At 45.8% G+C, this 240270-nt stretch overlaps 6 protein-coding genes and 1 non-coding gene across 9 annotated transcripts; 4 read left to right on the top strand and 3 right to left on the bottom strand.

Annotated features, from left to right (window-relative positions):
- Positions 1–6871: 6871 nt before the first annotated feature.
- On the top strand, positions 6872–19820 carry LOC115653205 (glyoxylate reductase/hydroxypyruvate reductase-like). Of its 2 annotated transcripts, XM_030566120.1 has the most exons (9): positions 6873–7001; positions 11071–11201; positions 12264–12336; positions 12845–12961; positions 13701–13789; positions 15358–15462; positions 16509–16644; positions 17536–17666; positions 19526–19820. In XM_030566120.1, exons 1-9 carry the CDS (start codon positions 6937–6939, stop codon positions 19645–19647), a joined length of 969 nt encoding a protein of 322 aa, XP_030421980.1. In that variant the 5' UTR covers positions 6873–6936; the 3' UTR covers positions 19648–19820. The 2 variants fall into 2 exon arrangements, with proteins under 2 accessions (XP_030421981.1, XP_030421980.1); XM_030566121.1 differs by lacking the exon at positions 15358–15462 and having other exon boundaries at positions 6872–7001.
- Positions 19821–28447: 8627 nt separating this feature from the next.
- Positions 28448–47823, bottom strand: ZBTB5 (zinc finger and BTB domain containing 5). Its single transcript, XM_030566119.1, has 2 exons — positions 47673–47823; positions 28448–33470 (listed from the first exon to the last, which is right to left on the bottom strand). The coding sequence occupies exon 2, from the start codon at positions 33464–33466 to the stop codon at positions 31439–31441; it is 2028 nt and encodes a 675-aa protein (XP_030421979.1). The 5' UTR covers positions 33467–33470; positions 47673–47823; the 3' UTR covers positions 28448–31438.
- Positions 47824–51986: 4163 nt separating this feature from the next.
- Positions 51987–79808, top strand: POLR1E (RNA polymerase I subunit E). The gene is made up of 12 exons (XM_030567081.1): positions 51987–52074; positions 53812–53915; positions 56721–56797; positions 60933–61018; positions 61812–61867; positions 64290–64434; positions 65873–65980; positions 66618–66714; positions 69163–69296; positions 72048–72129; positions 75453–75584; positions 79401–79808. The coding sequence occupies exons 1-12, from the start codon at positions 52011–52013 to the stop codon at positions 79558–79560; spliced, it is 1245 nt and encodes a 414-aa protein (XP_030422941.1). The 5' UTR covers positions 51987–52010; the 3' UTR covers positions 79561–79808.
- A 6315-nt stretch (positions 79809–86123) lies between these two features.
- On the bottom strand, positions 86124–148914 carry FBXO10 (F-box protein 10). 2 transcript variants are annotated; one of them, XM_030567712.1, is made up of 11 exons: positions 148849–148914; positions 134660–135250; positions 131333–132187; positions 116419–116568; positions 113796–113932; positions 101605–101675; positions 99800–99952; positions 94602–94877; positions 92898–93208; positions 88518–88699; positions 86124–88024 (listed from the first exon to the last, which is right to left on the bottom strand). In XM_030567712.1, the coding sequence occupies exons 2-11, from the start codon at positions 135242–135244 to the stop codon at positions 87847–87849; spliced, it is 2898 nt and encodes a 965-aa protein (XP_030423572.1). In that variant the 5' UTR covers positions 135245–135250; positions 148849–148914; the 3' UTR covers positions 86124–87846. The 2 variants fall into 2 exon arrangements, with proteins under 2 accessions (XP_030423572.1, XP_030423573.1); XM_030567713.1 differs by lacking the exon at positions 131333–132187.
- Positions 148915–164112: 15198 nt separating this feature from the next.
- SLC25A51 (solute carrier family 25 member 51) lies at positions 164113–179503 on the top strand. Its single transcript, XM_030567257.1, has 2 exons — positions 164113–164182; positions 176486–179503. Exon 2 carries the CDS (start codon positions 176523–176525, stop codon positions 177399–177401), a length of 879 nt encoding a protein of 292 aa, XP_030423117.1. The 5' UTR covers positions 164113–164182; positions 176486–176522; the 3' UTR covers positions 177402–179503.
- A 1573-nt stretch (positions 179504–181076) lies between these two features.
- On the bottom strand, positions 181077–212322 carry DCAF10 (DDB1 and CUL4 associated factor 10). Its single transcript, XM_030566268.1, has 7 exons — positions 212137–212322; positions 206214–206327; positions 199912–200109; positions 199229–199431; positions 196427–196537; positions 191696–191841; positions 181077–187102 (listed from the first exon to the last, which is right to left on the bottom strand). Exons 1-7 carry the CDS (start codon positions 212232–212234, stop codon positions 186734–186736), a joined length of 1239 nt encoding a protein of 412 aa, XP_030422128.1. The 5' UTR covers positions 212235–212322; the 3' UTR covers positions 181077–186733.
- Positions 187513–187584, top strand: TRNAA-CGC. Its single transcript has one exon. It is a non-coding gene; the product is annotated as a tRNA-Ala (tRNA).
- Positions 212323–240270: the final 27948 nt, after the last annotated feature.

Genomic DNA, 240270 nt, shown 5'->3' on the forward strand with positions numbered 1-240270 from the left:
TGGAATATTTGGAGTGAGAATCACTATTGGTTTAAGGGACTTATCCAGCTCCCATCATTGTAGTCTCTGAGCACCTCACAATCTGTAATGATTTAACCTCACAGCACCCCTGGGGGACAGGGCAGTGCCATTATCCCCATTGAAGAAATAGAGAATTGAAACACGGAGATCCTAAGTGCCTGATCCAAGGCCCCCGGACAGCAGAGACATGCTCCTCGGTCTCTCAGCTTCTAGGCCAGCAACCTTACCCCAGATCAGCCTGAAGCAGCAAGAAGTTTCTAAAGAAGATGGATTTTTTATTTTCGCATCCCAGTTCCTGCTCGTTATTTAAAACGTCCAGCCATGTCTGAGGTGAACTAATGCTAATTCTGTGCAGATTTACAGTTGCTGACTTCCTGTTAACTTCAGCTGTGTATAAATCAGCACTGAATTTGGCTCATTACTCATTGGTGCATTCCCTCTTCATAGGTTCTTTCTGAACAAAGGCAGGTTGATTTGGATTCGCTTGTGTTTTCGCCTGTGTTGTCTGCTGATAACATAATGTATTACTCACATGCCTGGTTTGTGTCCATCACAGTCTGCGCACCATCAGTACATTAAATGTTAGGTCACTAAAGTTTAGACACGAGAGCTGGCGGGAGGATGACAATTCTCTTTTGAAGCAACTTTCAAGGTTTGAAAGTTGGTCTCTGCGTTGGGATGAAAACTTCTGAACATTTTTTACTTATTGGAATGGTGTCAAAGAGTCCATTTTCTGGTTGAAACCTCCATATGAAATTTTGTAGGGGTCCACAGATGAAAGAAGTTTGCAAACCACAGCTGTAAAGCATGAGTCTCACCTGCTGCCTCTGACAAAAGCTTTATGGAAACAGCTACATGTTGTCAAAAATGTTCCAACCAGTTCTAGGAGACACCACAGAGAGTGGCTGGGATGGGTGCAATGGAGACATCTACTAGTTAAATTGGTGCATGTATGGTGTTACCTCTTTTTGACTCAAGCAGTTAGCTAGTTTTCAGGGTCTAGTTGGTTATTTCCATTAGGGGGAGAAACTGCTGGTGGAGTCAGGTGCTTCTTTGATGCAATCCTGTTTACGTACAAAGTCCTGTTTCCCTGAACACAGCAAGAATCAAACAGCATGACATAGTTACAAGCCTCTTTTGGTCAGCACTCAGCCCAAAAGCTCTCTCTTAGCTTTTTCTCTTGATCTTGCTACCACTGCTCTGGCAGCGTCTGGAGCTTCTTTGGTCTTTGTGTGTGTTTCTGTTGGTTGTTTCTCTGTCTCGCTCGCTCACACACATGCACACACACACACACACACCCTCCCTCCCTTCCTCCACCAACCAGTGCCCCAACCCCTGCATTCACTATGTCAGTCTTTAGGGAAAACCCCTTGAAGCCACATGGCTCAGCTTCTACTCAAGCCTTGCCATGTGCCTGTGCTTTAGGTGGTGGCTCCTATTGTTTCAGAAATGTGGTTCCATAAAGGAGCTTTGTTGTGTCTTACATTTATCCCGAAAGAAGGGCAACGGTTACTTCCACCAGCTTCAGTGAGGTTTCACCCAACCTTCCAGCATAACTACAGCATTATCCATTAGGCTATGGTGTTCATTTGTAGTAGCCAGAACATTATCAGAGGCAGGGCAACATGCATCTTTCTACAGCACTTGGCCTAAAGCTAGAAGTCCAGTGGATTTATTTAATGCTCAACAGCTTAGTCTTGGTGCACCTTCACAGCCTACTTCCACTGTCTGGGCCCTGACGAGGACGGGTCAAGGTGGGATGGGCAGGTGTCTGGTAGGAGCTTGTTGAGGCTAGAGAGAGGGAGGAACTAGCAGCAGAAAGACAGGTTAACACAGGAGAGAGTCTGAACTGTGCTGGGGGATGGAGCAAAGGGAGCCAGAAGGTTTGCCGGGGACATAGCTCAAGAGTGGGATAAGGCTGGCTAAGCTTCAGAGACACAGCTCATTCTGGGGATGCTTATATAGGAGCAAATTAAAAAACACAGTAAGAGAACCAAAAAAGAGCCACTGTGGCTAAACAACCAAGTTAAAGAAGCAGTGAGAGCCAAACAGGCATCCTTTAAAAACTGGAAGTTAAATCCTATTAAGGAAAATAGAAAGGAGCATAAACTCTGGCAAATGAAGTGTAAAAATATAATTAGGAAGGCCACAAAAAGAATTTGAAGAACAGCTAGCCAAAGACTCAAAAAGTAATAGCAAACATTTTTTTAAGTACACCAGAAGCAGGAACCCTGCTAAACAACCAGTGGGGCCACTGAACAATCGAGATGCTAAAGAAGCACTCAAGGACGATAAGACTATTGCAGAGAAACTCAATTAGTTCTTTGCATCGGTCTTCACAGCTGCGAATGTGTGGGAGATTCCCAAACCCAGCGGCAGCTCCAGGCACCAGCACTCCAAGCGCATGCCTGGGGCAGCAAACTGCGGGGGGCGGCCTGCCGGTCCCTGGAAGGGAGGCAGTCAGGCTGCCTTCAGCGGCGCGCCTGTGGGAGGTCCACCGGTCTTGTGGATTCAGAGGCAATTTGGCAGCGGGTACGCTGAAGCCACAGGACCAGCAGACCTCTCACAGGCAAGCCGCCGAATCTGTGAGACCGGGGACCTCCCGCATGCAAGTCACCAAAGGCAGCCTGACTGCCATGCTTGGGCCGGCAAAAAAGCTAGAGCCACCCCAGCCCAAACCTGAGCCATTCTTTTTAGGTGACAAATCTAAGGAACTGTTGCAGATTGAGGTGTTATTAGAGGAGGTTTTGGAACCCATTAATAAACTAAACAATAAGAAGTCACCAGAACCAGATGGTATTCACTCAACAGTTCTAAAGGAACTCAAATGTGAAATTGCAGAACTACTAACTGTAGTTTGTAACCTACCATTTATATCAGTTTCTGTACCAGGTGACTGGAGGATAGCTAATGTGATGCTAATTTTTAAAAAGGGCTCCAGAGGTGATCATGGCAATTACAGGCCAGTAAGCCTGACTTCTGTACTGGGTAATCTGGTTGAAACTATAGTAAAGAACAAAATTGTCAGACACATAGATGAACATAATTTGTTGGGGAAGAGTCAACATGGTTTTTAAAAGGGAAATCATGCCTCACCAATCTATTAGAATTCTTTGAGGGGGTCAACAAGCATGTGGACAAGGGGGGATCCAGTGGATTTAGTGTACTTAGATTTTCAGAAAGCTTTGACAAAGTCCCTCATCAAAGACTCTTAAGCAAAGTAAGCTGTCATAGGATAAGAGGGAAGGTCCTCTCATGGATTGGTAACTGGTTAAAAGATTGGAAACAAAGGGTAGGAATAAATGGTCAGTTTTCAGAATGGAGAGAAGTAAATAGTGGTGTTCCCCATGAGTCTGTATTGGGACCAGTCCTATTCAACCTATTCATAAATGATCTGGAAAAGGGAGTGAACAATGAGGTTGCAAAATTTGCAGATGATACAAAACTACTCAAGATAGTTAAGTCCCAGGCAGACTGGGAAGAGCTACAAAAGGATCTCACAAAACTGGGGGACTGGGCAACAAAATGGCAGATGAAATTCAATAAGTGCAAAGTAATGCACAATGGAAAACATTATCCCAACTTTCAGAGTAGCAGCCGTGTTAGTCTGTATCCGCAAAAAGAACAGGAGTACTTGTGGCACCTTAGAGACTAACACATTTATTTCAGCATGAGCTTTGTGAGCTACAGCTCACTTCTTTGGATGCATAGAATCCCAACTATACATCTATAATGATGGAGTCTAAATTAGCTGTTACCACTGAAGAAAGAGATCTTGGAGTCACTGTGGATAGTCCTCTGAAAACATCCACTCAATGTGCAGTACCAGTCAAAAATGTGAACAGAATGTGGGGAATCATTAAGAAAGGGATAGATAATAAGACAGAAAATACCAGATTGCCCCTATATAAATCCATGGTACACCCACATCTTGAATACTGCGTACAGATGTGGTTGCCCCATCTCAAAAAAGATATATTGGAATTGGAAAAGGTTCATAAAAGGGCAACAAAAATGATTAGGGTTATGGAACAGCTTCCATAGGAGGAGATATTAATAAGACTGGGACTTGTCAGTTTGGAAAAGAGATGACTAAGGGAGGGATATGATAGAGGTCTATAAAATCATGACTGTGTGGAGAAAGGAAATCAGGAAGTGTTATTTGTTCCTTCTCATAACACAAGAACTACAGGGTCACCAAATTAAATTAATAGGCAGCAGGTTTAAAACAAACAAAAGGAAGTATTTCTTCAAACAACGCACAGTCAGCCTGTGGAACTCTTTGCCAGAGGATGTTGTGAAGGCCAAGACTATAACAGGGTTCAAAAAAAGAACTCGGTAAGTTCATGGAAGATAGGTCCAGCAATGGCTATTAGCCAGGATGGTGTCCCTAGCCTCTGTTTGCCAGAAGCTGGGAATGGGTGATGGGATGGATCACTTGATGATTCCCTGTTCTGTTTATTCCCTCTGGGGCACCTGGCATTGGCCACTGTCGGAAGACAGGATATTGGGCTAGATGGACCTTTGGTCTGACCCAGTATGGCTGTTCTTATATTCTTATGGATGAAATCAAACCTTTGGCATTTGTGAAGATCTCCATCCCTGAATGCCATGTCTCCACACCCCGCTGGCCCAGGCTCACCCTGCTATCAGTGCTGAGCGCATTGCAGCTCCTAGACACTGAGAAGCAATGATGTTCGCATGCCAGCTTTGCAAAGCCCAGTGCAAAGGAAAGTGTGAGGGAACCTTGGGCAGACTGGGACTGGGCAGGAGGAGGATGCTCATTAGGGAGATGGGAAGGAGGTGGGGACAGGGCACTTGTCATGTCTGTGGTAGTCTCACAAGCAAGGAGAAGATGGACAGGGAAGATTTCAACCCCTGGGAGAGGGTTGGGACTGCGCAGTTCAAAGGAGGGGGAGTCAGGCCATCGAGAGGGGGATGAGCTACATTGCATGCTGGGATGAATGCTGACAAAACAAAGGCCTGCCACGGTGTGGCTGCACAATCAGGGTATCTATCTAGGGCTGGCCCTGTTAGATGAGAAATCCCCAGGGAGCTCCTGCTTCTCTTAGCAGCATCCTCTCCTCACTGACTTTCAAGGCACGCTGCTTTGGTGTCTTCAAACAGCTCTGGGCTGAAAGCAGCTGAGGTGGTTTCACGCCCCCTGCCTCTCCCCAACCAGATGTATTTTCTTTCTGGTATTTTGCCCTTTATTGATGGTGTGCAGAGCTCTGCTTTCCCTGTGGGCAACTGAAATGCTGCTCCTGACTGCAATTTTGGAGGTGCCAGCTGATCAATAGGATAGCGCCAACGTGGTCCATGAAATAGCCGGCTCTGCACTGGGCCAGGTTGTGCAGGATCTAAGCCAGCAGCTCAGCGATCCAATCAGACCTCTCTCTCACTGAGGCCCTACATCATGAGGCAATGGCCGCCTGCAAAACCTGTTGTTACTTGTTTGTTTGCTGGTTAGTTAAATAGGTTCGTTGGGGACCGAGTCCGATCTCACTGACAACAGTGTGAATCCAGAGTAACTCCATGGAAGCCACTAGAGACAAATCAAGTTATTTTGCTGCTGCTAAGAGCAGAATTCATCCGTTAGATAGTTGTGTAGAAGCAAATTCTGCCCTGCCTTGTATCCCTGGCCCCCACTCTGTAAGCAGTGGGATTTCTCAGGGCAGACGTTAAGTCAGTTAGTTCCTATCACTTGGTGTTCCAGGGGAAGGGATAGCTCAGTGGTTTGAGCATTGGCCTGCTAAATCCAGGGTTGTAAATTCAATCCTTGGGGGGGGGGCCATTTAAGGATCTGAGGCAAAAATCTGTCTGGGAATTGGTTCTGCTTTGAGCAGGGGGTTGGACAAGATGACCTCCTGAGGCCCGTGACAGCCTATGAGTGTTCTGGCAGGCATGCCATGGTTCAAACTCCAGCTGAAGCAGCACATGCCGCTCACATAACAGCAGAGACACCATAAATGCAAGTTAATGGACACACAGAACCATTGCCCAGGACTGCCCCAGAAGCAGGGTTCAGAAATCCCTGCTGTGTTCTGTCAAGGTGCCACCTGCTGACCCATCATTGTTGCATGCAGGAGGGCTGAGCCAGCTTTCACAGTGTGCTACTGAAAATAAGGATGGCATAAAGAAATGCAACTATCTCCTCTTGACTTGTTTGCAGCTTTAGTGTGTGAAACACAGGAGTGGTCTGATAACTTGTCTCTGGCCAATACCTGATGTTTCAGAGGAAGGAACAAACAACTAACCCTTAATGTTCCTATTCAACTGACCAATTCTTTGTCGTGCTGGGAGATTCTTTTTGAACCCCCCAGCCGATCAGTGCATGCTCTGGACTCTGGAGCAATCGAACCGGGATTTTTTGTAACTTGATGACTTGGTTTCTGCATCCCACGATGTTATTCTTGAATGTAAACAGCTGATCCTCCTCTCCCTTTCCTAAAACAGGCTAGAGCAGTCGCTCCACGCATTGCTCGTCAGCCTGCAATTCTCAGCGTCCAACCGCGCTTCCTTTGATCATTCTGAAGCGGGGCATCACACCCCTCCAGCCACGCCTTTGGCGGGCTCATCGCTTTCCTTTACTGTGAACCAGGGATGCATCTTAATAAGCTTCCCCTCTCGGGGGCGGGGGAATCTTTGACAACAGCAAAGAGAATTTGGATGGAAGGCCCCACTTGTGCTTTCCAGCTCGCGATCCGAGCGTGCATCACGCGATCCCGACAGAGGCCAAGTCCCCACAGATCCCTCCCACCAAACCACCCGCCCGCGGCTCCAGGCATTCCCCGGGCAGCCCGGCCGGGCCAGCCGCACGCAGGCGGGGAAGGAGGCGGCGCTGGAGGGCGGGGGGCGCGGCCCAGAGCCGGGCCGAGGGAAGTCGGGGCGGCCTGGCGCGGTGGCTGCGGGCTGATGCAAGTGTTTGTCACCCGGCGGATCCCCCGCGAGGGGCTGGCGGCCCTGAGCCAGGCTGGCGTGTAAGTGGGGACCGCAAGCGGCGGAGCCCGGTTCCCCCCTCCCCCGGGCGGGGGCTGCAGGCCGCGGGGCCCGGGCCCGGTTCCCCCCTTCCCCGGGCGGGGGCTGCAGGCGGCGGGGCCCGGGCCCGGTTCCCCCCTCCCCCGGGCGGGGGCTGCAGGCACAGGCGGGTGCTGGGCTCCCCCCACGTGCGGCCGCCCCGGGAGCCCGCCGGGCCCGTTCGCAGCAGGCGGGTTCGGTGGCCGGGCGGGTTCCCGGCGGGAGGGCTGGTGGGACTCTGCGGGGGCAGGGGGCTGCCCGCATGGGGGGGCTGGGGTTGGGGGCCAGACTCGGGGCTCGATCCTGAGCGGTGCTGAGCAGCCCCGGCCCTGCTGGGAGGCCTGGGCAGCGCCCAGCCCCTCGGAGGAGTGGCAGCCTGGGCACCCAGAATTAGCCGCTGCTTCTGGAAAGGCAGATCCCAAGCCTGTGTCTTGGGTGCCGAGGGGTCCTTCACCAATGCCAGTGGCTGCGCATCGTCCCCTGAAATGTGCTGGCGTCCTGTTCCCATTGCTGAGATCAACAGCAGGGTGAGGGAGGCATAGCTCAGTGGTTCCGGTATTGGCCTGCTAAACCCAGGGTTGTGAGCTCAATCCTTGAGGGGGCCATTTGGGGATTGGTCCTGCTTTGAGCAGGAGGTTGGACTAGATCTCCTGAGGTCTCTTCCAGCTCTGATCTTCTATGAACACCTTGGCAAATGGTCCTTCTTGTGTGTTCTGTGTTTTGCCATGGTGCGCAGCAGCACCAGTCATGGCCCCTGGTGCTGGGTGCTGTACAAACACTGCACAGAAAGACACCTCTGCCCCCAGGTGCTGCTGGCCTAAGAATAAGAACCTTCTGCTGCTGCTGCTCTAGAGAGAAGCATCCACCAGGGAAATTAAGGTTTTGGGTACAAATATTGTTGCTGATTTCATCACTTGTCACTCTGCAAGTTTACTACAGCTGCAGGTTCAAAGACAGAGACCCAGCCCTGAAGAGTTTACAGCCTATTTCAGACATAGAGTGATATTCTAGCCTGCGCTGCGGCGTGTTCTGTGCCCCATGGGGCAAGGGGCAGGTGTTTAGAACGTGGATTGTTGTGGTGCCACCTATTTTACAGCAGTTCTGTTTCTGACCATTTCCATGACAAACTTTGATGCTTAGAAGTGTTTGTAGATGGGTGGTGATTTCTTTTTTCTTGTAAATGATCCATCCGAGGCTGAGGCCTGGGTGACCGAAAGCTGGTGTCTATTTACAAGGAAAGAAACAAACTGCTGCACTCTTCTTGTCTTAGGCACTTCTGAAAATATTGTCCTTTGAAGTCTCTAAGTCCCACTGACTTTCAGTAGGATTTAGGCTCCTAAATCACTTAGACCCCCAGCTCCACTGAGATAGATATCTAACTCCCCTGGATGTTGGGATTTGTGGCACGTTTGAAAAATTTTCCCAGAACCCCTCTTTCTCTTCCTATGACTTGAAAAGACTTCGCTTTAAAAAAATAAATAAATAAATGCAGAAATATTTTGTAAACCATTGATCTCTGATGCTGGTCGGTGCGTTTGATTCCAAGAAGCAAATGTTAAAATAACAATAACTGTGCTATGCATAGAATATAGCCAGCAAAGGTCTCAATTCCAATTGTGTAAACACTTGTGTATATCCTTAATTTTATGCACCTGGCTAATCCAGTTGACATCAGTGCATAAAATTAAGGCCATGCCTATGTGTTGGTAGGATCAGGGCCTAAGTTTTGCCCCAGGGAGATCAATGGGAGCAGATGGAGGCCTGTTATATGTCCTCCCTCCCTCTCTCTGGCTATGGGTTTCTTGAATTTTTTAACCTTAGTTTGATATTGATATTGACATTATCCTTAGATCAACCTCCTACCCCCACCCCCTGTCCCAGCTCTGGTGTGGCTGCCACTGGATTTCCCTTCTCCTGGTGCACAGGTTCTGACAGCTCAGCGTTGTTTCATGCGTCGAATGTGCTAAAAGGAGTTTCGTTGTGTTTTGTGCCCATGTTTGTTCTTTAAGAAAACCAGCAACTTTCACATTGCGAAATGCCAGTTACTAGCGTTATGGAAATGCAATGACCCTCCCCCAACACACGCATGCTAGTGCATGGGCAGTGAGTGGCTGTGTGGTGTCTTTGTTTAAATTGGCATTCCAGGCCTTCTGTAAAGTGGAAGGCCCCCAAATTGATCTGCAGTAATGTGTTCACAGAGCATTGTTGGGGCACCGTGGGCTGCCCGAGAGCAGTAAAAAACCACCCTCTTTAAATGAAAGGAGCAAATTGACCAGCGTCCAAAACAAGGCCTTCAGAAAGGAGTGGGCAATGAGGTCTGTGTGATTAAGGGGCTGGCTAGGGGCGCAGACTCCCTGTGTGACCTCGGAAAAGTCGCTTAGTCTGTCCGTGACTCAGTTTTCCCATCTGTAAAATGGCAATGATAATACTTCCCTGCCTCATGGGGGTGCTGTGGCGATAAATTCATTGCTGATTAGGAGGTGCTCAGATATTCCAGTGATGGGGGAGCCTATAAGAACCTAGAGAGGCCAAGTGCGACCCAGGAAAAGTTTACATTGCTATTTAAAAGTGTGGAAAGATGAACTGGGGCAAAGGTTAAGGGAAAGCCAGTTCCGCACCTGGGGACTCTCCACAGTAAGGGCTGGTGATGCAGTCCTGCGGAGGGGGATCCCTGAAAGACAGGTCACTTCTGAGCACAGATACCATCCAGGCTGAGGCCCAAGGGGACGTTCTTGACCTGCCCTAGTGTCTGTACCATTTGAAGTTTTAAAAAACAAGTTTGCCACGTTAGACAGCCCGTGCAAAGACCACCAGACCCGTAGGCAGTGATCCCAGCTGATGCAGGCTGGAGGCAAGGTTTGAACAAGCTGACAGTGATGCCAGAGGTCAGAAGGTGTTCCAAGCGAGCAGCGTGCCCGTGTTGTCAGGTCATTGCAAGACTAATGTTCTTCGCTCTACGCATGAAGAGATCCTGCCACTATTCTTCCTCCTGCTGCTGCTGCCGTTATTGCAAGAAGGCAACGGAATCATTAAAAAGGGGATAGAGAATAAGACTGAGAATATATTATTGCCCTTATGTAAATCCATGGTACGCCCACGTCTCGAATACTGTGTACAGATGTGGTCTTCTCATCTGAAAAAAGATATACTGGCACTAGAAAAGGTTCAGAGAAGGGCAACTAAAATGATTAGGAGGTTGGAGAGGGTCCCATACGAGAAAAGATTAAAGAGGCTAGGCCTCTTCAGCTTGGAAAAGAGGAGACTAAGGGGGGATATGATAGAGGTATATCAAATCATGAGTGATGTGGAAAAAGTGGATAAGGAAAAGTTGTTTACTTATTGCCATTATACAAGAACTAGGGGTCAACAAATGAAATTAATGGGCAGCAGGTTTAAAACAAACAAAAGGATGTTCTTCACACAGCGCACAGTCAACTTGTGGAACTCCTTGCCTGAGGAGGTTGTGAAGGCTAGGACTATAACAGCCATTAAAAGAGAACTGGATAAATTCATGGTGGTTAAGTCCATTAATGGCTATTAGCCAGGATTGGTAAGGAATGGTGTCCCTAGCCTCTGTTTGTCAGAGGATGGAGATGGATGGCAGGAGAGAGATCACTTGATCATTGCCTGTTAGGTTCACTCCCTCTGGGACACCTGACATTGGCCACTGTCTGTAGACAGATACTGGGCTAGATGGACCTTTGGTCTGACCTGGTAAGGCGGTTCTTACGTTCTTATGACCTTTCATGTGCCAGTTCACAGGTGGCTTGCGTGTGCTACACAGGACATCATGTGGCTGTATTTTAGTAACTGTTTACCACTGTCCTGGGCTTGTGAAAGGAAAATCCACAAGGGAGGGAAGGAGGGAATCCTAATCTGCCTGCCTAAAATAAGAGCGTGTTTCTCAATCCATTTTGTTGACTTCCCTTGGCAAACACAGTACAAATACCTGAGGCAGTATGCAGCGCTGGCTTGAAGAGGGCCTCTTTCTTGTGCTTTAATGTGATTTGTGACTTTCATGTATCCTTGTAGCTGCAGCATCCAGCAATGGGAGTCGGATGAACCTATCCCGCGGTCAGAATTGCTGGCAGGGGTGGCTGGGAAGCATGGTCTGCTCTGTCTCTTGTCTGACCGGATAGACAAAGAGGTCCTTGATGCAGCAGGTGGGTATGGACAGCGGCTGTCTTGTGAATGGCTCATCGAAAAAAGAGAGGACATACAGAATTGGATCTGTGCTGCCCAGCTCTCTGTCCTGGTGTCTCGCCTTCACAACCCCTGAGAAGCGAATTGGCTGACCCTTCCTTTGCTGACATGCATTAATACGAATCCTCCGCTTCAATTCCACCTCACGCTGTCCCTCCATCATGGCAGCACGGAGTTGTAAGACACGAAGAGATGTGTCTAGGTCCCTGGTATTCACTGGCCAGAAATTCAGGGTCCAGTGAACCTCACTAGCCAGAATTCACTGTCAGTCCCTTTTGAGTGTGTGGTTTTTTTCCCCTGCAAGAAGAAACTTCTCAGCCTAGCGTAGAGTTCCCCAGAAAATTACCACCAAAGAATGACGTGTGCCCATCCCAGTCAAAGAGAAGAAGCTAGGAATAGAGAGGCAGCATCTTTAAAGAGACTTTTCCTTAGCTAAAGGGACACTGTCAACTTTCTTTGATGTTTTTGGCATTTAAAAAAAATACTATTTCTGGCAAATCCTCCTGATTTTGGTTTCAATTCCTTTAAAAGTTATAAGGGATTTTCTGCTTCCCTTCCCAGTTAATGTTTACAAGGTGTCTTGTAAAAAAATCTGTTCTAGTCCAGCAGAAGTTATGAGTTTGATGCAGAAATGACTGGGCGATGTTCCCTGGCCTGTGTTAACATGAGATCAGCTCAGATGGCCATAATGGTCACTCTGGCCTAACTCTGTGAAATCTCAGTGAAGGAGAAAACTGATCAGCTGTGAAGGGGAAACAGTGAAACTGACTATGCACAAAACACTGTCAAATGTCCAGAGTTAGCTGCCTGAAAAAGTAGTATTTCGGTTTTGCTGACTTCCTTTAGTGTCAGCCCTGTTAGGTGTTTCTGATCGTTAGAATAGATTCCAAAGATTCAGACAATTACAAGCCGGTAATTGTAAGACTTTTTTTTAATCCTTTCATTTTTCCGTTGTTCTATTGTTATGTTTCATTCTTTTTAAGCTCTGTAGGTTTTGAGGGTTCTGTCTTCATGTTTTGCAGGGTCGAACCTTAAAATAATCAGCACATTGTCTGCGGGTTTTGACCATCTGGCTCTAGAAGAAATTAAAAAGCGGTATTGTTTGCTCCTTTGTGTGCTAACTCTTAACTATGGAAGGCATTTTCTTCCGCTATTTGCTGTGTCCCCTGCCATTCTCTTGGGTGCAAGAAATGGAGAACTGTTAATTGAGAGAAACCAGCTGGAACAGAGGATGGGTCAGTTTGGGGGTAAGGCATTACATTGGGACTCGGGGGAAACGTTGGTTCGGTTCCCAGTTCTACCACAGGCCCTAGATAGCTTTTAAAACGTGACCCTCAGTCTCTCTCTGTGCCTCAGTTTCCCGTCTGTACAGTGGGGATAAGAGTACTGCCTGAGCTCCCAGCGGGGTTGTGAGATCAATGATTGGTTCATTATTATTTGCTTGGTACTCTGATAATATGGTAATAGAAGAACCTATATGGAAAAAATGCCCAGCAGAATGAAGTGTAATACAAATAGGATTTCGTCCACATGTAAACAAACATGCAAACTAGCATTTCACGTGTTAACGCTTGGGGACCGGAATGCTATGTTTGAATTGCAGTGGGATCCGTGTGGGATACACCCCGGACATCCTGACGGACGCCACGGCCGAGCTCTCGGTAGCTTTACTCTTAGCTACATGTCGCAGGCTGCCGGAGTCAGTGGAGGAAGTGAAGAAGTGAGTATTTACAATTTAGGGCTGACTTCTGAGCTGTGCCACGTCATTGAGAGTCTGGAGTAACTCCACAGACTGTGCTTGATCAATCCTGGACCCGAATACACCACAGTAAAGGCAGTTCTGCCCTGAGAAGTTTCAATGGATGCAGTTACAGTTACTCTGGATTTGCACTGGACTAGCTGAGATCAACATCGTTCTATGAGCCCAGTGAGTTAAGTACAATTATCTTGCACCTTAACAAAGAGGCTGTTTTAAGTCCTAAATCTAAGGCATAACTCTGCCTGCTTGGGCAGTGATCCAGCTAGAGCGTGTGTGGGGCCTTAAAGGAGGTGAAAGTGGCCTCCTGAAGAGTCTCCTAGACTGTTCATGGGGTCTCCTTGGCCAGAAGAGAGCAACTGGAAGGGCCCTGCGCTGGCCCTGCTCCCAGTGTGGGAAGGATGTTGGGACTATGGCCAGAGTACACTGCACAAAGGGGCTGTGGGGAGTGGAACAAAAGTTAGATCAGTCTTGAGGCTGCTCTAAGTAATGCTAAAGGTGACTTAAAGCAGGAGCATTATAGAGCCTGTCGCTTCATGCTAGCACCATTCAGACCTGTTCATTTCTGTTTCTAGGGTGCTAAATATGTGACACAGGAGTTGTGAAGTATTTGTGCCATTCGTCGGGTCCGTATCCAGACTCCAAGCCAGCCTGGAAAATGGAATCGGCCTAACATCTGTTTGTATTTCACTTCCTTTTGTAGTGGTGGTTGGACAACATGGAAGCCTCTGTGGATGTGTGGGTACGGGCTGTCCAATAGCTCTGTAGGAATCATAGGGCTGGGAAGAATAGGTGAGTGTATTGTATTGTGTAGCTATATACTAGTATTTATCTCCCAATATTGGGAGCACTGTTGACTGACATAGCAATGTGTGTGTGTGTAAGATATAATTTTCCAAAAGAAGACACTGCACGCACCCCTCCCTCTGGGAGGGGATGAGAGAACAGATACAGGCCAGCTGTCATTACTTAATGCACTAGTGGAAGGTGCTCAGATACTATGGTGATGAGCATGGTACAACTATCTGCGTGGAATAGAACGGTTGATTAAAATAATGAACTCAGTGATCAGTAAGAAGATGTTTAGCTCTCCAGTGTGTACTCTCTGTAGCTTTAATATTTTTCTCAGTTTTATCACGGCCAGAAAGTTTCTTCTCTTTGCCTCTGTTTTTTGTGTGCATGTGAACTTGTGTCTAGCCCCCTTTCTTGCAGAGAACAACCCAGGAGTGAAGTGTTCTCTTTCTTGTTAGTTAGAGAATCGATGAATCCTGGATGTAACTTTCAGCCCCTATGTTCACTCAGGCTTTTGCTGAGCAGACATTTATGCTCTCACCTGTTAGGTGGGGGATTCACAAGTTACTTCATTCTTTGTGTTTAACTTTGCGGTGCTGGACACATTCACAGAAATTGCAAAATAAATAGAGAACTGTAAAGGACAAAAAATTCTGAGGACACTCCCCCATTCACCTGCCCTCCCAGGAGCCAGAGGCTGACTGAGCAGGAATCCATCTCTCCATCCTGCTAATCAGCGTGCGATTGCAATCAGGCTTAGACCTTAAGCTGTAAAACATTCACATTTCCACCTTATCGGGCTCCTAAAGCAAACTGGACTTTCTCTTGCTTTATTTCAGTTAAGCAAATATCCCAAAGTCCATGGTGCCACGGGGAGTGCTGACTTGTCTGTTAGCTTGTGGAGTTGGTCAATGGATTTTTTTTTTCCTTCCTTAAATTTTCTCTCTAAATCTGAAGTGAAATTTTGATGTCCTATCATTCCCTTTGCTACAGCCGCCTTACCAATCGAAAATTCGTTCACTTCCCATGGAGTGAATGAGAGCATGTTGCCTCCAAAATGAATGTGAAACCTCAGAGACGATCCTAACTGGTGCAGTCAGAGTAATCTCTTAATGAAAGTGGCAGGTTTCATTGCAGTTGAGTGAACAGTGGATGCGTTCTGTGGCCTTGTCGAAAGATGCAGGAGTCATACACTCAGTTTTGGGCTGTCAGATTGCAGGGTTAGTGGTTTACTTCCCGCAGTGCATGATGTAAGGCTAGGTCTACATTGGGTGGGGGTCGACCTAAGATACGCAACTTCAGCTACGCGAATAGCGTAGCTGAAGTCAGCGTATCTTAGGTTGATTTACCTGGCCGTGAGGACGGCGGCGAGTCAACCGCTGCCGCTCCCCCATCGACACCGCTTCTGTCTCTCGCCGATGTGGAGTTCGGGAGTCAATGGCAGAGTGATTGGGGATCGATTTTATCGCGTCTACACTAGATGTGATAAATCGATCGCCGATAGATCCCGGGTGGGTAGTGTAGACATACCCTTAGTGTACAGAGACGTGACCTCTTCTTGTTTTTAGGACAGGCAGTGGCACGCCGTTTAAAGCCATTTGGGGTCAAGAAATTTTTGTATACGGGAAGTCGCCCAAAACCGGAGAGCGCCGTGGAGTTTCAAGCCGACTTTGGTAAGAGACCTAAATGAAACTGGAAAGACAGCTCTGGAAACAAAACTTTATTTGTAAGTGCAGAATAACAAACAGTACAAATGAATTGACGCAGGGAAGATCTTGTCCTCGGGTGTGGTGATTGGAAACTTGAAGGCTTCCTCAAGCATAGCGTAGTGGTGCTGAATTATTATTAAGATCCCACAGAGTGGCTGGTGTTTGAGTGTAGAGCGCAAACACATCTAGTATGTTGTTGACTGAAAGTGGTGACGATATCATGAGTGAAATTCGGAGCCCACTGACTTCAGTGGGGCCAAGATTTCATCCCAGACCTCTTAGAAGTAACTAGCAACTCCCAAATGAGACTCTTCAGATATAATCACATTTACATCAAATATTTGTTTTCCTTCCTATAATAATACCCATGCTCTGTACTGTGCCTTTCTGCATATTCAAACTCATTGATAGACTTTGGCCTGCAAAGTAAAATTATATCTTACACGCACACACAAGCTGTGACTTGCGTTTGGAAAATAAACGGTTCCAAAAAAATCAATTTCTATTGGGGGTCAATCTTTCGGTTTGTAAATCCAGTGAACTCTACCTATTCCTCGCCTTCCATCCTTGGGTGAAAGCTGAAAGAGTTGTCAAATCTGTCTTCAGGCCTTACAGAACTTCTAAATGTTTGTTTAAAATATTATGGTAATATTTTGCTAACTAATGTGTGCCACCCCAGAAATGCACAATGCAGACACTTCTGAGGTGGAAGACTGACTTGCTAAGCATGGGTAAATTTCCTCTTTTGGTTGATGAAACCTTGTCTATTTTTTTTTAAAAGGTCCTTTAAAATATGGCACGCTGTTCATATGTTGTTTTTGTTTGGGTTTGGTAACCCAGTCATGGGGTGAGATTAGCAAGGTCTTCCTGAAGCAGAAGTCCTTCACTGATGACTATTTAATGGACATTGGGTAGTTCCTAAACTAGTTAAAATAAACGAGACCCACCTTTGCTCCCCGCCTCCACCCGGAAACTCATGACGTGGGTTTTTTTGGTTTTTTTTCCCCCAGTCCCACTTGCCAAGCTAGCAGAGGAGTCAGACTTTGTTGTTGTTACCTGTTCCTTAACTCCTGACACTAAAGGAATGTGCAACAAGGATTTCTTCAGCCGAATGAAGAAAACGTCTGTGTTCATCAACACAAGCAGGTGAAAATCTTCACTGTCATCTTAAACAAGACTAGATTGTGGTGAAAAAGGAAAAGGTGGCGATATTCAGGTAACTGATATACGGGTGTTATGGATGTCAAGGGATTACGCTGAAATTGCAGTAGCCATAAGGGGCAAGTATTGGCTTGTGGCACCAACTCTGAGCTCGGGCTTGCTAGCCATGTAGCTTGGCCTGCTGTGACTGGTTTTTAAACGGATACTATATATTAATGTACACCAGAAAGTAACTTTTCTCCCCCTTAGAGTGGAGTCTAGGAATATCATGGGATTATTGCCACTCTAAAAGCTGCAAAGTGGGCGCCATCTTGGATTCTCTCTTTAATGGGAGGAAGTGGCTGTGGTCATTCTCCATGGTGGAAAAGCTTTGTTTGTGTTGGTGATAATCAAACGGCCTTTCTCCCAGGAATGGGTACGCGCGCTGTCACCATGGAAGATAGGAGCTGCCTGGGAATTGGCCAGATGCTACGGTCCCATCTACATGGATGTTACAGCTGAGGGTTAAAACTGTGCTTAAGCACAGTTCAAATTATGTGTGCCCAAATAGGGTTCCAATGCAATGGGACACCACAGCCGGGTTTGTACCTGGCTACAGTGACTGTTATGATAACCTGTTGCAGAGCATCGAGAGAGCAGTTAAGCAGAACCTGCTTGTTAGTGGTGTGAACAACGGGCACACAGTGACATACAGAACTGACTTTTCCTGCCTAAGGCTGGTGGGGCAAACGCTCAGGCAGGTGAGTCGTTCCACTGAAGCCGGTAGGACGACTAGAGTGTGTAAAGTTAAGCACATGGGAGTGTTTGTGTCCCATGCTTGTCTGGCCTACTAGTGACAATACCTAGCTCTTGTATAGCTTAAACTGTGTTTCTTAGGGGAGCGGTGGTGAACCAGGAAGACCTGTACCAGGCTTTGGTTAGTGGCCAGATTGCAGCTGCTGGTCTGGATGTCGCAACCCCAGAGCCGCTGCCTACAGATCACCCTCTCCTTTCCCTGAAGAACTGTGGTAAGCCACCATCTTTGCAAACAGCGGCTGTTTGCACCTTCTCATACATTCCACTTCTTGCACTTCTGATGGGGAGGCAGTGGCTTCCATTGGCTAGAGCAGGGGGCTCCTGTTATTCTTGCTATTCTGTTTGCCACACTGACCTGACGAGGAATTTCAGTCCTGGGGAGCTTGGCATGGTTTGTGTCTAGCAAGGATTTAAGATGAGGGGCTAATTAGTCATAAGCAGAGAAAGCCAAACCATGTATGCTTAAGTAAGCTGCTCGTAGCACTGAGCCATAGCAAGGCAATGTGGTAGAGGGGCATTGAGGAGGGAAAACCTTGTCAGCTGAGTATGTTAATTAAATTCAGTCCAGATTTTAATTAATTCAAATGTGTTTGCTTATTTGTAAACATCTCACTGACTGATCTCAGTACTCCATCCGCTGAGAACTTAGACCCCATTTCAGCAAAGGACTTAAGCACGTTGCCCTGCTTTGAGCACGAATAGTCTCCTTAACGTCAATGGATTGGGACCTTACTGCTCAGATACCAAGGTGATGAGCATGTTAGTAGAGCTGTCAAGCCAATAAAAAAAATTAATCACGATTAATTGTGTGATTAAAGTGATAATAGAATACCATTTATTTAAATATTTGTGGATGTTTTCTACATTTTCAAGTATATTGATTTCAGTTACAGCACGGACTAGAAAGTGTACCATGCTCACTTTATATTTCTTTTTTATTATAAATATTTGCACTGTAAAAAACAAAAGAAATAGTATTTTTTAATTCACCTCATACAAGCAGGGGACCTGAGTTAGTGAACCAGGAATACCCTTCCAGTCCTCTGTTCTTGTCAAACAGTGAGATGTTAGATTGGGTCTGTTTAGTCTGGAGAAGAGAAGACTGAGAGGGGACATAACTGTTGTTACAAGGACAAGGGACAAAAATTGTTCTTCTGAACCTTTGAGGATAGAAGCAGCAGCAATGGGCTTAAATTGCAGCAAGGGCAGTTTAGGCTGGACATTAGGAAAAACTTCCTAACTGTCAGGGTGGTTAAGCACAGGAATAAATTGCCCAGGGGGTGGTGGAATCTCCATCATTGTCCAACCTGCTCTTAAAAATCCCCAAACACCTGTCAGGGATGGTCTAGATAATACTTAGCCCTGCCGTGAGTGTAGGGGACTGGTCTAGATAACTTATTGAGGTCTCTTCCAGTCCTATGATTCTATGTTAGGAACAAGAGGTCCTAACATAGATGAATGGGGAAGAAGGGAATGCCCCATTAGTTGTAAAGAGGTAGCTTTTATACTACATAAAGGGTACAAGATCACAAATGCTTTCCATCTCCCCTTTAAAAGCATTAAGCTTTAAAATGTATTATTAATTTCATTGACAGAGCTGCTCGGATACCAAACTCATCTGGCATGTAGCTATGACACCAACAAAAGCAAAGACACTCTGGAGTTGGCTTTCACTCTCTCTGACTGGAAACTCCTTGCTCTTCTGTTAACTCGTGAAGCTACAGCCAGCACTGCTAATAGACCATAGTTTGCGGAGATGATGTAATTCTGGAAACCTGGGGTAAAATCCTGGCCCCATTGAAGTCGGGGGAAAACTGCCATTGGCATCAGTGAGGCCAGGATTTCACCCATGGTGACTAGGATAAAGCCACAAAACTCTTCTCCCATGTTACTTCATAGCTGGTGCATTAGCTCAACTGAACTTTTCAGACCCATCCCACATGGAGACTAGTTACAGAGAAGTGGTACAAGAGAGCCACCATAAAATCGAAGTGTACATGCTAGAGTAACAAGCATACTGCTTTGGTGCACAGACCAATCTCTGAAGTATGTCTTCTCTCCCCCCGTATAGTGATTTTGCCTCACATTGGAAGTGCTACCTATGCCACCAGAAGCGCCATGTCTGTGCTGTCTGCTAACAACCTCCTGGCTGGCTTGAAAGGGGAAAGTATGCCAAGTGAACTCCAGCTGTGAAGAGAAGAGAATCCCCAGAACATCGCTAGCTAGGCCAGGTCCTACCTTAAAAATGACCATTATCTCTTAGCCCAGAGAAGCAGAATAGATCCTGACTCATTCCTGCTGTTAAGTTGGTGTATGTGTCTCTGTCGTTCTGCAAGTAGAACTTATTAAACCAGGCTTGAGTAACACACAGTTGTGTGGTGGTTGTGTGGAAGCGGTATGTGTATTGTGCTATTTCTAAGAGAAAAACTGAATGCTTGTGAGACTCTGGAGAGCACATAACCATATGTGGATGGAAACTCAAGAGATCAAAGAGAATCACTCCCTTTCCTGGAACAGTTGGGCCCATTTTCACAAGAAGGCAACAATCCTAATCAGATGGGTGGCTTTATGGATCTGATAAAGCAAGACTTAATCGTACTTAACGTCAGATGTGACCCAATGGCCGGCATGTTACCTGCCCCCCTCCGTGTCTAATCTACAGAGGATATGGGTCTGTTATCGCTCTCAACTTGAGAGCAAAGCTCTGTAGCTCAAGTTGTAGAGACTCATGATTTTAGCAGTGAGGGTCCCCAGTTCAGTCTCCAGGTTGTCAGCCCAGATGGCAGGTATCGCATTAGCATATGTCAAATGCCTCCATAATGGGGCTGCTCAGGCAGTTGAATCTCTGGGTTAACTAAAGGTGGCTGAACACAATGAAATTCAGAATTTTCAATAAGAACATTTCCTACTATGCAGCAACTATTAATTCTGCTTTAACCCATGTGCGCAGAATAGTTGTGAGAGGAAAATTAAGTCTCCCAGGAATGAGTTTCTGCACATGGGATGGGCTGGGATCTGCAGGTTTTTCTTATTCTTCTTCCTAGAGAAGGTCTGCATATCCCTTAGAGTGGGATGTCAAATGGAGGCACATAGTCAGGGTGGGTATAATATAATTAACTATATACAATTGTGTAATTAGATTCTGACCCTCTGAATTGCCTTGGGGAGTGTTGCAAAAAGTGGAAAGGCAGGTCCTGATTGTTGCAGGGGAAAGTGCATCCCTGGCTCTGGCTCAGAGATCCCTCCTAGAGAAGAAACTGGAACTAGGTCTCATGATGAGTGACCCAGGGCTTTGACTATTGAGTCAAAGGCCTGGGTGAAGATTCCATTCCCCTGGCTCTGTCATCTGTCTGCCCAGCCTGGGTGTTCAACTCCCCTTTAATGTAGAGAGCTAAAAAGTGACAAAAGGTGGTTTTCTGCTCATAGGTATAGGAGGTTGGATTCCTGTAGGATGACTGTGGATCTGGTGCATCCTTGTTTGACAGAAGCTACTCTGGTGTGAGACATCACTATTTAAAGGCATTCCTGATTGTTTGAGGCCATTTGATAGTGTTGAAGCTCCTCCATTCATGATCCTTAGATGTATTTGTTCCCTGAATGGGCTCCCCATGCTTTGAGACCACCATTGGTTGTCATAGGTTCATAGATTCTAGGGTCAGAAGGGACCAGTGTGATCATCTAGTCCAACCCCCTGCACAAAGCAGGCCACAGAACCCTATCCATCCACTTCTATAACAAACCCCTAACCTATGCCTGAGTTATTGAAGTCTTCAAATTGTGGTTTGAAGACCTCAAGCTGCAGAGAATCCACCAGCAAGTGACCCATGCCCCACGCTGCAGGGGAAGGCGAAAAACCTCCAGGGCCTCTGCCAATCTGCCCTGGAGGAAAATTCCCTCCCTACCCCAAATATGGCGATCAGCTAAACCCTGAGCATGTGGGAAAGACTCACCAGCCAGCACTCAGAAAAGAATTCTCTGCAGTAACTCAGATCCCATCCCATCCAACATCCCATCACCAACCACTGGGCATACTTATTTGGCGATAATCAAAGATCAATTGCCAAAATTAGGCTCTCCCATCGTACCATCCCTTCCATAAACTTATCAAGCTTAGTCTTTAAGCCAGATATGTCTTTTGCCCCCACTACTCCCCTTGGAAGGCTGTTCCAGAACTTCACTCCTCTAATGGTTAGAGACCTTTGTCTAATTTCAAGTCTAAACTTCCTAGTGTCCAGTTTATACCCATTCGTTCTTGTATCTACATTGGTACTAAGCTTAAATAATTCCTCTCCCTCCCTAATATTAATCCCTCTGATATATTTATAAAGAGCAGGCATATCCCCCCTCAGCCTTCTTTTGGCTTGACTAAACAAGCCAAGCTCTTTGAGTCTCCTTTCATATGACAGGTTTTCCATTCCTCGGATCCTCCTAGTAGCCCGTCTCTGAACCTGTTCCAGTTTGAATTCATCCTCCTTAAACATGGGAGACCAGAACTGCACACAGTATTCCAGGTGGGGTCTCACCAGCGCCTTATATAACGGTACTAACACCTCCTTATCTTTGCTGGAAATATCTCGCCTGATGCATCCTAAAACCGTATTAGCTTTTTTTCAAGGCCATATCACATTGGCGGCTCATAGTCATCCTGTGATCTACCAATACCCCAAGGTCCTTCTCCTCCTCTGTTGCTTCCAACTGATGCATCCCCAATCTATATCTAAAGTTCTTATTATTAATCCCTAAGTGCATGACCTTGCATTTTTCACTATTAAATTTCATCCTATTACTATGACTCCAGTTTACAAGGTCATCCAGATCTTCCTGTATGATATCCCGGTCCTTCTCCGTGTTAGCAATACCCCCCAACTTTGTGTCATCCGCTTACTTTATTAGCACATTCCCGCTTTTTGTGCCAAGGTCGGTAATAAAAAGGTTAAATAAGATTGGTCCCAGAACCGATCCTTGAGGAACTCCACTAGTAACCTCCTTCCAGCCTGACAGTTCACCCTTCAGTACGACCTGTTGTAGTCTCCCCTTTAACCAGTTCCTTATCCACCTTTCAATTCTCATATTGATCCCCATCTTTTCCAATTTGACTAATAATTCTGCATGTGGAACCGTGTCAAATGCCTTACTGAAATCGAGGTAAATTAGGTCTACTGCATTTCCTTTGTCTAAATAGTCTGTCACCTTCTCAAAGAAGGAGATCAGGTTGGTTTGGCATGATCTACCTTTAGTAAAACCATGTTGCACTTTGTCCCAATTACCATTGACCTCAATGTTCTTAACTACTTTCTCCTTCAAAATTTTTTCCAAGACCTTACATACTACAGATGTCAAACTAACAGGCCTATAGTTACTCGGATCATTCTTTCTCCCTTTCTTAAAGATAGGAACTACGTTAGCAATTCTCCAGTCGTACGGTACAACCCCTGAGTTTACTGATTCATTAAAAATTCTCGCTAACGGGCTTGCAGTTTCATGTGCCAGTTCCTTTAATATTCTCGGATGAAGATTGTCCGGGCCTTCCGATTTTGTCCCATTAAGCTGTTCAAATATGGCTTCTACCTCAGATGTGGTAATATCCACCTCCATATCCTCATTCCCCTTTGTCATCCTTCCATTATCCCTAAGCTCCTCATTAGCCTTATTAAAGACTGAAGCAAAGTACCTATTTAAATATTGGGCCATGCCTAGGTTATCCTTAACCTCCTTTCCATCCTCAGTGTGTAGCGTTCCCACTTCTTCTTTCTTTGTTTTCTTCTTATTTATATGGCTATAGAACCTTTTACTATTGGTTTTAATTCCCTTTGCAAGGTTCAACTCTACTTGGCTTTTGCCTCTCTCACTTTATTCCTACATGTTCTGACCTCACTAAGATAGCTTTCCTTGCTAATCCCACCCTTCTTCCACTCCTTGTAGGCTTTCTGCTTGTTCTTAATCACCTCTCTGAGATGCTTGCTCATCCAGCTTGGTCTACAACTCCTGCCTATGGTTTTTTCCCCCTTTCTTGGGATGCAGGCTTCTGATAGTTTCTGCAGCTGCGATGTAAAGTAATTCCAGGCCTCTTCCGCATTTAGATCCACAAATTCCTCAGTCCAATCCACTTCCCTAACTAATTTCCTTAATTCCTTAAAGTTAGCACTTTTGAAATCAAAAACCCTAGTCCAAGATCTTTGTTTATCCTTCCATCTAGTTTGAACTGAATTAGCTCATGATCACTCGAACCAAGGTTGTCCCCTACAACCATTTCTTCTTTGAGGTCCTCACTGCTCACCAAAACCAAATCTAAAATGGCATCCCAGCTTGTCGGTTCTTCAACTACTCGGTGAAGGAATCCATCAGCTATTACATCCAGAAAAATCTGATCTCTACTATTCTTGCTAGCACTTGTACTCCAGTCTATATCTGGGAAGTTAAAGTCTCCCATGATCACACATTTCCCATTAGTGTTTACTTCCTTAAAAACATTAAAGAGGTCTCTATCCATATCCAAATCAGATCCCAGCGGTCTGTAACACACCCCAAGCACTTATCTCAGGGGAGGCTTTAGTAGCTTTCTTTCCCAGTGTGATTTTTGCCCAGACAGACTCTGTCTTGTCCATTCCATCACTTCTTATTTCTTTACAGTTAACCTCCTCATTGATGTACAATGCTACTCCACCACCTTTGCCTTTATTTCTATCTTTCCTAAACAGCACATAGCCTTCAATACCTGTACTGTCACCACAGTTCTCTCTAGCTCTGCCATCATGTGGTCTGATGCGTAGCTGATTTGCAGCCACGAGGATAGAGATTTCAATACTGCTTTGGGCAATGAGATTAAGGTAGATAGTTGATGGGTCTTGTGGATCCAGAGAAATCAGGAATTAGAGAATACAGGTAGAATCTTTCCCATTGCAGGACATCTGTGCAGGATACCATCATATGGAGGGATGATATCAGAACCCTTGTAATAAAGTTGAGTGATTGCTGGAGGACAGTATCTATCACCCTGCATATCCTGTCTGTTAGAAAAACTTAGTGTAGCTCAGTATCTGTCATGCCTTCCAAGTGTAACTTGGGCTGAACTATACTCATTTGGCTGTCTGTGTGGTGGATGACGAAGCCATGCTGCTCTAAACTTAGCTGTGCAGAGAACTGTCTGTTGTACTCGTTCCAAGGAGTGGGACCTGATCAGAAGACCATCCAGGAAGCAATATGCCTGCACCCTCTTCTCTGAGAGGCTGGGATAACTAGCACCTGGGTAAATAGCCTGGGGATAGTTGCATGGTAATCTATAGCCTTCTTCAGGCAGCTGTGTTTCATCTAGTTATGGGAAGTTCAGGAGATCAAGAACCTAGGTTTGGGACTCGCCTTTGACTCTTAATGCATAACCCAGGCAGACTCCATCCAGGACTCGTTTGTCTGACATGGTGTGGATGCAGCCAGATGCAGATTTTTGTCACCTGCTCCCTGAGTGTCCTTGTCATAGGGTCAGCCACAGGTCATGTTTGATTAAAAAACTGGGGTTTTCCAGAGTGATGATGACTGCCCCTGGACCTATTCCATCTGCCACGGGCTGGTTGAGTGTCCCTCTACAGATACTTAGAGTGGTGTACAAAAGGAATAATGTGGTCTGTAATAAATAAGGCCTACATTCTCTTTTCAAGGACTTGGATGTCAGAAAAGTCATCTTTGGTTTTATTTAGAGGATCCTCCTGTGGATTTGTCAACAGGCTCACTGAAGTGTCTTGGCCAGCATCTGTCTGCTGTGAGCATCAGCCTTTTCCATGACCTTAGCCATAAGTGATGACATGAGGCAGGGTCACATCCCATTGCCCTCACAGTGAATCTGAGGCTGTCACAGAAGGTGCCTGCTACAGAGGCTGCTGCTATGGCAAGATCTCTCAGAATGGCTCTGACACAGAAATATTTTCTGATTTTGAAAGGGAATCAGTCCATGGCAGGATGACTCAAGTAGAAGAGGTGGAGGCTGTGGATACCCAAAAGGGGTCAGAAGAAGCTTCAGAATTCCTCCTTAAGCAATCTGTATTCCTCTCTCTGTCTGGTCCCTGGGGGAAGAAATCACCCTTAACTGGGATCATCCTGCCTTACAAGGGATGAAAGGGCTGCATCCACATTTGGTAGAGTAACTAGGCCTGGATTGGATCTATGAACATGATACTGCATCTTGGCCAGCCTCTGAGCTCTTGCTGGGTTTGTACTCAGCCCTAATTACATTTTCCAGTGTTGCATAGAGAGGGAGATAGGTTTGAGATGTTGAACTGAGAGGAAGTACTTGAGTGGTTTCACTCTCTTTTCTGTCTAGATCTATTCTGTGTAACTTCTTACCTTTTGATGCCTCCTCTTTTTGAGGTTCTTCCAGTGGGAGTTCAGTGCCTGACACTACTTGCCAGGATAAAAACAAAACTCATTTCGAAACAACTTGCTTTAAGTTTCCTCCTCTGGGGCCGTTAGCTCAGATTCAGAAAATTGCCCTTCCTAGGAATGAGAAGCTACAGTGTCCTTTCTTGATCTTTTTGTCTTCCTGCTCTTTTTAAAGCCTTTCTCTCCCCCTGAAAATGGAAGATGAAGTGAAATAGTCCCTCCATCTCTTGCCCCTGTGTTTTGATAGGCAACAAAGTCTTAGAAATTGGGTCTGTCGGAAAGGGGTTGGTACCTCAACCAGTAAGCTATAAGCACACTTAAAATTGCCACACATCAAGGAACCAGTGGTGTGGGATGAGTAGGGTATTAACTCTAAGTGAATCTGATATTTTTATGCTCTGCTAGCCTCAACATTTCCTGGTTGAAACGTACTCAGCAGTTAGCAGATTTCACTTAATTAGATCGTAGGTATCTGGACACCCTGGGGCAGTTTATCAGATAAGAAGTGGGAGTATCACAGACATTAAATGTCCAAGGATTTCTTGGTGTTTAAACCACCACCACAACCCTGGTGTGGAGTGCACAGAGGCACCAGTGGCTTGTTTTTGTTGCCCTTAAGCCAAGTTTGCATGATAAGGAATTGAATTGACACTGGCAGATGGATCTAAATGTAAGATACTCTCTTGATATCATTGTAGAGAAGCTACAGCCAGAGAAACCAAGTGACAAACAGTGGTGTTAATCCCGTTTGACAGAGAACTCAACAAATGTGTTCTAACTTGTCAAACTTTTCCAGTATTCAGCCTAGCATCAAGCTTTCCAGGACCTTTTTCCATGAAACAGGAGAGCAAGTTTAAGTAACATCAGATCTTTAAAAACACAAATTTGTTTTACATAGGTGTAAAATTCACATACAGCTTTCACCAAGGGCCTTTTAAAATTGGTGGGATAGCAGCCCATGTTCACCACTTTTGTATGGTCATGATATATTTTGTTTTAAGTATGCCTTGTATCATTTGACAACTCAAGCTATAGCCTGCCATTGTCTTGGTAATCTATCAATCACCATTGTATATGGAGCTATGAGATTTTACTGTGTGATTGACAGCATATTTCAGGAACATTCTGGGTAATGCCCTCAGACTGATTTTTTCAAAGTCTAAAGGCACACTGGCACACCAGCTAGGTGCTAAAAGATGAAAACTCACCAGCAGGGAAGTTGTAAACAAATTATTTACATTTCCCCAGAACAGCTGGCAGAACATGTATGCAATGGAACTGCTGATCCCATGACCCAGCAAAGACTTTTCCAGTACCAAGGGTTAGTGTATAAGAAAGGTGAGGGAGAGCGCCTCTGGCCACCTCACCTCTCCCATGCTACCACTAAATATCTGAAGAACACTGAACTAAAGGGAGTGGTTCTAGGCTGGAAAAAGCAGGAGCCTGAGACATATATTGCATCTAATGGTGAGACAACTGATTTTGCTTTTAGAGTTAGCCTAGGTAGAGTCTAGAAATTAGAGTGTGGTTTTATTTTTCTCTTTCGTAACTGAATCTGACTTATACTTTAGCACCTGTAAATCACTTAAAATCTAGCTTTCTCTAGTTAAATGTGGTTTACTGTTTTATCTAAACCAGTGTGTTTGTTTGAAGTGTTTGGGAAACCCACACTTGAGACAAGGGTGGTGCATATTCATTATCCACTGTTGGAGTGACAAACTATGAGTTAGTACATTCTAGTAGGCCACTGAATAGTACAGGACACTTTGGGGGAGGCGGGGTGGAGCACACAAGGCTGGGATTGCAGGAGATGCTGGTGTCACCTTGTATCTGTTCATGGCTGGCTGGCCATAGCAGTCATGTGGAAATGACTTTATATGCTAGGGGCTGGAGGTGAACAGAGCCTGGAAAGGTTGCAATGCTGACTGTAAGGCAGTATAAAAGGGAATCTAGGCTGGAGAATTAAGGGGACATAAGAGCCCAGCAATTCAGGCTGCAGCCTGAGGAATGTCACAACTGATTCAGAATCTTTTTCTTCCACTATAGGCTCCTTGCCAGATACTTCCATGTAGCATTCTGCTTAAGAGGGAGACTTGGCAACAAGGGGCATCATTTTTCAAGATAATGAAGGTCTTGTTTGTAATATTACAGGATGGTATTTGTTTTTTTTTATTTAGCTTTAAATAACCAAGAGATACCTATGCAAGGAGCTCAGTACCCTTGCATAGCATTAGCAATCCACTGACTTAAAATAATTCAATAGGAACTCAGGAATCATACTGTCAACCTTCTCCAAAAATACCCAGATGTGTTTTGCAGCATACCTGAAAAGTCACCAAGTTTGGAGAGTTTAGAGTCCTCAAACCCACACACCGAATGCCCTGCCAGCTGCCCTCTCTGCTTTATTACAATAGGGTTCACACTCAGACATTCCTGGAAAGGGCAGCTGTGGCAGTATGGTACAGGAAGAGAGACAAGCCCTCAGGTAAGCCAGTCTCATGTTATTTAGGGCTTTTTAGGTCATAAACTCCATCAAGACCAACACACCAACTCGTAGACCCACTGCAGCCTATCAGTGTTCCAGTCAGGATTAAGTGAATAATGAAATCAAATCAGACACAGCAGCAGAAAAATGTAGTGTTTATTGTCAGACGTATCTCATAACACTAGAAACATACGGAGAGCTGCAGATGAGACTGCACTATAGTGCTCGGCTGTTAAGTCTGAATAGAAGTGGGGTGAGGCTCTTTTTGTAATTATAGTCAGGTATGGAGATAAGCAATATATAATTTTACAAGATGGGTCAGTTTAGTAGTGAGTGTTTAATTCTGAGATATTGCTTCACATAGGAAGACCAAGAAAGCAACAGCAGTTAGACATGGGTTACTGAAGCTGTAATATGTCCTTCGAGAAACACTATCATTTGATATACTGAAAATTAAGTTTGTTACATCTAAAAGATTCCCAATGTTTTTTTTTCTTTGTTGTTTCTGAAGAGAGCAGCCCTCCCTTACCACCCATGGCCTTTCACATAACCACAAACATATTATAATAACTGATCCAGACGTACAGTTAAATATAGGTTTCATTTACATGTTCATATTCACTCTTAAAATTAAGTGCATTGATTTCCCCACCCCACTCTCTGCTTTCTTCCTGTGAGTGGGAAGGTTTTAGACACAGATGCTAGATAAAGAATACAGCTGGAAAATAGAAAATAGTTTTTGGAACAAAACTGGAAAAAGGCAAGAGATTAAAAAGCTAGGCAAGACATTAGCAATAAGGCAACACATCAACAAAATTAAATTAGAGAACACCACATTGTAGTGATGATAGAGTTTTCATGGAGATGCAGCGAGACTGACGTCGTTCAATGCTGTTAGTCCCTTGACATCAACATGATTACCACATAAAATGCAGAATTTTCTAATATTATTCATGAACTTGGTACATTTCCTTGGTGCCTTAAATTAAAAAAAAAAAAAAAAGCCAGAACTGTAGCCATTAAAAACCAGTCCTGGGACTGTGAGGTTTTAAAAGTAGTAATCGTGTCATAACAGTTCCAAGTTCCTGCTTAACTTAGAAGCTGACATTGCAAATCAAATGTTAACAGCCCTTAAGCAGTTCTCACCACAAAGCAGGAGAGAAGAGTACATTTTACTTCTCTCTCAGACAGATATTTCATACATATCCTCATGTTTCTGCGGTACTGATCATGATTGTTTAGTTCCAATGTTTCAACTGTCTCAGTCACTCAAGACTAAACTAGCTACAGAACTGAGGAATAAGGATTTAATTTTCACCTTCCATTTCAAATAAATCCAAGATTTTTCAGGAGGCCAACATCCCTATTAAAAAATAGCAAAGGTTTAATCAAAGTCAGACAGTAACTCCACACAGAATGAGTTTGCTACATAACAGATTGAAGATGAGGAGGCTGGGAAGTTTGCAAATGCTTTTTTTATATTAAAAAAGCCCCAACTGCTGCTGCTGCAGATTAGCTATATTAGATGCTCATGATCTGTCTCTTTTAGATGTGACAGATGTGCTGAAGCACTAACCGAGACTCTGCATAAACAGAGTAACACTGATCAGTAAAAGTGCTCCAAAATGTTAATAGAAACCCAGTTTGCTGAACTCCAGGAGTTAGTTCATGTGCATCTTAAACAAAAAAAACCCCACAACTGCAAAGAGTATTAGTTATAATGGCATCAAAGAAGAGGAAATTAAAATAAGATCTGTGAGATTCATGGGACACAGAGATTACTGAACTTGTTTTACAAGGTATACAGTGCTATTTTTTAAATTAAATGTGTTGGATTTTTACTTGTGGGAAAGTACATTTATGATTCTTCTCTAAATTGAAGAATTAGAGTCAACCACTACATTTATACATAGAGGCATATGAATATCGCAAGACAGGCTCTCATTCCTGACTGTTCCTCAGATCAAAGCAATCCATGGTTGGGAGGACAATAAGTATATGGAGAAGGAAATTAAAAAGACTGAAGATAAGAGCATCAGAAAAGGATAGTCTGCTTACACAATAACTTGGATCAGATTGACTGTCAGCATCTGGAAAGGGTAAGACTATCTTACACAAATAAAAAGCCACCACAAATCATATCTCCCATTTAAAATAAAGTAGACAATAACAAGCTCTTTTCAGACATCTATGTATATGGAATTTTAACATATGAAATACAAGTTGGTTAAAATACTGCTAAGAATAGCACATACAGAAACAGTACATCACTTATCACTCATTACAAGTTTTTACAGGAAAAAATGGTGAAACACCTAAGAGATCTTGCTGTATTCAAACTATATATACATCTAACAGTCCAAACGCTACTTGTCTTGGACTCAAGATAAGCACCTTCATTACAGTGTCCATTACAGGAAAACAGCCAAAAATACATTCAGAACCCCTACAACTATTTTCATAATTAACATTTTAAAGCATTTTGTGGTAGACAGGTGTATGTATCTAAGATTGCATATCCTTAAAGAAAAACAATCTGCATTAGTAACAGGAAAGAGCTCTTTGCATTTTTGTTCATATACATTATGTATCAACTTATTTTACAAGTTATTTATTTAAAACACTTTCACAATTTTACAAAATTCCTAAAAAAAATTTGCACTTCAGTTTCTCATCTTTGAAACGCGCTACTTTAACATAATTAGGAGCTGGCTACATTTTCACCCATTCCCTCCTATTTCTTCTCTCCCACCTCCCCCCACAGCAAAGGAACTACTTGGTTTTAGGGATTGTATCCCCATGAGCCCAAGACCTGCATTCACATAATAATAATAATAATAATACTTAATACTTCTATAATGCCTCCTTCAGAGTATCTCAAAGCGCTTCCAAACAGTTTAAGCCTCACAACACCCCTGTGAGGTAGGTATGGTATTATCCCCATTTTACAGGACCAAGACTCTTTTTTTTGGGCGGGGGGGTCACGGTGGACACGATCACACTTAAATGTTTACTACAATGGCAGCTTCTTAACCTGCAGTCTTGAACAAAATAGTGTTAATATTCCAGACACAGTTCACATTCTTACAATTTGTATTGGCATTATTTGTACGGGCTTGGGGGTAAGGATTAAAGCAAAGTGCTGGGTAGGTTGCTGCTCTGCCACCGCAGGCAGGTAGTTTTGGAATGTTTATATAAATGGCTGGACTGGCTGAATCGTTTGCCACACTTTAAACAGGCGTAAGGCTTTTCTCCTGTGTGCACACGGATGTGCTTCTTACAGTCTGTTAAGGTCAAGAAAGTCTTGCAGCAGATTTTACAGGCATATTTGCGAGCACCTTCTACAACCAAAACATTGTGCTCAGATAAGGCCTTCTTACATTTTGAAAGAACATCAGCAGATGCCCTGGTCAACTGTGGTGGACCAGGCTGGGAAGGATGCCCATTTTCAAAAGAGGAACTGGTCCCATTCATCATCAACTGGGAATTAGGTGTACTATCTTGCATTTGGGAGCTCCTAACAGAGGTCACAACAGGCATTTTGGGGGCTATGCGACGGTAGCCAGGAAAGTTACTGGCTCCACCTCTTGGAGAGCCCATCATTGCCCTTGATAAAGAGTGTAGTCCCAAGCCAGACCTTGGAAAGTCCATCCCAAACTGTTCTGCTGCCCGGTATCCAGAAGTCTGTACACATGGAAGACCCATTACATCCTGCATAGGTCTAACAAAGTGGGAGTCTGTAGGTTCATTAAATGGATTCTCCACATGAGAGACAGTAGCAGAGGAATGGCCATTAGTAGGCCCAGACTCTGGGCTCATTAAATAAGAGGCATCTCCATCCATTCTGCAGTCACTGGTTGTATTTGGAATGTTGTCATCACTTTGATTAGCACCAAAATTGCCACCTCGGCTCTTATTCAGAAAGTTTGAGATACTGAACGTAGACTTGTGTTCCAGGTTATTTGACACCTCCAAAATATGGATATCACCAACCCTATCAGTACTAGATTGTGGGTCAGAAAAGCTGCGATCGCTACTTTCCGGACTCAGTTCTATCTTTTCTGCACTGACTACTCCTCCTTCCACTTCAACAGACTCACTACCTTCTGCTTGGGAAGTGACATCACTCACTTCATCTTGAGGCTCTGGGGAACTCAAGGGCTCGGATTTAACCACCACCCTCATGTGTTCTTTTTCATTTAGACTGATCTCTGGATTTTCACACTGAAAGTTGTTTTTCTCAGAAGTAGCTTCTTGGTCAAAGCTAGTTTCCACTTGTGTTGCTTGAGATGCCATGGACATTTGCGAAATGTTTCCTCCACTGTTGTCAGACTGACTGGGCACTTGGGCATCTTCTTGGGCACCAAAAGACTGATCAAACATAATGGTGTTATCCTCTGGATTATCAGTCACAACATCAGCTTTAGAATTGTCCACAATCTTCAGTGAATCTGGTGAAAAAAATTCTTCCCGTGAATGAACTACCGACTGCCCACTCTCTGGGGCAACATCTGAAATGATGGACTCGTCTATGGTAGGCCTGATTCGCTGTCTGGCCCGGTCTTCAGAAGACTGTTTCCGTTTGTGGAGACGCCGAATAGGAAAAGTAGTGCGTTGTTCTATGTTACTTCTCATTGATGAGCTCATAGTATTTTGTTGTTCCTCTGTGCTCTGGGTGGAATTTAATGCAGAGCTCACTATACTCAGTCCAAGCTGCTGAAGCATGAAAGATCTTTGCATACGTGCATTTTGTTCTTGAACTCTATCGCTAGGTGGCGACATTGGCAGCGTCCTCGTAGTAAGGTAGTGTTTACATGCTTTAACAACAGAGTTCAGATGTAAGTGAGAAGCTGCCAGCAAGACATCCATAACATTGCTCTCTCCAAGCATGAGTGTGGAAGTGTACATCATGTCAATCAGAGCAGCAAAGGCCTCAGCTGTCACTACCTCACTGTCCAGCTGGATCATGTTCATGGTCTGGTCTCCCTCTGCTACAGTAAAGAGAGCTCGAAAATGTGTGCTGCATGCTGCCAAAACAGAGCGATGGGCTTTGAAATGCCTGTTCCCCACCACAATGACACAGTCACAAAGTTGACCATGAAGACGCTGGTAGTTTAGCTGCTGAAAGATTTGCTCAAAATGTCCTGGAAAATCCATGATCCTACAAAATTTTTAAAAAAAAAAGGAAAATGTAAGACAAAAATGGCTGATGTTCTATTTTTATCACAATGAACCAGGGTTTAATATTGAATGCAGGTGGCTCAGAGGCAAACTATCAATAACTGATCTTTTACTTACCACCACCATATTACTATAACACTTATGCTGGCAACCTTGTGAAGAAGCCTAGAAAAACTGCATCTTCTGACAGACTCATGCTTTTTTCAGGATTTTCTCTAACGTACTTCCCAGCTAAGTATCAAACATACTACAGGCTGAGCTGATAACACAACCTATAGTTAAATGTGTCTAATATCTTCCTACTTTCAGCTGCTTATAACTTCACCAAACTTTAACCCTTCAGGCTGAAATTCCCATGGCTGGTCTCTCCCTTAGACTACTTTTTGCTGGAAAGTACTAGCTAAATCAGTTCAGCAGTTTGAGAATGAGATTAGGAGAAAACATGTTGTTTCCTCATACTAAACAAACAAAATTATTGCAACCATTTCACTGAAAAGTTCTAGCACCTCCATACGTTGAAGAAAGGGTGTAAAGTTTAACCAGGGGTGGGAGGGTGAGGAGGTTTGAGATGTACTTTTTGCAGTCTCACCCAAGCATGGCGGCACTCTACAAAAGCTCAGCACATGGTCAATAAAGACTTGTTAAGAGTGTGGCAGTTAAATTCACTGAACATGCTACCTTCACTGAGCATGCTCCAGCCCGTCTCTCCTTGAAATTGCTCCTCCCAGCAGCCAAGAGAACTGAGAGCAGGAAGCCTGTCTTGCCTGTGTTCTCAATGGCCCCTCCACTGGAACCCAGGCAGCACGGAGGAAGAAGTTGCCTACCAAAAATGCAGAGGGGTGAGGAATAAGGAGGGATGTTGCCCAAATCAGAAGGCAGAAAGGTGGTAAGGGTGTGTGGTAGGGGCAAGAGCCAAGTGGATTGGATAGAAGGGGGGGAGGGCAGAGAGAAGTGGGGGGGGACAGACAGAAGGAGCTATAACCACTAGGTAACACTCCCCTACAAAACCTGGATTTAACCCAGGAGTTTTCAGTCCCTGCATTCCTCTGCTATCAGCAAAGATAACAGCATACTACCACTAGGGATTACTCCATTAGCTCAAGTGATAAAGGACTGTGCTGTGGATATAAAAATCTAAACCCTATTACTGACCTAATTTGAGGGTCAGTGTATGTGTATCAGATGGAACCAAATTAAAAAAAAAATTGGAAGTCAGATAAGATCCACATTAGAAAAATGTAAAGCACTCAAAAAAATTAGGAAATGCTCAAATCAAGGTTGCACAATTCAGCTCCTGTGTGTGCACACATGCATTATGAGAGGTTTTAATTACATGATCACACACTACACTTTTACCACAGGACCCCGTCTCATTCAGTGCATAGTTTGGACAGACAGTGCTCTGGGAATGAATCAGGGTTGCATACTGAATCAGGCTGTTGCCTGTGGGGCACATGCTTCATTTGTTGCAGAAGTTGGAAGGTGTTCAGTGAATGTGGCAGAGCACTGTAGGAAGAGAAAGGATATTCTTAATAGTTAAGGATGCTAAAAGCCACTCTAGATAATTGAATTCTATCCCTGCCTCTGCCACAGAGTTCCTGTGTGATGCTGGACAAGTCATGTAAGTCAAAATATTCACTGCTGTCTTCTAATTGTGGGTTCCTCATCTTCTGAATGCCCAAAACAAAAACTTCTGCCACCAGATTTGCTAAGCATTCACAACTGCAGCTATAGTCAACTGGAGCTGTGCTCTGAACATATAAAGTGTAATAAAAGTGCTGAATACTCTGAAAGCCCTAGGGTTTCAAGCTGGGCACCCAAAAATAATGGACACTTGAAAATGTTGGCCTTTATCATAGGGGTGTTATGAAGACATATTAATGTTTGTAAAGTTCACAGATGTTATAGAGCACCACAGAAATGCACAAGAGGAAACTGATAATTTTGTATTAAGTGCAGGGTTTGTTAAATGAAGACTAGGACCACAGACTAGAACCTCCTGCATAACTCAAGCCATAAGACTTCCCTAAATTAATTCCTGTTTGAGAGCATCTCTTTTAGGAATAACACCTAATCTTGATTTTAAAGTTGCCAACGCTGGAGATTCCACCACAACTCTTGGTAAGCTATTCCAGTGGTTAGTTACCCTTACTGTTAAAAACGTGTTCCTTTATTCTAGCCTAAGCTTGTATAGCACCCACTTCCAGTCACTGGATCTTGTTATATTATGTCTGTTAGACTGAAGAGCCCTTTGCCATCCAATTTCTGCTCCCCATGTAGGGTACTTATAAACTGTGGTTAAGTCACCCGTTAACCTTCTCTTAGAAAAGACAAAATAAAATTGAGCGCCTTGAATATTTCACTTTAATCTTAGGCATTATTTTCCCATCTTTTAATCATTCTGTGGTTCTTCCCTGCATCCTCTCCAATTTATTAACATCCTTCTTGAACTGTAGATATCAGAACTGGACAGAGTATTCCAGTAGCAGTTGCACGAGAGCCAAATACAGAGGTAGCAAAATCCTCCTTACTCCTACTTGATACTCTCCTGTTGATACATCCAACAATCACATTTTTGGACAGAGTCGGTCTGGGGGCTCACCATAACCCCCAAATGTTTTTCAGAGTCACTGCTTCACAGGATACCTTTGTTCCAAGATGTGCGATCTTAACATTTGGCCATACTGAAACATATCATTTGCTTACACCCAGATGACCAAGTGATCTTTATTGCTCTGTTTCAATTATTTACCACTCCCTCAATCTTTGGGTCATCTTCAAACTTTAAATGTCATGATTTTATGTTTACTTCCAGGTCATTCATAAAAATATTAAATACCATAAGACTGAGAACCAATCCATTAGCCAGTTTTTAATCTATTTAACATGTACCATGTTCACTTTGTATAATTCTACTTCCTCAATCAAAAGATCACATAGTACCAAGTCCAATACCTTACAGAAGTCTGTTACATGTGTTTGTATAGTGCCTATCACAATGGAGTCTATGATTACGGCTCCTAACCACTATAATACAAAAACAAACTTGTAATCTCTCCAAAAAAGATATCAAGTTACTTTGACAAGATCTATTTTGTCTGCAATATCATGAATGGCATATGTTACATTCATATTACATTGAATGTGGAAGATAAAAGAAATACCGAATAACTACCCATCTAGTGAACAAAGATGGGGCATGGGGGGTGGGGAGAGAAGGGGAGCAAGGAGGGGACAGTATGTGATCATGTAGTCAAAGGTTATCAATGCATACACATAAGGGGGCCAAATTGAAGTTGCACAGACACGCTTATACTAGCATTTCCTAACTTACGTACTTGTCTTTGCAACCTTAACCTTCTCACAAATATATATTTATATCAAATTGGACAAGGAGATTCACCTACAATGCCCAAGGTAAAAAACAGAGGAAGAGGAAGGATGGTCATGTGGTCACGGCTCTGAATCATGACTCAGGAGATCTGGGTTCAACGCTCAACTCTGCCACAGATTTCTTGTGCAACTTGGTCGACTCACTTAACCCCATGCCCCAATTTTCCATCAGTAAAATGGGGATAATATTTCCTTTTGCCTATGCTGCCTGCCTTGCTTATTTAGACCAGAGCGTCTTGCCTATTATGTATGTACATACACATACACGTCCTATCTTCTCTGTAAATACTGTTTCCACTGATCCTTCTGGTCCTGTTAGCTCAGGACCCAAACTGTGTCGCATGCTTAGCGACATGAACACTGTTCAACAAGAAGTGTGGTTAAAGTTTGGGGTTTTAAGTTTCCGTTAATACAACTGTAAAATTAAACAATATTTCAGTGTGTTATAGATTGACCCTTGCCTTAGAAAGGCAATTTTTCACTATCTGTATCTTTCTGATTAAGAAGATAACAGAAGGGTTTTTTTAAACAAACAGACCAATAGTAATATCGCAGTGTATTGTATGACAGAGATTACCAGACCCTATAGAAACAGCTAAGATGGGACTGGCAAATCATAGAAACATGTGTCTTGGGAAAGGAGTCAAAATTGAGAGCCTCCTAATTTAAAGAGTTAATGTTTACATTGGCTTACAGTTCCATGCACTTACTTCAAAATGTCATGCAAGACTCAAACCACGTAGCTGAATAGTCTCATATGCACAGAGAGAGTCATGCACAAACTCCATTACGTGTGTACAGAATTCCAGATACATGCATTATGATATAAATGAGACAACGCAATTTATTTTGATATAGGCAATAAATATCAGGTATGAATTTTACAGACTTCACTTCTAAACTGAAGATGGGTAAAAGGAACCCATTAGACCTCATTAGACAAACCTGAAGTTTATTAAAAAAAAAAAAAAAAAAAAAAACAACAAAAACAACAATGCTAGTCTGAAAGATTCCCAACGGATGAATACTTGTTTCAGGGCCAAATTAAAAAAACCCACATAAAAACATTACTTTTTCCATTTTAATATATCTATGCTTGTTTTTTAGAAGAATGACTCATGTCAACTTAAAAGGACAGCTTCTTCTGAAAGCTGAAAACTTAACAGACTATGATTAAAACCCATTTATTTCTTTTACTGCGGTGTCCAAAGCCAATGTGAGAATTAAAAAGTTATTATGCCAACTATCCTTTTGGACATATCCAATCATAACTGAAAGTACTGGTCCAAAGACTACAAAAACTGAACCTACCATCCCCCCCTGCAGTTTGACATGGGTTAAAGAAAGCATTTATAGTGTGATGGACTATGGTTTTGCATCATAAGAGGGGAGGCCGTGTCTACACTGGCAATCTTACAGTGGCACAACTGTACCAATAGAGCTGTGCCACTGTAAGATTGTTAGTGTAGCTGCTCTGTGCTGATTGGAGAGAGCTTCCCCCATCAACATAATAAAACCACCACCTAAATGAGCAGCAGTAGCTATGCTGGAGGGAGAGCGTCTCCCATCGACACAGTGCTGTGCACACAGGCGCTTATGCCTGCAAAATGTATGTCCCTCGAGGTGTGTTTTTATCCACACCCCTGAGCAACACACATTTTGCCGACATAAGGGGTAGTGTAGACATGGCCCTAGTGTCAACTGTCTTAGATATGCCATATTTAAACTGAATATCCAAGGGAGCTTGGCACACAAGTAACAACACTCTAAGTCATTATCAGTATTACAATTGGGTTGCTTCTTGCTTGCCAGCCAACAGCTGGCAGTTTACTACTTGGACTACCTCCCTCCCTAAACCTTCAATATTTAAAATATATTTGATGTGTCTGTAAGGATTCCTAGCACACAATTCATATGAAAAGATGCCCAAATTATGTTAAAGAACTTAAGCAACAAGGTTGTATTTCACCACATTAGAATGTATTTGTATTATGCTCAACTGTTGTGCCAAACACATCAAAACCCATAGAAAACTCCTTTGGAGACCAGAACAGATACTTAATCCAGGTACTTAAATAGTAAAAGTGTCATTCACGTAAAAATCAAGAATGCTTTTTTCTCTCCTTTTCTTCCCTTTCAGCAGTTGGATTGTATTTAATAAGCCATGGAGAAAATCTTAAAGAAGATGACATTTTCAGTAAATTAACTCTTTAAACAAAAGAGTTAAACAGGTCATTAGCTCTAAAGTTACATTCTGGTTAAACACACACAAAATCTTAATTTAGTGACAGCTAAGGTTGCATCTGCACATATCCCATCCATCCAAACACCTTAAAAGTATGGAAATAAGATAAGGAAATCATCTCCTGTATTGTCTGTCACCACACACTGCCGAGAACACTGTCAGTGGCACACTTCATCAGGTTTCACTTCCACCTCCAACAGATAAGAAGCAGCAATATGTACCCAAACATAACCAAAAATGACAACCTTATTACTAAATGAAGTTTGTGGGAGTTTTAGGGTGTTGGTGTTGTGGTTTGAGGGGTTTTTTTAAATACAGGATTGGTAGTTGGTGTAGCTCAGTGGTTAACTCCCCAGTATCAGGGAGGGTAAGCTGCAGTTGCTTGGCAATCAGAGGGATAAGCTGCACTGCCAAAGCTGCTCTGCCACTTTGACCCTGCAGAAAAGGCTGAGACATGGCTCAGGAGAGCTTTTGTCCCTAATATTTTATCACCATTTAAAGTTACTGCAAGCATGGAATCCAAATGCACTCTACTGTAATTAACAGCAGTGCATAGTTTATCAGTCAAAGGGAAGCTCTGTGACTGAGTAAGCATCATCACTTGCTTCCTGAAACACAACATAGCCTCTCATACACTTCTCCAGGTTTGACACAACCAAAAACAACTGTAGCAGCAGAGTGTGTGAGAGCCTGGACTCTGGCAGCAGAGCTACATAGCGTGTTCCTCTTTTTTCTAGGTCCCTTGCCCTGCCCCTGTGAAGAGTATTTCAGCTTTCAAACCTGCAGTATGTAACACCTGAAGGGAAAGCATGACAAATCACTGAAATGTGAAACATTTGTATTTTGGCCCATCACACCAAAGTTTACAGATTCTAATGGTTTAAATACAAAAATTAAAAGGTGTTTTTTCACCAAGAAAATTATATTATCTTTAAAAGATTTTCTCAATGCATCCATAACATCACCGATTTGGGTCGTCAGTTTGAACCCTAGCACTGCAAATTCCTAGCCAAGACCTTTTGCCACCTGGGCTTCCAGATGTAATTGTTATCCTATAGGGGAATACTCTCTAGAAGGGGACTTGATGCACACTTTCCCAGTGGGTTTGCTAAATAGTGGTAGAAAATTGGAGATCGGGGTCCTGGATTCTATCCCTTACTTCAAGGCAGCAGTGTGGTACACTCAGAGATAGGATAAGAAAAAACACAGAACAATCAATCTGAAAGGCATCATGGCTGAGTGGATAAGATTTGGGTTATGATAATAGAGACCTGGGTTCTACGTTACAGCAGCTACAGCGCTGCTACAGTGCTGCTGTAGCAGACACTTTCTGCGTTGCCAGGAGTTGTTCCACTGAGAGGCAGAAACTAGGTCAATGGAAGCATTCTTCCACATACCTAGCTGTGTCTACAGTGCGGGTTAGGTCAACTTAACTACTTCACCCAGGATGTGAAATTTTTTACAGCTCTGAGCAATTTAGCTAGGTCAGTCCAAGTGTAGACCTGGCCTTAGTGCATCTGAAATTACCTTTTTTAACACCTACCTGTTAAAGGGAAAGTGTGGGGGTAGGGTATAGGTGACAACTTATTCTTGACTGACTTGTAGGGTTGGGGTCATGGCCTTGGTTGATAATTAAGGTGCTGAAGGGCACAGAACTATACACTGTGAGAGATCTGAACTCATGTTCTCTGGTTCTCAGCTCAGGGAACTGTTCTCTGAACTACCGGTATAGTGGCACTCTCTCTCTTCCTCTAACTGCTACAGAACCATCTGGGGGTGGCAGAAACATGATGTCATATTAAGTTCTACACAGGCAGCTCACTTTCAAAAGTGCTCAATATGTTCACTTCATGTTGGCATATATAAAAACTGACACTGGTGAAAATTATGTAAGAAGAATAGAAACAAATACCTACTCTGCAGATGTGGGGTAACGTGATGCAAAAATCAGATCCAAGGAGTTTATACACTTGTCTAAAGGGATAAAAATCTGGGATGCCTCATTCAAAAGGGATCATTCTAGGACATATGACACTGCTGTTGATATAAGACACAGGAGGTAATTGTTCAGCTCTACTTGTGACTGGTGAGGCCTCAACTGCAGTACTGCATCCAGTTCTGGGCATCACTTTTTAAGGAAAGATAAAAACAAACTGCAAAGAGTCAAGATCAGAGCAACAAAAAAATAATTAGATGTTTGGAAAGAATGTCTAATTCTTTCACTCTCTCCTCATAGGACATGCTTAGTCTAGAAAAGAGTTTTCAAATATGAAAAAGGCTGTTTTAAATAGGACAGCGATCAATTGTTCCCCAAGTCCATCAAGGGTAGGACAAGAAGTAATCAGCTTAGTTTGCAGCAAGGGACATTTAGATAGAAAGTTTTCTGTAATAACAAAACTATAAAAGGATAGTTAAGCACTGGAACAAGTTATGTAGGGAGGTTGTGGAATTCCCATCAATGGAGGTTTTTAAAAACAGGTTTGACAAACAGCTCTCAGGGACAGTCTAGATATATTTAACCCTGCTTCGGGGATGTGTGTCAGGGGGAACTAGGTGGCCTCTTTCTATATTTTTATAGAAATATAGATGTCTACATTTCTATTATTGTCTTATTATTCCATTTGTATCGGCCTGACAGGCACCAAACCACCATGAAAACTTCAGATACTATGCGGGTTTTAATTTCTGTTTGGTCAGTTTTACAGTATTTCTGAAAAATAAAGCTTTAACACTCCCGTAAAAATGAAACTTTTCTTATGGCCTTGCTACCGCTGCACCATAACATGACACTTGTATTTCCAATCTCCATCTTCATCTGCAAAAGCTGAACAGATCCATAGGGTGGCTTCTCTGCCACCTACCTCTCAAATGGAAGCCCCAACTTTAAAAAGAAAATTCAGTTTCCAGCTTTCCCATTTAAAAGCAATCCTCTGTCCATGAATCAAACCTCAAATACCATATGGAGCCAAAGAGCTGCATTTAAGTATCCCAGGAGAAAGAGCAGCCACAGATACCTGAGCATGATACCATCTTGCCCAACAGGGCATTAAATTTCTAAATCTAACACATCAACCTCACTTTACCATTTACTAGAAATTCAAGAACCCTAATGACTTTTCTCAACCCTTGCTAATTCTGAAGCAGCCTGGAAACAAAGCATAAGTTTTTAACAGTGGGAGTAATTAACCAATGGACAATTTGCCAAGGGTCTTGGTGGATTCTCAATCACTGACACTGGATGTTTTTTCTAAAAGATCCGCTCTAGGAAATATTTTGGGGAAGTTCTATGGCCTGTGTAAAACAGGAAGTCAGAATAGATGATCACAGTGGTTCCTGCTGGCCATGGAGTCTACAAATCTCTGCATGCTATTTTTTAATTCTAGTCATCTAACCAATGATGATTTAGTTTAACTCAGAATGGAGAAATACATTTTTACCAGAAAAATTTAAACCAGGCTAAAGTGACAAATATCATTTGTGCCTTCTCCACTGTAGATGATACATGGGCTGAATCAATTTCCTTCAAGATTTTAACTTCCAAAGCAGATTATTTTATCTATGAATTAGGCATGTCTCCAGCAAATCAATCCTGCATTTTAACTGAGATATGACATATTCCCCTGCTTCTGGCCTCCCCAAACCTATGCACATTAAAATTATTTCAAGAATATATCTTCTCATGGCAGTGTAATTTGAACCACTATTAACAGAAAGTCTGTGTTGTACAATCTTTCATACAAATCCATAATATGATTCCAGACATTTTAGTATGTACTAATTAATAAAAATATTTTTGGCTGAAGTAACCACCATAATTTTGTAATTCTTAACTCTTCTAAAGCCTCAGCCACAAATTTGTTTTTTAAAAGAGAAGTTTATTTACCATACGTTCAAATAATGTAGCTATGTCTAAACTAATTACTTTTAATTATGGGAAATAATGAACTGTTACAATAACTGAATAATTTCAACAGTGACACAACAAAGTTAAAAGAAAAAAGTAGCAACTAACAGGCTGCCTAAATGTAGAATGCAGTGATATATACACACTCCCTTTGCTTTGTTACATATTTCAATTTTATATCAAAGTGTAATAGTAGCCACATGGTTACTAGTTTGACAGTACTATTGTGTAAAAAAAACATAGATCCTAAACATATAAATAAGAATGTAAGAATGGCCATACTGGATCAGACCAAAGGTCCATCTAGCCCAATATCCTGTCTTCCGACAGTGGCCAATGTCAGGTGCCCCAGAGGGAATGAACAGAACAGGGAACCACAACATGCAGTTGCCAAATGACCTCCATACAGTCTACAGACAAGTATCTCTTTGTACTTTGGCAGCTTGTTTTGCAAGAGATTGCACCATTTGTTGTACCTTCCATTACACTTGCTAGAACGCATTCAATGTTATAAATGCAAGCCAACAGAGGCTCTAAAACAGTCACCTACAATTATTTTTATTCTCTGAAAATTCCAAATAATCAAACCCCCAGGAGTGGGGGAGAGGGGAGAGAAGCAGGGGAGGGGAGGGGAGAATAGTTGTTATAAGTGTTTGGGTACACTAGAAAGGTAACCTGGAGTCAAACTGAAGAACTAAGCTATGTCAAAACTTGTTTCACACCTACTTGAACAGCAAGTCACTCATAGTTGTACAGGTTTAGAATGGTTTCCATTCTACCCCTACATTTCACAGTTTTTATCATTCATTATCCAAGAAGTTTAAAAAAATCTGCAGAAGGTTCTTTTTTGAAAACTCTGCTTCACATACTTGGTCACGTGATTTTGTAACACTCGATTTGCTTAGAATCACACATTTTTTAAAAAGTGTTTCATAGTCTTGCAGCAGAGATCAAATGCCATTTCACTAGATTCTGTAATATGTCAAATGCAGTTCTGGAAGACCTCATTCCCTCCTGGCTTTGAAGTCTCAGTGGCATGAATGATGTATTGAAAGTGAAAGTGAAAGATTTGTGTGAGCTGACAAAAATTTGAATCTGCCAAGAGAAAATCTATATAGCAACATGAGTATAAAGGTGGATACAAGTATTAAAAAAAGCCCCCATTGGTTTTCTGCAAATTACACATTAACCAGTAGCAACCACAATTGGTTTAGTAGCACTAACCAATGACTAGGGGTTCAGCATTGCAGTCCTTCACCCACGCAGGTAGTCACCACAGTGAAGTCAGCAAGACTTTGCTCACTTCAGAATGACCAGACCTGGCCCTATAATTATTTTTTAATGTGTCTACTACAACCTTCAGGTTGTAACACCTGTTACAAAGTTGCACAAATGTTAGGACTCCGGTAGAATTTGCAGCACAAATGGAGTGACTGCCAACCCACTCCCCATATGAATTCCACTCATATGCACAAGACAGATCCTCAGACCAGGTGGTTTTCACTACAGACATTCCCCCCAATGCACACACTTGCTTAGGTGTACCCAACCTGGGGGAACGTCACTACAGCTCTCCCCACCCCCAAGTCTTGAGAATTTTGGGACTCGATTTTCCCCAACAAGTAACAAAGAGCTAACGGGACATTAGGGGAACCTGCATGGAGTGGGGAGGGGAGCAGGGTCTGGAGATCATGGGAGCCTGAAGGGAAAGCTCAGGATGGACAGATGAGGGAAGGACGCAGTGGGGGGCCTACATGCAGATCTGTCATTGCAGGAGAGCCGGGGCTGGGAGATGAGGGCAGCTGGGGGGGGTTGGGATATGCCTGTCCCGGCAGAAGGATGTGTAGATGAGGGAAGGATGCAGTGGGGGCCTATGGTCACGGCTATCAGTGCAGAGAGACAAAGGAAGCCTGCAGGGCAGGAGCGGGGAGAGAAAAGGGCAGTCTGCGGGGACAGGGGTGGGTTGGGGTCTGTATGTCCCCGCAGGGGGAGGGGGGCGCATGAGCAGAGGATGCAGTGGGATCCTATGGGCAGGGCTATCGGGGGGGGCAGATAAGGGCAGCCTGCGGGGGCAGGGGTGGTTGGGGTCTGTCTCCGCGGGGCGGGGGATGGATGAGAGGAGGCTGCAGTGGGGCCCTACGGGCAGGGCTTTCCCGGGGAGGCGGGGGGACAGATAAGGGCAGCCTGCGGGGGTAGGGGCGGTTGGGCTCTATCTGTGCCCGCAGGCGCTAGATGAGCAGAGGCTGCAGTAGGGCCCTACGGGCAGGGCTGTCCCCGGGGGGAGGGGGAGCAGATAAGGGCAGCCTGCGGGGACAGGAGTGGGTTGGGGTCTGTCTATGCCTGCAGGGGAGTAGGTGGCTGGATAAGCAGAGGATGCAGTGGGGCCCTACGGGCAGAGCTGGCCCGGGGGGGGTAGACGAGGGCAGCCTGCGGGGATAGGGGTGGTTGGGGTCTGTCTGTGCCTGCAGGGGGGTGGGTGGGTGGATGAGACGGAGGCTGCAGTGGGGCCCTCCGGGCAGGGCTGTCCCCAGGGGGTGGGAATAGACAAGGGCAGCCTGCGGGGTAGGGGCGGCTGGGGTCTGTCTGTCCCCGCAGGGGGGTGGGTGGGAGGATGAGCAGAGGATGCAGTGGGGCCGTACAGGCAGGGCTATCCCGGGGGAGGGGGTGCAGATAAGGGCAGCCTGCGGGGATAGGGGCGGTTGGGGTCTGTCTGTCCCTGCGGGGGGGTAGGTGGGTGGATGAGCGGAGGATGCAGTGGGGCCCTACGGGCAGGGCTGTCCCGGGGGGGGGGGGCAGAGGAGGGCAGCCTGCGGGGACAGGGGTGGGTTGGGCTCTGTCTGTGCCCGCAGGGGATGGGTGGATGAGCACAGGCTGCACTGGAGCCCTACGGGCCGGGCTGTCCCGGGGGGGGTGGAGGAGGGCAGCCTGCGGGGACAGGAGTGGGTTGGGCTCTGTCTGTGCCCGCGGGGGGTGTGGGTGGATAAGCACAGGCTGCACTGGAGCCCTACAAGCAGGGCTGTTGGGGGGGGGGTGGAGGAGGGCAGCCTGTGGGGACAGGAGTGGGTTGGGCTCTGTCTGTGCCCGCGGGGGGTGTGGGTGGATAAGCACAGGCTGCACTGGAGCCCTACGGGCAGGGCTGTCCCGGGGGGGGGGGGGAGCAGCCTGCAGGGACAGGAGTGGGTTGGGCTCTGTCTGTGCCCGCAGGGGGGTAGGTGGGTGGATGAGCGGAGGATGCACTGGAGCCCTACGGGCAGGGCTATCCCGGGGGGGGGGGGGCAGAGGAGGGCAGCCTGCGGGGACAGGAGTGGGTTGGGCTCTGTCTGTGCCCGCGGGGGGTGGGGGTGGATGAGCACAGGCTGCACTGGAGCCCTACGGGCAGGGCTGTCCCGGGGGGGGGGCAGAGGAGGGCAGCCTGTGGGGACAGGAGTGGGTTGGGCTCTGTCTGTGCCCGCAGGGCGTGGGGGTGGATAAGCACAGGCTGCACTGGGGCCCCACGGGCAGGGCTGTCACGGGGGGGGGCAGAGGAGGGCAGCCTGCGGGGACAGGGGTAGGTTGGGCTCTGTCTGTGCCCGCGGGGGGTAGGTGGGTGGATGAGCGGAGGATGCACTGGAGCCCTACGGGCAGGGCTATCCCAGGGGGGGGGGGCAGAGGAGGGCAGCCTGCGGGGACAGGAGTGGGTTGGGCTCTGTCTGTGCCCGCGGGGGGTGGGAGTGGATGAGCAGAGGCTGCACTGGAGCCCTACGGGCAGGGCTGTCCCGGGGGGGGAGGGCAGAGGAGGGCAGCCTGTGGGGACAAGAGTGGGTTGGGCTCTGTCTGTGCCCGCAGGGGGGTAGGTGGGTGGATGAGCGGAGGATGCACTGGAGCCCTACGGGCAGGGCTGTCACGGGGGGGGGGGCAGAGGAGGGCAGCCTGCAGGGACAGGAGTGGGTTGGGCTCTGTCTGTGCCCGCAGGGGGGTAGGTGGGTGGATGAGCGGAGGATGCACTGGAGCCCTACGGGCAGGGCTGTCCCGGGGGGGGGGGGGGGAGCAGAGGAGGGCAGCCTGCAGGGACAGGAGTGGGTTGGGCTCTGTCTGTGCCCGCAGGGGGGTAGGTGGGTGGATGAGCGGAGGATGCACTGGAGCCCTACGGGCAGGGCTGTCCCGGGGGGGGGGGCAGAGGAGGGCAGCCTGCAGGGACAGGAGTGGGTTGGGCTCTGTCTGTGCCCGCAGGGGGGTAGGTGGGTGGATGAGCGGAGGATGCACTGGAGCCCTACGGGCAGGGCTGTCCCGGGGGAGGGGGCAGAGGAGGGCAGCCGGGGACGTGTATGGGGAGCCTGGTGCCAGCCCGAGCCCTGGCCAGAGGCCCCCCCCCGCCCTGTCACTCACCAGCCGGCCGAGGCCCCGCCCCTCCCGCTCACCCTGTCTAGTGTCGGTGACACTAATCTCGCCGTCTCCCAGGCCCCGGCGCATGCGCAGGACCCCGGTCCCCTCCTCACTCCCCAACCGCCCCCACCTCGCGCGCATCGGCGAGACAAGCGCTGACAAGCGACCAAACCACCCCAAACACAGCGCGCGCCCGCCCCGTCTCACGCGCGCCCCCGGCGCAGCGCGCGCAGCCTCTCCCGCCCGCCCGCCCGCTCGGCTCCCCGGGCCTGCCTCACCTGCGCCGTGCAGTCCCCTCCCCTCCCGCGGCTCCGCGTCTCCGGGCGGGGGGGGCCCGTCGTTCTCGGCCCCGGCGGGTTCCTCTCCAGCTCGCTCCGCTCTCCTCCCCCCTCCACTCCGGACACTGCAACCGCCTCGCCGGCAGCAGGAAGTGACGCCATCGTATGCCGGCCAATCAGCGGGGTGGGCGGGGACGAGACGAAAAAAAGGCTCCGTAGCCTCCCGGGATGCGAAACTCCTAGCCAATCATAGGGCTCCATTCGCGGCCCTTGGCGCCCCGAGGCGTAGCCTCAGCCAATTAGCCACCAGTTTGCAGATACCACCACGGTGCTCCGAGGGGTTTATCAATAAACTGTTCGCTGATTGGACATGCACTCTATTAACCAATCAGAATGTGAATTCAATCAAGGCTGAGGCTCAGGAGCTCCCCCTTTCCTCTCCAGTAGAACTGCAGCCTCCCAAGAGCCTCAGCCACCCCTCTGTCCCCCATGTTCATTGGCCTGATCTCACCCTGAGCTGGGCCCCTGTGCACACTCCACCCTGCAGGACCAGTCAGTGCCCCACACCACAGCCACTGTTCCCTCTAAGCTGGGCATGTGGGCGCTCACACAGATCCTAAACCACACACACACACGCGGCGAAACACCGCATGCACAACAATTCGCACAGACATTTTTTGCACACACAGTCTGTTAAAAATGTGCACAGATTTTTTGCGCACATGGCCTGTCAAAAATTACAGGGAACATTGATCACAGCCCAAAGCCTGTTAAAGTAGAATGGAAACTATGCACACCCTTATCTAAGGCATAGGTACCTTGGCTTGGAAAGCAATGCTCCAGGCATTTCCAGCAGGCTATAAAAGGAGAACTGTTGCCAATCCCAGATGTTCAAAAATCATGAGTCAGGCTGCAAAAAGATGAAGCTGTATTAGAAATCATGGGATTCTTTTAAAAAATTAACAGTGGACTATTTTCCTTTGCATTCTGGTTTTTGTGCTTTTAGGGTGCACTTGAGTCATGCTCCTAAGCTTTTCTCTGCACTTGTGAAGGCCACAAACTTACTTTTTAATAAAAATAAAAGCTGAGATTTTCACATAATTCTATGCCTGCAAGAGCTGGGGCTTGAAATGAAACATCAAATATTGTGAGATGCATGATAAAAATCACACGAATTGGCAACACTTCACTAAATAAGTAAAAACCTATCCATAAATGATCGTTAAAGTCTTCCAGAAGCATAATCCAACCCATTCTAAAAACAGAAGAAAATTCTCAGGCCTGACTGTAACTACTAAAACTGTACTAGTTGGGACAAACCACGAGAGAAAACAAATAAGAACAGATTTAAAATTGTTATTGAAGATAATAATGTTAAAATTATCTAATACACATGTTAAGAAAACAGTTTTATACAGCTGAGTATAATGCTTAAATTATATAAAAATATGAAGTTTGGTTTAAAAGTCATAAAATATAAAATATAAAAACATACTACGGGGGGAAGAAAAGCTCAGTGGTTTGAGCATTGGCCTGTTAAAGCCAGGGTTGTGAGTTCAGTCCTTGAGGGGGCCATTTGGGGATTGGTCCTGCTTTGAGCAGGGGGTTGGACTAGAGCAGGGGTCCCCAACATGGTGCCTGCAGGTGTCATGGTGCCTGCTGGGGCACCTAAGTGTGCCTGCATACTGGCCAGCAGATGAGCACCAGCCAAAATGCCACCGACAAGCTGCATCATCCAGAGGTGTCACTGCCAAAATGCCACCGATTTTCAGCGGTATTTCAGCAGCAATGACACTGCTTGTAGGCAGCATATTGGTTGTGAGGCCTACTGACATTGTCACTTGTCAGCAGAATTTCAGTGGATGCTCATCTACCACCACAGTCCTCCATGGCTCATCATCTGGCACCTACCAGATGAAAACGGTTGGGGACCACTGGACTAGATGATCTCTTGAGGTCCCTTCCAACCCTAATAATCTATACTATATACAATCTGCACAATCCCAATTTAAGGTTAATAAATTTAACAATACCATTAAAATATTAGGATCCAAATATTTTATTGATTGTATTTGTGAGTACATCACTCACAAAAAGTTATACTAGGAGTAGCTTGTGGAAAGCAAATATAGCAATGAGTGCAGATTGTCCCAGAACCAGGCATTCCTCCAGCACCAATAATGGCTGCAGAGAATAACAAGGGATGAGCCTCTCTTCCCTCATTAATATACAGAAAATAATACAATGTCTAGAGCCATCTTAACTAAAGCAGTTTACAAATGCATTAGACCAAAGTTTAAATCAAACATGCATTGGGAAGAACAGATACAAAAATACGAATAAGCCAGACCGCTAGAAATCCTGCACAGAACTAACACAACAAATCGCCTTAATTCCCAGTCATTAGGACACAGATGCACGGTCAGCAATGAACCAGTTTGCTACTGTAGACAGGTCCTTACAAAATCACACGCCACATTGGATGCCAATTTGTAACAGCACTCTCCTCTCCTTCCTCCATTTGGGTCTTCAGCCAGGTCTGAATCTCGAACTTCAGCACTAAAGCAATGAGCTTTTATCATTTGAACGGAAAAAAATAATAATTCCATTGGCTGGCAGCAGCAGACTTGATCCTCTTGCATGAACCAGCCAGGAGAGAGGAAGAAAAATTAACATTCTAGTGCAGGCAGGATTTTCTTCTTTCCATCCCTCGTTGCAATGTGCTGTATCATTGTCTTCCTATGGATGCCTGAAATTTCACAAATGACATCATGCAATATAGGCCAGGAGAAGCAGTGGTCGCTCCCAAAGGATTTTGCAAGCTTAAGTTCAAGTACTTGTACAGTGTGGCTTATTTTAAAACAGAAATAATGCAGTGTCCTGCTTTTCTGTGATCTAAAATAAGCTTACCTCAGCCATAGGCTCCAAAGTGACAGACCGACGCAGGCTGTGAGAACACGAGGAGACAATGGCTATGGGCACCATCGATCATTCAACTTTTCCCTCCCTCCATGCAGACTGTTTTAATTCACTTCTTAGAGAATCAGCAGCCTGCAGCCAATGAGACTCATCAACATCTATGAAAGGAATAATATATCCAGATACAGGTAACTATAATTGTTTTGTATTAATATCCAAAGATAACTCTTATCTCTTATTAATATCAACATTCTACCTAATATCCTTTGTCTAGACTTTTTTTCTGTTGGCACGACAGAAAACTCTTGGTCTAGAAAGCTGGTCTGGAGGACAGACACTCCAGTTAACACATATGCAAAGACTGGCCACAAAGATGTTATCTGAAGAATGTTTAAAGTTGACTGTTAGCCAAGTGATAGTTGTTAGTAGACCAACAACCCTCCCTAGAGAAAGGGGGTATATGTGTTTGAGGAGACCTCAACTGGAAGCAGAGTGCTTAAGGATAATATTGACAACTATTTATGTACATTTGGGAACAGAAAGAATCATTAGTTGTCAAACAGGGACGTGGTTTCGCTAACGAACAGGTGGCAAAAAAGGCAAAAACTGGACTAATATTCTGTACTGGACTAAACTATGGTTCTGCCCCAATGATAAAAGAGGCTTTTGAAACAAGAGTTCAAATGAGCTCTGGTGAAAGGGGGTCTCCCTTCTCTCAAACTCTCACACCCCCACTCCGCCTTTCTTCCTGAGAGTGTCACCTCAGCTCTTGCTAAAGATGGACGGTTTTAAGTTGTGGGTCACACTCAAAGTTCAGCCATTCAAATAATAAATATAATGGGGCAACTCCTTAAGTTCTTATTAAACCAGGCAAAACTCTGACAAATTAAACAGCAGACTGGGTCTCCCTGCAGAAGTGTTATTGACCAAAGGAAGCAGATGGTGGCGGGTCTACTTCTAAGCAATCTAGTCGGTCCGTGCGTTATGTTTGATTGGAATATTCTCCCTACATTTGCCATGTGGTGGTAAGCAGACATAATTCCTAGGAAGTTCTCCAGAAGCTTGCTCCAAGCCCACTGTTGCAATTCTTCTTGTCCTCTTAGGATTGACTCATGGCAAGACATAAAAAGGTTTGAAAAAACCCACTTTCAGCAGAAGATGCAGAGGCGCTCCCAGCAAGGAGAGGGCACCGGATCCATCTTTCCTTGCAGCCAGAGGGGTCGCAGTACCCGCCGCAAGCGAGCAAAGGGCAGCTTGGAGTCCCGGGCAGGGTGGGACCAGAGCAGATCCCAGCGGCCGGCGCACAGACCCAGCAGCTGCCCATTGAACGGGGGGCGTGTCCAGCGCCGTGCGCCGGCAGGCTGTAGGTGGCGATCGCGGCCGGGAGGCGGTCTCTAATCGGCCGCGAGGAGCCGCGCCATGGCCGCAGCCGCCCGCTGGTGCTACCGGGGGGACCCCCAGGAGGCCCAGAGCGCCCCGCTCGGTAAGAGTCGCGCCCCTGACGCTGGGGCGGAGCAAGGGCCGCTCTCCGCCGCGCTGCGCCCCCAGGCGCACGGTCAGTGCCGCTGGCTGCGCGCCCTCCTGCGCCACGCGGTGCGCGGGGGCCGGCTGCCCCCAGCAGCCCGGGAGTCGGGGCACCGCTCTCTGCCCTGCACGGGTCTCGGGGGGCGGCGGTGTCCGCTGAGCTCGGGGTGGGCGTGTAGCTGTGGGCAGGGGTCTGCCTGCCCGGTGCCTGGTTTTGATCTCGGGCAGGGACGTTTGTTGGCTCGGATTTAGGGGCGTTTCATCCTTCCCAGCCAGCCTGCTGGATCTCCCCTGTGTTCTCCCGACCCTGAACCTTGTAGAGACGAATTCTGGGGGGCTCTTTCCCCAGGCAGGCTGCAGAGCCCACCTTGGTCAGATGAGTCCTTTCTGCTGGCTGCCCCTTCCTCCTGCTTGCCCGTGAAGGGAATCGCTCTGCTGCCTTCAAGGGTGGAGGGTGAAGCCCTCACCCTGGAGTTGTTCTGTACCTGATGGCTATGAGGACTGAGGTGCTACACTGGCCTGGCATGCACCACTGTGCAACTGTACTCAGTTTTTGGAGGTGTGACAAAATATTAACCTGTGGGATTTCAAGAAAAAAATGCAGAATTGTAGCTATTAAATACATTCTTAAAAATAATCAACCCTAAATTAAAGTCAGTGAAAGGCAAAGCTAGAAGGCAGTTTTCTGGAGGGCAGGCTGCTTGTCTCTAAGCTGCTTCTTTGCTGTGTTTTGACACCAGCCTTCTTATTACAGTGTGGTTTTTTTATATCGCTTTCACTGTGCTGCATTCCGGCCCTGCTCCAAGAAAGCAAATGACTGCATGCATGTGCGTGGTCCCTTTGAAGTCTGCAGTCAACATCGATTCGTGAACATAGAGATGAATGGAACATTATACAAATAGTCTCTGAGTGCTGAGGTTAAATTCAGGGAGCTGTGTACATCCAAAACATTGTTTAAATTCATAGATTCCAAGGCCAGAAGGGACCATTGTGATCATCTAGTCTGACCTCCTGTATAACACAGGCCAAAGACCTGCCCCACAGTAGTTCCTAGAACAGAGCTTTTTGAAAAAACATCCCATCTTGATTTCAAAATTGCCACTGCTGGAGGAATTGTGCACTCTTCAGGGCCTGTTTGTGACTGTTTGTACAACTCCTAGGACAGCCGGCCCTTATCTCAGTTGGGGGAAAATAGTAGAATCTTTCAGATCATGTCTGATGACATCCTTCTTTAGGGTCAAGCCTTGGTCTAGCCTTGCCAGGGAGATTCTGTGGCATCTTACTCAGGACAAATCACTACTGTCTCGGGTGTAGGGCATTAGTGACACTCTGTTTGCTTTACACCCATAGCGCAATATGAGGTCCTGTCTATACTCGGATATTGAGTGGAATAACCACTGCAGAGTAAACTGTTCTGCAGTAGATATTCCAGACTCGCTTCCTGTGTGGATACTGTGCCATAAGAAAAGTCACTTTATTCCAGAATAATTACTTGGCTTCCAAAGTGGAGTAATTATTCTGGGGAAAAAAAAATCACTTGTATTCTGAAATTAACTCTGACATAACTCAGGCTGCCCAAAAGTCTCATTAAAAACAGCCTCTTTCTTGGCATTGTTATAAATGTTTTTATTTTAAACATATCAATAATCTTTAGCTGTACTGTTTCAAATGCTTTCTCTTTGCAAATTTATTCCAGTTCAATTTTCAAATGGAAAACTGCGGAATTCCGAAAACATGGATTTTACTTTATACAAAAGCAAAGATACTACTAACCCCAGAAAAAAACACCAAAGAATCTTGGTAAGTTTGTTTGTTATTGCACAAGAGTTCTGCAGTGAACTATCAGATCCCTGTTTATTACCATGTTTTTGTCTTTGTCAATCAGGAGATTTTTGCCAAGAAGTATTGAAAAATATGTTAAGGGACACAGAAATTAAAAATCTTACTTTTGTATATTTTTGTAACCTGCTACTGTTACAAGTATAACACCTAAGATTACAAGAAATGAAAGATATTGTATGGATATAAAATATGTAGCGTTATAGTGAATAGCACATTTTGGAAGATTATCAAATCTTTTGTTCATATGTATTAAATCTTTTAAGCAATTAGACATCAAGATGAGCTCTAATGTGGTGGCAGATTATCCCTCATCTGCTAATTTGGAGTTCTTGTACCTTCCTCTGAAATATATGAAACTGACCACATTTGGAGACAGATATTGGACTGGATGAATTTTGGGTCTGATCCGGTCTGTGAATTCCTATGGTTCTGGGGTGAAGGAAGATCTCTGTTTTTGTCAGGTTTCTGTTTGTGCATTTGACATCCTGTTCATGGACAGTCATTTTCACTGGTTCTCTTGTAAAAGGGGATAGGCCCCAGTCCTGAAATTGGATCTGCATGGCGCCCCATTGTTCCCAGTAGGGTCCGCTGGCATGGATTTGATGGTAGGAGCAGGGCTTTAGTTGGGCTATTGTTTTGTGGGTGTTCTGACCCCCCCCCCCCAGCAGTGGAAAGGAAAACATTAAGACAAATGTGATTGTAAAACATCATAAATTAGGAGAAGGGTTTAAGCAGATGTAGTAACTGAAAGTTTTTAACTAACTTAGAAACAAAATTGGCTAGATTTCAAATTGGTGGTGGCTACTTTCTCTTTCAAGAGGCAATGAACTATCCATGTGAATTAAAAACAAAACACAAACCCCAAAATTAAACCATTCAATTTTATGGTATTTTATGAGATTCTGGACATGTCCAGACCCTTATTTCAGCTTACAGGGCTGAGAGACTGTTCTTAGCAGCAGAAATCAGATTGGAGTGATGGAAAGTGGTAGCAGAAGTTTTATTGAGAAAAAGCTGCTGCTTGGAACAACGGTGTGGGGGAAAGGGGGAAGAGCGTTTGCCTGTAGCTTTGAGTTAGCCTGCTGTGTGCCATGTTAATATGAGGAATAGTCTGTGCACTGATACCTGGAGCTCCTCAATTCTCTAAAAAGTGTGTGTTCTGGAGTCTTTAGTCTACAAAACCACAAGATGTCAGTGTAACCTTCAGAAGTAGTACCGAGTATTAGTGTGTTGACAGGTATGATTTTGTTTTGTCAAAGCAATTCATGATCAGACAGAATGAACCTAGCACCATATAGCTTACCAAACAATGTACTTCAAGTATATTAATACCAGTTATATAAAGGGATGGTAACAGGGTTCAATAATGCAGTACACCTGAAGTTTGAATTGTTCTGGCTCATATGTTAAATGCAAAATACCATTGCAGTAATATAGTTAAGCTTACCGAATTAAACACACAAAGTCATGGATTCTGAAAGTAATATTGACTTGCCCGTGTTGCACATACTGTACGTATTAGGCTATATGGTTAACAGCATACCTAATAAAAATGTAAAGCTATTAGCTGCAGAGTAGGCAGGCTAAGAGGACTGCAAAAACCATGTTGCATTTTCTGATTTCTTTCATGTTTACATTTCTAACCTTAACATTTGCATCGCTGTAGTTTTTGTTCTGACTGAATTCTCTTGTATGAAAGTTTTGCTTGTGTTGGCTTTAGTGGAAAGAGAAACAAGCCAAAGGCCAGAAAAGGAAAAAACCTTACCTGAGTTATTGTGGAGTTACGCAGTTAGTACTACTGAATAGTATACATGTGGTCAACCACAAACTAGGTAGAAATTTTGTACTGCATATGTACGAAAGTTCTTTATTTAAATCATTTTTCAACATAGGCCCTAATCCTGTAAACTCTCCAAAGTGGCTGCATCGCACTCAGCTTTTGGGACTGGGGACGGAAACTGACGATGCAATGAAGTTTTAAAGTTCAGCTATTTTTGAGTCCAAGGGCACATAAAAAAGTCCAGGTTTTCAAAAGCGTGTGTGTATAGTGATAGTGTGTGCTCGTGTGTATTAAAATTACATTTTGAAAAATCGCTGAATTAATTTTACTTGTGCCGCCACTGCCCCAGGAATAACCTTGAAGCTGAGGCAAAGCACAGCAGTTTTCAGTCCAGGAGGAGAATTTAATTTTCAGGCAGTTATGAGCAACTTACAATGAAAGGCTGGATGTAACTTTAACTAAAGCATCTGAAATAACACTTTAAATTTAATAGCAAAGATGGTTAATTTCTTATACATTTTTAGCCCTAACTAGTTACAGCATTTCTATTGCAAAACATCACATTTAGGTTTAACTATTGCGGACAAGACATTCTAGCTCTGTTTTTAAATTCCAGAGTTCACAACAGTGCTAAGAATGCTCAGAAGTTAACCACAAATACTATTCGAACTATGAAGGCAATAACTTCCACATAAAGTGGTCTTACCTTCCTTTAGGTGAATGTGGAGGTTGGGCTCTTTCAGTGGTAAGAAATATTGTTTCTTTTCAGACTTTCTTTGGGAAATATTGGTGTGGTGTTTTTAGTAGAATTGATGAGAAAATTTCCCTAAAATAAGACAAGTTAAAAATGTCTTTTGTTTGGAGAACTGGTATCTGATACCTAGGAAAAAAGGACTTAACAGCTCAGTTAGAAAGTTCAGTGCACATGGAGAATTTGTGTCACAAGTACCTCCTCACTAAAGTTACTTTTCTTTGTATTTTAGACTACGGAGACAGACAGGCTTTCTTATGTGGGAAAAAACTTCGGCTCAGGTATCCTGAAATGTAACTCCCTATGCAGGTATGGGATGTGTGCAAAGGAGGAGGGAAAGCAATTGTTCTGTTTACTTGATTCTTCTCTTAGCCTTTTCATATATGCTGTTTATAAATGCGGGGGCAGATTTTCAGACAAGCTCAGCTTCTGCTGAGGATCAGAAAGAAAGATGGTCAGATTTTCAAGAGTTCAGCACCTCGCAGCTCCCATTGCTCTCAATCAGAGGTGCTGAGTGCTTCTGAAAAATCTGGCTATGCAGTCTATGTGTACATCAGGTTAAGAAGATTTGGGTTAAAAAACAAACAAATGGTAAGTAAAATCACCGAGGAAAGACACTGATGTTGCAGAATCCCGTTTAATAACCTACCCTTCAAATTTGGCAGAATCTGTACATGATCTATGCAGAGGATTCCTTGGTCTTCCATGATCACTGAGCAGTTGCAGGTCAGCAGCTTGATGATCTATTTGACTGTTCCATACACGGCTGGTTCTCAACCTTTCCAGACTTCTGTACCCCTTTCAGGAGCCTGATTTGTCTTGCATACTCCCAGGTTACATTCACTTAAATGACTTGCTTACAAAATCAGACATAAAAATACAAAAGTGTCCCAGCACAGTATCACTGAAAAATGGATGACTGTCTCATTTTTACCATATAATTATAAATAAATCAATTGGAATATAAATGTTGTACTTACATTTCAGTGTATGGTATATAGAGCAATATGAACAAGTTACTGTCTGTATGAAATTTTAGTATGTACTGACTTCGCTAGTGTTTTTTACGTACCTGTTGTAAAACAAGGCAAATATCTAGACAAGTTGATGTACCCCTTGGAAGACCTCTGCATATTTGCAGGGGTACGCATACCCCTGCTTGAGTACCACTGCCGTACACCATAAAGGGAAACACGCATGAAGTGATGGTATTTTCATTGGGAAGAATAAGAGAAAGATAACAGATGCTGGAGCATCCAGGCCAATGTTAGTAATAATAATGTTGTTTTATCAAGTCTTGCTTGATCTAGGAACTGTAAGTAAGGGAACTTCTGGTTTTGATAGAAACCTTTGGAATTAGTGGATCCAGGAAAAGTCAACTGCAAATAATCCTTTCCTGTTGAATCCATTAAGGGTATCTGTTCTTCCCTTGAGGCACACTGACATTCCCATTAATATCAAGGGAAGTTTAATGTGTGTGCAGTCGGAAAGAGGAGTATCCCTGAGAGACACTGTCGGGTCAAATTCGAGCCTAAATTTAGGTTTTGTTGTATATATAAATAGTGAGAGAAAAAGAACAAAACAGGCTTTTTACCTGACTTCAGGCAGTAGTCCTAACAGTACAACTAGGTTTGTTTCCATAGGAACTGAATAATAAAATAATGTAAGGCCCCGATCCTGCAAAAACGTATTCATATGCTTATCTGTGAGGAATCCTATTGAAATCAGTTGGTAATTGGATGTCCAGATCCCTAAGGTGGCTGTGAAAGTTCTGCCTTAGATGTGGAATGTGCAGAAGACCTAGAACTGGATTTCTGTTCCTCCAACTAAACTGATTTTTTTCAGGCAGATGCAGCTAAAACATTTGCCTGTGGTGCTCACAACTTGAACTTTGCAACTAGTTTTGTCTTAGATTTAGAGAGAGGTTTGTTTTAATAGACAGCCTGCATTTTGGGGTCAAATTTGACTTGATGTGCCTCTCAAATTTAATATATACAAATGCAGGGTGAAAAAGGCGAACTTCAGAAATCTCTGTCAAGTCTGAGTCCTAGTCCGATCTGTACTGGGAACAGCTGCATTGACCTACATTTGCTGATTCTGTGCCTCCTAACTGCTGAAATATTGATGGGCAATGTGAGTGAGAAGAGAATAGATTAGCTCAGTGTTTGGTTTGGATCATGTGAGAGTGTAGCAGGGGGATGCTACTTCTAAACTTGAGGCTCTTGATGTGCCTGGGTTTTAATGATTCGATTAAAATCAAGTCCCTTTCTGCTACTCACCACTTTGTTAAGCCGTCCAAGAGCGGCTGTTGCAGGAAATCCAGGACTAAACTAGTCTAAAAGGTGAAAGAGATTGATTACATGCTGGTCATGTATTTTTTGTTCTCCTCTGTCTCAAATGAAATGAGGAGAGCTGTGATTTTAATTTTGACAGAACTTAATTTACAATACGGTCATTGCAACAAGACTCTAGGGGCAGGTTTTATGCTTGTGTCTGGAGAATTAAATTGAGACCCAATTAGTCTAATGAACATCTATGCTACAAATATCAATGATATGCAATTTTGTACGAACGTAGGACTCCATCTCGTAGGAACACTCATAACGTTGGGCATGATTAAGAGACCGTTTGAATGATGTAATCAATCCTTGGAACAGCTGCTGTGAGTCCTAGACATGTGCCTGGCTAATGTGATGCCAGTTCTTGAAGCTGGAGGGGTGGAAACGTAGCTTCCTTAGGTGTGAAGGTCACTGCACCTAGGTGAGGACACCTGGCTAGTCTGAGTAGAGTGCTCTTTTTCTTTCTCAGGGTTTTTCTTTGTTTAGAGGCTTCAGACCCCATTCTTTTAAAAAAAAAAAAATTCCTTTCCTCTCCATTCAATTTAGTTGAATGTGTGACTCATTCTTTTTGTCTGGTTGAAGGAGCTACCAATGGCATTGCTGTTCTCCACAACCGGAAGACAAGGCGTGGCCTCCATAAAGCTTCTAGCAGTTACTCATCCATAGTTGTTCCTGAAGAGACCTCCGAAGTTTTATTAGCTACTAGACTTGTATTTTTGCTCTTAGTCCCTGTCTAAACCCTGTGGAGACACTGAATTCAATTTGAAGCTGGCTTGTGTCGATTTGGCTTAGCTCGATGATGCACTGTTGAACTACATCAGTTTGAAATTACGCCTTTAGTTGAAGTCCTCCCGTGAAATAGACAAGGCAGTAACGAGAATCCCTCCCTCAGCTCAGGACACCTGAATGTCTGGTGTAATAGCGTAGCCATACTTGGTCCTCACCAAGTCAGTTCCAGTTTTAAAAATAGTAGAGAGAGGGGCGGACCCAGCACAAGACGGCTGAAAACCGTGCCAAACGCAGCGTAAAAAGAATATCCTCAGCTGCCAGGTGGATGAGAGAAATATCCAGCCTGTTCCACAGAGTTATGCGAAATATGGGAGAAACACACATTTTCTCAAGCCATGCGGGTCTGGCAGCAGCAAAGTTAACCACTCGTCTTCTCCCTCTGAACTGCTGGCTGGAAAGAAAGGGAGAGCTCGATCCCTTTAAAATTAACTGTTTTGGTCCTGCAAAAATATCTGTTTTCTCACTAGCGGAGAAAGTAGAGTCAGTTTCTGGGAAGCTGTCACACTTAGGTTTTAGTGTAGACATGTCTATGCTGGCATAGCCTCCTAGCACAGACACAGGTTACGTTAACAGAAGGGGTCTTTCTTTCAATGTAGGAACACTGCTTCCCCAAACAGAAGCACTCTTCTGTTGGCATAGCTGCGTCTACACTGCGGGTTTGGTCATTGTAGGTATGTTGGCTGGGGGTGTGATTTTTTTCACACCTCTGACCAACGCAGCTAATCTGTTGTTAGTTTTAAGTGTAGCCCAAACCGTAGGTTCCAGGGGCCATTAATAATCGGAAAATGGTCACATGGAATCTGAGCTTTGAAAAGAACCAACAAATTACAGCAAACAGTTATTTGCCTGAGGACCAAGTCAGGGTTTGAAATATCCATATCCTCTGAAATCCAGATAGTACTGATCCTGAGCCCAGGCAGCCCTAGAAAAACTTCATTCTTAAGCTTCTGAAACCAGACACCACACCTAATGAGATCCTGTTTAGAAGAGGTCCTTAGAAGAGGAACAGAAACAAGAAAGAAAATAGAAGATGACACTTAAGCATCTCAACACCTGTTTTGTGTGCCTGGGGGCTAATTTAGATGCCTTAATTTGAGACTCCAGGGTTAAAAATCAGGCCTCCCATATGACTTTTATGGAATTCATTTTACTGTGAAATTCTAGTTGTTGTGATTGGGAAAAATTGGTCCCTGCTGAGGCAGGGAGGGAGGAGGAGGAGGAGGAGGGACATGAAGAGTACCATGCCATATAATATTGTGAACGTATTTCACTTACCATCATCTCTGGTTAATCATTCCTTGCTGTGCTCTCCATAGGTACTTTGTTGGTGTGTTAGACAAGGACGCTGGGCAAATGGAAGTCTATAATGCTGAATTATTCAACATGCAGCCGTTGTTGTCAGGTAAGTAAAAGTCTGAACTCTCCCACCGACATCACGGTACATCTGTACTCAGTCTGCTGCCTATAGTTTGGCTCCTGTTTCCATCAGTCCAACGTCACGGATATTGATCCCCGAATGAAAGAGTGCAAGATGATTGGACAATGCCCCCACAAAACACTTTTTTCCAGTGCTTTAAGGAGCTAGCCACAACTCTCCCTTTTACTGCTTTCCACATTGCACGCTCAGAGGTGATGTTTAGGAAGAAAGGGGCGGGGGGGAAGTTAGATTAAATCAGGATGGAAGGTGGAAAACATTGAATTTAATCCCAATCAACGGTTTCAGGTCGTGTTTTGGTTTCATCGTCTTTTGTGTCTTCTGCTTAGGAGAAGGCTAGAACTAAACAGGCCTGGAGACTGAATCGCCACTTTATGGGAAATCAGATAATCCCCGGACAGCACAGTTCTTCAGCAGGGCTGCTTTTATTGCCACAAGCTTAGAGGGAAATATTCAGTATCCTCAATGAAACGTTTCCTTGGTGCACTAGGTGATGCTGATATTGGTATAATCCAGGACACCCCTTTTGTGATGTATCAAACCAAAGTATTAATGCCCTTTGTAGTAACATGACCGCCCAGTCTCTCTCTTAAATGCTGTCCAGCATTTCGCTTTATCCTTTTTTAAATTATCGAGTATCAAGCATGAGAGCTTGAGAACTTGCATGCCAGGTTCTGGCACAGGGCAAATGAAGACATACGTATTATGGACTGCAGTAGCACAGTCATACCTCATGGACTCATTTTTGTTCTTTTTGTAGATGATGTAATAGATGATGACCCATCAGATTATCAAAATAAATCCTACAGAGAGAAGGTAAGTTTCATTTTTTTCTAACATAATCACTGGGCTATCTTCAGTAAACGATACTAGTCTAGAAATGATTTGTTCACTTTTGCCTTTAATGGGTGTAGTTCAACTGTTTTAATATGCTCTGAAGCTGGGCAACAGGTTTTCAGTGGTGTAACAGCAGCATTTTTATCATTATTGAAGCTTTGGTGGTGGTTCTATGAACTTGCTAAATATTAAACAGAGTAATGGCTACCAAAATGCTGGGCTGTATTCACTGATTTATTTTAAGTTTACCTAGAGCATGTTCACAAAGAACAAGTTTAATGTTAATTGTTCTTTGACAGGGTTAGTGGCCTGGTGGGGGACGTGGCAGACATGATCGATCTTGGTTTTTAGTAGGGGTTTTGGCACAGACCCACATGACATTCTTATAAGCAAACAAGGGAAATGAGGAATAGATGAAATTACAATTGGGGGTCGGTGCATAACTGGTTGAAAAATCCTATTCAGTGAGTAGTTATCAATGGTTTGCTGTCAGACTAGGAGGCTGTATCAAGTGGGCTCCCACCTGGTTTATTCTTGGATCCAGTACTGTTCAATATTGTCATTAATGACTTGGATAATGGAGTGAGTAATATGCTTATACAATTTGTGGATGACACCGAAAGGGGGATTGGGGGGCGTTGCAAGAACTTTGGAGGACAGGATTAGATTTCAAAAGGACTTTGACAAATTGAAGAATTGGTCAGAATTCAACAACATGACATTAAATAGAGATAAGTGCAGAGTACTTCACGTAGGAAGATAAAAGCAAATGCACAACTACAAAGTGGGGAATAAGTGGCAAGGTGGTAGTACTGCTGAAAAGGATATAGGGGATATAACAGATCTCAAAATCAATGAGTCATCAGTGTGATGCAGTTGCAAAAAAGACTCTTACTCTGGGATGTATAAGGAGTGTTAGATGTAAGACTCAGGAGGTAATTGTCCTGCTCTGCTCGGCACTGGTGAGGCCTCAGCTGGGATATTGTGTCTGGTTCTAGGGGGGCATGCTTTAGGAAAGATGTGGACAAATTGAGGAGAGTTCAGAGGACAGCAACAAATATGATAGAAGATTTAGAAACCTGACTTTTAGGAAAGATTAAAAACATGTTTGTTCTTAAGAAAAGAAGACTGAGGGGGACCCTGATAACAATCTTCAAATATGTGAAGGACTGTTACAAAGAGGACTGTGATCAATTGTTCTCCATGTCCACTGTAGGTAGAACAAGAAAATAATCTGCAGGAAGGGGATTGTAGGTTAGGTAGCAGGAAAAACTTTCTAACTCTAAGGGCAGTCAGCTCTGGAGCAGGCTTCCAAGGGAGGTTGTGGAATCCCCAGCAATGGAGGGTTTTAAGAACAGGTTGGACAAACACCTGCCAGGGATGGTCTAGGTTTACTTGGTCCTGGCTCAGCGTTTGGGAGCTGGAGTTGATGACTTACTGAGGTCTCTTCCAGCCCCGTAGTTCTATTATTCTAACCCTTAAATGTAGACAGATGGCAGGTCAGCGGTGACTTACACATGTCCTTCATTTTATGCATGGTGGATGGTCTCATGGAAGACAGGACGACTATCTGCAATGTGTAAAGTTAAGCACGTGCATAAGTCTTTGCAGAATCAGGGCCTTAATCACTATATAGGAGAGGGAGGAAATACATTTTTGTTCCAATGTAACTCTATTGTTACTGCTTTGTAGTTATAACCTGATAACCCTTTTGGACACTCAAAGCAAAAGTGAAATTTACAATTTTTAAAAAGGGAGCTCTAGCTTTCCCATCCCTCTGTATTTAGTTACTGTACATTGAATAGAATCTCTGTCTATGATCTTGTCTAGTGTTCCATTCAATGATGGCCCACTTACATATGGGCATTAGGCCATGATCCTGTGGTCAGATTCAGGCAGGCGGACACCACTGTCAGAATGGGGTCTGAAACCAGAACATACTCGGAGATTTGCCCATGTAGATCCATTTGCGGGATCATGGTCTTAGTTTGCAGCTTATTGTCCAGATTCACTAGCACTTGGTCATTGTGGGGGCTGCATTCTGCCATACTGAAAACCGTGCATCCCCTCTTTTTGTTTTTAGTGACTCGTTTATTCTGTACTTGTTGGCTTTTTAAAAAAAAATAGCAAAAGCAATCTCTGCCTTGGACTGGACCGTAATTTAAAGGCTGAGTTTTCCTTTCATTCATACTGGTTAACACCAGTAGAGGAGCACCCCTGTAACCGGGCAGGGAATTTGGTCCTACAGGTCTATAAAATGTATTTCCTTTCCTTTGAAAGGTAGAATCCAATAGCAGCCCTTCCTATTCAGGGTGCATTATATCCTGCTTCCCCCCAACACCTTCCAAAGGGGACATACCTCTGTATCTAGGGGCAGTAATTGGACCAGTTTCTTGTGCAGATGGATTCGTGTATTGAAGCCTTCGGCACCAACAAGCAGAAGCGAGCCCTGAACTCTCGAAGGATGCACCAAGTTGGCAGTGAGACTTTAAATGTGGCTGTGACAAAAGCAGCAGAAAACATCATAGAGACAAAAGGTGTTGCTGGTAAGTAACAAGAGTGATGCAGAAGAGCAGCAGCAAGCCTTCCTGTTGGGTTTTTAGAGACTTGCTAATTCATTGTGTCTGTTGCCTCCTCTGATGTATTCAGAGGATTCACTCACCTCAAGGACTAGGGGAGGAAGAGGCGGATTTGCCTGGAGTGTTAAATGAAGCAGAGTGGTGAACGCTCTAGTAGTGGCATTGGAGAATTTTGAGCAGCCACAAACTAACAGATTACACCTCTACCTTGATATAACGCTGTCCTTGGGAGCCAAAAAATCTTACCACGTTATAGGTGAAACTGCGTTATATTGAACTTGCTTTAATCCACTGGAATGCGCAACCCTGCCCCTCCAGAGCACTGCTTTACCGTGTTATATCCGAATTCGTGTTACATCGGGTCGCGTTATATCAGGGTAGAGGTGTACCATTCTGGGAGAGAGTCGTGCAGCCCTCCCTGCGACAAGCATGCTGAAATCAAATCTTCTAGTTCTGATCACGCTGCTTATAAATTGGTGAATCATACATTCTGTTCCTCGGCCATCTCAACTCTCTGGTTGCAGAGGGTCCTGGAAAGTTATTCTCCCCATCAGTCCTGTGAGCTGTTTGCGTAGAATGTTAGTCTACAGAACCTGTCACACTTTATTCTTTAAAGAATGATACCACATCAGGCCAGCATAAAGGACCAGCTGACCCCAGAGCTTTAAAACCGACAAGCTAAGTCACCCTGTCAGTCCTGCGGGTCTGGGCTTTGGATCAGACGTGCAGCAGAAGCGAAGGCTGCTCTTGCTCCAGTTCCACAGTATGGTGCCACCGTGTTCTTTCATGCTCCAGATGGGGTTTTGCGAGTCCCCAGAGTTGTGAGCAATGAAGCGATGACAGTGGCATAAAACTGTGGAGAACCACAATGGTGAATTAGGCTCTTTATTAATAGTAATATTATTTCAGTATTGCATGGAGATTGGGGCCCCACTATGCTAGGTGCTGTACAAATGGACAATAAAAAGACAGTCCCCATCCCTCTTGTCACTTGGAGGTTACATAGACACCTGTCAGATGGTCTGGTGTACTTACTCCTGCCTCAGTGTGGGGCATGGAGTAGGTGACCGCCTGAGGTCTGTTCCAGTCCTCCATTTCTATGATCCCAAAGAGCTCCCCGTAGGAGAATGCACTATGTTCTGCACACACATGATGCTCTGCGTACCGTAGCTAACTCTACTTGCAGAATCATTGTCATGAGTTTGATTTATTAGTCATTTCAAAAGCTTCCAAGATCCACCCCCCCTCGCATTTGGAGCTTTAAAACTCTAGCCAGAAGAGTTACGTTTTTTTAACCAAGAATTCCCTTGGCATAGAGTGACCCTAAACACAAGTGTTCGCTTTGTGGCTCCATTCACGTTCGCATTGGCTCAAGCACTCTCTCCTCTCCTGCTTGCTTTGAAAGCTTTAGTCAGTGACGCCGCTCAGGATGATTTGCAAGATGTCTCCCTCTTCCTACCTCCCTGCCAGGAAGATGCTGACAAACCAGAGAACATCTACAGGTTTGAGGACAGTATCCTTTATGGGGCAAAGCACTACTTTACCCAGCTGAAAATACAGAGTTAAAGGAAAAGTTCAGACTCGGGTGAGCAGTAGAGTTGTGTGTCATTTGAGAGGAGTAATTTCTGTTCCTGAACAAAACACTGGGGAGAGAGGATTTGAGAGTGTGCCTGAGGGCTTTGGGCCTTTAAGTCACACTCCAGCCTTTTGGGTGGCGTCTCCCAGAAGAGATGATTTTGTGCGTTCCCCTGTGTGAATGTGATGTAGATGTCAACTGTAAGTGTTGTGGAGGGTATTAAGGGGAAGCAAAGGATAGAATTTGGACTGTTGACCCTGTACCAGGAGAGATGCTTCATCATGGAATCAAAACCTACAGAGACATTAATCCTGGCTGGCTTCCAGTCCCTGTGATTGGTGTGCCTTCCTACAGTACCTCTCCCCGTGCAGCGTTAGTTGCTGCTCTCAGATATTAGTGGTGGTTCTTGCTGTGAGCAGTCGCGCAATGGATGAAGTGAGCCCTTTGTGTAATGTAAATCTACATGACTTGCCTACTGTACAAGGCTGTTGTGACCCATAATGGTCGTTAAGGGCTTCTAGAGCCTCAACTGAACGAGCAAAGTGTTCTTTATTATTTCTTAAAACCTCTTCAGTCCTCTCCCCTGCTGAATATGAAGCACTGCAGACTCCAGCTGCAGCTTTCGTTAGCATTACCCCTGAGGAGATCCTTAAGAAGACAGAAGAGAAAAGGTAAGGATGCTCTAGGCTTATTGATGGGGCAAATAGAGTGGTCAGTTCCTTGTAATGAAATGAGTTGAAAAAACGAGTAGCTCCTCGCATGAAGGAAAACACCTGTACAACTTAGTTGACTTGTAGGAAGCTGTGTATCCCTAGTGGATTTTCAAGACAGATTTCATTAGAATTATTCCGCTGTTTCATCTGATGGACCAGTAGCCCCAGGAATCAGCAGATGCATAAGCTCAGTGCTGTTTCAAAACCCCGTTAGCCAATTGGAACCAAATCACGAGATAGAAGAATTAGATATTTAACATTCATGAAGGATAAGTCCATCAGTGTCTATTGTCCAAAATAGTCAGGGATGAACCTAAGCCTTTGGCTGCCAGAAGCAGGACTGAAAGACAGAGGAAGAATCACTCGATAAATTGCCCGGCTCTGTTCACTCCCTCTGAAGCATCTGGCACTGGCTGCTATCGGCCAACAGGATTCTGAGCTAGATGGCCATTCTTATGTTCTTACGACCATTTTCTACTGTGGCTGGTAGGTTTATGTTTGTTCCAAAAAGGCTCATTTCTTTCTTAAAATAACATGTTCCCTGATGTAATAACAGCCCCTTAATACTGACTTCAAAGTTGTGGTTCCGACGCTCTTTATCACAAGGTGGGATATAACCTGAACTGATCTGTGAGCCCTGCCCCAGTGGGAGGAGCTGCAATCTAGTAAGCAGGCTGAGGGATGACTCGGGGCGTGGATCTGTGTGTGCAGAGTTTATAACAGTGAGAGCTGGGGCATCTAGGAAACAGCCCGAAGCCAAAAGCAGAGTCTCTGGCTGCTTGTGTAGGTGCAGCCAGGATGGCTGCTGTTTGGGGGAATGGGAATAAGAGAAGTGTAAGGAACTGGCTAGCAAATAGGAAGAGATGAGGTTGGATAGGTAAATGTGAACAATGCTGGGGGCCAGAGGAGGGAGCTGGGTGGGAAATCCCAGGGTCTGAAGACTAGCTAGGATATTAAAACGAACAGGAAGCAAACGGTGATTCTGAGCATGGGTGCAGATGGCCTCATTCTGGGCACTAAAAACAAGGAGTTCTTGTGGCACCTTAGAGACTAACACATTTATTTGGGCATAAGCTTTCCTGGGCTAGAATCCACTTCATGAGATGCATGGAGTGGAAAATACAGTAGGCAGAATATATATACACAGTACATGAAAAGATGGGAGTTGCCTATCAAGTGGGACGTCAGTTCTAATGAGACAATTCAATTAAAGTGGAAGTGGGCTATTATCAACAGGAGGAAAAATCATTTTTGTAGTGGTAATCAGGGTGGCCCATTTCCAACAGTTGACAAGAAGGTGTGAGTAGTAGTAGGGGGAAATTAGCATGGGGTATATACTATCATGAGCCAACAATGCCCCTCTGCCAGGTATATTGGCCAAACCGGACAGTCTGTACGCAAAAGAATAAATGGACACAAATCAGACGTCAAGAATTATAACATGCAAAAAACAATCGGAGAATATGTCAACCTCCCTGAACACTCAATAACAGACCTAAAAGTGGCAATTCTTCAACAAAAAAACTTCAAAAACAAAAGTGATGTTTCTCCTCCTATTGATAATAGCTCACTTCCACTTTAATTGAATTGTCTTGTTAGAACTGACCCCTCACTTGGTAGGCAACTCCCATCTTTTCATGTACTGTGTATATATATTCTGCCTACTGTATTTTCCACTTCAAGCATCTGATGAAGTGAGTTATAGCCCACAAAAGCTTACGCCCAAATAAATTTGTTAGTCTCTAAGGTGCCACAAGGGCTCCTTGTTTTTGCTGATAAAGACTAACACAGCTGCCCCTCTGAAACTTGTCATCATTCTGGGCACTGTTCTAGACAAGCTGCTGAACAGGGAACACGTTGAAGTTTGGAGAGTTTAGGCAAGGGGGAACCATAAAGTGGAGATGAAAGGCCTGAGCAGCTGTGTAGACCACGGATGAATGCAGACTGTTGTGCCCTGGTGAGGTTTGAGGTTAGAGTAGACAGGCTCACAGGTTGGACAGCTATTGTCCACCATATTAGTACACTGTAGGATCATCTGCATTCCTTTTCAGAACAATATCTTCCCTGGGTGGAAGTGTCCTTCTCGTGACTCTCTCCTGTCTGGTCAGAGAATACTACTCCTGCCTTTCATCATTAAGCATTAGTGCATTTAAAGGTTCTAGGTAGAGCACGATAGGCTAGTGGATGCTCTGACAAAGGAATACACACGAGGCCAGGTCGTCTGCTGGCGTAAATTGTCTTTGCAATGTCAAAGTTAGTGGAGCTCTGTAAATTTAAACTAGCTGTGGAATTGGCCTTATTTGTGTATTCCTTACACTCGGGCATCCCCTGTCCTAGTGTGCTGTACCCCAAACCCCATTTCTTTATGCCCTTTCCTCTAAGGGATGTTCCCTCTCTTCCTTTTAGCCATTGCTCCTTCGTTCTAGAAGAATTGAAGTCCATGCCTCCAAGTGAGGACAGAGCGGACCATAAGGCGCGTTGTCTGTGGTTTCTGGATGCCCTTATCAAGTTCAGTTTCCAGAAAGTGATTAAGAAGAAATGTAAGTTAACAGCAGGAGTATCTTTCTGTCCTACTTACCTTTCAGCTGTGCACTGGGGTTTGTATTGTAACTAATGGAGTCTTAAATCCAGAAAAAGAACAAAAAATTCCACCAAGATGACAGATGAGTGCTAACAGACACCGGTAACAGTTTGATCCCCAGGTACACTTTTGGGCCAAGTTTAAAATTTTTAAAGCAGTCTAAGGCAGTCAGGCAGACGTTCAGCATCCAGAGCTCTTTGGAATGCTATGAAAATCTCAATCTAAAAATACTGACGAAAAATGAAGCCCTCTTTTTCCCTACGAAGCCTGATACTGAATCTGCATTGGGGGCGGGAGGGGGAGTAGTGAAACATGTGCAGTTAATGCCTCAACAGTGAACAGAGTGCAGAACAAATCAATACATTCGTGTCCCAAACGATCTTCCATTTAGAAGTAGAAATGGCATTTTCTTATCAGTAAAATGTACGTTTTCTTGAAGTTATAGAAACCCCAATAATTCAAGATTGTAAACTTGCCATTTTAATTCATCAGTGACTGCCATTTTAAATCAGGGTATTGCGAAGACCAGAGTAACTCCTGTCAGAAATGCTCCAACTGAATATATTTCCATCAGGAAATGGCAGTGCATCAAAAGTGACACAGTTTTGCGGAAGCATGTCTCTTTCAATGAAATTTGCGGGGGAGGGCTGGAACAAGATTCCAATAAGTTCCAATTTATTTTTCAAAACAGGATATTTTGATTTCCTATTTTGAAATGACTTGGTTTCAGTTTTTTTCACTTTATACATAATGTGACAGTTTAAAAGGTAAGAATTCAGAATGATTTTTTTGGATTTTAGCCAAACTAAAAGTTTCAACCTGAAACAATTTTATTGGAAATTTGTTGTAAGAAATTTTGAAATTTTTTTGTTTGGCTTTGTTTCTGGACAGAAACAATTTAGAAATCGTGAATTTCCCACCAAGCAAAAAATCCAGCTGGGTACTGGAAGTTATTGCAGCCTTCTGCTATCATACAATTTTCCCATCCTCTGCATGTTGAGCAGATTACTGGGAAGTCTATTGGGGTGCGGCTATTGAACCAAATAGTCTTTCATATGTTGCTTTTTCTCATGCTGTTATCAAGAAGGTCTTTGCAGGTTGGTTGGTTGGTTTGTTTAACCGATAAACACAGTAAATGAAAAAGCAGTTTTTCTTTCCAGGAATAAAGTGATTTATTTCTTCAACTCTAGCATTTCTGAGTTGTTACATGAAATAACACATGGCAGCCTCTATCGAAGCCCTTTGGGACAGGGACTATCCTTTGGTTCTGTTTGTATAGCTCAGTGGAGTAATCCTGGTCCTTGAGCGGGCCTTCAAGCTGATACTGTAATGCAAATAATCAATAATCATGTGGAAATATGAAGATTCCAGCAGCTGGAGATTTAAGAAAAATGCCAAATATCATGAGACATTTGATGAGAGCTTGCAGAACTGGGGGTATCCCTTATTTACAAGTTTATCCAGCCTTATTTTATTTGTACGTTCAGTCTCCAGCCGACTTCAGCTCCGCTGCTTCCAACTAACAAGCTCTTTTGAACTCTGCATCCAAAACAATCTTTTAAAGGTGCCGTAATGACAGTTGTTTAATGCTCCTCAGAAAACATTTAGGTGTAGATTTTCAAAGGGGATTTGGATGCATAATTCCCATTGTCTTCTGCAGAAATTGTGCTTCTCAATCCGCTGGGCAGGTTTGAAAATCTCAGCTTTAGACTTTCTATAGAAAAAACTTTCTTTAAACATCCCCCTGTCATATTGGGAAGCCAGACATTCTGATGCACAGGAGTCCAAAAGTCAAAGTGCTGTGAAATAAAAGTGAAACTCACCATTCTAAGGCCCAGTCTATGCTCAAAAGTTAGATCGACCCAGCTACATTGCTCAGGGGTGTGAAAAACCGCACACTCCTGCATGATATAGTTTAGCTGACCTAACTCCTAGTGTAGACAGCGTGAGGTTGATGGAAGAATTCTTCCATCGATGTAGCTACCGCCTCTCAGAGAGGTGGATTAACGATACCGTTGGGAGAACCCTGTTTGTAAGCACAGGTAACGTCTACACTGAAGCACTACAGCTGCAGGAGCATTTCAAGTATAGACAATCCCGAAGTGGTGAAAAGGAAATTCAAGTTTTTTTGGAAAAACTATTTAAATTTTAATAACCTTCTGGTAATGGAAACTCAGATAAGGAAGGAATTGTATCATATTATTAATAAATTAAATTACATTAAGTATTAATAATACAAAAAATAGTGCTTAGGAGTCCAAATTATGGACCAGGACTCCGCTGTGCGAGGCTCTGGACAAACAAAGAACAAAATGACAGTCCGTAGACGGTACAGAAGCTTGCCCTACATTCTAGGGGTATAATTTTCGAAAGCTTCTAAGTCCCATTTTCAAAAGTGACAGGCCATTAGGAGCCTAAGTCTGACTGAAGTCAGTGGGATTTAGGCTTGTAAGCACCTAAGTCTCTTTTGAAAATGGGGTTTAGGATTGTCAATCATTTAGACACTGTTTGAAAATCTTACCCTAGATGCTCTCAGTAGTTTGTCAACATACTGGTTTATGTATTTTTAAGTTGTTCCCTTAAAGATGTCAGAGGAGCAGTATAAAACGAGCACAGCGTTATAATAGTTCTTAAGTGTTAATTTGAATGAAGCCCCATGATGTTCAGAATGTGTGTTTATCATTTCATTGCAAAAAGTTTTTTCTTTTAGATGCACTGGGCCCCGACTGTCCACACGTCATTAACAGCAAACTCATGAAAAACTTCACGGCCCTGACATACAACAACGGCAGGTAGTGAATAGTTTGTTGTTTTGAAATTGATGTTCGTGACACAGGAAAGTTCAGATCAAGGGATCATAACTGTGCCCCCACGTTATCAGGAAATCCTCTCAACTGCCATATAAAGAAATCTAAATTATTGGCATCTTCCCTGCTTAATGCCTGGAGATTTCGGTATAGAGATTTTTCTGTGGAGAAAATGGAAGGGGCTGTCACCATGCTGAGCAATCATCTGTACTTCAGGAGGTGATAGTGTGGAAACTTTGACTCTCGTTCTCCTCTGCCTTATGCCAGTGTAAATCAGGAGTGGGTTGGAAGGGACCTCAGGAAGTCATCTAGTTCAACCCCCTGCTCAAAGCAGGACCAATCCCAACTAAATCATCCCAGCCAGGGCTCTTGTCAAGCCTGATCTTAAAAACCTCTAAGGAAGGAGATTCTGCCACCTCCCTAGGTAACCCATTCCAGTGCTTCACCACCCTCCTAGTCAAAGTTTTTCCTAATATCCACCCTAAACCTTCTCTGCTGCAACTTGAGACCTTTGCTCCTTGTTCTGTCATCTGGTACCACTGAGAACAGTCTAGATCCATCCTCTTTAGAACCCCCTTTCAGGTAGTTGAAAGCAGCTATCAAATCCCACCTTATTCTTCTCTTCTGCAGACTGAACAATCCCAGTTCCCTCAGCCTCTCCTCATAAGTCATGTGCTCCAGCCCCCTAATCATTTTAGTTGCCCTCTGCTGGACTCTTTCCAATTTTTCCACATCCTTCTTGTAGTGTGGGGCCCAAAACTCACCAATGTTGAATAGAGGGGAATGATCATGTCCCTCAGTCTGCTGGCAATGCCCCTACTTATACAGTCCAAAATGCCGTTAGCCTTCTTGGCAACAAGGGCTCACTGTTAAATCATATCCAGCTTCTCGTCCACTGTAACCCCTAGGTCCTTTTCTACAGAACTGCTTCCTAGCCATTCGGTCCCTAGTCTGTAACAGTGAATGGGATTCTTCCGTCCTAAGTGCAGGACTCTGCACTTGTCCTTGTTGAACCTCATCAGGTTACTTTTGGCCCAATCCTCTAATTTGTCTAGATCCCTCTGTATCCTATCCCTACCCTCCAGCGTATCTACCTCTTCCCCCAGTTTAGAGTCACACCAGTATGAGAGGAGACTCTGATCTGATGGCTTGTATTTTAAAATCAGGTATTTTATTTAACATAGTACAAAGGCCAGCGGTAAAATGCTCACAGGCATCTGAGTGACTTAAGAACCCAGTCCCGTGTTTAAGAGATCATGCTACTTGGGAGCTCAAGTGCTATTGAAACTCACTGGGGGCTTGGGCTCCGAGGTCACTGGGGCACTACTGAAAATGCCACCCCTGTCTACACACACGGTTGCACCAGTTTAACTAAATTTGTGATTTGAAACTGAGGTAATAAGTCAATGCAGCTTTGTACTCAGAAGCTCTTCAGTCAGTTTAAATCTTGCTTCTGTCAGATTTCAGGGGAAGCTAAACTGATAAAACCAGTTTGAATCTGATTTAAATCTTACACTGGTATAGCAATGTTGGTTACAGGTGTGACTTTATTTTATTTTTTATTTTTTAACTGACACAGCTATGCCGGAACGAGCCCTAGTATGGATGAAGTTATACTGGTGTCAGAGCCTTGCCAGCGTAGCTTCTCTCTTGTGGAGAACCAGTGTCAGCTAAGATGGCAAATCTTTATGCAGATCTGAGCTGTGTCCACACTTGGAAGGTTTGCTGGTATAACAATGCTGGGGTAGCTGTGCCAGCAGAACCTTTCCAGTGTAGACTAGGCCTATGGGTGCCCGTATAGGGGCCTGTGTCAGTTTAACTAACCCTATTTAATGAAGTGTGTGTGTGTGTGTGTGTGTCCCCCTCCCCCCAATAGCACATCTGCCTGGGGCCTTCTCTTTCTGAAGCATCTTACAGGCAGTAGTGAATGAACCCTGCCAGCAGCCCTGCGACAGTAATGCAACATCATTGCTGCCTTGGCAGGGCAGACTCTCTGCTCCACTCCAGCAGCACAGTGGAAGGAAAGACTTGCTATATCTCGTTGGCTGGGGAGTGGTGCAGGTCCTGTGCACCCTCCTCCCCCATTTCCAACCCCGGGGAGCATGTCAGGCTAGCAGGAGGCGTAGCCAGACTGTGATGCTCCTCTCCAATCTCCTTGGTCCTCTCAGCATGATGTTGCAGAGCAGAGAAGCTAGCCCAATAAGTGGAGGTGTAGTGAATTGTGCAGTGTCAGCAGCAGTAAAGCTGGGACTAGAACCCAGGAGTTCTGGCTTGTGCCTTAGACGGGGCTAGCCAGGAGAAGACCCCTCTGAGTGGTAAGCAGGAGAGCGCACACTGTAACCTTCTAAGGTACTGCCAGGGAGCTCCAGCTGCCATTGTACCTCCCAGGCCAGGACCCTGTGGTGCCAACGTGGTGCAGGCTGGTCCCAGAACACTAAACTAAAGCACGTTTAGGACTTCACCTCTTCCCCATGGTACATGCCTGTGTTGGGGTCCCCAAAGCCCCCCGCTGGGCCTGCCTCTGACCAATCTCTCCAGTTTGCAGCATTAAAAGAAAAGTTCTGGACGCTGGTCAGAGCTGTGGCACTGGCTTCTGCTCTTCTTGGGCACTGGATTCTTTGCCTGCTGGCCACCGATCAGACCTTTCAGCAGTTGAGTGACTGCCAGCAGGAGGCGCCAGAATACACACATTTAGTACTGCAGAGGTTTGACTTAGGGAAGGCTGTTCAAAGGACATGGACACATGGAAAGTAATTAAAATAAGCATCTGCCGGGGGGGTGGGTCAGCTGTGGAGCTGTTTTAGTTAAATAATATTTCCAAGAAGCTGCTTGAATTTTGTTGGCTTCCACCTAGGTGGCTGTGTGCAGAAGGGCCACACTTTTTTGCTTTACAGGCATCGTCTCTTCACAACTTCATGTTATCGGCATTACTATGAAGTGCCAGGCAGTTTTGAACATAAATTTGCCACATTAGCATGAAAAACAATCCTCTAAACCCGTCTGCCCTGCGAGCTGTGTTGATTTATAACTAGAGCTGGGTGACATCTTTCAGCCCATTCGATTATTTGATGAAAATTGCAGTTTTGGTCGACCCAAAACTTCACAGATTTGACACACACAGTTTTTCAGTCCTTCACAAAAGGGCTGGTAGTGGACATAGTGCTGCTGTTGTCACCAGTATTTCCCATCCCTTTTACTAGGAATATAATCCCAGGTCTTGCCGTCGGATGTTATGCCAAAGGGTTACGCTTTGGCTCTGTTAAAAAGTGTCACATTTTGTTTCTCTCCCATTCCCTCTTATTCTCCAGTATCCAGAATTTAATTTCTGCTTCGATGAAGGCTAAAATTACAGCCTACGTCATAGCCTTAGCGTTGCACATTAACAACTTCCAAACAGACCTGACTGTGCTACAGAGGGACATGAAACTCCGCGAGAAGAGGTGAGTGACGTTTCTGTTAATTGTAGGAGCACCCACCATGCAGTAATTTAAAAAAAATTGGGGTGGAGGGGGAAGAAGGCAGCACTGGGGGGTTTAGTTCAGTTCCTCAGTTGAGCAGTTGGATGTTTAGTCCAGATGCTGCCCTGAGTACCATGCAGGCTCCCCCCGTTCTTGTCAGTGGGGTGCACCCAGGCAGTGCTCAATGCAGGATTGGGGTGTAATTGGGGTCATTTCTAAAATAACGAATAATACTGAGCTCTTGTCAAACACTTTTCATCAGCCGATCTCAAAGCACTTCACAGAGGAGGTTGGCATCCTTGTCCCTTTTTACAGATGGGGAAACTGAGGCACAGAGGGAAAGTGACTTGCCCGAGGTCACTCAGCAAGCCAGTGACAGCCAGTAGAACTCTGAGTCTCAGTCCAGTGCTCTGTCCACTGAGTAACACTGCCTCTGTGTTTTCCAGTCTATTCTCTCCTTCTCACAACAATTGGGAAGCAGAATTCTGACTCCCTGCTGGGTCTATGATCCGTATTTAATTGCCAGGAGGCAACCGTCTCTGTCATAAAGTCTGGAACTCAGGTTTTGAAACAAAACCAGTCGTGAGCACATGCCCCCTTGGCCCAGCCAGTAATCCAGTCCCCCCGAAATGCCTTGCCTGGGCCTGGTGCAGAGGAGACGTGTTTTCCTGAAATTTGGGGAGGGTAATTGCACCAGCCTCAGGAGATGAGGGTTTGGCTAATTGGGCCTACCAAGGACAACTGTGGTGATTTGGAGGGGGCAGGATCGGGTCCTTAATGAAGAACACTTGCTCATATTTTCATTGGGAAGTTACTTTCTAGCGCTTAATTTTCCATGGGACAAGAAATATGTCTGTGCCATATATACTGAGTATTGAGTGTAAAGCCTGTCTTTATCAACACGTCTTAATCAGGGCCTGATCCAGAGTCCATAAAACTCAGAAGGCTCTTTCCACTGATCTCAGAGGGGTGTGATTCAGGCCGTTAGAGAATACAATTATGATCATTTCTTGATTTAATCTAATGGACTCGCTTGGGGAATCCTTGACCTCCAGGTTGGGGAGACTGGCTGTTAGCACAGAAAGCAGCTGCATAATACCATCTGGAATTGAAATGTATTAGCCCCCGGTCAGCAATTTGAGTTCAACCATGCTTGGCTTGCTGCACCTTGGTGGGAGAAATAGCAACTCCAAGGACATGCTTTGTTGCTTGACCTGGTTCGTAAGGATGACCCTTCCTGACAAGATCTCTAAAGATGCTATTGCAGGGTATGAAAAATCCATCTCGAGATCTGTGTCCTGCAGAATTAACAACTTCAACATGAAATCAATTATTCCCCCTAACAAAATCCTGCAGAAAATAATGAAATGATTTTCGACTAGAAAGGTTAAATTCCAACGGCAAATGGAAGCGATCCGATCTGACTTTTCGCAGGGTGACTCCATTGTACATGTGGCAGTGGAGGCTATTGCTGATTCCAGTCATTTTGCTGTTTGGGACTGATGTGAATAATAGTTTTAATGGCAGTGTTTGAAGCCAATTCAACCCCATTTTTAAAGATGAAGTAAATGGCTTTTGGAAAGGTCATGCTGCCTTTTGGGAGCCGCCTCAGGCATGATAGATTCTTGATTTGCTCAGCTGTCTTTTTGGGGGATTCTAAAAAAAATGAGCACAGAGAAGCAAAAGTCAGAGTGAGACTCAGACTGGAAAAAGGCCACTTCTTTAATCTCCTTGCAAATGGCATTCTTTGAAACACAGATGCAAAGCTTGCATTGGGGATCAGTCAGAATTCCTGAAAAATGTAACTTTAAGTGAAACAATCTTAAACAAATCCAATTTTCCTGTAAGATTTAATGTAAATACGGGGGATGAGGTTCCAAGATAATGCCTTTTGTCTGCCCCAAAAAATTATGTACTGTGGCTGGGAGATGCCCCTGGCTTACCCCACACAGGCACAGCCCACTGCAGGCAAGGATGCTAGGAAGCGCCTTTGCAGCAGCAGTGGCAGCTTACCCGGAGAAGAACCGGTGCCGACTTTGCTGGGGGATGCTCCAGGCCTGCCTCTTCTCAACCCCACTCCACCTCTCCCCGGAGCATGCCATGTCCCTACTCCTCCCCCTCCCTCCCAGCATTTCCCCTGCTGGCTGTTTGGTGGCAGGCAGAGGTGAAACAGCTGTTTGGTGGCAGGCAGAGGTGGAAGTAAGCCGGTCCGGTCCGGCATACCGGCAAGAGCCAGTATGCTATGCCGGACTGCACCAGCTTCCTCGGCGGGGATTTAAAGGGCTCCAGAGCCCTTTAAATTTCCCTCCACAGCTTCGGCAGCCAGGCTGGGGCTGGATTTAAAGGGCGCAGAACTCCCGCAGCTGCAGGGAGCCCAGAGCCCTTTAAATCCCCCCCTGCAGCTCTGGCAGCCAGGCTGGGGCCATGATTTAAAGAGCTCAGAGCTCCCCACATCTGCGGGGAGCCCAGAGCCCTTTAAATCCCGCCCCACAGCTCTGGCAGCCAGGCTGGGGCTGGGATTTAAAGGGCTTGGGGAGCCATGGAAGCTCTGGGCCCTTTAAATCAATGCCTGAACCCGGCTTCCGGAGCTGCAGGGTGGATTTAAATGGCTTGGGGCTCCCAGCCACAGCCGGTGCCCCAGGGCCTTTAAATCTTGAGGCCACGCCTCTTCCAGTTGAAGCCACGCCCCCTCAGGACTCCGGCAGTACTGAAAAGTCCTGTAAGTTACTTTCACCCCTGGTGGCGGGGGAAGCGCTGGGAGGGACGGGGAGGTGGCAGAGAAGAACAACTTGTGCAATGCTCCCTTGTAAAGTCACTGCTCTTCCACAGAATCTTACAAGCAGTGGACAGAGCAGGCAGCCAAACGACATTATAAGGAGCATTGCACAACTTTAAAAGAGCATGCTCCATAATGGAGCAGCGACGTAACTTTGAAACAACATTAAGCAGGAGGCTGTTTAGTGAGGAGTTACTGTACACTCTAAAGTGACAGTCTAGGACTTTTGCTGAAACGGGCAGCTTTGTTAATCACATTCAGATGCTCCATGTGCCACGGGAGGGATGAGAAATTGCTGTGATCGTTATGTTCAGGACTGATTTAGTTCTCTGAGTAAGGATTTTGCATCCCTGATTTAAAAGTTATACGGGTTCTTGCTGACATGTTACTGCTTTAACCTGGGAGGTCTCTTAGAGCCCATCAACGCTGCCCCCTGGACTGCCAAAAGGGTTTGCAGTTGAGCATCACAGGACATCCTCTCTCTTTCCTCCAGGTGCTGAGTGTCTGGAAATCAGCTGGGCTGTCCTGCAGGGCAGCATGCAGTGCTGTCAGTAAATAAATGCCTGAGCAGTGACCCTGTTACAAAATGTAGATTGCTTTTACTTCATCGCTCCCCAGCCTGGCATGGACTGATTAACTTTCACACACTTGGGATAATGAGCCACTAAAATAAAGCAACAGGCTATTTTCAAAGCTGGGCAGGCCAAGCCCAATGGCTTTCCAGCCTCTCCACAAAGTCCTGTTGCTGTAACTTAGCTCCTGATCAAAATCAACCCTGCTGTTTCCACAGTGGGATTTTATAGTACTGGATCTGCCATCACACGAGGAGATGCATATTGCCAGTCACTGCTCCAGAGAACAGCCCCAGAGCCACGTTCCTGCTTGCTTCTGACCTGTTTCTTGCACCTCCGAAGTGAAAGCCTAATTGCTCTGATCCAGCGGGATGCCTTGTGCTACTGAGTGTCTGTGATTTGACATAGGAATGTATTCACTGATATGAGTGTTTTTTTTATTTTTGTCAGAATACTGGAGATCGCTAAAGCCATGAGGCTGAAGATCTCCAAAAGCAAGGGGCCTTCAGGACTCACGGACAATGAAGACCACAAGTTGGCCACCCTCTCTCTACCCTTACCTGTGTACAAGCCAGCTGGGAGACAGCGGAAGCGCAAGAAGATGACATAAAAGACTACTGTGCACGTCAATCGGAGGAGAACGCCGGCTGAAAGGGCAGGGCAGGAGCTTCTGCAAGAACAAAGCTGCCGCCAGTTTCCTGATCCCACTTGGAAATCTGAGCTCCAAGAAGGGCTGTTGTGCCAGATGGTGGCACTTACCCCCTTGGCTGATCATAAGAATGGGTTTGGGCTGATGTGCATCTCTGTAATCAGTCCTTTTTTGAAAATAAACCAAAACCCTCTCCTTCTTTCTACACAGCTACACCCTGCTTTTAGGCGATATGGGGTGGCTAGGAGGGATGAAAGGATAGGAGAGGCCATGCAGACCTCACAAACTTCCCTTAGTCCTGGATCAGTTGTGGCCCCATCAAGTCTGTGAAAGACAGAGGAATGAATGCTCTGTGGCCAAGCCAGGCTGCTGAACAAATGTGGTTTGTGGCTGTGCATCCGGAAAGAGGAGTCCAGACTTTCTAACCTGATCAGCTCCTCTTCCTTGCTGTCTGTGCCTCTGGGAGCGTATTGTAATTCACATTAAAAGGACGTTCTCACCCTCTGACTAGTCAGAGGAAGGAATGAGAACTCCTCCTAATCTTGATTCCTACCCTTACTTGCTGTGTGACCTTCGGCAACAGCGTTAGCTGGGTTATTTCGGTTGTTGTTGGCTGGAGCATATTGTTACTAACCTGCACGTGCCTCTGGCTTTCTGAACTTCATCAATTTCCCATCATTGCTAAATGTGATGAGAGGGAATCAGTGGAAGTTCAGCATTTTTCTAGTTACGTATAGAGCTGATTTCATTCTTCTACACCAAAGCACCCAGCAAAAACGTTGCAGCTTTTCTCCATCCTATTCTTCCCACTGTCAAATTTTCAGCTTTGCAGAAAATAGACAGGAGAGGACACCAGACAAAAAGAGACTGGAGCATATACACGGCAAGATGTCCTGCTGGCCCATTGGTTATCATCATACTTACCCCAGTCACCCAACCAGACAGCTGCAGTGCTGTTTGCTCTGCTGAAATCCTTTAAGCATCATCGCAGAACCCAGCCAGTCACTCAGTCCTTACTGGAAGTGGAGACTCTAGCTAGGCTGTTGAAATGTGGGGAGGGGAGGGGAAGCTGAGCGGGGAGCAAATCAAAACAAAAGTTATACATACTCATTTCTTCACATTGTCATGCTGCACGGCCTGATACCCATCCTGTGCCCTGTTTCCATCCCATAAGCTAAAATCACAATGTAACTCAGCCCAGAGCAGGAGAAGCTGGCCATCTGTAGGAACCAGGCACCATTTTCCCTGGAGCCTGTTTAATGGCTGGCACACGGTATTCTAAAGTAAGAAGAATTGGATTGGGCTTTTTCTGGATGCTTAGCCTGTGCTGTTAATGCTCTCTCCTGTTCAAGGCAGGCAGCAGAATGCAGATGGATGAATAGCTGGTTTGTAGGTACTAACCCTATTTTTAGGAACAGGTTTCCTGCAGGGAGGTGAGGGGAAAGCTAGAACCACAACTCAAGCCTCAGCTAGAATAGAAGATGCAGGAGCATAGAAAACAAAACCTTTTCCAGGGTTTCCTGCCCCCATGTGCTTATTCAGGTGTCCTCACACAGGCTCCTAAGTCCATGGGCAGGTACCTACATGAACGACCCAATTTAGCAAACAGCATGTTGGGAATCATTAAGAAAGGGATGGATAATAAGATAGAAAATACACCTGTACCCCAATATAATGCAACCCCATGTAACATGAGTTCGGATATAACGCGGTAAAGCAGTGCTCTGGGGCGTGCGGGGGGAGCTGCTCACTCCGGCAGATCAAAGCAAGTTCGATATAATGTGGTTTCACCTATAATGCAGTCAGATTTTTTGGCTCCCGAGGACAGGGTTATAGCGGGGTAGAGGTGTATTGTATTGCCTCTATATAAATCCGTGGTATGCCCACATCTTGAATACTGCATGCAGATATGGTTGCCCCATCTCAAATAAGATATATTAGAACAGAAAAAGGTTCAGAAAAAGGCAACAAAAATTATTAGGGGTATGGAACAGCTTCCGTATGAGGAGAGATTAATAAAACTGAAACTTTTCAGGTTGGAAAAGAGACAACTGACGGAGGATATGATGGAGAGCTATAAAATCATGATGTGTGGACACAGTAACTAAGAATTAAATACTCCTTGTAACACAAGAAGCAGGGGGTCACCAAAGAACTTAATAGGCAGCAGCTTTAAAACAAACGAAGTATTTTTTTTGCACAACGCACAGTCAACCTGTGGAACTCATTGCCAGAGGATGTTGTGAAGGCCAAGACCAGTGGTGGGCAATCTGCGGGCTGCATGCAGCCCATCAGCGAACCATGGCCACTGGGAGCTGCAGGAGGCATGCCTGCAGACTGTAAACATCAGCAAAATGTCTCGTGCCTGCAAATGGATTACCCTGATGGGCTGTAGGTTGCCCACCACTGGCCAAGACTATAACAGGGTTAAAAAAAAAACTAGATAAGTTCATTGAGGATAGGTCCATCAATGGCTATTAGCCAGGATGGGCAGGGATGGTGTCCCTAGCCTCTGTTTGCCTGAAGCTGGGAATGGGCGACAGAGGATGGATCACTTGATGATTCACTGGTCTGTTCATTCCCTCTGGGGCACCTGGCACTGGCCCCTGTTGGAAGACAGGAAACTGAGCTAGATGGACCTTTGGTCTGACCCAATATGGCCGTTCATATGTTCAGAAGCGCAGAGTCCCCAGCAGTTCCTATTCAGGTCAATGGGGAACTTATTAAGGACCTGATTCAAAGCCTATTGGAGTCAAAGGAAAGACTCCCATTGGTTTCCACAGATTGTAGATCCAGGCCTTAGGCATAACATGGACTTAGAAGCCTCAGTAATTATGGGGGGGCACTTATTTTGGAAAATCGTAGCCCATTCTATTCAAGGAGGGATGATCCTGGCAAAGGCTGCAGCCCATCTCCAGGGAGGAAAGCCAGCGTAAGCTGGAGGAAGCAAGAAGTGTTTAACAGCTAGAGTGAACGCCTGTTATTTTATGTTGTGCATTCACTTCAGGGAGTGACTCGGGCCTCTGAGGCTCCCACAGAAACTCTCTCAGGAGCCGATGTAGCCTTTTGCACACTCTGGCAAGTGCTGTGAGCAGTCAGTCAGTCATTAAAAGTGATAGAAAACGTACCCAACTTTCTGGGCAGAGGCTGCTAATTAATGCCACAGAGATTACAGACAGGGGCTGATCAAGGCAGAGGTTCTGACTGAAGGTCTGTAAATGCTACTGTGGAAAATCTAATTGGGAAAAGTTGGAAGATTTTTAGTCTAAAGATGGTGCGGTGGTTAATTAGCCGCCCTTAACTACTCTACCTGGGGCATGTTGTGATAATGAGACAGTGACACTTAAGAACAAAATAGCAGGAGTTATTTAGGTCCCAGCACAAACTAATTGAAGTATCTCCCCCCCCCCCGCCCCCCGGACTGTGTCAGCTTAGCCCAGCCAAGGAACATTCTGTGTGTTTGACTCTCAATGTAGCCCCCTAAGAGCAAAATTCAGCCGAAGAGCCAGGGTGGGACCCTGGGCTGGATCGTAGCCCCCATCAAAGAAGCTGGGAACTGGAAGGATTTTGGTGTCCTGTTTGTTATTGGTGTTGGCAGGGCAGCGGGGCCGAGGAGCTGAGCACCCAGTCCGGGTGATCTGGGAAAGGCAGCTATCACATAGCTATTACAGAGAATGGGCGTAGTGCTCACTTGTACTATGGCCCTGTTACGCTGTTCTGGTGCCAGCAGGGGGTCAGAAACAGGGCCCTGAGAACAGACCCTGCACACGGGCCTTTCCACCAGCATGAAGCTGGCTATACACCAGCCCAACTCCCTGCTGCTGCTGGCACCGAGAGTGAGCCAGGGCTGGGAAGGGGTCAGCGTTCACAGCTGCCTAGGGGCCACGGGAACAGTGTGTAAGTTAGAGCAGCCCTGAAACTACTGTAAATGACACAAGGGCAAGACGGGGTCCTACACAGCCCCAGACTATGGGGCCACAAAAGTGGCTTAAAGCACATTTGTCTCTCTCCCCCTAGTGAGAATAATTGGGGTCAAGGCATGTATGTGTGTGTCCTGCTAGAATACGTACTGTAACACTTCTGTGTGATATGATGCCCACCGACAGAGCGAACATGCCAAAGTTTCACCTTGCAAAAGCACTTTGTAGGGTTGGGAGTCCAGTTTCTCATGTGGGATTATCAAGGGCTACATCTTCAGAAGACCAAGCTTCACCACTGCTTTAATAATCTGGTCTCCCAAATGTGGCCACTGCCATCTCCAGCCCATTACAGAGTCTGTTCACGTCCAGGCAAAAATAAATGTGTTCAGTTCGGCTGTGTCAACGCTGACCTGTGTTTTGTTCCACCAGCTGACAGCCCCCCCACAATCTGTCATGCCTGTTTCCCTGGTTATTTAGAACGCAGAAGTTATCTGTAAATTACAACCTGTCAGACCCACTTCTCCGCCTGCCCAAAGCAGCTGTTCTTGGTAATTGGTGGAGAAATGCATTTTGCAAACATTGCTATTGGAATGAATTTATACTGAATGCGCCTCTGAAAGCCTGCCTGGCTCCAGCCTCTCGTGCCCTAACACTCCAGCTCTTCGAGCTGATTGAATTAAGCGCGTGACCTGCTTGGCACCCTGATTGACAGCAGCTTTTTTCAGGTCCTTCTGACAACAGGTGCGCTTCACTCCGGACTGGCCCTGTTTACAGTGGGCTAGCATCACTAACAGCGTTACACATTGCCGCATGCCCGGCTACCCTATACATGCCCCGCCCCATTATCCCGGAGGTTAAGGCCTCACCTTGCATGTCACAGCCCTGTTTTCAAAGCCCAACGCTGTCTGAGATGGCCTGCTCTGTCCTAGGTCAGTGCCCTGATCACTGAGCTATCCACATATTCATCAGGCCAGAATGTAAGTGTTTACACAACGCTGCCCCCCCCAAAACCCAACCCCCCCTCAGCCCAGTTGTCATGGCCCTCAGCTGTGAGATGGGAGAGCCAAGCACAGGGCCTTTCTCCTCATCACTGGGCTAGTGGGGAAACAGAGGCAGCACTGCCCCCTCCTGCCCCCTTCTCAGTTTTTCTTGAAAAACAGCTGTCCTGGCTGCAGGGAGGGTCCATGGCTGGGAATCCTGAACTGAAGGGGGCACTCCCTCTGGCCTAGAGTTAGGCCCCGAAGGCCCTTGGAGGGGCTGGGCTTAGGCCATACCCCTCTCCTCATTATTTCCGACTGGTTGGTTTAGGTGGCTTAGGTTGCTGGATTCTGTGGATCTCATTTTCAAGGGCCTGGCTCTCCAGCAGGCAGCAGAGCACCGAGACATAACCTGTTGCAACATTGAGTCAGAGTCCCAACCTGGGATCTTAAGACTCCTAAACACCTTTGAAAATCTGGCCCCATGATCTTGCAATGCCTGACTATCACAAGTGCTGATTTGACTGGTTGATCGCTCCAGGGGTGCTAATCCCATTGACACCAGTTGGGGATCTGGCCCCAAGTGTGAATAAAGCCTGAGAATTAAATAGGGTGTTAAAAATCAGGAAAGTTTTCAGAAGAGTCTGACTAAGTTACTACAGTTGAGAAAATCCCCTGAGAGCCTGATGTGTGTGAAATGAACATCGCCACACAGGTACAGGCAGACGGGACCCTGCGTGCAAGCTCCTGCTCTGAGGAAGTTAAGTATTAAATGATTCTGGTCAATCATGTCTCTGCTTTCATATTATTGTTTTAAAGCAGGTCACGTGGCTCTTGAGTGCATGTACCTCTTTGTGGCATGTGGACGGGTATGGAGATCCTCTCTAGTCAGTAACACTGGTTATATTTGCCAAAGCGACTAATCATTTCAGAACACTGGTTTTGGGTGTTCAACCTGAGATGCCTTAATGGGATGTGATTTTCAAAGGACAAATGCTCGGCACTTTCTGAAAATCAGGTCCCTTTTAAGGCAGCTCAGGTCAGGCACCCAAAATCACAAGGTACATTTAAACATTTGGGCCCTTATCCGCTTATGTCTGGAAAATTGAAGGACATAAATCCACACCGTGTAGAGGTCAAGCATTGGTCTCTTGGAAGGGGATGTGGGAGGATGAGGATCTTATACTGACACGTGCCAACTTTTCATAAACTCAAGGTTGGATCAGTGGGAAGAATGTCTCCCTCCAGAAGAAACTAACACAATAAGAACAGGGATCCTTTGTTCAATCTACAACTCTGAATAAGACAATTATTTAGTTCTTAGCTCCAACATCCGGCAATTTGCTGATTAGTCTTATTTTAGCAAAACAAGATTATCTGTTTACCCAGCTTTCTCTTACCCGATCGCTGTTTACTAGGCCTCTGCTTTCTTGACCAAACTCTGGACTTTGGGTCTGGAAAAGAGCTGGCACAATCCATAGACCAGGTTGTTATATAAAATGCACATGGATTTTAACCCTTCAAGAAATGCCAGTGACAACCTGTAAATTCTAATGTTTGCCTTATGTTTGCAAAATAAAAGTTTTTTTAAAAAAACCTTAAAATATAGCACTTTATTGTTGTCATATACAGTTTTTAATTACAAAAGTTTTCACATAAAACAATTGTTTTTCTTTAAAAAAACAAACAAAAAACCATAGGGTGTAAACCAGCCTCGCTACTTTCATTTTAATGGAGTCAATGGTTCTTCAGTGGAGTCATGTTAATTTTTACCAGCAAGGGGTCTAGACCAGGATGTGTGTCACAGACAATGTGAAGTTGAGAGAGAAGATTCAGCCTAGACCTTGCCTGAAAAGAAGAGAAAGATCCAGGTCCCGAGCTGGTATAAATCCACTGAAGTCAACATGACTAACTGAGGCTCCATCCCCAAGTGAGAAAGGCTGAAACATGATAGAGCAACACTCTCCTTTGCCCTGTAATTCCAACATCCTGCAGAAGGCAGAAAAAGCTTCAGCTTCCATTATTGCCAAACTGTACCAGCTCTAGATAGGTGCCTTGCTGGGCCTGGAGTCGCAATGCTATACCTCAAGGGCACAGATGGGAGAACTGTATATCAGGCAGGTGGGCCCCGTTTGCACACGGGATCAGGGGCAAAGAAGAGCCCTTTGCATATTTCTTACTTGCCTCCAAGATTCAGCAGCAGAAAATGTTTTGGAGTTGTCCTGATTTCTCATGTTATAGTCACTACGTGGTGCAGCACACTGTGACTTTCACACTTCCCTGCACAGCTGAACTCCCAGTACCCAGTTCATCCTTGCAACAGCACTTTGGGGTCTGTCTACAGCAGGACACTGACCCACTGCTTGAAAAGTTTCCCTCCTGCCACTTAAAGAGTTCTTGAATGTTTGTCTCTCATCCTGGTCACGGCATTGGTTCAGGAAGACCAATCGCTGGTGACCGTTGTCATGGAAGGATGAATTTGCGAGGGGAGATGAACTCCTAGCATTTAAAAGTTGCAGTGTGAACTCTGACTTTACTATTTATTCCTCATTGTTCAAGACCATTTTAGCTCCAGTGCAGACTGGGCCTTAACGCATCGTCTCCAACACTAGGACTTAGAGAAGGCCTGGACATTTGAGCATCACAAGTGCAGCAGCAAATCTTACACTGCAAGCTAGAATTGCTACAAGCAATTATTTCTTGGAGATAAACCAGATTACACAGGACATATTATCAGCTTCTAAAATCCTCCACTCTTTACATACTTTTCCCATACAGGTGGCCGCCAACAAGCCACTATGGAGTATTTTTTGCCCTCTTTAAGTCATCATGACATTCTGCCTCCTTGTGACTGAACTTTGAGTGGCGTTTTTGTTGCTGTTTAGTTTTTTGCCCTGCGAGTCTATGGCTTCATGTAACTGCAATGCTCCTTTCATTTTGCCACTGCAACAGGCAAAGCCTGTGCCTTACCTCTGGGCTGAAACAGTTCCAGTTCCTGGCAGGAAAGTAAAATTCATTCCAAGTTCCTTTTCTAGGTCACTAACTGGCTAGACACTGGCATTATTGTGGTCTGTCCAAGGCAACTGATTTGCTTGGCAATTGCTATAAGATTGGTCAAATGGCTCAAATAAGAAACAAAAAGCAGATGGCAATGTGCTCCTGTCACTGTTGATTTAGTGTGTAACATGTTTCAGGAGTGGCAGTATCCCAAAGTGGTAAAAGAAGGGGGGATTAAAATGAAGAGCCCACATTGAAAGCCTCTTGCAATGAATGGGCACAAGAGACCCTTCCCGGCTTGGTCTCTGCAGTGGCACCAGCCTAAGAAAAACGTGAAGAAACTCACATGGGAGTCAAAGAATAGTGCAGAAGATGCTCCCGTTGTTGCGACAGCCTCCGTCCATCCGTGCAGCTATCCTGGTCGACATGGTGGTAACTTTCTGACTGTTCGTTGCCATGGAGGTTCCTCGGGTGGATCCTTCGATGTGAGGTCGTGCTGGAGGGTTCTCCAGGGTCCATGCAACGTCAGACCTGAAGAAACAGAAAAAAACACCCCACAAGCAGCCATTAGCACTTCTCCAACCTCCCTTTAAAGGCCAGGTGAAATCGATTGGCCCTGTTCAGGGAAAAGGAGGCCACCCCCACATATGAGAACAAGCCTGCTAGGAGAGGGCCAATGGAAGAGCATTCGAGGGGCCAGCATTAGAACAGGTGCATCAAGCCTCTTGCTTCTCCCCAGTGGAGAGCCTGGTTTTCCCAGCGTCAGGAGTGAGATGCTTCCAGCCTCCGTCTCCAGAAGCCCAGGCTCCTTTGCACAGGTCCTCACAGAGCTTGGCCCTGCAGGAGCCGGTGCCTGGAGAAGCTGAGCAAACCTGCCCCGAATGAAGAAGAGGGTGAGGAAAGCGGAGCCAGCTCATGGCCTGAAGCCCCCAGCTTGTGGCCTCTCCTCGGGGTCACTGCCCACATTCTGAGAAGGGCTGTTCTTGGCCAAGGGACTCAGTAAAGAGCAGCGCGAGGCGCTTACTTGCTCTTGAAGGTGAGAAGTTTGTTGTTCTGCACAATACAATCTTCTGCATTCGACACTTGCTGCAAAATGGTCTTCTTGGACCTCCCTTGAAAAATCAGGTTTTCCTGCACCAGGCCTTTGGTTTGGTCAAGCATAACAATCCCATAATCCCAAAAGGACTGGATCCTGTTCTTGGTTACCTGTGGGGGAAATATCCCAACATGGCACAACCAGAACCTGGCAAGAATATTGGGCCACGTGGCCTTTTCCATGATCCACTAAAATAAAGTGCTGCAGTTGTACATGGTACTTTAGTATATCTATTTGCCCATCATCAATACAAACAAAACCCCAAAGATCTTAAAGTCTAGGGCCCTGATTCAGCAATCTGTCCCTATTCAGCATAGCACGTGCTCAGCGGTAACCACATACTGAAGTGCTTTGCTGAGTAGACACAGATTTAGAAATGGACGTAAATGCACTGATGAACTGGGGGATAAATGTCCAACTAGGACCAGTACAGTTAAGCAAAGGGGCCATGTTTAGGCCAGACTGGACCAGAGAGAGATCGGCTGAAGAGGTTACAGAGTTCCAGGATGGTTTCTCATGTGGTCACAGAACTTTGAAAGAGTCATGTTCAGAAGGCCATTAATTCTATTTTATTAAGGTGTCCTTGTAATCCAGAAGGCTCACACCTAGGGACAGAGTTCTGGGCGAGGGTGTGTTTAAATATGGTGTTGGCTGAAGGTCTGCGCTGTGCCCAGTGGGGCTAGGCAGCTGGACTGCGGGTTACAGGTCTCAGAAAGAAGTGTGCCGCAGGACCCTATGATTGGGCAGTGACCACCCTCCATTCAGGCTCCTGAGGCTTAAAACACCCAGAGATCCAGCGACCCAGAGGCTTGGTTGTTCCAATGGTTAATTACTCTCGCTGTTAAACATTTAAACCTTATTTCCAGTCTGAATTTGTCCAGCTGCTACCTTCAGCCATTTGATCGGGTTAGACTTTTTCTCTGCTAGAAATTTACCAGGGGATGTGGTGGAGTCTCCATCAGTGACAATTTATAAATCAAGAGAATATGTTTTTCTAAAAGATCCACTGTGGGAATTATTGTGGGGAAGTTCCCTGGCCCGTGTTATAGGAGGTCAAACGAGATGAACCCTTCTGGCCCTGGAATCTCTGAGTGAGAACTAGGATCCCCTCACCGCTGAACGTCTCCCATGGGCAGCAGTCCCAATCTCTATCGTCCTTGTTATCCTGGGCAGAGCCACCAGGGACAGTGCAAACTGTTTACTTCTTCTCACGCGACTCTTGGGACAGGTAACAGATCCTTGCTAGAGTCTGCATGAGAAACAACAGCAGCAACTAGTGTAGCCCGGGCTTCAATCAATGTCCCCTGTGGCCCGTGACAATTTGAATTCTCCCTCAATCCCTCAGGGGTACTTGCGCCCAGGGAGCAATGTGATTAGGGTTTCCATAGGTTTAGTTTAGCCTTAGGCCCAGATGACAACAGTTCTCTGATCAGACAGGATGTTTTTCAGAAGAAGTTTGTGGTTCATGAACAGAACAGAGGAGAGAGCACCCATCTCTACAGTGTAACCTCAGAGCTCTCTGCATGTTCATTGTCGGGGCCTTTTCAATGAAGATTATTGCAACAGACTAGTATTGCACCTTACTGTGGCTTCACCCAATCAAAGACTAGAACAAAGGTGACTTTTACCCTTAGGGTAACACTGGCAATTCGCGAGGAGTGGGATTGCAGCATCTAGTTTGCAAACATCAGAGCAAACTGCAGCAACTCCTGCTTTTAATGCAGTGGTGCAGCCTGCAGGTTCTGGAGGTCTCAAGGTGCCATGCTCCCTCTTGCTCCAAGTAGCTTGGTTGTTCAGGTGGACATGGAGCAATGCATGCTGGGATCTGTAGTCCCCACTAGCCACACCAATACACTAAACATGAAACAACTGTCGACCATAGTGCAGAACTGCTTGGGCTGCATTTGGCTTTGGGATAGGAGAAAGACAAGCAAAGTGAGACCACTGTAGTCAAGGGGACTACTGCAGTCTCTGGCTGTCTCCTTTGCTCTCTTTTTGGCAAATAGGTTCCACACGGAAGCCACAATTGTCCATCCACACACAAGGAATACTCACAGAGCTACCTACACTGGGAAAAGTCAGATCAACAGGGTATGAAAAGTAAAATAAAAATCAACATTGGAGTGACAAATGTGCTATTAATCAGAAGTGTGGCCTAGTGGCTAGATGAACACCGTTTGTAGGGGAAGAATCAAGTTGGTTTTTGTAAAGGAAAATCATGCCTCACCAATCTATTAACATTTTTAAGTGAGTCAACAAACTTCTGTACAGGGTGATCAAGGGGATACAGTGTACTTGGACTTTCAGAAAGTCTTTGACAAGGTCCCTCACCAAAGGCTCTTAAGCAAAGTAAAAAGTCATGGGATCAGAGGGAAGATCCTCTCCTGGTTAAAAGATAGGAAACAAAGGGGTAGGAATAACGGTCAGTTTTCAGAATGGAGAGAGGTAAATAGTGCGGTCCCCCAAGCACCTGTATTGGGACCAGTCCTAGTCAACATATTCATAAATGATCTGGAAAAGGGAGTGAACAATGAGGTGGCAAAATCTGCAGACGATACAAAACTACTCAAGATAGTTAAGTCCCAGGCAGACTGCGAAGAGCTACAAAGGGATCTCACAAAACTGGGTGACTGGGCAACAAACTGGCAGATGAAATTCAATGCTGATAAATGCAAAGTAATGCACATTGGAAAACATAATCCCAACTATACATCTAAAATGATGGGGTCTAAATTAGCTGTTACCACTCAAGGAAGAGATCTTGGAGTCACTGTGGACAGTTCTCTGAAAACATCCACTCAACGTGCAGCGGCAGGCAAAAACATGAACAGAATGTGAGGAATCAATAAGAAAGGGATAGATAATAAGACAGAAAATATCATAATGTCACTATATAAATCCATGGTACACCCACACCTTGAATACTGTGTGCAGTTCTGGTCATCATCTCCAAAAAAGATATATTAGAATAGGAAAAGGTACAGAAAAGGGCAACAAAAATGATTAGGGGTATGGAACAGCTTCCATATGAGGAGAGATTTAAGAGAGACTGGAACTGTTCAGCTCTGAAATGACTAAGGGGGGATACGATCGAGGTCTATAAAATCATGACTGGTGTGGAGAAAGTGAATAAGGAAGTGTTATTTGCCCCTTCACATAATACAAATACCAGGAATCACCCAATGAAATTAATAGGCATCAGGTTTAAAACACAAAAGGAAGTATTTCTTCAAACAACGCACAGTCAATCTGTGGAACTCATTGCCAGAGGATGTTGTGAAGGCCAAGACTATAACAGGGTTCAGAAAAGGATTAGAGACATTCATGGAGGATAGGTCCATCAATTGCTATTAGCCAAGATGGTCATGGATGCAGTCCCGTGCTCTGGGTATGTCTAGCCTCTGACTGCCAGAACCTGGGACTGGATGACGGGGGATGGATCACTCAAAATTGCCCTGATCTGTATATTTCCTGTGAAGCACCTGGCATTGGCCACTGCCAGAAGACAGGATACTGGGCGAGATGGATCTGATCTGGTGTGGTTCTTTTTACGAGCACTGCACAAAGACTTTGGAGAGCTGGACTCTATTCTGGGTGACTTCTGGCAAGTCTGGCAAGTCACTGCCCACTCTGTGCCTCAGTTTCCTCCTTTGTAATATGAGGATAATGATCCTCACCTCCTTTGTAAAGAGCTTTGCAACCTGCTGATGAAAAGAGCTAAGTACTATTACTATCATTACAGCTGTATTCCGTGAATGGAAATTCTCTTGTTCACTATCTCCTACCCTCTCCGACATGCATGTTCGTTAAGCGATAGAGTTGCTGCACATGAGCAGTGCTGCTCTGCTCTCCTGTGAAGGGAGGGGGAATTTTCGCTGCTGCTGTTTCCCTTTGATTATCTTAGTGATGCTACAAATGACTAGCAGCTTTCACTACAGATCCAAAGAACAGAAGCTAAGACCTACGGACTTTGACCGTTCTTCTGGGATGGACACCAGCGCTGAACCCAGGTCTGGTTTCCTCCAAGTGCACCAATCCATCCAGCCTAATGAATTCAGGAGAGAGAAATTTAGACTGGAAATAAGGGGCACATTTTTAAACAGTGAGAGTAATTAACAATGGTACCAATTTACCAAGGGTGGTGGTGAATTCTCCATCATGGGCTAGTTTGAAATGAAGATTGGATGGTTTTCCCCTAAGATGGGCCCTAGTATAGAGGAAACCGGACTGTGTTACATGGGAGGTCCAAGTAGATGCTCACAGTGGTCCCTTCTGGTCTCAGAATCTAAGATTTGTTTGAATACCCACCTTCATGTCCGCCGTCTGTAACAACTGGAGGCCACATCCCCGGTTGCCTACGATGTCGTTCTCAACGATAACCCCGTCGCCCTTTGAGGTGATGCCGTGGCTGCTGTTGTCATAAATGCCATTGCCACGGAGCTCCACCCTGGCCTCGCTTTCGATCAGCACCCCTCCGAGGCTGTTGCAGGAGATGCTGTTGTTAGCGATGCGTGTGAGCTGGCTGCTCTGAAGCACAGCAACCCCGCTGTCGTGGTTGGCATGGATGGCGTTGGCTATGATGTTAAGTGCTTCGCTACTCTTGACGTACAAGCCTGCGGCTATAAAAGAGGGGGAAAGAAGTCAGTGAACTCATTCGAGTGAATGAAACAGGGCAGGGGAGACAACTGAGTCTGCTGGGTAGCCAGAGAAACAAGTCTTTCATCAGCCTGTGATTGGGAAACTCTGAATGTGCTTAACCATTCAATACCCTGAGTTCTGGACAGGAATAAACCCCCAAAATGCTAAGAAAAACTCAGGCTAACCAGCACTCAGGTTTGTGCTAAGGATCGGTAAGCCTCCACTCTGAGGCTGTCTTTGGACAAAGTGGAGTGGGTTTGACGTTTGTAATCCAGCCCCAAGGCCAGGCTAGTTCATAAGCTACAGAAATTTTGCCCGGCTTTCGTGATAAACTCCAGGGTGTCAGCACTGGAATGGGAGAGGGCAACAACACTGAACACAGAAACAACAGCTGGGGGAGAGACTGAGAGCTACCAGTTGGCGTAGGAGTAATACAGACGCTGCCCAAGGGTTCATTAATGGAGCCACATCTCTGGTTTCCTGAGACTCTAGCTGACTCTTTATTCAGGGCTGTAGAGAGAGGGATTTTCCATACCCCAGCTGTGGTTTCCCATGTCTTCCTGATCTTCTGTTACTACTCCTGCCCCCCACATACAAGCTCCAGCAAGTACCCTCTTGCAGGAATCAACTTTCCATCCAAGGAATGCTGGGTGGGGCTCACTTTGGAGCTCAATGCTGCTCCCTACATTAAAGCTTTTTCTCCATCTCCCTTCCAAAGGGATGAACACAGAGACCCTGCAGCCTGCTCACTCCCTGACTACCTGCTCCTCTTCTGCAGGGAGTGAAGAGAGTGGCTTTAAACTACCTTTGTGCTTCCTGAATTGTTGCTCAGACCAGTGCCCTCTCTGGCTTCAGCACAACCCAGAGCAGCCCCATGGCTGCTCTAAGTCTCACCAGCTTGTAATGGCCCTCTGAACTCTCTCTGCAGGGCTCATATACAGCCAGAGTACAATGCACACTCCTTTCCACCCTTCAACCCTGGGGGCTGCCAGGGCCTGATGTATCATGGTTCTACTGGGATATGTCCAGAGAGGAAAAATCCCAGTGATCGAAATCCTGCAGTGGTTGCTTCCACCCCCTTTGTAGCCTATATACAATTGCTGCAGCACTGGACAAAATCCAGTCCCTGGTCTAGAGACTGAATTTGTCTTCTGCAAGGCAGTGCCAGGCACTACCACTGCTAGGCCTCATTCCCCTCCAGTGTGCTCCTCCATTTGCCTGGCTCCATCATACTCAGAGCTGCATGGTTACTGTGACTGTGATCTCCGCAGGCCCCAGGAGACCCCTAGCACATCTCTCCGGGGACTTAGTGGGGGGACAGAGTCAGCCCCTGGACAGCATGTTTGGGGCAGGCCCAGCTGGGGCCACGTTCACCTCCATTGTGATTGATGCTGTTGGACTCCACCAGTGCCACGCTGATGGGCCGTCGGGAGGTGAGGCGCTCGTCCTCGCTGTCCAAGTCATTCTCCCAGCTGGCAGCTTCGCCCTCGTCATTGAAGTTCTCGTTGCCGCCTTGGTTGGCGAGATAGTCGTTGGCATCATCCTTGCGGCAAAACACGGCCACCCCGTAGATGCTGTTGTGGCCAATTCGGTTGTTTGTGATGTGAGGGAGGCTGGAGGACATTATCCACACGCCACAGCCCTTGTTACCTGCAACATGCAGAGACAGACCAACGTGTGACAGCCATTGTTATAGGCTCCAACCACAGACCGGCTCCACTGGGCTAGGTCCTGTGCACACCAGAGCTGGGCGCAATTTTTCAGGCAAAACTTTTTTTCAACAAACCAGGCAGCTTTGATGACACCAAAACATTTCATGAATTTGTCTCGGTTTCACCAAATGGTTTCGGTCAGAAAAAAACCCTAAAAATAAATTATGAAACAAATCAAACCATTTCCATTTTTCACTTTGAAACGACTTCGTGTTTTGACATTTCCTTTCGTTTGAAAAAAAACAAAAAACCAAAACAAAACACATGAAAATGGTCAAAATTTAAACAAAAAAAATGCCACATGGCAGAAACAAAATGCTTCATTCAACCTGAAATGATTTTCTGTTCCACTTTTTGACTCGCTGAAAATTTTGAAAAATTCCATTTCTGGTTCAACCTGAAACCATTCCCTCTCCTCCCTGCCCCACCCCTGGCCTTGCCAGCAAACTGAAAAATCTGTTATTCACCCAGCTCTTAGCACAGACACCTACTGCGAGACAGCCCCTGCCCCATGGAGTTTACAGTGTAAACAGACCAGACAGAGAGAGCAAGTATCATTGTGCCTGCTCTACAGATGGGGAACCGAGACCCACTGAACTGGGATCTGGGAGAACTGGGTTAATTCCTGGATCTGCCACTGATTTGCAGGGTGATCCTGAACACATCATCACCCCGTGCCTCAGTTTCCCCATCTCTAAAATGGGGATACCAATACTACCTTTCTCTGTTGTGTCTATTTACACTGCAGCTTCAGAAATGGTCTCTCACAATGTGCCTGTGCAGCACCTAGCACAATGGGGCTACTAGGCATTGGTGAAATACAAACAGTAATAAAATCCCCTTTTGCCATTGCTAAAATGTGGTTTATAATTCAGGTCCTCATGTTCCCTGGGAGCATATACTGTGATGTGTCACATTCAGCATATGCACATATATTCCTGTCCCTGTGGTCATCCTCACTCTTACTTGCTTTGTCCCCACACCGCTGTTTCCATTTACACGATTAAACACCTACATAGATGTCTCCCACTGGTCTGTTTTCCTTTGTTTGCTGCTGGAAAATAAATTCCCCCATGGGTATTTAGGTGGTTTATTCCAGGCTCCTGCTCTCCTTGTTAGATGCTGTCAAGCTAATGACTGATGATTCCCTCTTGAGCTGAGTTACTCCAAAACAATGTCACTCGAAAGACACTATGAAACGTACTGCCATGGAAACTCAGTGGAGAACAGTACCTACTGCATCTGATCTGGCAATTTCCTGCAATATCCTTGGGAGACCTTATTGAATTAAATGTAAATATCCATGTAATTAATGGTTATCGATTGGGCTGGGACTGTATGTTAGCTCTTGAGGGGGTAGACGTGACAGATGTGAGACCTGGGGGTTCGAAGAACTATATTGAGCAAAGTGCCAGATAAGAATGGACTTTGGGAACAAAAAGTGTGAAATGGTTTTCCTGGGGAACATCTAATCAGAGGTGAAGGCAAAGTCCCACCTCTAGCTATGTGAAAACCCAGCCTTTGGAAGCTGTGCCCTGAGGAGAAGGCCATTGTCTGCTAATCACCTGTTACAAGCGGCCATGATCAAAGGCCCAAGCTGTATAAAGAATGACTGAACTATTCATGGTTGATCTGGTTCTGAATGTAGGACAGTTCTGAACTTGTAACCCTGGGGAAAACCCATTTGTGGGTTTTGACGTACTGACAGTTCCCAGAGCCCGAGATAGGAGTTGGGGTGACCTCTGGTAAGCTTTTTATCATGTGTTTAGGTTCTTCCATTGTTTTTAATGTTCTATCTGAAATGCTTTTACCCTAAGAATAAATAAATGTGCTTGCTTACAATGCATGTCCTCCCCTTGCATTAGGAGCTTCTTTTAATTTTCAGAGTACTCTAAAATCCACATGCATGATGAGATTATAGAGGATATTTGTATGTCACAATAGGGCCAATGGTGCGAGTTTGGAATAATTTGGTTCAGGAGTATATTCTTCCCCAATAAGAAGAAAATTGTAATACACCTCTACCCTGCTATAATGGGACCCGATATAACACGGGTTCACATATAGCGTGGTAGCAGCAAGGCTCCGGCAGCGCTTTAAAGGGTCCGTGGCTCCAGCTGCCGCGGGGAGCCCAGGGCCCTTTAAATCACCACTGGAGCCCTGCTGCTGCTACCCTGGGGCTGCAGCACCGGGGCTCTGCCGGCAATTTAAAGGGCCTGGAGATCCCCACGGCCGGAGCCCCAGGTTCTTTATATCACCGCTGCATCCCTGCCACCGCTACCCTGATCTAACGGCGTTTCACCTATAACACGGCAGGGATTTTTGGCTCCCCACGACCGCATTATATCGGGGTAGAGGTGTAGTCCAGTTGCTCTAGAAGTGACATGCATAGGGAGATTACCTTGAACAGTGATATTCCACAACTGAAACGGAGGTGGAGGGGAACTCCCATTGAGCTGAATGGGTCATTTCACACGGCCCAGAGCTATTGTGTCTTTGGAGCATCCTAATTCATCTGAGCACACCCCACTGAATGGGCCATTCCACACATCAACAGCACTCCTGTACTGCAGAGGGCTGTGCAGAGCCCCTTCCTTTGCACTAGCTCCCTGACGTAGGTACAAAATCTGGGGCTCCCTGCTATTCCTCTTGCTGCTTCCAGCTGGTGGACATGCTCCTCACAGTCCATCAGTTACCACCCTCCTTTCTTCCCAGGGCCCTTCCCTCCCTACTGGGGGCATGGTGGGGCCAGGAGGGTAGAGCTGGTAGCTAAAGTGGCAAATCATCCTCCTCTCACAGGTGCCCTCCAATTGTGCCCCTCACTAGTACCTCTTCCTCAAGAAACACGGGAAATTAACTGCCCCAAACCATGATTAATGCAGGTCTTCTTGTCTTTTCTCCTCCTTTCCTGTTGCTTCAGCCCTCATTCCTGCTCCACCTCTTGCCTCCCTCCTCAGTAAGGGACCAATCAAACGCACACTGCATTCAACACAGTGAGTCCCATGGACTTCAGAGGGCTTTGGGTCAGGCCGTATGTACTCGGTGCAAGGCACAGGAGCCCACGCCGGGGGTTCCAACAGCTTTTCACATGTGTAGCCGTTTCATTCTGATCCTGTGAAACTGGGATTTATTTATTGCTCCAACCTGAGCATTTAATTTTAAAAAGCATATTTACTCTCTCCTCTTTACTTTCACCTAAAGGGACCCGCTGTTCTCATTTGTATTCCCCTCTTCTCCTATTAATCCATATGTCCTCCTATCATTCCCACCACTGATCCCAGATAACACTTGTTTCTAGACCCCCTGTAGCCCAAAACAGGCTAATTGTTGCCCGACTGGATCACAGCTCTCAGCTTTGTGTGGACAGGGACTCTTCCTAGAGAAGTATTCCCAAGACTGTGAAGGCAGCAGCACTGGTGTGAGGTGAGAGATGGCCATTAGCGGCTGTTTTGCAGCCCCTGCAGGAGACACCTATCCCTAAGGATATATCATTATACATAAAGGGACAGATTCCCTGTCCAATACACACACACACACACACACACACCCATGGCAGGCTCTAAGCATGACAATTAGGGTTTCGACACCCCAAGGGGAGAACAAATAAGCAGTTAAACCAACTGAGTGCATGCTGTGTTATTGTACAATGGAAGTATATCAAGTAAGATCTTTATGAAAGTTTGTAATACACCAAACTTAATAGTCATTATGGTCACGGGTTATGAATGCATGTGGAAAACTGTAGTTGTAAATGTGGTGCAATGTCAGCAGCACCTCACAACCAGACAAGGGTGGCCCCAAGCACCTAGCCATTGTCCAGCCCAGGAATAAAACCACCAGGAACCATCCAAGCAAACAGAAACAGTTCGAAGCTGCAAAGAAAACCCCAGTGTTCACGAACGAAGGGCTGGTCTATACTGGAAACATACATTGGTGTAACTACGTCTCTCAGGGATGTTAAAAACCCACACCCTGAGAAATGTAGCTACGTCGACCTAACCCCTGGTGTAGACAGTGCTAGATGGACAGAAGAATTCTTCCGTCAACCTAGACTCCACCTCTTGGGGAGGTGGATTAACTTACAGTAATGGCAGAACCCTTCCAGTTGTTGTTTTCCACCCCAAGCAGGTCTCTGTTGCACAAACTGCGTGGAACATCTGTGTTGAAGTGAACCGATAACAGGAGGGCTGCACAGACAATGAACCTGAGGGGAATGGGCCAAGGGTCTGGTAATTAAGAACTTGGGCAGGCCGGGTTTGAGGAGATGGGACTGGAAGGGCTGTTGGCAACAACCTGCCAGGAGAAGCTAGGCTGGTGAAAGCCGAGGTGAGACCTTGTGATTGTGGGCTGGCTACTGGTGTTGAGGAACTTTCACAGCACCAAGGCCCCTGAAGGTAATGACAGAACCTCTTACTGGTCTGGGTAATCCACAGAATGTGAGACTGAGGCAGAACAAAGGGAGTGGAGATTGGCTGCAAGTCCCCAGTCATGGATTCCTCTGGTGTAAAGGAGTCCAGTGGACACACACCAGCTCCCCCCATCACCAGGGACCCCTCCCCTGGCACAAGGGCTGTGTTAGGGACAGGGAAAGGGAAGGGGGAGTGGCTATCCCCAGCTAGGGTATGGTCCATTGGAGACCACAGCCAGTTGACACAAGTTGGAGCAACATCCAGGCTGCTCTTACTTGTGCTGGATTGGAGAATCAGGGAGCCATAACTGACTTCCTTCCCACCTCCCCAGCCCTTGCTCAGCATGGAATCCAACTCTAAAGCTGCACAGGACCTTTGATTAAGCAAAAGGCGGGAGAGCACTGTAGGACGTGGAGAGCTCAAGGCATTTTCCACATTTTTGGCTTCTTACCATAAATGGTGTTTCCTTCGATCAGCCCCTTGCCTCTCTCTCCCACCACCACTCCATCCGAGTAGCCACAGCAGATCAGGTTGCTCCTGAGGACAGGGTCACCCCCGCGCCGGATGTCTGCCCCTCCCCACTGGTTTTCACGAATGACGTTTTCTAACACAGAGCAGAAGAGAAAAAAAAATAATCCGAGAGCCCCACGAAAAGAAAGGAGGCTGTGCTGCGTTCCTACGCACTGTCCGCCCCAGGCGTAGCTGCTAAACAATTACACATCTGGCAGTCACACACTGCTGGGAAGTCCGCATTCCCCCAAGGAAGCTGAAAAGCAAAGTCCCTATTTGTATCAGGGGCAGAAGAACCCAGCTGGGGAAGTGGGGAAATGATGCATCTACAGCTGAGCTGAGTAGATTCACAAAACACATCGAATTCTATCCTGAAGTCAACAGCAAAATGACTATAATGGAACCAGGATTTCACCCACCATTGATTTAGCAAATTTCACCTCTTTTTGTTTGCAAATCATCCCATAGAACTGGGCTGAATTTGCTCTCGGCCAAGGTAACAGGAGTTTTACTGGATTGGCCCTGGATAAGCACCGTTTTTTACCCAATCACAGAGGGGCCTGATCCCAGCTCAACAGAGCAGCAGTACAAGACAAAGGAGATGCAAGAAGAACGATGGCTGGAGACAGGACACGTGATTACAGCAGAAGCTGATTACTGCTGTTTAAAAAGGCTGCTGTCTTTCGAAACAAAAGAAAAGATTTAATTTTAGCATGAGCCACATTATTACTATCTTCTATGGTCTAGTGAGTATTTATCCTGCCCTGTCTCTTGGGAGCAATTCAGCTTTTTCAGAAACCTATTATCTTTTTTTTAAAATCCACAGTGGTGGGTCTGTATTTACTTTTTTTATGATGGAAAATAGGGCAACAATTATCATCTTGTCCTACAGAACAATAGAAAAGATTCAATTAAGTATAATTACTGTCTGTAACTGCAAACGGAGGGCAGCAGTGTATTCAGCAGCTTAATTGCACTTAGTTGTATCACTAGTTCTACGTAATTAGCCTCCCTCCTTCCCACGTATATGGTCAGCAGAACAATTGCTAAGGGAAACAACTCCAAGATGCCGCTGAAGTAGAATTACATTGACGACTCAAGCTTGCCATGAAAACCAAATACTGGATGAGTAAAAATACACTTGATCTAGAATGCTGCTTCCATAGCACAGCTCTACGAACAAACAACACCAAGGAGAGATCAAGGATTCCAGCGAAACAATATAGAAAAGACACGCCTGCATTCTCCCTTACTGGCATGTGGTCTGATGATCTAAGACCTGATCTACACTGGGGTGGGGGAGGGAATCGATCTAAGATATGCAACTTCAGCTATGAGAATAGCATAGTGGAAGTTGACGTATCTTAGATCGACTTAGATTGACTTACTTCGCGTCCTCGTGGCGTGGGAGCGACGGTCGCCACTCCCCCGTCGACTGCACTTCCTCCTCTCGCCCTGGTGGAGTTCCGGAGTCGATGGGGAGCGCATTCGGGGATCGATGTATCGCGTCTAGATGAGACGCAATACATCGATCCCCGATAGATCGATCACTACCTGCCGATCTGGCGGATAGTGAAGACATACCCTAAGTCTAAGGTTGATTCCAATGGAGTTTGCACCCAGCCACTGAGTCTAAAACAAAAATAACTTTGCAAGAAAGATGCATCTAAACATGACTTAGAAGCTTGATGCCCATTAGAAAGCACTGTCTATCATGCATAACAAAGCTGGTTTTAAATTATATACCTATTATTTGGCCTCTTCCATTCTCATTCACTGCTATCCCAGCTGCAAGCCCCTGGAATATATGGTTCCCACTAGGGTAGAAAGAAAGGAAAAAGTTATCTACCAACGTGGTTGCTCTTTTTATTATATGTTCATCACACACACATTTGCCCTAACTAGACTTTGTGGATTAAACGAACTGACGTAATAGCCCTAATATCCTTTACTCATTACCCAGCAGAGAGCGCTTCTGTTCGAAGTGCTGCCTGCTTGATTGGTTCTAGGCTGCAGTTCATTTCCTTTTCTTCTTTAATGAGAATGCATCAAGCTTTGTAGTGACAATAAAATGGTCACATGTAATCAGGGAAAAATAGACAGAGGAGACAATACATGCAGAACTGATAAGACAATGGAGCTGCAGGCGTTTGGATAACTTTCACGTGATTCAAAATATGAACTGTAATGCCAATCAAATGAGGAAAACACGCTGAAATACAAAGCAACAGAAGCAACCCTATCATTAGAGACAGCTATTCTTGGAAACGTACATCATATTGCAAGTCCCACTAATATACTTGTTATAAAACATAAAGAAGCTGCCACAAAATTAGGAAACAGCAGGTTTGAAAAATGCTTTCTGCTCACAGATTATCATCAATATAACACTCACACCTGAGTAACGGGCATCAAATGGGATGATCCTCCATTAACACAATGCAGAGAGAACCTCTATAACGCACATCAATGCATCAATGGAAGGCAAAGTAAACAGAAAAGAATAGGCCAGATTCTGCTTTCCAATGCAAATCCACAATTCAAGTGAAGCCACATGGGTTAGTCCTAGCTGGCAAAAAAGTTGGCCTGATACATCAAAGCATAATGTGCACATTTTATTTCAAAGCAAAAATAAAAGTTAGTTATTTTGGTTCAGAAGCACCATGGGACAAGATGTCACACTGTTTATTCTGGAACAGGGGGACAAATCTTACTGTTATTTACACTTCCGTGGTCGCACAGGGGTAAGTAAGGGAGGATTTTGGCCCAGTAAGTTGCACTTTAATTATTTTCAGTTTGCTATGTCATAAACAGTGGGGTAAGCCAGAGGGTAAAAACCACAGAGCTGTTTGTTGGAAAAGCAATTGCAGTCTGATCCTGCAGACACTTACCCACGCTGTCCCAATGATTTCAACAGGACCCCTTGCACGAGCAAGGATTACTCACGAGAATAAGGGGCCCTACGTCTCACATCTTTGCAAAGTTGGGCATAAAAGGCAACACACTGCAGTTTTTGCTCCCCCTATTCTCACTGTAAATTAATGAGTGGTCGACATTTGGGATATGTCTCCGTGCAGTGCACCGTCTCCGTTCATGGACTGTGCTCAAGCAGTAAGCAACATGGGGAGTGCAAAAGCCCAGATCCTCAGAGGTTTGCAGGGTCCTGATTTCCATTGATTTAAATATCTATGAAGATTTGGGCCAAAAATCATTAGGGTCCTCTACACCCTAAATGGGCGGTGTTTTATAACAGACAGTCCAAGGCCACAGGAAGTGCTGAATGATCATATGGGCATTTGGTCATTATATATTGACTGTCTCAGTTTATGCACACTCAGAACATGTGTTCATTTACTCCTATTTGCAATTGTATTTGTACTATATAGAGAAACATCCACATTTTCTCTATTACTAGTGTGTTTTGAGAAAACTGCCTTAATAATATTACAGCATTATGCATTAGAATCTCTGTGTCCCTGAAAAACAATGCAGTACTCACAAAAGACGCAATATTTAGAAATAGCTATTTATATAGAGAACTGCTGCCACACAACAAAGGGAGAAAGTACCACACCTCTGCCCACACACAAATACGCGCACACACATCCACCCAACTATTTAATTCAGTTAACTTTCCAAAAATGCATCTTCTGTTCTGCCCCAATTCAGTGAGGAGGTGCAAACATTTAGAACAAAAGCCAGGACTGGTGCAACCATTTAGGCTGCACTAGGATTTGGGGGGTGGCATTTTTTTTGGCAGCGACCGTGGTGGACGGATCTTCGGCTACCCCAGTTGCTGCTGGCATTTAGGCGGAGTGAGCTGGGGCAGGGGAATGCGGGGAGGGCTGCCTGCAGCAAGTAAGGGTGGGGGAGGGCGGCACACAGGGGAACTCCCCGACTCAGCTCACCCCTGCTCCGCCTCCTCCCTGAGCGCGCCATGGCTGCTTCACTTCGCCCGTCTAAGCTGATTGGCACCGCAAGCCTGGGAGACAGGAGAAGCGAAGCAGTGATGGTGTGCTCGGGGAGAAGGCAGAGCAAGGGTGAGCTGGGGGAGGGGGAGTGCCTCAGGGCGGAGGGTGGGGAGCTGCCATGAGGGGGGGCATGCCTCAGGGCAAAAGGGGGGAGCTGCCGCGGGGGGGGTGCCTCAGGGTGGGGAATCGGGGATGGGGAAGGGCTCAACGTGGAAGTTTCGCCTAGGGCGCGAAACATCCTTGCACCGGCCCTGACAATAGCAGCTCATTCACGGGTATAACACATTTCAAAATGCACTGGAGAAACTAACTGTAACCCTTCTGCCCCTCTGAGTTGGCAGCAACAAGGGCCGGGTTCAGCATCCAGGGGTTCCGTTTCAATAACCCAATGCCAAACCAGCTCGAGCCCCCACCCAGTGACCTGGGAAAATCTTACACACACCCCCGGCGCCTCAAAGAGGCAATGCTTCCCCTCTCGCAAGCACAGAGTCTCGGTGTAGCAGAAAAGGTTTAATACATGAGATAAACAACAAACACTAAATTGGGAAAACACCTCAACTAGAGTTCATAGACCAAACCGTGAGCAAAGATCCACCCCAGGAAATTGGGTTGTGTCCTCTTTCCTGGGCTCTTGAGTCCAGCAACCCCCAAATCACCCACAGTCCCAAAAGTCCCACAATCCAAAAGTCTCTGTCCTGGGTCAGCGCAGCTTCAAAGTTCGAGAGTCTATCTGCAGAGATCTCCCCCCCCCCCCAGCCTGGGTAGAAAGGGGCACCTTACGTGGTCCGGTGCCAACTGCCCTGCCTCTCCATGGGTTCTGCTCCCGCCTTCTCCACGAACTGCTCCGCTTTACCAACCGCTCCACTCTGCTCCTCCAGCCGTCCTCACAAACTGCTTCGCTCCACCAGCTGCTCTGCTCCACCAGCTGTCCCGTGAGCTGCTTCAGTTGTCCCTGCAAACTGCTCGGCTCCGCTCACTCTGTGGGCCGCTCCCCCCGTCTCACAGCTACTCCACTCTGCCAGCCGCTCTGCTCCACCAGCTGTCCCGTGATCCTCTCCAGCTGTCCCCACAAACTGCTCCACTCCACCAGCTGCTCGGTTCCACAGTATAGCTTCAGGCTCCCCCACTAGTTAGCACAGTACTCAGTTCTCTCAGCTCAGTAACTTCAGCTCTTTAGTGATTTCGGCTCATAGTAGGGGAGCCCCAGTGCTACTGCACCATTAGCCAAAAATGAGTTCAGCTCAGTAACCTGTATCCAGATTCTTAAGGGAATAAAAAAATCAACTCTGACATTCCACAGTGGAGAGAGGAGAATGTGCAATTGGTGTTCCAGGCCCTCACAAGGAGCCCATACCATCAGCTACACACGCCAGTCCCCAATCTCTCTCACTTCATGGGGGTTTTGAAACCCATGTCCCATGTTTAGCAAGTACCACCCAACTGAGGTTGAGTCATCTCTGTCACAAAGCAGTCCCACAGCTCCCCATTCACACAATCAGGGTGACAAACTTTTTTTTTTTCCTGCCCCAATAACAAAGAAATTGGGGATCCCAGAGCTGTTAAAATAACTATCCCAGTCTGCTGTGGGCTTATGCTAAGTGGAGGGTGGATGCCAGCACAAATCTTTCCCTATTCTTTGAAATTCTTGAAATTCTTTCCACATTCCCTACAATTCACCACCAGATGTCAGGGTAGTGCTCATCCTGACTCTGCTTACATAACTATGCCCAAATGTTTTGTTTGGCAGCGTGATAGTATCCTTTAAAACCATTGCTGCTGTTTATTGACGACCTCCTGGTGCAGGCTCCGTGACAAAGATCAGGCAGCTGAATCTTTTGTCAGTGCCACCTTGTGTCTTTATACTAAGGGGCCATGGCCTGCCATTGTTCCATGTCTCTTGCCTTACACTTAGATTACAAACTCTGTGGGGCAAAGACTGTCTTTTTGGTAAATGTCTGTACAGTGACTAGCACAAGGGGGGGGGGGTCAGTCCTCTAGCTGCTACTGCAATACAACTATAATAAACAAAAAAAACCAGTCATTGGGGTTAATGGGAGTTTTGTATGAAAAGAGATGGCTGGTTCCTGTGTGACTGCTCACCCTTTGCACTGACAGTGCCTACTCTCAGAGGATTGCAAAGCAATTTGCAGAGGTGACTATTACTCCTATTTTACAGGTGGGGAAACTGAGGCACAGAGTGGTGCTAACGATTGGGGTTATTCAGTTGCAACAGGGTTTAAACTGAGCGTAGGGTTCCCCATTCAGGGGGAGGCAAGGGCTTCTGGCTGGCTGTTTGCAGGGATGGTGGATCAGCCCTGTTGGAGAGGGGCTGGGGAGTGGAGCTGGGAGACAGCGACAGAAGCAGAGCCCTTCCATTCCCATTTGCACACAGGATCAGCACGTGGGCTTCCTGGCCGAACAGCCGGAGGTAGAACATAATTAGCAGCACTCAGAGCTTGCGATGTGCACGCAGCATTTGCCAAGAATTCAGTACCTGCACTGCACTGCACTGCCAACGGGCTTCTTTCATCCGCCTGGGCTGCTCTCGCCAGGTTGTTATGAACTTACTGGATCGTGCTTTGAAATACACCGATGTCGTATCACATCGCTGGCCAGCAAACACATTAGTGTGTGCCACCACTGCTTTGGTACCGCACCGAGAGTGCGCATACAATATCCCTTTCTCCTCCAAATCTGCAGAGCAAGCTCAGCTCAGAATGAATGCAGATGACACAAAAAGAGTCATTCCCTTGGGGATCATTTCACTCTAGCCAGGGGAAACACTCAGGGAAAGCCAAGGTCCCTGGGTGCCGTACCACTAAGTCCCAAGAAGGGGCTGGTAGGTTGAGAGTCACCTATGGCTGACTTGTCACTCCACTGGATGATTAAACACTTGCCCAGGAGATTCAGCTTGTCAGTGGGGGACAGTTAAACGCAAGACAAGGGAGGCTGGGAGGAAGGGCCAGAGATGCCCTGGATCTCTGAGCGATCAGATCTCTCCCCTTGCACTGAGGGAGAAGGTAAGACGCTTTATGCTCTGGGGTGTAACACATTGGGAATGACGCACATAGCATTGGACCTATGCAGGAGTGTGTGAGGCCTGTTTGCCGCGAGGACTCCAGGGAAACGGAACCCCGCCCTGTGATATAGGGACCCTGCATTCTCACCCGAGGGCCTCTTTGCAAAGGAGCAGTGTCACTGATGTCAGCACCATGACATCCTGGAGCACCTGCACACTAGTGTGATTAAGGATCTCCCACCAGGGCCAAAATCCCATAGCCTCCTAACAGCGATGGGTCATCATCCAGGATGAAAAGAGCTTCCGCCTGCAGCCAGAGAAGATGTGTGAGGTCTTTGGCAATGCTGTGGAATGGGAAAGGGTTACTTCATCTCCAACATGACATATGATCTACTGTGAGAAGCTACAAGCTTTACAGTGTATTAAAAGTCTCCCCTCCGGCACCTGAGGGTCTGTCTTCACCGCAGAGTTAGTGCGAGTCAGCCTCACTCAGGCGACTCCTCTCCAGTCAGCCTCGCTCGACTGAGAACGGCCCGGCCGCAAGAGAACACTGGAGCTGCTGGCTCCTCACTCAGGTGTGCTGTTGAGATTTCTGGGAGCCCACCCCCTGGTTCTTTGCACTGCACTCTTTCCCAGCAAATTATGGGAGAATTTGTCTGTTGTGTCTGGGCATACCGGAGGAATTATGGAAAGGCATTGGAGGACTTGTAACCCTCAAGTGGAGCTAGCCTGCATCCACGCTGCAGGGTGGCCCTGTTAGCAGCTGACGAGTTGTGCTAACTCGAGCTGTAGCCGATGGACCAGCTGAGTCGAGGGAAAAGCACCACTGCACTTGAGTCAAGGGGGTGTGTGGATGGGACTCAGGTATGGGGCAACACTCGAGTTTTAACTCAAGTTAACTCTGTAGGGAAGACAAACCCTGAGATTGTAGCTCGCCCCTCTGCAGCCACCTGGCAGGCAGCAGAGAGCACCCCATAGATTCCTAGGCCAAAAGGGACCATCATGCTCATCTAGCCTGACCTCTTGCATAGCACAGGCCGGAGGCCTGCCCCACAATAATTCTAAGCAGGGCTCTTAGAAAAACATCCCAACTGAATTTAAAAATTGTCAGGGATGGAGAATCCACCACGACCCTTGGTGAGTTGTTCCAGGTTAACAGCTCTCACTGTTAAAACAAAAAATTATGTCTGATTTCCAACCTGAATTTGTCTAGCTTTAACTTCCAGCCACTGGATCACGTTACACCTTTCTCTGCTAGACTGGAGAGCCCATTATTAAATATTTGTTCCCCTTGTAGGTACTTATATCAAGTCACCCTTTATCCTTATTTCTGTTAAGCTAAAGAGACTGAGTTCCTTAAGTCTATCACCAGAAGGCAAGTTTTCTAATCTTTTATTCATTCACGTGGCTCTTCTCTGAACCCTCTCCAGTTTAGCAACATCCTTCTTAACTTGTGGGAACCAGAACTAGACACAGGATTCCAGCGGAGGTGGCACCAGTGCCAAAAACAGAGCTAAAAATCTCTCTGCTCCTACTCGAGATTCCCCAGTTTATGCATCCCAGGATCGCCTTAGCTCTTTTGGCCACAGTGTTGCACTGGGAGCTCATGGTCAGCCAGCTCTTTTAGAACTCTTTTAAACCTCCCTCCTTACTTTGGGCAGCATGAACAAGGGCTGCCCAGAATCATGGTTTCTGCAGTCAGTGGGACCTTCCCCTGGTGGGAGCTTATGGAGAAGGGAGAGGGGAAGGTCGGAGTAGGCAGGCATAGCCAGGACTCTGCATACCCTCACAGGCACCAGAGCTGGTCTGTGTGAGGAGTAGGTTGCACCATTGAAGTAAACCTGTTCCCTTCCTTAGCAGAGAAGGGATCCTCTGGGAAGCACAGAGCCCTCTGCTACTCTCAGGGGCACTGTGCTGGTGCAGCACCCCGTACAAGGGACGGTGCTCAACCCGTACAATTTAGCCTCCAGTTTGCAAAAAGGAAAATCTATCTACCAACTACAGAACCTCACACAGGACCTGCCTCAGTGCCCACCCAGCAAGAGAGTGATGAAAATCAACACTGGACCCAGGTACAGAAATCCAAGTCACAAACAGAAACTCACCAGAGAGTGACCCGCTAGAGACTCTAGGGAGATGTTTAACGTGCTTTGTGGCATCTGGGCTGAATCACTGAGCAGGCTAGTGACTGGAATCAACGGGGCCAGGGCTATTTTCTCTCAAAGTGGGCATCAGACTGCACGCACAGAACAGTATTTCTCCAAGTGCAGATGAAGCACTGAGGACACCCGGAAATGAGGGGCTTTCCCTGCCCTTGGGCACCTGACTGCATGAAAGAAGCCTGGGGCACCGCCTCCCCCCGTTTTCTGCATGTGCCCAGGGAAGCTCCTGTGCTCACGACTGCACAGCTTAAATTCAGAGCAGTCGCTCCTCGCTCCAGGCTCAATTACACTTAATGCCTAGTCAGCACAGCTCAGCTTTGACAGCTGGAGGAAGCCAACCTTGCTCCACGACTACAACAGAAACACAGTGAGCAATGCACGAAGAACTGAAAAGCTGAAGATACGGTACCCGCATTCGCTGTGCATTTGGCATTTCAAGGGAGTTGAGAAGAATTTCCAGAATCCTGCCCCGGGAGATGCATCCAAATGACATTCAGATGTCCAAAGGGGTAACCCTCTGGCTGTCTAACATTCACATTTCCCTGCTATGCCGAAATCCAAAGCTCAGACAGGAGGGTATTTTTAAAGGTGCAGCCTGGGATCACGCCATCTATGCAGGGCCGGCTCTAGCTTTTTTGCCGCCTCAAGCAAAAAAAAAACCTGCACAGCAGCTGAAACAGCAAAGATGTGGGGGGGGAACCAACCTTCTGCCCGGCTGGAGCAGCAATGGTGGGGGGGCAGGAATTCCAGGAAACCTGCCAGCCGGTCGGAGCAACGACGGTGGGGAGGGGCGTGAAACAAACCACCCGGCCGGCCGGAGTGGCAAAGGGAAGAAAAAACAAAAAAACAAAAAAGAAAAAAAATAGCTGCGGGGCGACGGGCGCACGGGTGCAGGGAAACTCCCAGCCCTGCAGACCCCGGGCAGCGGAGTGCACACCCCAGCTAGCGTGGGGGCGGCCAGGGCTTCCTGAAGCGGGGCGCTCGCCATGTGGCCCCTCCTGCGTGCCTGCTGGGAGGTCTCCGCGCCGCTCCGGGGGGCAGGCAGGGAGGGACGCAGGCTGCTGTGCCGGGCTTGCTGCAGACCTGGCACCGCTCCCAGCAGCTCCCCTCCTCTGCGCCACTGCCCCCTACTAGGCGGCAGGAGCAGCAAACCGAAAGAGAAAACCTGCAGGGGCGGCTGAAGCGGCGAAGCGCAAAAAAACAAAAACGAAAAAGGGTTGGGCAGGAAGCTGTCCCTTGTTATCTGCCGCCCCAAGCACCAGCTTGCCCGGCTGCTGCCTGGAGCCGGCCCTGCATCTATGTCCTATTGTCCACATACGATTCAGTGCCTGAGAAGGGAAACGGAGCTACCCCACCACAGTAAGAACTTCAAAAGCAGCTATGTGATTTAGGAGCATCAGTCCTATTTCCAAAAGCACCTTGACCATTTCAGACCCTAATCCTGGGAGGCATTTCAGTGCCTAACTCCCACTGAAATCAACGGACCAGCACCTAGATACCTTTGAGAATTGGGTCCTTTGGAGCCTAAGTCTTGACTTAAGTGCTTTGGAAAATGGAACATAGGCTCCGAAGTCACTAAGGGCCAGATTTTTAAAGGTATTTAGGCACTTAGGTACCTAGTGGGACTTTATAAAGTGCCGAAGGGCCTAAGGGCATCAAAATCTATGGTAGTTCAGCGCCTAGAAGCTTTGGCTACAAACCCAACATCTGGAAGTTATCTGTCCGAATTACAGGCAGCCGGAAAGGACAGTTAAAGGGTTTGGAAGACAGGCTTATGCATCTAACTCAGTCAATTATTGGCATGCTGATCCCTATTCTCTGCATATTTAGAGTCACAACAGGGATAGAGCCAGGGCAGTGGGTTCGGTTTCAGCAGTAGCCACGGAAGACTCGTTGTCCCACGGCGTTGTGAGAGCAGCCCAGAATAATATGGTTGGAAGGAACAAGAGGGCTTCCGAATGCAAGGAGAAATCAGGCATGCGACTGGTAGTGGAGCGAAGGCAAGGGTCCTTTTAAATTCCCATAGCCTGCTCAGCAACGATTGGGCAGAATAAAATTTCTTCCCCTACTGGAACCCAAGAGTAAATTATGCCTGCCTCTTCGTTGCCTTTCCTCCTCTCTTGCATCTACAACTGATCCTGATTACTCTTGATTATAACCTGCTTCGGCAACCTGTCAGCAACACTATGACTAGGGAGAGAATGAAAGCTACATAACTAATCACTTGCTCTTCAGCCTGTCTTTCTCCAGACTTATTAGCCATATCGTCAAGAAGACCGGTCCATTTCAGAAATTGCTACTTGTCTGATGGAGCACTTCCTTAATCCTTTATAAAAGAGACCCCCTCTTGACCCTGGTGTTTTACAGTACAGTAAATCTGTCTTGCACTTGCCAACCCTAGCTCCCATCCTGGAATAAGTGGTTCTGCAACTGATACTTAAGCCTTTTTACAAGTAGCTTACAAGAATACTTTCAGCTCTGCACTCAGCACAGAATGTGGACTAATGAGAAGTTAATGGGAGTTTTACTTAAATAAGGACTGGAAGATTTGGGTTTAATTATACATATTCTTAGCATGAATAATCACATTCTGCCTACTACACATCCCTTGCAGTTACAATTCCACAGATTTTTCTTCTCTCCTTGCCTAAATTGGTGTGTAGTGTTGCTGTGAGCTGTTACATGCATTTCATCCTAGATTCCACCCCAGAGGGGGCTACATTTCAACAGTGGCTGAAGTGGCTTTAATAGACTTTGTGATGCAGTTTGGGCTCCTTCAGGATGAAAGTCACTTTATCTAAATGCACAGTATGGTTATTACTATTTAAAATACAAAACTCAAAGTACTTAAAAGTCAAACAAAAGAGCATCATGGTGGGGGGAGGCAAATGAAGGGAATATGGCAGCTTATTTCACAATATTAAGTGTTCTAATATTGTATGTTAATACAGCAATTTTCATCCCAACATGCTTTACAAGCTCTAGTCCCTATATATGAACAGAATGAGAGGAAGGGCTCCCTAATGATTAGAGCAATAGATTCAGACACAGGTGAGCTGCATTCATTTTCTTATCCTGGGGGGCGGGATGGGGGGGTGGGAGGGAGGGAGGGGGAGAGAGAGAGAGAGAGAGAGAGAGAGTGTGTGTGTGTGTGTGTGTGTGTGTGTGTGTGTGTGTGTGTGTGTGTGTGTGTGTGTGTGTGTGTGTGTGTGTGTGTGTGAGAGAGAGAGAGAGAGAGAGACTTGTTTCTCCGCCTCTGTTCCTGACCTCTACACCTGGGAAGATCATTCTTCCTTTGTTTACTTGGACTGTAAGCTTCACCTGGCAGGGACTGACTCCCACTCGGTGTGCACAGTGTGGGGCCCTGATCTCAGTTAGGATCTCTAGGTTCTACTGCAATATAAATAATAATACTAAATGCAGCCATGTCTGGAGTGGGAGGGCAGCAACCAACCATCCCAACAGCAAGGGGCAGGGCCATTTCTGACCAAAATGACCAGGGCAAACCTCTGAACTAAAATCAGAGGAGAAGAGGACTCGGTGAGCTGCATGGCTTTCCGTTTCCCCTCAGGAGAGGCGGCTGGCACGTACCATTAGGCCGTGCCTTTTTGCTGCCTGTTGCCCACTGACTCTGGCAGGTGCAGAGTATAGATCCATCCCCTGCCCCTCCTTGGAACGCACCAGGCATTGAAACGCTTCTTACCAGGGAGAGCAGCAAGGTCAAGATTAAGGAAGAGGCCGCTTTGCTTACCGTGAGTCACCTGCACCAGAGGAGTGCACCTCTCACTCCCACACCACGAAACCATCTGTCCAGGTGGCAGTGCCCTGCAGGATCCATGCCCTGCCCTCAGGGGGAACATTCTGCTTCCCATGCCAGCAGGGTTGCGTGCACAATTCTAAGGCAGGATATGACCCAAAGGAGACGTCCCACCCATTTTACCAAGGCTAAAAGGATTACTTTCCTGAGGGGAGGAGGCCAGAGCTCGCTTTTCAATTCTAGCATCAATGACTAATCAAACTACCCATCTGCTGTGATTTCATGACAGGGTTGCCAGGCACGGTGTGCATGAGGGGGCAGAGGGGGATGGATACATAGAGGCTTTAGAACATGATCAGCATCAGACAAGATGATCACAGCAGTTCCTTCTGGCCTTGGGGAGTCTATGACATGCTTGGGGTGATTTTGCACTGAGTCCGGATCAGTCCCAGCATGGATTAGCACATGATCCAATCTCTGCTCTCTATAGCCAGGAGACACCCTGGAAAACAGCACATGCTGCCCTCCTCCTCACCAGGACATGTGCTGCATGTAGGAAGAGTTCACAAAGAACCACAGCCAAAGAATGAAGTCAGCTGAATTCTGCTAGTCTGAAGGAAACCTGCCAGGCTCTGACACTTCTGTTCCAACGGATCGGCTGTAGTCAGCAAACTCCAAAAGAAATAAGGTGCTAGGAGGATTTTCAGCAGGAAGACAAACCAGAATGGCAATTACTTGTCTAAAGATCAATTGCTTCACTCCCCCCGACTCTGAGTCCAGAAGCCACCTTCTCTGAACAACGCAGCGCTAGCAAAGCCCGTTTCCCTTTGAAATCAAAGGTCAGCATTAGAGAACTACACATGGGAGCTCTTGGGGGACAGAGGCAGCCACAGAAAAGCCCCATGACAGTGATATTTCTGCTCCTTACCTGGGGAAGGAGGTTAATACATGAAAAACAAACAGGGGACGGGGGAAGGGAGACAAACATGAAAGGAGGGAGCAGGAGAGGTCATTGCTTAATAACATACCTCACAATGGGGTTCCCATTATACAGAATATAAATGCCGGCTTCTTTATTCCCATAGATCTGATTGCTACGGATGATGCCTTTTCCGTTGCCAAGGACAACGATGCCGGAGCGAAGGCCACTGTGTATCTTATTACACTGCGATTTCATTTATGCACATGCGGAGAGAATAAAGGCAAACCAGGAGAGAGATCACTCAGACGAGTACATGACAGGAGATTGCAGGCGAGAGATGGACAGCTTGTATGGAGAGGGATGTGGACAATGGACCCAGTTGCCAGGAGGGGTCACAAAAACAGAAACCCCTTTAGTGGACCAAAGTCTTGTTGCACTTTTAATTTTCCTGCATAAATTTACTGCGCATTGAAATAACTTTAAAACTGCCACACTGGGTCAGACCAATGTCCACCTAGCCCAGCATCCTGCCTCTGACAGTGGCCAATGCCAGATGCCCCACAGGGAATGAACAGAACCGGCAATCATTGAGTGATCCACCCCATCTCTCATGCCCCGCTTCTGGCAATCAGAGGCTAGGGACACCCAGAGCATGGGGTTACATCCCTGACCATCTTGGCTAATAGCCAACAATGGACCTATCCTCCAGGAACAGATCTAATTCTTTTTTTGAGCCCAGTTATACTTTTGGCCTTCACAACATCCCCATGCAATGAGTTCCACAGGTTAATTGTGCATTTTGTGAAAAAGCACTTCCTCCTATTTGTATTAAAACTGTTGCCTATTAAACAGATGCTGGATGTACAACTCTGGCATGATTGGAGTCTCCCTTCTATGTACCCAGCTGCTACAGTAGCATTGCAGCCATCCCCACCCTGCCCTGCCAATGGGTCCTGACCCTGGATAGGTCTGGAGCCGGAGATCTTCATGCCCATTCAATCCCTGGCATGCCTGAGGACACCCAACTACAGTTGACACCCAACTAGGGTGCCATGCTGGCCAGTGTCTCTCTGTGATGTGCCTGCTGGGTAGAGGTTTATCATCACCGAACTGCCGGCAGAGGAGGAAAAAAAAAATTGGTCAGCCCTGATACAAATTGGGGGCAGCACCATGGAAGTGAAAGCTCTATCACTCCCGAACCAGTCAGGAGCCCTCCCCGCTGCTGGAGAGAGGAGTCCTGTACAGCTGACAGGGAAAGGATTTTGTTTTGTCCGCAGAGGGCATGATCTGTGAGTGGAGCGATACACCTCAATGCTTCTCACACACATACATGGGGCCGCCACTTAATCTCGATGCATGTGAATGTCCTGCTAGGTGCACTCAAATGGCAACACGCTGCCTTTACCGCAACCAGGCCCGGCTCTTTCAGGGGACAGAAACAGAGGGGTAAACAGAGCTTGCTGAGCAAGCTTTGAGCAAGGACGGCGAGTGTGTCACACTCAGTCTTCCAGTTTCCTCCACATAAAGATCTCTCTGGGCTCTATGCAAGATCATACTTCTTGGTAGCCCTGGAACACAGCCCAGGTCAGGCTGCTTTGGTCCTGCATCAACTCAGCTCGTTATGTCATCTAAGTGCTCCCTGTAACCAAGGAAGTGGTTACACAGTGCTGACACACAGCATAAGAGCCCAACCTAAGCCAATCCCGGGGCAGACGGGCTGAGGGGAGGAAGGACAGAAGCGCTATGGGATAGATTTTCAGAAATGCTCAGTGCCCCACAGCTCCCGCTGAGAGCAATGGGGATTCCCTTCTCCCCAGCTGAAAGCAATGGGAGCTGCTGGTTGTTCGCTCTTCCCAATGGGAAGCTCCTGTTTCAAGTGCTGCAGAGTTGCAAAATACTGGATTTTAAACCTGACCCTGGCGCAGGGCTGAATATTACCCATGCTGGGACTTGGACCAGCGCGCCCTTGGGGAGGTAATTCAGATTAGAAGCAGTGTTTGTACAGCACCCAGCACAATGGGGTCCCAGTCATGACTTAGACCTTTGCGTGCGACTGTAATAACAATGTTTAATAAACAGTAACAATACTGCCCATCCTGGAAGTCGGCACGTGGCAACTTAGGGAGGAAATTCCACATCAGAAGGGCAAAAGGACACGTTATTGGGGCTGGTTGGGTTTTTTTCCCCCCACTGGTGGCTGCTGCTCAGAGATTTAAACCCAGGGCAGACAGAATGGTGGGCAGAGGGCAGGTGAGCTGATCCAAAGCGCAAGGTGCAATTTATCACGACTGCATCATTTACAGCATGACTGCACAGGTGACTTCATTGCTATATTTCAATGTCCATTTGATATGCTATTTAGAATGAGGAGAATGCCCTGATGCCCTGTAGGTAATTGTTCTTTCCTTAAGCATAGCAACTGCAAGGTAGGTGACATTTGGGGATTATTTAAATAGCCCTGTACCCTGTTTGCCTTGAGTCACCATTTCAATGTCAAATGAAATATGTTTGTCCAACAGGAGGCCCACTGAATCAAGCAGATTATTTTGAGGCAGAATTCACTAACGAAGAACCCAAAAAGGTTAGACTTGGGGCAAGAAGCCAAAATCCTTTAGTTCTTAAAGGCCAGGGTGACTCTCCAGGGCAGGTCAGACAGGAACGTTTGGTGCCTTTTTGGTCCCAAAAAAGAAGGCGCGTCAGACAGATCCAGGCAGAGGGAATGTACCTACCAATATCAGGGGGTTGGCTCCTTTCCGGATATCTACCCCCGCCTCGCAGTTTGAATGGATGTTATTGTCTGCAATCAGACCTCCAGCTGCCAAGCGCAGAAATATCCCTGATGCTTTGCAGTGGTGAATGTCATTCTTCAGCATGATGATCTACAGGGCAGAGGAAAAGCAATTTTAGTCAGTCTGTGTCTGAGGAAGGAACCTCGCAGGAAAAGCATAGCTTTAACCTTCGGCCACCTCAGGAGTCCCTGGTACATGGAAAACTCCCATTGCCTTCAACTACTAGCAGTGTTATGTTCTGTGTTATGATGCCAAAAAGTTCATTAGATTCACAGACTTTAAGGCCAGAAGAGACCATCATGTTCATCTAGTCTAACCTCCTGACCTCCATCGCAGGCCATAGAATCTCACCCACCCCCTCCTGTAACAGATCCCTGACCTCTGGCTGAGTTACTGAACTCCTCAAATCATCATTTAAAGACGTCAAATTACAGAGAATCCACCATTTGCACTAGTTCAAACCAGCAAGTGACCCGTCCAATTGCATTCATCTTTCTTAAACATGGGAGACCAGAACTGCACATGCTATTCCAGATGAGGTCTCACCAGTGCCTTGTACAACAGTACTAACACTTCTCTGTCTCTACTGGAAATACCTCACCTGAGGAATCCTAGGATTGCATTAGCCTTTTTCACAGCTGCATCATATTGGTGGCTTGTAGTCATCCATTACACTCAAGTCTTTCTCCTCCTCAGTCGCTTCCAACGGATATGTCCCCAGTTTATAGCAAAAATTCTTGTTGTTAATCCCTAACTGCATGACCTTGCACTTTGTACTACTAACTTTCATTCTATTTCCATTACTCCAGTTTTCATGGTCATCTGCAAATTTTATTAGCACATTCCCACTTTTTGTTCATGAATGAAAACATTAAATAAGATTGCTCCCAAGACTGGTCCCAGAGGAACTCCACTGGTAACTTCCCTCTCCAGCTGGACAGTTCACCTTTCAGCATGACTCATTATAGTCTCCCCTTTAACTAGTTCCTTAGCCACCTTTCGATTCTCATATTCATCCCCATCTTCTCCAATTTAACTAATATTTCCCATGTGGAACTGTATCAAATGCCTTCCTGAAATCCAGGGAGATTAGATCTACTGCATTTCCTTTCTCAAAAAAGTTGTTTTTTCAAAGAAGGAGATCAGATTGGACTGGCACAATCTACCTTTTGTAAAATCATGTTGTATTTTATCCCAATTACCATTTACCTCTATGTCCTTAACAACTCTCTCTTTCAACATTTGCTCCAAGACCCTGCATACAGCTGAGGTCAAACTAACAGGCCTGTAGTTTCCTCAAGCACTTTTTCCCCCTTTCATAAAAATAGGAACTATATTAGCAATTCTCCATTCATAGGGTGCAACCCTGTGTTTATGGATTCATTAAAAATCCTTGCTATTGGGCCTGTCATTTCGTGTGCCAGTTCCTTTAATATTCTTGGATGGAGATTATCCAGACCCCCTGATTTGGTCCCACTAAGCTGCTTGAGTTTGACTTCCACCTTGGATGTGGTAAGTTCTACTTCCAAATCCTCATTTCCATTAGCCGCCCTGCCACCATCCCTGAGCTCCTCATTACCCTGATTAAAAACTGAGACAAAAGTATTTGTTTAGGTGTTGGGCCATGCCTGGATTATCTTTAATCTTCACCCCATCCTCTGGGTTTAGTGGTCCGACTTCTTCTTTCCTGGATGCTTCACAGGAAGCAGGGCCGACTGGAAGCCCCTCGTTCACACTGGTGAGCAGTAAGTTGCAGCCCTAGCCCCATTGACATCAGTGGGCACACTCTCGTGAGAGACTGCTCACCAATGGCAGTTAGCATTCCCAAAGTGACACACCCTTTCTGTGGTGCAAGAGGCAGAACCTGCATGGCCCTTTTGCAAGATCAGGGCATAAATCCAGAGAAGGCTTCTGGACCTGGCCTACAGTCTCCATCCATACAGTGATAAAACACAGCCATCTTTTTCCATATCTTATTTACAAGCCCTGATGTTATAAGGAACAAATACACTTGGCTAAAGATGCTTTACACTCTGATACAAGAAGTGCAGCCATCTGTGGGGGGAGATAGATACTGCACTCATTTGGGGGACATTCCCCCAGCACAAGCTCTATGCAAAGCTAAATCGTACTTAATCCCTCCAACAGGAGGTCAGTGGGATCAGCTGGTGCATGGGGCTGGGTTCTTCATGGGGCGAGTTTTGTCTTGAATCCACTCCAGTTTCACCGTTGGAGCCCTGGCTCAGGTTTCTGCAAACTGAATGTGTGGGTCCCAGCACTTTCCCCAGTGACATCTGCCCAGCCCCACAAGAGGTACCCGTGACTTGGCAGCCTAGGCAGAAGAGGGCCACTGGATGTGTAATCTCTTTGGAGCAGGGCCTGTTTCATTGTGTGAAAGCAGAGTAAATTCCCTATTCAGAGTGGGGCGGGTTTAAAAAACTGGGATTTGCATAGGAGGCTACTGGGACTGGGATCCTCCTGCCCACTCAGAGCACTGCCGACCCCAAGAGTTCAAAAAGCACAAGGTCCTCAGAAATCATGAAATTGACTTAAAAATCACATGCTATTTAAAATGACCTGTTTTAGATCCTTTTGCTTTTCCTGTTGTGTTTAGAGCCTTTAGGAGGTCACATTTTCAAGCCCTCAATTACTATGAGGATTAGATTTTTAAAATGAAAGCAAGTCTCACATAATCATGGGACTCCAGGAGGTGAGACTTTAAGGAAAACACCACCCAAGTGTGAGAGTCACAATAAAATCACAAGAGGTAGTAACACTGCCTTCATTTTCACTAGGCTTTGGACACCTGATTCCCTTGGCCAGCTCTCAATATCTGCTCTGATGGCAGAGAGACCAGCTTACTGCCATGGGTTATCAATCCGGAGCTAAACATTTCTTGTCATGCCAGGACTTTAAGATCCTTACCATGAATTTCTCTTTGTCCATCTCTGTCTCTCTTGTTTCTATCAGCTGCTCCCTACTTCACTGCAGCAGCCATCACAATACCACTGAGAGAAATCCCACAGCTGCAGGATTAGGGTTTGACTAAGTGTCCTTGCCAGTCAGTCCCCTGCAGAGCTGAGATGCTCCATAATGGCTATAGATGGTCAATGCAGCCTAGTGGGTAGAGCACTGGCGTGGGACCCAGGAAACCTGGGTTCTAGTCCCAGCTCTGCTGGTGACCTTGGGCAAGTCACTTTTCCCCCACCTGTAAAATGGGGTAATGATACTAGCCTCCATTGCAAAGCACTTTGAGAAGTATTGGTGAGAAGAGCTGGATATTATTAATATTCTCTCACACACAAATAATATTTTAATGGACTCTTTTTGGAAAATCCTGGGCCTGATCCTGTTATTCCACTCCTGTGCTTGGCTGGTAGTTTCAAGCCACCTTGCTGCTTCCCAAGCTCTGTGGCCATGCAGGGCACAAAGCCTCAGGGCTGCTCTAACTTGTGCACTGCTCCCCGAGGCTCTTTATCAGCCCAGGAGGCTCAGAACAGCAACAGTGTAGTGCCCTCTGGTCACAGCCCACGCCATTTCTCTATGCCAGGGCCGGGGGGTGGGGCAGAGATAGAGCCCTTACACCAACCAGGGAAATGCCAGCACACGCTGCATCCATGGGGGGGGGGGGGTGGTTCCCCACACACTTTAAGGCCGTTTTATGCCACCAGAGCAAATGAGCAGCAAACCTGGCCCTTTCTACTCAAGATGCAATGCAGAATTCTGGAGATGAGTTAACAAACCAACACCCACAAAACAGTCATCCTAGGAACAATAACAGTGTTTAAAATAAAGCCTGATGGGTGTGAATGACAAACAGTGCCGAGGGAATTCTGCCACACGCAGAAACCCAGAACTAGATTTTGGGATGTTTGTAAAACAGTCAAGTCAGGTCTCGTTTGGAGGGATTTTTGTACATTGTCCACAATCTCCCTTTATTTTAAAGGCAGGATGTGTGGTTAGAGCGCCCATTCGGGAACTCTGGAAGCTATTCCCACCTTTGGCAAGGCATAGGAACACAGGAATTGCCAAGGTCCATCTAGTTTAGTATCCATCTCGGCCAATGGCCAGTGCCAGAAGCTTCAGACAAAGGTGTAAGAATCCCACAGTAGCAGATGTGAGATAAACTGCCCTACATTAGCTCGCAGTCTGAGTGCAAATAGTTAGAGATTGGTGAGAGTGAAGCAGGAGGTTTTACAGCCCTTCCAAAATGTTTAGTGTTAATTATAACTCTGGATATTCTTTTTAGCCACACAAAAGTCCAATCCCCAAGCTAAGTTCTTGGCTCTGGCCACTTCCCATCGTGGTGAGTTCCACTGTCTAAGCATTGTGTGGAAAAGCAGTGCCTTTTATCAGTGTTGAATTTGCCACCTTTTAATCTGGCAGAACATCCCCCTGTCCTTGTGACAGGACTTTGCTGTGTGACCCTGGGCGAGGTCACCCCATTATCTCTGCCCCTCAGTCTGCTCCCCTCTACGATGGGGTAAGAGCACGTCCCTGCCTAACGAGGGTGCTGGGAGACCCAGAGCAGCGGATAAAAGGGGCTAGGTCCCTGTGGGGGACGATTATTGAGTCTCTCACCAAATGGAGTCTGTTAAGGTCTTTCCTACAGGCCTGTGCCCCCCACCCCCACCTCACACCTCTTGCAATGCCCATGTAAATGGATCATTCTCAAGGGGCATGCATCAGGCTCGGGGTGGGGGAACGGAATCCTCTCCCACCCCAAACCTGGCAACGTGGCAGGGGGGCAACATGTGCATCTCTGCTGGAGGCCACCAGCCGCAGACCAGCATAGCTCTGACCTGAAAGCAAGGCTGTGAGGAGAACGTGGAGCAAACAGAAGCAGCACCTCGCCAGGGGAGGGGCAGAGAGGAGAAATGCCCTCTCCCCACACCCAGAGGAGAGAGACAGAGTGCTGAACAGGACCGTGGAGCCACAAAGCAATCCTGACCAAAGTGCTGGTGTTGCTCAGCAAGGTCTCCATAGAGATGGTGCAACAAGGCGAGGTGACCTGCACAAAGGTCATGATGGTGGAACCTTGGCTCTCCTGTGCCAGCTTCCTGACTCCATTCAGCTGGCAGCTTCTTGGCGGCTCCAGTCTTCAAGGCTGAGAGGAGCTGATGGAACAGGAGAAGCACTGGGGTCAGACTCCTCCATCATGCCAAACCAGCGCAGGGATGACTAACCTTGAATATAATGTGCTCTGTGTCTTCACTGGTATTGCTCATCTACACCCTTCCTCTAGTGAGTGCTCAGTGCTCCAGATTACATTTCATGGACCTTAACCACATGTGGGATATTGTTAGCTACAGCAGAGCCACACCATGGTAACTGATCTCATGACAAGCAGCCAAACACAGCTCAGCAAACCAGGGCATCACTCAACGAGCTGCTTCTCACTCAGAGTGAGGCGGTTCCAAAGTCAGGGTACAAAGCAGAACTTACAACAATGCTTGCATGCGTCCCTGCTATTTAGAGCTACCCTGAAGTCAGAGACCCAAATCCAGACCTGGTAGAAGCGGGCACCGCTCCACTAATAGAGCAGTGTCTGCTTACACCTGTCCTGAATTTGGCCTAGCAAATGCACTATTTGCATGCTGTGAAAGCACATGTACTGAGCAAGAGGGCACAGAAGGCAAAACACCTGGTATCTAGATGCGGAATCAGCCCAGCCAGCACAGTTAAGGCGAATTACCATCTAATCGCTGCATTGTTTTGTTTAAGCAAACAAGTAGTTTAATATCCAGTAGTTACGGTATTTAATTCTTTCCAGTCAAAACCCCCTAGCTCCATGTCTGATTACTAGAGAGAAATAATCTACAAATTGCTTTCACATAGTCCCACTTCAATGAACAACATGGATCAGAAGGTAATTAAATTACACTTCCTTCATTTGCTCTTTCCAAAAAGGTGCTTCATTCAATCCGTTAACTAAACACGGAGCTAGGCGGGCAAGGTTAGTCACTCCCCACTGCCATGGTGGGGAGGGCCAGTTCACCGTGCAATGCCAAGCCCTGCTCAGCAGAGCAGGGGTAACAGGGAGACGGGCATCTGCTGAAAGTTGCGCACCTTGTTCAAAGGCTTTGCTGGGCTGGGCTCTGATCCAAAGCCCATTACAGTCAACGGAGCTGATTCCACGGACACCAGTGGCCACTGGATCAGGCCCTAGGTTCCTCCGTGGTATAGTGATGGACAGCAAAGAAATCGTTAATCCAACAAAGGACAAGGACAAGGTACAGAGGATACTGTGCTCTTCCCCCCTACACAGCACGTCGGTATAGCCCACCATGCAGCATGGTACAGTACATAGGTGCTGTAATGTGCACCGATAGCAAAGTGGGAAGCTTCAGCTTGGAGTCTCTGCTTTCAAATCAGAGCCGGGGGGAATGTGTGCTAAGCAGAGCCCGCAGTAAGAACTGCTAATCCAGTTTCCAGTCTGGCATCAGAAAGGGCCCTGTCTAGTGCCAGTTGCCACAGAAGAGCTTAGCCAGGCCTGGACCTGCGTTGCCTGCCATGGCTTTCCTCTGGCTCAGCCCCACGCTCCCCTGACTCTGAGGCTGCTGGATGTACAACTGGTTCTCCCTCAGAGGATGCTCTAATTTACATCAGCTGTTAACAGGCTGTAGTGGCAAAACTGCAGTAGGGATAGTGCTGTGTGGCTGGCCTGCCCCTTTCCTCCAGCCACGCCCGTTATGACAGAGAGGGGAATGGCACAAGAGTGATGGCCTCACCACAGGATCTGTGACTTTGCACTGGGGTTACTCTCCCAGGCCTCAGTCCTCTGGGTAAATTCTCTGCAACTAGAAATGGAAGAAAACTCCACTAAGCACAATGGAGCTGCATGCACTAACTCCAGCACAGAATCTGGCCAGATTCCCCCCAGGGCACGCTCCCTGCTTTGCAAACACCATCAAACCAAGAGCGAGGCCCATTGTCCCCTCCCTATATACAGCCAGTTTCCTCCCCACAACCTGCACAGAGGCATGAACGAAGCACAAACTGTAAAGAAGCATTTTCAGTCTGAACCCTGAATTTCCCTGCCTTGAGCCAGGCCCTTACTGTTACTAATAACTCTGTGTATGGCTGGGCCCTGCTGGAGCTGTGATAGAAGGCTTTCAGCTGCAAATAACATGGCCCAGCTGCTCCAACGGGGATAAGAGGGAACCTGTTTTAGCCAAGAATCATGTCATTGTAGCTCTGTAATAAGAGGAAACGGGGCAGGGATTTTATTGTACAGCTTCCGAGTTCTAAAGCGAAAAGATTTCACCCACTTCAAAGAGCCAGCCCGGCTGATTTCTAGCCTTGCACGTTCTCTCCCAGAATGGGGATTATGCAATCAATTCAAATCAAGCTCAGAAAATGAACTGGAAGTGAATGGTCTCAAATGCCAGGCCGAGAAGAAATCCACAAGAGCAAATTAGTTTACTCAATATCAACCCTATGGGAAAAGGTACCTGGACTGCTCAGACTGGGAAGAGACTATGTGAAATGCTCTTGCTTGCTGGTAAGAGGGGAGAGGGATGTTTGTGAGTGGGTAAAAAGGTGGACCCTAGGATGTAATCCACAATTTAGGACACAGTGAAAGCTCCTGACAGTTCACCTTCTCCTACATAAGCCACAATTTCAGGACCTTATTTACTTCTCTCTTTACGGAAGTCTCTCTCATTCTTTTCCACCTAGATTTGCTCTTCCCTGTTACCTAAATTACAAAAGATTGATCTGAATTAATTCAAAGTATTGATTCACTTTAAACTTGTTATGTTCTGTTGCAGAAAGCCCCACATCTCTGAAATACCTGTCAAAAAAGCAACCTGCTGCTCTCCAGCATCAAGAAACAGCAGATGTTTCTGTAGGACATATAAAATCAATGTTTTGTGCTCCCTCTTCAGGGACGGCAGCAGGAGTTCATTACAACTATTATGCGTGGACAGAAATAACCATGTTTTGATTAGTCAGAAAATGTTTTGAAGTTAGGATGGTTGGAATCCCCTCCTCCCTTCCCCCCCCATGGAAAATGTCAAGTTTTGGCAAATAATTGAAAACCAAAATATTTCAGTTCTGAAAATAACACTTCGTTGTTGCGTGGGAGTTGTAGTTAATGTGCCTCATATTCCCATTCTCCTTTATAGGTTGGGCTCCCTGGTCTGACTACATTTCCCATGACACACTATGGTCCCCCCCTTGGCCAGCAGAGGTGCTGAATCATGGGAAATGAAGCCTGTTGGGAAGGCTGGTGCATAGAGGAGAATGGAGACAAGAAGCAACCAACCTACAACTCCCATTAGGTACCACAGTGGCATTTTTGTATCAAAATATTTTGGGTTTTGGCCAAAAAACCCCCAAAGTCAAATATTTCCACAGAAAACAGGCACGTTTTGAAAAAAAAATGTTGTTTAATCAAAAACCCAATTTTCTGTTGAAGTTTTGATGAAAAACTTTTGATGGGCCCTAGCTTAAATATACATGTGATCTGAGGCACCATAATGCACAAGTGATGTGCATCTGCTGTTACTAAAGACACAATGGGACTTTTTCCAAGCAGGGGTGTGTGATCCAGAGGCTCATTGGTGCCAGCTGGCAAAGGGTTCACTACTCAGCATCAGCAACTCCCATCGGGCTTGACAAACTCATGACACCTAACCCATTGTTATCATAGTACAGATCTATAAAGGATGTCGTGTCAAGTATCAAATGAAAGTTGGTGACACAGTGGTCATCAAAAGCATTGTGGGACACATGTATGGTTGGCATGTAAGGAGCTGTGTGTTCCTACTAAAATATGGTTTAAACCAGGGATCCACAACCTTTCAGAAGCGGTGTGCCGCGTCTTCATTTATTCACTCTGATTTAAGGTTTCGCGTGCCAGTAATACATTTTAATGTTTTTAGAAGGTGTCTTTCTATAACTGTGTGTGATATATAACTAAACTATTGTTGTATGTAAAGTAAATAAGGTTTTTAATATGTTTAAGCTTCATTTAAAAAATACAGAGTCCCCCGGACCAGTGGCCAGGATCTGGGCAGTGTGAGTGCCACTGAAAATCAGCTCACATGCAGCCTTCGGCACCCCTGCCATAGGTTGCCTACCCCGGTTCAAACTATGTAACTAGGCTGAGTTGACAAACAGGCTTTCTGTCAGATGAAATACGTCAATTCACCTCCCTCTCTGTCACACGTAAAGGAGGCATTGTAAAACAAACACAATGGAAGCCTATTTACATGTGAAAGTCAACAGGAAGAAGTCGAGAGGGTGGGATGTGAAACAATCAGGAGGAGGGGAAGACACCTTGGAGCCAGCACCCCAGGAAGGGAACCACAGGGGTCATCCTGCCTTTTTGCGGGGGAGGTGGAGAGAGGGAACACTGAGTTTGGAAATGTATGGAGAAGCAAAAAGACATTTTATCATTCTTCACTGAGGCAGCACAAAGGACAGTGCCGTTTGCATTCTTCAAAGCAGGATCCTAGTCAGGGATGCTATTGCTTTAGGTGAGACAAGGATTTTAGCCTGTTAAAGTTAAGCTCGGACTGTAAGAAGCATGTTATACCCTTTGTTTTCTTTGTAACCTGTTCTTATCCTTGCTCACTGTCTCTTAAACACACATACTTGGTAACAAAGGGCAAGATGTGTTTTCACAATCAATAGATTGCAGTGCTGTGGTGTTACACTGGGGCTGCTGAACCAAACAAGCTTGTGGGTGTGTTGTCTCTTTGGGGACAGCTTCCCTGGTAATACCTGGAGCGTCCAGTGATGGGCTGGATGCTTCAGGAGGCTGCTTCGAAGGAGTTCGGGGACTGGGGTACACCCGGTAAGGCAGAGCAGGGGCTGGCTTAGCCCTCAGAAGAAAACTTGAGTGGCTGAAAGGCTGGAGACATTAGGGAGCTGACATCCATATTGGCAATATGTCCCAACTTTGTATCGCCTGCAGATTTTATTAGCACACTCCCACTTTTTGTGCCAAGGTAATGAATGAAAATGAGAATTAAAATCCGTCCCTAGACCAATCATTGAAGATCTCCACTAGCAACCTCGCTCTAGCTTGGCAGTTCATCTTTCAGTGTGACCCACTGTGATCTCCCCTTCAACCAATTCCTTATCCACCTTTCAATTCTCATATTAATCCCCATCTTCTCCAATTAAACAATTTCCCATGTGGAACTGTATCAAATGCTTTACTGAAATCCAGGGAGATTAGATTTACTGCATTTTCTTTGTCTAAAAAATCTGTTATCCTCTCAAAGAAAGATCTTTTTGTAAAACCATGTTGTATTTTATCCCAGTTACCGTGTACCTCTATGTCCTTAACTACTCTCTCTTTCAACATTTGTCCCAAGACCTGCATATAACTGAGGTCAGTTTCCTATATCACCTTTTTCCCTAAAAATAGGAACTATATTAGCAACTTTCCAGTCATAGGGTATGACTCCAGGAGAGTACAAATTTATTACAAATCCTTGTTATTGGGCTTGCAATTTCATATGCCCATTCCTTTAATAGTTTTGGATGGAGATTTTCTGTAGTCCCTGATTTGGTCCCATTAAACTGCTTGAGTTTGGCTTCCACCTCAAAATGTAATAATTTCTATTTCTATAACCTTGTTCCCATTAGCCACTGTCCATTCACCTCATTATCCTCATTAAAAACTGAGGCAAAATATTTGGTTAGGTGTTAGGCCATGCCTAGATTATCTTTAATCTCGATCCTTGGGGCTTAATCGTCCCAATTTCTCTTTCCTTATTTTCTTTTTTTACTATTGAAGTCCCTTTGCAAGGTACAACTCCGCTTGGCTTTTGGCAGTTTTCACTTTTTCCCTGCACAATCTGACCTCCGAGGTAGCTTTCCTTGCTGATCCAACCCATCGTCCATTCCTTGTAGGCGTTCTGCTTTCCCTTAATCACTTGTCTTTGATGCTTGTTTGTCCAGTTTGGTCTGCAACCCTTCCCTAGGATTCCCCCCCCCCCCCGCCGCCGCTTGGGATGCAGGCTTCAGATACTTTAAGTCAAAGCTTCAGAAACTAATGCCAAGCCTCCTCCACATTCAGATCCTTGAGTTCATCAGTCCAATCCACTTCCCTAACGAATTCCCCTAATTTTGTAAAGTTTTCCCTTTGAAATCAAGGACCCTGGTTGCAGACCTATTTTTGTTTATCCTTCCATTTAATTTAAACTGAATTAACTCAATCACTGGAACCAAGGCTGTCTTCTACAACCAGGTCTTCTATGAGGTCCTCACTACTTACCAACCCTACCTCTAAAATGGCATCACCTCTTGTTGGTCTGGTGACTATTTGGTGAAGAAATCTCTCAGCAACTGTAACCGGAAAAGTCTGAGCCCTACCATTCTTAGTAGCACTTGTCCTCCAGTCTACCTCTGGGAAATTAAAATCTCCCATAATCACACAATTCCCAGTAGTGCTTATTTCATTACAAATATTTTAAAGAGGTCTCTATCCATATCCAAATCAGATCCTGGGAGTCTACGGCAGACCCTAAGCACTCTCCCAGAGGAGCCTCTGTTACCTTTCTTCCCCAAAGTGATTCTGACCCAAACAGATTCAGTTTTATCCAGTCCATCACTTCTAACTACCTCATCATTGATATACAATGCTACTCCACCAACTTCACCTTTATTTCTGTTTTTCCTGAACACCACATAGCTTCAGTCCCTGTACTCCAGTCATGACAACTGTTCCACCATACTTCTGTTAGCCCTCTAATATCTGCGTTCACTTTTTGCGCCACTAGCTCTAGTTCCTGCATTTTGTTACCCAGACCCCTTGCACTGGTGTACACACATCTTAGTTGTCTCTGCTTTGGCCTTGCCCACATTCCTCACCCGATTAGACAGAGTGATCCTACTGCCAGTATCGCCTACTGACTGTTAGTGGTAGTGGCACTATCTTTCCTCTTGATGTCCATTCTCCTACCCTCTGTTGTTCCTGTCTCCATTGGTATATTCTCTCTTACTTGATTTTCCTCCCGCTCGGTATTAGACTCAGGCATGGAGAGTAAGTGAGCATCTCCCAACCGTCTCCCCAGCTTAAAGCTCTTGTAATCAGTTGTACCACCATCCGTCCCAGAAGTCTATTTCCCTCCCTACTCAGGTGGAGTCCATCCCATGAGAACAGTCCTCTGCCCGTGAATGCCTCCCAGGGATCAAACATCCTAAAGCCCTCCTTATGGCACCACTGCCTGAGCCATCTATTGATCTTCATCATCTTGTCTCGCCTTCATTCTCCTCCTCCAGGGACAAGTAGAATCCCACTGAAGATCATCTCAGCCTCCATTTCTTTAAGCATCTTCCCCAGCCTGGCAGAGTCTCTCTTGATGCATCGCAGCAATAATCTTGTAGTATCAGTTGTTCCTGCATGAAGGACAATCAGTGGATTCTTTCCAGCTCCCATTAAGATCATCTTCAGCCTCAGATCTGCATCCCATATCTCAGCTTCCCGGTAACCGGTGGGCAGGATTGAACCTGGGGCCTCGGGAGCTTACTGCATGAGCCTTTACCATATGAGCTAAAACTGGCTGTTAGCTAAGGCTGTAGAGCAGACTCTTTTTATCTCTCTCTCATTAAGTGGTCTTGGTGCCACTAGATGGGACAGGACACCACACCCAGGAGGTGTGTGGGTTACAAGCACACCCTTCTGTTCTCCTCATCAGCTCTGGGGACAGGCCTGTTCTTCATAGCAAGGAATCTCCAATCACATGGACCTGCTTCTTCCTGGTGATGGTGTGATTCTCCTGCCTTCTGATTTTTCTGACTTCAAGTCCTCTTATCTTCTGTTCTCACTTGCAAACTTCTGAGAGTTGTCCTCTGTCCTCCTGGGGCTCTGAACTTTGCTATCTTCATTGACTCTTCCCCTTCTCTTGCATAACTAGCCACTCTTCCCTTCTGTTACTGCCTGCCTCTCCCCTTCATTTTCCAACTCAGCCAACCTGCCCCTCAGTCCTGGGCACTGCGAGAAAGTGTCACAGGGGGTGTTAACCCAAATGCTAAATTCTGTCCAGTTTTCGCCAGAACAGCTCCACCTCCAGCCTAGGTATTTCCATCCTTTCTGTTTCCATTCCTGGCCCCAATGGGGCTACTCGTGTTAGCACAGTTATGTGCCGTGTAAGCATTTGCTTCACTAGTTACTACACCAGAACCCGAACCACAGCCCTCTCAAGTCTGTGGAAAGTCTTCACAGGCTGTAATTGCCTTTGGAGAAGGCCCCGATACACATTCTCCATTTCCATACAGAGATTTGGTTCTCCTGCAAATCTCCCACGTTTTGATACTAATCTATCAGACTTCAAGTAATGGAAGTGATAACGTGAAAGACATTTAACATATGGCTCGCCACAGCACTAGAGCACATGCTGCTCTCCTGGCTGGAAAAGTGACATAAATGATCCTTCCCATTCCTAATTTGTAAGATTACTTGTTTAGGGTCTACCAGGATTACAATGTGTTTGTGGTGAAGGGGGTAGGTGTTAGAACTAGCTGTTGCCTTAAAAAACAACTAAAATCTCTTTCCCTATAAGCAGATGGGTGGAATTAATGACTTGGAAGGGAGGATGAAGGCACGGCAGGGTGCCATTGCAAAGCATTTCATCTGGGAAGCATCATTACATTCATTATATAATCTCCAACCTAGTGCCTTTCTTTCTAGTGCAGCCAATCAGCTTGCAGTAGTCCTCCTCTGAGTGTTTAATGCTATGGTTCAGTTCAGGTCATGTGCCCTTTCCACATCCTTATTGCTAAGAAACAAACAAACATTTTCAAGCCTGTAGCCTAGACGACATGTGCGTCCTCTTGTTCCTGCCAGAAATTGTGAACTGCCAAGAGCTGAGGGCTACCTGTCAGACAGTCACCTCTCCTGTGCGCTGCTGTAGGGAGAGGTGTCTGTTCCACATGGTGTCTATAGCGCTACAACCATCTTGACCATATAGTTTCAAGTCAGCTTTGGATGGAACAGTTAGGATCTAAAACTGGTGACAGGCACCATGGCGAACTCACTTCCTTTGAGAAAAACAGTTACGGTTGCTAAGGGAGAACAGTGTGCTTACCTATCAAAGCAGGGAGAGACCCAGGCACGTGAGAGCAAGGATATGAATAGTTAAGCACACCAGAAATCTTATACTACCAGTATACTAAACCAAGACCTGATCCTTCACTCCTTTACACCAGTATCACTCCACTAGAGCTCACTGTCTGATAGTCTGAATTGGTTTGGGGGGTGAATTTCATTTGCTACACCTTTTCTGAAGGGCTACTAATTTTTCGACATTCTGAATTCTTTTGCATTCATAGAGCACTGGGCCACTTTACAACTCTATGCTGATAAAGTGCATCAGTCTCCAGCTATTGGAGGCTAGGAAGGAACGGTCTCTTTGAGCAGGTTACTTCCTCGCTACCTACTGCAGAGTTTCGTGCACACTGCTCTGCAGCAGGTGGCACTGGCGGTTGTCAGCGGCAGGCCACTGGGCTAGACGGATCACACACTGATCCAGTCTGGCAATTCCTGTGTTCCTCCATTGCTAACTGGGTGACCCCTTGGCATGTTCAGCATGTTCGCAGATGTACTTGGCAATGCTGACAGGTAGCGGCACATTTTTAAAGGGGTCTCCATCGAGCCTCTAACTTTGCAGGGGAGTCAGATGCCTCCAGAACTGACAGCACTTGGATGTCTAACGCCTTGATCTGAGGGTACAATCAAGGAGACATCTAAGTGCTTTCATCTGCACCTACACTTTAAGTGCAGGTGCAAAGCAGGAGGCTGGTTAACAACGTGGCCTATAGGCTCTGCTGACTGACTCCCCAGGCGGGTGGCCTTAGCAGCGTGGGAGGGTTTCATTACCAGCCTGTACAGCACCTTGCTGTTCTGTATGCACCGCACCGCATAGGTCAGCTCCCTGAAGACGCTCCCTTCCAGCTTGGCTCGCCCTTGGGAGCAGACAAAGACCCCACCTTTCCCGTCCCTGAAGAGGCACTTCCGAATGAGGCATCCTTGCAGAGAGCTGGCGAGAGACTGGGCCTCCTTGTCCCTCTGCAGCTCCTGCTGCAGAGTTTTGAGCTCCAGGTCCCTCTGCAGGGCGGTGAGCCCACTGGTTTGCGGCCTGCTGTGGATCACCTGGGCCAGCATGTGGCTCAGACTATGGGCCCGATAGGACAGTTTGTACATCGACCGGTCATCATCCTCATTCTCGCTGCTCGTGCTCAGCTCGCTGTCACTAGAGTCTGTCTCCAGGGTCATGGCTTCCCCCTCCTTTGCTGTATAAAGTCTGCTATTGACTTCAGCCTCTTTCTCGCCTGCTTTTTCAAGCACCAGCTGAGTCTTGGAAGCAGGAAGTAAATTACTTTGGTCCCCACCCACCACAATCTTGCAGGTTCTTACGTTCCTCGCGGGGGGGCCACCCCAGCCTCCCCGCTTCGGCACGTTGCAAAGCGCAGGGTCTGACGCCTGTAACATGCAGTGAGACTTGGCCAGCGTGGTTAGGTGTTTGCAGGCCCAGTTCCTCTTAGAGGATGGGATGCCCTCTATGGTGACAGAGGCGTTTTCGCTGCCGGTGAACTCACAGTTTTCCAGGACCCCGAGGGCCACGCTGTGGAAATGGACGCTGGACTGATTGAAAGTGCAGAACTTCACCTGGCATGTCCCCGGGGCGTGGATCTGCAGCTGCCCGTTCTCAAAGTTGCAGTTGTCGAACTGGACGTGACCAGAGGTTGTCTGGAGAAGAATGATCATGAGACAAAATAAATACAAAAATAACTCACATTCCTGGCCATACCATTATGTCCCATTCCACTTCTCAAAGCAACCCCCTCACCCCCCGCCCCCACACATCAAGTGGGGCATGGAACTGGCATGTGTCATGGGTAACTGACACCCATTGGCTTCTGCACCAAGAGTCCATGCATTTAACTGCCCCAACCTCGATCAGTTACCTTTATGATGCTAGATAGCATGGCAGGATCCAGCTGCCGCATCCCACAACTAGGTGGCTCAACGTGACCTGCTGAGGCCACTGAACTGGGCAACATCCGTCTACTATGAGTTGAATCCTTCCCTTGGCAGCTTTAGTTGTTGTCAGCCTGTATACACAAGTTGTTGGGCTCAGTACAGGCATCAGCGGGTGAAATGTAATAGCCAGTGATACAGAGGAGGTCGGGCTAGACATCCTAATGGCCTCTTTTTGCCTAAATATTTATTAATGTACCAGGAATACACACAGCATCTGCTCTACATACTGTCACGCATCTGTTGTATGCCAGGTCCAAAGCATTCTGGAAGAAAGTTAAATGTTTCTCTCACACATCTATGGGTCAGCGTAAGGCAGAGGGATTTGCCTTAGCACTGGTAAGTTCATTCACTCTTCACTGTTGTCCACGTGAACGTGGCACTGGATCGCTGACATCTATCATGTCGTCAGCTGTCCGTTCCATGCCTTGGGAAGCTTTGTGACACAAAGCAGCATAGCCTGTGTGCAGAAAGCCTTGGAGATCAGCCTAGTAATCTTTATACACCTTGTGGTGAGGAAAGACAGGGCTCTTCTACAAAGCTCTCTGCTTATCCCCACAACAAGCACACACAGGCAGTGACAGTGTCCCCACCCTTGCCCTGACAACATATCTGAGCCATGACCCAGTGGGATCTGGTACAGTGATCCCCAAACTGTGGGGGAGATTTTGATAAGAAGATACGATCAGTGACTGGGGACAGGAGCTCCCAGGCCACAGGAATCATTTTGCACAACTCTCCAGTTTTTACACCTGACCTTTTCTTCGTCAGCCACACACTGCACATTCCTGGGGTATAGGAACAGCCTTTCAAATCAAACGCTAAGATAAACAAATGGAGAACACTGCAGTATTTTAGTGAGGGATCAGCTATGTCACACATCTAACACCTACATCTTTCCCCCTCCTCTTTCCCCCCCTCACTTTTTTTAAAGCTACTTAAAAGGGACACTGTTAAGTCAATTTCAATCTAAACAAATTATTTTGTAAAAGCTTTTGCAAAATCTAAGATCAATTTCATGGCTCCATCTTCTTTTTAAAATAAAAAACACCAATGGGAAATGGGCTTGTTTGGAAGGAAACATTCTCCATTCACTGTCTGCAACCCAAATGCTGAAGCGTTGAGCTGATTATGATCCAAAAAGCAAAACTGACGATCAATGGAAGGGAAATGTTTCTACTTTAATTGTGGAGGCTGAAGGAAATTTGTACAAAGTCACTGAACAGCACGCAACAGTGAAGGGTAAATGAATCCGTGTTTCAATAATCTAAATAAATACACAGCAGGAAATCTATTGTTTTTAAATACAATTTTTTTTTTACCCTGACAGTTTTTCCTTTTAACACTTGTATAGCACTTTTCCTCTGAGCATTTTAAAAGCAATTAGGTTAAATGAAGTAGATAATTAAATTATTTTAAGAAACAGAGTTCCACAACTCCTGTAAGGTAGGTTTCCATTTTACAGACAGATAAATTGAGGCAAAGAGCGGCAAGAGGTCAGATTTTCAAACCTTTACTCCCATGGCTGTGCCTCAAGTAGCCTGATTGGCTTCATGGAGTACAAATGTCTGGACCAGGCCCAAGGTAACATAGGCAAGGTCAAAGAGTTAGTCAGCTACCGTGCCAAAAACAGAACCGAGGAGTCCTGACTTCTCTAAGTCCTAGATAACACTCCTAAAAAAGAGCATGATGAGATCATGTGTGTGCATCCTCCAGGAAGGCATGTCATAGGAACCTGTCTGACCTGCATCTCACAGGTCACAAATACCACCCAGCACCTGCACACTAAACCCAACAACCAGAAATAAACCAAAGTATTACAGCTCTTAGGAGACTAAAGTACTGTGAGCTACAGGCAGAGAACAGGAGGAACCAAGATTCACCAGTGCCCAAAGCCCTGCAATGGCAGGGGACTGATTTAGTGAGATACACCCAGATGCCCCATACTCCATGCTGCAGAGGAAGGCAAAAACCCTTCCAAGTCCCTGTCAACCTGAGCCAGGGGGGAAATTCCTTCCCCACCCCACAAACCAGTTAGACCCTGAGCACATGAGCAAAAACCAGCTCTCAAAAGAAGAGAATGCTCAGTGCCGCCTCAGAGCATCGGCCCACTCCACCCCGTGTCCCATCTCCAGCCAGGGCCATCAAGGGATGAGGATACTGTGAGAGCTTCAGACCCACCTTGTACACAACGGGGGTGAACCAGGCGGGCATAAAGACCACATTGCACAGGCGAGTGGTTGGGCAGTGCTGATCAATGCTGACCAGCAGGGCCACATCTCCTAGCTTCCCCTGCCCCACAATCTCCACCGGCACTTTAAGGATGATCTCGCTCTGCTCTTCGTACACCCCTGGCAGCAGCACAATCCGGTCGTAGACGCCGGCCGAGGCCAAGGCGGCCCGGAGGGTATCGAACTCGCAGCCCTGCCCAACACGGAGGACATGGCGGTCCTTCTTCCTTCGGAACAAGTAGAAGCAGTTGGAGGACTCGAAGTCCTGGGCGTTTTTGGTCCAGGTTTTTGAGGCGACGTAGTGCTGTTTGAAGGCTTCCCGCCAGGACTGGGGCTCCACATCAGGCTGGTTGGGCCAGTTCGGGTGTCTGCACTCGATGCAGCCTAGGCACAGCTGGCGCCAACGGGTATTATCCAAACTGAGGATCAGCTCGTACCAAGCTCTGCAAACCAGACTGCAGCGGCCAAGGTCGGGCAGACGCAGGTAGGATAAAATCAGGCGCCACAACTCCACCGGGAGACCGCTGATCTCCATAGTCACCTAGCAACAGTGGGACACAAAGACAGGCATTAGACAACCAAATGCAGGCATTGATTAGATCTGTGACAGTTCCTTCCTGTGGCCTCAGTCTCACTCCATTCCCCGTAGATGTCCAGTGGGTTTGTTCTGTGCCCACTGGCTCCACCCCACCCCAGGGACTGGCTGTGCTGCCTCTGCCCTTCTCCTGGCCCCTGCTGACCTAGGGAGAAAGAGGCCAGGACTGGAAAGTGAACCCAACCTGCCTGGATGGCTGTGCAGAGCACCAACAACTCGCTCCCTGCAGAATCTGAGTCAAGGCTTCATTCAGTGCACATCAGGGCCTTCCTTCAGCACTGCCCTGCACCTCATGTGGGCAACTACATCAGTGCCAAGGCCGAGCCCGGTGCCACCCGCCCAGAACGATGGCAATTGTGCACTGATGTGAAGAACAGGGACAATACCTAGCAGCCGATGGGCCCCTGGCGCATGTGACCTGGAGACCAAGGAGCCAGTCAGGTACGCCTGTTCCCTGAGCCAGAGTCTGTGTTGCCCTATGGCCGTTACACCAGTACAAGGAAAGGAATAACTACCCGAACAGCACTGAGGCAGGGCGTCTCCAGCAGATGGGTCTTTTGGAAGGCAGATCGGGGGCTGCAGCGAATCCCCTACAGGCTGTGAGCAGGAGGAGGCACAAGTTAGGACAGGCTGTACCAGAGGCTGTACCTGACCCTGTGATGAATTTGCCCTTATAAGTCTAAAGGAGGATCAGGGCGGCCTCGGGTTGCATCCTCCTGATCCTGTGCTACCCAGGCCGCCGGCTGCTCAGCTAGCCAAAGGACGAGGTTGAATTTTTTAAGTTGACTGGGTGTTTAGGACTGTGGGGCTTTGAAGACTGCTGCTTTAGGGCATAGTCTGGGGCAGGGGTGGACAAACTTTTTGGCCTGAGGGCCACATCGGGGTTTCAAAACCGTATGGAGGGCCAGGTAGGGAAGGCAGTGCCTCCCCAAACAGACTGGCTCCCTCCCACTTCCCATCTCCAACTTCCCCCCTCAGAATCCCCACCCCATCCAACCCCCCCTGCTCCTTGTCCCCTGATCACCTCCTCCTGAGGCCCCCCGCCCCAATTGCCCCCTTGGAACCCCATCCCCTATCCAATCCCCAGCTCCCTGACTGCCCTGACCCCTATCCACACCCCTGCCCCCTGAAAGGCCCCCAGAATCTCACCCTATATCCAATCCCCCCTGGTCCCCATCTCCTGCCCCCTGAACCTCTGCCCCATCCAACTGCCCCTTGTCCCCTGAGTGCCCCCCCATGAACCTCCACCCCAACTGCCCCCGGAACCTCACCCCCATCCAACCTCCCCTCCTCCCTGACTGCCCCGAACCCTATCCACACACCTGTCCCTGACAGGTCCCCTGGGACGCCTACACCTATCCAATCACCCCACCATTCCCCATCCCCTGACCACCTCACCCAGAACCTCTGCCCAATCCAACTGACCCCTGCTCCCTGTCCCCTGACTGCCCCCAGGACCTCCTGCTCCCCACCCCCTTACCATACCGGATCCAGCTGCACCACTATGCAGCCCAGCAGGAGTGGCAGGCCAGAGTGCTGGCAGCGAGATAAGGTGAGGCTGTGGGGGAGGAGGAACAGCAGGGGAGGGGCCGGGGGCTAGCCCACCTGGCCAGGAGCTCAGGGGCCCGGCAGGACGGTCCCACGGACCAGATGTACCCTGCGGGCCGTAGTTTACCCACCTCCGGTCTGGGCCCTCAGCTGTCATGCTTGGGAAGACAGTAGAACTTTTCCCATATAGCTGCCTCTTCGTGAGCAGCAAGAACCTAACAGAATTGGACATTTAACCCTCCCAAGATTTAAAAAATAAATCTCTGCTACTCCGAGACCTATAGGGGTTCTGGAAGCACAGAACACGCTTCCGTTATCCCTCTTTAGCAAGCAGACAGTAATTACTGGCTGGTTAAAGGCTCTGCTATGCAGCCCTGTGGCTTGACGGCTCTTGAGATGTTGTGTGAGATGCTTGACTCTGTTCTGTTACATCCAGGCCGCTTTTAGAATCTCAACACAAACAGGGCTGAATTTTAGCCTTGTAGCCTGTAACACTCATTAAATTCTTCAGATGCACCTCGGTCACTCTAGGATGCCCAGGGTGGTAAGCACTGCTTTTCATTTCTATCCTGCAGTTTCAGGATTCCCAAGAAAGCAGGATGGGGGATAAAAAGGGCTATCTGGCTCTATAGATCCTGCCAGCACAATAATCCCCTGTGCTGTAAAATAAATCAACCAGAGGAAGAGGTAACACTGCATATCACACTCAGAAATGAAAGGTGTTTGGGTTTAGGGAAGCAGGAAAATCTCTGTCTGGAAGGCGCTGTCTGCAGAAGGTCACAGCTGACAACTGAAGGAAGGAGTGAAATCCAGGGCTTGTCGATAGTGTATTTATCAGGAGAACACTGAATCGTTGGTGTGAAGTGCAGCTGCACTCTGCAAAGTGACGATGTGAAATGACACCGTCTGACTGGACAGATATTCTGGTGTGCACCGAGAGTCAGACGTGCTGGCTCCAGTAACAAAAATAATGCTTTTGCTGCTTTGTGAGGCCTGAGGGTCCTAACGCAGCTATGGGTCTGTGAGCTGGATTCTAGTCCAGCTTGTGCATCGTCCACAAAACGGGTCACTCGGTTCTAATCAGTTACTCAGGTGCAGACGCACTGGGGCTGCGCTGGTACCAGTAAGGCAGTAGTTCTCAACCTATTTACCACTGAGGGCCGCATTTGCAGCTCTCTATGCATTGTGTCTGTCACATCCAAACAATACATACACTACCTGTGTGGCCCTGAGGAGTCACATGGACCACAGCTGTGTGCTGATTGGGCTGCAAGTGGCCCACGGGCCGCAGTTCAGAACCACGGCAGTAAGGGTTCGCTTTGAAGACAAGAGTGGGTACAGTCCTGGGTAGCATCTGGCCTTTCTCTAGTGCGTTTATTACTACAGATAAAGTGCAAAGAGAAAAGGACCCAGCCTGACCTCAGAATATAAGACGCTTGCAAGGCTAGCATCATGGACACAAAACAAACAGGGAACCTCACAAACAAACCACGATCACATGGCACAGCAGAACTGTGCACTAAGGTGAACTTGCCAAGGCGTATGCCAAAGGTAAGTTTCTCAACAGGCAACTGTATTAAATGAGGAACTATGGTTTATGAGACTGATGTTCCCTTTCTGGGGCCTGATCCCTTAGCCGCTCAAATGACAGCTTCAGGCCTTGCCTTTGGAGAACCCATCATGACCTTTTGGATTTACTTGGAATCCACCCCAGTCATGACAGTCACAGCCAGCTTCCTGATTCTGTACAGTTGGATACCCCTACGCCAAGCCCAGGAGAAGTGGGGCCAACAATGGCTGATGAAGTTCTGGAGCTTTTGTCTCTGCTTCTCATTCTTCATTTGGGACACAGGGCTAACGAGGAGGGCTTGGAGATTCTCAGCAGGCTGATTTCATCAGCTCAATATTTTCTTCGGGGAAAGGATGAGGGGGAGTCAGTCCTTCAAACAATTTAAAACTGTGCTGCTTCATATTTCACAAAATGAGTAATTCTTTCATTGGTTTGGATTCCATGATATGAGACAGGGAAATCCGGCTTGTGAGCTGAAACAGACTTTAAAATAACATCATAAGCCTGTAAAAGAGGCACTTCTAAATGTGATGGAACATTTGTAGCCTGATCAATAGATGAGAGATCAGCCATGAAGAACCCTGGGCAACGGGATTTAGGATGCATTCTCAGCTGAGCTATGAGCACAGGTTCTCTGTTATGATAAAGAGGCAGCTGCGTGAAGCTAACCCAGAGGACTCCATTTCTTCCATAATGATGTGCCCAGTACATCTTGCACCATCCCATATTCACCTTTCCAGGGATTTCACTGGGGTTTGGATCATGCCCAGGACACATACAGCAGTGGCTCTTTACAGCCCACAAATGTCGCAAAGAAACAGGGACAGTAGTTAACTGTTGCAAACGTAGATCTGCATTCAAGGATTAGTGGGGCCAAGCATTATGTCAAATCTGTCTCCACTAGAGATTTAAGATAATTTCTTTCTATTTTTGGTCATTGTTATATTTGTTAAATATTGTTCTCCTTCTCCACTGGGCCCAACTCTGCATTGCTCCAATGGGAGGGCTGGGTGCAAAAGGAACATAGGACATAAGAGGGAGGGTGGGGGCAATAGCTCTGTGGTTTGAGCATTGGCCTGCTAAACCAGGGTTGTGAGTTCAATCCTTGAGAGGGCCACTTAGGGATCTGGGGCAAAATCAGTACTTGGCCCTCCTAGTGAAGGCAGGAGGTTGGACTCAATGACTTTCCAGGGACCCTTCCAGCTCTATGAGATAGGTATACCTAGCTGGCTGGCTCAAATCTTAACTCCACTCAAGTCAGTGGCAAAACTCCCATTGATTTCAACAGGGCCAAGATTTCACCCTGACTTTCTACCTTAAATTGCAAGCCACAATATATCTCTCTCCTACTGGAGACTTGCAAGCACAATCCTCACAATAATTTCATAACGCTGTATTATCCATAGCTCTCAACCCACAAATATTTATTCTCAGCAAGAATGAAAATGTCTTAAAACACCTGTCCTGTTAATATTAGCTCTGTGGCTGAAAATGTCATTACTGGTGACCAGGAAATAAACCTATAATGAAAAACAGGGTCCTGAATCTCCCACCTATGCTCTCCTTATTGCAGAGCAACAGTGTTGAATTAATGACGTATGTTACAGAAGTGTCTAGAAACCCCAGCTGAGATCAAGCCCCCAGTGTACTAGGAGCTGCACAAACACAGTAAAAGACAGCACCTGCCCCCAGAGAACTCACAATGTAAGTAGACAAGACAAGCAAAGGTAGAGAGCAGAAGAGGTTTGCCCAACATCCAGGAGAAGGATTTTGACAGAGCAGGCACAGAACCCAGATGCCCTGAGGCCCAGTCCAGTGCTCAGTCTACCGGACCACACAGCCTTAAACACAGTGTGGTGGTTCTGGTCAATGGCTCTAAACACATCATCATATGGTTTGGTATTTACTCTTTGCCAACGACCTACTTATTTGAATGTAATCACCCTTTACCAGCTGAGTCATGAGCTCAACATGCTATTTGAAAAATCAGGCTATGTTTCATAAAGTTCGAAGTCAGAAAGAACCACTAGCTCATCTTTCTGTGGATCACAGGATATCAGATTGCACCCAGTGACTTTAATTAGACTAAAATCATTGGCTGCAGAATTTTTATAACTTGTGATGATGTATGAATCAGAAAAAAAAACCCTCAAATTACTGCCCTATTACTAGGAATCTAGATTATTCAAAATAACACTTGGGAAGTCTAATTTACTTTTCACCATTTACACTGGTTATTCATAGGGCTATCGCGATTAATTGCACTGTTAAATAATAATAGAATACCATTTATTTCAATATTTTTGGATGTTTTCTACATTTTCAAATATATTGATTTCAATTACAACACAGAATACAGTGTACAGTGTTCACTTTATATTTATTTTTATTACAAATATTTACACCATAAAAAACAAAAATAATATTTTTCAATTCCCCCATTACTAGCACTGCAGTGCAATCTCTTTATCATGATAGCTGAAATTACAAATGTAGAATTATGTAAAAAAATCCTGCATTCAAAAATAAAACAATGTAAAACTTTAGCGTCTACAAGTCCACTCAGTCTTACTTCTTTTTATTCAACCAATCGCTCAGACAAACAAGTTTGTTTACATTTGCGGGCGATAATGCTGCCCACTTCTTGTTTACAATGTCACCTGAAAGTGAGAACAGGTGTTCACATGGCACTGTTGTAGCCAGCACCATAAGGTATTTACATGCCAAATGCCCTTCAACAAACATTCCAGAGGACACGTGTCCACGCCGATGATGGGTTCTGCTCAATAATGACCCAAAGCAGTGCGGACCATTGCATGTTCATTTTCATCGTCTGAGTCAGATGCCACCAGCAGAAGGTTGATTTTCATTTTTGGTGGTTCGGCTTATATAGTTTCCACATTGGAGTGTTGTTCCTTTAAGACTTCTGATAGCATGCTTCACATCTCATCCCTTTCAGATTTTGGAGGGCACCTTAGATTCTTACACCTTGGGTCGAGTGTCATAGCTATCTTTAGAAATCTCACATTGGTACCTTCTTTGTATTTTGTCAAATCTGCAGTAAAAGTGTTCTTAAAACAAACACTTGCTGGGTCATCATCGGAGACTGCTATAACATGAAATATATGGCAAAATGTGGGTAAAACAGAGCAGAAAACATACAATTCTCCCCCAAAGAGTTTAGTCACAAATTTAATGAACACATTTTTTAATGAGTGTGATCAGCGTGGAAGCATGTCCTCTGGAATGGTGGCCGAAGCATGAAGGGGCATACAAATGTTTAGAGTATCTTGCATGTAAATACTTTGCAATGCCAGCTACAAAAGTCCCATACGAATGTCTGTTCTCACTTTCAGATGACATTGTAAATAATAAACAGGCAGCATTATGTCCTGTAAATGTAAACAAACTTGTTTGTCTTCGCAATTGGCTGAACAAAAAGTAGGACTGAGTGGACTTGTAGGCTCTAAAGTTTTACATTGTTTTGGTTTTGAGTGCAGTCATGTAACAAAAAAATCTACATTTGTAAGTTGCACTTTCACAATACAGAGATTGCACTACCGTACTTGTATGACGTGAATTGAAAATTATTTCTTTTGTTTATCTTTTTATAATGCAAATATTTGTAATAAAAATAATAATATAAAGTTAGCACTGTATACTTTCTATTCTGCATTGTAACTGAAATCAATATATTTGAAAATGTAGAAAAACATAAAAAAAATTAATAAATGTTACTTGCGATTAAAACTGTGATTAATCACAATTTTTTTTAGTTAATCACAAGTTAACTGTGATTAATCAACAGCCCTAGTTATTTACTAGCCTGAGTTATTTACTATCCTGAATTAGATTATTGTCTTTGTCCAAACTGAATACATTTCACTTTTGTTTCTAGTCAGTTTCATTTCATGGTTCTTGTGTTAGGACAAGGGTGCAAGCCCTTCTAGGGTATGTTGCAAAACAAACATAAATTTGCATTGAAACTGCATTAAATTTTTATAAAAAATGCTTAGAATCATGTTTTATTTTCTATTTCTTACACAAAATTGAAATTCTGGGTCTAAGTCACCTAATAAACTTTAGCATTAACAAAACTAATGATTAATTCTTTATATGCAGCAGGAGGTTCTGAAATCCATTCCCCAGGTCATTCAGGAAGAACTCTTTGCAGCTCTCACTTATGACTGAAGGGTATGTTGTCCTGGAATTCTTACAGTCTTTTGTTTCTGATAGCTATTTTATTGTGACAGCCATGATTAAGACTATTAAAGTACAATAGTTAAAGGAGGAGAGTTCTACCCAGGGCTTTATATGGGACATTTATTAGTCCTGAGCTCCCTGTTATTCAGCTACTATCCTTTATAGTTACAGAGAAGTTTCCCCATATCTCAGAGAATAAAGTCATAGTGGCAAAATCTGATGCCCTACCTCAGGGGTAGGCAACCTATGGCATGTGTACCGAAGGCGGCACATGAGCTGATTTTCAGTGGCACTCACGCTGCCCGGGTCCTGGCCACCGGTCCGGGGGACTCTGCATTTTAATTTAATTTTAAAGGAAGCTTCTTAAACATTTTAAAAACCTTATTTACTTTACATACAACAATAGTTTAGTTATATATCACACACTTATAGAAAGAGACCTTCTAAAAACATTAAAAGGTATTAGTGGCACACGACACCTTAAATTAGAGTGAATAAATGAAGACTCGGCACACCACTTCTGAAAGGTTGCCAGTTCCTGCCCTACTTCTTTGTATTGTCCACCTTGTCGGTTTAGACTGGGGATTATGGATGGAGCCCGGTAAGGATCAGGTATTATTATTTACATAACAATAACAACAAAGATCACCTATAAGCTCTTGTATAGCACTTTATATGTCCTAGTTCAGGGGTGGGCAAACTACGGCCCAGGGGCTGCATCCAGCCCTTCAGACGTTTTAATCCGTCCCTCGAGCTCCTGTCAAGTGGCACGGTCAGGGGCTTGCTGTGCACGGCTCCTGGAAGCTGCCCTCCCCTGACGTGAATCTCCCTATGGCACTGAATTTAAATATAGACTATAATTTGGCATTTGAGAAGTGAAAGGGATGGTAGCCCTAATGGAAAAGCTATCAGCTTGGCTCTTCTGCAAGCCTCAAACTGCTGAATGAGCTTTAGGGTAGGGAAGGCTGTGCCTCTCAAACAGCCTGGCCCTGCCCCCTATCTGACCCCCACCCACTTCCTGCCCCCCGCCTGCCCACCCCTCCCCTCAGAATCCCCTACCCATTCTGCTCCTTGTCCCTTCACCGTCCCCCAGAGACCCCACCACCACCCTGGGACCCCATCCCTGCTCCCTGTCCCCTGACTGCCCTGACCCCTATCCACCCCCCTGCTGAGTCCTGACAGAAACCTGGAATGCCCACAATCCAACCTCCCCCATTCCCTGTCCGCCCTCCCCAACCTCTGCCCCCTCCCTGTCCCCTGACTGCCCCAACCCCTATCCACCCCCCTGCTGAGTCCTGACAGACCCCCGGAACGCCCACAATCCAACCCCCTCCCCATTCCCTGTCCCCTGACCGCACCCTCCAACCTCTGCCCCTTCCCTGTCCCCGGGACTCCCTGCCCCTTAGCCAACCCCCCCAGCCCCAGCCTCTTACCCCAGGCTCCCCCCTCACCCGGAGCCTCAGCCCATCCAGGAGCTTTGCTGGACAGCTGCAGCGTGGCTCCAGCAGGGCCCCTCAGCTCCACCTGCTCAGAGCTGGGAACTCCAGGAGCTCAGCTCCCTCCGCTCAGCCTGGAGCTTGCAGCCCCGACCCCTGACCACGCGGTTCTGAGCGGGGCAGGGCTCAGGGGCCCTGCCGGAGCCACGTTGCACCTGTCCGGGGTGCTGCTGGATGCGCTGAGGCTCCAGGAGAGGGGCGGAGACGAGGTCAGGCTGGGGCCGGGGAAGGAGCCTCAGTCGTTCTCTTGGGGATCCCTGCGGAGCCCAGGGCAAATTGCCCCACTTGCCCCCCCCACCCCCCACCTGGGTGGCCCTGCAGATATCCCACAGTACTAAATGCAGTAAAAAAAAAGGACCACCTTGTGTATCTCACTGCTTCTGGATAGTCTCTTCTGGCCTTAAGGTCTATATAATGACTGACACCACGGGGAGGGGGCTGTGTGGCAGCTTTATAGCTCTGTTTCATTATAACAAATCTTTTGCCTGTGAAATCTTCAATTAAAAATCTCATTTCTTCAGAGGATGCAGGTGTAGGGGGTTTGTAAAGGTCAATTTACTTTTCACAGCTCTGATATTAGAGGTATTCATGGGATGAATCCACCAAAATGAGACAGAAGATAATAGCAGCCCAGGTTCTAAAAGATTTCACAGACATCCATCATAGACTTCCATCAGCAGCAGCAAAATGCGGCTTTACTAAACAGGAGGAGCACTCGGCAGCATACACCATCATCAGGGGACACGAGTGACTTTTAGAGGAGCTGGACTTTGGGGTAAAAGGCATTAGACACCACACATGTGTTCAGTCTTTTCCCAGTGCGCAAAGAGAGCCTCCCAGCTCTCACCAGAGAAATGCTTTTGACAACTGCACTAGCCTGGCTGCTCCTAATCACAATCAGACACAGTCCCAAGCTTCTGGGGTCACAACCTGCCCCCACATGCACAGGAGCAATTCTCCCAGAGGGCAGTGGGACTGTGCACACCTGTCTTTAGTGCTAGCCAAAAAGCCACCGATCCCCTTCACCCTGTACCCACCCTTCCTATCTGCTGACTGGTGGGGACATCCGGAACCAGGGCGGCGTCCCAGAGATCTTCATTGTCCTCAGCTTCTCTCCCAGAGTCCCCCAGCCCAGGAGAATATCGAGCCACCACTGGAACAGGCTCCTCATTCCCGAAGGAGGGAGATTCAATGGAAGCAGCTCGCGTACCAATTGTCCCAAGGGGGCAGGCGGTACAGCCCCAGGCCAGGACCCAGCATCATCACCACAGCGTGCAAGATCGGTGGCTCGAGAACTCCCCATGCCAGGGAGCTCCAGGCAACAGAGCTACCACCCACCACAATGCTACCCTCCTCCTCAGAGTGCACAGCTCCATCCTCAGCCATTGCCAGTAGCTCAGCGGCCTCCAGAGTCTTCGCCCAGTCACAGAAACCTGGCCCATCAATCTGCTCTTCACCCCCATCTCTAGAACCGGATAGGCAGGTAGTGATCAATCTATTGGGGGTCAATTTATCATGTCTTAGTGTAGATGCGATAAAATCGATCCCCGATCGTGCTCCCCGTCAACTCCAGAACTCCAGCTCACGAGAGGAGGAAGCGGAGTCGACTGGGGAGCAGCAGCGGTCTACTCGCCGCTGTCCTCACAGCCAGGTAAGTCAACCTAAGATACGCCGACTTCAGCTACGTGAAGTTGCATATCTCAGGTCGACCCCCACACTAGTGTAGACCTGGGCATAAAGTGACAGGGGATAGACTCTGGCAGTGCAGATACAGGCTCTGTCCCCTGCTGGTCCCTTGCTGTCCCATTCCCCACCTCACTATCCTAGGGTCCCCACATTTATACCAATGACCCCTGAGCCAGCAGCGAATAGGCAGGAACCTCTCAAATGAGTAGGGTCCCTCCCCGGGAAACATTTCATGTTTTCCAAGGTAGCAAACACTATATAACCGGCCCCTTCTATGACACCAGGCGCAGGGGTTACATAGAACCACATACATCTGGGGCTGGAACAACAACACGCCTCACAATGGACTCATCCTGACAGCAGGAACTGCCTTCCCCCTAACAGGAGAGATCAGACACTGGCACCTGAGTGTGGAGGAAGGGGGAGAGGGCCACTGGAAAAAAAACAGCTTGAATGAGGAGTGCAGAGACAGGAGAAGGGCAAAAACAATAGGTACACCCGGAAACTCTTTCAGGAGCCTGCCAGCTAGCGTGACCAGATGTCCCGATTTTATAGGGACAGTCCCAATTTTGGGGGCTTTTTCTCATATAGGCACTATTACCCCCTCTCCCACATCCCAATTTTTTACACTTGCTGTCTGGTCACCCTACTGCCAACCCACCCGTTTACAAATGTATGTCTCCAGGGAGAGCTGAGACAGATGAGGGCAGAGGAAGAATGGCTCATTGATCAGGATGCTGGCTGAGAGAGCTGCGTTCAATTCCTGATCCACCCTGGGCTCCCTTCTGCCTCAGTTCCCTATCTGAACAAGGGAAGGAATGACACTGCCCGACCTCACAAGGTTACCATGAGGATAAATGCATTAAAGTCTGTGAGCTGCTCAGATACCAGGGTGATGGGCTCAGATAAGTACCTGAGATCGGACATGCTTTATTAACCAGTCTGGGGAAGAAGACAGCTCCCTAGACCCCACTCCTGGTGCACTGTACCGGATGCTTTTGCAGAGGACAAAGCAGCCAGATGGTGTCCGGAGTTTCACGGGTGGGGTCATTATATACAGGCTGCAGCACTGAGGGCTGTTCAATAGGGCAGCTGAATGGCAAGAAACCATTGAAAATGGTGTGAGCAGGAAGGGAGACCAACACAAATGCTCCCCATGACAGCGGAGAGACTTTTCCAAACAGCAGCATTTCCTCAAAGGTCTGGAACAGCTCACAACACAACTAGATCCACAAAGCTGTCCGAAATCTCCAACCTCCCTGGGCCGCTTCTCCCCACTGACCCGCCCCCAACCTCCCTGGGCCGCTTCTCCCCACTGACCCGCCTCCAGCCTCCCTCGGCCACTTCTCCCCATTGACCCGCCCCCCACCTCCCTGAGCCGCTTCTCCCCACAGACCTGCCTTAGGAACGGTGTCTCAAAATCCCACCATAGCCAGGACTAAATGTGCCATTAGTGCCCATGCTAGGACCAGAGGAATCCTGTTTCAGAAGCACAATGCCTTGGTAGGCAGGCAGCAACCCCTCCCTCCTGCCCAACCTGAAACATATTCATGAAAGTAGATCTTTGTATTCCCCTGTGATAACATTCCGAAAAAGTATCTACTCCATGTGGCAGTTGGATCCAACGGGTTTAGCGTAAGGAAATATATTAATCTGGTATACACAATGCAGCAGATTACAACAGTAACCCATCAGTACAGAAAACCAGGTTGGATGCCCATGTTAGAAAGAAACCACCACCTTTCCCTTTTGCGTGTATTCTAATGGGGTTTCAAGCAGTTTTGATCAAAAGACTGGCAGAGCTCCAAGATATTGCACTGTTCCAGGTTCTGACTGTTGCCTGATGCCCTCTCCTCTCCTTTGTTACTTCTGCCATGGGTCACTCTGTTTTGAAACAATACCCTAGGCCAAGATCACCTCATGTCAAAATCCTACTGTTAGCGAGGAAAGCAAACCAAAAGTCCCACCACTCATTTTTAGCCACCCTTCCAATCACAAAATGGGTTAGAGAAGTAGCTCAGCATACTTGCAAGTAATTCTAGAGACTGATCCTACCTCCACTAACATTCAGTTCCCTTATTAAAAAATATTGGCCAAGTAACTAGGGAGAGCACTGAAATAACTTTAAAACCACACATTAGACAACCCAATTCCCCTATGGTAAGTAACTGACTTCAACAAACGTTCTATGTATTAAATCAAAACAAAATTCAAAGAAACAGCAGAGCTCTGGTGGCCAAATATCTGAATGAACAGCAGAAAAATTGCAGAATGCAGCAAAGAGTAAAATGTGCTAGACAATACACCTAACCAAAGAACAAAGTAGATACATGTACTATGTCTACTGTAAAGCTATTTCAAAACACAACAGCCCCTTACTTGCAAGTGAGCTTTAAAAGAAATTGGTTTTCTTTTCCGTGCTGTGCCTTGAAATGGTTCTGAACACACTCACTGGTGGGTGCCTCACGGTAGTAAAAAAGCGCTTGCAGCATCACAAGCTACACAGCACTAATATTACATAACTCCGGTCCTCTCACAAGTGTGTGTAAATTCCCCGTTTTTCGGAATACAAGTTTCCACAGAATTCGGTTTCCTCAAGGAAGGGACCATTAGTACAAGTCATAGATGGTTCCCCCTCCTGAAAGCAGCCTCCCCTCGAGGCTGTGTTCACACACGTTATACCCCTTGCTACAGAGAAATGGCAAGTTTGGGCTCCCAGTTGCCTTCCCAGCCGAGGGCGATGGTTATGAAACTAGCCTCCCCGCAGCATTCACCAGCCACCCAGCTGCAGCCCACAAAACCGAGCGTGCACAGGGTAACCCGTACCCGTGCAAGCACAACTCCAGGCAGCAGCTTGCCTGCAGCCCTGGCTGAGCACGGGGAGAAAAGCCAGGCTCCTAGCCAGGGCAGGGCTGCCGATCGCCCCCCCATCCCCAAACAACCAACCCCGCAACGCGCCCCACGGGAAATGCACCGGGCAAGTTTGCAGGGCAGCAGCCCTGCAGGGCGGGAGGGCAGAGCTCGCCTCCCACCCCCGTTACCTTAGATCCCGCCGCGGAGCCGCCACATCCCGGCTGCGGCCGCGCGGAGCCTGCTGCGGGGGCTGCTCGCCCAGCAGAGCCGGGAGGAGCGAACGCCCCGGCCGGGAGCCCCTCCCCCCCGCTCCAGCGCACAGACCATAGAGCGCCTGGAGGAGGGAGAGACTTTCCCGGGGCTCGCGGCGCTGCAGCGCGTGGGCGGGGGGGGGGGGCTGCGCGTGCCTTTCCCGGGCCCCGCTGCTGGGCGCTCGGCGCGCGCCGCCCCCCCCCCCCCCGCTGCAGACTCCCTGGCGCCCGTGCAGGGCTCTGCACCCTGAGAGCGGCGCGCGGGGGAGCCGTGGACTCCTCTCCAGGCAGTGCAGGGGCTGCCCAGCACCGAGGCGCCAGGACAGCTCGCTAGTGACATGGGCCAGAGCCTCGGGCCCATTCATCATCATAACGCCCAGCTCTGGTCTAGCGCTTTGCCCATAAGGCTGTTTGCGTGGCTGCCGGTGAAGGGGGTGTCTAGCCAGCATCAGGGACCCAACCTCCCAGCCTAGGCCCACAGCTGAGGCTTTAGAAAGAGGAGTGTGGAGGATCTGGAGCCCAGACTCTGAAACCAGGGGCGGGCGTGTGGGTGGTGCCACAGCTTGGAGGCCTGAACCTGATTTTGTTCAACATAGACCACAGTTTCATAGATTATTAGGGTTGGAAGGGACCTCAGGAGATCATCTAGTCCACCCCCCTGCTCAAAGCAGGACCAATCCCCAACTGGCCCCCTCAAGGATCTTCATTAGTGATTGAGATGATAGGATGGAGTGCGCCCTCAGCTAGTTTGCAGATGACACTAAACTGGGGGAGAGGTAGGTACGCTGGAGGGGTAGGGACAGGGTCCAGAGTGACCTAGACAAATTGGAGGATCGGGCCAAGAGAAACCTGATGAAGTTCAACAAGGAAACATGCAGAGTCCTGTGCTTAGGACAGAAGAATCCTATGCACCGCTACAGGGTGGGGACTGGCTGGGTAAGCGGTAGTTCTGCAGAAAAAGACCTGAGGGTTACAGTAGATGAGAAGCTGGATATGAGTCAGCAGTGTGCTCTTGTTGCCAAGAAGGCTAATGGCTTATTGGGCTGCATTAGTAGGAGTGTTGCCAGCAGATCAAGGGAAGTGATTATTCCCATCTATTTGGCACTGATGAGGCCACATCTGAAGTATTGCACCCTGTTTAGGGCCCCACCCCACCTGCCCCACTACAGAAAGGATGTGGACAAATTGGGGAGAATCCAGTGGAGGGCAACAAAAATGATCAGAGGGCTGGGGCACATGACTTAAGAGGAGAGGCTGAGGGAACTGGGCTTATTTAGTCTGCAGAAGAGAAGAGTGAGGGGGATTTGATAGCAGCCTTCAACTACCTATAGGGGGGTTCCAAAGAGGATAGAGCTTGGCTGTTCTCAGTGGTGGCAGATGACGGAACAAGGAGTAATGATCTAACATTGAGGTGGAGGAGGTTTAGGTTGGATATTAGGAAACACTATTCCCCTAGGAAGGTGATGAAGTACTGGAATGGGTTACATAGGGGAGGTGGTAGAATTTCCATCTTTAGAGGTTTTTAAGGCCCGGCTTGACAAAGCTCTAGCTGGGATAATTTAGTTGGGGATTGGTCCTGCTTTGAGCAGGAGGTTGGACTAGGTGATCTCCTGAGGTCCCTTCCAATCCTGAGATTCTATGATTCTGTGTTGATTGCGCTCAGCGCACTCTGCTAGTCCCAAGCTGTCGGCCCAGACACACTCAGCTTGCTGGGCAGCCCTACCCAGAGGCCATGTATACGCTACATCTGATGCAGCTGTGCTGCTATAGCATAGACGCTTCCTACCTTGACTGAAGGGGGTTTTCTGTGTCGCTAAGCCACGTCTCTGACAGGTGGTAGCTAGGTCCACGGAAGAATTGTTTAGCTGACCTAGCTGTGTCTGCATCGGGATTGGGTTAACCTAACTACGATGCTTAGGGCACAATGTTATTCACAGCTTTGAGTGGCGTAGCTACATGGGCCTAATTTTTAAGTGTAGAGCTAGCTTAAAGGACCTACCTCTGGATTCTCTGGAAGCAAAGGGATCCTTGGATGGGGGTGGGTTGATGGGTTTTGCCAGCTCTGTGCCCCACCTCACTGCCCTGAGGGTAGGAGGATGTTGCAGAAGAAGACACATAGCTAGAACATGCTACATTCCACAATGATTCTTTGATTCATAGATTCCAAGGCCAGAAGGGACCATTGTGATCATTTGCTCTGACCTCCTGCATAGCACAGGCCAGGGAACTGCCCCAAAATAATTACTAGAGCAGAGCTTTTAGAAAAATATCCCACCTTGATTTAAAAATTGCCAGTGACGAAGAGTCCACCATGACCCTTGGTAAAATGTTCCAATGGTTAATGGCCCTCACTGTTACAGATGTACGCCTTATTTCCAGTCTGATTTTGTGTGGCTTCAGTTTCCAGCCACTGGATTATGTTATGCGTTTCTCAGCTAGACTGAAGAGCCCATTATTAAATATTTGTTTCCCGTGTAGATATTTATAGACTGTGATCAAGTCACTCCTTAATATTCTGTTTGTTGGGTGAAATAGATTGAGCTCATAGAGTTTATCACTATAAAGCAGGTTTTCTAATCCCATAATCATTCTCGTGGCTCTTCTCTGAACCTTCCCCAATTTATCAACATCCGTCTTGAATTGTGGGCACCAGAACTGGATGCAGTATTCCAGCAGCAGTTGCATTAGTGCTAAATATACAGAGGTAAAATAATGTCTCTGCAGGGCCAGCTCCAGGCACCAGCGAAGGAAGCAGGTGCCTGGGGCGGCCAATAGGGGGCAGCACTCCATCCGGTGTTGGGGCAGCACATCCGGCACTTTGGTGGCTGATGAAGCGCTCCATGTCAGTCTTTGGTGGCAATTTGGTGGCGGGTTCTTCACTCTGGGAGCTCAACCATTGTTTTTGTTTGTTTTTTGTTTTTGCCGCTTGGGGCAGCAAAAACGCTGGAGCTGGCCCTGCCTCTGTTCCTACTCGAGATTCCCCTGTTTACACATCCCAGGATTGCAGTAGTCCTTTTGGCCACAGGGTCACACTGGGAGGTCATGTTCAGCTGATTATCTACCAAGACCCTCCAAATTGTTTTCAGAGTCACTGCTTCCCAGGATAGAGTCCCCGCTCCTGTAAGGATGGCTTACATTCCTTGCTCCTAGAGCTATGCATGGACATTTGTCTGTATTGAAATGCATATTGTTTGCTTGCACACAGCTTACCTAGCGATCCAGATCACTCTGAATCAGTGACCCGTCCTCTTCATTATTTACTGCTCTCCCAATATTTGTGTCGTTTGTAAACTTTCTCAGTGATGATTGTATATTTTCTTCCAGATCACTGATCAAAATGTTAAATAGCACAGAGCCAAGAACTGGTCTGTTGGAGGTGGCCATAAGCTACAATAGCTATAAAGCTAGCATGTAATATTCCACTTACAAAACTCGCCCACAGTAGTTTCAGGTGTGGGGAATACAAACGCGGTGTAAGGTCCTTTCCCCAACCTCCGCAGTTTTGCATTGAGTATAGCTTGGCCGGACCTGAGTATCAGGGCCAAAGTGTTAGGGAATGAAGAAGCATGTGGCTAGCACTGCATGAGGCTGACCTGGGCTCTCTAAGTCACAGCTACAAATACGTTTTCTAAGCTGAGTCATGTAGGGAGCAGGCAGACCTGGTGTGGGAACATGTTGTCTTTCCCATAATGCTCAGGAAGAAGCCGAACATGTGGACGGTTCTTTAGAATGAGCATATTAAATCATTCCCGCTGCAAGGGTCTGATCCTGGGTCAGAACCCCACAGCAAACCCCTGAGCTCTGTTTATAAGGGTGTAGGCAACCTCTAGATTCTTTGGCCTTTTGGATAATTTGTCCCAATGTGCAGGCTCGCTGGAGTTTGCTAGCATTCAGATTTTTAGCCTACTGTATGCTATGGTCTCTGTTTATGTTGCACTAGTAAATTAGCAGTACCAAGGTTGGTAGCACTCATGCATTGCAGAATATGCCTCAGTTAAGCTGTACGGTCTATGTTGGAGGACCTAGGAGTAAAATAGATTTGGCCACAAGGTGGCGCTAGAGCCATACAAAGAAACAAGCCCTTCTGCAAAGCTACATTTACACTTGTGCAAATTCTTTACATGGCATTGAGAAAAGGCTGCAGCTGGGGTTTGGTGTATCCATCGAGCCTGGAGGACTAAGGTCCTGTAAGATCTATGACTGTAAACACCTTTGGGGCAGGGATTTTTTTTTTGTTCTGTGTTGATTCACTACCCAAAGAGGCACGGATCCTGGATGAGGGCCAGGAGACATTACTGCAATGCAAATAATAATTACAAGGCATCACTGCTTTTAAGGACTTGTAGACTTCGTACAACGTTGCATATGTGTTAATCCCCAGAGATCCCTATCAAGCCTGAGGACACAATGATGGTGTCTATATAAGAATATTCCTACCTAACATGCTTTAGCAACTCCCCTGACAGAAACATAAGAGAACTTCATTGGACACACACCTCTACGATGGGGCTTAGGGTGTGGCTGCATCACACTGTGCCTTGTAGTCATTATATACTTCCAAAACAAGAATTTAAATACCCAACTGTGGGAGAACCAGGACATCTGGAGTTTGGCTCTCAGCATTGTAGGGTCTCAGTTGTAAGGAAGGATGGGCTTATGGTTAGAAAACATCTGGTCTGTGACTCAAGAAACAGGGTTGATTCATTTCTCTGTGGATCAGTCCCCAGCTTTAAATTGTGGGTCACAGCACTTCCCTGCTGCCTGAGGGTGTGAGGATACCAGATAAGAAGAACTAAGGATTGTGAGGTGCTTGTATGCAGTGGTGATGGTAGCCAGCTAAATACCCAGACTAGAGTGACCAGATAGCAAGTGTGAAAAATCGGGATGGGGTGGGGGGTAATAGGAGCCCTTATTAAAAAAAGCCCCAAATATTTGGACTGTCCCTATAAAATCGGGACATCTGGTCACCCTAACCCAGCCTGATAGAATTATCAAACCACTGAGCCAACTCTTGCAAACACCAGGCTTCAACAGTGCAAACTTCACTGAGGATAACAAGTATCAGTAAAATTAGAGTTTAATAAATTGGGATTATTAGGCTCCTTCTCTGCAATCAGCTGGAGATTCTGATAGCACTTTAATGCTCTTCACTGGTGATGCTCTGAATTCAAATTCAAAAACTCCCTTTCCACACATTTCCTAAAACGAGTCGCCCCTCTCAGCTGCCTCCTATGCCCCACTCCCAATGGGTCCTTGTTCCAGCACTCTGATTTCTTTGACAATTTCTTGATTAGCAGGAATCTCTTTCCCAAAGAGATGAAGGGCTGCTCTCTCACATGCAGTGATGTCTATGGTGATAGACGTAGCTAAAACTACAAAACTGTCTGCCAAAAACTGCACAACCATATTTGCTTGCCAAGCCAAACAATGGAGCAATTATAATCATTACTAAATCTCTCCTTCCCCCTGCATGGAAGGTTATGCATCTGCTTCATAGACATGACCTTCAAATTGTGGTGTCTAATAGTAGAAAAAAGATAATTCAAACAAGCATACTTGTTATTTATTTGTATAGTGATGGTGGCATGATGGAGCCCTCTCATGGACTAGGATCCATTGTGCTAGGTGCTGTACAGACACTTGGAGGGAAAGCAAGTCTATACCTCATAAAATGTACCCAGGCATTTCACCATCTGTCACACAACTGGGGCTTGGGAGGAGAGACCTAGTGGTCAGGGCTGATGCCAGCATCCAGGAGCCTGGGTTGGGGGCCAGAACCAGAGTTGGAGCCTAACAGTAATAGCCTGAGTATGGAACTGGGTCGGGTTCCTAGTAATGATGCTGGGGGACAGAACAGAGCCAGGGTTCCAGGGGCAAAGCCAGGGAGCATAGCCAGAGTAGGAGTTCAAGTGCTGAAGTCAGGATTGAAGTCAGAGTCCAGGTACCATAAGTAGGAGTCCCAACACTGAAGCTAGGGGGCAAAGCCAGAGTCCAAGTCCCGAAGGGGTCAGAGTTCAAGGGTGGAAGCTGAGGGTCTGAGCTGGAGCTCGGAGTCGGAGATGGAGCTAAGAGGCAGGTCCATCACTACTGCTCCCATTGGAGTCCACCTCATTGCATAGGTCCTTCCTGAAACTTCTCTTGGGCCCAGGTGTCTGGCCCAATCGAGGGCCATGAAGAAGCTCTCAGTCCAGTCTCCCCAGGTAGCACTTCCTGCAATGTTGCTCTCCACAGAGTCTGTGGGTAATGCCTCACATCCCTACCATGGCTGGTGTGGTGCTCTCTGCTATCCCACAGACCTGCGTTCTAGTCCTGTTCCCCTAGAACTGCAGGGTCTGACAGTAATGTTGCTGAAGCTGCTGCTTTCTAAGGTACAGGTTTTTAATCTTGCTAGGCAGAAGGTAAATCACATATGACTGAGTAGCATTTTCCACCTTCCAAAATTAATGCTCTGCTTCCTCTGATGATGGAGCATTCTTTTCATCTAAAAAAGTGCAGCATGGCATGAAACCTGTGATGAAAATGCCTAACACGGTAATTAACTGTGAAGGATAAAATTCCCTACATCATGACTATCTGGTTTAGCCCACAATAGCAGTTTATACAATCCCTGCCAATTATACTGTGCACAACTAAGAATAAGAATCTGCCTATGAGGCCCACACTCTTCAACAATGTAACAATCTGTAACACACTCTTCTGCAATGTAGCTCGGAATTAAGCCTCTGTTTATACCTCTGATACCCCTTTGTTCCACACAGACCTGCTAAAATATTCCCCAGATTGTGTTCCAGGCTTGGCTCTTTACTGTCGACTTGCTCTCAAAGTTACTTTGCAGTAATTTGGTTACAACTGCTACACAATTTTAGAAAATGACCAATTGTTCCAGAGGCAAAGTGGAGGGGCGCGTGTATGTGTGTGATCTCTCTGATTGGACCAAGTTCTGTTGGTGAGAGAGACAAACTTTCAAGCCACACAGAGCTCTTCTTCATGTATATCTACACTGCAATAAAACACCTTCTGCTGGCCCATTTCTGCAAACTCAGGCTCACGGGACTTGAGCTGCGGGGTTATAAAATTGCAGTATAGATACCCAGAGCCTGGACTCTGGGATGGAGGGTCTGGACCTCTACACTGAAATTTGATAAATCTGCAGTTTGAGCCCTGCAAGCCTAGGTCAGCTGGCAAGGGCCAGCCGTGGGTGTTTATTATAGTGTAGACAGACCCTCCAGATCTGCAGAAGATACTGAGAATGTCACAGCTAAATGCAAGGTGCAACGGATTGTTTAGCATAAGGAGTTAACACATATTCTACAAGGTCCATTCAAGATGAAGTGGCCCGTTAACATCCCTGCAGTCATAGGATGAAAGGGGCTAGTGAGTTACGGATTGCTGTAATAAGCCATAAATCCAGTGTCTTTATTAAGACCATGATTTTAGTGTCTACCAGAGTCATGAATCTAAGCTCCCAGGCTCATGTTTTGAAAGTGGTGTGCAGGTTTCCTTTGAGGATGAAGACTGTGCGGTCAGATAATGGAGTGGTCGTTTTGTGAAAACCATTCGCCCATGGGGTGATAGGGTGTTTTTGTCTTTTATAATTTTTCTGTGTAAGTTCATTCGAGAGCATAGTGATTGTGTGGTTTCACTGACATAGTTGTTATTGGGGCATTTAGTGCACTGAATGACATACACCACATGTTGTGACAGGCTTATGTAGGACTCAGAGATCTCAAAAGGTGTGTTGTGGGTAGTATTGATCATTGTAGCAGTGGAGATATGGCTGCAGGTTTTGCATCTGTTGTTCTCGCAGGGTCTGGTGCTGCTTTGATAAGACACTCTGAATGGCACCGTCTTTCCTTTGGAATTGTCATTTTTTCAAGTACTTAAACCAGGAGTAGCATGAAGTGACTGCTTTGTAAATATCTTGACCACTCAGTTCTGCCCTTGTAGATTCCCACCTCTGTAAAATCTGTCTTATTACAGTGATCTCTTCCTTGGCTGTTTCTACTTTTATCCAGATATGCCATCTCTACCAGTTACTGACATCACTAAGATAAACTCTGGAAGTTGCTAGCACTACCAGATCCAGTAGCCAAAAATACAGTAGCCCAGATGAGTCAGAAACACTTTTTAAAAAAAATTTCAAAATAAAACTTAATTGTACACATCCTGTTTGCACCAAAATTTATGCGCTGAGACCCTCATCCCCAGCATCACAGCTCCTGTACGGGAAACCCTTCAAACCTAGCATCACTGCCCAAGGACTCAATGACCCAGGAGGTCCTTTCCAGTCCTATGTTCCTCTACCCCATCAAAGCTTAAATGTGCCCCTTGGCTGGCTAGGCAATTTGGTGTCTTGGCAGAGCTCTGGGGATTGGGTTTGACTTGGCCCTCTGGCTAAGTAATCAGTCCCCTTCAGAGTATAACAAAGAGTCCAAGAATAAACAAAATAAACCAATGTTCACTCAGGTCCCAACCCATCTCCTGGGCTCAGGCGCGCTTTGTCCTATGAGAACTACCCCTGAGGTTGCAGGGGAAGTGGTGCAAGGCAGCTGGGGAGAAGGCACATCCTACCCACTCCTCAGTGAGAGGGCTGGTTCAGATCACAGGGCAATTTCAGTTCATAATCAAATACACATTTTCTTAACAGCTGCTCTCAAGGATCATAGGTGTTCACCGTGCCACTGGCTGGAGCAGAAATTACAAAAAAGTAAAATTATAAAACTTTGTTCAGTCCCCGGATTAAAATTTTGTATGGCCAATCTCCAATTACGATGAATTTAGAGGGGAAATATACCAATGGCTCATATGTTTTAATCATGAAAATCCTAGAATTTTCATTCTGTCAGGGAGAATGGTGCTGCCATTATAACCATCACAAATCAGTATATGAAGTATGCTGATATCCAGTTTACAAGCACTGTGTCAGTATCTAAGCAGAGAAGAGATCGACATTACAAGAACACAATGCCGTGTTTGAGGCATGTTCAGCAGCAGCCAAACACAAAAGCAAGTGAGTGTTTTTTGCCACTAGGCAGAACACTGCAGTGGCACATATCAAGATTTATGTCCTAAGATCACATGGCTTTTTTCCTTCATTCTCTAAGATCTATCAAAAATGATGTTTGAAGCAACAAGATACAGTAGAGTGCCTGTGGTGAATTCAGAGATATTGAAACTCCGCTTACAGGGAAGTGTAATGAAAGTCCTGCCTTATGTTGGTGCACTTCAGTGGACTTCAGATCTGCTGAGCATGAAGGAAACAGTAGTGGGGTAGTAGCACCCACTGTAGTTAGCATATTTTTTAACAGCTGATTTTTCTAAGTGTTCTAAAGTCCACATGCTTACTTTCAAGTTCCTTGAAAACTGCTGTGCCTCAAGGAGCTCTGATGGAGGGTTAGTGGTTCAAACTGGAGTTAATTTAAGCTAGAGATTCCTGAGATACGTACACACACCCACCCCCTTACAAAAATAATGACATCAACTTTTTTATGGTTCTTACAGCTTTTGATGGGTACAACTGGGGCTCAAACGATGGCTCTGATCCTCCCCAAACTGATCTCACCCAGTCAGGGTTTATCTCGGCTTGCATCTGGCACCTACTGCCCATTGGGAGAAAATGGTCATTTAAGAGTTATTCCTGGTAGAAGTTGGATCTACAATGTGGCTCATGCTGACAAAAGTCATTTGTGCTCCTGAAGCAAGACTGTGGCTCTGTCACAAGCCAGAGCATTTGCAGGCAGGCTGATGGCAGAGTACGTGTGGCTCAGTCTAGGTGACATGCTACAGCCATTGAACCTGCATGGCACCCAGGCACTGTCAAGTCGAGTCCTGCTGTTGGCAGCTCAGGCTGTGGCTGTGCTTGCAGATGCAGAGCGCTGGGAGTTAAATCAGCCTTCGGAGACTGCAGCAGGGAAAACGCTGCCGTGTGTTTACACTGACAGCTGCAAGGGCACTGGTGTGGCCACATTAGCAGGTCTTGCCACGCCACAAAGAACAGTGCAGTGTGGTAGCTATCCCAGTGTGCAAGTGGCTGCAATGTGCTTTTCAAATGGGGGTGGGGTGGAGCATGTCAGGGAGTGTGTTGTGTGTATGTGGTGGGAGAGAGAGAGTGTGTTTTGGGGAAAAACACCCTCCTGAGCAATGCAAGTTTCAGCACTGTAAAGTGACTGTGTAAACAGTGCACCAGTAGCTGGTAGCTACTCTCCTCGTGAGGGTGGGTTCTCCCAGTGCTGGTGCTGCGACTACACAGCCACGTTAAAGCACTGCCATGGCAGTGCTTTAATATTGGTACTGAAGACATACCCTTAGAACACCCTATTGAGAGGAATGGTCTATTTCCTACCCATGCAGTCCGCCTGTGCTGCAGAGGGTTGTGCAAAGTCCCTTTCCCCTACACTAGATCCTAAGTGGAGTATAGAGTCTGGGGCTCCACTCCACTCCCCATCGGCACCTCCTGGTGGCAGATGTGCTCCTCACAGTCCTTTGGCTACCACCTTTCTTCCAGCAGTAGTAGCCCCTCCAGCCTGATGGGGTGGGGGGCAATTCATTGCTCTTAAACTTCATTGATGCAAAGTTCAAGTTGTGTGGCATTGCCTCATACTCTTCCAGAAGGTTGAGCGCACCTACACTTAAACCTCTGAAAACTAGGATATAAAGAGTTAACTAACTTTTCCACATTGGAGCTGGCAAGAAATCCTCAGTCGAGGTGCTGCCAAAATAAGCAGATATGATTAAAGACTAAAAGAATATGTCATTGTTTGTTTTGTGTTCCACAGAGTTGAAATCCAGCATTTATGTACATGCAACTGCCATTCACTGTTTAGTGTATATTATATGGTGGCGGGATTAGTTGGAACCGGTTGGCAGACCTGTTGCTGTGATATGAGGATCGGTGCATGTGTACCCTGAAGGATCAGGTCTGACTCATTCCAGCACTGAGTTCTGCAGGCTCTGTCAGCTGAGATGAACAAAGCCCTCTTGCCATGGGGATTGTCAGCAGTCTGGTGGCATACAACTGGCTTCTGAGGCTTAGCAAGGAGTAAGCAAAGACAATGTCTCAGACAGAATCCTTTGGACAAGGGTGGTTTGTGTGGAGTAGGCTCAGTGTTTAAGTGTAGGTAGGGTGACCAGATAGCAAGTGTAAAAAATCGGGACGGGGATGGAGGGTAATAGGAGCCTATATAAGAAAAAGACCCAAAAATCGGGACTGTCCCTATAAAATTGGGACATTTGGTCACCCTTAGTGTAGACCAGGCGTGCAACAGCTCCTGTTTACTATGCCTAGCCTAAACCCAAATTTTCCTTTAGCAAAAAGGTGCTAGACTCTGTCCAACAGTGCTCAAGCATTCTGTTCCTGAAGTGTTCTAACTAGCATCTTGGAGGGTAGAGTACTAACCTATGTTATTGGCATGCTGGGGCATCACTCAAAGAGGGCAGAGGTAAGCTTGTGTTGCACAGGTCACACATATCTTAACTCTGTATCAGAGGTTTAAGTATAATATTACCACTTACATAGTGCTTTTCAGTACAGGTGCCCTGAGTGTTCTTCTCTATGGAAAGGAAGTTATGCGGCAGTGAATCAGTGCTCGTGGCAAAGCTTTCTCTCAGCCACAAGTTAGGTTCTATTGTCAATTGCAGCTAGGGTGACCAGACAGCAAGTGTAAAAATTGGGACAGGAGGTGGGGGGTAATAGGACCCTATATAAGAAAAAGTCTGCAAAATTGGGACTGTCCCTATAAAATCAGAACATCTGGTCACCCTAATTATAGCACTTCACACCTATTTTGCTCTCCTCTACACTACAAAACTCACACCTCTGAGTGACACAGTGAGCAATAGTCTCTAGTTGCAGTGGGGGAGGTCTAGGTTAGATATTAGGAAAAAACTATTTCACTAGGAGGGTGGTGAAGCACTGGAATGGGTTACCCAGGGAGGTGGTGGAACCCATTTTTAAGTTTTTAAGTTCGGCTTGACAAAGTCCTGGCTGGGATGAGTTAGTTGCCTCCAGCTTCCATCCCGGACACATCACACGATCCATTATCTATAGCCAAGCACTGAGGTACAACCACATCTGCTCTAACCCCTCAGACAGAAACCAACACCTACAAAATCTCCACCAAGCATTCTAAAAACTACAATACCCGCACGAGGAAATAAGAAAACAGATCAACAGAGCCAGACGTGTACCCAGAAGCCTCCTACTGCAAGACAAACCCAAGAAAGAAACCAACAGGACTCCACTGGCCATCACATACAGCCCCCAGCTAAAACCTCTCCAACGCATCATCAAGGATCTACAACCCATCCTGGACAATGATCCCACACTTTCACAGGCCTTGGGTGGCAGGCCAGTCCTCGCCCACAGACAACCTGCCAACCTGAAACATATTCTCACCAGTAACTGCACACCGCACCATAACAACTCTAGCTCAGGAACCAATCCATACAACAAACCTCGATGCCAACTCTGCCCACATATCTACACCAGTGACACCATCACAGGACCTAACCAGATCAGCCACACCATCACTGGTTCATTCACCTGCACATCCACCAATGTAATATACGCCATCATATGCCAGCAATGCCCCTCTGCTATGTACATCGGCCAAAGTGGACAGTCTCTATGGAAAAGGATAAATGGACACAAATCAGATATTAGGAATGGCAATATACAAAAACCTGTAGGAGAGCACTTCAACCTCCCTGGCCACACTATAGCAGACCTTAAGGTGGCCATCCTGCAGCAAAAAAACTTTAGGACCAGACTTCAAAGAGAAACTGCTGAGCTTCAGTTCATCTGCAAATTTGACACCATCAGCTCAGGATTGAACAAAGACTGTGAATGGCTTGCCAACTACAGAACCAGTTTCTCCTCTCTTGGGGCTTGTCTACATCAGAAAGTTGCAGCGCTGGTGAGGGAGTTACAGCGCTGCAACTTTGAAGGTGTACACATCTGCAGGGCATCACCAGCGCTGCAACTCCCTGTTTGCAGCGCTGGCCGTACTCCCGTTTTGTCTCGGGTGTAGAGGATCCAGCGCTGGTGATCCAGCGCTGGTAATCCAATGTAAACACTTACCAGCGCTTTTCTTGACCTCCGTGGAAGGAGGAAGCCTCTGGTAATCAAGCTGATCTCCTTTCCCGGTTTGCTCTCTCGTTCCCGGAACCCCGAGCAAGCAGGTAAGGAGAACCGCTTGCTCGGCAGTTCGGGGAACGAGAGAGCAAACCGGGAAAGGAGACCAGCTTTGCCGCGGTTTGCTCTCGCGTTCCCCGAACCCCCCCTGCAAACCGCAGGGAAGGAGACCTGCTTGCTCGGGTATTCGGGGAACGAGAGAGCAAACCGGGAAAGGAGACCAGCTTTGCCGCGGTTTGCTCTCGCGTTCCCGGAGCCACCCTGCAAACCGCAGGGAAGGAGACCTGCTTGCTCGGGGTTCCAGGAACGAGAGAGCAAACCGCGGCGAAGCTGGTCTCCTTTCCCGGTTTGCTCTCTCGTTCCCCGAACCGCCGAGCAAGCGGTTCTCCTTACCTGCTTGCTCGGGGTTCCGGGAACGAGAGAGCAAACCGGGAAAGGAGACCAGCTTTGCCGCGGTTTGCTCTCTCGTTCCCGGAGCCACCCTGCAAACCGCAGGGAAGGAGAACCGCTTGCTCGGCGGTTCGGGGAACGAGAGAGCAAACCGGGAAAGGAGACCAGCTTCGCCGCGGTTTGCTCTCCCGTTCCCCGAGCAAGCAGGTCTCCTTCCCTGCGGTTTGCAGGGGGTTCGGGAACGCGAGAGCAAACCGCGGCGAAGGCGGGTCTCCTTTCCCGGTTTGCTCTCTAGTTCCCGGAGCCCCGAGCAAGCAGGTCTCCTTCCCTGCGGTTTGCTGGGTGGCTCCGGGAACGCGAGAGCAAACCGGGAAAGGAGACCAGCTTCGCCGCGGTTTGCTCTCCCGTTCCCTGAGCAAGCAGGTCTCCTTCCCTGCGGTTTGCAGGGGGTTCGGGAACGTGAGAGCAAACCGCGGCGAAGCGGGTCTCCTTTCCCCGTTTGCTCTCTCCTTCCCGAACCCCGAGCAAGCTGGTCTCCTTCCCTGCGGTTTGCAGGGGAGTTCGGGGAACGCGAGAGCAAACCGCGGCGAAGCTGGTCTCCTTTCCCGGTTTGCTCTCCCGTTCCCCGAACCCCCCCTTGAAGCCGCCCAACAGCGCTGCAGTGTGGCCACATCTAACACCACTTGCAGCGCTGGTTGCTGTAAGTGTGGCCACTCTGCAGCGCTGGCCCTATACAGCTGTACTAATACAGCTGTAACTACCAGCGCTGCAAAATTTTAGATGTAGACATGGCCTTGGTTTTCACACCTCAACTGCTAGAACAGGGCCTCATCCTCCCTGATTGAACTGACCTCGTTATCTCTAGCTTGCTTGCTAGCATATATATACCTGCCCCTGGAAATTTCCACTACATGCATCTGAAGAAGTGGGTATTCACCCACGAAAGCTCATGCTCCAAAACGTCTGTTAGTCTATAAGGTGCCACAGGATTCTTTGCTGCTTTTACAGATCCAGACTAACACGGCTACCCCTCTGATACTTGTTAGCTGGGGTTGGTCCCGCTCTGAGCAGGGGGCTGGACTAGATACCTCCTGAGGTCCCTTCCAACCCTGACAGTCTGATACTGACCTAACCCCAGGGTAGGCAGGCGCTCCTGCCCGGGAGAGGCGAACCTGCCCCCGCCCGTGGGAGCCGCCTACCCCGGCTGTAGCAGCCCCATCGCCTAGTGCTCCAGGGCACAGCTGCCCCACGCGGGGCCAGGCGCTATGGGGCCGTGGGCTCCCGGGAGATGCGGGGAGGGGGCTGAACGCTGTGCTGGGGGAGGGGGGCAGGACCCACCGCTCCCCTTGTCAGTGCTGGGGGCTCTGCGAGACTGTCACGGGGGGCGGAGGGGCAGCTCCGTGCCAGGAGCTCCCCGCACCTGGCCGCCCTCCCCTGACCCCCGGGCTCCGCGCACGCGCACAGGCCTGGCGCGAGGCCGTGCTGACGCAGAGGCCGGCTCTCGGCTAATTGGGTCGGGGCTGGGGGCTCGAAGCTACAGGAGAGTCGGGGTGGGGGCAGGGCACATGCCCGGGTCACGTGGCTCGATTCTGCCGAGCCACCGCCCGGGGAGGGGATGAGGCGGGGCCCTGGCGTCCCGGTCACGTGCCGCTGCTGACCAGCACGCGCGCAGGCGCAGAGCGGGGGATGCCGGGCTGGGCCGGCGGTGGCTCCTGTCAGCGGGCGCGAGCGGCCATGGAGCCGGCGCGGGTGAGTCGCCGCCCCTCCCCCCGCGGGGCCGGGGCGCTGAGTGGCCGAGCGCCCCGCGCCGGGCCTGCCCTGGGGGTGGGTTAGCGCCTCTGGGTGCTGGGTGAGCCCCGCCCCCCCGCCGGGCCGCCGTTCCTTGGCACGCGGGTGGGGGGAGCGTTGGCGGCCGCGCGCGCGCGGGACCCGCCCTCCCGCTGGAGGGAGCCGCTGCTCAGGGCGGGGCCGGGCGCGCGGGAGCAGCCTGGCACCAGTGACGTGTTTAGTGTCAGTGATTTCATCCTGGGGGGAGGGGCAGGCAGGACTCTTCGGGGGGGGGGGGGGAGAGAGCTTCACCTTTGTCCCCAGCGAGGGGACCAGATGCCCCGATTTTATAGGGACGGTCCCGATTGGGTGGGGGGGGGGGTAATTCTTATATAGGGCCCTAGTACCCCCCACCCCCGTCCCAGTTTTTCACTCTTGCTGTCTGGTCACCCTATTCCCAGCGAGTGGGTGCGAGCCACTTGCCGGGACGGTGTGGCCAGATCTCAGTCTGGGGCAGGGGTGCACCCAGGGCCAGCTCCAGGCACCAGCTTAGCAAGCAGGAGCTTGGGGCGGCCACTCTGGAGAGGGGCGGCAGATCCGGCTATTCCGCAGCAATTCGGCGGAGGGTCCCTCACTCCCGCTCGGAGCGAAGGACCTCCCGTTGAATTGCTGCAGATCGTGATTGCAGCTTCTTTGGGGGGTGGGGTGGAGGGGATGCTTGGGGCGGCAAAACCCCTGAAGTTGGCCCTGGGTGCACCTCCGTCTCTCCTATTCTCAGTGTTGGCGTGTAACAGTCCGTGGGCTGTGTGACTTTGATTTGGGGTGCCCTGATCAGATGGAAAGCCTCAATTAAAACAATTTTTTTTTAATAAACTGAAGTACAAATGGATAAGTTTATTTTCCAAAGAAAGGCATGTTCTCACTGGTTGATAACATGTTTTAATGGTCTTCACTTTCACTAAATAGTCGCTTTACACTAGATTTGTTAAATCTTTTTGCACCTCGGAGGGTACACTATAATTGTACACTTATTTAAGCTATTATATAGCTTAATATTTTCAGAGTCTTAAATGTTGTAAATTTTTAGTATATTAGAAAATGGTGAAGGATATATTGCTTATTTACCAGACAATTAACTCCCTCACATTGTTTGTGTCAAGCTGGAGTAGACGGGTAACTGGAATTTAAATACACAAAAAGCATATCAAGTTAATTTTTTATTACCAAAAAAACCCCTTAAGTGTTTGGATACATAAATTTCTCATGAAAATATGTTTCACATTTACAGCTAAATGATTTATTAAACAGGGATTAACTGTAGTCAGTGAACTAAACTGATTATTTCAGGCCAGCCTGCAAAAACTTTCAAATATGCTTAAGTAAAAGTGACTGGAGCTTAAGTTCCTTCTAGCCTAAGGCTATGAGAGAGTGTCTCCTGCCAACATAGCACGGTCCACAGTGGCACTTCTGTCATTGTAACGTATGTCAGTCCGAGGAGTGTGTTTTTCACACCGCCGAGCGACGTAAAATTTTACTGACCAAACTGCTTGTGTAGCCTTAGCCTTAGTCTTGAAGAAGAGACTATCTCCTACGTTACTTAGACTGAGCTATTGTGCCATATTTATAAAGCTTGACCTCAAAAGTTAGAATGGGGAAAAACATCTTCCTTTATATAGAAAAGCAGCCTTTAACTTGGGGGTTGGCAACCTATGGCACACGTGCCAAAGACAGCACATGAGCCAATTTTTAATGGCACGCTGGAGCCTGTCCGGACTCCAGCATGCCATTAAAAATCCTGCCCAGCCTCGCCAGCTCTCCTCTGCCCTCCGCTCCCCCCCCCCCCCCGCGGGAGCAGGGAGCAGAAGCATAGCCGTGCGTACAGGGTGGGCAAATGGCCCCACTCTCCCAGCATGGCAAGCCACGGGGTCCGCGCTCCCGGGGCCACCGCGTGCAGTGCTCTGGGAAGTTGGGGCTGCGCGCTCCCGCAGGGCAGCATTTGGCTCTATGGGGAGGCGGACACACTCCCTGCTCAACTGGAGCCATGCCACCGCTGCGCGCAGCACTCTGAGGGCCGTGGCTGTGCTCTCTGGCGGGGCAGCATGTCTGGCTCTGCATGGAGCCTCAAGGTAAAGGGCCCAGGGTTGGGGGGGGGTAGGATAAGGGGTGGGGGCAGTCAGGGGACAGGGAGCAGGGTGGGTTGGATGGAGAGGTGGGGTCCAGGGGGGTTTAGGGGCAGGGGTCTCTGGAGGGGGCAGTCAGGGAGCAAGGGGGGTTGGATGTGGCATGGGAGTCTTGGGGTTTGTGAGGGGGCAGGGGGTGGATAGAGGTCAGGGCAGTCAGGGGACCGGGAGCAAGGAGGGTCCTGGGGGAGGGCAGTTAGGATGAGGGGTCTCTGGAGGGCATGGTCAGGGGACAAGGAGCTGGGGTGGTTGTATGAGTTCTGGGGGTCCTGTCAGGAGGCAGGAGTGTGCACGGGGGTTGGCTCAGGTAGGGAGTCGGGGGGGGGGTTGGATGGGTCGGGAGTTCTGGGGGTCTTGTCAGGGGCGGGGAGTGGTTGGATAGGCATGGGAGTCCCGGGGGTCTGGCTGCGGACTGGGGTGTGGATAAGGGTCGGGGCAGTCAGGTGATAGGTAGGGGATAGGGTCCAGTCTGAGGACAAGGAACAGGGAGGCTTAGATAGGGGGTGGGGTCCTCAGGGGCAGTTGGGAGCAGGGGTCTCAGGATGGGGTAATCAGGGGACAAGGAGCAGCGGGGTTGGGTGTTCTTAGGGGGACAGTCACCCAGCCCTCTCCCCTGAGCCCAGACCCCCACACATACCACGCCCTCTGCCCTGAGCCCCGCACACCTCCCAGGCCCCTGCCCTTAGCCCTGTACCTCCCTCATACACACCCAGCCCTCTGCTTGACTCCTTCATCCCTCCCCCAACCCTAGCCCTGACACCGGCACTGCCACCCATACCCAGGCCCCCCTCTGCCCTGACACCTACACCCCCCCACATTCCCAGCCCTGACTCCAGCACTCAGCCCTCTGGGTCCTGGCCCCGCACAGGCTGGTGCTGGTCTTGGGTTCTGGCTGACGGACCCTTGCCAGCTGGGGTCCCGGCCACAGGCCTCGCTCAGCTCGCTGCCGGCCTAGGTGAACAGAACCCCAGACCAGCAGTGGACTGAGCGGGCTGGCAGCGTAAGATCAACATTTTAATTTCATTTTAAATGAAGCTTCTTAAACATTTTGAAAACCTTGTTTACTTTACAATACAGCACTAGTTTAATTATATAATATATAGACGTATAGTGAGAGACCTTCTAAAAAACATTAAAATGTATTACCGGCACCTGAAACCATAAATTAGAGTGAATAAATGAAGACTAGGCACACCACTTCTGAAAGGTTGCCGACCCCTGCTTTAACTCAAATTTTTGATAGAGTATCAATTTTGTTTAAATGTTTTGAGAGACTTATAGTAACTTCAGATTTAATTTTAAACAGCTTTATTTTTAAAAAGAAAAACATCATAATATAATTTTTAAAAATCTGATTTAAATTTAAAGAATTCAATTTTTATCCATCCTGCTTTGATCTGATTTCAGTTGTAAGTATAGTGTGTGGGTGGCCTGTGATATACAGGAGGCCAGACAAGGTGATTTGGTGGTTTCTTCTGGCATTTAAATTCTATGTGGAGAAACTCAGGCTGTCTACACACTGCCACATTCAGCGCTAAAACTTTAGTTGGTTAGGGGTCTGGAAACACATCCCCCCTCCCCCAAGCGACAAAAGTTTTAGCAGTGAACAGAGTGGATTTGATTTAAATCACTAGTTGGGAAGACTCGATTTAATCATGGATTTCTACATAAAAGTACATTCTTGTTAGTTGTTATAACCTTAATACACATTCTTCACAACTCAGAGATAGATGAGACCCAAAGTGGGTCTCTTTTACGGCCTGCTGCTATTATAGGTTTTCCCTTCTAGTGAGAGAATGGTATGGTGGTTCTCAAATCAATGAAGGCTACACTCAGAAAAGACTTCAAGACTTCTGGAATATGCTGCTCAAACTGTTTCACTTTTGTTTCTGCTGCCTGTCCATCCCTTCTCACATTTATCTCCAGACTTCTTCTCTTTGTCCAGATCTAGTCCCCCCCTAACAATCTTCTATTCACTGAACTTTTTGAAACTTTGCACTTTTATAGAGAGAGGGGTAAGGGATTGACTCTGCGTACACAAATTTGCAGAGGGACAATAGGGTTGAGGCCTGTTATTTCTCAGCTCTATATTTATTTAAAAACATTTTTGCTGTTAACAAGCATGTTGTCTCTGGACATGTGAGCGCTTCTGCTGACAAAGCTGCGTTCACGCTGCCACTTGTGTCAGCGAAACTTTTGTCTTTCTTGGGGGGCTTTTTTAAGTACCTGTGAAAGTGTGAAGTTGTTGACAAAACTTTCATGTGTAGACAAACCCATATAGACAGTGCTTCATTCCTGGCGATAAAGCTACCACTGCTCGTTTGGGGTGGGGTTTTTTTTATCGTCAGGAGAACTCTCCCCTAAAGCATGTCTACACTGCCCACATCGCAGCATGGCTGTGCTGTAACATGGGCAGGGTAGACATACCCATAGAAAGTAAAAATGTCTTGGGAACAAAGCTGAAACTGAATGAGTCTCATTTTATTGTTCTAGCTGATTGAATTGTAACAAAGCAAACAGTATACCCACAGAAAAGTAAATTAGACTTTTACAGTTCTTTGATGACTTAATCTGCAATGTTAACGCAGACTTTTAAAATGACTTTTATGTTGATTGTGCCCCTTTAAAGAATGAACATAAAGAAAACAAGGTAATTAAAAGAAAACATCCTTATTGGTTGGTGACAGTAGAGAACTTTAAAAAGCTCTCAACTGGGAGTGAATGCAAAGGCAAATTATAAGCACAGGAAAAACCTGCTTAGGAGTTGGCTCAGCCTTTTTTTCGCCCTGGGAGGTACTTCTGTTCTAAATTTAGATCCTATTCTAAGCTGCTTCTGTGCTTCAGACCAGTGGTCCTCGAATGTTGTTTTTTTTTTTGCATCAGGTCCCTAAAATTACCTGTTTCATGTGACAACCCACCGAAAGGTTGTAAAGGATTATAGTAACTGCAAGGAATTGCACTGGGGTGTGGTGTGGTTGGACATCTCCTTTCAGTGTTCCACCTTGTACCAGCACTTAGGACTACAGGGATCATCACTTCAAGGGATTGTGTGAGCAGCTGTGCACCCTCTTAAAAGTGCTCCTTCTCTAGCTGAGGGCTAATAGGTGGTGAAGACTGAGGAGCCCCATTGCATGGGTTGGAACGGTAGAGAAGTAGGCAGCATATGGATCCTACCTACGCCTGGGGGAATTCTGCATCAAAAAAATTAAAAATTCTGCACATAATATTTTAAAATTCTGCATATTTAATTTGTCAAAATACAATATAATCACACAAGTTTCAATTATGTTGGTAATTTTGTTTCAAAATACCTGTCAGCAAGTACATCTGTAACAATACAGTCAATGACAAAGATTCAGGAAATGTTTTTGTCAAATAGATTCCTTATTAGGCATATAAATACAGAACTTTGAGTAATTCATTTAAACTGCAATACAGAACTGTATTTGCTGCCCCCTCAGAAGCAATGCAAAGGCCTGGGGGAGCCAGGGGTAAAGGAGGAGCTGAGGGAGAGGGAAGAAGCTTGGGAGCGAGCCTGGAGGGTTGTTGGGTGTGGGTGGGAGAAGTATGGAACAGGTTATTTTTGGTGGCAGGAAGGGATTGTTAGGGAGCCTCCCTGATGCAGACCCTGGCTGACCCCTAGCCTCTCCCATTCAGTCAAGCACATCTGCCCCTGTACTCCCATGTGTCCTTGTGCCCCCTCAGCCAGCCCCCTCCCCCATCCCTGTGTCCCTGCACCACGTGTGTCTCTGTGCCCCCACTCAGCCCCTCCTTCTCCCATGTGCCCCTCCATCCCCTCATCGACAAAAGGTATAACTGCAGCAATTTTCCAGCAGAAGTTATTTTCTGCAGAGGAAAAAAAATTACGCATGGCCCATTAATTATGCATGCACGCAGTGGTGCAGAATTTCCCCAGGAGTAATCTTACCCTGAGAGATTGTATAGCTTTAATAATTCCTTTAGGTTTCTCCACCATTGTTGTTTGGCCCAGCTGGTGTTCCCTTCCAACTCACTTTGGGTCATACCTCATGGAGTGAGAATTTCTGCTTTAGACTGTCAACAGATATGTTCTTTGACAACACAGCAAGTATTTTTCATCCTGAGCAGGCTTATTTTAATAAACCTGTATGGCTGAGAATGGTAGCTGTAAAGTATGACTTTACCAGTTTTTTCATAGTTACTTTTCAGAACAATGATAGAAAAATGAGAGGATTCGGCCAAAAGAAACCTGATGAGGTTCAACAAGGACAAGTGCAGAGTCCTGCACTTAGGACGGAAGAATCCCATGCACTGTTACAGACTAGGGACCGAATGGCTAGGAATCAGTTCTGCAGAAAAGGACTTAGGGGTTACAGTGGACGAGAAGCTGGATATGAGTTAACAGTGTGCCCTTGTTGCCAGGAAGGCTAACGGCATTTTGGGCTGTATAAGTAGGGGCATTGCCAGCAGATCGAGGGACGTGATCATTCCCCTCTATTCAACATTGGTGAGGCCTCATCTGGAGTACTATGTCCAGTTTTGGGCCTCACACTACAAAAAGGATGTGGAAAAATTGGAAAGAGTCCAGTGGAGGGCAACAAAAATGATTAGGGGGCTGGAGCACATGACCGTTGAGGAGAGGCTGAGGGAACTGGGCTTTTTTAGTCTGCAGAAGATAAGAATGAGGGGGGATTTGATAGCAGCCTTCAGCTACATGAGAAGGGCTTCCAAAGAGGATGGATCTAGACTGTTTTCAGTGGTACCAGATGACAGAACAAGGACTAATGGTCTCAAGTTGCAGTGGGGGAGGTTTAGGTTGGATATTAGGAAAAACGTTTTCATTAGGAGGTGGTGAAGCACTGGAATGGGTTCCTTAGGGAGGTGGCTGAATCTCCTTCCTTAGAGGTTTTTAAGGTCAGGCTTGACAAAGCCCTGGCTGGGATGATTTAGTTGGGGATTGGTCCTGCTTTGAGCAGGGGGTTGGACTAGATGACCTCCTGAGATCCCTTCCAACCCTGATATTCTATGAATGTCTTAATTAATGGACTTGCTCTCTGTGTATATTCATTGTTGTTTCTGCTTAATTGTCTATTGTATTACGACTTTTTACTTCTGTTAGCCCTGCAGAACCAATAGAGCTCTGAAAGAATTCTCTCTGGATTCTTTTGCAGTTTTCACATTATCAACAAAATTAAGCGAGTTCAAACTGCAGAATCTTTATTGAGGAGTGTGCTAGGGAGAGCTGAGTTTGACTTTCAGACTAAGTTTGCAGAGCTAGCTGTTGATGCTGAATTGGGATTTCTTGTAGTGGCTTGGTTAACCAACGATTTTCGGGGGGAATAGCTCAATGGTTTGAGCATTGGTCTGCTAAACCCAGGGTTGTGAGTTCAGTCGTTGAGGGGGCTGTTTAGGGAACTGGGGTAAAAATGTGCCTGGAGATTGATTCTGCTTTGAGCAGGGGGTTGGACTAGATGATCTCATGAGGTCTCTTCCAACCCTGATATTCTATCTCTTGCTCCAGAATGTAAAATAAAATCTTTAGCCTTTAGTAGCTGTGAAGGTAATTTTCAAATGTAAACCAATGTATAGTTAAGTCTGCCTGATCAGAAACAGTTGTAAGGGAAGTCTGAATTGTGTCTAGTCATTTAAAGGGAGATTTAATTCTGAAGCCTAATAACTTGCACATCATCATAGTTAACTATTTCACTTTGATCAAAGCATATAATAAGTAAAGGGATCTAGCCAATCTGAGTGGCATTCCATTTTAGCATCTTTAGTGGGTGGAATTTTGGTTTTGAGAAGATTTTTCATTTATTTCTCTCTTCTCTCCCCTCCACCCCCATTAAACATCCAGTTGGCATTTAGAACAGTTCTGTTGTTTGCAGATATAGGCAATTTGATACAAAAATCAGTGAGACAATGCCATGTTTAGAGTCAGTTTTTGTAGTAGAACGAGGCTTTAACATTCATGTAAGTTCTGTCATGTACTAGTTGAGTTTCTTATCAGCCATTTGCAGCAGTATCCTCCCTGTATGATTGCTTGTTTACATATACACATTTTTATCTCCTGATATGGATTTGAACTAACAAATCCCAGTGTTACCACCTCTGCCTTTCCTGCCTTTACATGGCTTAGTCCTCTTTGCACCAAAATAATAAATGGAATAGACTGGGGGTAGGCAACCTATGGCACATGTGCCGAAGGCGGCACACAAGCTGATTTTCAGTGGCACTCACACTGCCTGGGTCCTGGCCACCAGTCCAGGGGGCTTTGCATTTTAATTTAATTTTAAATGAAGCTTCTTAAACATTTTTAAAACCTTATTTACTTTGCATACAACAATAGTTTAGTTATAATAATAGAAAGAGATCTTCTAAAAACGTTAAAATGTATTACTGGCACGCGAAACCTTAAATTAGAATAAGTAAATGAAGACTCGGCACACCACGTCTGAAAGGTTGCCGACCCCTGGAATAGACTATATATTTTCTCACAAGGGTCTTGACTACCCAGGTAAAAAAAAGCTACAATATAACCAGCTAACACAAATTCAGAAGTTTTAGTCTGCTTCTACATGTATGTTACTAGGGCTTTTCAGTCATGTTAAGCTAAAATGATTGAAGGAGGCACCCTTTTTGCTTTTATGGACAAGTTCCTAAAGACCTCAGACCTGGAGAAGTGCGTGATGCAGGGAATTAGGGAGCATGTTACTTGTAGATCAGCTAGTTCAGATCAGTCCCAAACAGGTATTAGCCGAAAGTTACCAAAGTGGCTCCGGAGTAACCTATATGGAATGATTTGATGGTCTCAGTCAAATTCTTAATGAACATGCAGCCAAATTTAAACAAAAATTAAAAAGCCCTTGTCATTATAATTGGAACTGTTTTAGTTGGTCTTAGCAGAGAGACCAAGGCCAGATCTACAGCAAAGACTTCTGCTGGCATAGCTATAATCGGTCAGATCTGTGACCCCGATAACACATACATGCTGGCAGACACTCCTAGTGTAGATGCAGTTATACTATCAAAACTGTGCTTTTACTGGTACAGCTTGTTTTGTTCAGGGGGGTGTTTTTAACTATACTGGTACAAGTTGCCGCTCTGCCAGTAAAGCTGTGTCCACAGTAGGAGTACTTTGCCTGTATAGTTTACAGGTATTCCTGTAATGGTGATGTGCTTCCTGTGTAGACATATAACCTAAGACTAAAGACATGGAGACTGAACTACACTTTCACCTCTAGAAATGAGGTGTGGTGGTGTGCGTGGAAGTCTGCAGTACTACTACATTGGTTGTTAATTAGATGTTTTAGGTACAGGTCATCAAAACCCACTTTCTGATTGGTGATGTGATGTTCACTTACTAACTTACCGTAGTGCAGAGCAGGGACCTCATCGCCAAAAGTCAGGAAGATTCCTAATCTTTCACCATTGTCACATTAAATAGGTACAAAAAGGTAAAAGGCAATGAGATACAAAGTATCCTCTTTGCATGGTTCCCTCACCCTACTGTCATTTGTGTAGCCCAGTGGGTAGAGCGCTGAGCTGACATTCTGAGGGCTGGTTCTGGCCTGCTGGGTGACCTTGGTTCCCCATCTGTAAAATGGGGATGATGATAATGATGCTTATCTCCTTTTTAAAGTGCTTTAAGCTCTACTGATGAGAAAAGCTTTCTATAAGAGTTGTGTGGTGGTATAACAGCTGTAGGGATTTACAGGCATTGGCAACAAAGGTGCAAACCAAAGCTTATATTTCTCCCTAATCCTTGAGGACTATATTCCTCGCAATAAAGTTTAACTGAAAAGTAGCCTAGGTACTTCTGAGCACTATTGGAGGAAGTGGCAGGTTCCTTATGAAGTACTGCTGCAGGCAGAGATTTATCATAAAGACTTCAAAGGAAACTCCTCTTCCCAAGAGGCCCGGCTTTGGTAATAAGTGCTTGAGAGACAACTGGGATGCTTTTTGGTTAAACTTAACAAGGGTCAGGTAGTTCTATACTGCTCCTTACCTCATGAATTCAGCTGCTTTGCAGGCAGCAATTTGTGGCCTATATAAATTTGGTTGTTTAGATTTTTTTCAATAGAAAATGAGGATTGAAATGACTATTGAACCACAGACTGATACTGATGGTGCATTAGGTGTTAAGCTGCCTAAGGCCTTGTCTACACACAGTTTTATTCCAGTTTAATTATTTCAGGAAGGGATATAATTTTTCTACTAAAATAGTTAAATTGGTAGAACCCTAGTTATGGATGCAGTTGTATCTGTTATAGCTTATTCCCCTTCTTTATGGGAATAGCTACATGGGTATAAGGCACCTTTATGTAGATTTAACTAAATTGACCTACAGACACTATACCAGGATAGTTAAAGCCATTCAGCCCCTGGTATAGATGTAGTTATACTAGTATTAAAGTGCTCACATAGTAGTGAGATACATACCTCCTTTGTAAAATGCTTTGAGATTTACTGATGCAAAGTGTTTATATAAGAGCTAGATGTTAGTATTTCTGTACAGGAAGGGGAGTAAACTGTACCGTATAACTGCATCCACAGTAGGGCTTTTACTGGTATAACTACTGTAAAAAATCACAGCCCTAACCGCAGTAATTACACTGGTAAAACTTTTAAATGTAAATCAGGTTCAGATCAGTTCTTGGCTGTGGTTATTTAGGGTTTCCCATGCATCCTGCCTACCACACACAGGCTGGCAGTGACTGCACTTATGGAAATGACCCCATATGCTCGTGCCTTCTGATGGAGAATGCAGAGCAGGATAGGTTTTAGAGTTTAGACACCTTTAAGTATCTCCTTTTAAAAGTCTGAGCTATATTTAACTATTATGGAACTGAATGAGATTCCCAAACAATACAGCCTAAGATCAGATGTTAAAGAAAAGAAAAAAATATATTAAAACCAAACACAAATAATATATTTGGGTCTAAGACTTCCTAGCTTTTCTCAGGTTCACAAAACTTTGAAATTGCAGCTATTTAGAACTCTCTGTAGATAATACTTTTATTAAGAACTCACTTGTTGTCCCAGTTCTTCTCTAATCTTTAACAGGACAATGTGTGCGCCTAGGATTGATTAATTGTAATTATGGAGTCAGCTCTTTTATACTTACTTGTCTGTGCTATAATACCAGGTATGCAGACATAGTTACTTAAATTACCTTACCATTTTGACAAGCCACATTTGAATTTATGGCTTGGTTAAGTGGGATAACTTCTCCCCTCCCATCCCCAAACCCACTATATGTTCAGGTTGTATTCAGTATTTTACAGAATGCTCTTTCTCTGTGTAATCAGGTTGTGTGGGTTTTTATTTCCCAACTCTTAATGAATCTCACCCTTACCAAAAATATCTTTCAAAATTGTACAATCAGCACTGATTTGGATTCCTTCCTATCCATCCCATTATATTTTTGTGACGTTCTGCCTTTGGATAAAATCATGTAGGTTGCTAATTGACATCTGCCCAACCGCTTACTTTCCCTGAGTTAAGTTATTATAATGTAGACAGTTCTTTAGAGACTATACCCATATTTTCTGTAGTTTGTGATCTATACTTTCTACTCCATAGCAAATGTGTTCTTTACAAATAAGGTTTGGTCTGTTACAGGGTCATGTAAAATATGAGTCTGAATAGTCAAGATGACTTGTAATAACAAGTTTTAAAAAACACAAGCTTTTGTTGATTTGTTTTGTATTAACAATTGTCAAAATTACTAATGTGTAGCATAGGAACCTTAACTTCTGAATTTACTAATTTACTAACTTCCACTTACATTTTCAGCTTTCACATGGCACTAAATATGCTGCTTTGATTTAAGTTATTTCTGTGTATAACTTTTTGCATTTAATCAACAAAAAAGTTTCCTGCTTTGTATCAGTTAGCTGAACGATGTATAAATCTTTCAGTTCTTTGAGAGCTGTAATACAGCCACTGAAACCGCTTGTACATGTGTGAGCTATCAAATGTGGCATTTATCGTTCTAGTCCACTGGTCATGGAATTGCTTGAAGACCTTGTGCATGCAAGGGACTTATATACACGAATTAAAAAAAAAAGGGGGGGGGGGGTTCTGTGCAGTTTTGTTCATGTTCTCCTTTACCTTCTTGATGTAGGAGAGGACAACACTCGTATGAAGAAAGAAAGAGCAGTATGATGGATTCAGAAGATCTTGTCATAACAAGTTCAAAGCAAGATATTGCTCATCACCTTGTAAAAGTTAACTCAGGTAAACATTACTTTTGTGGATATTGTGCAGCCTTCACCAATATAGCAATCACCTTTCCCATCCAGAAGGTCCTCTTTCGGCAACAACTATATGGAGTGAGATTAAGGGAGGCAGTATGGCAGTTACAGAGAGATGGAATTCGAAACCTGTACCGTGGACTCCTCCCTCCACTAATGCAGAAAACTACAACTCTTGCCCTGATGTTTGGCTTGTATGAGGATTTCTCCTCCCTGCTCCAGAGGCACACGAATGCACCTGAACTTGTGACTTGCAGTGTGGCAGCAGTGCTTGCAGGAACCTCAGAAGCTCTTCTTACACCTTTTGAGCGGGTCCAGACTTTGCTTCAGGACTACAAACATCATGACAGATTTACAAACACTTACCAGGCTTTCAAGGTGCTAAAAGACTATGGAATTAAAGAATATTATCGGGGTCTGGTACCTATTCTGATCCGAAATGGACCGAGTAATGTACTCTTTTTTGGTCTGCGAGGACCCATCAAGCAGTGTCTGCCTGAAGCAACTTCTTATAGTGCTCATTTGGTCAATGACTTTATCTGTGGAGGGTTGTTGGGTGCCATGTTGGGATTCTTGTTTTTCCCAATTAATGTTGTAAAAGCTCGCATGCAGTCTCAAATTGGTGGGGAATTCCAGTCTTTTCCAAAAGTGTTCATGAAGATTTGGCTAGAACGTGATAGAAAACTGACACATCTTTTCAGAGGAGCCCATCTGAATTACCATCGCTCTATTATATCGTGGGGCATAATCAATGCAACATATGAATTCTTGCTTAAGTTATTATGAAAAATGTTACCCTTGTGAAGTCTCTCTGCTCAGTTTTGGGTATTGGCACATTGAGATCACTTATTTCCTAGGATTGAATTTGTCATAATCAGACCTGTTCATGAATAACACTGAAATTTGGAGAGTTTAATTGCAAAATGGTGGTTACATTTCAGTAGGGAGAGTAGTAAGTTTTACCAGTGCCTGCTTAGTCTGAAAGATAATTACACTCAATCTTATTAATGGTCTTCAGTCTTTATGGAGTGAATGTTGGCATTGTGTCTAGATCTTAATTTAAGAAAAATTGATTTGTTCAAAAGTGCTCTCTTTATTAAAGTATTTAGATGCTGGAAGGTGAATTCAGCCATACCTGAATAAACTAATTGAAACTTACTTTCTATTTAAATGTTGGCTTTGGCTTAGAAACTTACTCCAGGTCACCCTCAACCTTTCCTAACACTCCTGGTGATCAAAACTATGCTTGATTGTGCACTTTGTGGAATATGGAAGTGAGGAAGGCTGACAAAAGCTATTTAGTTTCCCTATTTGGTAAACTTGGGAGGGCTGATGTACCTGATGCAGTTGTTGTAAGAGTACTCTGAACTCCCATAATGTTTCAGGTTTCCCAGGTATCTTTACAGTTTGAAACCAGACTGCCAACTTTTAATGAGGATGGTGTTACTTCTCAACTAAGCCTTAAGATTCAACAAAGCCTACATGAATTATTTTTACCAGCTGGTCTCCTAATATGAATCCCATCTTGTCAAGTAACATAAGGTAGCTACCATGGCTATGTTTACAATGCACTTTTTAAACCGTTTTTTACTGACAAAAAGCACTGGTGTGGACAGTGCTTTGTTGGCCGGAGACAAAGCCAGTGCCCCTCGTTGGAGGTGGTTTTATTTTGCCAGTAGGAGAGTGGCTACACCGGGGACCTTACAGTGGCACAGCTATGGTGCTGTAAGGTACGCAGTATAGACATAGCCTACATTTTCAACTTCAGCATAAGCTGATCCAGTGCAAAGTAGGGGTATGTGTACGTATGTGAAAAGGGAGTAGCAGGCAGTTGGAGGTGGATGGTAGGGAATGAAACGAATTTTATCTAAAAAGCTTTAAAGTGTCCTTCATGTTACAATATCACCTATTTGTGAATGTGGAGTCTTTTATTTTGTCTTCTGTGCTACTTAGTTTGTTGCAAACAGGCATGGTGCCAGAAAGACGATGTGGTTTCTGCAACATTAAAATGTACAGAAGTAGTATGAAAACTGATGGGAGTCGAAGTACTTTGTAGACAGCTTTTGTTGTATTAAAGTAACTTATGTCCTTTTGCAGCTATTTTTACTTGCTTCACGTGAGGTTGTAGCATCACTGATCACTTTAGTCAGTATTTTTAGCAGAAGCTTGCTCTACTCTCCATTTTATGCCTTGTTCAGGGTATATCACTGTAGTGGAAAAGGCACTCCAATACTATGGCGAGGAAGACCATACAAGTGCTGGGCTTCGGGGTTTCTCTGTGATCATTTAATCATGTTGATAAACACTCTCAAATATTAAACAAAAGTAATGTTGTACTTGGTATTCAGGTGGATGTGCTTTAAGGCCTTGGGGAAGAGGGCAGGAACACAAGTGTGATTACCAAACTAGAGCTCTTCATATAAAAAATGACTTTTGTATATTTTTGTGCAAAAAGGGTTCCTAAAGTATTTTCATATTTTGTGGTGAACATGAAAGCTTTCAGAAATGGCTTTGGATGGGTTTTTTCTTAATTTTAGAATGAACATTACTTTTTTTTTTTACTTATCCTTAAATTTTCAAATGCCTGTGGTTTACTCTTACCTCATTTCAGTTGTTCACTTGGCATAACTGCCCCTAAATAATTACTCCCAAACAGTATGTCCTTTTTTTTTTTTTTTTTGTAATCTATTGCTCTATACTACTAAGCTAAGCTTCACAGTTAAAGATGGCCAGACACAAATAAAGCACATTGATATTTTGAATGTTGTGATTACATGGATTTAAATATATTGTCTGTTGAATGTTTACTGGTGGAATCTGATTTTACCAGTGTATTGTTTTTGTAACTTTTCCTTGATGGAATAAAACAAAAGTAAATGTTTCCCTAGCCTTAGTTTTTTGTAGCAGGTATTTTTTTCCTAACTCTGTTACTGGCACTTGAAGAAAAAAAAAAAACCTAAGTTGGAGCAAACAAAGCAAGCGTTGGCAATTATAGTTCAAAACAGAACATTCAGTGGGGCTTGGCCTCAGGCTGGTTTGCTACTATACACCACTTCACAAGGGAAGAGCCTCTTCCATTCTCAACTTTTCCCTCCTGAGTATCAGGAGTTCAGAGGACATCAGGCATGGCTAAATGCCTCTGACCAGAATTATACAACTTGGTTATACTCTGGGTACAGGAGAGCTGTCAGTGAAGTTAATGGGAATGCAAAAGATGAGCTATCTTGGGTTTAATGAAGATCTGTAGTATCTGAAATTATAGTCCAATGACTTGATAAGGATTATTGGATGGACTGAAGTCTCTTGGCAAAGCTTAACGATAAACAATGTATCAAGCTGGGGACAGGTAGGTAGTGGTAGAATGCAACAAATTAGTATTTGAGTGGGTCCAGACTACTATTTTCATATGAGTTGGAGGAACATGTACTGTGCAGTTTAGTAAACAGGGATGGGTACCAAGTATCAGTAAGATAAATAGTACAAAGGGAGATAGTGTTAAAATGGACAAAAACTAATTGGATGGGACTATACTTGTTTACACAAACCCTGGTCCCAGGGAGTTTAGTCTAGTTACTGCAGAGGCTAGATTGCACTAGAAAGAAGTGTGTGTGTCAAATGACCCACAACAGAAGCATGGATTAAGGTGCACTGAGGGGAATGGGAGAAGAGAACCCTCCTTAGACTTTAAGCTGCATTTTCAGAGATGTGCCAAAGCAGGGAAGTCAAAGCTGTCAAGCTAGCCGGATTATTATTCGTGGCTGGGCTCAGTATCAAAATGAAGTAGGAAAATCAGTAAAAGCAGAATACTTAACTATTAGTGGACTGACTCAGACATATCCTCCTATTACATGGGGTATTACAAAACATACTGATGGACACAAATTGGCATTGTGGAAGATTGTTACAAAATATTTCTGATTAAATTTTGTTAAATTATTACTCCCATCTTGGTGAACAACTTAAATGTTTATACCTATTCTTGGTATTAGATTAATCTGAATAAATGTGCACAGGGTTTTTTGGTTGCCTTTCCTGGGGTTACATGCATTTTATAGCAAGACTCAAATACATAATTTCCTAATTGCCAGCATTGTATGCTATGTAGATTGCACCAGATGAGTCAATCTAATAAAAGTGGAGATACAGTAGTGTACCAGATGCCACATCTCTGATCTCCAGCACCTTCTCTAGACTTATCGGCAAAAGCTGTGAGAATAGCTTAGCAAATACAGTGTGCAAAAAGGAGATTCAGAAAAATAAACACTCAATGACTGGTTCTTTTTCACCCCTCAAAAGGGATGCAATACTTGAGAATCTTAATTTATTTCACTAAGTTGAAGCAGTGGCTAGGACTGGAAGCAAATGGTGCAGTAAAGAGCTAGGTGGTTCTGTTAGAAGTATGGAATAGAACTTAACATTTAGAAAAAATGCACCCTATCGCCTTTCAAAAAATGCACTGAATTGCTTTAGTAAATGTTTATTTTGCAAGCAAGAGAAACTTCACAAACAGTACAAGTTACTGAATAGGAGCAAGTACAGTATATTCAGAACAGCTCTGCTACTTGGTGTGTATTGTATTAAAAGTCTACCCCCTCTGACTATGAAACCTTGAGTATTTCAAAATATTCTACACACACAACTTACTCTTGTATTAAAAAAAGACTTACAGGTAGTTGGAGACCCTGTTGAATACCAGTGTCATAGCAGAGAACGCACCATTGCTTAAGATCATGCTCCCCACCCCGCTTCCAACAGAGCAATCAAGTTAAAAAGAAAGGCCTGTCTTTTTTCCCCTTATATCATAAACTTGGAAACTAGCATTTGTTTTTAGTTTCTATGTGGCAAATATATTTGTTGCATTATGAAGAGCCTGAATTTCACAGAGCTCTGTTTAGTGAAGACTTCAGTTTTACTTTGCAATACCTAAACTTCTTTCTGTACTGGCATTATTTGTGGCATCCCTAAGGAACAGTGTTTTGCACTCCTCCTATAAATACAATATTGTAGGAGGAATGAAAAAATGTTAGTTTTCACTAGTACATTTTCCATGTAAACAGTTAGAATCTTGTCTAGGAGATTTCAGATTAACAAAGCAAGCCAAGTTTTGGGCTTTAATCCTTTAGTGTATCTCTAGATATATGTTGCTTTTCCCCATTCTCCCCACCCCAAAAATAGATACATGCCACCTAGATCTTTTCACTAAGCTACAAACTTTTTTTTTTTAAAGTAAATTTCATTTTTACTCTGTTCCCTCTTCCTTTGCCAAAAATGTTGCCTGCTCTGGTGATTTAAATCTGACCTCTAGTGGAACATGTGAAAACTGCACTTCACTTCACCAATATGGTCACTGGACAAATACAAGAGTTACTGGCTTCAAACACACTAGTCGTGGTTTTCATAAACACTTCTAAAAAATAAACATTCCTAGGGAGTTCTGCTTCTCAGTCATGCTGAAGGTGGAAGAATTACACTTTACTACAGTAACTAATGAATATGAACCATGCATTTAGAAAGCATATTGCACACTTCACAGGCCAGCTAAGATCACTACCTCTGAGAAATACTTTAAAATTTAGCAATAGGTTTAGTACGAGGGGTATAAAATATACCAATACAAAAAGATGATAAAAATTATTGGTATAAACCACTACCTTAGTTCTGGGTTTATCTATTTAACCCACTTTGCTCCTTATATAGTATTGAGATGGAAGATGGTTAATCTTTCAGAATTTAATGCAAAGCAAGTGAATAACTTTTCTGCTACCTAGGAAAAAACCTCCAACGCTTACCCCAAGTCACTTTAATTCCATAAGGCAAGATAATGTGAATTAGAAAGACAAAAGTGGTGAGAGAATAATTTTTTGGAGCTGTAACTGCAAGGCATCTAACTAGTCAAAAGTGTTTCAAGGTACTGTTAACTATACTGAAGTAAAATCTATTTGCTTTCACTGAAACCTTCCAGCTATTATTGAAAGTAGTTAAATAATCACAACCTAAAATCATCATCTCATTCTAATTCAACTTATTGCAAAATGTAATCAGAAAAGTTAGGCAACATTCTTACAGCATACATGGACGGAATTGGTCTTAATATAAAAATGTATCTGCTCCTACAACACACTATACATACACTACAAAGCACCACAAAACATGAGCAAAACCCCAAAACAGGGCAACCTCTAGCATCAGCCTTGCGCTTTCCAGTGGTCTCGCTTCAAAGTGATGAGCTGTTTTAGATGGTCACTCCAGGTGCTGTGCATTTTAAATAGTAGCGATATGTCATCTATTTAACACAGTAACAATTCTCTATTTATACAGGAAAATTAGTGTCAAATGTTTCAGAGCAATAACCTTTTAAAAAAAGCATGTCATGAGGTAGACTTAAAAAAACCAATACTCAGTGCATATTGACAGGCATAGATTTAAAAAAAAAAAAAAAAAAAAGCAAAATAAGCCTTTCAAGGAATTCCAATAGTCTTAATAAAAATTACAAAAAGCTGCAGGGTGCTTTTCTGCATTTCAGTTACAAAAAGCTGCAGGGTGCTTTTCTGCATTTCAAATTAATACACCTGTGCAAACAGTACTTTAGAGCAATTCAAAAGGATTTGCCATTGATCTTTTCAGCAAATCATTTAGCAAAGCCAAGGAGTAGCAGGACTGGGATGTTCTGAGACGAGATGGTCCCTGGGAGGAACTTTTCCTTATCAAGTGGTCCACAGAAAGAAAAGCTGGAGAATCAGGGTCCTACATAATTCTGTCGGGGTATATTATTCCTAAGTGGTATGATAGTTGCATATGCGCCTGCTGGCTGAGAAAATACTCTTCATTCTGGTTTTTAAAATTAACTTAGTACTAAAAGGCTACCCAAACTTAACCCAATTTCCCATCCTTTGGTCTGCGAGCTGTAAATCCTTCAGTACGGTTCATTTCAAGAGCACAATTTATATCTAGTTCTGCCACCCAAACACAGATAACAGCAGATTCCTGTTCCTCTGTAAAAAAATTTCTAATATAAAAAGTCTAATAATCTAAAAACTGTTTCCAAATTAGACATTCTCTACATGAGCTTTTACTACTTTGCAGTTCAGATGCTTGAATCCTGGTCATGCAGAGTAAGTAGTACATTGGGTATTTAATGTAACTTGTAGTCCCTTACATCACAGATAAGGAAAATACCTTGTAAGCAGAGTCGCTCCCATTCAACAAATCCAAATGGACTGAGAATTGGATTTGCAGACTATTAACAGTACAAATAGATACACAACAAAGGTGGGTGAAGACTGAAGGGAGGGATTTTTAATTTCAACAATTTGCATTTTGGACAAGTCATTTTGTAGGATGACTAACGCCTGGAGGAGCATGCTTCCTACTACAGCCACTCAATCCTCTATTTTTCTTTGAGAAAAACCAGTAAACTTATTTAGTTCGATCGTTCTGTTTTATGCTGAAACTGGTTTATTTCTAATACATATGCCGGAGTGGTGTCAAAGTGAATGATTTTGCTCACACAGCCTAGTACATTTCAGGTTTAAAACAAGCTTTTAATTCCAAGAGAATACATACGTCCATCACGTACTTGTACGTCTCCCAGCACTGCTATGGGAGCTCCTGGTGGGAGTTCCAGTGATAAAGAGCAAGCCCATGCAGTACCCAGTTTTCACTTCAATGATGCACTGACTCCAAGGCACGTCCTTTCATTCTGGGCAGAAGTAACTGTGTACATTAGTTGCTGAAAGAGGAAGAGAGAACCCTGTACTTTGCTCCATTAACTTAGCGTATGACTAGGTTAAGAGCCACTGCCACCTCAATACCGACGCTGGTGTCCAGAAAGAGTTCTGCAGGTAGTCACTTCATACAGGAGAAACCGTGAGGAGGGAAGGGTTAATCAGCTCAGGCTTATTGTGTGTGGAAATAGGGAATTTTGTTTCTCAATTGCTGCACGTTCAGTCACTTGAACTCAGTCCTCCAACAATCAGTTGCTATGGAGTTAAATATAATTTCAAACAAGAGATGAGGCAGGAGTAGATTAACCTTCCTCCAACAGTAACAACAATTCTATGTTCATGCAAATACCCTCAGTAATAACAAGCCAGCAAAAAGCAGCAGGGTTCCTAAATCAATTTCTCCAAAGCTTTCCCATGAGGCACCAGACACTCAAAGTGAGTTAACGTTAAAGTGAGTTCCATTGATACACACACACACACACACACACACACGGCATGACTCAAGGAGTGATCCAGTCCATTGCCAGGCTTCCAGATCTTCATCTACTGGACCTGATCAGCCTGGACCCATAGCACCTTCTGCTAGACTGTTTTTTGTTCAAGAGTAAATCTACAGTAAGTCTATTTTATTTAAAATCTCTTCAGATACCACTGAGGACCAACATCTAAATTCTTTCCAGGAAAATTTTCTGACTTCACGGGGTCCACTAAAGCCTCACGGATAAGCTAAGTACAGGTTAGGCTAGGAAATCTTCACTGGCAATTTCTAGTGTAAAGTCCCATTCCTGTATATTTAAACTGTGGGTTTTAAAAAATGCTTTTAAACCTAGTTAGTACCATAGCTGAGCAAGTGTCCCCATGGAGAAAGGTTTTCTGCCTCCAGAAGTTTTGTACTTTCTCTTCACTCCAAGCGAGTGACTAGTAGGAAGCCATGTTCATCTCCTCCATAATGATAGTCCGTGCACTTGTCAAGTCTTGAGTTTCATTCCTAGTTTCATGCAATAGGTATTCCAAATTTTAAATATGATTAAATTCATTTGCTTTCCACCCATACTATGAAATGATACATACATCCACTTGCAGACTGTTGGGTTTTGAGCCACTAGAGGACTATCTTTTTTCCGCAGATAAAAGTGACACTCAGAATATTATGTTCTTGTGATTACTATTGAAGCAACTGTATGTTCAGAAGAGTAAACAGCACTGAGGATAAGTGAAACTGATTAGCTGCATCTGTGTATTCTTGCTGCTGAAAAATCCAGTTGAATCCAGATAATTATATAGTTAGCCTGCATATACCATGCTCTGTTCCATACTGACAATGTAATCTGAAGGACTGTTTAATTTGGCAGAGTGAGAGCAGACTCACTTCAGGCTAATTCTTTTGCAAAGGTGGTGGCTAAGATCTGGGCATGTTACAAAAGAGTATTTTATCATGCAGCTCAGCCTTGGTAACACAAAGGGAAACTTCGAGGGTAGCATTTCTTAAGTTTCAAAACAAAATGTGATTAAGATTTTTTATTAATGTGGAAAGCCTCCTACAATAAGGGCAGCAATTAGAAACCTTAGTGTCTGGGGCACAACTTACCCTGCCAGGGGCATTTTAAACTTGTCATTTTATGTCAAAACATTCCAAACAACTCTTATGCAATGATCAACTCCGGCTTCCCTGCTAAATACAGCAATGTCTTCCTACTGAATTCACTGCAGAAATGCATCTCCATCCTGATCTTTTACCATCTTGCAATAAACACAATATATGCACATTAAGGAAAACAAGCTAAGAGATTTAACTATAGCAAAACATTACAGAAATGTGACAACATTTTTCTAGTCAATCATTATATTGTGAAAGGAAAGTGTTTTTCTTTGTGGCTAAACTAATCTAGTACGCAGGAGAACAGCTCCATTACCTAATTGTTGTAGAGAAAAAAGTTACAGCAATAGGAGGGCAAGTGAGAGGATGTCAGGAAGTCCAGCTCCTTTCTGGCAAGGAAAGATCGTACCAGCAGGAAAATTGTGGGCATTGTTTGGTGTAACAATTCCCTCAGCCCTAGCGAGACATCTTGCAGATAGTCCACCCTAAGTCACGCTGAAAGACCAACAAGTGCTACTGTGAAACCCAACCAGAAAGACTGGAAATCAGTGGCACTGGATCATCAGAAGCAGAGGTTTGCATGGAAGGCTGAAAACAGAATGCACAGAGCCTGACGTGTAGTGTCAGAACACATACAGTGCTGGACTGAGTACTCATGTCATCGCAATGTTCACAGACCATAGTAATTATGATCTTGTCCACATTTACAAGATTTTTCTTTAAAAAGAACACACTTCAACCAAACTGAAGTAATTAAAAACAAACATCTGTGAAGTTCCTGTTGATGCAAGATGTGCCTAGAACTTTGGCTGATATAAAGAAACACGTCCACTAAGGCACCCTGAGGCAATCTGACAGTGTGTTGGAGAAAACTTGGTCGTCAATACCACATCGTTGTGTGAATACAGAGAGCGGATTTCCTGCAAGGGACCGGCTTCTTTGGGCAAACAGTCAACAAGTTCACTGCACTGCATGTCAAATCCCAGCAAGCGGATCCCGTAGCCATGCGGGGAGGAAATCATTCGACCATCAGGGCTGAAACAAAGTTCTTTGATGTAACCCCGGCCTACATTGGCTTCTTCAATGCAGTGAGTCAATCGGAGAGAACAACGAGGTGAGACAGGGCGCACTGGGGCTCCTTCTTGGAATTCGTACACACAGGTCCACTAGACGGGGAGAGAGGACAGTTATATTTATCCACATACACGAGGAGCAACCCAGTTATTCATTCACCCCCCCCCCAAGTAGGTGAAGTGAGTTAGACACAGGAACTAAAGCCAACACTTTACTTCTCTATTCTTTGATACCACTTACTGCTGTGAGCTATTTAAAGCATAATATCCCTTAGGCCATTTCCCCCTTTTAAACTGAATAGGTAAAATTGACACAGGATTTCTCTCAGTGCAGAAGCAGATGTGTTGTTGCTAAAATAAATCATTCAAAATACAACATCTGATTTAACTGGAGGAAGTAAAATGCCGGGCTGCTGTATAGAAGAGAAGATGCACCTGCTGCAGCATAGGAAACACTCAAGGAAATAGAGCGTCTACTGGAACTGTGATACAGTGACTCATCTGAGGACGTAGCTCAGTGGTAGAGTGCATGCTTCGCATGTATGAGGCCCTGGGTTCAATCCCCAGCATTTCCAGGTTCTTTAGTGGGGAGGGATACTCAGTGGTTTGAGCATTGGCCTGCTAAACCCAGGGATGCAAGTTCAATCCTTGAGGGGGCCATTTAGAGAACTGGGGTAAAAATCTGTCTGGGGATTGGCCCTGCTTTGAGCAGGGGGTTGGACTAGATGACCTCCTGAGGTCCCTTCCAACCCTGATATTCTATGATTAGACACTGGAATTTCAACCTCAACACAAATTGGAAAAAACACTTAGAAGAAAAGAGAAAGCTTTTGTAGGAAGATCACTGGCAGTATGTCGATATGTACATTAGTTCCAGCCAACAGTAATCCAAATGGTGGCAATCTAGAACTGTACCCTATGAAAAGGCATTCATTCATACTGAGTACGTCTCAAACTTCTGCTGAACAAGTAACTAGAGAGAAAACCGCTCTGGCACTTGGGTTAAAGTTAAGGAGAGGACAAGGTTGTACTTTTTGTATTTGTTGGGCTACTAAACAGGTCACTTCAATTCACGTTTAAGGTATTGATTCTGAAAAGACATGCCCATGCGACTTTACTCACATGAGCAATCTCACTGAACTCAAATGGCACTACTTGTGGTTAAAGTGAAGCATGTACTCAGGGCCGGCTTTAGGAGGTGTGGGGCCCAATTCGAACAGTTTCGATGGGGCCCCAGCAGGGATGACTAAAAAAAACAAACAAACAAACAAAAAAAAACACATAAAAAAAACACATGGGGCTTGTACTCACCAGGCAGTGCTCCAAGTCTTTGGCAGAACTTCAGCGGCAGGTCCTTCACTCACTCCAGGTCTTCAGCAGCACTGAAGGACCCACCACCAAAGTGCCGCCGAAGACCCAGAACAAGTGAAAGACCCACTGCCGAAGTGCCGCTGAAGACCCAGAGCGCCGCCAGGTGAGTAAAAATAAAAAAAGTGCCTCTAGCCAGGGAAGGGATTCTCACTGGGTGCAGGGCCCTCTTAGGAGCGGGGCCCGATTCGGGGGAATTGGTGGAATAGGCCTAAAGCCGGCCCTGCATGTACTTACATTTTTGCAGGACTGAGGGTTAAATTGTGAATATAAATCAGATATTAATGCAAAACACTGCAAAAATTTTACCAATGCTCTGAAATCACCTCTATTTAAATGCAATTTTGTAGCACACAACATAAGTCTTTAAATTTAGAAAGTGAATTTCACTTTTTGCAACAATTCTTTGAAGTGCTGTAAGACAGGAAAACACAATGCAAGATGCTAGCTTTAAAGATGCCAATATTTGTAAAAAAACAACAACATTAAATCCTATATCTTAATCTGGCAAAGTTTTGTATCCTACTCATGAAACTGTGAGGAAAAGGTTATGCTTTAACAGGTGGTCAGAGCTCAGCACCCCTCTGAAAACAATGAGAAGGATACTCCATTCATTAGTCTCAAGACTAATCTACTGAAGCACCCACAAGACCATTCAGAAAGGAAGCTGGCTGTACCTTTGCAGAGGATGTAGAAGCTGCCTTTAGTTATTTAGCAAACAGGTAAGAGGAACAATTCACTATACTGAACTGACCCGAGTCAATGAATCTATCCATGAAGCCTCATATATGGGTTGTATCATTACCAACTTCTTTTGTAACTAAGCTACCTGCTGCATCATCAAAACCTTTTGGAAAAGCCTTTCAATCTCTTATGCTTATCCAATAAACATCCGTTTATTTTGGTAGTTTCTTTGCCCCATATAGATAAGAAAAGGCAATCCTGTATCTAGGCACTTCTGACTGCATTGTATGGGAGCTCACTCGAAGTTACTAATGTTTGTCCATTATGGGCAGCTCTGTATTCTGCTTGTCCTGACTAGCCAGCAGTAGAGAATTTTAATTTGCAGCATAAGCACCTAAGGGTGGTGAGGTTTTTGGGATTTTTTTAAGCTTATAACAAGTTGGAGTTTACACCACTGTGACTTAAGCTTGGACGAAAGTTCAAGATTTCCAGCTGCCATGTAATGAGATGTGTGGAGCGAAGCTGGGAAAGCAACCTGTAACAATTTTTCGAGGAAAGTCATAATGTATGTATCGGAGTCCAATTCTTTATGTAAATGTCCACAGGAAAGAATGAGGCAGCCACCTGTCCTAGTTAGAAACTGGTTTCTTGCAAAAGTTACAATAAGGCCACTCACACTGAATAAGCCAAGGAAACTCTGCATTTTCAGAAAGCACTTCTTAGTGTGAAGTAACACAATGTATCTTACAATGGTTTGATTGTCAATTCATAGACTAGTCATTATCCATCTCAGTGTAAGTCTGCCAAGCTTCCAGTAATTACTTTGCAAGACACTTGCAGAACATGACAGTTGCTTTGGTATGGAACAAAGCCATTCCAATGCAAAACGTGGCAGATGGAGCTAAACAATACTGGTTTATCACTGGCAAGTGTTATTAAAAATTAGCCTTTTTGTTCTTAGAAAGTGACCTGAATGTGTGCCTCGGTCTCCTAGCACACTACTCAGGCAAGCTCCAGCCCAACCCTGCAATAGCAAGGAGATTTCAGGAACAATTTTATTTTCACCATTTCAAAGATGGAAAAGGTTGCTAGAGGATGGAATCTGTGACTCACAAATGATAGCTCTGCATGTTCTGCACTGGATGCATTTCTGGAAGATCTGCTTTAGCTAAACACAAGTTATCAGGCCCAACACAGGGGTAACTGGTTAATAGTTTAATGGCCTGTGATATACTGGAGATCTACTGCTCCCTTTCGGGCCCTAAACCCTATGACAGAAGTTTTCATCTTGGTATGAAAACACTGCCACCAATGTCTCTCCAGCAGGGTATTCACTGATCCACAGATATTCTGCTAATGAGCCAGCAGTATAACATCAGATTTCTTAGAGCAGCGCACACAAGCCTCTCTCTTATACACAGATAATTAAGATCTCTTGATAACCTCCAACAGGCATATACTCTCATATTTAGGAACTGCTGTTGTCAAGCACTTAGGACATCCAACACATTTTCTACTGGTAAGGAATCACATTTGCTACAGACTGTTGGCTTAGCCAAGTACTGTGAATACAAAGCTGTATCACGTATATAAAACACCCCATGCTACTATGAACACTCCTTAAGGTTTTAATGTCCGTACAATTATTCAGAACAATGGTGCAATCTGAAGGCTCTCAGCATGTTTAGACAAGCCTCTGGATTTGCAGGAGTGGTTTTCTCCACCAAAAGCCTGAAGGCAAAACCTGCATTTGAAAACAAATCTTGGTCATCCTGGTCTGTGGTGTCAAGTTCCTGGCGTCCTGCATGAAGCACACATGTAATGTCTGTCAGTGATTCAACTTGCTAGCACATGCTTCTTCCCTGCAAAATATCAGGAATGGCAAGAAGACGTGGCATGCTATGATCTGACTTAAGAACACTTGATAATTCTGGATATGTACCATTGCCCTGTTTGCTATCTCACCCAAGGACAGCACATTTTTTCCTGGCCCCAAGTGTTTTCACAGTTCACCTTTGCCTGACTTTAAGTGGCTCAGTTGAAGCCCTTTGGGGCACTCAGATGCAGCGTTTGTTGACCTACTGCACATCATGGCAGGCTACTCATAATGATGATAGCACAGCCTGAAGTCCTTGTACACTTTTTCTTCCAGACTGTCAGACTGAGAAATTCTCAACTCAAACTCCTCTTTCTTAATTGTGTCCTTACTGGTCACATTCAGACTGAAATGCAGGCTGCCTATCCAATCACTGCGCTCACCTGCATGCCAGGCGACAAATGGAATGGGACAAACATTCAAACTGCAAATCTCCCGGAGACAGGCATGCTATGGTGGTCAGGAAAAGCAGGTGATTCCCCACATTACTATTAGCTTCCTATCATTCCCAAAGATACCAAATGCAAAGGTTAGGCAAATGGCATAAATTGAATACCAACGAGTCACCCTTTTCTAATTCAATCCAAAACAGTGTAGTGTAATTAGAAAAAAAGTCAATCCACTGTCAATCATGGAGATGCAAAATCCATGTTCACTTGCAATTAAGGAATTTGATCTGCAGTTCTAGGATTTTACACTTCTTATTCTAAGTGCTCAGTTTTTAAGTATGTGCCATGGTTTTTATTTGTTTGTTTTACCTCCTGGTCATCTGTATTACTTGAGCACCGAAGAAGAGTAGCCCATCCTTTGGGATGGAGCTGCAGCGATGTAATGCAATTACCACGGTCCCTTTCTCCAGGAACTTCTGGTGTTAAAACCTCAAGACTATTTCGTGGAGATCCACCTAGGAGAGAGATACCAACCATAAGTCACACTGTAGCACAGGGGTCGGCAACCTTTCAGGAGTGCTGTGCCGAGTCTTCATTTATTCACTCTAATTTAAGATTTTGCGTGGCAGTAATACATTTTAACATTTTTAGAAGGTCTCTTTCTCTAAGTCTATAATATATAACTAAACTATTGTTGTATGTAAGGTTTTTAAAATGTTTAAAAAGCTTCATTTAAAATTAAATTAAAATGCAGAGCCCCCCAGACCAGTGGCCAGGACCCGGGCAGTGAGAGTGCCACTGAAAATCAGCTCACATGCTGCCTTCGGCACGCGTGCCATAGGTTGCCTACCCCTGCAGTAGCACTACATAACAGTTCCCATGTCTTTCCACTATTGACCAACTCTACATAGCAAAACGCAATCAAATGAAAAATAAATTTTTGAAACTTACATCACACTGTAAGAGATTAAGTGCTTTAACACAAAACTTTACCACCCTAAGTAGTGTTTATACCAGTTCCACAGATAAGTAAACTGAGGCAGAAATTATGTAACTTGCTGAAGGGCACAATTAGTCAGTGGCAGAACAGCAAGAGAACATCAGAGTCCTGATTCTGCTCTGACAATCTATCTTTTAAGAAGTCTGTGTGAACCCAGCTCAGATGACATTAATATGCATGTGCAAAGACAGAGGATATCACACACACATTCAGCTTTTCCTTGTCACTGAAAGATATTTTTAAAGAGCACAGTTCCATAGTAACACTAAAATGGGCATTGGAAGGAGTGACTTCCTGTATCAACCTTGCTCAGTTCACAAGTAAACAATGTTTATATTATTGCGAGTTGTGCAAACTCACCCTGGGATCTGAATCTTAAGCTGGGTTCTTTCCCTTTTGTTGATCACCACTAATAAAGGTTCTGCAGGAAGATTCTGCCCTCACATTTAGGTACTCGTATAACCAACCCTCACATCACCATAACATCTGAGCACTGGACAGTCATTAGAGACTTTATCCTCAACACTATCCCTATTTTACAGGTGAACTGATATATGGAAAGATAATGGAACAAATTATTAAACAATCCATTCGTAAACACCTAGAGGATAACAGGGTAATAAGTAACAGCTAATACGGATTTGTCAAAAACAAATCATGCCAAACCAGCCTAATCTCCTTTCACAATAGGATAACTGGCCTACTAGATAGAGATAAGGAGCAGACATGGTGTATCTTGATTTCAGCAAGGCTTTTGATACCATCCCACATAACATTCTCATAAGCAAACTAGGGAAATGTAGTCTAGATGAATTTATTATAAGGTGCATGCATAACTGTTTGAAAGACCATACTCAACGCAAACCACTGATAACTGCTCTGTCAAGTTGGGGGGTAACTAATGGGATTCCAGAGAGGTCAGTCCTAGGTCTGGTACTATTCAACATTTTCATTAATGTCTTGGATCATGGAGTGGCGAGCATGCTTATAAAATTCGCAGATAACACCGAGCTGGAAGCGGTTGTAAGCACTTTGGAGGACAGGATTAGAATTCAAAATGACCTTGACAAATTCAAGAATTGGTCTGAAAGCAACAAGATGAAATTCAATGAAGTAAAAAAATCCTACATTTAGGGAAAAAAGTCAAATGCATGAATACAAAATGTGGAATAACTGTCTAGATGGCAGTACCGCTGAAAGGGATCAGGGATTACAGTGGATCACAAAGTGAATATGAGTAAGCAATTGATACAGTTGTGAAAAAGGCTACTATCATTCTGGGGTGCAACAACAGGAGTTTTGTAAGACACAGGAGAAGACTGTCCCCTCTACTTGGCACTGGGGAGGCCTCACTGCATCCAATTCTAGTCACCACCTATTAAGAAAGATATGGACAAAATGGAGATAGTTCAGAGGACAGCAACAAAAATGATCAAAGGCTTAGAAAACCTGAGGAAAGGGTAGAAAACAGGGCATGTTTAGTCATGAGTCAAGGAGACTGAAGGGTGACCTGATGATAACCTGTAACACGTCTGAAGAGTGTTACAGAGAGGACAGTGTCAATTGTTCTCCACGTCCACTGAAGTTAGGACAAGAAGTAATGGGCTTAACCTGCAGCAAAGATGATTTAGGTTAGATACTGTATTAGGAGAAACTTTCTAATTAAAGATAATTAAGCACTGGCATAGGTTACCAAGGGAAGCTGTGGAATCCCCATCATGGGAGGTTTTAAGAGCAGGTTGGACAAATACCTGTCAGGGATACCTGGTTCTGCCTCAGTGTAGGATGGGAATGGAGAAAGGAGGCTGGACTAGATGACCTCTCATGGCCCTCCTGTCCTACACACAAAGATTTAGTGACTTGCCCAAGGTCACACAATGTCTCTGGCAGAGCAGTGACTCTTCTGAATCCCAGTCCAGTGTGCGAAGCATGAAGCCACCCTATGTCTCTCCCACTCTAATAGGTTTGTAGAGGTCTACAACTTGCTCTGTAACTGGAATTTCATGGCCAAGTCTGTTGATGCCCAAGGACGAATAGAATCTGTCTCAATTCACCGGGTTGGCTCAGCACAGTTAAGAGAAGCAGTAAATTTTTTTTTCCCCATCACTAAAGCAAACAGAAGAAACTGAACATACAAGCAGCGTGGAGTAGTTCTACTGAGTAAGGTGGTGTTATTTTTACACCATCACTTTTCCAAGTGTAAACTCTTTCAAAATTGCTTCCATTTACTAACAGAAGCTGTATTTCTTCCTCTAGCAATTGTGGCATAAATGCCCCAACTACTCTGATGAATAAGCAGCACTGAGAAATAATGCACAATCAAAAAATAATTGTGATTTCATCATATGCATAAAGGTGCTTATGTCATAGAATCATAGAAATGAAGGACTGGAAGGGACCTCGATCTGTCATCTAGTCCAGTCCCCTGCACTGAGGCAGATCATCCCTGACACGTTTTTGCTGACCTTCTTAAAAATCCCCAAAGACTGGAATTCGATGACCTCCCTTGGTTCCAGTGCTTGCATATCCTTAGAGTCAGGAAGTTTTTCCTAATGTCTAACCTAAATCTTCCTTGCTGTAGATTAAGTCAATTACTTCTTGTCTTTCCTTCAGTGGAGAACAACTGATCTGTATAACAACTGTCATAAACAGATAAGAAAAGTTAATAGCACAGAAGTACTTTATATCTCTTTGACTGTAAAGGGTTAACAAGTTCAGTAAGCCTGGCTGTCACCTGACCAGAGGACCAATCAGAGGACAGGATACTTTCAAATCTTGAGGAAGGGAAGTTTTTGTGCTGTGCTGTTAGTTTTGGTTGTTGTTCACTCTGGGGGCTCAGAGGGACCAGACATGCAACCAGGTTTCTCTCCAATCTCCCCGATACAAGTTCTTATAGATTCAGAATAGTGAGTACTAGCTAGATAAAGCGAATTAGGCTTATGTTTGTTTTCTTTATTTGAAAATGTGTATTTGGTTGGAAGGAGTTCAAATGTGCATTTGGCTGAAAGGAGTTCAAATTGGTATTTTGCTGAAAAGATTTTAATTTGTACTTGTATACTTAGGCTGGGAGGGTGTTCCCAGTGTCTGTAGCTGAAAGACCCTGTACCTATTCCATTTTTTTTAAATTTACAAAGATAATTTTTACTGTTTTTTCTTTCTTTAATTAAAACCTTTTCTTTAAGAATCTAATTTTTTTTTTATTCTAGTGAGACCCCAGGGGACTGGGTCTGGATTCACCAGGGAATTGGTGGGGAGAAATGAGGGAATAGGGAGAGAGAGTCTGATTTCTCTCTGTGCCAGGATTACTTTCTCTCAGGAAGAGTCTGGGAGGGGGAAAGAGAAGGAGGAAGGAAGGAGAATTGTCCTCTCTGTTTTGTGATTCAAGGAGTTTGAATCACACAGTGATCTTCCAGGGTAACCCAGGGAGGGGAAGCCTGGGAGAGGCAACGGTGAGGGAAAGGGTTTACTTTCCTTGTGTTAAGATCCAGAGGGTCTGGGTCTTGGGGGTCCCCGGGCAAGGTTTTGTGGGGGCCAGAGTGTACCAGGCACTGGAATTCCTGGTTGGTGGCAGCACTACAGGTTCTAAGCTGGTAATTGAGCTTAGAGGAATTCATGCTGGTACTCCATCTTTTGGACGCTAAGGTTCAGAGTGGGGAATTATACCATGACAACAACCTTTTACATACTTGAAGACTTCTGTTCTCCCTCAGCCTTTTCTCTAGGCTAAACATGCCAATTCTTTCAACCTTTCCTTATACGTCATGTTTTCTAAACCTCTTTCTTTAGTCTCTCCCCTCTGGACTTTCATCTATTTGTCCACATATTATGCATTAATGTAAAACAAGCGTCTTGTTTCTCTTTTGAAATCTGAAAGCAACAAAATTAGAACTCCGGACATCACCATTCTATATACTGTGATGATATAGTACTGAATTTGTGGAAAACCTAGTGAGATTTTTAAAATAGCCTAAGCAATAAGAGGTAGGAAAGTATATAAAACTTAAAAAAGTACACACTATTTATTCACTTTTACATTTTGGCTACACACTGGACCCACTCACACATAAGAACCTATGCGTTTTATTCTAGTCTTAACATACCTTCTCGCTGGGAGGGTCGTGACATGTGTTTCTCGGACAATGGACTGGAATCATTCTGGTGACATGGTGAACCCACAGCTCTAGGACCAGATGAACTGGTAGCTGTTGTGTCTGAAACCAGAGTAGCAGCCATGTAAATCTGACAGATGGGATAAGCTCTTTTGCTTTGTATGCATCTCATTTTAACCTCCTGTGAATGTAGACTAGCACAGGCCTAATCAAATACGTCTCTCTAAAGAAGACAGCGCTTTCCCAAGAAAGGCCTTAAACCACAAACAACTGAGCACCAAACCACTAATTCTAACCCAAATTGAGCTAGTGTTCAGTGCACTCTTTTCAATTTGAAGTGTGGCTCTGCTCTGAAAAACAACCCTAGAAGTACCATTATGGGTCCATGTTTGCGTCTGATACAAGTAAACTAACTGCCAGCACAACAAACTCAACCTGGGGTCTAAGAATCAGGAGTTGGGTTCTCTCCTGCTCATACTTCTGCAGTAATGGATGCTGAAAGGTCCCTCAGTCACACCTGTGCAGCTCCATTTAGACAGAGACTGCACAGGTGTAACTCAGGTCAGGGCCTGACCTGCAGCATCATTGCCACTGGGGCTGATGAGTCAAACAACAAAATTCAACTTGGATTCAGGGTCTGCATGAATGGCAGATCGCAATCAGAAAAAATCTGCTCCATACACTAATAACTACAGCAGATTTTCTAGGCAAGAACGTGAAGTCCCATTATGCTATTTATAAAGTCCCTTTTCAAAGCAGCACTGCATGTTACCTTGTCTTGATCACTGGGCAGCCTACAGTAACTCTGCTAAGACAAAAGAGACTTGACACCAAACAGGAAGGGAGGTGCAGAGTAATTCTTGGGACTATTTTATTAAGTTCTTGCAATGTGGCGAAATGAACCACGAACCACACGATTTCCTGTTGCTGAGTTCTCTGGATCCTGCTACTAAGTATTCCACAGCACCCATGTTACAGACCAATAGGAAATAGTCTCCCACATGAGTTATTTCACGTTTGAGCACTCTGGTGGTATTCTATCAAGGCTTACCTACACTTCAAATGCTAGCAACACTTCAGAGTAGCCATTACCTACACCAACGGGAGGGATTCCCCATCAGCACTGGCAAGCCGCCTCCGCAAGGGGCAGTAGAAAACTGTTGTTTGACTCATCTAGTGCCATCTATATAAGAACATAAGAACAGCCGTACTGGGTCAGACCAAAGGTCCATCTAGCCCACTATCTGTCTACCGACAGTGGCCAATGCCAGGTGCCCCAAAGAGAGTGAACCTAACAGGCAACGATCAAGTGATCTCTCTCCTGCCATCCACCTCCATCCTCTGACGAACAGAAGCTAGGGACACCATTCCTTACCCATCCTGGCTAATAGCCATTTATGGACTTAGCCACCATGAATTTATCCAGTTCTCTTTTAAACATTGTTATAGTCCAGCCTTCACAACCTCCTACGGCAAGGATTTCCACAAGTTGACTGTGCGCTGTGTGAAGAACTTCCTTTTATTTGTTTTAAACCTGCTGCCTATTAATTTCATTTGGTGACCCCTAGTTCTTGTATTATGAGAATAAGTAAATAACTTTTCCTTATCCACTTTCTCCACATCACTCATGATTTTATAGACCTCTATCATATCCCCTCTTAGTCTCCTCTTTTCCAAGCTGAAGAGTCCTAGCCTCTTTAATCTTTCCTCATATGGGACCCTCTCCAAACCTCTAATCATTTTAGTTGCCTTTTTCTAGTGCTAGAATCTCTTCTCTGAGGTGAGACCACATCTGTACACAGTATTCGAGATGTGGGCGTACCATGGATTTACATAAGGGCAATAATATATTCTCAGTCTTATTCTCTATTCCCTTTTTAATGATTCCTAACATCCTGTTTCCTTTTTTGACCGCCTCTACACACTGCATGGACATCTTCAGAGAACTATCCACGATGACTCCAAGATCTTTTTCCTGACTCGTAGCTAAATTAGCCCCCATCATATTGTATGTATAGTTGGGGTTATTTTTTCCAATGTGCATTACTTTACATTTATCCACATTAAATTTCATTTGCCATTTTGTTGCCCAGTCACTTAGTTTTGTGAGATCTTTTTGAAGTTCTTCACAATCTGCTTTGGTCTTAACTATCTTGAGTAGTTTAGTATCATCTGCAAACTTTACCACCTCACTGTTTACCCCTTTCTCCAGATCATTTATGAATAAATTGAATAAGATTGGTCCTAGGACTGACCCTTGGGGAACACCACTAGCTACCCCTCTCCATTCTGAGAATTTACCATTTATTCCTACCCTTTGTTCCCTGTCTTTTAACCAATTCTCAATCCATGAAAGGACCTTCCCTTTTATCCCATGACAGCTTAATTTACGTAACAATCTTTGGGGAGGGACCTTGTCAAAGGCTTTCTGGAAATCTAAGTACACTACGTCTGCTGGATCCCCTTGTCCCCTTATGTTATGTTCTTATGTTATCTAGTGTAGACGCGATAAATCGATCCCCCGATCACTCTGCCATCAACCCCTGTACTCGACCAAGATGAGAGGCAGAAGCGGAGTTGACAGGGGAGCAGCGGCAGACAGCCCCTCGCAGTGAGGACCCGAGGTAAGTCAACTTAAGATACATCGACTTCAGCTACACTATTCTCGTAGCAGAAGTTGCGTATCTTAGGTCAATCCCCCCCCTGCAGCGTAGACCAGGCCTAAGGGAACAGTATACAAATACCTCTATCAAACGGATCACAGTGTACAGATTTTTACTAACAAGAATTCACCTGAACTTGACGTAGTTCTTCTGGCTCTTAATATTGGATAGCTGCCAACCTCTAAGGACTTGGTTAAATCAAGATCGTGCAAAATCAGAAGATATCCAGAGGAGGTGGAGATCAACATTTTTGAACAGTCTGGTGTCAGTCTCATCCGCATGAGAAAACGGGTGTGAAAAAACTTCTTGTGAGGACATCCTTCTTCGGTGCACCTGGACAGTGCAAAATGAGAGAGATGATTAAGGCCAAGATTGACAAAAACAGGAGCTTAAAGTCACAGGTCAATTCATAAACACATGAGCTGATTTTCAAAGTGCTGAGCACTCTGTGTCCTACTGACTCATTCACCATTTGTACACTCTCTTTTGGATCTCATTTAAACTAGACTTTAAATGGGAGGTGGGAAACTGCAACGTGCACACTTGTATTTCTAGATTGATATAGCACATTTTCAGCTTTGTTTCAATCTGACCTACATAGCCTCCTTCGAGTTGCTAGATCTTCATCCCAATAAGGCAGTCCTAATTCTTGATTGTCACCATTGGCTGATGAGCAATCAGTGACAGAATTTAAGAATGTATTAAGTTTCCATTCAGAGCAATAGAGTTTCATCCAAGATGAATGTATCTATTTTAAAAGAGCCTACCACAGTTCATATATTTAATGACCACACATAACCCATATTCACATACCTGTTGGTGTCCCATATGATCACATTGCCATCAAACCCTGATGTTACTAGTAGTCTGGTATTCGTGTCATATTCAATGTTCTTCACCCAGCTCGTGTGACCATGTAAAGTGCACACTTTTGTGTTTAGCTTTCTCAGATCCCAAAGTGCTATCGTAGTGTCATCAGAGCAAGTTGCAAACAGTCGATTATCCAGAAACCTGTGAAGTTGACAGACAGTTAAATATTGTAAAGCAAGCACAGTCCTGTCTGCCTTGTGTGTCAAAGGTGTTTCAGACTTAAGTTATCCCTGAATTGGGAATTATGATTTATAAAAATAAAGCTACACACAAAGGACTGATAGTTTGTAGTAGCAGACAGTTTAGTGATGTGAATCTTACCACTCTTTTTGTGGCCAAAATGTAAGTATCAGTTTCATATTCCATCGCCAGGGACAAACTAAAGAGAGCAGCTAACAAGATCTATGGAAATAGAGCAGGGGAGGGCAATACTACTTCATAGCATGGACCACATCTTAAAGACTGTGTTAGGGATCTCCCATTGGTGGTTTTCATAAATTATCAGGCCAGAAGGGACCATTGCGATCACCTAGTCTGAACATGCCACAGGCCTTTCCTGAATGAATTCCTGTTTGAACCAGCCATATATTCTAGAAAAGCATCTAGACTTGATTTTAGAGATTTCCAGTGATGGAGAATCCACCCCAATGCTTGATAAGTTGTTCCAATGTTTAATTATCCTCATTGTTAAAAATGTACGCCTTCTATCCAGCCTGAAGTTGTTTAGCTTCAACTTCCAGCCATTGGATCTTGTTATACCTGTGTGCGCTAGCCTGAAGAGTGCATCATCAAATTTCTGTTACCCACAGATAGTTACAGACTAATCGAGTCACCTCTTAACCTACTCTTTACTAAGCAAAAGAGATTGAGCTTTTAGAGTCTCTCGCTACAAGATGTTTTCCATTCTGTAAATCATTCTTGTGGCTCTTCTCTGAACCCTCTCCAATTTATCAACAGCCTTCTTGAATTGTGGGCACCAGAGTGGGATACAGCATTCCAGTAATGGTCATGCCAATGCCAAACACAGATGTATTGCCACCCCCTGTTCCTATCTGAGATGGGTCTGTTTATACATCCATTAGCACTTATGGCCATAGCGCTGTGCATTTGCCTTGAGTGCAATGACACACCACACCCCCCAAGTCCCTCCATGTCCCACTGCTTGCTACCACATCATTACAGCATAATGGCTGGCCTTTTAATAGACGTACGGAATGAAGCCACTGCAAGCCAAACTGCCATGGAAGATGTGTAGTAAGTGTTTATTTGATTTATGAGGCTTGCCACTAAAACAGGAAAGGGGCCCAAAATGTGTCTCAAGTAACACTGGTGACATCGATCTCCCCCTGCCACCAAATACTTTTTGTGCAGGGGTGTAAAATAAATTTCTTTCCTTACAGATAGATTTCAGAGAGAGAGGGACCCAACACTGTACTGTATAGCCTGTCATCCCTGTGGCAACTAAAGCAATTGCTCACATGGAAGATGCTAGGAAAGGACTGACTGTATTTTTAACTGCATTTTAGTACAGTTTAGCAGGTGGAAGCTAGAAATTAAGATCACGTGACGAGCCAGCTTTCAGACCACTGTTAGTAAGAGACTGGGGAGCCTCTTTATTAGAGGGATATTCTCAAAGCTGTCAGACTTAATTTAGACCTCCAGCCTTCACTGTGGTTTCAGAACAGCTCCACTTTTGTCAGCAGAGTGCTGAAAGATACAGGAATCCTTGTCTTCACGCTTTAGATAGCACAAGATTCTAGTAGGTTTCACTGAACTGAGATGAAATGGTACTGTTCTTTACTCTTTTTGCCCCTCACTCCTTACCACTTCCTTTGACTGTTCCTCCCATGCTGTCCCTTCCATCCCTGCTGGACAAAATCACTAGCTTCCCTCCATTCAAATCCCTCCTTTAAAAAAAACAGAACACATTTTCTGTGAAGCCTACCAATATGAGCCCATTATTAAACTCTGTCCCAGTGTAAAAGGGACTCACCTCGCTGGGCTAGCCAGTGCATTTTATGTCTGAAATATTTTCTGACTAAGTCACAAACTCCTTGGGGTTTTATAAAGCACACCACTGTCACTTAAATAGCCAGGTAAATTAGTAAGGGATTTTGACCCAAGCACAAGGAGACCTCACCTCATTGTGACCTATTAATATTACTGACAAAGCAGATTGTTTCAAAGTTTTGGTGACTGAAGAAAGTTAATGGTAGTCAAATTTTCAGAAGCGCTAAATCTGAGCGGTTTGTACTCTGACACCCAGGGTAATTGCATTACTATGTTGATTACAAGAATTTCTGAAAATCTGGCCCAAAATTGGCAGAGAAGCTTATAAGGATGGCTTTCAACAATACCGGAGAGTTAGTTCAGTGAAGAGCTGATCATGATATAGTGAAATATCACTTATCCTCCTAGCTTATTATTTCCTTTTTACTGCGACTCATGAAAATGTTTAAAGACACTACAGAGGTTTTGGGTTGGTTTCTTTTTATTTATCCAGAGTGTTCGTAAGATTCCCAGAATCTTGAATGCAAACACTTCAGTCCCTACGGGTTTTGCCTGTAGTTTCCTCCACTGCCTGCTGCAGGCACCAGCATGAAGCCAGTACAGCTCTGGGAATATTGCTCACAGTGGCTACAAGAGCCAGCAGAGGGAGCTCTGTACAGGACTGAACACAGATTTTAAAAAACGGTAACAGGAGTGAGACAGACTTGTGCAATTTGCTCTTAGGATTTCATCATAGGAGGTCAGGACTAATAACTAACTTCTGCTAACCTCACTCTTCTAGTGTCTTGGACTTTCTCCCCATCTTCCTCCAACCTCTCCCTATTTGGTCCTACAATTTCGTCCCCTCCTTATCACTTCCCTCTACAAAAAGAAATTTAAAATCTTAAATAATTCCATACCAAAAAGTCTGCACTAAAAGATCGAGTTGTGCAGTGAAGCACTCAAGAGCCATGGCATGCCTGCCCAGCTGGAACTCCACCCCTTTGGTCATCTGAATTATGTTAAGTCTTTAATGACATCAGCACACTTTTCCTGCACAGGACCCCTGCCTCACTCAGTGCACAGGCTGGACTGAACAGTGAACATGGCAATTAAATATTTAGTTATTCTCAGGGTGCAATAATATAAAGTCAAGGTGATTTAAGCCACTGGATTTTTTTCTAAAAAGTCATTGATTTAAATCAGGTCTGAGGCTTTGAAAAACTAAAAATTTGTGCTACTGCAACTTTAGATTAAAATTTAAAGTGAACTAATTTATAAGTACTGTTTTACTAAATGTCACTGCAATGTCACGAAACTGCTGGAGGCAAAAAACAGAATATTGAAAGCGAAGGTCTGGATCCTGCAAATGCTTAAGATAAACAACTTCACCCACATGATTTGCCCCAATGGCTTCAGTGGGACTATCAATGTATGTTAAGTTAAGCATGTGCATAAGTGCCCGCAGCATCAGGGATATCATTATTGAAAGCATTAGTGTCAAAATCTGTCACTTGAAAACAAAATTGCTCCACGTTAACAGTGAAAAAGTTATTTAGACTTCCAACTCATTTAACAGTTATTAACTAATACACTGGCCACAGTTTCCAAAAGGAGGGCCTAGGCTCCTAAACCTGTATTTAGGCATGTAAAAGTGGGATTTTTCCAAAAATCCTAAATCCCATTGACTTCAGGTTGCAAATCCTGATGAAGTAGCATAACCTGGTCAAAGCATTTCAGCTTTCTTGGTTTATGGGAGTTCAATATTTAGGAAGGTGGTGTTAGCCTGTGCTATATTTACAAGTATTTGCATATCAGTTTTATGTCTGATTTTGGGTTGGTCACAGAGTAAATATGCCAGTGAGGCCGCAGATTTTTCTTTTTCAGCATGGACAAAGATTTTAAGTGCAGAAGTTGTTAGAAGAAAAGAAGTCTGTGATGTCTGAAAGGATGCTAACTAAAATGAGTATACCAGCTTTAGTAATTTAAGACTACAAAACAGGAATTAAAGAACTAACATGTAAATAAAAAAATTCAACATAAAACTATATTTAAAAAAGAAATGATTAAAAAAATCTTTAAGAAAACCATGATCTTTACCCACCCTGAGGATCCTGACTATTCAATATGCTGTCCCCATACTTCATTCTCTGCACACTGACTAACCTATGCACGAAACGAGGCAGATGTACTACACACTTGCATCTGTCTATACACGCCACCCAACGTCTGCTGTAAACGAGTATGGTGGCTCTCCATTATTTAGTGAGGAGACACATTGGAAAAAAAAACAGGCACTTTACCTTCTGTCAAGTAAGATGACTTTGAAATGGGAGCGGTGTAAGACTAGATGGTCTAGTCAGATTATTACGGTCATCAAATTAAGCACATAATGCTATCAGGTGATATTTCTTTATCCTGATAATCTCTGACCTTCAGACAAAACTCCTGGATCAGACCCATGACTTGACTAGATCACAGTCTACAGGTATACACAGGGAGGAGACAGCCAATACCAGAACATTCTTTAATCTAGCAGAAGAAGAGCCCGGGCTTGGAAGCTGAAGCTAGAAAAATTCAAACTGGAAATAAGGTGTGACTGTTTTTTTAAATAGTAAGAGTAATTAACCAATGGGACAGCTTAAAAAGGGAAGTGGCAGATTCTCCATCACTGGAAGTCTTTAAATCAAGATTCCTCCTAAAAATATGCACTCTGCTTCAACGACAAGTTTGTTGGGCTCACTGGGTGATGTTCTATGACCTATACAATGCATGTCCACCTAGATGATGACAGAGATCTCTTCTGGCATTAGAATTATGAGCTTGCTTTGCTTCAACACAGAGGAAAAGGACAAGACTGTGCAGATGGAAGTGTTGTAAGGGAGGTGCTTGAAATGATTAAACAGATCCAGAGTAAATAAAGACAATGCAGCAGGGATTAGCTTTAAGGGGAGAGAAAGCTCCTGAGGTTGCAGCAAGTCAAGAACCCCAAGCCACTGGAAACGAATGGTGATAAAACACTGGCAACATGTTGTATTTTTCAAATTAGAAACCAGCTCTACACTGCTCAGTAACGATGTAAAAATGGCACCTTTTCACTCAAGGAGACCCTGGTTAGCTCTAGCCCGCCAACATAGCTATGGGTGAGGGAGCTTAATTCTAACCTTCCTTGCAGATCAACTCAGTTCCAGTCAGTTATCTTTCCACATTAAAAAAAAAAAATTACTTCTGCCGCATTATCATCCAGAGATCTCTTGGGTAACTGGGCTGCACACTGAGGGCGTACTTGGTCTGATTTATTGCTGTGTGAAGAGAAAAGAATTCAGCCCGATTCCAAGCCCATGCTGCATTTGTAGGCTGGAAGGTTAAATCACCCCAGGTTTAGTTGTGAACTGAGCACATCTGATAAGAAAATCATTGTGATACAGAACCCAGAACCTCATTAGCCATCTTTACTCAGTCACTTTTCAGGAATAGAATATTTTAAGAATCCCAGGTTTGGAAATTTACCATATAAAGGAGTGCAGGGTATCAGAATGAGCATTTACAGCGGGTGGGATCTCTAAAAGCAAAAGCGGAGTTGACAATACAGCAAATACCTATAAACTAGAGGCAAATAAAAGACAAGAGTGAAGGGCTCTAGCAGGAAGGTCAATGCCATGTTGAGCAGCTCAATCCTTGCCCTTTTCCCACCATATGTCATACTGGCCCATCTTTCAAAGCCATCTCAGGGTGGGAGTTGTCCAATCCCCACCTCTAGGAAAGATGGAAGAAGGTGCTTACTCACAGTAAAGACAGACAAAGTGTTGAAGGGGAAATAAGCATAAAGGGGTGAAGTGACTTGCTCAAGAACACACAGTAAAGCAGTGGCAGAGCTGGGACAAGAACCCAGGTCTCCTGATGCACAGTGCAGGCCCTCATCCACTATACTACATTGCCTCCAGTAACATTCCTTCTTCTAGCTATATTTGCTCCAACCTGAGATTTAAAGGTGTGTTGTATGTACATGTTCAGTATTGCCTTGCGTGCTCACTTAATTGTAACACTGTCCATCAACTTTCTCCCCACACACAAACTGCAGTATGGTAACTGATACAGTTATACCACATTGTCTGTTGACAAGACAAAAAGCACAGAACAGCAGAGGACTGATCTGTATATCACTACAGCTTCATGGACACATTAACACGTACAGATAGGAAAAATGTTGGAGTTCTATTTACTGAAAGTTTGATTTTGTTTCCCATGATACTAACCTGATATTATTTACACAGTCCTCATGAGCTTCAGAGAGAGTTTTGATGTGCTTCGAAGATATGGGGTCAAAAAGCAGGACTTCAGTCTGTTCACAAGCAACAGTTAGCACTGACCTGAAAAGCAAAAGAGGTATCTTGCAGTTAGTAAGGAGAAATGAAGGCTGCAAAGTAACCATTACAGCTGCTGTCATTGATTCATCTCTCTTTTATTGCTAAATGGACACATTCCACAGATGGACACTGTTCCGATTGGCTTCGTACAGTCACCTTTTCTCAAACCCTTCCTACTTCATGATTGAACAGTGGAAATTGATCTACTGCAGGCATAGGCAACCTATGGCACACGTGCCAAAGGCAGCTCATAAGCTGATTTTCAGTGGCATTCACGCTGCCCAGGTCCTGGCCGCAGGTCCAAGGGGCTCTGCATTTTAATTTAATTTTAAATGAAATTCTTAAACCTTTTTAAACCCTTATTTACTTTACACACAACAATAGTTTAGTTATAGTTATATATTAGAGACTTATCGAAAGAGACCTTCTAAAAACATTAAAATGTATTACTGGCACGTGAAACCTTAAATTAGCGTGAATAAACAAAGACTCAGCACACCACTTCTGGAAGGCTGATGACCCCTGGTCTACTGCTTACTCATTTACCAAGTCAAATTGCTCTACTACCTATTCAGAAAGATTCCACCTCCTCTACAGCCTGGCTGCTGGCATACACTGATGCACAGCTGGTGTATTCACTGGACAGATCACATGGTCTTTTAAATTCAGAGTGTTTTATATGCAGTGTGGTTCTTTTATAGCTACTGAACTATAATGTTACTTCAAAACATTTGATGACACAATAAGGTATATTTTAGTACTGTTTTACAGTGTTCTTTAAGGGTACTTTGCCCTATCAGTACAGTACTTTATATTCTACCCTAGGAGTTCCTGGGTGGGAAAGTGTGCACTGATTGGTTAAGGATTACTGGCTGTAATAAGGACAGGAAAAGAAGGATGAAGAGTAGCAGTGGTGAAGATATGGGTTCTATTCCTCAACTCTATCACAGATTTCCTGTGTGACCATGGGCAATTAATCTTCCTCTAGCTATACAATGGGAACACATGTGTCTCAGGAGGGCACTGGGAAGCTTTATTAATTCACGTGTTGAGATCCTCAGACAGAAACCTCTAATACACATGCAATGGACAGTAGTAATACTTAACAAGTACATTTGGAACACACGTGAGAACTCTAGAATCTGGGTTATGTGTCACCACCCTGCCAGTTGTAATGGATGTGTTTGGATCATTTCAAACTAATGCACATGAAGGTGTTCCATAATCAGCACTCCACCAGTAAATATTTGACATTTAGCAATACTAACCAAACCAGATAATTACTTCATTTCAGGCAGCTGTTTCTGAAAGTCAAATTAATTTGCTCTGAGTCGTAACAGCTCATCCCTTTCTCTGTAATAATTTTGAGTTGGGTAGCTGCTCACTTAGGGCCTGATCCAAAGCCCACTGAAGTCAGTGGAAAGAAAACATTCAGGATACACTATTTAAAGAGTTCTCTGTCAGAAAGCAGAATTCCTTTAACCTGACTAATTTTAAAAAATTCAAGTAGAGTGCCATTTAAGGATAATCTGACCATTCTAGGAGCTCTGTTAAACTTCTCAATTACTCTGCATAAGGAAAAAAAAGCCCACACTTTTGGAGCAGAATTTGGGAATCATTCAGAACTTTAAAATACTTAGCTATTTTAGGACTCAACGATTTATTGCTAAAACTTTAGAAGAAAATAAAGCTGATGTGGGTTACTAAATCTTAAAAGTTGAAAACACTGGTAGAAGTCAGAGGAACGATTATTTGCAAATGCGTCACTTGTCACTAGCTGTGACTAAGGGTGCCTTCACAGCCAAAAGGTAGTTATTTACAGCAGGTTAAAACTAATGTGCGTTAGCTATCTCACTGTACAAACCTAGTGGAGGTAAGGTACAGGTAGCTTTTACCACAATGCACGTAGGCAAGATCAACATCCCATTCACCTCACAGAGACCCACCTTGCAATAAAAAACTACAAAGCCATGTCTCCACTAGGATTTTACAGAGAGATAGCTAGCGCCTGTTAATTATCCTGCTGTAAATGCAGTGAAGACTGGCCTAGGTGCACCTGTTCACTCATGTTAACAATTGTCAAAAGTTGTTTTCAGAATCTGAGAATCTAAGATCCTTTCCAGGGCACATTCACAGACAATACCAGGAAAGCAAATGGCAGCAAGACAATTGATAAAAATCCCAGAGAGGCACATAAGAGAAAGACAGCCATAATCTTTTGGGGGAGTCTGGCTCTGAATTAATCAAGGGTATCCCATTTCACTACCAAAAGACGTTTATGGTTTTAAAATCAGCTGAGTGTCACTGAGCCAGATGATGAGCATTACTTAGCTTACTTTGCATCATCACTAGAGCTAAACAAACTGATGTTAAAGCTGCCCTAAACGGGAAGCTAAGGATTTCCCCAGCATACGAGGATTCTTAAGGGGTGTAGAGTGATGCAATGGGGTATTTAATCCAAGAATAAAATGTGCTCCACCAAATCCTCACCCAGCAGAATGATCCCATGGGGAATGTTCTAGCTAGCCTAAGTTACAGTAGGCCTGTGCCTGCTAACTTGCGCCAAGTGTCAATTTGGTTCCAAAATCAGCCCAGGATCATCGGATGTGTAAAGGTATTGTAGACAAGGCCTAACTGGGTACTTCTGTACTGAGGTAGCTACACTGGCAAGTGGCTTTTTACACCCGTGCAGCACATCCACACTAAGGGGTTGCAGTGATGCTTCACTGCAGCTATGCCGGTGCAGGAGTCCCAGCGTAAGAAAACTTATCACACAAAACAGCACTAGTTTAATCCTCCATAAATGCTTCCTACTATTGTTACTGAGTGCTTGCTCTTCGTAACGTATCTTCTACTAGAGTCAATGGAAGTGGAAATAGCAACACGATAGTAATCAGATCATGACTGCATAATCCACTGTCATCGGACTGCTGCAGTTCTAAGCAAATGCTTTACATTGCTGGAGAGTGGAGATCCACAGCTTTCCAGTGGCTCAAGTCATTTGTTTGTAGCCCTGGCGGGTCTCCCAAGGTCAAAACTTAGAACTGACAGTGGTCTCCCCCAGCCTAGCACTATCTTCTTGGCACAAAAGCGAACACAGCAAGTCCCAGACCTTGAACTAGATCTTGTAACCCAGATGCCCACTGGTTCAAACATGGCGCAGGTAGTCATTAAAGCAATGGTTCAATCTAAGAGGTTCAAAGTTTTCTCCAGTAGCTTGTTAGTTTTACAAGAGAATTCTAACCGTTTACATACCATGCCACTCCCTAGGCCAAATTGTGCTCATCTTACTTATTCACAAGTTCCACTAAAGTCAGCGGTACTATTTGCATATGTAAGGCAAACAGGATTCAGCCTTAACAGAAAATCTTTGGTCTCAATACACAGTGTCATTCTATAGTTAAGCCTTGGCAGTGTAGCTTTTTTTTTTTAAATCAACTCTTGAAAGCATTACACAGATTTATTTCCTTACTGAATTTCCCCACTGGCAACATGAATTACACCTCACTTTGTGAATGCAGAAATCTTTTTAAAAGATTTGATGAAGTTACCATACTGAACAACAAGGACTTTGCGAGCAAAAAGTGGTCAAAACTTTTTGGCCTACAAATCTCGAAAGCATCTCTAACGGCATCTGCTCAGTTCCTTATTCTCTCACACATCAATGAGCAGGAGACCTATAGAGTCATTCTCTCTTCAGCCAAATAACAAAGCATCCACTTTAATAATGCACTCTCACACTGACATTGGATTTGTACTGGTTAAACTTTCAGAACAGCAAATGAAACTGGAACAGGTTTGTCAAATCAGGAAACAATACAAGATTTAACTTTTAACACTCTGCCTAGGAGTAGGAATACAGCTATGGTCATTCAAAGACAGACCAAGAGTCAGTCTAGTCTCAGTACCTACTTTACTACCCCATGGTCAATGAGGAGGGCTTTTTTCCTACCCCAAATTGTTAATAGATTACATATGCCCTGAAAGAATACTTTGTTGCTTTCTTTTAAAATAGCATATCCACGAAAACTATTGTTTATATACATGTATAATCACTATTTAATCTAATAACTTAACGTAGCAAGTTCCACAGAATTAGACATATTGTAAATATATTGGTTTCAGTAGTTGATTTAATAGTTTTAATTGGCACCCTCTTGGCTCCCTTGCTATCCAATTGGCCTTTCCCATTCATTGCTTTCGAGAGGTTTAGGAGAGAGACTGAAAGCACTATTCAAGGAGAGGCTATATGGAAAACATTATGTAAACTTGATGGTATTATTCTTTATTTCCTCCTAAATACAGCCAAACATCTAAGCCACTTCTTTTACCGAGCACTGAATACTGAATTGTTTTCTATGACTTGCATCTGCCATCATACTGCCCAGTTACTCTGTGCAGCTAGGTTGAGTAGAAATTTTTCACAACCCCTTCCTAAATGTTGGCAAAAGTTGCTGATGAATGATTTTGTTAATCACCTCACTATCTACTCCTCTCTAAGGTCCAGTATTGACCAGTGGTGCTAGTCCCTGAGGGACCCCATTACTAAACTGGCTGTTTATTCCTACTTTTTGCAGTCTGTTACCCAGTTTAACCATTCACAGGATATCTCGTGTCATCTTGCACTTGCCAATTTTAGCAGCTTCTTGTTAGTGACTTTCCCCAAAGATCTTAAGTTGTAGCTACCAGTACCTTAATCCTCTGCTATCGTGTAAATCCAGCAGATGGGACAGAGGATTAGGAGGTGGAAAACTCAAGTTCTGTTCACAGCTTTATTGTGTGACCTTGTGCAATTCACTCTCTTTCAATTTCCCCACTGGTGATACTTACTGACCTCAATCAATTTCCTAGAGATCCTCAGACTATTAATTGTAATGGTATTAAGCCTCCAACTGGTTGGAGAAACAGTTCAACCTTTGAAAAACATTCTGCTCCTCTAAGTGCTGTTTGAGTGGATTTTGGCCCTTTATTTCTGCCCCCCGCCCCCAGTCAATTAATGTCCATCCTGTGATCATGACAGCTATTCTTGCAGCTGAGTACAACAGTAGTACCCACCCCTCAGTCCTCTGGCATATAGTGTGACCTAAGCATCATCCCAAACCCAATCAGGCCCACATCGGGGTGCAGAGACAGGCTCATCAGCATCCGATTCCCCACGTGGGACACACCCTCCATTCTCATCAGAGCCAAGATTCCTCTGTCCCAGAAATGCAAGTGTCTCTGTGGGCTTCCCCACGGAGCAGATCATTTCCACTGGCTGCCCATGGTGGGGGTACAACAGAACTCTGTTGTACCCCCAAGGGATTTCAGGGAGTCCCTCCCCCAGGGAATGTCAGGGTGGGAATATCTCAGGTGGGTCCCAGCAGTCTCCTACCTGTCCAGGTGAGGGGGTGGGAGATACCTGACTATGCCCCAGCAAGGTCCCCCGCCACAGCCCCCCACTTGAATGGGAAGAAGTCCTTCTGCAGAAGGGTGCGTATTCAGATGGGTCACAGTCTCTTACTGATCTGGGGGTGGGGGCTCCCTGGAGAGGGGAGGTGACAAGGTCTCTGTCGTGGTGAAGGTCCAGGCGGGAAGGAGGGGGGCTGAGCATAGGGAGGTGCGGGGAAGGATTAGGGCGTGGGGGGGGGGAGGGATGGGGCCAGACACAGTGTGTGTGTGGGGAATTGGGCTGGAGGTGGGTCCGGGCCAAGAGGGAGGAAAAGGGGAGGTGTGTGTGGAGCGATCGGACCCGGAGAACAGCTACGGGGGGCGAGGTGTGTGTGTCCGGGACCGGGGGTGAGGAGAAAGGGGGGGCCGGGCCGGGCCTTACCCGTCCGGCGAGTACTCCAGGTTGAAGACGGCGCCGTGCGTGCGGGTGCTGAGGTACACGGAGTCGGCGGGCTGGATGGAGCTGTACAGCCCGGTCATGGCCCGGAAATTGTCGCGGGCCGGGTCCACGAAGAGCCCCCGGCCCAGGCAGCGGCCCCGCAGCCACCCGAACAGGCCCCCGCCCGCCGCCGCCCCCCCCGGGGCCTGCGGGGAGGCGGGCGGCGGCGGCGGCTCCCCCGGCGGCTCCTTGGCGCGGGGCGGCTCCATGGCGGAGGAGGGGCGGCGGGGCGGGCCCCCGCGCGCAGAGCTCATCCCGCGCCGCGCCCGCCCGCTCGCATCCCAGCGCCCGGCCCCCGAGCGCCGCTTCCGCTGCTGCCCGACCCGCCGGCCGGAAACCGCCAGCGCGCGGCGCGGCCCCTTCCGGTCCCGCCCCGCCCCCTCCACGTGCCCGCAGGGCGGGACGCAGCACGGCCCGGATCGGGTCTCCTAGCCCGGGGGGGGAGGAGGGAGTCGCGTCTACACACAAACCGGCGTGACGCTGGGGGTGGGGCGAGGGAGGGCAGGCAGGGCGCTTGTAGGGTTACCGCCCCTTTCACCCCTTCTTCAGCAACACCTGAGCAAATCCTGCCGGGGGGAGGGGCACACAACCAGAAATGCACGCACGTGTGCACCCCCCTGCACGGCAGCGCCCAGCTCACTAGAAGCTCCCTGCATGCTGTCAGCTGGGGAAAAGGGGGTTGGGGGCAGGGTAGGACCAGCTGGAAGGTCTGCTGAGATATTCTCCTCCTTTTCCCTAGATGTAGGGTGGGGGGTTGAGAAGCTCTAGGGCTGCAGGTTGCCTTCAGCCCTCATCCACAGCGCAGTGGAAACAATTCTCCCTCCTTCGCTATTTACAGAGTCCCCCACCTCAGTTACTTGGACTGGGTTCCTAGACAGCAACTGACCCCCAGGCAACTCCTTCACTCTTCAAAGCCCACTGAAGTCAGTTGAAAGGCACTCACTGACTTCCATGAATGTTGTATCTAGCCTGCGGCTTCTCACTTACAAACCTTTTGTCACTAACATAGGGGGCTTTTTCAGCTAGTTACCCACAAAGGAGAAAAGATCACATTTCACACAGTCCAACCATTTTCAAAAAAGGGTTATATTTTTTGACCTATGTGATTAAAAGTTGTGTCAAGAACCTTAATATTACATTTAGTTTAAAATACACAAAAGGTAAGATAATTGCATTTCCCAGACACGGTTTTGTGTTGAAAACAACTCAAGCAAGAAAATCATGTTTTCAACTACTGGGGAGTGGATGGAGTTTGTCCATGATCCATTTACAAAAGAAGACATTTTAGAAAAGTTGTGAGAAACAGATTGGATAGAGGAAAGTTAGTTGCAGTGTTGCCAACCCAAAGTGTTGAAAAATCATAGATCAGGCAGTAAAACATCATGAGACTGTCATAGAAATCAAGAGATTTGACAAAGTAAACTGGGCAGTTCTTTGTCATGAGGTTCGTAAGCCTTTAGGGTGCGTGAGTCATGTTTTCAAGCTTTTCTCTGCAACAGTGAGGGCTAGAAACTTTCTTTTTTAAACAATGGAATCTGAGATTCTCATCCACAATCACCTCACTCCAGCAGGTAGGGCTTTAAGAAAAACACCATATATCACAAGACCTTTGATAAAATTGCAAGAGTTGGCAACACTGTATCATGCATACAAACACTTGATTCCTTCACCACTCAGCATTCAGTCAAGAGAATTTCTTCATCTGAGCATTTGAAGAAAAAAGAAAAAATAGTTCACTGTCAGTGACTCTACAGGCCTGTTACTGCTGATATGGGACTTGTGATTGAGTAAAAACTTCCCACTATCGCACCTGCACTGCACAGCTGTGCTCAGTCTGGCACTAAGGCCCTGACCCAACTTCCAATGAAGCCTAGCAGAGACTTTCCACTGACACCAGTGGGATGTTTTGGAATGATTGTGCTATTACAGCAGCAGCATTAAGTTTTCACGGCAGGATCACATAAGAGTAATTAATAGGGCTGAGAAGGACATTCCCTTCTCCCCAACCCTTATTGATACATTAATCTCTGATAATTAGCAAAAGTGCCATGAGAAATTATTACAGCCCTTCACTGTCTGACAAGGGTTCGATACTATAGAGACTCAAAAGCTCATCTGGTATTTACTCTAATATTACAGATGTGATGAAAAAGTTGGCATGCAGCCCTTGTTTATAAATCACAATATGTTACCCAGCCAGTTTATCACAATCTAAACAAGGTTTAAGACAAAAGTTTTGATCTTGCAGCTACTTTAGGAATTAAAAGTGTTATGACTGGCCCATGGTTGAAAATCCTTTCCCAGCTTTTTGCATGCTGGAAGAAAGTGTAACCCATTTCCCCATCTGATCTCTTCTGGTAACAATCAGCTATTAGCTTGTGCCTTTTATATATATTCAGTAACTAGCAACATTAGCCACAGCATTAAGTGCTTGGTATGTTTTCACAAAATTGTGGGCAGCATTAGAGAGTTTCTGCCTTCTCCTTAGCCCGAGGTATTCTGCCCATGGTGTAGAATTCTTCGTTTGGACGCATATCGATAAAGTGAGCTATACGATTAGACATGGCAAAAAAGGAGGCAATTGTGCCTATGTCCCAAGCATCTTCCCGGTCAAAACCCTGAGCCTCCAGCTTTTGGAAGTGCTCTTCAGTTATGTTATCAGCGTGACTGACTGCAAGAGCAAACTCCAGCATTGCCTGCTCCCGTTCACTTAGATCGGCCAGTTTCCAATTCACAACAACCTGCAAGAAAGAAAGAAAAAAAGCTACAGAGAAATGTATTCAGGCCTATAAAACAATTGCAGCTGGGTCAAAAACTTAAGAACTTTTCATTCATCAAGGCTATTGGCAGGCTGTCTGGAGTGGCTCACAACCGTGAGTGCCAATCTCAGGTCAGACTGTTAGAAAGCAGAGCAGATACCACAAATTGATGGTATATTCTATAACTAGATTTCACCAAGCCAGTAACAAATGTGCACTCCTGGATCACTGTACCAGTCTCACTATGGAGTCACAGTCAGCTCTCCAGTCTATCTTGCCATCCAGACAAACTGGACTTCATGATAAAAAGGTTTTGTAAACCAAAAACCACATCACATTAGGTTACTCCCAATCCCAAAGGATCAGTCACTTACCCCAGATCAATTTAGTACTCTGGATCTCACACCAAAGACAACACTGACAGCCAATTCTCTAGTAAACTAACTAAAGATTTATTAGCTAAGAACAGAAATCAGTTAGTGAGAGGTTAAAGCAGGTAAAATATGTTAACAGGTGAGTCAAAGTTTGTAATCCAAAATGATAGCAGAGATGTAGTGGTCTGCTAGTTTCCCCAAAGTCTTTCAGGGTTATCCAGAATAACTCGGGGGATCTCCGTCTCCTTGTCCAAAAATTCCACTCTATTAGAATTCAAACTGTCCAGAGATGCAGGATTATTCTTTTGAATCAGTATTTATAGTTCATACTCACAAAAGACAATCTAATGTCTTCACCCACAAGGCCAGTGAATTTCCATTGTTGATCACAATGGCCCTTGCTTTGAAGTTAGCACTCTTCTTCATTTACATTTCCAAGGCTCCAATCACATTTGGTGGGTAATTTAATTACAGGGATATACACAATGTAAAAGGTAATGGAAGAGCAAACAATCCTTCATTAGTTTTCATGAAGTTTACATATCAAGTACATTCTCTTCTTAACAGTAACACACAGTTTTGATCTAGAGTTAAGAAGTTACATTATATGCATAATGTAATGTGACAAAAATCAACAGGTTATAGATAAGTGAAGACAATACCATTAACATTTCCTTTGAATCAATCTAATACAACTGAATTGGCCTGTGTTGTGGGAGAGGTACACCCTGTCAGCCCCTTAGGGCAGTATGGCTTTGCAGCCCAAGTCACTAAGGCAGACCTGGGCTTCAGGGCAGTAAGGCCCAGTGGCCAGAGTCTACGTAATGGCCTCCAGCAGCCCAATTCACCTCCCTGCCCATTGGCAGTCTCCACAGCAGGTCAGATGGGATAGGGGGACCCGAGCCTACCCTTCTCCACTATGTCCTGACCCAGGGCCCTAGGGAACCAATACCTTGCTGCTCAGTCTCCTGTCTTTACCATCCCATTCCCTGGGTTGCATCCTAACCCTTCTTCCAATGCAGGGGGTCCCGTGGCAATCGCTGCCTTGCCTCTGTCAGCCTCAGTTGTTGTCTGGAGTTTGGTAGAGGCACCAACCTGGCTAGCATCAGCATCTGGTAGATCCAACAGTTTCCCAGTGGAAGTCTGCAGCACATATCTGCTCTCATCAGCAGTCCACCCAGCCTGAGCTGCTCAGCCTATAGCATGGGGTTAATCCCCTCCAGCCCAGTGCAGGGTAGGTACACCCCATCACAGTCTGATTACACTACAATATCTTTTGACATGCCTTTAATTTCTATTAGCATCTGAGGGAATTAGCCTGCAGTCCCGTCCTGAACTGGCACCTGGGTAGACAGCGTCACAGCTATGTTTTGTTTCATGGAAGGACTGAGAGAGGTCCACTAGAAAATGTTTCCTCCTAAGAGAGAGACAAGTACTGAAAAGACATATGCAATAGCAGCAAAGGAGAAATGAAGGCCAGCATTTTCCCAGATTGGCCACTGATTCTGGGTACCCCAACTTGAGAGCCCAGGGGCAGCTGACCGTCAGAAGTGCAGTGTCACAACACCAGCTGAAGTCAATGGAAGCTGTAGGTTGCTCAGCACATCTGAAAAATCTGCCCTGGCGTGGATCAGGCAAGCCCCCAGCCAGTATCAGATTTCGGGGTAGTTCAATGTGGCTTTGCCCCCTCCCCCTCCATTCTAGCACCACTGGAGTTCTGACAGAATGGAGAATTCTCCCCTGGTAGCTGGGCTGGTCTATTTCTCTGTGACCTGCTCCTGGCTGTTGTGGTAGAGGAGTCTCTCTTTTTCTTTCAAATTCAGTGTCTCCCCCTGCATATGGCAGGCCCTAGATGCACTGGGACTGTAGCAGTACTGGTGAGCATATAGGAAGAAGGGAAAAGCCACACAGAGGCTATGCAGAGGAGGCCAGACACAGCCAGCACACTGAAGATCACTGCTTTGTAGCAGGTCTCTCCAGAGCAGAGGTGGGAGCAAGTTAGTGATGTTATTGGCCATTTCCTACACAAATCGTCTGATGGAAACCCCCACACAAGGTGGGAAGAGGAAGAAGATTTAGTTTCCTCTGAACCGTACCAGAGATGCCATGCACATAGCCTGTTTACCTGGACTATGCAGAGGTCATCAGGATTTGGTCCTCACAAAGCAATTTTCAGACCTTCCTGCCACTAAAAATATGAGTGTAAATTAAAACAGTGCACTATCAATTTGAGGAGTGCTTCAATGCTCCTCAGATGTCAAGGATGGATTAAACAGTCTCCACTAAAGCTTTCTACTAAATTCTGCATTAGCTTATTGTGCTGGCTGTTAACGGAGGATAACCCAGTCGTGGGCAGAGAAACAAATGGACTAGCTTGGAGAAAGAGAGCTATTGTATTAGGCCCCAATCCTGCAAACTGCTTCACACAGGCCCAGTGAGGTCCATCTGTATGGCACAGATTGTAGGACTGGAACTTAGACATTTCAGCAGTCAGGAAAAGAAGAGACTTCATTTTGATTATATTTTTCCCCATCTCAAGACAGCCTACAAAGCAGGCACAGAGTATGCCCTTTTGTTCTGATATTTTCATTACTCCGTTTAAAAACAAACAAACAATCCCACTCACCTGATCTGCCAAAGCTGGCTTTTTAGAATATATCCGATGTAACGCACTGTGTGCAATTACACAGTAGGGGCATCTGTTAACAACGCTTGTAGCCACAATAATAAGTTCTTTGTCAGCCTTGCTGAGTCTTCCTGTGGGGGAAAAATAAATAATCTAAGGGGGATTTCTTATTGAAACTTTTCATTTTATTACAAAAGAATACACATGGATCAATGGTACTGGGAAATAACAGATGCCATAGAGTCAGTGGTTGGTATGTACTGAAGGATGCAAGAAAGTATACAGAGAGACATCTGGACTACAGGGGTACTGGAACAATTTGCATAACGGGGGGGTGAGAGCCATTGAACCAAACTGTAAACCCTGTTTATGATGGAAACCACTTCAAGCCAGGGGATGCTGCCACATCCCCAACATCCCTAGTTCCAGCACTATGTTTGCCCAGTACAGTTTTGCCAGTAATTTAATAGAGGGTTGAATCCTGCAGTCCTCACTCAGGGAAAATTCCTATTTAAATTTTGATGGGATAAGGATTGCACATTTGATCCATAGATAATTAGAGCCCTAAGTTTCGAACAAAAGTAATTGTACTAATGTAAGTAGTTAGTGGAACTGCTAATCAGTCCTATCAACATCTCACCTAAGTAAAAATACTCACGTGCCTAAATGTTTGCAGTAGACAGGTCCTTAATCAGTACTTTTCCTGTGCTTATTTCAGAGTCAAATGATTAATAAGTTTGTATCTTGCTACTTGATTCTTGAACCCTTAATTTTCAAGCTGAATTTTGTTCTTATAGGCAAATGCAATGTTGCAGGCCCTATTAGCAAAGGGGAGGTTTGCTTTTGTGCAGGAGACAAAATAGAAATAATGAGGTTCTCCTGAAGTTGATGGGCTTGAGACCATGTTTTATAACCATCAGGCTGGGCAAGTCACCTGGACCAAGCTTCCAGAGAGTCTGAATTTCTCAAAAATTGTTGGTGTTTGAATACCCTGGGCAAACTGAAACCCATCAAAGACTAGATGACCTCCTGAGGTCCCTTCCAACCCTGACATTCTATGATTCTATGATCATTCTCCAAAGAAGTCCTAGGAATGTGACTTGAGCTGTGATAGAGTTAAATATAAATCTTGGGGTTTACCTATGCAACGTCAAATACAGTCAGGTTTTCAAGACAAGCCATTGATTTTTGCAGCATTTCATTTTTTAAAATTATTTTTCTAGCCCTTATGGTTGGGAAGACAGCCTTCCCCATGAAAACCTATACAATGCTGGGATCCTGAGTCCACTTCTGCTGCTGCTACCAGCTTTCCAAACCTGAGCCAGATGAAATAAAACTCTGGTTAGTTTCATTTTCACAGCTGCTTTCAGAATTCTGTAAGTAGTGTGACACTGATGAAAATCATGTCAATTTCACATTGCAGGCTGCTGGCTACTGTCCCAAGCAGCAGAGGTAGGTATGAGGCTACAGGTTTAGTTTCTTTTAAATCAGTAACAGGCAGGCAAGCCTAGGTAAGGCTCTAGGTAGAAGCTCTACAGTGAAACAGAGAAAGAGATAACCTTAAGTTCAGCGTTAGAAGAAGGAAACCCTTTTTGTGATTTTCTTTTTCTTTTTCTTTTTTTTTTTTAACAGTAGACACTGGAGCTGCTGACAGGAGAATTGGAGGGTAGAGAAGAAAGAAAAATAAAGATCCTTCTAGAATTGAGGGGAGGGGGGCAGGGCTCAAGCTTACTCGGCAGCTACTAGCCAGCCACTTTTGCAAAATATGAAGCCACAAGCAAAGACCAGGGAGAACACCATGGTAGGAGATGCAGCGCCCTCGGAAAGGTGTGGTTACACACCAGGACATTGCTCTTGTACCTTAGCGACAGCCCCACCTCTGAAGACACAACTCTTCTATATCTGCCTCTAGCTAACAGGGGTTGGATCGTTTTTTCAAGCCAATAGAAGTTGGGTCAAATTTTCAAGGCGTCTTAAGAGATTCTGACTTTATGGAAATGTCCTCCAAGGTAAAATAAATGAGAGGACTTGTCCCCTATTGAAAATGTGACGCATACAGAAATATTCCTAATACAATGTTTTCTAAAGATTTCTATGTGATTTGAGCAGTTCTTTATGCACACTGCACTTGGTCAAAACACCCCTTCAGTACTGAAAGAGCCGATGAGCACCTCTATTTTCATTAGAGAAACACTCAAAGCAAATCCTGCAACCTGACTTCTTCCAGAGACTGTTGCAAAAAGGTATCACATTATTACTGCTCCCATCGGATATGGATAACTTTGCTGGCTTAGAGATCCACAAAGCAGAACATCGAGCAACTGTGCAGCCCTGCTTGGCCTGACAGCTGGTTTTGAACCCAGGACCGTTGGTACTAAAAGCATGAGCCTCAAATATTATTTCAGCTGGAAGCAGCAGCAGACTCAAACCTCTTATGTGGACCAGCCAGACCTCACTGAATGTGGAGTACCACTGCATGCAGATCTTGTAGTCGCTGCTGGCTGTAACTCTCTAGGTCAATATGAGTGTGGCTGCAGAACATACAGAACTCAGATCCAAGCACCACATTTTAGCAACTTTTGACCTACAAAGCTACAGGCAGTTTCAAGGCTGCTGCTTAGTTTACCTGTCTCTTTGTTCATGATGGCATTGTAATATGCGAAGAATGCTCTAAATTCCGCAGGCCGATGAGACATCACACTGAACACATTGGGCAAAAATCCAGTCTGTTCAAGGATTAAAGAGAAGAGAGGTCAATGGCTGTAACCTTACTATAGAGAGCACATGCTACAAAAGTTCAAGGTGGAAAATACATATGATGGGGCTGATTGGCCCTGTGCTGGTAGTGATGGGGCTAATGAGGCAGGTATGCCCCACACTACGGACTGGACCCAGCTGATCCTGCCCATTATGCCTACGGCCAATGTCAGTCATGGAGTGATGTGACAAAAGGAGGCAGCCTTGGCCAGCTCAGGGCTGGCCAGGGACAAAAGCAGACTCCTACATCTCTTTCAGAGAGGGATGCTGGGTTCCAGCCCAAGCTTGGGGCACCCTCCTACCTAGTGGAGGTGACAATGGGGCCCAGGGAGACTGGGAAAAGAAACTGGCAAAGCAAACCCTGAGCAGAAGGGCAGGGTCCTACTGAGACCCCTCGCATGCCCCTGAGTTTTGAGTTCACAGTTGGCCTTTTGTTTTCTTGGACTCCTAATACTTTGGAAAGGGTTGAACTCGTGTGCCCAGGCACGCGACACTGGATTGGAGCAAATGTGTCAGCTGACTGTCAGAGACCCACAAGTGGGTGGACTGCACTTCGATGGGCCACAAGGGGGTACTGCTTAGACAGCCCAGTTCCAATACACTTTGGCCTATGCCATGTTTTACTGATATAATGACTTCAGTTGGGGCTTCAGGCACCACTCGAACACAAATAACTAACAGCTGGTCAGGTGCGTAGAGGCAGAGTTATTGCTTCTGATTTCTCCTGGCAGTCAGACCCAGGGGGTCCTGTTAGCTCCAATCCGGGGGAATAAAAAGGTACAGACGTGCCAGCAGGAACTAGGGGGAGAGACTCTACAAACCACTAGCCTCAATAGAAAGTTGTGATCCCTGTAAATGAGGAACAAGCCTGGCAGACTCCACAAGGGGCACTGCAATATAACAAGATCAGGGAGCAGAGACTTTAGCCCAACAGGAAAAAGGTAGGAACTGATTAGTGTGGCCAGATGAGAGACATGAAAAATCAAGACACGGGGTGGGGGGAGAAAGGAGGGCACACCAGCGGAAAAAAAAACCCCGAAAAGCAAAAAACGAGAGCTGGCAGCTCCCTGCCACACCCCCCACCGCACCAGCTCACCTCCACCTCCCCTAAGCGGGCTGCAGCGTCCTGCTTCTCCCCCCTCCCAGCACTTGCGCCGCCATATAGCTGATTCACACAAGCCTGGGAGGGAGTGGGGAGAAGGAGGAATGCGGCATGCTTGGGGAAGAGGCGGGGCCAGGGCAGGATTTGGGGAGGGATCCAATGGGGCAGGAAGGGGGCAGAGTTGGGGGCACGAGTCCCCTTCGCCTGTGAGCTGGAGTGCAAAACATCAGGACAATTTGCATCCCAACCGCGGGACAAACAAGTAAATATTGGGACAGTCCCAATAAAATCGGGAGGTCTGGTCACCAAAGCTCCCAGGAAAGCAGAGCCAAGATCTTCCTTGGTGACAGTGTTCAGGATGGAGAGAGCAGAGAAGGGGCTAGGGCTAGGAGGCAGGGTAGAGAGGAACAGTGCTTGGAGGGAGGTTCTGGGGAGTGGGACATAAAGGAGCAGACAGGCATTAGGGGGAAGAGAAAAAGTAGACAAGGGGCCTGATTCTCCATGGCCTTGCACCTTGAGTCGTTGCTTAGAGAAAGTACACCCTTTTGGATGCTTTGGGGAAAGGAGAAAAACAAGCAGGAGAAAAATCTTGCTGGTCTTCTCAGTGCATTATCAGTAATGAAAAGAAAGTTTCAGGTAAGGTTTAACTTCATCCCCTTTCTCCCTAGTAAAACAAACACGGAAGGTGGGGAGAAGGGGGAATGGTGCTTGCTGCCCTTTCAAGCAAGAAGCCATTTGGAACCCACAGTCAGCTCCTGGAACAAACAAGGTGAATAAGAATCATGCTGAGCCACCCAAGTGTTTCTAACCAAGGGCCGGATCCTGAAGGCTGTTCCATGTGGATGGACTGCACAGAACTCCAAGGGTGCCGGGGCCATCCCTAATGCTGATCCAGAAACTGTCTCTCAGTATTGGCCAAACTCAGAGGCTGGGTTGTGTCCTCTGGGAAGAGCTTTTCTCAGCAGACTCTTCTTACCTTCATCTCTACTTCTTCCATAAGCTCCACTATATCGTACGGCAGGTCCTTCTTGTTGGGTATTGGATAGCGCCCAGTCAGCCTCATGGTGCCCCCTGCCTGTGTACTGTATGCCTGGCTTACAGCTGCCGTTTGCGCTCTTCCCCACAGGCTCCCTGACACAAGGAGAGGCCGAGGCTAGAGAGAGAGGGGGGGGAAAGGCTTGCTTAGCCAGATGGACAGTTATTGGCTCCCTTCTCTGCTCAGCTGCTCTGATACTGCCTCAGAATTCATGTAAACCACAGCCACTGCTAGATCTCCTCATCATGACAACCTGTACAACTGACCATTGGGAGACAGCATGGTCTAGTGTGCAGGGTACTGGGACAAATGACCTGGCTCTGTCACTGACCTGCGGCATGCTCTTCGCCCCCCTCCCCCACTTTGTGCCTCAGTTTCCGCTTCCATCCTAACTCGACCATAGGCAGCTCAGGGCAAGGACTGTCTCTCAGGATGTGTTTGTAGAGCTCCTAGCACAACGGAGCCCTGATCTCAGGTGGGACCTCCAGGCAATGACCACACTGGTGTATTATCTTCCCCCTCTCCAATTCTACATGGTATCCTCTTAAAGTCACAAAGCTGTTTCTCAGAACTCACGCACCACAAGCCCCTCACTGTAGTAGCCTACAAGAAAAAATACATCAAATTAATTAACCAAAGTGAATGGCATCAACAAAGGGCTAAATTTGCCACTGGCATAAATGCACCAACCTCTGGTGAATGGCTTTGTGGCCCAGAATAAGCACCTCAGCTTTGGATGCTGGTAGTCCTGGGTTCAAATATTGGTTATGCCCTGTCCCTGAGATGTGTATCAACATCAGCAAAAATCAATGGAAGCATGCCCACTTATGACGTAGTCAGTGTATGGGCATTTAACTGACACTATGGAAAAAAACAGCATTATTTCTAGAGGCTTGCTTTATTAATGTTTGTGCAATAAATTGTCCAGAAACATCTCCCTTAGTAAAGAATGATACTAGGGACTCGTGGATTCAGTTTTTTTAACAAAATCCATCTCAATTCTAAGTACTGTAAAGCAGCACCACCATCCAAAGTACAATCAGTTGTTGAAACCTGAGCAATTCCTACCCCATTGGTATGAGTTTAGTTAACTGGATCACACCCCTTACTTCAGAACTCTGCTGTCATTGGGTTAACACAATGCTGCAGCTATGCTTTTCGGGAGCAGCACCTAATATGCTTAGCTGTTATGTAGCACTCTTCATCTGTACATCTCAAAGTGTTTTACACAGGAAGGTCTGTATCATTAGCCCCATTCTACAGATGGGGAAACTGAAGCATGGGGTTGAAGGAAACTTGGCTAAGGTCAGATAGTAAGTCAGTAGCAGAGCTAGGAATAGAATTTAGGTCCCCTGACTCTTACCACCGCACATCATGTACTCTGTTCCTGCTTTCTCCCAGAAAGGTGTAATGATCCACACACACCCTGCAGCCTAGAACTTCACATATTACCATCCCAGAACCCAGAGTCACCTGTGCAATCTTGTGGAAATGCACTGGCTGTCACCTTACCGCCACTTTTAAATGACAATTATACTGCTTACACTCATAGAATTTAAGGTCAGAAGGGACCATTATGATCATATAGTCTGATCTCCTGCACAATGCTGGCCACAGAATCTCACCCACCTACTTCAATAACAAATCCCTAACCTATGTCTGAGTTAATGAAGTCCCCAAATTCGGGTTTGAAGATCTCAAGCTGCAGAGAATCCTCCAGCAAGTGACCCGTGCCCCATGCTGCAGTGGAAGGCGAAAAACCTCCAGGGCCTCTGCCAATCTTTCCTGGAGGAAAATTCCTTCCCGATCCCAAATATGGCGATCAGTTAAACCCTGAGTTTAGATTGTAAGCACCAGGGATCTCTTTGTTCGCTGTTTGTACAGCACCTAGCACAATGCAGTCCTGGTCTCCAAGTGAGACACAGACACTGCAATAAAATTATTGTTATTAATCAGGGAAAGAAGTCTGTCCGCATTGCTTGAGATGGTAAACAGCAGTCAGATCCTGATGTGCAATTTGAAACCATGCTCTAAAGTGATTTTAAAAGATCCTGCAGCGTATGTAAATGACAAATCTCTAAGAGGAACTATTCTAACAATATCTGCAGTAGTATCATTGTTAGACAAACACTGTAGTCAACCAAACATGAGTATTATCACAAAGTCCGACTGCATATATATTTAAAAAAACGGAACAAGCACATTGGAGGCAATAAAAAATAATAAGATTTATGGGTCTAACTGCTAATTCTAAAGGGAAAATTCAAAAATCTGAAGAGATGAACATCTAAGAAACATCACTGAATTGTCCTCAGTGAAAGGAAATAACAGTTAGTAAATATGCCCTTTGTTCACCAGATTTTTCTATTCTTCTGGTGAGGGGAAAAGTAAACAAGAGAGAGAATTGCTATCTGAACAAATTTTGTAATTCCCTAATGGTTTTTTTTTTTTAAAATCACTTAAATAAATCCGTAACTGAACTTGCCTTCAAACATTTCATCTTATGGAATAAAGTCAAACTAAACTTTGTGCAGCATTTGGGTCCAGTCTTGTAAACTCTGACACCAGTGACAGGGGTACTACAACAATTTTAACAGTGGAGGTGCTGAAGGCAGAAACCATGTACTTGGGTTGCTATTACTACTTCAAGCCAGGAGTGCAGCAGCACCCGCCCCATACACCTCATTCCAGCACCTACGACCACTGATTTTACACTTGACTTCAGGAGGACTAGCTCCATGAGTCAGTTACATACATAAGTGTGTGCCATTGCAGCCAGTTAGAAAAGACACGTTACATTAAGAGAGACTTTTACAATTGAAAACATTTAGAAGTCCAAGATGAGAAAAATGGACCAACTCACTGATAGTTGTACAGAAGTCACCTGTTGCTGAAACCAACAAATCACTATATTCAGGAACCCTAGGAGAGCCTTTTCAAAGCACTCAAGTTCAATGTCTAGATTCTACTTCAAAACAAAAACTCAAGCTGCCAGTTGAAATCCATTACCTTTTTCCCTCCCTTGATCTAGAGTTTGAATTCCATTTGGCTGTATTGAAATAAAAAGAGTATGGAATGAGGAACAAAACCACATTAGCTGAAAAGCTGTATGATTCTCCTGCACTTGACTGCAGGGTGCAGGTAAAGAATTTTCCTGTAGAGATGAGACTCAAGATCATAGCCACAAGGGGAACCAGGAATCCAAATCTGAGAAATTTAGATCTTGCCGCAGACTTTGCCAAGCACTTTAGGTCCCCAGCCCCGTACGTAGATCACTTCCCTAAACAATATTCATTCAAAGGACATCAGTGTTCGCCCATAAATACCCTGAATGGCCAGTATCCCAGCTTCACCCCACAACTGATATAAAATGCCCCAATGTCTCCTGCAACCTCTCAACCTCCAGATTGCCTTTTTATCTGCAGTTGTCAGTCCCAGCTAAACAGAACCACTATGAGAGGGGTAATTTTGAGCCATTCTTAAGGAAAAGTTTCTGTTACATGCCATCTGGGGAGGATGCACTTAATAAAAAGGTGCCTTTACATTTGGTACCAAAGATTTACACTGATTCTTTTGTATACAAATACCTTTGTTTTTCTTTTCATGGAGAAAACGTACATTTAGTACTGTGTTGCTGTGCTGCTGAAGGAAAAATTATTCTGGGTATTGTTTACTGGAATATATGTTGTTTACTTTGTTTGAATGAAGAGCCTCAAACACATTCCCTAAGCTGACTTTGCCTGAAGTAATTTGTTCTTTCAAAATATCCAAATTGTTTTTATTCTATGCACTTAAATATACGAGTGTGGAGCAAAATTGATATTTTCAATTTTTTAATTACTGCAATGAAAACATTATGGCATAGTCGATGAGAGGTTTTAATTCTTTGGAATTGGTTTGTTTTCTTTTAACTAAGATGACAAAGAATTAATGCAGCAAAATTTTGCAACCTGTACCCTGTAAAATCCCTGCCATATTGGAATGGGTAACAAACTGAATGAAAAATAAAGCATAAATTGAACAAAGTCCTTTTTAAATCTAAATTTCTTATAGTGTCGGACAATATACCTATCTTGTGTTAGTCCAACATACCCATATCAGTCTCAGGCAATGTCTGCCAGCTAGCAGCTGTGAGCCCCATGCTCCCATCCCACAGGAGCAGGAAGAGACTTGGGGGCTAAGCTGCACAGTAGCTAACATGGGATTTCAAGTAGGGAAGGGACAGGTGGGTGAAGGAGGGATCAGGCTTGGCACAAAGTTGAGGGGCTCTTTTTGCTCCCTCCTTCCCACTGCCCTCTCATGAACACGATCAGCTGCTCCCACCTTCCTCGCCCCTCCGCTGCTGAAGTCCCTGGATGGGAGGGGGTTATTGGAGTCACTGGAGGAGTCGGGGGCTGCATTCGAGGGGCACCATGGCATGGGGGTGGTATTAACTGTTGGGGGGTAGGCAACATTAACTGAATTTGGGGGCACCATCCATAGGCCTCAAATGACTCAAAGGTAGCAGTTTTTCTACTGACTGAATCAAATCCACTGGTGCTGTGGCATGGTGCCCACCATGCATGTGATTAGCCTGGCACTGATTGCAAGAGACCTTTCCTGCACGCTGTGCCTTGTCCCGCTGGGAAGATGTGTGCTCCAGTGAGCCGGAGGGCTAGGGAGCAGGAGGCTGAACTAGTCGAGCCATCTGTGCTGGCCAGGTCAAAGGATGGGGACTAGGAAAGCAACAGCCCATTGCTCTGCCAGGGCACTAGCCCAGCCCTGCCTGGCAAAGAAGTGAAGTTACAGAAACACAGCAAAGCAGCCATTCCAGCAAACAGTGGGACAGACAGGGCTAGGGTCTTGCTTGTATCCAAAACGATGTCTCACTCTGGCAGCTGGGGAAAGCAGAGCAGGGGTGAGCTGGGGCGCAGGGGGTGCCTCAGGGCGGGTGGGGGTGGGAAGCTGCCACAGGGGGAGCACTTCAGGGTGGAGCTTCTGTGGGGTATAGGGGGGCTCGGGGACGGGGGAAGGTGCAAGGTGGAAGTTTCGCCTAGGGCACGAAACATCCCTCCACCGGCCCTGGCTCTCAGGCAACTGCAGACTGCTAACCAAAGGCCCAGCGCACACCCTGCAAAGTCTGAGGCCCTGACAGAATCGTAGGACTGGAAGGGACCTCGACAGGGCATCTAGTCCTGTCCCATGCACTCATGACAGGACTAAGTGTAGACCATCCCTGACCAGTGCTGTGCCAACTGCTAAAGACTGGATGAATAGGGCAGTCCCGAGTAGCATAGGGAAACATGTTTGTTGCAAAACAACATCTGTGTTGATACAGAGCTGGGTTTCAAACAATAGGAACCCCTCCCTCCCAACTATGTCTTCTGCCCAAGCTGCAAGGCAGACCAGGGCGGATCTGGCATTAGGAAGGGGGATTGGATCTGGCCCAGCAGGGCAGAGGGGATCTGGCAGCAGGATGGGGGGATTGGCCCTACAGGGCAGAGGGGATCTGGCAGCAGGAGGGAATGGGTCTAGCCCCACAGGGCAGAGGGGATCTGGCAGCAGGAGGGAGTGGGTCTGGCCCCACAGGGCAGAGGGGATCTGGCAGCAGGAGGGGACTGGATCTGGCCCCGCAAGGCAGAGGGGATCTGGCAGCTAGAGGGGACTGGATCTGGCCCCGCAAGGCACAGGGGATCTGGCAGCGGGTGGGGGGGGTGTCTGGCCTCACAGGGCAGAGGGGAACTGGCAGCAGGAAGGGCTGGGTCTTGCCCCACAGGGCAGAGAGGATCTGGCAGCAGGAGGTGGGGGGGTGTCTGGCCCCACAGGGCACAGGGGATCTGGCAGCAGGAGGTGGGGGGTGTCTGGCCCCACAGGGCAGAGGGGATCTGGCAGCTGGAGGGGACTGGATCTGGCCCCGCAAGGCAGAGGGGATATGGTAGCAGGGGGGGAGGGAGAGTGTCTGGCCTCCCAGGGCAGAGGGGAACTGGCAGCAGGAAGAGCTGGGTCTTGCCCCACAGGGCAGAGGGGATCTGGCAGCAGGAGGTGGGGCGTGCCTGGCCCCACAGGGCAGAGGGGATCTGGCAGCAGGAGGGGGAGGTGTCTGGCCCCACAGGGCAGAGGGGATCTGGCAGCAGGAGGGGGGGGATCTGGCCCCACAGGGCAGAGGGGATCTGGCAGCAGGAGGGGGAGGTGTCTGGCCCCACAGGGCAGAGGGGATCTGGCAGCAGGAGGGGGAGGTGTCTGGCCCCACAGGGCAGAGGGGATCTGGCAGCAGGAGGGGGAGGTGTCTGGCCCCACAGGGCAGAGGGGATCTGGCAGCAGGAGGGGGGGGATCTGGCCCCACAGGGCAGAGGGGATCTGGCAGCAGGAGGGGGGGGATCTGGCCCCACAGGGCAGAGGGGATCTGGCAGCAGGAGGGGGAGGTGTCTGGCCCCACAGGGCAGAGGGGATCTGGCAGCAGGAGGGGGTGTCTGGCCCCACAGGGCAGAGGGGATCTGGCAGCAGGGGGGGTGTCTGGCCCCACAGGGCAGAGGGGATCTGGCAGCAGGGGGGGGTGTCTGGCCCCACAGGGCAGAGGGGATCTGGCAGCAGGAGGGGGGGGGTGTCTGGCCCCACAGGGCAGAGGGGATCTGGCAGCAGGAGGGGGAGGTGTCTGGCCCCACAGGGCAGAGGGGATCTGGCAGCAGGAGGGGGGGGTGTCTGGCCCCACAGGGCAGAGGGGATCTGGCAGCAGGAGGGGGGGGGGTGTCTGGCCCCACAGGGCAGAGGGGATCTGGCAGCAGGGGGGAGATCTGGCCCCACAGGGCAGAGGGGATCTGGCAGCAGGAGGGGGGGGTGTCTGGCCCCACAGGGCAGAGGGGATCTGGCAGCAGGAGGGGGATCTGGCCCCACAGGGCAGAGGGGATCTGGCAGCGGGGGGGGGATCTGGCCCCACAGGGCAGAGGGGATCTGGCAGCAGGAGGTGGGGGGTGTCTGGCCCCACAGGGCAGAGGGGATCTGGCAGCAGGAGGGGGGGGGTGTCTGGCCCCACAGGGCAGAGGGGATCTGGCAGCAGGGGGGGGGATCTGGCCCCACAGGGCAGAGGGGATCTGGCAGCAGGGGGGGGGTGTCTGGCCCCACAGGGCAGAGGGGATCTGGCAGCAGGAGGGGGGGGTGTCTGGCCCCCCGGGCAGAGGGGATCTGGCAGCAGGGGGGGGGATCTGGCCCCACAGGGCAGAGGGGATCTGGCAGCAGGAGGGGGGGTGTCTGGCCCCACAGGGCAGAGGGGATCTGGCAGCAGGAGGGGGGATCTGGCCCCACAGGGCAGAGGGGATCTGGCAGCAGGAGGGGGTGGCTCTGACCCGTCTGTGGAGCCCGTTCAGTGCCCAGCCGGGGCGGCCAGGAGCCCCAGGAGCGGCCGGGCTGGGGACACTCGGGCGGCAGCCGGCCCCGGGACACGGCCACAGCCCCGGCCCAGAGCAGCGCCGCGCCGCGGGCTCCAAGGCCCGGCTCCCCCAGCCGGGCCGCACTCACCGAGGCGCGGCGCGGCCACAGCAGGCGCAGGAGCGGCCCCCTCATGGCGCTGGCGGGCGGTGAGTGCCCAGGCTGCCGCCAGCGGGGCCCGCCCCGCCCGGAGAGGGGCGTGTCCGGGTCCGCCCCAGCGGGGGGAGGGCGATTCCCGCCGGCCCGCAGAGCCTCCCCCCCGCGCAGGGACACAGCAGCGCGGCCCGGGGATGGGGCATGAGCCGGGGCTCAGCTCCTCGCCGGCCCGCACGGCGCCTTACAAAGGCCGGGGCCGGCTCCAGGCAGCAGCCGGGCGAGCTGGTGCGTGGGGCGCAGAGGGCAAGGGGCGGGTCCCCCCGCCCGATCCCTTTTCGTTTGCGCTCCGCCGCTTCCGCCGCCCCTGCAGCTTTTCTCTTTCGGTTCGCTGCCCCTGCCGCCCGGGAGGGGGGCGGCGGCGGGGAGCTGCTGGGAGCGGTGCCAGGCCTGCAGCAAGCCCGGCACGGCAGCCCGCGTCCCTCCCTGCCTGCCCCCCGGAGCTGCGCGGAGCCCTCCCGGCAGGCACGCAGCAGGGGCCGCATGGCGAGCGCCCCGCTTCAGGGAGCCCTGGCCGCCCCCCCTGCTAGCTGGGGTGTGCACTCCGCTGCCCGGGGTCTGCAGGGCTGGGAGCCCCCCTGCACCCGCGCGCCCTGCAGATATTTTTTTTTCTTTTTGGCTTTTTGTTTTTTCTTCCGTTTGCCGCTTCCCCCCCGCCCCTTCGTTGCTCCGACCGGCTGGCAGGTTTCCTGGAATTCCCGCCACCCCACGCCCTTTGCTGCTCCAGCTGGGCGGCAGGTTGGTTTCCCGCCAGCCCACCCCTTTGCTGCTCCAGCCGGGGGGAAGGTTGGTTCCCCCCGCCCCACTTTTTGCTGTTCTGGCTGCCGCACAGTTTTTTTTTTTTTTTTTTGCTTGGGGCGGCAAAAAAGCTAGAGCCTGCCCTGGCATCACAGAGGGGGGAAACTGAGGCACGGAGACTTGCCTGCCATCACCCAGAGCCAGGAACAGTTCCCTAGTCTGCCCAGCCCAAGGAGTTGGTGCACAGATGGCAGCTGAACAAGGGACTTTTCTTGCCCTGCTTTACCTGGCTGGAGCCACAGGACAAGCGGCTAGTCGCTGCTGGGCCCAAGGTGGGTGGCAGGATCGCCAAGCACACTGGAATTGCTAGAGGAGAAATAAGTGAGTGGTAAAGTGCCTTGCCCCTGTAAAGTTAATTAATTGGTGCTTTAATCTCATCGAGTTTAAAGCCAGAAGGGATCCTTAGAGCATCTAATCTGACCCTACCGCCTGTATCACTACGAACACCACACAGCACCACACACTGATACAAAAACCAAAATAAGACCAAAGTCAGTGAGCCCCCCCAGGAGGGTAGACTATTATGCGTCACAGACAGAGAACAGGAGCGATGGAAGTGTACCTGTGCCCACGGCCCCTGCAATGGCAGGAACATGACTACGTGAGCTATACCCAGATAATTCTGATAGTCACCCACGACCACGTGCTGCAGAGGAAGCTGAACAGCCCTTCCTTCCCCCTATCACTGCCAGTATGCCCTGGTTGAAAATGGCTATCATTTAGACCGTGAGCATGTGAGCAAGAACCAGCCAGCCAACACCTAAGAGAGAATACTCAGTGCCACCTCAAAGCCCTGTCGAATATCCCATCTTCAGCCATGGTTATCCCTGATGCTTCAAAGGAAACTTATAAACCCTCCCAGAATGTACTGGGGGGGGATTCCTTCCTGACCCCTGCCAGTGGTTGGCTGAAACCCTGAAGCATGAACTTTAGGAACATAAAATGTAAACTTGCAGTAAGCCCCAGGGTTTTTGAGCCCTGCCCCACATCATCATGAGCAATGATGTCATATAATCTATCTCAAATTTGTCCAACTATCTCTTAAAACTAATTATGGTAAGTCGTTTGCTCCATTAGCTCCTGTTGGGAGGCTGTTCTAGAACCTCACTCCTGTGATGGTAAGAAACCTTTTAATTTCCAGCCTGAAATTGTTCATGGCCAGTTTATTTGTTCTTGTGTCAGCCCTGTCCTTTAGCTTCAATAGCTCTTCATCCTCATTGGTATTTACCTCCTCCCTACTCCCACATGGTGTATTTAGAGAGCATGATATCCCCCTCATCCTTCTTTTTGTGAGACTGAACAAGAGAACAGCATATTAGAAATACTTATTTCCTGAAGGCTGCCAAGATAGTGGGACAGCAGGAGAGTCGGGGGGCAGCCAGGGCCACCTGCTAGGGAATCTCCCTTCCATCCCTCTCTAAGGCCTGGAGTGCCAGAAACCACAATCAGCCTGGAGTGGGATTAGGGGAAAATTTAGCTTTAATTTCAAACTGCTCAGTTTCTAGCCCTGCTCGTTGAGAATGTGACTGGAGTCTGCACCCAGGGCTCAGAAACCAGGAGGCCAAAGGGACCCCAGAGCACAGCTGAAATCTCACTGATTCTTTGCAGCCCTTTAGAAGAAATCACTTTACTTCAAGTAAAATAATAAAATGGTTTAGTGGCTCAGTGACTTTCCCAAGGCCATGCAGCGACTCACTAAGAGATCATGATTAGAAGCAAAAGTTCCTGATTCCTGTCTCATGGTCAGTCCGGTAGGCCAGTTGTATCCTGGTCATATCCATTTAGCACCAGGGAAAGGCAGAGTGGTTGGAACCCCCTGGGGTATAGATAACCACCCTCTCCCCCACACTGTTTCAGAACCCCAGAATTAGCCCAGGCACTCTCGTGTCAGATTGAGAAGCCAAACCCAGCAAATATTTTGGATGAGTTTCCCAGGAGCATTTTAAAGAATCCCAAGAAATCCTGATATCACTTCCTTACCCTGACACACACAATTTTAGATGAAAGCAACAGAGAGTCATGCGGCACCTTATAGATTAACAGACGTATTGGAGCATAAGCTTTTGTCAAAGTTAGACTCAGGACTCACAGTTTGTCAGACCACTCTGTTTTGTTAGCACAGCGCTCTGCTAATAACACCCAGATAATGTAAGTCCCATGCAAGACACAAACTGTCCTGTATTTATACAGATAAAAGGGTGAGAACTTAACAAGATAACAAAGCTAGGCATGCACATCTTATTTCCTTACTAATTATTACCGATCTCCTGCTAATGTTTTGCCATTAGCACAGTTGTTTATGCCTAATGTTTCTTCTCCTGGCACCTGTATTTCAACATTTCTTTAATCCATTCTTATCTTTACAATATAATTCATTCTACTTTCACACTTTCATGGGTGACTATTCAGAATATTATTCACCCACGAAAGCTTGTGCTTCAGTACTTGTGTTAGTCTATAAGGTGCCACAGGACTCTTGCTTTTTACAGATCCTGACTAACATGGCTACCCCTCTGAATTTTAGATGAATCATTTCCAAGTCTTTGTAGAGAAAACACCCTGGATAATATCTGTTTACGCTGTGTGCTAATCCAGTTAAATCCATTCCTGGCAACGTGCCTGACAAATCCAGATACATCCTTTGAGATAACCCCCTTTGATGTGAGTTTGTGAAGAGTGAGTTGTGGGTAGAAAAGTTTACATTAAAGAGTTTCTAATGTCGTATGGGATAGACATTGTGATAGGGTTGTTATAATGTGTGCTGTGCAGTTAATGGGCAACGACTGTTTTTGCTTCTGTTATGGACATCAAAGATAATGTGCTGTGTCCCGTAGACTTTTATCTAAGTCAAATACATTAATTAAACAGAAGGAATAGTCAGTGTTGCCAGCTAGATCAATGCTTGCCTGTCCTCCCCAGAGCTGCTGTTCAAATTTACAGAAAAGACAGACATATAATTAGTTTGAGGGTTCCAGGCAAAGCTTTTATGTAACATGGTGACTTAAGCCCAGATCCTCCAAGGAGCCAGCAATACCAGTAACTGCCATTTCACCGATGTGTAATGTCTGCTTTTTAGTTTACTGTTTCTCTGTATTTTCCTCCCTGTTTGCTTGCTGAGTTGACCTGCAGTTCACTCATCAAAGAATGCTGATGAGGATTTGCAGAGCTACCTTAACAACATTTCAGAGGAAGGAATCCTCCACATAGGACTAATCTGTGACAGAAGACCCAGAAAATAATTGATTTATGACAAGAATGAGGAGGAACTTGTGTGACTTCATGACATGATGTGTGTCAGGGCTCTAAAGACAGCTATGCTGACCTGTATGCATGCATATTTCACCCCATTACAGCTAAATCAATCTAATTATTGTTGTGAGATCTATTATTAGGTAGGGTCAACATCCTAAACTGCTTAGCAAAATCAGGACAGTAACCATCTGTCATCTCAGGTCCCTCTAGGTCTGTGCTTGGAGTTGCTATGTGGCTCCTACTCTGCAGACTGTCAGCTGTTCTTCAGCGCTTGCATGAAAAACATTCCTATTACAGAGTGGGACTTGGTGGGAGTCAGTCAGCTGCACCTGTGGAGAGCCTAACTGCCTTGTCACTTAACCGCTGTCTACCTTCAGCTTGCTCACTGTAAAATAGGTATATTCCCTGCTGTGAGGATAACAGCACATATTAACTTAAAACATATGTTCCTCTTTGAAACAGGACTAGGTCAAAGCACTCAAACAAATTTCTTAATGTGTGTCAGCAGCGTGCACATGGACAGTTAGCTGCTGTGGTCTAGTTGTTTGTGTGGACAAGCCCTTATTTGCTCCATGTCTGAGTTTCTCCATCTGTAAAATGGGGATAATAATGCTGCTTTTGTTTTGTCCCCTTAGCCTGTAGGCTCTTTAGTGGCATGGACAGTTTTACGATGTGTTTGTGTAATATCTAGTGCAATATGATCTCAATTTAAGCCTGTATGAACCACCATAATACAAAGATGAAATAGTTACATTTAAGGACACTCTATGTTAAAAGAACAGTAAGATTACAAAGTCAAATGCTCAAAAGTTAGGAAATGCCAGAATTAAGTTTTGCCCATATAGTTTCAGGAAAAGTCCTGCTCAGCCCCTGCAGGCCCTGGATGGAACATGCTCAGTTGCTCCGTCAGATTGGCACATGGTCTGGTCACAGGTGCGAATTCTGACGGGATGGAGCATGCTCAGTCCAAATGGAATCTTTGGACAATTTAGCTGCCAAACTCAAACAAGTCTATACTCAGCATGTGTGAACTTCAATTTTTCAGAAGCTTATAATTTTGCCAAATTTGGGTGGATTTCCATAGTGACAACAAATGGCAACTCCCTGACACTAGGGCAAAATTGCCCTGCTAGATTTCAAGTCCTTGCTCCAAAACATAGATGCACTAGGGCTTCTCAGAGAAACAACTGTAAGAATTCTTTTAATATGGGCTAAACAATGTATTTAATCTCATTCTTGGAAACAACTGCACCACTTTAGCTGAAACTTTCCAAAAAATTCCACATGAGGCAGACACCTGGCATGGAAGATCTCAGCACAGGGGCTGCTAACAGGGAGTTTCGCAAGGGAGTTCTCCAGGTGAAGGAGGAGCAAATACAGCGTCTGTCTGTAGTGACTGTCTGTAGTGTGTGTGTGTTTGTGTCTGGGGGTTACGTGCTGTGTGCTGAGCTTGTTTTTGTTGGTTGGTTGGTTGGTTGAAGGACCCTGTGCTGTAGCTGGCAGTTGGAGGCTGTGAGCTTCAAAGGAAGATTTGAAAGCTAGAAGCCTCTGGTAATTGGCTGAGCCTTAATCAGTGGGCGGGGCATTTACACAGACCAAGGCTTTATAAAGCCACGCACAAGCGACCAGGGGTTGCTAACAGGTAGTTTCGCAAGGGAGTTTAGAAGGGGAGTGGGAAGGGAGTGGGGGTCCCTTGTCGGGTTTATCTGTGCCCCTTTAGTCCCCTTAAAACCTATAAACCAAACTACATTTCAAAACCTCTTTCTTTAAACCACCCTTTCATTAACTAGGAGACAATGCGGGCAGAAGCCCAGCTGCAGAATGGGGCCTATCCAGTTTATTGCACTGAGTGTAGAACGTATGATTACCTGCCCTGTGGGTGGGTGGCGTATGTGTGCAGTTGGTGCAAGGAGCTCCTGGCCCTCAGAGACCACGTACGGACTTTGGAGGCCAGGGTGGCGGAACTGGAAGAGCTAAGAGAGGCAGAGAGGTTTGTTGATGAGGCTTTCCGGGACACTGTAGAATTGTCCCACCTCCAGTCAGACAGCCCCTGTGCTGTTAAGGAGGAAGAAAGACCCAGGGAAGCAGAGCAGTCAATGGGAGCAGAGGGAAACCTTCCCATAGTTGGGACCCTCCTTCCAGATGGTGCTGGGGTTGCCTCTCGCACTGAGGTTACCTCTCCGGGGGAGGGAACTCCAGTTGCTAGGAAAAGGCAGGTGTTAGTAATGGGAGATTGGATCATTAGAAACATAGATAGCTGGGTTTGTGATAACCGGGAGAAGCGTATGGTGACTTGCCTGCCTGGTGCGAAGGTTGTGGATCTCTCGAGGCATCTAGACAGACTTATGTGTAGTGCTGAGGAGGAGCCAGTGGTCATGGTACATGTAGGTACCAATGACATACGGAAGGGTAGGAGAGATGTCCTGGAAGCCAAATTTAGGCTGCTAGGGAAGAGACTGAAATCCAGGACCTCTATGGTGGCATTCTCAGAAATGCTCCCAGTTCCACGCGCAGGGCCAGGTAGGCAGGCAGAGCTTCAGAGTCTCAATGTGTGGATGAGACGATGGTGTAGAGAGGAGGGGTTTATGTTCATTAGGAACTGGGGAAACTTTTGGGATGAGGGGAGCCTATACAGGAGAGATGGGCTCCACCTAAACCAAAGTGGAACCAGACTGCTGGCACTAAACATTAAAAAGATTGTAGAGCAGTTTTTGAATTAGGAGATGGGAGAAAGCCGACTGCTGCAGAGAAGCATGTGGATTGGACACAGACTTCTCTTAGGGGAGAATCTGATGATAGAGAATCTCCAGGTTATAGTCGGGGCAGAGGATGAAAGAGGATAATGTAAGGGCCAGATCAAATGATAAACAGTCATATAAAAATGAATCTGGCACATCAGAAAAGGGCAGACAAATAAACAGGGACAAGTTTTTAAAGTGCCTGTACACAAATGCTAGAAGTCTAAATAATAAGATGGGTGAACTAGAGTGCCTTGTGATAAAGGAGGATATTGATGTAATAGGCATCACAGAAACCTGGTGGACTGAGAGCAATCAACGGGACACAATCATTCCGGGGTACAAAATATATCGGAAGGACAGAACAGATCATGCAGGGGGAGAAGTGGCACTATATGTGAAAGAAAATGTAGATTCAAATGAAGTAAAAATCTTAAGCAAATCCACATGTTCCATATAATCTCTATGGATAGAAATTTCATGCTCTAATAAAAATATAACATTAGGGATCTATTATCGACCACCTGACCAGGACAGTAATAGTGATGATGAAATGCTAAGGGAAATTAGAGAGGCTATCAAAATTAAGAACCCAATAATAGTGGGGGATTTCAATTATCCCCATATTGACTGGGAACATTTCACTTCAGGATGAAATGCAGAGATAAAATTTCTCGATACTTTAAATGACTGCTTCTTGGAGCAGCTGGTACAGGAACCCACCAGGGAAGAGGCAACTCTAGATTTAATCCTGAGTGGAGCGCAGGAGCTGGTCCAAGAGGTAACTATAGCAGGACCTCTTGGAAGTAGTGACCATAATACAATAGCATTCAACATCCCTGTGTTGGGAAGAACATCTCAACAGCCCAACACTGCAGCATTTAATTTCAAAAGGGGGAACTATACAAAAAATGAGGGGGTTAGTTAAACAAAAGTTAAAAGGTACAGTGACTAAAGTGAAATCCCTGCAAGCTGCATGGGCGCTTTTTAAAGACACCATAATAGAGGCCCAACTTCAATGTATACTCCAAATTAAGAAACACAGTAAAAGAACTAAAAAAGAGCCACCATGGCTTAACAACCATGTAAAAGAAACACTGAGAGATAAAAAGACTTCCTTTAAAAAGTGGAAGTCATATCCTAGTGAGGCGAATAGAAAGGAGCATAAACGCTGCCAAGTTAAGTGCAATAGTGTAATAAGAAAAGCCAAAGAGGAGTTTGAAGAACACCTAGCCAAAAACTCCAAAGGTAATAACAAAATGTTTTTTAAGTACATCAGAAGCAGGAAGCCTGCTAAACAACCAGTGGGGTCCCTAGATGATCTAGATACAAAAGGAGCGCTTAAAAACCGATAAAATCATTGCGGAGAAACTAAATGGATTCTTTGCTTCAGTCTTCATGGCTGAGGATGTTAGGGAGATTCCCAAACCTGAGCTGGCTTTTGTAGGTGACAAATCTGAGGAACTGTCACAGATTGAAGTGTCACTGGAGGAGGTTTTGGAATTAATTGATAAACTCACCATTAACAAGTCACCGGGACCAGATGACATTCACCCAAGAGTTCTGAAAGAACTCAAATGTGAAGTTGTGGAACTATTAACTAAGTAAACTAAGTAACTAAGTAAACTCTCCTTTAAATCAGCTTTGGTACCCAGTGTCTGGAAGTTACCTAATGTAATGCCAATATTTAAAAAGGGCTCTAGAGGTGATCCCGGCAATTACAGACTGGTAAGTTTAACGTCAGTACCGGCAAATTAGTCGAAACAGTAAAAAATAAAATGGTCAGACACATAGAAAAACATAAATTGTTGTGCAATAGTCAACATGGTTTCTGTAAAGGGAAATCGTGTCTTACTAATCTATTAGAGTTCTTTGAGGGGTTGAACAAACATGTGGACAAGGGGGATCCAGTAGACATAGTGGACTTAGATTTCCAGAAAGCCTTTGACAAGGTCACTCACCAAAGGCTGTTACGTAAATTAAGCTGTGGGGATAAAAGGGAAGGTCCTTTCATGGATTGAGAACTGGTTAAAAGACAGGGAACAAAGATTAGGAATTAATGGTAAATTCTCAAAATGGAGAGGGGTAACTAGTGGTTTTCCCCAAGGATCAGTCCTGGGACCAATCCTATTCAATTTATTCATAAATGATCTGGAGAAAGGGGTAAACAGTGAGGTGGCAAAGTTTGCAGATGATACTAAACTACTCAAGATAGTTAAGACCAAAGCAGATTGTGAAGAACTTCAAAAAGATCTCACAAAACTAAGTGATTGGGCAACAAAATGGCAAATGAAATTTAATGTGGATAAATGTAAAGTAATGCACATTGGAAAAAAATAACCCCAACTATACATACAATATGATGGGGGCTAATTTAGCTACAAGAAGTCAGGAAAAAGATCTTGGAGTCATCGTGGACAGTTCTCTGAAGATGTCCATGCAGTGTGCAGAGGCGGTCAAAAAAGCAAACAGGATGTTAGGAATCATTGAAAAGGGGATAGAGAATAAGACTGAGAATATGTTATTGCCCTTATATAAATCCATGGTACGCCCACATCTTGAATACTGTGTACAGTTGTGGTCTCCTTACCTCAAAAAAGATATTCTAGCACTAGAAAAGGTTCAGAAAAGAGCAACTAAAATGATTAGGGGTTTGGAGAGGGTCCCATATGAGGAAAGATTAAAGAGGCTAGGACTTTTCAGCTTGGAAAAGAGGAGACTAAGGGGGGATATGATAGAGGTATATAAAATCATGAGTGATGTGGAGAAAGTGGATAAGGAGAAGTTATTTAAAGATTCCCATAACACAAGAACTAGGGGTCACCAAATGAAATTAATAGGCAGCAGGTTTAAAACATATAAAAGGAAGTTCTTCTTCACTCAGTGCATAGTCAACCTGTGGAACTCCTTACCTGAGGAGGTTGTGAAGGCTAGGACTACAACAGCTACTATAAATGGCTATTAGCCAGGGTGGGTAAAGAATGGTGTCCCTAGCCTCTACTCATCAGAGGATGGAGATGGATGCCAGGAGAGAGATCACTTGACAATTGCCTGTTAAGTTCACTCCCTCTGGGGCACCTG

Source organism: Gopherus evgoodei, chromosome 6 (assembly GCF_007399415.2).
Source record: "Gopherus evgoodei ecotype Sinaloan lineage chromosome 6, rGopEvg1_v1.p, whole genome shotgun sequence".
In the NCBI taxonomy this organism is placed as follows: domain Eukaryota; kingdom Metazoa; phylum Chordata; order Testudines; family Testudinidae; genus Gopherus; species Gopherus evgoodei.

Coding starts and splice junctions, on each gene's coding strand:
- LOC115653205 (XM_030566120.1), top strand. CDS start 6,937: ATGCAAGTGTTTGTCACCCGGCGGATCCCCCGCGAGGGGCTGGCGGCC. Junction 15,463..16,508: donor GGAGTTTCAAGCCGACTTTG/GTAAGAGACCTA, acceptor TTTTTCCCCCAG/TCCCACTTGCCAAGCTAGCA. Junction 17,667..19,525: donor CCTTTCCCTGAAGAACTGTG/GTAAGCCACCAT, acceptor CCCCCCGTATAG/TGATTTTGCCTCACATTGGA.
- ZBTB5 (XM_030566119.1), bottom strand. CDS start 33,466: ATGGATTTTCCAGGACATTTTGAGCAAATCTTTCAGCAGCTAAACTAC.
- POLR1E (XM_030567081.1), top strand. CDS start 52,011: ATGGCCGCAGCCGCCCGCTGGTGCTACCGGGGGGACCCCCAGGAGGCC. Junction 64,435..65,872: donor AGAGACAAAAGGTGTTGCTG/GTAAGTAACAAG, acceptor TTGCTTTGAAAG/CTTTAGTCAGTGACGCCGCT. Junction 75,585..79,400: donor ATGAAACTCCGCGAGAAGAG/GTGAGTGACGTT, acceptor TATTTTTGTCAG/AATACTGGAGATCGCTAAAG.
- FBXO10 (XM_030567712.1), bottom strand. CDS start 135,244: ATGGAGATCAGCGGTCTCCCGGTGGAGTTGTGGCGCCTGATTTTATCC. Junction 116,569..131,332: donor GGTGCATACAGAACAGCAAG/GTGCTGTACAGG, acceptor TCTGCCCTGTAG/ATCATCATGCTGAAGAATGA. Junction 88,700..92,897: donor TACAGACGGCGGACATGAAG/GTGGGTATTCAA, acceptor TTTCCCCCACAG/GTAACCAAGAACAGGATCCA.
- SLC25A51 (XM_030567257.1), top strand. CDS start 176,523: ATGATGGATTCAGAAGATCTTGTCATAACAAGTTCAAAGCAAGATATT.
- DCAF10 (XM_030566268.1), bottom strand. CDS start 212,234: ATGACCGGGCTGTACAGCTCCATCCAGCCCGCCGACTCCGTGTACCTC. Junction 206,328..212,136: donor CTGGAGTACTCGCCGGACGG/GTAAGGCCCGGC, acceptor TTTGCTTTTCAG/GTCAGTGCTAACTGTTGCTT. Junction 200,110..206,213: donor GACTGTGTAAATAATATCAG/GTTAGTATCATG, acceptor TCAACTTCACAG/GTTTCTGGATAATCGACTGT.